This window comes from Microplitis mediator, chromosome 3 (assembly GCF_029852145.1).
Source record: "Microplitis mediator isolate UGA2020A chromosome 3, iyMicMedi2.1, whole genome shotgun sequence".
Taxonomy (NCBI): Eukaryota; Metazoa; Arthropoda; class Insecta; order Hymenoptera; family Braconidae; genus Microplitis; species Microplitis mediator.
In genome coordinates this window covers 8,688,435-8,937,334 of record NC_079971.1, presented here as the reverse complement: position 1 = coordinate 8,937,334, position 248,900 = coordinate 8,688,435, and the positions used below count along the sequence as shown (strand labels likewise).

The window sequence follows — 248,900 nt, the reverse complement described above, 5'->3', positions numbered from 1 at the left end:
CATTCTATAACAATATATAAGAAAAAATAACATTTCACTACCCGATGGAAAAAGATTTTGTCTAATCATATATGATCATGCATAAACGTCTATATATGATCAGATCCAAAAATTGACCAGGTCTAATTATATATAGTCAGATATGTTTATACATGATTATATATGATTATATATAATCATGCATGAACGAATATAATCATTTTTAGAATCTCATTTAGAACCCTGATTAAAAAAAGGCGATTTAAAACGATTCGAAATAACAAATTTTAAATACTTTTTAATGCTTTTGAATACCTTGAATACTTTTGAATCCCTCTTCTTATGGGCATTTAACATTGCAAATCGTTTTAAATCGCTTTTTTAATCAGAGAAAATCTGTAAATTATTAATTGAGTAAATTGATTAGGATTTATTGTCTTCATCAATATAAACATCGGTTAAAATTAAATAATAAAAAATAAAAATTCTTATCCGTTGACTACTATTTTACTACGAGGTCATCCGTCCAATTAATGTCCCACGCCGATGCTGCTTAACTTTGGTTATCGATGGATGGTAGTCTGATCCTCTAGTCTATTCTACACTTATAATTAAGAGAAGTTTATGGCATTACTTAACTCAAATAATCAAATTGATACTTTATACTTTTAAATTGCTGCCGAAACCTTTCAACATTTTTTAAGTACTGGGGATTTAAGTTTGATTGATAGTTGACAAAATCAAAATTTAATAACTTTGATATTAAAAAATTGTCATATTATTTAATATATATATATATTTATTGGAATTATATACATAATTAAATATTGATAGGTTTCATATCAATAAAGTCTGATCAGATTTAATCGTACATTGACATATATAACTACATATTAGTTTATATCAGTCATGTCTGATCAGATCAAATTATGTATAGGCTTATATATACTCAGATCTCATCATATATAGACTTGTAAATGATTATATATGGGGTCATAACAGCCAGGTATGATCAGATCTAACTATATATAGACTTATATATAGTCAGATCTGATCATATATAGACTTATATATGGGGTTATAACAGCCAGGTATGATCAGATCTAATTATGTATGGGGTCATATATAATTATATATGACCCCATATATAATCATGCATGATTGTATATAATTTCATGTATGATTATATATAATCATATATGATCATATATAATCATATATGATTAGACAAAATCTTTTTTCATTGTGTACTGCTACATTATTGACTACTTGAATAAAAACAATATTTTATCAATTCATATTCAAAGTCAACAAAATAACAACCCGGGAAAAAGTGATTTTCGGATCATAAATAATTATATATAATCACTTATAGATGATTAGATCCAAAAATTAACCAGATCTTATTATACATAATTATATATGATTATATATAATCATGCATGAGCGGATATAGTCATTCATAAAATCTCATTTAAAATATCTGTAAATAATGACTCAAATAATGAAGTTGGGATTTAGGATATTTGTGAATATGCATGTCAATTACATTCAAACTAAAAAAAAAATGTTGGAAAATCCAAAAGTGCACACCTCAATCGCTCATTTTATTTTTAATCATTAATTATTTTTTATAATTATTTCATAATATTAATTATTTTTTTTTTAAATATATGAAATTTTATTCAACTTTTGATATGATTATTGTACTGCAAATCCTACTTTTGTGGAATTTCGTATCTCCTGTTATGAATATTTCTTGAGCTTAAGGGGGACCACTAGTGTGACCCCCTGAACAAAAAGGTAATTTTTAGGAATTTTTTTAAAGAAAACTATTGCATGGAATGTTTTAATATTTCAAGGATATCTTTTTGGATATAGCGTGAATACAAGATAAAAATTTTGGACCAACAAATTCAAAATTCAGCGAGTTCTTCACAATCTCCTAACGCTCCAAAAAAAAAAAAATCTGAAAACCGCCTGACTCTGCGGGCCAGTCCCAAAACTTCCCGCAGTTTTCGAGCTCAGGGAGCTCGGAAACATTATTACTTGTCAATTTTTTAGCTCTTCGAGCTCAAAAGTTTGTTAGGCCAGTAAACAATCGGGTTGCCCAATGGGGACCCTACATTGGGATGAAACGCAAAAACGTACTTGGGCCCCGATCGGGCAATCCCTATAGGTTCCCAATTGGGTAAGACCTACATAATCCCAAACGTGCGATCCCTATTAAAAAAAATATTAAATTGCAAAAAAAAAATAAAATAACTTTAATTAGATCCGAAATGTAATCTATTGTATTAGAAGCGTTACTTAGAGAAATTATATATGATTTTTACTGATGAAATAATCCCGATGACTGCTGGGCTCGAACCTGCATCCTTCCGATCCAAAGTCTTTAATGCTATGCACTGCGCTAACCCACGTATGCGATCGCGTGAGTGTAAATAGTATATTTTATAACAGGGTTTATCTCAACCTTGCCAAGTTTGGCCCTTTTATTAAATGATGTTAATAAGGGCGCCACTGGAAGCTATGACTTGGTCTTCCAAAACCGGAGATGTTATTTGAGAATTTCAGGGTCGTTAAAAGTTATAAGAGTGAGGAGATTGAGGGATGAAATTTATTTGACACACAATTTAATATCACTATAATTTTACTTTTATTTTGTAATTAACAAATTGGCCCACCGGGCTTTACTCTTACTTATAATTACTTATACAAAATTCGTCCACCGGACTTTTATTCTTAATACTTATTACTAAACAAAATTCTGTCCACCGGACTTTTACTAATTACTTAACGAGTCCCCTGGACTTTTATTATATTGGCCACCGGCCTGATCCCCTGGATCTTTTATAAAAACGAAAACTTAGTCCCCTGGACTTTACAATTATTGGCCACCGGCCTGATCCCCTTGATCTTTTAATTAAAACCGAATTAATCCCCTGGACTTTATATAAAGTTAATTTCGGCAACTTGCCCGATCTTCTGGATCTTATTTATTTAACATAACGAAATTAAAATATATTCACTTGGAATACTTAAATTTTTCTTCCCACTCACACACACACACGTTATCAATTTATTTGTCCACAGGACTGATTCTTACACACACACACTTCATAAATTCGTAATTTATTTCCCGAACATAATTTTATTTTTTCTATAACTTTTTACTTAAAATTTTTCACGACTATGATTTTATTTATTTTTAAATTTTATAATTAAAATTCCACGACTGAAATGTTATTTATTTTATAATTTTGTACTTTCAGTTTTTCAAATATCAAGTTGTTGAGTAAAGAATTTACTGACACTGGAAAACTGTCGCCCGCGACTGACGCTATCTCTCTCTACTTCGCATCAACAATTTTATTTTATAATTATGACTGACATCATTTTACCGATAAATTTTATTACTTATATTTATTTATCTTTTTATCACTAATTCACAGCACTTTTACTTTTCTTTCACTCTTTTAGATTTAGTACTTGTGTAATATTCTTATTAAATAAAATGATTAATTTACTATATGCACTTTCTTATTAACTAGATTTATTATTTAAAATTTCTGGCCTTCTTGCCGAGAAATTAAACTTTTTAATTTAATTTTAGTTGTTTAATTAATTCTGGCCTTCTTGCCGAGAATTTAATTCTTTAATTTATAATAATTGTTCTTAATAAAAAATGATTTATGAAGATTGAAAATTTTAATTGTCATTAATCGTAGAATAATAAATCGTCTTTTGACGATTAGAGACGATTAAATGTGAAAAACCATGACGATTATGACTATTAGAGCCGATTAATGACGATTAAATTTTTAATTAATCGTCACAAATCGTATTTTCTAGTCCGGGTTCATCACTCAGCGCAGTGGTTAATGCGCCAGACTTTCAATCTAAAGAACTCAAGATCAAGCCCAGCTCGCGCCACAATTTTTTATCGATGAAAAAAAACAATGACCTACTTCAGTGACTATAAGAATACATGAGACATCTGTTTGTTATGATTTTTTTTTAACTTCCCGCGACGAAAATTGTAAATTTTCGAAAAATTGGGAAGTTATTGTTTTCACCCCGATTTGCGAAAATCGAAATTTCACCAGATGTCGATGTTTCGAGGTCCTAGGAAGCTATTCTGTGTGTGTGTGTGTGTGTGTGTGTGTGTGTGTGTGTGTGTGTGTGTGTGTGTGTGTGTGTGTAAACTCGTTCTAACTTTTTAACTAATGAATCGATTTGGATGTTTAAGCCAGATGAAAAAAGATTTTATACAATTGTATAAAATTATATACAAAAAATGGCCCGATCCAATTGTATACAACTGTATAGAAATTGTATATAATTCTATACAAATTGTATACAAGTCTATATAATTATATACAATTTTATACAATTCTATACAATTCTATATATTTATACACAATTCTATATAATTGCAATATATAGAATTGTATATAATTATATAGAATTGTATACAATTTGTATAGAAATTGTATACAATCGGATCATATATCAATTATATATAGTCCATATATAATTGATATATAATTCTATACAATCGTATAAAATCTTTTTTCATCGGGAGGTGGAAATCGAAAGAGCTTGTTGGCCATCAACTTTCCTGACAATTTCAGATCATTTGATCATGTAAGCTCGAAAATATTGGCGAATTACGAAAAAAAGAAATTGTTTTTTTCAAGTTTTTTAGTGATTTCTCAAAAACGATTATAACGATCGACTTTAAAATTCTAGTCAGCTCTAGAATTTGATAAAACGCGTCGATTGCCGACCCAACCAGCTTAATCGGTTGAAGTGTTTGAGAGATATCGCGGGAGAAAGAAATGGTAAAAAACAGTTATTTACGAATATCTTCAAGACGACTCAACCAAACAATTTAAAAATCTAATTAGCTCTAGAACTCAATAAAACGCGTCGATTACCACCTCAACCATTAAAATCGGTCAATTCGTTAGCGAGATATCGTGGAGGAAATAAATGATAATTTTTATTAAAATTTCTAAAAATAGCACCATAATTATTAATTATATTTATATCTAGTAAAATATTTAATTATTTGCTGGTTAAAGTTACTATTGAAATTGTGAAATTCATCAATTAATAAGTGAATAACAGTTTCACTTGTAGAAATTATGAAAATATCGCTAGTTCAGTAGTGAAAATCACTAATTTGCTAGTGAAAATTACAGTACTAAATTTATTAGTGAGAATTCACTAATTTGTTATATAAATACACTGATTATGAAGTGAATACTGCTTCACTAACGTAATTAATGAAATTTCCACTAATCCATATTTAGAGAGTACCGATATTTTTTTTCTAGTAAAAAGTTTCCTCTAAATTGAGCAAAAATTAATCGCAAATTTTTCTTTCCTACTTTTGCTGTCATTTTCCGGAAATTCGGACAGCAAATTTCAGGCCATTTCTATAAACCCTGATTGCCACACTCGCCACACTCTAAATATAATTGCTTAGCAAGTTCTGCAGTGAAACATTTACAGCTAACTTGACGACAAGTTTCTGGCAAGCCTTGGCTGGATAAAAGTTGCGTGCAAGTTGATGCGAATCTACTGCCGTCATCTGCAGCTACAATAGAAAAGGAACTTGGAAGAGAAAGTTTCCGTTGAGTTTTAGGAGACTTCTTACTCAACCATTTTTTGTATTCAACTTGATGACTAGTTGCCATCAATTATTCCCTGATAGCCAAGTTAGCAGCGAGCTAGCGACAATATGCTGCAGCAACTTGTCGCCAACAGTTACAAAAGCTGAAAGTTGTCAACAACTGGTTGTCAAGCTGGTCGCAACTAATGTACACCAATTTTCTGATCAGAGAGTCTGGCTATCAGGGGGTTCACTCACGCTAACGAGTTACCCCTAATAGCCACTTTGCATTGAAATTGACAGTAATTTGATGTTGAAATTACCTAAAATCTGCTGCCGGAATTTGCAGACAATTTCACAGCAAAAGTTGAAAGTACAAAATTTGCGGTTAATTTTTTTTCTATTTAAAGATAAACTTTTACGAAACAAAACAGTCGGTAATGTTCATTCTTACCATTTCAGAAGGTAAGCAAATTTATACATAAAATTGTCTACAATTTGAGCGTGAAAATATACTTAACAGTTTTTCAAATCAAATTAACGATAAATTGACATAAAATTTGCCTGAAAATTAAAGACAACTTTTTTCTAGTCAACTTTTGAAGTGAATTTGCATTCTAATTCAGGCAGTAAATTTACGCCAAATTCAATAGCAAGTTTTCAACGAAACTCTTGTACAGTAAACTTTTGCCCAAGCAAACTGAGCTATTAGGAAAGGTTCAGCTGCAAGTATACGTCAAGTTGCGGACAAATTAGCGCTATCTGGAACATTCTCAGTCGATAATTACACTTTGCATGATACCGCCTTGATAGCCACCTTATCCACAAGTTAACTTTAAGCTGCTGCCGTATTCTAAAGCTAACTTGAAGGAAAGTATTAGAGAGCAAACAATTACCTTTAAGTTGACAGTAAATTGTTTATAATTTGAATTCAATTTGACTGCAAGTGTTACTGTCAGACAATGACGTTAAGTTGATGGAAAGTTTCACTTAAAATTGACGGCAAGTTTTTCTGTCAAATTACATTCAGATGACGGCAGTAGATTTGCTTCGACTTGCACGTAAGTATTATCCAGCCAAGGCTTGCCAGAAACTTGTCGTTAAGTTAGCCGTAAATTTTCACTGCAGAACTTACTGACTAATTATATTTAGAGTGTGGCTATCAGGGTTGGATACTGGATATAGCAAGTAGCAACTAATTTAGAAGCCAGTAGAGGTGAAAAACTTTTATTGTTATTTAACAAAGGAAAAACTTGTTACGAAGATTTCGGTACGTAATAAATTTTGTAAAATGATTTTAGAGGTGTTGATTTATTTATTAACTTTTATATTTCCATCATTGATACTTACTTGTTGTATGATGTTATTTTTTCATACGTTTTTAATTAAAATTACATGTTTCATAACCTCACAGTTTCATCAGTAATGGATTTTTCTATATTAGTAATATTTCTATATTTTAAATATATTTGAACTTTAATTTAAATTTGATTACTTGATTTCGTTGATTGGAGTAGTTGATATGGTGAATATTTATGAAAATTTTAAAAGTTATTGTCGAAGATTCACATTCTCTTATCAAAATTAATATTATTATTTACTAATTCATATGGCTTACTTAGAAACTTTAAATCATTAGTTTTATTAATCAGAATATCTCTGATTAAGAAAAAGGATTTGGAAAGACTAAATTTTTTTTTTTAATACTTATTATATTTTTATTTCGGAATTTAATAATTCTTCAATAATCTATAAATCCTCTTCATTTTCAAGCTTCAAAGCCTTTTGAAAATTTCAGAATTGCACCCGTTATTCAATAATTTTCGGAGACAAGTTATTCAATTCTCTAAATACTTGACGATAATTTTTAATCACAAAGTAGCAGTGGAATTTTCTAGTCGTTGAAATACTTGGGACGATTCGACATTATAAAATTTTTTAAAAACACTGAAATACTCTTTAATCTCGCAATAATAATTGAATTACGTTTCAAACGGAAATTCATGAAAATTCATAAATATTACAGTTTTCAAATACTTTCAAATTATTTATTTAAAGCTAAATAACACAGACATTTCGATTCATGGAGATATTTAGAAAGATTCAAAAGTAATCAATTGTTTAAAATACTTCCTCGTAGTTTTTAATGACTAGCTCTACGACCTCGAAAACACCCTTGCTCTAATGTTTTTTTATGAGCTTTTCAAGCTCAAAAGAGTGACGTTTTATGTTGAAATTGGGAATTTCAGAATCGAAAATAATTAATGAATGAACGTTTTTTAAATATTTATCCACGATGGCAAGATAATAACTCTATTCTTTACTTCTGTATTCGTAAATATCTCTATACCAAATAGGTCAATTCTATAATAAATTTATACGTAAATAACACTATTCCTAAAAAACTCTCTTCTCAAATAATTATATATTCCTAAAAAATATTTATTCATAATTTTTTCAATTCTTATATATCTTTATTCTTAAATAACTATTCGTCAATTTTACCATTCTTAAAATTTCTCTATTTTTAAATATATCTATTCCTAAATATTTCTATTCTTAAATATCTCTAATCCTAAATATCTCTATTCGTAAATGTCTCTATTCCTTAATATCTTTCTTACACATAGCGAATATACATAATAAGTTCCCTGGTGAAAATTTTTCGGACTTATGTCTGAAAAAGTCTTTAGAACTCTGAAAAAGTCTTGAGAACTCTAGAATTAAGTTTTTAAAACAGAAGTCACAAAAATTTCCACCAGGGTTGCAATAAAAACGAATGTAAAATATATAAAAAAAATTTTTCTTCATATTGCAAGATCTGAAACAAAAAAAAAAATATTTGAGCTGTACACTTGCTCCAGGCTGGATTACCAAGTGCTCTAGCTGTCATAGACGTCTAAGATTGCCAGCTCCAGCTTTTCCTTGCTTAACAAAAAAATAATACTGGAATAAATAAATTATTTGGACTGTGCTCTTGGTCCAGGCTAGAGTACCAAGTGCTCAAGCTTTCATTGACGTCTAAGATGGCCAGCTACTCCTTTTTTATGTTGAAAGAAAAAATTGTGGAACAGAAATAATTAATTGAGCTGTACACTTAATTTATTACACATATTTATAATACTTAATTAGTTATTGATATTCTGAATTGATAGTTTAATTTTTTAATAGTAACGACTTTTTCTTTTAACAAAAAAAAAGAAGGAGCTGGCCATCTTAGACGTCCATGACAGCTAGAGCACTTGGTAATCCAGCCTGGAGCAAGTGTACAGCTCAAATAATTTTTCGTTTGTTTCAGTTCTTGCAATATGAAGAAAAATTTTTTTTATATATTTTACATCCGTTTTTATTGCAACTTATAATGTATATTCGTTATGTGTAAGAAAGATATTAAGGAATAGAGACATTAACGAATAGAGATATTTAGGAATAGAGATATTTAAAAATAGAGAAATTTTAAGAATGGTAAAATTGACGAATAGAGTTATTTAAGAATAAAGATATATAAGAATTGAAAAAATTAATAATAAATATTTTTTAGGAATATAATTATTTAAGAAGAGAGTTTTTTAGGAATAGTGTTATTTACGTATAGATTTATTATGGAATAGACCTATTTAGTATATAATAGAGATACTTACGAATAAAGAAGTAAAGAATAGAGTTATTATCTTGCCTCCACGATTATGTTAAATAAGAAAAAACTATATTCAGGCAGAAATCAATACAAGTGATCAAAGTAAGAATTTAAATGATTTCTAATTCATATCAAGCGTTAATACATGAGACATTCAAGAAAAATATTGAAAACGGTGTTTTTTCAATTTTTTTATTGAGAATATTATATAAACTGATGAATGAGTTACATTACATTACGTGGTGATCGAAAGAGATCATAAAGACAAATAGTTGGTATGATTTTGAATACATTATAGTACATTATATTATGATTTATTTGGGAAAAATTACATAAAATGTTATTTTTTTAACTTTTCGAGGCCGATATCTTTTCAACTAATAAATTGATTTTGATGTTAGAGGTGGTAATCGGAACTTTTCATTGAATTATAGAGCTGATTAAACTTTGGAAATGTTTGATTTAGACCTTTCAATGATATTCCTAAAAAACCGATTTTTAACATTTCTTTTTCCGACTATATCTCTCGAACAAATAAGCCGATTGAGATGGTTAAGGCGGCAATCAACGTGTTTTATTGAGTCCTAGTTCTGATTAGATGTCGGAGTTAATCGTTTGAATTGCTTCCGAGAAATTAAAAAAAACTAGAAAAAAAAATTTTTTTTTTTTTGTAATTCTCAAACACCTTTAAGTCTACTCGATCAAATGATCTGATATTTTCAAAAAAGTTAACGGCCAACAAACTCTTTCGATTGCCGCAAGAACGAATCATATTATAATATTATGAAATTATAAAAAAAAAGTTAATGACTAAATAAATTAAGCGATTAAGGTGTGCACTTTTGGATTTTTCAATATTTTTTTTTAATTAGTTAAGTGAATTAGTACAAGAAATAAGTTTATCTATTTATAATTTTAGGAATCGTAGCAGTCTTAAATAAATCAAACAATGAAGAGTGTTGAATCACAAACGAGTGGGGTGAAACCCATGCCCATTGCTGGACGTTTGGTTCGTGAACGAGAACGTCTTTTGGGCATGACAGATGAAGAACGAGCATGGCGTGCTCAATGGTTAAAAGATCAACATCTAGCTCCAGATGAGCCTGTATACAATCCAGAGTATTATAAACAACGTTACAATCCTCTCAGAAGATTTTATCGTGCTCCTCTTGACAAACTTGAAAATGCCCTATTACCAAAATATGGTCCAGATGTTGCCTATTTCTGTCGACACTTAATTAGCAAATCTTTTTTTGGAATTTTGTTTCTTTATTCAGCCGTTTACTATTTCAAATACAATCAAGGTGACTGGACGACAAAAAGTGGGTGGAGACTTGACAAATCGAGACCTATTGTGCTTCCTGATTTTCCGGGATATCCTAATTATCAAACTAAAACTGATCGTGAATATGCCAATTATGGCTTTGATAAATCTCCAATATAAAGTTTTTTCATAACCCTATGTTTAAATTAATAGTGTATTTAGTAATTAAAAATATTAATATAAAAAAATGTTATAAATTAAGATTCATTGGTTATTCTCATATTTAACTATTATATTTATATAGTACACAATTATATAAAAATCATTACATCAATATTTTTCTTTCAATCTTATTTCAACCGACAGTTTTGAATGATCATATTTAACTAAATTTTGAGTAAGTGTACACATTTCATACTTTTTACTTTTTCAATGCTAAAACAATTTTTAATAACAGTATAAATTTTCAACATTTTTCTTACTTTATTATAATATTTTTATAATTGTATTACTCATGGCGTTATAAAAAATTCCGACAGTAGAAAATTGAAAAGGCAGCTTTAACGAATAAAATTGTAGAATATAAAGAATGAAGAAAAAAAAATCATTAGTTTAATTGAATGTAAATCAATTTTCATTATCTGAAGATATAGTCGGGTTGCTAATTTCTTTTGCAAGATTGAGAAAATGAGTCAAATGAAGTATTGAAACAACGCTCGATATGTACGTAGCTACATCTTGTTTTTGAATAGTTTTTAACTGAGCTGAGACAGAATGAAAAATACGATTGGCAGTTTTAGATGACAATTGACCAATAGTTTGCACGGCGTGTAACACTTTATTTTCATCTGCTGATACTGGAGCTGGATTAAAATAATTTATTGTTTTAATTACTAGTTATCACGAATTTTTATGGTTTGTGAAATAATGAATTTTTTAAATTACAATGATTTCTTTACATGATAATTAGATAATTATTTATTTTACGGTACAAAATGAAGTTATGAGGAATGAAAAATAGAAAAAATATTCAACTCAATATGTTCTCAATAAATTTTATAAATTATTGAGTTAAAACAGTTTCATAAGAACTAAAAAATATGTAGTTAAGGACGTTCTTGCGTCAGACTTACTATTAGATGGAAATTAAAATTATATATTTTTGGCACGAACGAATCAATAATTATCGTTCTTGAAAATTTCAAAGTATGTTATCGATCTTTTTTAATTAATTAATAAAATTTTAATACGGTTATGACAGTTGAAAGTAATTTTATATTTTTAAAAAGTGGGGGGCACTGTCTGAGAATGCCCTTAAACAAATTTCCTTTAAAAAAAAACATGATCATTTCTCACATGATAATAATTATTCTTATTTTTATTATCCATGATGTGTATTAATTGACATACATATGTAAACATTGAGATTTAGAAAAGGCGATACTGCTGAATTTATTATGACAAAAAAAATTTAAGTCGAAGTAATGTCTAATTGAGAAATTTACATTTTTTACAACAACTGTTATATAAATATTTTTGAAAGTTCAAAAAAATTGATAAATTATTTAAAAATTGAAATATTTTCAAAAATTTAATAGCCTTGGAATTAAATTTAAAAATGTTAGCCCTCATTTTTGACTCACGAGTCGCGCAAGAACGTCCTTAAGTCTGCCAAAGAATGAGCTTTCCTCCTACTACTTCGCTATTATGATGAAGTCCATGACTTTGCACTAACGAGCATGCGCAGTAATGACTTAATTATAGAAAAATAGTGGGACAAAAAGCCCATTCTTTTGCAGACTTAACTATAGTTTACCTGGTTGGGTTTCTTCTTCTCCAATAGGAGGGAAATAATAATCGATCAATTTATTAACGAGAACGCTTGTGTTGTCTATACTCTGTACTGCCAAATCACCATAATGGTTATTCAAAAGTTCATTGGCTTTATCGACACTTATTTTTTTTATTACATTTGCTTGATGTGTTGCTGATTCTTTAGCTACAAGTAATTTATCAATTGTTGGTTGAAGAGAACTATTCATGACGTTCCTCGCTGCATCATAAATCTTTACAAAGTAATTTTAGTATAAATGCTATCAACCCTGGTGGATCCGAATTACGGTAATTTACGGTATTCGGAAGAATTACGGCATTTGCGGTAAAGTCTAGTAATCTACGGAGAAAGTACGGTAATTCACCGTAAAATTGCGGCAAGCCTGCGGTATTTTACCTTAAAGTGAAGTATTGCACTGTGAAGATACAAAAACATACAGTGCTTACGGTCAAAGTGCCACCAATTACGGCAAATTGCCGTATTTTGCCGTAATTCACTGTAAAATACCGTATTATATTGTAAAATTAACGTATTGCCGTACATTGCGGTAAAGTAACGTAATTCGTATCTACCAGAGAATATTATTACTATTAGATTCTTTTTCTTAAGGGGAGGGGGTAGGGTTTTTAAATTTTTTTTTTCAATTTTTTTTCTGAATGAGCAATATGTCAAGAATATTGTGTACAAATTTTAAATCAATCCGAGTAAAACTAACGGAGTTACAGTGTTTTAAATGACCGGCCGGTATACCTGATTTTTATACCTGCCCGACCTGCCCCTACATACCCCTAGTAGAAATCAGCTGCAATTTTCTTTGTTCTTCCGAATCCCTTTCTCCGACTGTGTGTCTTTCGAAGGATGTAAACTGATGACTCAATATAAGTATAAAAATTCATATTCTTTGATTGATAGTTTATTTCAAATTTTCACGAATAAAAAACTTTAAATGGATTTTCCCGAAAACGTTATTTTTAAAGTCCGCGAACATCATAACTCAAAATGTACTGAACCGATCCCTTTGAAAATTTGAACATTACTTCTTCACATAAATCAACAGGTAACTACTAAGAGTTTTTTTTTGTTTTTCATTTTTTTAATAACAAATTAACCGCGATTTTCTGAGCTAGTATCGCGTTTTTCACTTCCAAGTGCTGCAAAAAATCGAAAAAAAAAAAAAAAAAAAAAAACTCTTCATGGTTACCTCGAGAAATACATCAACTTAAAAATGCATATCAATTATTTTTTTCCGATGATCCGGTAACGAGTTATGATATTCACCGTAAAACGACTTTTTTTCGAGGCGCCTCCGGAGATTCAACGTCACCAGCTTATTAATCAATATTTTTCGTTGAAAATTTTTTCTGATATTCTTTAAAAGTTGTACAATAATATGTGGTTAAGTTTAATGAAATTATATTACTCATCTTGCCGGGAAAAAGTCACAATAATATGCTTTTTTTCGCCTTTAAAACCCTACCTCCCCCCCCCCCCCCCCCCCTTAATGAACTATTTAACCTCGTAGTAAAATAAAAAAAAAATAACGAATACTACCTCTTGAGTTGGTTGGTTAAAGATAGGAACTGTTTGTACGACAATATCGAGCCCTTTACACAATTTCTGATCTACCGTATTAATTTGGCCCTCAAATTTTTTAGCAAGAGGAACAGCAATTGGAGCTGCAGATGCTGTTGCAAAGTGCAATCCAGCTTCTGCATAACTCAATGCCCAATTAATAAGTTGATGTGATCCTTTCAAATATGAGTAAGTTGAGCCAGTTTTCTCAATTGCCGTATGAACAGCAGGAATATTTTTTACACGATCGAGTACTTCAAGATGCGGTACGCCACTTGGACTTTGCACTTGGTCTGTCATGATTGCTGAATAACGATTAAAAAATGTATAAAATCATATTTCCAATAAAATAATTAATACTGTTATGAAAAAACACACATTTAAACATTATATTAATAACATAAAAAATGAAAGTAATTGAAAACAATTTAATTAATTTTCACAATGTAAAACATTTTTAATTCAAAGAAAATTAATAAAAATTTTTACATACATTTCTTGTTAAATATTTCACGTTCAAGTACACGTAGACAGTGGAATAAAATAAAATTTGATTAAAAAAATTGAAAGCTTATATTCAAATCATATGAAGGTTAAAAACATACTAGACTTTAAGGCCATGCTTCGAGGGTGCCCCCCACTTTTTTCCAAAAAATGTGGCGCCGCCTGGTGGCCGCCAGCCGCTCTAAAAAAAGTACTAGAGCTGCAAAACTTTAAAATTAAATTAAAATTATTTAAAGTAATAAAATGCAACATATGTTAATTTTTAAATGCATGAAAAAATTTATATATTTTTTTGAAATCATTAGCTAATACTACAAAAATCTAAAACCCGAGATTGAAAAATAATATATTCATTGACCTTGACCTGTCAATATCACATTTATTTTCTATAAGTAAGTAAAAAAAAATTATAATATTTATCAAAAAAAGGGCTTCGTACAAGCAATTTTATAAACTCGTAGAATATTAAAAAAATTACTTACAGTAATTATAAATACCCAGTCGAGCGTAGTTTCTTTAATAAATTTCAACACAATATTCGCCATTTAGTAACTTTTTATTTTGACAGATGTAAACATCAGGTCTGTATAATTTTTTGGGTGCACGCGAAGGTGCTTGAATATAGTAGCGGGAAAAAATAAATTTAATAAATTTATTCCTTTCAATCAGAGCAATAATAGAGTTCTATATATCATTACTTTATTTAATTTTATTAATAAATAAAAATTTTTTTGATTCAAAGTACTAAATTAAAAAAAAGGTATATATATGTAATCGAATGTGATTACACCTGACTAATTGTCAGACCAGTGACCATACACTGTAAAATATTACGGTGTAAAAATTAGACCCGGAGGACTTTACACGGTCGTGTAGTGTAAAATATCGGTGTAAAACTTCTCTCGGTGTAAATTTTCCATCCGTGTAATCATAACCCGGTGTAATCTACTTCTTTTACACCGTTCCATGTTACTCGGTGTATTTTTGTTGAGTGATCATATACATTTATTTCAATTATACATATACATATATACATAGGGGAGGGGGGGGGCAAAATGGGTCCCCTAAAATTTTGAAGATGAAAAGTATTTGGGTGGGGAGAGGGGCGAAATAAGCCACTGAGCCAAAAAGGGCCACTGAGGCAAAATGGGCCCCCCCCCCATAATTTTGAAGATGAAATGCGTTTGGGTGGGGGGCGGGGCAAAATGGGACATTGAGGCAAAAAGGACCACTGAGGTAAAATGGGCCACTGAGGCAAAATGGCCCCCCCCCCATAATTTTGAAGATGAAATGCGTTTGGGTGGGGGCGGGGCAAAATGAGACATTGAGGCAAAATGGTCCCCCAAAAATTATTAACACGAAAAGTGTTTAGAGCGTGGGGAGGGGCAAAATGGGATACTGAGGTAAAGTGGGCCAGAGAGGCAAATTGGTCCCCAAAAAATTATTAACATGAGAAGTATTCGGGGCGTGGGGAGGGGAAAAATGAGTCGCTGAGGCTCTATGGTCCCCCAAAAATTATTAACATGATAAGTGTTTGGAGCGTGGGTAGGGGCAAAATGGAACACTGAGGTAAAATGAGCCACTGAGGCAAACTGGTCCCCAAAAAATTATTAACATGAGAAGTATTCGGGGCGTGGGGAGGGGCAAAATGGGTCACTGAGGCAAAGTGGTCCCCCAAAAATTTTTGGCATGAAAATTTTAGGGGCGGGGGGTAAAATGGGCCGGAAGACTTTGAATTATATATACAGGGGAAGAGGAGGGGCAAAATGGGCCCCTTAGGAAAAAAATTTTCAAATCCTCAGTTTTTTTTTACTTGTTTTACTTTTTTTTACTCCATTGCCAAGTATTTGACCTTAATTTGTTCTGTCTATTAAAAATAAAAAATCGTAAAATGTGGGGCAAATGGGCCCCCCTCAGAAAGTTTTGATAATGTGAGTTTTTCAGCTTATTTCACTTTTTTTTCTTCGGCTGAGTTTTCGGTGTTAATTTGCTGTGTCTATCAAAATTAAAAAATCCTGAAAAGTTGGGTAAAACGGGCCCCCAACAAAACTCAATGTATGTTTCTCGCTTGTTTTATGTTTCGCGCCATAACATATCATGTTTCAAATAAACTGCGCATGCAGTTTTTAAAGCCCGTCAGCACATTTTACCCCCCTTCCCCCAAAACTTTTCATGCTAAAATTTTTGGGGGACCATTTTGCCTCAATAGCCCATTTTGCCTCAATAGCCCTTTTTGCCTCAATGTCCATTTTTGCCCATCCCCCCACCCAAACACATTTCGTCTTCAAAATTTTGTAGGGCCCATTTTGCCTCAGTGCCCATTTTACCTCAGTGGTCCTTTTTGCCTCAATGTCCCATTTTGCCCCGCCCCCCACCCAAACGCATTTCATCTTCAAAATTATGGGGGGGGGGGCCCATTTTGCCTCAGTGGCCCTTTTTGGCTCAGTGGCTTATTTCGCCCCTCTCCCCACCCAAATACTTTTCATCTTCAAAATTTTAGGGGACCCATTTTGCCCCCCCCCCCCCTCCCCTATGTATATATGTATATGTATAATTGAAATAAATGTATATGATCACTCAACAAAAATACACCGAGTAACATGGAACGGTGTAAAAGAAGTAGATTACACCGGGTTATGATTACACGGATGGAAAATTTACACCGAGAGAAGTTTTACACCGATATTTTACACTACACGACCGTGTAAAGTCCTCCGGGTCTAATTTTTACACCGTAATATTTTACAGTGTATGGTCACTGGTCTGACAATTAGTCAGGTGTAATCACATTCGATTACATATATATACCTTTTTTTTAATTTAGTACTTTGAATCAAAAAAATTTTTATTTATTAATAAAATTAAATAAAGTAATGATATATAGAACTCTATTATTGCTCTGATTGAAAGGAATAAATTTATTAAATTTATTTTTTCCCGCTACTATATTCAAGCACCTTCGCGTGCACCCAAAAAATTATACAGACCTGATGTTTACATCTGTCAAAATAAAAAGTTACTAAATGGCGAATATTGTGTTGAAATTTATTAAAGAAACTACGCTCGACTGGGTATTTATAATTACTGTAAGTAATTTTTTTAATATTCTACGAGTTTATAAAATTGCTTGTACGAAGCCCTTTTTTTGATAAATATTATAATTTTTTTTTACTTACTTATAGAAAATAAATGTGATATTGACAGGTCAAGGTCAATGAATATATTATTTTTCAATCTCGGGTTTTAGATTTTTGTAGTATTAGCTAATGATTTCAAAAAAATATATAAATTTTTTCATGCATTTAAAAATTAACATATGTTGCATTTTATTACTTTAAATAATTTTAATTTAATTTTAAAGTTTTGCAGCTCTAGTACTTTTTTTAGAGCGGCTGGCGGCCACCAGGCGGCGCCACATTTTTTGGAAAAAAGTGGGGGGCACCCTCGAAGCATGGCCTTAACCGGTCGTGCAAGTCTATATCTATACAGATTACAGCGTTGTATGTACGCAGTATATATTTTATATATATATATATATATATATATATATTTATTTAGCTACTACAATATAAGTTTCTAAGTAACTTGTTGCCAAGTTGTAGTCGACCGATACACAAGATGAAAGTTGTCGATAACTTGTCATCAAGTTGTTCGCAACTCATCTACACCAACTTTCTGATCAGAAACTCTGGCTATCATGAAGGGTACATGAAAGGAATGTAGCTGACATATACTTTGATCGTACAACAATTATTCAAATAGATTTAATGCCAAATTTAATAATTTTTTGAAAAAATAATGAATAGAAAAGAACTTTACCTACAGAATACAGCTGGTGAACGTTATTACCGATCAAAGTCGATAGTATAAGTTGCAGATCAGAAAAGCGCACTATTCAATCCAAAAATTTAATTCTTATGAAATAATAAGGATAGGATAATAGAAAATAATAGAGTAATAGATAATGAATAATATTAAATAAATTAAAATTTATATCAAGCTATTTTTGAGATTTAAATCAAGAGTTTTTTTGAAATTATAATTAAAAATTTATTATATTTAATAAATCATTATGCAATAAGCAATTTTTGTTTCTCTGTAAATTTTATTTACAGTTGAAAATATCGGAAATTATAAATATTCTTTAGCAGTTGAGTAACGCATGTGTAAAATCATTAATTAAAGCCCTGGCGGATCTGAATTACGGTAAAAACCGAAATTTCTGTGAATTTACGGTAAATTGCCGTAAGCTACCGTTTAAAAACCGAAATTCCGTAGTATTCCGTACTGCTACCGAATTTCGCGGTAAAATTGCGGTATCCCACCGAATTTCTATTAAGATAGAATTTTTAGAAAAGCGGGTTGGAGGGTGCGGACAACAATAAAGAATACGAGGAAGAAATTGTCTTCCTATAATTTATTATTTATAGTGGATCTTTTCGAATATTAAGAACCCAAACGTCTCCGAAGAGACTGGTGCTCTTGTTGTAGCCAAAAGTATTTTATGAATGATGGAAAAATGGTTCTTTCACCTAACTTTCGATGTAACTTTCTTCTAGTATGGCAGGTATTATCCCTCCAGAACCTTATAGATCCACTATAAATAACCTTATAGATCCACTATAAATAATAAATTAACTAGTTGTTACAACTAGTTAATTCATGTATTAACTAGTTGTTTGCTAGTTATTTTTATTTTAATGTCATGCTCATGAAAAAAATAGTATCCTGATCGATTATAAGAGCTTGACATTGAAATGAAAATAACTAAAAAACAATGCGGAATTCGAAAAAACTTTATTTGAAATAACTTCTAGGGAATAAAATTGTCTACAAAAAAGATCTCATGATATTTTGTAATAGGTTTGATGGTTTCGCCGGAAAAGTAAAAAGATCTCAAAATTTAATATGAAATCGACTTCAACCTCAAATAACTTTTGAACAAATAGATTTATCAAAAAATGATAAGAAACTTTTTTTGTAGAGCATTTAATTCCCTACAAAAATATGCCTACCGATTATTCCTATGACGCATCGTTAGCTACTCATAAAAATCAGAAGACGTAAAAAAAGTTTTTTCCATGTTATTGTTATGGAAAATAGAAAAGTGCAATGCGGACAATGTTAATATTAAGAGCTCTAATTTTCACAGGCGTCTTTTTTGATCTAAATGAAACTTTTGAACCTGTTTCCGGGAAAAAAAAAAAAATTTGTTATTTTTTGGATCACTCTAATACTTATGAAATATCTTAATGTGTCATCGTTTATGATGTGATGCGGGTAGTTATCTGCTTAAATTGAATAATAAATACTGATCCTTCATAAATTAATAATTAAGTGTGTAGACGTGCCATACGTCCTTCAATAAATATCTTCACTCATAATTCATATTTTTGTTATTATTTAATTTGAACAAATAATTCTTTATTTTTATATATGTTGTCATTACATGATCTATATAATTTATTATTTTAACAGAAGGTGGTAGTGATATTAATTAAAAGAATAGTTAAGATAAATATTTTTATAGTTGAAATATCAATCGATGCCGTTCAAAGGACGTAATATGGATGCACTTGTGTGGTTATTATGATTTTGCCCAAGTAATTGAGATGGTGATAATTTTTTTGATTTAGGTCGTCCAGCAAGAAAAACAGCAGCTCTTTCCTATAAATTTCATTTAAAATAATTGAAGTCAATTAATTACTTTTTCTTTTTTAAAGCTGCTAATTTATGAATGTTTACAACATTAATTTATCATATTTTAAGTTAAAATACTTTCATTAATTAAGAAATGAGTAAAATCTGTTGTTTACGAGTTTATTATGAACATCAGAAATTTTTCGAGTGTAAATTCTAGTTAATATATTTTCGTTATTATTAACTATAAATTTTTAAAACATTGCGTACATAGTAAATAGAGAGTTTTTTTCACTGAGCGGAGTGAGTATGTTTATTATATTTATTCACATCTATAACGATATTTCTTTCATTTAATTTATAAAATGTTTTGTATGAATAATTATAAGGAATAAAAACCCGGTGGGCAAAGTGTTATTGGTAAATAAAATTCGGTAATTATATTGATTTAAATTGTGTGTCAAAATTAATTTAATCCCTCAATCTCCTCACTTTTATATATTTCAACGACCCTGATTTATAAAATTAACATCTCTGGTTCTGGAAGGCCGAGTCTTAGCTTCCAGTGGCGCCCTTATTAAGATCAATTAATAAAGGGGCCAAACTTGGCAAGATTAAGATATACCCTGTTATAAAATAAAAGCGCCGCATTATGTCCCACGATTACAATGAATTTAACGGTAATTTTTAAAGAAAATTTCTTTCCGTGTATTGAATAATTTATTGCGAGTAAATAACTCCACTTACCAATAAAATATTTATAGTGCTATTAAGATTTTTTATAGTTGATTCAAGAGTTGAAATTTGTGACTCTGGTGTACCACATTTATTAGTTTTAGAAGCCACCTGAAACTTATTTAATTAAATAATTTGATTTTGAAAAATGGCATTAATGTTTCAGAAAAAGCCAGACAAAATAGGATATCTGATTATTCTTATAAGAAGTTTTAAAACAGTTGAAGATTTCCAGAACTTCTTTTTATAAACTTTTTTTTCTTTTGTGCTTTTAATCTAATATTGTATTGCAAATAAGATCTCTCAGTTAAAATTTTACTTCAATTACTATACTTTCAATTTTTGTTTAAAACACGAAAATAGCCCATCGTATCGTTTTTTCATCTTTAGAGTATCTTATGCGTCCCAACAAATAAAAATAAAATTTTGTTGATAGCAACTGGAAATTTGTCTCACTTCCCCTGAATGTCAGCGAAAATGGAAAAATAAAAAGTTAAATTCAAGATAAAACAGGATATTGTGTGATAAAAGGTAAAACAACATGAAAGTCGGAAAGGGTAGGTGTTTGCCTAAGCCAGAGGTGAGGACCAATATTTACTGTGTCTGTATTTATGTTTCATCTTACGTCAATCATTATAACATCTGCTTGAAACCTGAAATTTCAATGGTTGAGGCCAGTCAGAACGTATTAGTTGAAAGTTAATGTTATAAGAAGCTGTCAGCGTATGCTTGAAAGACTAATGGCAATGAAGAAAAATTTTATTTATATACAAATGAAAGTTGTCAGTTATTTAAATGCTTAGACCATATTTGAGAAGTCTGAAATTCGGAACAAACAATTAAAATGCCGATGAGGATGAAATGAACAAGACCCAGTGAACACATGACCTTATTTTGACGTCATACGTAGGTCATAGCAATGTCACGACATCTGATGTAAATTTGATGTCAATCTGACGTTCTACATGACTTTCATATGATGTAAAGCTTGTGACATCATATTGATGTAAGCATGACTCTTGTACTATGTCACAGTTATGACTTATGTATTACGTACGTTTGACATAGAATCTACATCACATTGTTATGTAATAATAAAGTCATTATCCGGATATCATAATGACGTAATTTTAAAATCATACATTTATGTCAGTAGCAAAGTCACGGTTATACGTAATGTGGATGTCACTCTTAAATAATATCTTTACATCAGTGACAAGTCAGTATTTTACGCAATGCTGATGTAATGTCCGAGTCATAGTTTTTTATCATCTATTCATTGAAATAAAACAATCGTAGAATGAATTTTCAAACATGTGTAAATGTGTAAAAATAACAACTAAACGTCGAACATTTTTGGGGTCAAAGTAATCGATAAACTCGATAATAGATCATTCAGACGTTTTAGATTAAAACATTAGCGTGAGCATAAAAAAATTAACTTTATTTTTTTAAATGATATATCGAAAATATCATTTAGGATGACAAAGAAAATGTAACGACAGTTTGAACTCTTTTGCTATTATGATTTTAAAGTTTAGTATCACAATTTTTCAATCGATTGAATTTCATACGATTTTGTGAAATTATTTAATGTTTCGCAAAATTTTATTTAAGATTTTTGAAATTTCACATCACAACAAAAAATTAAAAAATTTGATGAAACTTAATGAAATTTTATACAATTATCATCGAGGTCGACAAATATTGCTTCTATAAAATTTCATATAAATTCATGGAGTTTTTTAAATTTTGTAAAAATCCATCACGAAAACTTATTAACTCTGTCTTTTCCGGCATTTCACTCTAAATACATCAATTAAGCACGAGATTTGAACTCTCGTGATGTGGACCAGTGAGCAACGTTCAGGACTACCAGCCAAGAGGAGCCGTGTTCGAACCCAGCAGACGCCCAGGATTTTTTCATCATTTAACGTTATCTAATCTTGTTTCAGAATTCACAATGCGTTCGCGCGGTTATAATCAAATCAAAAATTCGGTATTTCATTTTACTTTTTTCTTTTTCAAAATATTTTTTCCGAATTGATAATTTTGACATCACCCATATGTCATATTGACGTCATAGAAGGTCACACAGACATCACATTTACATCATGCATACGTCATTAGTTTTACATCATAATCTTACGTAAAAAAGTGGGAAATAATGAGTCACACCTGACTCATTCGTGACTTATATCTTACGTAAATGATGACATAGCGTAACGTCACTCTGACGTCAAATTTACGTCAATGTGTTTACTGGGTAACCGAAGCTCTAACTCAATTGCTTAAGGAATTATGAATAACAGTAATTTTTATAATACTTTTTAATAAATACAAAAAAATTATTAATTAGCAAATTCACTTTTTAGCAATAAAAAACATTTTTTAAGAAACAATTGTTTTTTTAAAAATTGTTATTTTCATTAAGTATTTTTATCCCAAAAAAAAATTTTTGCTTTGACTCGGGTTTTAATGTGAAAGACTTAAGAGAAAAATATGCTGGGAGAAGATATATGTGAAGGAGGAGAAAGTCACTGGTGCTAAGCAGCAGTGGAAGTAGTTCAATGTTCGCCGCTAGATCGCGCCCAACTTATGATTGTCCTGTTCCTGGTTAGATAGGTGTTTCAGAGTTTTTATATTCTATATTTAAAGATAATTCTGGCACGGGTACTTCTCTGTTATTTGACAGAGTGACAAGTGCCTGTTTGGATGGCCATATAGTAGATGCTATATTACATTGTGACAATAATGTCAAATATTTTTGTTTTCTTGAAAAAATTGTTTTTACAATCCAGAAAAATAAAATACGTTTCAGGTAATGACAAAGAAAAATTGATTTTTGTATTCAATAAATGCTCTTGAATATTCTTAAAATAATATATTTCGGTAAATTTTTTTTTTCTTTCAGTATTCATTTACTCTGAATACCCTCTGGTTTGAGTATGTATTGACTCTGATCCCACTCTGGAAACATTCTGGAAACACTTTGGTATTAATTTGTGTTCAATGTGAATGCATAACCGTGTCAGTATGTATCCACTCTGGATACTTTCTGGAAACACTTTGGATTTACTCCGTATCCGCTCTGGAAATACTCTGGGTTCACTCTCAGAAAAGGGCACAAAACCATTCTGGAAATACTCTGAAGTCCGTATGGTTGCACCGTGTTACCAGAATATTTCCAGAGTGTATCCAGAATGTTTTTAATGCCGCAAGGGCGTTAAAAAGACCTGGTCAGGTCTGTTTACGTATGATGAGGAATGTTCATGTCTGTTCATGCCCATCCAGGTGAATAAAATTATAAATAAAGTATTTAGCGCTTCAGACATGATCATGCATGAACAGACATGATCATATCTGACATCAGGCATAAGCAGACACGACCATGCATGATTAGGCTTGAACGTATTTAATGCTTCAGATAGGATAATGTCTGTTCAGGCTTAGTCAGACATGAACAGGCATGATCAGACATGATCAGGCCTGAATGTATTTAACGATTCAGGAGGTCAGTTTAAGATCGTGTGTTCACTAGGTAATTAGGATTTAATTGTTATGACAGCTGTACATCAAGAGTGATCTGCAGTTTGTATATCCGTATGATATTTTGGTATGTCAAATTTACCTAACGAAAAGATTTAGAACTTATGCACTTATATAATAGACGTGTTATGTCAATTTTAAGTAAGAAAACGCCTTAGAACTTATGTAATTATATGATGAAATTATTATGTCAACTGTACGTAAAATAATAGCTATCATTTTAGGTCACGATATGATATAAATATTACATATGATAAACTTAACAAGTAAGTCATTTCATGATATCATTCGACAATAAATTTTTATGTTAATTTAATGTCACAATGATATCAATCAAATCAAAGAGTCTCCCTGATTAAAAAAATGTATTTGACAGGATTAAAAAGGATTAAAATTTTAATACTTTCAAATCCTTCTAAATACTGTAAATCCTTTTTTAAAATTCACGATTAATCATATTAAATACTTTTTAATACTAAAATAATCGAAAGGAGTAGAAGGATTTGAAAGGATTCAACTAGCATTTAAAATTTCTAATGCTACCGAATACTTTTTAATCCTGAAATAATATTTTTATTTCGTTATCTTTTTAGGATATAAAAGGATTCAACTAGCATTTAAAATTTCTAATGCTATTAAATACTTTTTAATCCTGAAATAATATTTTTATTTCGTTATCTTTTTAGGATATAAAAGGATTCAACTAGCATTTAAAATTTCCAATGCTACCGAATACTTTTTAATCCTGAAATAATATTTTTATTTTGTTATCTTTTTAGGATATAAAAGAATTTCACCAGTATTTAAAATTTTTTATGCTACCGAATACTTTTTAATCCTGAAATAATTTTTATATTTCGTTATCTTTTGAGGATTTAAAAGGATTCAACCAGTATTTAAAATTTTTAATGCTATCGAATACTTTTTAATCCTGAAATAAAGTTTTTATTTGAATATCTATTTAGGATATAAAAGGATTCAACTAGCATTTGAAATTTCTAATGCTATCGAATACTTTTTAATCCTGATGTAAAGTTTTTATTTCGTTATCTTTTTAGGATTTAAAAGGATTCAACCAGTATTTAAAATTTTTAATGCTATCGAATACTTTTTAATCCTGAAATAAAGTTTTTATTTGAATATCTATTTAGGATATAAAAGGATTCAACTAGCATGTGAAATTTCTAATGCTACCGAATACTTTTTAATCCTAAAATAATATTTTTATTTCATAACCTTTTCAGGATATAGAAGAATTTCACCAGTATTTAAAATTTTTTATGCTACCGAATACTTTTTAATCCTGAAATAATTTTTATATTTCGTTATCTTTTTAGGATTTAAATAAATTTAACCAGTATTTGAAATTTCTAATGCTTTCGAATACTTTTTAATCCTGAAATAATGTTTTTATTTCGTTATCTTTTTAGGATATAAAAGGATTCAACTAGCATTAAAAATTTCTAATGCTACCGAATACTTTTCAATCCTGAAATAATGCGCGTGCTTAAAGGTAAAAGGGCTTATAGCTAAGGGTTAATAGGGATTTGTGGTGAAAGGGCGTATAAAAAAATTTTTTTTGCCATTCGGTTTTAAATTGTCTGAAACATAAAAATCTGTGAAAAAAAAAAAGTTGGTATCCTAAAGCTGAAATGGCGTATCTCAAGACATACGCCCTTTTACCTTTAAGAAAAGTACTACTTAAAGGTAAAAGGGCGCATAAAAAAAATTGTATTTTTTATACCAAATGTTACATAACGCGTTACTAGAAACAAAATGGCGTATAAAAAAAAATTTTTTTGCTCCAATCAATGAAAAATGTTCAAACGATTGAAATCTATGGAAAAAACAAAAAAAAAAATTTTTTTTGTTATACGCCCTTTTGGTTTTAAGAAAAAAAATTTTTAAAGTCATAAGGGCGTATCCTGTTTTTTCGGTTGTTATCATTTATAGATCAGAGTAAGAACAAAAATTGCAAGGGTAATAAAAATTATCACTCCATAACTTAATTCATCTGAACAAATATTTATTTAAGTAAAAAACCAAATTTCTTTATTTAATTTTGATCGAATCTTAAGTTTGTTATAATTTTTTTGATTCAACAATTAATGTAAAAAATATGTATAATTCGAGAATAAAAAAAATGCATTTAAAAAATGATAAATTCTATGAGTGCAGTGAAATTTGATTTAACCAAATTAAAAAAAGTACTTTTAGATTTTTTAATTTTTCAAAGGTGCATTTTTTCATTTTTCAATCAAGGTTCTATTTTCTATTTTCTGTTTGTTTTTTTTTTTTTCATCGGTATTATCAAAGTCCAATTTTCAGCAATGATAATAGTTTATAAATTTTTCTATTATTACCAAGTTATGTTCTAAAAAAAAATTAAAAAATTTTTTTTTTTATAATCTTAGGTACAGATGATCCTGACGATGGCGATGGCATAGGACCAATACCCGGATGAATTTATTTTTTCTTCATTTTTCATTCTTTTTTTCACTTGAATAAATATTTATTCTTATAAATTAAATTGTCGAGTGGCATTTTTTTTTCTTACTCTGATCTATAACTGATACTAAATCGAAAAAACAAGATACGCCCTTATGACTTAAAATTTTTTCTTAAAACCAAAAAGGCGTATAACAAAAAAATTTTTTTTTTTCGTTTTTTCCATAGATTTTAATGTTTTCAACATTTTTACATTGATTGCATCAAAAAATTTTTTTTATACGCCCTTTTGGTTCTGCAGAACTACGAATTTTTAAACTGCGAATATGTTCTTTTGTGCGCTGGTCGAAAAAAAAGTGATACGCTCTTTCACCTTTAGATCACCAAAATTTCGAATTCTTAAAAGTAAAAGGGCGTATAATTAAAGACACGCCCTTTTATCTTTCAATTTTTTTTTTTTTTTCAATTTTAAGCGTAGAATGTGTCTACTACTCGATTGGCAATAAAAAAAAAATATATGCGCCCTTTTACCTTTGCAAAGGTAAAAGGACGCATAAATTGTTATAAGCCCTTTTACCTTTAAGCACGCGAATGTTTTTATTTCGTTATCTTTTTAGCATTTAAAAGGATTCAACTAGCATTTAAAATTTCTAATGCTATCGAATACTTTTTAATCCTGAAATAAAGTTTTTATTTTAATATCTTTTTAGGATATAAAAGGATTCAACTAGCATTTAAAATTTCCAATGCTACCGAATACTTTTTAATCCTGAAATAATATTTTTATTTCGTTATCTTTTTAGGATATAAAAGAATTTCACCAGTATTTAAAATTTATTATGCTACCGAATACTTTTTAATCCTGAAATAATTTTTATATTTCGTTATCTTTTTAGGATTTAAAAGGATTCAACCAGTATTTAAAATTTTTAATGCTATCGAATACTGTTTAATCCTGAATCATATTTTTAGGATTAAAAAGTATTTAAAAGTATTTGACAGTTTAAATCATTTCAAATCCTGTTAAATCATGTTTTCAGGATTAAATTGTATTTAACAGAATTAAAAAATTTGAATCATGTTAAGTCCTTCTGAATCATATTTTCAGGATTCGATAGCATTCATAAGGATATAAATTTTTTTAATCCTTTCAAATACTTTTGTTTAATCAGGGCTATTTTATGTCTATTGACGCCTTTAAAGGTGTAATATTGTATTATATATATGTGATCTACGTGTGACATCAATTTTATGTCATTTTTTTACTGAGTACTGGGTTGATTGCCTAGGGATGAAAACAGCTGCTTTCCCTATCCAAAAATTCCCATAGAATTCACTCAAATGCGACAAAAACCGTATAGAATCTCATAGACTGTATGAGTTTCTAAGCCGTTTTTATCGCCTTTGAGTGACATAAGCCTGACATTAACTTATTTAGACTGGCTAATCAAGCATTGAAAGGTTAAATTGCAAAGCAGGTTTTATGGAAAATTATATTATTCTGAAGCTTCTCCTTCCTCATCCTCAAGCTTAAAGAATTTAGTCAGATGGGTCAAAGGCCGCATAGAAACCAATGCACTTATATTGGTTTCTATGCAGTTTTTGACCCATTTGAGTGAATTCTACGGGAACTTTTGGATGGGGGTTTTGCCCAGCTTCTTCCGATAACAATAGTAAATCATATTACTTTCAAAGTGGCTTCTGCAATGGATAACAATTGATGTGAAACTGTCATCATAATAATTTTGATGCGCCGAGGAGTCCTTGTAGCAAATGCAGTAGTAGCATTAATCAAATGCACAATTCTACGTGCTGATTCACGTGTTAATAAAACGAGAAGTTGATCAATTGTATGAGGACGTTCTTGGTTCTCTGGCTCTGCTAAACTCAATACTGCCCACAGTTCTTTTGATTTTTGATACGCCATTTTTGGATCTGTCACAATCTGTCATTTATTTGTTTCTTATTAATCATTTTATTATCAAAAGAATAAACAAACATTTTGGATAATAAATAAAAATTATGAGCTTCAGGAAATAATTATTTCAAAATAGATAATTATCTAAAAACAGCCGGAAAATTGATGAAGCTTGACTGTTTTCATATAGTTCGCATTTTCAAAGATGACATTTTTTATTAATAACGTAAAAACCAGCATTTTGTGAGAAATTTTGCGGAATTTGCTTTCTTGCACCAAGAAAGTTTCTTGGCTGAAAGCACCGCCACTAAAGGCCGAGCTTCTAACATGCAGTAAGGATACGGAAGCTTGCATAGGAAATAACATAGGTTATTTGCATGTTTGCATGTTTAGGTTTCCACTATATTTAAATGGTTTTTTTTTTTTTTTTATTTTTTTCTTTTAAATCCACTAAAAAAACAAAAAATACCAATTTTTTGCAACGGCCCAGGATTACTCGAAATTACAAAGTAATTTTTATCAAAAAATTCTTTGCGTGTAGTCAATACAATTGCAGATTTTTTAGGTAGATTTTTTAAAAAATCTAGGTATCGTATTTGTCCTCATGGTCGATTTTTCAAGGAATTTTGTCACAACCTATCATAATTAGTTGAGTAGAGTTCGAAAATACCATTCGTTGAAAAATTTATATATGTATATATATGTATATATATATATATATATATATATATATATATATATATATATGTAATAGAACCAAGTTTTGAGAACACGATTGCGCCGAGAATTCTTATCCGATCTTAATGAAATTTTTCACACTTATTGTATGGGCGATTATCACGGTTAAGTTCGAAGATGGGCTAAATCGTTCGATTAGTTTAGAAGTTATGGCTGTTTGAAATTTTAACGATTTTTCGTAAAAATCAGTTTTTAATCACTTTTAAAGTCCATATAACTTTAAAACTACAACTCATAGATAATTTCTGTAAAATGTATTTTAAAGCTTGACTAATAAGCTTTAATTTATGACCCTAAACTTTTTATTTTGACCATTTCTTCCAATAATTTGATAGCCTTGAAAATTTTAATGGAATCAAAAATTGTTGAAAATATGGTTTTCATTCCACATAATTTATACTTGTCCCATTATAATCCAGTTTCGTCAGTTGTATTTTATTGTGCACAAAGTAACCTGTAAATTTCGCTGCTATTTTATATTTTAAAAGTATTTCTTTTATTATTTATGATGTATCGAATGTACCTCTAATTCCTATGATTATTACTGGTCTTGTCATTACGATAGCGCCCACAAATCTTATCGGATCTTAATGAAATTTTTTACACTTATTCTATAAGCGGTTACCTTGATCAAGTTCAAAGATGGGCTGAATCGTTTGAATAGTTTTGAAATTATGGCTGTTTGAAATTTTCATGATTTTTCGTAAAAATCAGTTTTTAATCACTGCTAAAGTTTATATAACTTTAAAACTGATATTCATAGACAATTTCCGTAAAAAGTATCTGAAAGCTTGTCTGATAATCTTTAATTACTGTCCCTAAGCTTTATGTTTTGAAAATTTCTTCCAATAATTTGATAGCCTTGAAATTTTTAATGAAATCAAAAAATGTTGGAAATATGGTTTTCATTCCGCATAACTTAAGCATTTCTCATTATAATCCAATTTCGTTAGTTGTATTATATTGTGAATAAAATAACCTGTAAATTTCACAGCTATTTTATATTTCAAAAGTATTTCTTTTATCACTAATGATGTTTCAAACGTACCTGTACGTCCTATAATTATAACTGGTCTTGCCATCGTAATAGCGATTACAATTATGATCTCATACCAATTAAATTTTCTATACTTTGTTTACGTGAAAGTTAGTTGGTACATTACCTATATAATGTTTTGTCAAATCAACTGTCTGAAGTTCTCTATCGAAAATAGTCGTTGTCTTTTTTTTTATCCTCACTCTTAGAAGACGAGCCTAATTTCATATCATGACTATACACGAACATGAATCACAAGATATGTATGTATGAAACTTTTTATATAGATTAATTGGGAAATCTACCTTCCATTTCGGCTGCCGAATGGCCTTTTTTTTTTTTTCAATGAAGAATTAAGATTAGTTTAATTGTAACATTTTCTTGTAATTTATAACTAGAATTATTTTCTTTCATTATTAAAAAAATATATAATAACCAAATCAAGATTGAATTCAGATGATATTTGATTTTTTACAACCGGAGTTTTTGAAAGATGTTAAGAATCGTCGTAAACTAAACGAGACAGGTCAGCCTAGTGGACAGCGAAAGTGCTTTATAACACGGTCGTGGATTCGGGACCCGACACTGGTTAAATTCCAATAACACTTATCAGCCAGTAAACATTAACTATCCATCAATACTAACAAAATAAGTTAATTTAAAATTGAATTATCATTATTTTTTTTTTTTAAATAATTCTAGGGATTGTGCTTGATCAGGACTGATCATGCTTGGTCAAACATGATTATGCTTGCTCAAGCATGATCATGCCTGAATATTTGCCAGCCATGAGCATGCGTGATCATGCATGAGAGAGCATAATTATGCCTGACCGAGCATGATCACGCATGCTCATGGTTGGCAAATACTCAGGCATGATCATGCATGAGATTAACGCATGATCATGCATGATCAGACCTGACCATGCCTGTTCATGTATGATCAGGCCTGAAATTAGACATGATCAGGCCTGATCATACCTGTTCATGTCTGAAGCGTTAAATACAGTCAGGTCTGATCATGCCTGTTCATGCCTGGTCATGTCTGAGGCGTTAAATACGCTCATGCCTGATCATATCTGTCCATGCCTGGTCATGACTGTTCATGCCTGTTCATGTCTGGAGCGTTAAATACGCTCAGGCCTGATCATACCTGTCCATGCCTGTTCATGCCTGGTCATATATGTTCATGTCTGTTCATGGCTGTTCATGTCTGCTCATAGATCTAAAATTTTGTTGACCAAGAATCTATCACGTATAAGATTTTTATTACTTGAAGTTCATACGAAACCTACTTTTCAACTAAATCTCTTAGGTCAGTGGGTAGCGAGTTACACTCTCGAGCGCAAGGTCCACGGTTCAAATCCTGCACGCGCCCGAATTTTTTATTTTTTTTATTTTTATAGCAATAATTATATGCATGTATAATTGAATATAGTTATACATAATTATATATAATTATATAGGGCCATTTTTTATATATAATTTTTTTACCCGGATGGGCATGAACAGACATGAACATACCTGATCAGACCTGAACATGCCTGATCAGGCCTGACCAGGCATGACCATTTTTCATGTCTGATCAGGCCTGAAGACTCATGCCTGTTCATGTCTGATCAGGTCTGATCATTTTTTCCCGGGTCAGCGAAAAAATGTAGGTAAGTGATGTCTTTCCTAATATTTGGAAAATAATTTAAATCAAATTAAAATTAGAAAATATTTAATTAACGTTAATAATAATATTTCATGCGAAGCCATTGGAACAAGTGAATTTTAACAATCGACTTTGTTTTTATATTATATTTTCATCGTAATTATATTTATATTATATAGTATATCCTATTCAGCTGCTTTAGAATGATATTATTTTTAATCATTTTCAAATACTTGTATACATCTTAATACTTATTTTTAATTCTTGTAGTTCAAGGTGAGACATAACTTTTTTTGAGTTCAAAGAGTACAAACACACACACGCGCGCGCGCACGCACACGACTAGTGTAGTAAAGTGACCGTTAGTTTTTACTTCGATTGAGTCACAAGTCCTTGACGTAATGTTTTTTTTTCTTTTAGTCAGTCAACAATATTTGCAAGAATTTTTCCCAAACTCTGACCTAAGTCTGCGCTAAAATTGGACTTCTAAAACAAATTGATATTGAAATTTAAATCCTTATTGAAGAAAGTCAAAATATATAACATTACAGGTACGTTCTGAAAGATTCATTACTTAAAATAATCATTTCATTTATTCAATTACTTTGATAAGCAAAGAATTTATCTTCTATGTTTGACCATTTGACAAGTAATTTTTGGTAAATTTTTCGACATGAGAATCACCATTCAATTTAAAAAATAATTGATGGACAATTTTAAACCGGTCCATTAACGGAAAAATCACGAGCTGTACTTGGCCTTACAAAACTAGTGACAATTTACATTAGATTGAAAATACATAACTTTTAGTGAAAAGCGCGGTCTTGGAACTAAAAAATCGAATTTCGAATATTGAGAATATTTTTAAATCTCTAAAAATGTATTAGTGAAATTAACTACGAATTGGTGAATATGCACTTGGAACCAGTTATACGTATACTACTGCTCGAATTAGTGGTATACTTATAGGTGTAGAAGTAGAAGAAGTAACCATTCACTGATTTGCAGTGAATTTCACTAATTGATTTTTAAAGAGTATTTTAAATTATTTTTCATAGAGTTTTTTTAGAAGTTGTATGCAATTTAGAGCTCTGTTTATTTTTTGGTTTCAATGTTTAATCATTTCAGACTTAGGAATAAAATTAAAAATTTAATATTTCAAAATATATCTATCAGAAATTAACGATTACCAACAAAAATTGTAGTATTATTATTTATCTTTGGAAATAATGTCTTTATCTACGCTGGTTTTTACGTGACTACAAAAAAACGTCATTATCTACAAAATGCTTATTTCCTAATATAAAAAAAAAAAAATTTTTTTTTGGAGTAGTTCCTTTTACAACTCTTATTTGTTCATATTGTGAACGGCATTCAAACAAAAAAAAAATCGAAAACAAAAACTTCTGAGATTATTTTCATCAAGATCAGCACTTTAAAGACTTTTATCAGGTTGTCACTAAATTAAAAAAACGTGAATGTACAATGGTATTAAAAAATTAAAATCTTATCATACCAATTTAAATATATTCATGAGGATATGTACGCACTCAATGCCTTGATTTTTGAGAGCTTGTGCTTCAGCTAATGTTCGCCGAGTGAGTCTTTTTTTTAATTTGCGAGAAAACCTAGCACCATGTTGAATTGTACGTGCTGTTTTACTTGTCTTTACATTTAATTTAGGGTCTCCCTCAGCTTCTTAGTAGTGACAAACAAAATGATAAAAATAAGAGTTAATATTATGAAATCATAGAGAATTTATCAATTAAATAAAAGAAAATTTCCTATGTTTATGATACAGATTACTGATAAATCTTACTTTCAACTGCATTATCTGCGGCAACAGCTGGTAAATAATGGTCAACGTATTTGTCAACAACAGTTAATGCACCGTCCAGGGTATCAGCAGCTACGCTCGCAGCTTGACTACCTATTTGCTTTACACTTCCGGCTCGCTTAAGTACTGGCCTCACGAACTTATTATTCATGAATTCTCGTGTATTCGTGTAGAGCTATAATCAAATAATGCAAAAATAATAAATAAGAATAATAACCAATTTTAAAAGAACGAATGAAAAAGACAATGATATATAGCTACTTTTATTAAAAACTAAAATGGAAATCATTGCTTAATACTCCATATAATGTAGATATTCTACAAAATGCCACAAAATCAAAATAATTTGTTTTTCTTCTTATTTCCAAAAATTATTCAATTGAAAGAATATATTATTTAACATATGAATATCAGCAAATTAAAAAAAAAATAATATCAATCAACCCTTCTATACTATTACATCGACACTAGTGTATAAATCTGTGGAACTGTCTGTACATTGTTTTCTCATCGCTACCCTGGCGGACCCGATATTACGGTAGAATTACGGTAAGTTACCGTAGATTACGGTACGAGGGTAATATACCGTAACATACCGTATCTTACCGTAGTTCTACCGTAATTCACCGTAATCCTTCCGTAGACCTACCGTAATTTACCGTAACCCTAGCGTAATTTACCGTAATCCTGTCGTAATTTACCGTAATCCTACCGTAATTTACCGTAATCCTGTCGTAATTTACCGTACTTCTGCCATAATATTACCGCAATTCTCCCTCAATCCTGCCATTTCATGTCTGCAAGATAGGGTAAATTAACGGTAGAACTATGATAAAAATACGGTACCTATTTTTGCGATCATCAAAAAAAAGTTCTGGTTCTTCACGATTATGAGTAATATCTTTACTGTTGATTACAATACATCCTACTAGCTATCGTACACTGCCTAGTACGGTGGTGCACGGTAAATAATTTACGTGATTAATTATACACGGAGAAAAAAATCTGGTAATATTTGTTAATTTTCAAATAAAAATTACTATTTCGCCGAGGCAAACTTGAAACGGTCCAATAATGTGGAAATTTTCCTTTTGAATGAGCAAAAATTATAATCGCTTAATCCTATGAATTACTAAATTATAAGTAAAATTACTTTCAGTTTTAGAGTACAAAACTAAAGCATTCAATAAAATTTACCATTTGATTTAGTAAAAAATCTATCTTAGAATAAAACTTTCACTGAGACTGCTATTGAATTTTTACTAATCCAGATAGTAAAAATTGTCTCCTTGTGTGTAATAATAAATTTTTTTTCCAACATATATATATATATATATACATACAGTCGGAATTTATCTGTATATATATTTATGTATATATCTCAATACCAATTTAAAATCCACCATCTTTTTTTTTTTTTACCACTGTGGGATTCGAACCTACGCCTTCCGAATATTCCAGTTTAAGTGCAAGCATGCTAACCACTCGGCTACAGGTACCCTTCCAATATCTCAAAGTATATGCCAAATATAAATAAAATACAATGACCTCTATATTATATCTTACGCATTAAAAGTCACAATGGCAAATAGTAATTTTTACCCGCTAAGTAGCAATTCACGTTATCGATGTTTTAAAAACTGCAATACTTTAACAAAATTTATTTGATATTATAATTTTTTTATCATTCATGCAATATAAGTGCTATCTTGGCGCACGCTCTTTTGTTCGCCAAATAGCTGTTTGCCCATTCAACTGTTTCCACGACATTTGTGTGCGTTAAACGATTATCTGCGTGCGACAAGTAAATTTGAGTGCGACAAGTAAACTTGTCGCACTCAAATTTACTTCTTGTCGCATGCAGATTATCGTTTAACCCACAAAAATGTCGCGGCAACAGTTGAATCAGCAAAAAGCTACTTGGAGAATAAAACAGCGAGCACTAAGATAGTACTTATATTGCATTAATGATAAAAAAAACTGTGTTCAATTCGTGCGGTGTTGTCGATTACCCACTCGAGCGAATGAGCGCACTCACTTCGTTCGTGCGCTCAACTTCGCTCTCGTGGGCAATCGACAACTTACCGCACTAGTTGTACAATATACTATTAGAATACCTGAGTTCTTTTTACAATGTTTTCAGTAATAGTTTTAAAATGTTATAAAATAAAATTAATAATCTTACAAATTGTAATAATCGGGATATAAATGAATAATTTTTGCGAAATTCATGTAAACATAACTTGAGTCATGAGTGACTTTTCTGTTGTTTCCAAATGAAAATCACTATCTACTCTATACTAATATTTTTTATTTTATCTACTGAATTTTATGGAATAGATAAAAAGAAATATAAGTTTTATAGTAATTTATTTTTAATGAATTGTAATATTCAATTTATACACTTACAAATGTTTTTAACGAAGAATTGTAATATTATCAAAGAGATTTTTGAATATTGTTATTTCCAGAACGATCGTTGTAAAATAATTATGGATTATTACCATTCTTTATTCAATTTTTGCTAATCTGTATTATAACTTTTACAAATCGTAAAATTTACAATACTGATTGTAAGAATCAACAAAAAAATGTAATTTTCCATTGATAATAGTAATTTTTGGTTTGGGATTGTAAATTTCTCTTAGGAAAGTAATTTTTATTTGACGACTATAATTATTAGCTAATTTTGAGCTGCGCTTTTTTCCGTGTAGGACATGTTTGTTCATACTTGAGAAGTTCTGATAAATCCACGCTGCGTAAATGTAAGGGCCTTATTTCCACACCATTTCTATCGATTCATTTTGTCTTTGTTTGGCAGATGGCGCCATGTAAATTTTCGATTCGAGTAATAAAATCCTAAGTAAGAATCAATTCCCAAAATAATAGGTTAGAGAACTAAAAGTGACTCAAAGGTTATTCTGTACTAATTTATGAACTGGTACAGCAATTGGGTGATTTTCCAAAAACATTTTCTTACAAAGTAATTAACTTTAAGATTACGTTAATGTTTATAAATTTTAAAAACTTATTATTAATAACAGTGCCGATGATATTAAATATTTTCAATAAATTTTTTTCATTCACGGAAGCCAATTTTGAAGATAAATAGATCATTTGCTACAAATTATATATATTTTATAATCATAATTATATATATATATATATATATATATATATATATATTAGACTGTGTCAAAATAAGTTTTTTTTTTTTTTTCGATTGGACCGATCTTTTAAGTTTCTTCAATATAAAAAAAAAATTCTCCTAAAGTTTGAGCTCAATATCTCAAAAATTGAGCTGGCGCAAAGGGGGGTCTCCTTTCCCATTTAAATAACATGGTAAAATTTTTTTTTTTTTTATTTTTAAAATAACGACACGAAGAAAATTTTTTTTCCAATTTTGCTTTTGACTATCTTATAGGAAATTCAATTCTCTACAAAATTGTCGATGTCCATTTTTTTTCTAAACTCAACAGGAACGAAGTTACAGAGGGCCGAAGAGGAGGAAAAAAATAATTAATCAATTAATAACAGAAAAAAATTTCTTATTTTAACTTATCAATTAATTAACTCAATATTCTTCGTTATTCACCGAAAATTTTTGAATTCAACATTATTTCGAATTAATAACAAAACGAAATGTAGAGTAAAACAGAAATTAATTACAATTAGTATATTTATACATTTTTATGTTCACTGTTGACTAGTTGGATTTATAATATAATATTGTTTATTGCACGAAGGGTATAACTTTTCTATTTTCTTAATTATCAATCGAGACTGAATTAATATTATGCCAGTGGGACTCCAAATATTTATCACATCATTGCTAACATCAATTGAACTTTCACGAATACTTTTTTTCAAAAAATAATATTTATAAAAAAATAAGCTCATCACCTGTCGGTTTGATGGCAATTTACGACCACTTATTTGACTACTACACATACCCACTAAATAAATAATTTCGTTTTTATTCATTATTATTAACGTATTTTATCCAAAAAACTTATATATTCACTTTAATTTATAAGGACTTTTAGTTAACTTCATCTGTAATAAATATATATTGTCTTAATCGAGAAGAAAGAGTGAACAAAACAGTAGGAGGTTAGTTGTACGAGAAGTTAACACAATAAAAAGATGCTATCCTATAAATAGTACCATTTTTATCCGCTAGGTGAATAAATAATAAAGATAAGCAACTTTATTGACTGTAATATTCGATTTTTATTATTTTCCTCCTCTTCGGCCCTCTGTAACTTCGTTTCTGTTGAGTTTAGAAAAAAAATGGACATGGACAATTTTGTAGAGAATTAAATTTCCTATAAGATAGTTAAAAGCAAAATTGGAAAAAAAATTTTCTTCATGTCGTTATTTTAAAAATAAGAAAAAAAAAAATTTACCATGTTAATTAAATGGGAAAGGAGACCCCCCTTCGCGCCAGCTCAATTTTTGAGATATTGAGCTCAAACTTTAGGAGAATTTTTTTTTTATGTTGAAGAAACTTAAAAGATCGGTCCAATCGAAAAAAAAAAAAAAACTTATTTTGACACAGTCTAATATATATATATATATATATAAATATATTATAATCAACGTAACTGAAGAATAGCATAAAAAATTACTCAATTTCTATAAAAACTTTTTTTCATCGATGCACCGAGTGATTAATTAATTGTTATTAATGTATCAGGTACAAAAACTTTCTCAGGTCGGTGATGCAGCAATATTTTTACATGAGATGACTTATCATGATATCTTGGCTTGCCAAAATCGACAAGTGTGGTATATGGAAATTAATTATTATAAATTAACGGTATTACATTTGCCTAATAACTGTACTTCGATTTATAACTGCATATGAATATTTTAAAGGAAATGTGCACTCGAGTGGAGGGTCACCGTGACACCTAATGATGATCACCACAATGAAGAACCGTAACTTACGGTAGTTGTACGGTGACTGACGGTAGTGTTACGGTAGCTCTACCGTAACTAACGGTAGTTTAACGGTACTTCTACCGTAACTCATGGTACTTCTACCGTAACTCACGGTACTTCTACGGTAACTTACGGCACTTTTACCGTAACTTACGGTACTTTTACCGTAACTTACGGTAGGTTTACTGTAACTTACGGTAGTTCTACCGTAACTTACGGTATTTCTACCGTAACTTACGGTATTTCTACCGTAATTTTACGGTGGAGCTACCGTTACACCACCGTAGGTTACGGTAGCTATACCGTAAGTTACGCTAGAACTACCGTAAGTTACGGTAAACCTACCGTAGACCTACCGTAATGTTAGATCCGCCAGGGATAACTATTCGTTGAATATTATTTATATGACCCATTGTATTTCTTATGTTTGCGCAATAACCAGAGCTTTTAAAAAATTTTGAAAAAAATGCACCAAAACTAGAGATTTCAAGCTGTAAAATCCTTTTTTTAATATTTCGATATGATTATTTTTCACCAAGTTACAGCCTTCCAAAAATCACTGAAAAATTTATAAAATTTTTCTGCTCCTTTAATTTTTTGCATTAGTGTACTTTTATAACTAACCAACCACTTATCCGATTTGAGTGAAATTTTTTATAAATATTTGAAACACTGTTACTTTAAATAAAGGCTATTATTTACATCAATCAGGATTGAGGTATGACTAGTTCTCACGAAATTGTAAAAAATGACTTTTCGAAATAGAAGAAGTATAACTCGCAGTAATTGACAAATTTTTGTATACAATATTCTGTACAGAAGTGTCTTACCTCAACTGAGTATGTGGTCCCCAACTTTTCTCAATTTAATTCAAAATAATATGATAATGAAAAAAATTAATTATGAGGGAACGATCATTTAGGTGTGGAAATGAGTTTTTTTCAACATTATAGCTATATTCTATGACAGAGTGATTAGCTTGCCAAGTCTGGTCGCACCTAAGTATTATAGACGAATATTAGGGTGCCACTGGAAGATGTACTCGGCCTTCCAGAACCGGATGTTAATGTAATTTTATTATATGCTCAGGGTCGTTGTAAAATTATAGTTTTGTGAGAGAGGAGAGGAATGATGAACAGGCTGAAATGAATTTATTTAAAACTTTGTTTTAAATTTTAATTACTATAAGCACCTTGCTTATGTTTATTTATCCTTTTATAACAATTAATAACCTTAAGACAAACTAAACTTATAACAAACTATTTTTTTCTACGTCTCCCGGACGTTTTCCACACTCCCACACACACATGTATTATTAAGCGTCTTCCGGACGTAACACACTCACACACACTCTCTCTAAAAAACCGTCCACCGGACGTTAAACCTTATTTTCCTTAATTACTAATTTAAAAAACCGTCCACAGGACGTTAACCCGCATTTTTTTAATTCTAGTGTCCACCGGACATATCTTAAGCCTAACTTAAATTTTTGTCCACCGGACTTAAATCACAGACACAGTTTCTTTTAATTAATTTGACTCTATTTAAGACTCTATTTTCCTTTTTGTACGTTTAATATCATCACAATCTTTTCACCCAATATTATATTATGACTCTAAGTCTTAAAACCAAATTTCAAATATAAAATTTCCACATTGATTCATTCCGATCACAATTTATCACTCCCTTAATTTCCAACTAACTCACTGATTTTACACCTATTAATTAATTAATTTGTTGTTTAAATTAAGTATTAATTAATTAAATTTTCTTATAATTTTCACAAATAATTTTCCCACTAGTTAATTTGCCACTATTTTTATACATTAATTTACTTCACAATAAAATAATCCGTTTGTTTTCATTTTACTCAATAACAATTTATCACAATTCTAGCGTCCTTTTTATGACTTCATTTTATTTAGATATTTTAATTAATTAACTTAAAATTAATTCATAATTAAATTACGACTAGAATTACGTTATGAATTGACTAGAAATTCGGCCATTGAGTTGGCGTTCCTCGGGTCCTGAATTTTACTGACGGATTCGAGTAAATTAAAATTATTATGAATTAATTCAGCCACTGAAAGAAATTCCGGCCACAATTAATTTATTGATGTTATCGAATAATTTATTTAATTAATTATTTACGCGGGAAAATTATTTTATCCCAGCCAAAGGCCTCGAACAAAATAATTCTGAGTTATAGACACAATGGCGAATAAGAGCGGTGCGACAACTTTTGAAAAGACAAGACGCGAAGTTGTAATGGCCAACAGCCTACAACTTCCAATTCATAAACGCGAGAACCAACGGAAAGATATTAATTAAATTAATTATAATTAATTCTGCCATTGGAATATAAATTCCAGCCTCAATTAATTATAATGTTACCTTGATTAATTTTACAGTAGGAACCCGATGAGACTTGTAGCTGATGTCCGGCTATTCCTCCAACTGTCGTCCAGTTTTCCTTACAGGTAAATCTGCTCTTCTAGTTCTCGATTGTCCGGTTTGTTCTCGCTCCAGATTATTAAGGTCCTCATTTTGCCTCGTATAGAATGGTGTAGATAAATCAATTCTTGTATTTAATTGCGTCTAATCACTAGTCGTTCACTTCACTTAGGCATCCATCGCCTTCGGTCGTCCGACTCACTCTCTTTATTTTTTTGGCACTCCACTCCCTTATAACTCTTCGATTCACCTCCGGAAAACTCATCCATACTAAATTAATTAGCCAAAAAGAGGGATGGATGTTCGGGTCTCACTGATTAGCGACACCCGGTGACATGTCGAATCACTCAATTTCATAAACCGGGTTATAATTAGGACCCGTTATCGACCGTGGACAAATGCAAATTTAGATCTTAATAACTAGTCATTGGAATCTATTTTACCCTGTTACAATTCACATTAAATTAAAATAGAAACCATCATTTTTTAGTAGATTTCATAGGAATCTATCTTTTGCATTTGTCCTCATGGTGGAATTTTCAAAGAATTTTGCCATAATCTATATTAATTCATCGAGTACGTTCCAAAAATACCATTGGTTCAAAAGTTTATATATGTATGTATATATAACGCGCCATGTTGCGACGATAGTGGCCACAATTTTTAACGGATCTTAATGAAACTTGGCACACTTATTCTATGAACGATTATCTCGGTTAAGTTCGAAGATGAGCTAAATCGGTCAACTAGTTTAGAAATGGTGGACATTTGAAATTCCAAAAATAACGAAAAATCCTACTTTTTTGGTTTTTTCCGTAAATAACTTTTTAACGGGTATATATATCCTTATTATGTAAAAAGAACTTGATAGCCGATAGAAAAAGCTACATTTTCCTTCTTTAACTTCCCGCTAAGAAAATTGTAAATTTTCAAAAATTCGGGAAGTTATTGGTTTCGGTCCGATTTACGAAAATCGAATTTCCATCAGATGTCGACGTTTTGAGGTCCTAGGAAGCTATTCTGACTAATTTCAAGATGATGTCCGAGTGTATGTATGTATGCATGTACGTATGTAAATACCTGTATCTTTTGAACGGATAAACCGATTTTGAACTTTAAGGTGTCATTCGACACGGATTGTCAATATCTTGAAGCCGAGAGAAAATTGAGCTTGATCGGTAGGGCTTGTTCAGAGATATTCCAAAAATAAAGTTTTTTCAAAAATGTTTTTTTTGGATAACTTTTAATCTGCTCGATGGATTGATTCCAAAATGGACTGGGCTCTAGAGCTTTATAAGCCGCGTTGAATGCCACCTCAACCATCAAAATCGCTTCATTCGTTCAAGAGAAACCGTTGTCGAAAGAATTAAAAAAATTTGTTTTTTTTAGTCTTTTTGAAATATCTCAAAATTGACTCCATAAATCAATTTCAAAATTTGATCAGCTTTATACCTTGATAAAACGCGTCGAGTGCCACCTCAACCGTCTCAATCGGTTTATTCGTTTGAGAGATATCGTTGGAGAAAAAATGGTAAAAAACGTTTTTTTTCGAAAACAACAGCATACAAACGTATTTTCGAGCTCGAAGAGCTCGAAAATGTATTCACAATAATGTTTTCGAGGTTCTTGAGCTCGAAAACAGCGGGAAGTTTTGGGGCTGGCCCGCAGGGCCAACTGACAGACCGATTTTTTATTTTGTGTTTTACGAGAATTGTTCTACTTTTGATAAGGGTTCAAAGTCACATAATTGACTCATGTGTTATGGTGATAATGCCATTGTTTATATCTTTGAAAATTTTTGATGGGTGATTATTAAATTATATATATACACTTATTAAAAGTGGAACAATTATCGTAAGAAATCTACTTTCATTTCGGATTCCGAATGGCCTTTTTTTAAAATGCATTGATTTTTCTGTTATGTCCAGGGGGCTTGCACCGTGATTAGGACAATTGATTATTATTTTTATTTTCGGCCCTAGTCTTTTGATTAATAGACCGGGATCACACTGAGTGTAATTATCTGGAAGTTATTTTAAAATAAAAAGAATTTGGATCAACAATTTAAATTACTATATATTAAACAACTCAAAATTTTGATGATACGAATAATTTGGATACAATAAAACTTGAAATTATTGTAAAAATATTAGGTGGCTAGCAGCTGATACTAATCGATTTTTTTTTTCTTAGTGTTTGTATGAAGTAAGTGAAACATCTTCAGTAGTTCGTGTTAGGTATCTTGTTTTCGAATTTATGCTCTTAAGGCTCGGCCGTACCTAACGAAATCTTGAATTGAAGAATTCTAATTACTTTTAGAATATTTATGAGACTCGGATGATGAAAATCTTCCGAAGAAGTTCATCTTTTACTTTTAGTTGGAAGCTAAGAAAATTGCTGTTATGATAATTATTGAATAAATAATTAGAATTCTTAAATTCGAGATTTCATTAGGTGCAGCCCAGCCTTAATTATGTATATATTAAAATACAATACAAATTGGCTGAAATGTAAAGCAAAATGGCTGACTAAGCTTCTCCATCACGGGAAGATTGTCGTGCTATTATGCAAAAAGTTGTTAGTTAACTTCACCTTTTGCATGATTCCCACAAAATATATACAAACAATATTGATACATGTTATTATAAAAATTAGAATACTTACAAGTTGTGGAGGCAAATAAATATATGGAACTCGTTCTTCCATGATGTCGATACCCTGACAAAAGAAATGATCGATTGAAGAAATAGGTCCATTAAACATCAATATTGCTGGTTTAACTGATTCAGTAGCAAATTCAAGAGAATGTTCTGCTGTACCAAGACTCCAATTGATTAATGAATTAGAACGCTGTTAATATTAGTAAACAATTAATACCATTGAAAGTCACAAACTAAGTTTATATTAGAAAAAAATTAAGGTTATAAGAATTAACAATTTTCAAAGTATATTATCAAACAATTTTCATGATTATTACCTTCATTTTATTGTAAACATTGCTAGCTATTTTTATGCCAGTCTCAACAATTGGTAAATTGGTAATTCTCGACACAGATTCCATATGAAAGTTCGAATGACGTCTTTGAATAGTATCTTGTGTAGACATTTTGATACTCAAATTGATAGAATTTCGGCACTATTCAATATACTTTTTTGCCTTACTTTATAATAAAATACACTGCTGTATACACCAATAAGGCTTTTAATTAGCTTTATGTTGATTGTTTCAACAGTCGTGATGTAAAAAATAGAGGGTGATAAAACTGATAAAAGTTAAAGGTTACAGCTTCGAGAGCAACATATCTTTAATCAGTAGTAAAGTCGAGGTCATAAGTTTACTTTAAATGTAAATATTAGATTAAACTTCTACACGATTTCAATTTAACTGAATTTGAATGAAAGGAACTATTGTTTCTAGTTAGTATATGTGAGCTCAAGTTTACCTATATTTAAGATTTAAAAATACTTTTTTATGATTTTTTTTTGAAATTGTATAACTATATGCGTATATATTTCACTGATTAAAAAAAAATCGACTCTTTTTTTTTACAAAATTATATGGAAAATATTGTTTAAGATGACAAAAAATATACTGTCAAAGTTTGAGCTCTTAATATTAGTTCTAACAACCCCTGATTAAAAAAGAGAATTAAAAAGGATTAAAAAGAATTAATTTTTCAATATTTTTAATCTTTTTTAATACTGCCAATCCTCTCTTAAATGGCCACGTTACATGGCTTAATCCTTTTTAATTCTATTTTTTAACCAGGGACTTCCTCATTGCGATTTTCAATTTCTAATTTAAATAACATGGGAAAATTTTTTTTAAAGTTCGGAATTTTATCACTCGCCAGATAATCAGTACCTATATAAGAAAAGTCAATCAGTATTTTTGTTGAAAATTGATCGCTCCAAAAAAAGGTGTCTTCTTATTTTTCGATCAATTTAATTTTTCATAAGTTAATCAAGGTCAAAGTTAGATTCATAGTAAATTTTAGTATTAATAGACTTTGTCGGAGAAACTATCAGACTTATTTTAAAATGTTACACGGTCATTTTTGTAGATCATTTCATGTCCTACAAATTATTTTTCATTAAGTTTCCGAAATTTTTGTAAGTTCTTTAGTTATTTGCGTTTAACAGTAAGTGAATAAATCCGACCAGATTACGAAAGAAACCTTGGTGTCTACATGGACTCCAAGTTAATCTTTGAAGATCATGCGAAGCATATCTCGGCCAAAGTTAACTCCATTCTTTACCAACTGTATGGGCTACGCAACTACGCTGATGTCAGCATGCGTAAAACTTTGGTAAATGCTCTTTTGCTACCTCATGTCAATTACTGTGCTGCTGATTATCATAACATTGGCTATGGTCTCGACCTTAAACTTCAGATGTTGGTAAATAAAGGAGTCAGGTATATTCTGGGTTTGCCCTGGGACTAACCTATCACGCAAGCCAGAATAAGTCTAGGTTGGCTCTCTGTTAGCATGGCCAGAGCACGTGCAGTCTTAATAATCGTACGTATGGCTCTTATCGAACGTGCACCTTTCTACCCAACTGAATTGTTGGCTGTGTACAAGTCGCTGAGGAATCAGGCAGACTCTAATAGATTGGTCATATCTAATCATCGCTCTCAGGCTTACGAATTCGCATTTGCTGTTGCTGTGCTATATCTTTACAACGGCTTGCCAGAAGCCCTAAGGTTAGTACGCAATGCTTCTACGTTTAAAAGTGAATTGAAATCCTGGCTGCTGATGACTGACGAGTCATGGGCGACAATATTCTTCTCAACGTGATCATACTCACAGATTCGTTTTAGTCTATTGCAAGTGGATCTTTATGTCATATTTTCGCTGTTTATCACGGTAGACCCTCGGTAGAAACACTGTGAATGCAAAAGCAATGAGTAATCTCGGCGGATCCTGTGTGTTAACACAATTTGAATTCTAAACAGTTGACTGCCGGGAAAAATTTGAAAGTACTTTTTAGGCAGTAAGCACTCATCGTGGAACATTACTGATATAATAAGCTAATTCGAGCTTGAATTATTTATTTGGCTTCTTTTGATTTTTAAAGTTCAATAATTATCCTTGTTCAGGCCTGACTATGCCTAAATATCTACAAGCCATGTGCATACTTGCTTATGGCAGGTCAATATTTGGATTATGATCATGTATGAAATCAACACATCAGACCTGATAATTTTTTCTCTGAATAAAACCTAATGAGTGTAGTCTAACAATTATGAATATTTGGAAAATAAAATGCTTAAACTCTTGAGTTTATAGCAAAATAACATGATATTTTTTTGTTGAATAAATAGAAGATTTTTTTTTAAACTTTTTCAATACTATTTCCGTAGATTTTACAATTAGTTGTTACAAACGCAATTGAAATTATTCATTAAGATTGAGTTGTGACGCTCCATCACTTTGATGTAGTTATCCTTCAGAAATTAATCTAAAGTAATGATTGTCAGTGAATTTTATACTTCTCAGTTCAATAGCTTATTTACTTCCCAAAAATTACATACATAGTCGTACAAAACCACATATAATCCCCATAGAGACAAAAAGATTGTCTGTACATAGGGTATATAGATAACTAAGTCATTAATCAACTTTTTTAAGGTCTAACTTCTAATTTTATTTATCAGATAAGCTATCATTACGATCTGGATAGCAGTATCAGTTGATCATATCAGCGGATTGGCATTGATATCGTTGGTTTTAAACCAGCAAAAGTATGAAAAGCTATGATAATTGTAAATTACTTTTCATTTGATTCATTATTATATACTGCAAGTATTAATGTTCAAACATGATAATAAAAACTCTTGATATGTATACTAGTTTATTTAGTGTATATTTTATACAATTTATAATAATTACTGGTGAATGCGGTAAGTGATAAGTATTTATGATTATTTAAATTCAGCATTTCGGCATATTTATATATAGGGTGTTTCACAAAAAAAAAATTTTTTTTTATGATCTCAAAAGTAAGTCTTGGGTATAAAAAAAATCCTCCCAAAAGAGCAGCTCGAAATCTCAATTCTACTAAGAGCTCAACGTATATTTATTTTCCTATTCAAATTGCATGTAAAAAAATTTTTTTTTTGTTCTTTAAAAAATAAAAGTATTGAAAAAATTTTTTTTTTAAATCAAAGTGCATAGTCTTATGGGAAACTAAATTCTGTACAAAAAAGCTTTTGACTGTTTTCTCCGGAGAATTAACAGAAAGAAGTTATGAAGCTTTAAACTATATTAAATAGTATAACTTCATGTTTTTATTATATTGAACAGTTTTTTAATAGAAATTTAGATATTTTCATCTGAGCTAATGAAAACTGTCAATTTCTTTTTGAACACATGGGAAAAATTTCCCTTACTTTGAAAACAGAATTTTTTTTTTAATTTAAAAATGCAGAAAGAAAAAAATTTTAATTCTTAAAAAAAATATTTTTCTTTTGAAATTTATACGGAAAATAAGTGGGATCTCAGAAACCTTTTTAAAACACCTTACTGATTATATATAGTATATAGATTCACTGTATAAACATGTACACGTACTTAATTTCGGAAATTATCTTCACGTTAAGTTATTCAATTCACTATTGTTTCAAGCATCATAACTTTTTTTTCTGTTAGTTGTACGAAGAAAACAATTATCTAAGTAACTATCAACTTTACGTAATTTTATTTTATTACTTTTTTTTGTAGAGAATTAAATTTCCGATCGAAATAAGTTGGAAAAAAAAATTTAAACAACTTCTAACTTTAGCGGGATTTGGCAAGCTTAAGATATCGACCTAAATTTTTTTTTTTTCCGAAAAATTTTTTTTTTGTACAATGAAAAATATTTTTGGTATTAATAATGAAAATTCAAAAAAAGCGGATTTTCGGCCCACCCCAATATGTATATTTTTATGTTATTACCAAAATTAGCTTGTAATTCCACCGGCACACAAAAAAAAAAGTTGTATGTACTTTTGACTGGACCCATCTACGGACATGTATATCGACCCACTGAATCCGAATTTGAAGTTCGTTTGGCCCGGTCACCCTCCAGATTTGAGTAAAACGCAAACCCCCCCCCCCCAAAAAAATAAAATATTGCGAAAAACTGTAGTCACAGCGATAAAAAAAGTTTTTGTGGACCCGGATCAAGTATGATTACTATGTATTTCAACTTACTAAATCTAAATCTGAACGTTAATTAGCCCGTTGAGCCGTCAAAATTTTAAAAAATAGCGAAAAACCGAAAAAAATTGCAAGAAATCATGAAAAATCGAAATTATCATGACACGTCAACAAACACTAGTAACGTCGCCAATGTGCGACGTAACAATTGGGTCTTGCCAACTTCTAACTGGGAATCGGGTGATGAAGGTGTAATCCAGTAGACGGGGCGCGCTTCGGAAGCTTCACATCTTTATAGATAAATGTTATTTTTTATATTGCGTAAATAAATGCGTCCCGGCTAACGTACACAATTAATTTTGTTATTTTTTCCTTTTATATGAGGTGAAATTTTCCCAGAGAGTAGTCGCCGTCGGTTTTATTGCTCACTCTAAGGCAAAGAATTTAATCTCACGTCATTATTACGCATTATTAATACAAAACAAAAATTTTTCTCGAATCCCGATGGTGGTTTACTTTCTGGGAGGACTTTAGGTATTATTTTTTTCTTTCTTTAAAAACTTGCACGCGTGCCCTTTTGTAACCTTGAACCCCTAGAGACGTGCCTAGTTTGTCTTATAGATAATTCGCCACTAATATAGAAGGATAATTTACTGAAAATTTTCATTTAGGTTGGAATAATCCGCCTTTCGGAGAACCAGATCCTTTAGATCCTGCGGTACATCACAAGACTTATAATCCAAGTAACAAGCGGATCAATATCGATCTAGATGAAGAAGTTCCTTACGACGTATGCATTGCAGTACTAACCAATTATGACACAGGTAATAAAGGCTTATTAATGATTACGAGTTTTTCTTCTATAAAAAATTTATATATTTCATAGAAAGCATATAAAAAATCGTAAATAAACAGAAAATATATTTTAACGTTTTCTCCTTCTTTAAAATTGCCATTTTTACGATGATTCATTGTAACGGAATACTATGTCTGGTGTATTCAATTCACCGTAAATTTACGATACATTCTCTATATTTTACCGTTGAATCTATCGTAAAATCTAGTAACTGTACCATCCCGAGTCGAAATATCGAGTGTGATTCCAGCGCCTCGAGCGTGTCGAGTGTAACTCCAGCGCCTCGAGCGTGTCGAGTGTAATTCCAGCGCCTCGAGTGTGTCGAGTGTAACTCCAGCGCCTCGAGTGTGTCGAGTGTAACTCCAGCGCCTCGAGCGTGTCGAGTGTAACTCCAGCGCCTCGAGCGTGTCGAGTGTAATTCCAGCGCCTCGAGCGTGTCGAGTGTAACTCCAACGTCTCGGACGTTGCAAATGTAAAATCCATGTTTTAAAAGCATTACAAACATGAATTTCATTTTGTAAATATAAAAAACGTAAATTAAACGTAAGATTTTCAGTACAGTGAAAATCTGAAATTGTTCATTGTTATGAAATCAATTTCCTCGAAGCAGGTGGTCCTAAATAGATAAGTTTATCTATTGTGGTAGTGAAAAATTATTCGTTTTGGTGTTTAATAAATGGTCGAGATCGAAACTACTCGTTGTATTAGGCTTATCGACTTTTCGACTGATCGATTATGTGAGGATCATTTGTGTACATTGTAGTATCGATTTTGACCAATCGAATGTAATCAGCTGACAGGCTGACAGGTCTGATGATTGTTGTGAAAATAAGAACTCATACTTAAACTAAATGTTTATTCTTCAAATGATTAAAATGATAAATTTCATTTTAAAATATTTTATTGAACATAATGATCAATAAAATTTATGTTGACGTAGTCGCGATTTTTTTGATAGATACAGACTAGTTTTATAAAGTAACCAACATAACTCATAATTTTTTACGCTTCAATTTTTAATTACCAAAAAATATTAGCTCCATTTATTTAAGTAGCTGTTGGTTTATTAAATAATTATTTTGAAATGGCTAGTGAATAACAGAAAGATGAAATCATAGCATTAGCGAGTATTTATACAAGCGATGAATTTTCTTACAACCAAAACAATGATCAGTACCAGTGTTCATTGAAGATATTCATCAGTTTGCCAGAAGGTTTTTATTTGCTGTACAAAGATGACCACGCGAGTATGCCCAAAATAGAATCAATAGAATTAATTATTTCCCAAACTTTAATCGATGATAAGTAACCTCTAGAAGTTTCATGTCTATAAGAGCATTATTACAAAAATTTCAATGACATTTCACTTTTTTATACTCAATGACTGAATGAGCTCAAGTTTGATCAGCAGATAAGTTGGCCGAGTTGATCTGATTAATTCAATGACTCAAAAACTCTAAAAAATTATTTTCACGTGAAAAATTTTTTTAACAAAACCACATCCAGTCATTGACGTATTTATTTTTTTGTGACGCTTTTAAATCTTTAGACATAATAATCATCAGTTTATTTGACGATTTATTACTGAGATGTCGGCAAAGCTGTAACAATAAATTAAATGAATTAAAAATTTCATTTTTATAAATTATATTTATTAACCTATTTAGTTCTAAGTTATAATTGATATTAAGAAACTGCATTACATTATGCTTTGTATAATGATTTACTATTAATTTTTTTAGTTGTGATAAATAAAAAAAACAATAAAATTTTTTCACTTTCTATAATTGAAATTTATAAAAGTGTTACCAAAGATTAGTTTCAATAGTTTTTTTTAGAATTGACATAAAATTTCTTTTTTTTAATTAATCATTATAAGTAGAAATCTTTAAAGTACAAGTATTTTAAGTAGAGAAATAAAAAATAAAGAGTTTTTTTTTTTTTCAGGTTAACTCAGAAGATGAAATATATATAAAATACGCAACTGAAAATTTATTAATCACTTACCATCATTTTCAATAAAATATTTTAAATTAAAATTTATCATTTTAATCATTTAAAGAATAAACATTTAGTTTAAATATAAGTTCTTATTTTAACAACAATTATCAGACCTGTCAGCCTGTCAGCTGATTACATTCGATTGGTCACAATCGATACTACAATGTACACAAATGATCCTCACATAATCGATCAGTCGAAAAGTCGATAAGCCTAATACAACGAGTAGTTTCGATCTCGACCATTTATTAACCCTTCGTTACACGCGCTATACGGGGATTCCCCGCACAACACTACTCAACCTAATAAGGTGCTTTTTCATGCTGACGCTTGACGCTGCTTTTTAGCGTCAAATTCGATCACGTGAAGAGAATTTAACATGTGCACCACCTAGAAAAAATCTAGCGATAAAGCTAAATTTAGTTTAGCTTTTCTTGCCGGGTCATATAAGCGTCAAAGTCACTCAAACAATCGCATCGATAATAGTCGATCTTTTCAAAACAACAATCAGCTGTTACTTTGTGATTTCATAAATGCAGCGGGTGCTAAAATAAATATTGAGAAATATCAGATAGGTTTTTGTTTTACGTTCTAGTTATAATATCGACTGTTACTTTGATTCTTTGACCCCTGATAGCCAAGTTGACCGCAACTTGGCAGCAATCTACTGCCGCAACCTGTCGCAAAGTAGACATTTCCATAAGTTGATGGCAACTTTCTGAAAAAGTTGTCAACACCTTTCAGCTTTTGTAACCATTGACTGCAAGTTTCTCAGAAAGTTCTCGACAGATTGCAGCGGTAGATTGTCGCCAAATTTCTGGAAAACTTGGAAACAATTTGCCGTCAACAGTCACAAAAGCTGAAAGTTGTCGACAACTCATCGTGAAGTTGGTCGCAACTCATGTACACTAACTTTCTGATCAGAAACTCTGGTTATCGGGGGAAATATTTACAACGAGTTTTGAGGGAAATATCAATTATAAAGTACAAAGATAATACGTCAACTTTGTAGTATGAAAAACTTGACATCAATACATCGACTTTTGATACTCGTGTATTATTTATCGCTTAAATTTGACGCTAAACGCTATAAGTTATCGCTACATTTTTTCTGGATGGCGCACAAGTTAAATTCTCATCACGTGACAGAATTTGACTCTAAAAAGCAGCGTCAAGCGTCAGCATGAAAAAAAAAACACCTATAGAGTTGGCGTGAATACGAGTGAGACACTAGAGAAAGCGCGTGTAACGGAAGGTTAAACACCAAAACGAACAATTTTTCACTACCACAATAGATAAACTTATCTATTTAGGACCACCTGCTTCGAGGAAATTGATTTCATAACAATGAACCATTTCGGATTTTCACTGTACTGAAAATCTTACGTTTAATTTACGTTTTTTATATTTACAAAATGAAATTCATGTTTGTAATGCTTTTAAAACATGGATTTTACATTTGCAACGTCCGAGACGTTGGAGTTACACTCGACACGCTCGAGGCGCTGGAGTTACACTCGACACGCTCGAGGCGCTGGAGTTACACTCGACACGCTCGAGGCGCTGGAGTTACACTCGACACGCTCGAGGCGCTGGAATTACACTCGACACGCTCGAGGCGCTGGAATCACACTCGATATTTCGACTCGGAATTACTTACTATTATTCACAGTAATTTTCAAGTGATTCTGTAATATACGGTTTAAAGGGAAATTTACTTATTTTACGGTAAGAATTCATACAGTATGGAATGGTAATTATGAGTATAAAACCGTAATCTAATGTAAATTTAATCAACTAGCGATTCCTTCAAAATTTTATTCTATGCGATTTTACATCTTAAATTCTATTTAATAAGTACTACCATCTGCGTAAAAATAATTCTGATCTTACAAGATCATATCTACGGAAATCCAACTTTTTCAAGCTTGAGATCCAAAATTATTTCAATCGATCTATTTAGGTAACCACAGACCTACAGAGATTTCTTCAGTTCTTCAATATTTTCATTGCGGAATATCTCTTGACAGATAAGGCAGCACTGGTGTTTTGTCGATACCGTGCGTATGTCTAAGGTGATAATAAAGTACTCGCAGAGCAGCAATGTGACGCTGAATGTATGCCAGCACAGGACATGCTGATAATAGATGCATAAGCATAATGTCTGGATGATGCTTACACACCCTACACAGTGTGTCGGGTAGTTGCATGTGGAGTACTTCAGCACGGTATTCGAGAGTGTTGATCACACCATCTTGGCAGGCAAAAATATACCTTTCGGTCTCAGACATCAGGCCAGCTGACTTAAGGAAGGAAAACGTCAGCTGGGTGGACAAGCCATGATCACGCACGTGTTTAAAGAGCACGCTGCATGGGCTTGCCCATATGGTTACTGAGCAGTTTTTGCTGCTCAGCATTCCTAATGACCCTTTTAAATTCCTCCTTAGGGAGTTCAATAAGAGGGTTTACTCTTCTGAGAGCGAGGAATTTTGCCGCATGTACCACTGCCTTATATAAAAACGCTCCCTTTTGCCCATTCTTATGACTATGACCAATTCGCATAAGGAAGTCGTTTTCATCTGCTGTGAAATCGCACGCAGTATTTTCAGTTTTACCCACTTCATTGTATTTATAGAGTCGTTGAAGGGGTAACCTCTGACTACACTGAATCATGCAGCATCGACTTGATTTTTTTGTTTTATATTTTCTGGTATGTTCGAAATTTAACATAGATGGTCACGTATTTGTTTGTATTCAAATTCTTGTTGCTAGCCTGAGTTGTCGCAAGACTTTTTACAGGCGGACGTTTCCAGTTTAAACCACCCCTAGGTTTTAATGAGGTATTAACTGACTGCGACTTAAGCGACTGGGACACCTTGTCCACCGAGTTAGCCGCCTTTCTGCGTTTGACAAGATCCTCGCCGAACGGCGTAGAATCTGTCACAGAATCCTTTAGAAGTTTCTTATACTTATCATCAACATTCGGCATAATATATACTCTTCTTGTCTTTGTGAGCTGATGCATCAGCTCACATAGCAGTCTACTAGAGTTACATAGCTGCTGCAGCAGCTTCTCCTTTAGCTCACTCTCCTCTGCTTCAGTAAACACGGTGCCCAAAGCTTGGCCCAAAGACACAAGTGCAAGTCCCAAGAGGTCTTGGTTATTACTAAGATGTTTGTCGCGAGATTAGGTGGTCTTGTTCAAAAGAGGCGATAACACCTCATTAAGTGCAGGAGAAGCAAGAGAGCAGTTACCATTCTAGAGATAAGATTTAACTAGCTCTTGGTTAACCTCTTTCCCGAGACCTTCTTTAATGATCTCATTCCAGAGCTCAGCTACCTGGGGTTTGATCTCATAGGTGTCTTTTGAATTACTATTTTTAGCACCACCTAAAAGCTGGACTGCAACTTTATTCAAAATAACCTCAGAATTTTTCTCCGAGTTAACCGATTGCTTATCGTCCCCGTCATGATCAGTCGAGGCGCCCTTCGAATGAGACAGAGTCTCTTCAGTAGACGATCCATCTGTAAAGAGTAGATCGAGATATAGGTTAGGAAGCTGTCAGAACTTGACGCAATTTTTCCCGTCCCTAGTCATATTGTACGAGTGTCACTGATATAATAGGCAATTGATATTATAATAGTAGTATACTGAATGACACTCGCCATTAAAAGAAACGAGAAAAATAAAAATATAAGAGAGAGGTAGACAGCCAAGGTGGCGACTGCCTGGACCTTACCAGAAGATTCTAGCTCAGGGTCCTCCTCATCAATATTGGCCCGTCTTTCAGCCAAAGCACCGTCTACAAGCTCTTCATATTTAGCGAGCTTCTTTTGCAATTTATCTATTTTTTCGTCACCGGCCCTTTTACCCATTTTAAACAATTAATTGCAACATTATTAATCTGAAACGTTTACTTTTTTTTTTTTTTTGATAGTACGAAGCGATCACCAAGCGCACAGAAAGCGTTATGAGGTCTTAGGGGCATGAGAGAGGTAACTAGATTGTACATTTTTAAATAGAAGCTGAAAACTGTGGCGACATCATGAGAACAGTAGCGTAACTGGGGTTAGTTTGATCTCGAGAGCGAGACTCAAGTCATAATAGATCTTATTTTTGTTTTCCTATTTTTAGTGATTTATCCTGAAAATGAAAAAATCACGATTTTCTAAAGAAAATGTAATTCGATAGCTCTTGTTAGTGGAACAGCGTGAGTTACATAAAAGCACTCAAAATCGATTTTAAAGAGCATGGAACCCCCTACAACATCGAACAACTCGTTTTTTGTTATCATGAAAAGTGGCTCATCATTAGAACATTGAAAAAAAATAAATTTCTATGCATTTTGAACGAAAAAAAAAATCAAAATAGTAAGTACTCAGCATTGAAATTATGAGCTCATATTTGGTAAGAAATTTTTTTTCTATATGTGAATTGACGTTATGCTTAAGCACTTATAACTAAAACTTTTGCGGAAATATATCACCTTAATGTATATCCATCTGCATATATTTTGTATGTGTGGAAACCTCCCAGGTGAATCGAAATATTATATAATGAAACTTCAGAAAGTTGCATCATGAGGTCCAATCCGATGATTTGAGTTTTATAAGATCTACTGCAGAATTATTCAAATAAAAAATTTCAAAGAAGGAGACTCGTTGCTTCAGAATAAAATGGGTCATCAATATGTGAATCTATCCTTATTATTTTTTTCAGATGAACCAGAACCGTGCATAAGCAGTTTTGATCAAGGAAATAACTACGGACTTGGAGCAGAACTGAGAAATCATGACGGTCAATGGAAAGTTTTTATCACTAAAAAACAAGATTTTGAAATTCCATCTATGCGAAGTTATTTGTTTTGGATAGTCAAGGGCCTCGATAGTTATGAAATTGCACTTTACATTGATAACATTGATGATAACGCTCCTGTGATTCAGCCTTTAGAACGAAGTTGTGCAACAAAGGTTCGTTAAGTTGAAAAACTTACTTCATTTCACTAAGAAATACAAATCGGATTGCAAGCAATTATTACTTGGTTCAAGTCAATGTGTTGATAATACAGTGGCATTTAAAAATTTCCTTGGACCATAGTTAATAATTTATCAAATAAATAAATACAAGGACAGGTTGGAGGTTGAGAAGTATTAAAAATACGTACATTCAAAAATATAATAATGTTTTTATTTATCACAGCACAAAATATCACTGGGTTACATAATTGAATCGTTGATATGTTTTGAGCTCATAAAATTAATAGATATTCATTTGTAATGTTTGAAATTTTAGTACAACTAATCACTACCCTCGCAGATTTGAATCACGGTGGAAACACGGTGGGTTTGTTCCATTTTACCACTGTGATTACGCGGTGTATTCGCCGTAATTCCACGGTGGCTTTATCTCGTATATACACGGTGTTTCCACTGTGATTACGCGGTGGATACACCGTGGAACCACGGTGGTGAAATGGCACAAAGCCACTGTGGAACCACGGTGTATCCACCGCGTAATCACAGTGAATACACTGTGTATACCCGGTGGTCAAATGGAACAAACCCACCGTGGTTACACGGTGGATCCACGGTGTTTACACTTCCACGGTGTTTCCACCGTGCTTCAAATCTGTGAGTGTAGGAATTTTTACATGTTTATGAACTAACAAATAAGAACTTTAACTTATTTATAGGAAAATTACAAAGGTAAAAGTAATTGTACTTTTTCAATAAGTGATGCTGATGGTTGGATTGATGGAGTAGTTACAACTTTGTTGTCGTCTGTTAGTATTGAATTCCTACTCAAAGTCTTTCTTCTAATATAACAAAACTTTATCTTAATCTACATGAATAAAATTATGAATAATTGTAATTTTAAAGCCAAATGAGGGTACCGAGAGCTTTTCTTTCGATAGTGAAAGAATCAGTGGATACGAAATGAAATTAAGTGTTGTCATAAAGACACCATTGGATTTTGAAAGAATATCAATGTATATGTTATTAATCAACGCAACAGTAATTGAATTTTATTATCATTCTATTTGTCATTTATTGTGTTGAAATATAAAACAATCTTAGAAATACATTTTTTTTTAACATAGGATCAAAGCCATAATGAAGGCACTTTATCATCAATTTTTGGAGTTATTGATATGCCAGATGAACGGCCAAAGTGGAGTCGTCTAACAGCTTCAGAGACCGTTAAAGAAAAATCGACAAATGTATGTTGCAAAAATTATTTCATTCATATTTTCTTTATGTTTCTAACTTATATTTTAAGGTTTCCTAATTATCGAATATAATTGAAAATAATTTGTGACGATTAAAAACGATTAATAATTTAATCGTCATTAATCGTCTTTAACAGTCATAATCGTCATGGTTTTTCACATTGAATCGTCTGTAGTCGTCAAAAGACGATTTATTATTTTACGAGTAAAAACGATTAATGACGATTAAAAATTTCGAATTGTCATGAATCGACTTTAATCGCAAACTAATATTGCAATTTCTGGTTCCACATGAAGATTAAAAACAATTTATAACGATTTTAAATTTTTAATCGTCATGAGTCGTCTTTAATCGTAAAATAATATATTGCAATTTCTGGTTCTGCATGAATATTAAAAACAATTTAATACGATTAAAAATTTAATCGTTTTAATCATCTTTAATTATCAATTGACGATTCATGACGATTCAAAACGATTCAAAAATTTTTTATTGTCATTAATCGTATTTTCTAATCAGAGCGTTTAGTTCACGTGTGACTCGGGCGATTACCAAGTTAAGTAGGATCGAACATGGTTGCAGTTTTCGCAGCGTAGATAATAAATGCTTCAAGTTTTAAATTTTTTGGCCTTCAAGATCAAAGACGTAACAATTCTTATTTTTGATGCCTCCGTAAACTTCTATAAAAGTAGAAATTTTGAAAAACAAATTGTGCTATGTATTTTCTATTATTGCCCTCGCGGAATTGACATAGCAGTATTTCTACGGTATTCTCCTAGTAATTTTTAGGTATAAGTGTGATTACGGTATATTCACAGTATAAATGCAGTATGTTTGTGAAATTTTATTACCGTATTAATACCGTAAATATGTTGTATTAATACCAAATTTATATAATAACTATACCGTATTTGTACGATGATTATACTCCATTTATATGGTTCTTATGCTGTACTTAAACTTTGGGTAAACCGTATTTATACGGTTGCTATACCTCATTTACACAGTGGCTACGCGGTATTCATACAATATTCACAACGTATTTATCGGCGTTGATGCCGTATAAAATATAGTCATTATGCCGCATTTATACGGCGATTGTGCTGTCTCACTCTTACAAGCTGAAAAATACTTTCCATGTCTTTCAGCTTTATTAAAAAGCAATCTTCAGATTTTATAACAGATAAAATGTGTCTTACTACTACTTGCATTGTTAAATGAATCATCTTTTTACTATGATCTGCTTTCAATTGATGAATAAAAAAATACATTTAATTTTCACTTTCATAAAAAAAAACTTTTTTCAAAAAAATTTTTCTCATATTAAAAAATGAAAACTCTTGAAGCTGGTCAAAATTTTTCAATTTAAACATAAAAATATGTTTACTTGAGGAAAAATATTTTAATTTAAAATGTAAATTTCAAGGTAATTATTTATTGAGTGCAAGAAAACTTTTTAGGTGCAAGAAAATACATGTATAAACTTTTGAACCAAATGTATTTCCTGACTCAGTTTGTCGAGCTGAGTTGAGAGGTAGCAAAATTTTTTGAAAATTCTATTATGAGGACAATACAATAGTTAGATTTCTATGAAATCTACTAACAAATAATTAATTATTATTTTCACAATTGAATTGTGAATTACCATGATTTAAATAAACTTTTCGAATTTACAAAAATAAGCTAAAATCGTCATATAATATTTTTTTATCACATGATTGTATATTATGATAAATAAAATATGTCTCTGAAATCAGACATTTTCAGCAAGTTTTACGAAAAAGAAAGGAACGTTATGTGTGTAAAGAGAGAGATCTGGCGACCGCGAATGCTGCATTCGCTTTTGCTCACAGTACATTTACATGAATACACAGTTGACTAGAAGCACTTGCCTACTGCTGGGGCTTTTTTCATTCTCGTACTTGGGTTAATGCACCACAAACTTTAATCATTTGAAGCAACTCAAAAATTGTTAGATGCCTCTTTTTTCACAAGCACTACACAATCAACTACTTTGCATATTTCTCAAATGTCTCGGGGTCAATAAGACCAGATGATTTAAATTTTGCATGAAATGAGTTCCCAAGAATTTCTTCGATTGCCACTAGAACCATCAAAATCAAAAAATTCATTAAAAAATAGACACACATACACAACATAGTTTTAATCTATCCTAACATGTATTTATAAATTTATTTTTCTTATATTTCTTTAGGAATTCTCGGTGGTAGCTGTTGATGGTGATCTTCAAATAAATGCTGAAATAAATTATAAAATTCAAAGTCTCGATAAAGGTCAGTAACTGTTATTTTCCATTTAGCAATTAATCATTAAATTATAGATCGGCAAGTAAAATAATTAAAAAATTTTCTATTCTTTTTCTATTTTTATATTCTTCTCTATTATCTATTTCTAAAAAAGACTTACTCTATTTTAGTAGTTTTTTTTTTTCTTTGATGATGCGGAAATCAATCAGGTTTGTGATGAAATTAATTTCTAACCGACTAGAAATTTTTAATTTAGGGACAAAACGTTATAAATATCAACCAAACGCACACGATTTAGTAGGATTCGAACCCGGGACCTTACGCACGAAAGACCGACGCTTTAACGACTAGGCTACGCTACCGACAGTGACTACTAAGTTTACTTGTGCAATATGAGATTGAAAAGAATATACCACTTTTAAATCACTAATCCAAAATAATTTACAACAAAATATCTCAGCTATGGTGCGGCGGTGGTGCGGCAGTCGATAAAAATTTATAATTTTTTCGTAAAAATAATAATTTCATTTTTACTCGGGTTGTCACGGCGGTGGTGCAGCGAATAAATAAATCTTTAGTCGTCACGGCGGTGGTGCGGCATTTATAAAATAATCGGAATTGTCACGGCTGTAGTGCAGCGGTGGTGCGGCGCTTAAAAAGCCGTGCAGCGGTGGTGCGGCGGAATTCTGTTTTTACTCGGGAGTGCACCATTAATTTTTGTGCATCTCACATATTATGAATATCCATATATAATTTTATCAAGGCATATATGGTCATATATAGACACAAATAATTATATATAAAATAGCACATTCAATTTTCACACATCTTACCTATCGTATTCAGTGATACATGGCTTGGTTAGAGCATATAAGATCACATATGGACATATCTAGTTTTAAAATGAATCCATATATAACTATACAGAATCATATATAGCTATTTATAGCGATAATCATAAATGACGATAAAGTCAAATAGAGGCATGTAAAGTTTCTAAATGATTTTATGTATAGTTATAGAAGACCATATGTGAACATATGTAGTAATGTATAATCATATCTAACCGTGCACTATCGATTCACTCTATCTTAGATACTATACAAGGTCATATATATGGCTTGATCAGGGCATCTATGGCTATTTACAAATATCTGACTGCGGATGATTTCATTTACGAGTGTAAGCTTTTTTCATTCATATTACAATTTTGGCAATCGCTTAGTGTTTTTTCTCTCCGAATCTCTCGAAACGAATCAACGATAAGAACATAAACGCTCTTAATATACTGGTTTTATAATATCTTTTTCATCATAGAAATACTGAACATAGTATACACCGTTCACTATTAGTTAGCGTCATTTCCACGTAGTCACGTAGTAGTCATATGACTAAATAACACTGCTTTGACTATCTGAAATCACTATTATAAGTCCATGTAAATGTATTAATTGAACGATTTCACTTCGTTAAGAATATGATCGATTTTATAATATTATTACATAAAACATTTTTCAAGTTCTTGTGTGGCTGGCACACTCCAATTGTTCAGATAAAATTTTGGAAATCTGAACTATTAATTTAATCGCATATTTCTCTAGAATTTCAAACAAATGCTTTTTATGCTGGTCTTGGCTTTCATATTTAATAGAATTAAGGTAATTATTATGCATGGATTGTAATATTCTAACAGTTCAGTTATTTTATTTCAGATACAGAAGATTATTTTATAGTTGATAAATCAACTGGAGTAATCAAAATTAATCCTATCGATCGGGATATTCTAAAAAAAGATGTTTTCAAGTTTAACATAACTGCTTATGAAAAAAATGACACTTTTTCATCCATAACTGCAACGATTATTGTGATTGTTGAAGACATAAATGATCATTCACCTGAAATACGACCCGAAATCCTTTCAGTAGATATCAAAGAAGAAACTTACATGTCATTAGATTTTGGGCAATCCATTGTAATTGAAGATCCTGATTTGGTAAGTTGTAATTTCGAAACCTATTCTCAATGACCGGTTGAAAAATATCTTAAAAATATATGATTGTTAAAATTTATACAAACATTTTTTTTTGGTAAAATTAAAAAGTAAAAAAAAATCATTTAAAAAAATTTAACACACTTATTTTTTTTTTTTTTAAATACATTTTTGTACCAGTTATTCTGGTGCAAGTGGTGTGTGAAACAACATTCAAAAAAAGACATAGTTTTTTTTCTCTCATATCATTGAAGTTATATATAACAAATGAAAAAAATAACTTTTTTAATTTAATCGAATGTTTATTTCTTAATGAACATAATTAATTTGCTAATTACTTATAATAAATGAACTTCGAATCGTTGAAACCGAATTGTTGCTGATAAGAGTTCCAACAACGTCAACGAATTTAATTCGTAGGTATAACAAAACGTCAACGTGTGCGAAAATTAAGGGGGATAGCCACTGTGAAATTTAAAAAAAAAAATTTTTTTTTTTTTTATTAAATCAAAGTTTATATGTACAAAAATATGTATCTAGTGTTTTACATGAAGATTCCTAATATTTTTCAAATTGTAGTCATTTTTGTGACAGCACGTCAACTGACCGTTGCATCGACTAAAAACTTTAAACGCGTTTTTCTCAAAACCACTTTTTTTGAACTGGTGGCATTTGTAATTTTCATAAATATGAACTGATTCGCAACTTCGTTTTTTTTTTCGAATTTGTCTATTCAGTAGCTAAAGTTGCACGTAAAAGATTTTGAATATTTTGATTTTCAAAATTTTTTAGGGCTGTTTAAATCCAAAAAAATGAGAAAAAAAAAGAAAAAATTTTTAATATGTCGCCATTATTTTTCAAATCCAAATTTTCAAAATCTCCTACGCGGAAGGATAACCACATGCATACAGATTACAACGCCGTTTGGTTTATTTGTTTCTGATAATCCGTTTTTGAGTTAGAGATGACATCGTAGTGGGGGAAATTTTTTTGATGCTCCACAAAAATGCTTATAACTTTGTAACAACATAATATTTTTTAATAAAAATTTAGGAGAATCATCTTCAATGTATACTTCATAAAACAAAAGAAAACCCGATCTCTAAATTCCTTTATTATTCCAGTCAAAAAAATTCCCGAAAATCACCTATTTTTTTCGATCCTCACAGTGGCTATCCTCCTTAAGTAAAATAAAATAAACATCAATAATCAATGGCCATGACACACCGGTGGTCAATAGTCCGATGATAGTAAAAGTCAACACTTAGTGGACATAAAAACTTTTAAACTGTAATACAAGTGATTGTTTGTTTCAGTCAGCTAGCTCACTAATACAAAAAAAAAGATTCTTGACGGGGTTATTCCCAGTAAACACATTGACGTAAATTTGACATCAGAGTGACGTTACGCTATGTCATCATTTACGTAAGATATAAGTCACAAATGAGTCAGGTGTGACTCATTATTTCACACTTTTTTACGTAAGATTATGATGTAAAACTAATGACGTATACGTGACGTAAATGTTATGTCTGTGTGACATCCTATGACGTCAATATGACACATGGGTGATGTCAAAATTATCAATTCAGAAAATATATTTTTGTGAAAAAAAAAAATGAAATACCGAATTTTTGATTTGATTATTACCGCGCGAACGCATTGTGAATTCAGAAACAAGATTAGATAACCTTTAATGATGAAAAAATCCTGGGCGTCTGCTGGGTTCGAACACGGCTCCTCTTGGCTGGTAGTCCTGAACGTTGCTCACTGGTCCACATCACGGGAGTTCAAATCTCGTGCTTAATTGATGTATTTAGAGTGAAATGCCGGAAAAGACAATGTTCATAAATTTTTGTGAAGGATTTTTACAAAATTTAAAAAAACTTTATGAACTTATATGAAAATTTATAGAAACAATATTTGTCGGCCTCGATGATAGTTGTTTAAAATTTCATTAAGTTTCATCGAATTTTTTAATTTTTTATTGTGATGTGAAATTTAAAAAATCTTATATAAAATTTTGCGAAATATTAAATAATTCCACAAAATTGTATGAAATTTAATCGATTGAAAAATTGTGATACTAAACTTTAGAATCATAAAACCAAAAGAGTTCAAACTGTCGTTACATTTTCTTTGTCATCATGAATGATATTTTCGATATATCATTTAAAAAAATAAAATTAATTTTTTTATGATCACGCTAATGATGTAATCTAAAACTTTTGAATAATCTATTATCGAGTTTATCGATTATTTTGGCCTCAAAAATGTTCGACGTTTAATTGTTATTTCTACATATTTACACATTTTCGGAATGACTTGGAAATTACATGAGCATTGCGTAAAATACTGACTTCACTGATGTAAAGATATCATTTGAGTGACATCCATATTACGTATAACCGTGACTTTGCTACTGACATAAATGTATGATTTTAAAATTACGTCATTGTGATATACGGTAATGACTTTATTACTACGTAATAATGTGATGTAGATTTTATGTCAAACGTACGTAATACATAAGTCATAACTCTGACGTCATACAAGAGTCATGTTTACATCAATATGATGTCACAAGCTTTACATCATATTAAAGTCATGTACACTAATGGAAAAAATTAAAGGATCAAAAAAAAATTCTAAATTTTTAGGCGATTTTCAACAGGCTCTAACTTTGAGAGAAATGGTCGTACAAGAAAAGAAAAAAAAGGAAATTGTAGCTCCAAGTGTCTACTTTTTGGAATAGAACTTTAAAATTTTTTAGCGTCAGCAGTATTTGAGTAATCTTAGAAAAACCAACGACAAAAAAATTTTCAAATTTTTTTAATTTTTTTTTTTTTTTGGTCTCCGGGCGTGGAAAAAATTATTTTTGCTTAACCACTATGAGGATCAGATACCTTCATTATTCAGCTTTAATTTCTTTTTTTATGGACCTTGATACGTCCACTTCTCGCCGAGATATCGGTCTTCAAATGGAAAAGGATCCTTTTGTCTTTGATTATCGATATCTCAGAAACCAATGATCGCACAGAAAGTTAATGGTGGGTTTTAAAAACTTGAATAAATTCCCTTCAATGATTAGTCATTGCTTTTTCGAAAAAAAAAATTTTTCCTATCGTCAGATGAATTTATAAATGCAACAAAAAAACGGCTGGTTGGATTAATCTGGCTTTCTGTAGGGTTTTCGTGGACATATTGAACTGTAAAATGCACAGTCAACATTATCGATTTCCACAATATTTTCGTTTCAGAGCTTGATTTTCTAAAAAACCACAAAAAGCCCTTTTTTTGTTGCATTTTTAAATTCCTCTGACGATAGGAAAAATTTTTTTTTTCGAAAAAGCAATGACTAATCATTGAAGGGAATTTATTCAAGTTTTTAAAACCCACCATTAACTTTCTGTGCGATCATTGGTTTCTGAGATATCGATAATCAAAGACAAAAGGATCCTTTTCCATTTGAAGACCGATATCTCGGCGAGAAGTGGACGTATCAAGGCCCATAAAAAAGTAAATTAAAGCTGAATAATGAAGGTATCTGATCCTCATAGTGGTTAAGCAAAAATAATTTTTTCCACGCCCGGAGACCAAAAAAAAAAAAAAATTAAAAAAATTTGAAAATTTTTTTGTCGTTGGTTTTTCTAAGATTACTCAAATACTGCTGACGCTAAAAAATTTTAAAGTTCTATTCCAAAAAGTAGACACTTGGAGCTACAATTTCCTTTTTTTTCTTTTCTTGTACGACCATTTCTCTCAAAGTTAGAGCCTGTTGAAAATCGCCTAAAAATTTAGAATTTTTTTTTGATCCTTTAATTTTTTCCATTAGTGTAGAACGTCAGATTGACATCAAATTTACATCAGATGCCGTGACATTTCTATGATCTACGTATGACGTCAAAATAAGGTCATGTGTTCACTGGGATTGGGCAAAAACTTCGAATAATATGAATAATATCTTGATTTTGTAGGCGGAAAAGGCCCAGTATTCTGTACATATGATTGATAACTCTTCATATAACTGGCATTCAGCTTTTTTAATTGTTCCGAATAGTGGTTATCAAAGTAGTAATTTTACAATCTCAGTTATTAATGCATCATTATTGGATTATGAAGATGAAAATTGGAGAAATATTCAGATTGAGGTAAGATATTTTGTGAAATTTTTATTAGAAATCGTGTTTCGAACAAAAAAAATGTGTGTGTGTCAGCTCCGACGCACGATTGAAGTTTACTCTTTCAGATCGACTGTCTAAATAGGCACAGAATTAAAGGCTTACTAGTCTAAGAAAGTCTACATCCTGTTACAATAAAAGAATTAAAAATATGCATTTGTGCGTGCAAATGGAACTTGCAATGTATCAGTTCTGTTTGAGTTTCGTCGCGACGCAATATTAGGCCTTGATCTTGATATTAAAACTGCGATTAACTAAACATCTGATCAGACAATTGCGTGTCTTTGAATTAGACCATGACTGTTGTCAGTTTTATCTTATCTCAAAAATAAGTGTCAATTTCATGCCATATGGTCATTATGATTTCCGACCGTGAAGCCTTTTAATTTCACTTTGAAACATTGGCACATTTGATCACATATATTCAACTGTCATTAAATCATTCAATTTAAACTGTCTCAATGATTTTTTGATCGAAGGCAACATCAGTTTTTCTTTTTATTATTTGATTTTAGATACAAGCAATAGAAGTAGCTAATCAAAGTCACATTGGAAAAAGAACTGTTTCTATTAATTTAATAGATGTGAATGATGAAATACCAACTTTTACAAATAACACTCTTATAGTATCGCTTCCTGAAGACGTAGAAAAAGATCATTATATTTGCACGATGCTAGCTACTGATCGAGATTTTGGCGATAGCGTCAAGTAAGCTTCAATCTAATCATTATTCAACAAATATTCTGAACATTTATGAAATGCAATTTCAATACTGATTGAAAACATTCAATCAACCAGGCATTCATTGGTTGGACATAGTGGACTCAAAATTAACGAAGAAACGGGAAAAATCATGACTGCTATAGATGGCGCTTTAGATTACGAAGCAATACCTACCATTGTGCTCCAAATAACTGCTACTGATTTAGCTAACCACATGGCTTATGGGACATTAATTTTACATGTGATCGATATCAATGATGTTCCACCAACACTTTACTTGGTACAAAATTTTTCATGTTAAATTGATAAGTATGAGTAATGTACGATTGTCTTACAACAACTCAAAAATAAATATACTTATGGCAGCCAAAACAAATTCCATCATTGGAAGAAGAATCAAATAATATGAAAATCGATACTGTTATTCAGGCTATTGATCCAGATAGTGATGCCAAGTTAGTTTTTAGTATCGATTGGGATAGCACATCAGCTTTCAAAAGTAGCATTATTGTTAATCAAAGTTACTATCGTGGGTAAGTTTTCAGATGCATTCAACATCCATTTATAATTTATAAAATGAGAGAATTACTCATAGTTACTCCTTACAAAGAAGGTACCCCAAGTGTTTCCCTCCGATTTCGATATGACTGAGATATTTTGCTCTCCGTCAAAATCTAAAAGACACTAATTTTTTTTTAGCTGCGGTAAAACATATTTAGCGGGTGAAACCACCCCTCAAAGTTTAGGCTTCAGAGGGGTATTTTTCAAGTTTCGCATACTTCCAGTTCGAACAATCAAATGAGACCGACGGCATCATTTTAAGGGGGGGGGGGTGGACGAAAATAATGAAAAGTACAATTGGTGTTAGAATAAATAAATAAATAGAACAAAAGTTATAAAGGTTGAAATTCACAAAACTTTTATTTAAAAGAAACTATCCATTGGATTTAAACGAAACAAACGGCGATCGAAACAGAAAAAAAAAATTAGAGAATACGTCTTTTTGGGTTTCCCTGAAAAATCAAGTTTAGGAGGTAAACAACTCATGAGTCCATCTACATTGGCCAACAAGGAGTGATGAATATTTTTATTAGCGTCAGTTTTAATTCATCGAGAATTATTTTCTTATACATTTTTAGCAGCTAGGACATAATCGTAGTATTATTTTTTTATATTCTACTCACCTTTTTATTTTTAATTTTACATGGAAGATTTGCCAGGTAGTCACCCCTGACTTTGCTGCCACTGAAATATATTATTCTACGAAAAATTCTAAAAGACTATAACTTGAAAAGAGTAGAAAGCAATAATAGATACGTGCTATGGTGTGAAATGAATATGGGGATTTCCCCGCCAAATCGGACGGTTCGAAAAAAATTATTTTTTTAATTTTCTTAATTCTGTGACATGTTTTAGTACCCTTCAAAATAGCCTTACTAGTAAATTTTGAAATTTTTCTGAATACTCGTTCAAAAGATATTTTAACGGGATTCAATAAGAGTGCTTCTACCGTGCGGACGTGTCTATCTGTGCACTTTGTGTTTTACGTTATTTTTCAATTTTATTGGGTTTTTTTTATTTTTAGATTCATCCCATGGTAAGGATTTTTGGCTACTCGTTGGTTTTACATAGCGTTTTAAAATCATAGCGCTTGCTGAATTTTGTGGCTTCATTTATTTTATAAACGTGATTTCCAACTTCTAGGTTCGTTTGGCTTCTTCAGTACTATTATTATTATTATGCTCAGCGGCTCTGAACCTACTACTTTCGGTAACTTGTCACCAAAGTACATTCCGCCAACTGAGCTACAACCGATTCCATCAAAGGGCAGCATTGCCGCTAACTCAAGTGTTTTGAGTTTTGTGAGAGTTTCAAGCGCAAAATTTCCAGCAGCTCCCGAGTCCTCTGTAGATACTTCGGTTCATTGTTGCAGCACCAACGTCTCCAGGTGCTTCAAGGGACGGACATGTAACATTGAACGGCTTAGCAGTTTCGTTCTTCATCACCGTCTATCTTGGACTATTTCAGCAGAGCTAATCTCAAGAAATCCAATGCTGTCTCTTTGGCATCATCTTCGACACTTAAGATTTCTCCCCCATCTAAGTTAGTGAGATCCTACTCATCCCTTCCTGCCATGGTGGATAACGGCGGTATGAATACTCCGTCTGTCACTGCTGGTGAATCTACCGTCTTCCCAAACGCGTCATCTCAACAAGACCCCTGGAAAACGCTGCTCTCCAAGATGGACAAAAAGCCCAAGTATGATTCAAAGCCACCGAAAATCGTAATAGGTAAAACAAAAATAGCTTTCAAAAAGAGCGTTAGATACTTAGGGGTACACTTCGACCAGGACCTCAAACCAACAACACACATAAAGACAAGGCGCGCGAAATTAGACAAAACTTTTGGTCGTTTACGCCGTCTCGCACGGACTGAATGGGGACTGCGCTTTCCGGCTATGTCCACCATCTACAAGGGCTACTTCCTGCCCGTTGTCACTTATGCGGCAGCAGGCTGGAGTGACCTATGTGGAGTGGAGGAATGGAAGGCTCTTAGGGCCCTGCAACGTCGAGCCCTGATTACGATGACGTGTTCATACAAGACGGCATCGTATGAGGGACTTTGTGTAGTTGCAGGGGCAGTGCCCATTCAGCTTGTGATTGATGAACGTTGCGCCCGTTACAATCTTCGTACTGGCAAACAGGCAACCCTTGGAACCGTGACCGTGCAGCCAGATGACGAAGAAGGCCTTGTCTCCCTTAGAAAAGAAACCATTCGCAGATGGCAAGAACAGTGGTCCACAACGGACGACGGACGTATGACATTTAACTTCTTCCCAGACGTTACTGAACGTCTAGCGAGCAAACACATCAGTCCTAACTTCTGGCTTACCCAGATGTTAACCGGTCATGGCTGTTTTAAGGATAGACTCTTCAAGTACGGACTCGCAAAGGACCGCAAATGCCCACAATGCAACAAAGGGTGGGATACCGTTCAGCACTTACTGCTAAAATGCACCGAGTTCGAGCCTCAGCGTGAGGTGCTCCAGAGCATAGAAGGGTGGGACGCGAAGTGGCCACAAATCGGGCGTGTTCTTGTCACCCCAAATTCCTTTAAAGTCTTTAATGGTTTCAGCAAGGATTGTCTCCACCAGAAGCTCAGTAGCCAGTTCCAACACAGAGAGGAAGGAGGAGAGGAGTACTAGACCGCGGTTCAACTGGCACCCACCCAGGTGTTGTCGGAGCATCTGGGCATAGGTGCACAGAACTCACGATTTGTGAGGACTCTGTGCATCTCGGGTGTTGGTCCGAAGTTAGGTGAGTGTGAGAATGTGTAAAAAAATGTGCAAAGAATGGTGAAGAATGTGTGTGAGAATGCGTGTGAGAATGTGTGTGGGAATGTGTGGGAGAATGTGTAAAGAATGTGTAAAAGAATGTGTGGAGAATGTGTGAAGTATGGGTATGAATGAAAACTAAATTGGGTGTCTTCTTCGGGAGGCAGGGGAAAGAGTGCCACGTCCCCTCTTGACCAAGTGGTATGTCGACCAATACAGAATTGGTACTATGGGGGGCCCATTCCAAGCCCCACTTCGACCAGAGTCTCTCTATTTCTTGAGATGGGAGGAGTGCTGTGGGCCCAAGTGAGGTAGGACTCGTAGTGGCTGTGGTTAGATACCACACGTAATGAGGATTTTTGATTATACCTCCGGTAAATGTCCACTCTTGGCTCCGGCCGAGAGTGTCGCTTAAGTGTGGAAAAGATGGGATTACGCAACGCGAGTATGCCCAAAAGGGTGAGGTCTCGGCTTCCGGTCGGCGGAGGCGGACTTAGGTCCACGTTACATTAATTAATTCTCCAAGATGGACACCCCCCAAGCCGCCCAACTTTAATTTGGCTTGAATAATTAGTGTGCTATCTGGCTTGGGGAAAGTAGAAAATCTTAGAGGGGACGATTTCGAAACAAGCGGATAATTGCTTGTTGGGAACCCGAAAGAAACAAGTGGAGTGGCCCTTTACATAGGGTATGGGGAGAACTTGCGTCCCACCACTAATCTATGCAAGCAGTTCACCAGAGCTGAAGTCTGGTACCATGGGGGCCCCATTTCCAAGCCCCATTTCGGTCAGAGTCTCTTTATTTCCTGAGATGGCAGGAGTGGGGGGCCGAGTGAGGTAGGACTCGTGGTGGCTGTGGTTAGATACCACACGCAATGGGGATTTGTGATTATACCCCCGGTAAATGTCCACTCTTGGTTTTAACTGAGAGTGTCGTCTGGGTGGAAGAGATGGGATTACGCAAAGCGAGTATGCCCAAAAGGGCGAGGCCTCGGCTTCCGGTTGGCGGAAGCGGACTTAGGTCCACGTTACATTAATTAATTCTCCAAGATGGACCCCCTCAAGCTGCTCTGAACTTTGATCTGGCTTGAATGATTAGTGTGCTACTGGCTTGAGGAAAGTAGAAAATCTAGCAGGAGACGAACAAGCGGATAATTGTTTGTTGAGAACCCGAAAGATACAAGTGGAGATGCCCTTTACATAGGGTATGGGGAGACCCCACGTCCCATCACTAATCTATGCAAGCAGTTGACCAGAGCTGAAGTCTGGTACCATGGGGGATCCATTACAAGCCCCACTTCGAACTGAGTCTTTCTATTTCCTGAAATGGGAGAAGCGTTTAGGTCCAAATGAGGTTGGACTCGGGGTGGTTGTTGGTGAGGCACTCACATGCAATGCATGCCTAATGGGTAAGCCAATGTGAGCTTATGTTCATATTTTGCTTTTATGATATATGGTGGTGTTGATTATACATATAGGGACCACGCAGCGCGAGTATGCCTAAAAGGGCGAGGTATCGGCTTCCCGTCAAACGGAGGTGGGCCTAACAGCCCCGTTACATTAATTAATTCTCCAAAATGCCCCCCCCCCCCAAGCTGCTCTAAACTTTGATTTGGCTTAAATAATTAGAGTATTACTGGCTTGGGGAAAGTAGAAAATCTAGAAGAGGACGAACAAGCAGATAATTGCTTGTTGGGAACCCGAAGATAACAGTGGAGGAAGCCCTTTACATAGGGTACGGGAAGAACTTGCGTCCCACCACTAATCTGACGCAAGCAGTTGAAAAAATTTTATTTTTGAAATATCTTTGAACGAGCCCTACCGATCAAGCTCAATTTTCTCACGGCTTCAAGATATTGACAATCCGCGTCGAATGACACCTTAATTTTTTCAAAAATATTTTTGTCGGATAACTTTTAATGTGCTCGATGAATTGATTCCAAAATGGACTGGGCGCTAGAGCTTTATAAGCTGCGTCGAATGCCACATCAACCATCAAAATCGGTTCATTTGTTCAAGAGAAACCGTTGTCGAAAGAATTGAAAAAAAAAATTTTTTTTATTTTTTCTGAAATATCTCGAAAACGGCTCGATAAATCGAATTCAGAATTTGATCAGCTTTGGAACTTGATAAAACGCGTCAATTACCACCTCAACCGTCTTAATCGGTTTATTCGTTTGAGAGATATCGTTGGAGAAAAAATGATGAAAAACGGTTTTTTTCGAAAACAACACCATACAAACGTATTTTCGAGCTCGAAAATGTATTCACAATTATGTTTTTGAGGTTCTTGAGCTCAAAAACAGCGGGAAGTTTTGGAGCTGGCCCGCAGGGTCAACTGACAGACCGATTTTTTTATACCTAAGACTAAGTTTTGAGACGATAAGAAAAAAAATTTTTTTTTTTTGAAACACCTTAATATATATATGTATATGTATATAACCAAAACACGTATCTACTGTTGCTTTCTACTCTTTTGAAGTTATAGTCTTTTAGAATTTTTCGTAAAATAACATATTTCAGTGGCAGCAAAATCAGGGGTGACTTCTGGGCAAATCTTCCGTGGAGAATTAAAAATAAAAAGGTAAGTAAAATATCAAAAATTACATTATTATTATGTTCTAGCTGCTAAAAATGTAAGAAAAAATAATTCTCGATTAATTTTAACCAATGCTAATAAAAATATTGATGTTTTCTCGTTGGTCAATGTAGATGGACTCAGGGTTGTTCACCCCCAAACTTGATTTATCGTGAAAACCCAAAACAGCGTATCCTCTAATTTTTTCCCTCTTTCGATTGCCACTTTTTTCATTTAAATCCATTGGAGAGTTTCTTTTAAGTAAAAGTTTTGTGAATTTTTACCCTCACAACTGTTTTTCTATTTATTTATTTATTATCACACCATGTGCACTTTTCATTATTTTTCGCCCACCGAAAATGATGCCGTTGGTCCCATTCGATTGTTCAAACTGCAAGTATGCAAAACTTGAAAAACACTCTTTTGGAGCCTAAACTTTGAGGGGTGTTTTCACCCCCTAGATATGTTTTTCTGCAGCAAAAAAAAAATACATGTCCCTTAAATTTGGATGGAGAATAACATATCTCAGTCTCATCGGAATCGGAGAGAGACACATGGTATACCTTCCTTGTTAATCATTATCGAAATAGTAATTTAGTAAGTATCAAATAATATAACATTAATTAACTACGAGTTTTAATAATATTTAGACATCTGGATATATTTACAAATTATTCTAAAGAGCATACTGGTTATGCTGAAGGGGTTTTAAAAACATCAGGAAGAATAGATTATGAAAAATTCGATGTTATGTTTGTGACCATTGTCGTTACTGACCTTCATACTGTTCACAATGATAAATCTATCAACGGTATTTTCTTTGCTTTAACGAATGTTCACAATTTTTCTTTTAGATAGAATTGTTAGACACACACATGTTATTCACAATTGATTTTGTTATCACTTTAGCTTCACTCACACTTAAAATTATTGACATCAATGATAATGCTCCGGTCTTTAAGAATGTCGAAACAATGAGCGTGATTGAAAATCAGTTACATGGTCAATTTATTGGTACGATTGCTGCTACTGATGATGATGGTCAACTTTATAATCAAATTTCATATTCTATCGAGTGAGTATTATTCTATCATATCTTGACAGAACATGAATTATTTACAATTTTGAATTTTAAAAAATTACTCAGAAAAATATTTTTTTGAATTATAGACCTATCAATAATACAGAGAGTAACTTAATTAAAATAAATAATAAAACTGGGGTTATCCAAGTTGATAAGGATAAAGCAATAGACGCTGAAAAATATGAAAACCTATATTACAGAGTTACAGCCAGTGATGGCGATAATTTTGCTGTACTTCAAGTATATATTTTTGATTTCAGTAACACTTATAAGTTATACCCTGATGAAAAACTCCGATTGAAACCAAAGAATTCCGATTGAAAGTCTATCGGATTTAAATTGTAACCAATTGGATTCAGTCGGAATTTTAAATTAGGGTTTTAAGAAAGTGGGATCGATCTTGTTATTTAGGAGATATACGTTTTAAATTCAATACACGTGTTTGCAAATCTTATTTTTCAAACTTAGGAAAATATTATTATTATTATTATTATTATTATTATTATTATTATTATTATTATTATTATTATTATTATTATTATTTCTTTTTAGTTAAATGCTCAGGGGGTTATCCCCGGTAGTCCGACTCTACCGAGGGCCTCAGCTGAGCGCCAAATCGTAACTGCTGCGATGCATCATCAACAAGATGATCAGCATGCGCAGCAGGCCAAGTTTCGTTGCCTTAGGAGACGGAGGGACCCGAGAATAACAGCCTTTTGCATCCGCGATGCCAGAAACTATTATTATTATTATTATTATTATTATTATTATTATTATTATTATTATTATTTATTGTTTTAAGGCCATGGAGTCATAGCTCCTTGCGGCCCTCCAAAATACATTACAATGAATGTTAATCAACAAAATTAGTGTGATACAGATACTAGTAATACTTTATACATATGATACATAATACATACATCAATACATCATACATTAACATATCACTCCATCATCAAATAGATAATTTCATTAGCGATTTTGACCAAATCATGCATTCTCTTCACTCAACAAGAACTCAAAACACGCTTTGCGGAAAGTAGGAAAAGACGGTTGTGAAGTACAGTATGAAGGTAATCGATTCCATATTCTAGTCGCACTTACTAAAAAACAAGCAAGTCATTCCGTTCATCTCCCCTGCACGGCCTATATTCACATATTTGCAGATTATCCCAATTTATCATAATTATTCCGTTAATTTTTCCCAATTTACAATTGAGGTGATAATACATGTCCCTTCAATTTCAACTGAAAATACACTGCAAAAAATATATATGACTAAGCTGTATTTAAATAGAAATTATAGTGAGTAAGACAACCCACTTTCTAACTTTTTTTTTGTAAACTAAATATTTATAAATTGTATCATTATTGATTTTATAGATTGATATATATGTTATTGACATGAATGATGAAATACCTTATCTTCTTTATGATCAATTTGAATCGACGGTCCACATTCCAGAAAAATCTCCAAGTGGAAAAGAAATTTTAACAATATTTGCAAGAGACAATGATCGTTCTTGTACGATATTTAGAGTGATAACTCAGTTTATATCATATTATCGTTGTTACTATTACTATTACTTTACTATTTCTGATTAAAATATTCTGAATTTTTTTAGATCCTTATAATAATGTGTCATACCTTATGAACACAAATTATTCAGTTTCATTGCAATATTTCAAATTAGGCCGATTTGACGGTTTAATTCAGATAAACTTAGCTGATGGGCACGTTCTTGATAGAGATTTTGGCTTACAAACGCATATTTTGAATATAAAGTTGAGAGATAATTATCTTCATGACAGCATCACAAGTAAGTTATAAACACGACTTTGTCTTTTAAGGATCCTTTGACTTTAGTGATGTAAGTGACTTGAGAATATTCTATTTTAATATATAATTATAGTCTGAGCAGTAAACTAGATATTTTTAAATCCTTACCCTTTTTTCCAAGAGACTATTTCCTCGCCCATTTGAGTATACATACGTTTCGCACATCCTTACCTACTTCTGAGATGACACCCTTAGTTGAAAAATATAATCAAGTGACGACCAAAAGTGGACGTTAACCAGAGTTGAATTCAAAAAATTTGCCCCATTGACATGTGGCGTCAAACCACAACCAACACGATAATTCAGGTTTTAGGTGAAGGGAGGAGCAAATTGAACAAATTAATGTTTTGCATATAGTTTGATAACAAATATAATATATTTTCATTCCAGATACAAATCCAATCGATACTGTTATCACCGTAATTCTAGATGACATAAATGATCAAATTCCAAAGTTACCTGATTTGAAGATCCCGATGGTGAATGTCAGTGAAATAACGAAAGAAGTAAGATTAAATTTATGTACTATTTATCGATGAAAGAATAATTACAAATATGTATATTGGAGTGTTTCACGAAAAACAAATTTTTGATGGTATTCAAAAATTAAAAGTATACCGGAAAATAAAAATATTGGTACCAATTCGAGCTCTTATTAATGATATTAAGGTTTGTCTCAATCCGTTTTTCTATTTTTCATTTAAATAACACGGGAAAAAAATTATTTTTTTTTCGAATTTTCAAGCTCACCGACCACTCAAAGGATTTTTATGAACAATAAATTGATTTGTAGAAAATTGAACGCTCGACAAAAAAGTCTCATGTCATTTATTGATAAATCCAACTGTTCAAAAGTTGTTTAAGCTTAAAGTCAAGTTTATAGTAAATTTTGAGATCTTTTCACTTTTCCGGCGAAACTAGCTGTCTCATCACAAAATGTCATAGAATTTTTTTCACCTTCTCAGCTGTACACGCATTACGAGGCTGTCCCTAACTCCTCCCCAGACGACACTCTTAGCCGAAAAATATAGTTGGTTGACGTTAACTGGAGATATAATCAAAATTCCTCATTGCAATGAGGATACCACACGCATGCGTGTGGTACCACGCTTTTGAATTATTTCGCCGTATGTATACGTATACAAAGGTGCCCCAAAAAAAATCGATTTTTTTTTTTTTCGGCTGTTGTAAAAAAAGTTTCTATGTATTAAAAAAAAAATCTTGTCAAAACCCAGTAAACACATTGACGTAAATTTGACATCAGAGTGACGTTACGCTATGTCATCATTTACGTAAGATATAAGTCACAAATGAGTCAGGTGTGACTCATTATTTCACACTTTTTTACGTAAGATTATGATGTAAAACTAATGACGTATACGTGACGTAAATGTTATGTCTGTGTGACATCCTATGACGTCAATATGACACATGGGTGATGTCAAAATTATCAATTCAGAAAATATATTTTTGTGAAAAAAAAAAATGAAATACCGAATTTTTGATTTGATTATTACCGCGCGAACGCATTGTGAATTCAGAAACAAGATTAGATAACGTTTAATGATGAAAAAATCCTGGGCGTCTGCTGGGTTCGAACCGGCTCCTCTTGGCTGGTAGTCCTGAACGTTGCTCACTGGTCCACATCACAGGAGTTCAAATCTCGTGCTTAATTGATGTATTTAGAGTGAAATGCCGGAAAAGACAATGTTCATAAATTTTTGTGAAGGATTTTTACAAAATTTAAAAAAACTTTATGAACTTATATGAAAATTTATAGAAACAATATTTGTCGGCCTCGATGATAGTTGTTTAAAATTTCATTAAGTTTCATCGAATTTTTTAATTTTTTATTGTGATGTGAAATTTAAAAAATCTTATATAAAATTTTGCGAAATATTAAATAATTCCACAAAATTGTATGAAATTCAATCGATTGAAAAATTGTGATACTAAACTTTAGAATCATAAAACCAAAAGAGTTCAAACTGTCGTTACATTTTCTTTGTCATCATGAATGATATTTTCGATATATCATTTAAAAAAATAAAATTAATTTTTTTATGATCACGCTAATGATGTAATCTAAAACTTTTGAATAATCTATTATCGAGTTTATCGATTATTTTGGCCTCAAAAATGTTCGACGTTTAATTGTTATTTCTACATATTTACACATTTTCGGAATGACTTGGAAATTACATGAGCATTGCGTAAAATACTGACTTCACTGATGTAAAGATATCATTTGAGTGACATCCATATTACGTATAACCGTGACTTTGCTACTGACATAAATGTATGATTTTAAAATTACGTCATTGTGATATACGGTAATGACTTTATTACTACGTAATAATGTGATGTAGATTTTATGTCAAACGTACGTAATACATAAGTCATAACTCTGACGTCATACAAGAGTCATGTTTACATCAATATGATGTCACAAGCTTTACATCATATTAAAGTCATGCAGAACGTCAGATTGACATCAAATTTACATCAGATGCCGTGATATTTCTATGACCTACGTATGACGTCAAAATAAGGTCATGTGTTCACTGGGAAGGACGATTTTCACTTCAATTTTAAAAGGTGCTGCTCGCTCTTTAAATTTTCCTATGCTAAGATCATGAGAATTTTATGAATAATAACTTTTTATTTCAATTTATGAAATTGAAATAAAAAATTGCTCTTCTAACAGGATTTTTCTCCGATGTTTAGAAAAGTTTGTTGCAATAGCCGAGAGAAAAAAACATATCGATTTTTTTTGGAGCACCCTAATGTATAATCAATAAATTAATGTAACGGGACTCAAGTCTACTTCCGTTTTACGGGAAGCCTTTTCTGTATTGTTTTGGGCATACAAGCACGTCGTAACATCCCTGTCATCAGCTATGATATAATGTAGTATCGGATAGGATGGTGTGGATACTAGGTAAGGATATTAGATGTTGTTTATATCTTTACTGAAGGAATCACAGATTGAAGATAATTGTAAGTATTTATTTAATACGTCGTCTCGACAAAGGTCTTTCTTACAACAACGCTGCTCTTGAACTGTCCCTTCCGACATTTACTCCTAAGTACGTTTGTTTTTACCTAGGCCTCACACCCCCGCTCTGTCATACTTACACGTACTCTTTACACGACTACAGTTATCCCATTCCCAAAGCACTCGTACACAACCAACTTACAATTTTCTATTCCCACGCAACATTCACTCTTGACGAATTTTATTTTCTATCCTTAAAATTTCTTTTACAACTAACTGCCGACCAACATCTGGCGACAGTATGCCAAACGCACATCTATGGCGTTACCTATCCTAATCCTTAAATTTAGAACACCCAATCCGGTCGTCAGATAAAAAATTAAAACGTAAATACGAAAATGCATAAATAGTAAAAATAATTCTACAACTATTTCTCAAACCCCACGTATAATGATAGCAAAATATTGAACATAAGCTTATTTTTGGCTTACCCTACGATCGAAGATCAGATCAAAGATCCTTTTGCATGTGGGTGCCTAACCAACAACTAACACGAGTCCATAACTCTCTTGAGACAAACACTACTATCATCTCAACAAATAGAGAGATTCTAGTCGAAACGGACTTAGAAAGTCCCCCCATGCTACCAGTTCCCTCTAAAGATGATCAGGTTGCTTCAAGATAATTTGTGAGACGCCAATTCTCCTGAATGTCCTAAAAACGGTTATTTCAATTTATGGTCACTAAGATTTCAGACATGCCACTGTCACAAACTTTACCTAATTTTCATCACTAGGTGATTATCTCATTTTCTAGTGCTATATCCTCTATTTGCAAAAATCAAAGCTGCGAACAAGCTATTATTCACTAGTTCGATCTCTGATGATTTTCTACTCTTTGAGCTTCTAGGCAACTTTCTAGTATTTACCGTTAAAAAACCCGTAAATATTCTTATTCTCTGGAATTTTTCTATGTAAATGAAATTCGTAAGTCGAGAAAACACACGATAGATTCAATTTTTAATACTCTGGCTAACCCCACAACAGTTGGCTGAAAAAAAAAACAACACTATTGATTTATGAGTAAATTTCTGATAACACATTTTTAATTCTATCACTGTTAATTTTCTTGTAAGGTAAAAGCCCCTATACCCACTTATTTTTCATTGGAGTGAGATTAAATCGCTCAATATAAATTAATAAATAAATTGGAAAACCATATTTTTTTATTTTTTGTTATTTTTTAAAGTTTCGAGTATTAATTAATTAATGTAACGGGGCCGTTAAGCCCACCTCCGTTTGACAGGAGGCCGATACCTCACCCTTTTGGGCATACTCGTGCTGCGTAACTCTATATATTCAAATTCCACCATATATTATAAAAGCGAAATGTGGACGTAAGCTCACATTAGCTTACCCATTAGGTATGCACCGCATCTGGGTGCCTCACCAACAGGCACCACGAGTCTGACCTCATACGGACCCAAATACTCCTCCCATCTCAGGAAATAGAGAGACTCTGGTAGAAGTAGGGCCCAGAATGGATCCCCCATGGTACCAAACTTCCAGCTCTGGTCAACTGCTTGCGTCGGATTAGGGGTGGAAAGCAAGTTTTTCCCATACCCTATGTACAGGGCTACCTCCACTGTTATCTTTCGGGTTCCTAACAAGCAAGTATCCGCTTGTTCGTCCCCTGCTAGATTTCCTACTTTCCCGAGCTAATTACACTCTAATTATTCAATCCGAAATACATCAAAGTTTCGAGTATTAATTAATTAATGTAACGTGGACCTAAGTCCGCCTCCCCCGACCGGAAGCCGAGACCTCACCCTTTTGGGCATACTCGCGTTGCGTAATCCCATCTTTTCTACACTTTAAGCGACACTCTCGGCCGAAGCCAAGAGTGGACATTTACCGGAGGTATAATCAAAAATCCTCATTACGTGGGTGTCACGCGTTTTGGTCCCAAAACATTTCATCCCCGACAGCTCATCCCCGACACATTATCCGCACGACTAATCATCCTCGGACAATTAATCCCCGACAATATATCTGTGAGATAAATCGTCCCGACGACCGTTCATCTTATGACATCTTAACCATGACAATCTACCTTATATTGATAATTATTTCTAATCATTTTTTATTTTAATCAATATTTGTACTATTATCAAGCACATCAAATCCATGAAAAAAAATATCTAACTTTTTTCCATCAACCGAATATTATGTAACTTTGCCCTGATTAAAAAAGTGAATTGAAAAGTATTGAAAATTATCTTAATTCTTTTCAATCCCTCGGCGGTTTTGGAAAGTATTGAATGGAATTGAAATTTCGATCGTTTGAATACTTTCCAATTCCAAAGTGGAATTCGAAAGTATTGAAAAGAATTCAATCTTTCATCATTTCAATTTAGGTATTGAGAAGGATTCGGAAAGATTCAAAAATTTCAATTCATTTCAATCTTTTTCAATCCCACTCATGACCCGAAATGTGAAATTATTTAGGTATTGAGAAGGATTCAGAAAGATTCAAAAATTTCAATTCATTTCAATCTTTTTCAATCCCACACTTGATCCGAAATATCGGACTATTTAGGTATTGAGAAGGATTCAGAAAGATTCAAAAATTTCAATTCATTTCAATCTTTTTCAATCCCACACTTGATCGAAACATCGGATTATTTAGGTATTGAGAAGGATTCAGAAAGGTTAAAAATATCAATTCATTTGAATCTTTTTCAATTCCTCGGAAGTTCAGAAATTCTTTTATTATTTTGGGATTGAAAAGTATTCATTTTATGTCAAAATGAATACCTTGGGGTATAGAAAATATTCGAAAGGATTCATTTCTCATCATTTTCAATACTTTTCAATTCACTTTTTTGATCAGGGTGAGTTTAGTAACCCAATGATTTAATTGAAACAACAACAATAATAATAATAATAATAAGAATAATTACAATAATAATAACGATATTATCTAAAAGATCATTTAAATGTAGTCAAGTATCGCGACTTCTAGATATTATGTTGTCTTGTATATTCAGTTGTTTTGTATAAGTGCCTTAAGCAATTGTGATACTAATTAGTTAACTATATTGATCGCTAAAAATTAATGTTAATAAGTAATTAAGAGATAATATTTTATTATTAATATAAAGTAAATAATTACTAACGATCGATTATGTACTATGGTGCTAAATGATGTGGTTATGAGAAAGTGTGTATTAAAATTATATTGATAAAATGTTCATAATTAACAATATTTATAGCTGGTTTATTGTATTAAATATTTTTATTGAAATATCAATTGTCCAACAAGTAAATTATCGGGTATTATTTGTCTAAGTGTAAGTTGTCATTGTCATGAATCATCGCGGGGATGAATCGTCGCGGGGATGAATTGTCGGGGATGAATTGTCGGGGATGAGTTGTCGGGGATGAAATGTCGGGGATGAAATGTTTTGGGACCAAAACGCAGTGAACCCATTACGTGTGGTATCTAACCACAGCCACTACGAGTCCGACCTCACGTGGGCCCATAGCACTCCTCCCATCTCAAGAATTAAAGAGACTCTGGTCGAAGTGGGGCTTGGAATGGGCCCCCCATAGTACCAATTCTGTATTGGTCGACATACCACTTGGTCAAGAGGGGACGTGGTACTCTTTTCCCCTGCCTCCCGAAGGAGACACCCAGTTTTGTTTTCATTCATTCGTGCATTCTTCACACACTCTCACACACATTCTTCACATATTGTTCACACATTCTTTACACATTCTTTACTCATTCTCACACTCACCTAACTTCGGACTAACACCCGAGATGCACAGAGTCTTCACAAGTCATGAGTTCTGTGCACCTATGCCCAGAAACTGGCTGCTGAGTTTTTGGTGGAGACAATCTTTACTGAAACCATTAAAGACTTTAAAGGAATTTGGGGTAACAAGAACACGCCCGATTTGTGGCCACTTCGCGCCCCACCCTTCTATGCTCTGGAGCACTTCACGCTGAGGCTTGAACTCGGTGCATTTTAGCAGTAAGTGCTGAACGGTATCCCACCCTTTGTTGCATTGTGGGCATTTGCGATCCTTTGTGAGCCCGTACTTGAAGAGTCTATCCTTAAAACAGCCATGACCAGTTAACATCTGGGTAAGCCAGAAGTTAGGACTGATGTGTTGGCTCGCTAGACGTTCAGTAACGTCTGGGAAGAAGTTGAATGTCATACGTCCGTCGTCCGTTGTGGACCACTATTCTTGCCATCTGCGAATGGTTTCTTTTTTTAGGGAGACAAGGCCTTCTTCGTCATCTGGCTGCACGGTCACGGCTCCAAGGGTTGCCTGTTTGCCAGTACGAAGATTGTAACGGGCGCAACGTTCATCAATCACAAGCTGAATGGGCACTGCCCCTGCAACTACACAAAGTCCCTCATACGATGCCGTCTTGTATGAACAAGTCATCGTAATCAGGGCTCGACGTTGCAAGGCCCTAAGAGCCTTCCATTCCTCCACTCCACATAGGTCACTCCAGCCTGCTGCCGCATAAGTGACAATGGGCAGGAAGTAACCCTTGTAGGTGGTGGACATAGCTGGAAAGCGCAGTCCCCATTCAGTCCGTGCGAGACGGCGTAAACGACCAAAAGTTTTGTCTAATTTCGCGCGCCTTGTCTTTATGTGTGTGGTTGGTTTGAGGTCTTGGTCGAAGTGTACCCCTAAGTATCTAATGCTCTTTTTGAGAGCTATCTTTGTTTTACCTATTACGATTTTCGGTGGCTTTGAATCTTACTTGGGCTTTTTCTGTCTTTTCGCTTCATAGGGGTACGGACCTTTGTCCTTGCGTGGACCGCGTCGGGTGTAATCCCTCTTGAGGAATATCGCTTCGGTCTTGGACTCCGACAGCGTGAGTTTCGCGGAACGACACCATTCCAGTATCGAATCTACCATCCCTTGTGCTTTTCTTTCGATGTCCACTCGTGATGTTCCCGCTATGATGACGAGGAGGACGTCAGCATAGGCTACAAATTTACTCCCGTGATCTGATGATTCTAATTCTTTAAGTAAGTCGTCGAACATAATGTTCCAAAATAGTGGCCCTTAGACTGATCCCTGTGGACATCCCCTTGTGTGCTTTTTCTTTTCCCACCCGAATCCCCATGAAAGTCCTACTGTCCTATCCTTAAAGTAACTCTGCACTACCCTGTAAACATTTTTGGGGCATTCCCGCTTCTTCAATCCCTCGAGCACTCGCGGCCACCACACAATGTCAAAGGCGCCAGAAATATCGAAGAGAAGTCCGATTGCCAGATTCTCTGTAGTCGAATCTAGCAAGCGGCGCATCTCAACGATCGCATCTTCAGTCGACCTTTTGGCCATGAAACCAAATTGTTGACTGGAGATGTTATCCCCAGCTAAGACTGTGGTGGTGAGTCTCGACTTTAACAATCTCTCAAATACCTTCCCGATAACCGAAAGTAAACAAATTGGCCTATAAGATTTTGGGTCGCTCGCGTCTTTGTCACTGCTCTTAAGGATCATGATAATCCCACCCTCTTTCCATGCGGTAGGGAAAACTCCTAGCTCTAGGCACCTATTATATAAGTCTAAAAATTCCCTCGATAAAATGACTCCCGCCCTTTTGATTACCTCGTTTTCTACTAAGTCTGGCCCGGGTGCTTTCTTACTTTTAAGGGTTTTCAAAATTCTGTATAGTTCGCGCGGGGTGAATGAATCGGCGTCCGCGGTGTCTGGTGGCGTCTCTGAGTTCTCCCGGGTTACTTTCTGTTCCTCTGTCTCTTCGTCTGGTTTGTCGTCTACAATGTGTGTGTTGAGAAAGCAGCTAGCTGTGTCCTTAAAGTTTTCTGTGGATTGCCCGTCACGCCGGAGTGTGGTGAGCACTCTGTTAACTCGGTGTTTGTCTGCCTGGAGCTTGTAGACGATGGCCCAGTGCTCCTTGTTACCGTTCGACGTGACAAACTCTCGCCAGCTGTTTTCTCTCTGTCTTTTAACGTGTTTTGAGTATGCCTTGCAAAGTCGTAAGTAAGTCTCTTTCAGTTCTGTCTTTTTCCCTTCGTCTGTCTCCCTCTGGAATCCCCTTCTAGATTTGTACACTACTCTCTTTTCTTTTGTCAGTTCCCTGGTCCACCACGGGTATGATTTTACGTGCGGCTTCTTCCGCGGGATAGCAAATTCACATGACTCTATGATGGTTTTGGTAAGTGCATCGGTATACTTTTCCTCGTCCTCGACCGTTTCCAGCGCTAGGCCCTCAAGATTCACTCTTGCGAGTTCTGGTAGTTTCTCGCGGAACTTCTCCCAGTCGGCCAACGCAAGGTTGAACCGCTTAGGATCTGCCCCATCGAGACGTCGGTACTTTGCACCCACTCGCGTTTGATGGACCAGTCCCGTACGTACCGTGCAAGTTTTGGGGTGGCTAAGGTAACATCTATGTATGACTCTCCTGTTGTCGAAGCGTAAGTTGGACCCTCCCTTTTTAAGTTGAAAATCTCTAACCCATTGTCATCTATAAAATCCTCTAATTTTTCCCCCTTTTCCTTTGTTTCTGGGCCCATTCTAATTGATCTAGCGTTCGCGTCCATCCCAAATAAAACTTTATTTCCCCTTAGTGCCTGTGCTACCTTTTCTAATTGCGTGATGTGAACCTCTATTTCGTCTCGACACTGGAAGTATGACGATACCACATAGAAAGAAATGCCTGGACCCACAATTTGAGCACATACGCAGTGCGCGGTGCTTAGTTGCGAAATGTGTATCATTCTGTACTTTGGATTGGTTAGACAAATGGCCGCAAATGGCCTCTCCCCGGTTGTGGCAGCAATTTGTACATTGCTGCCAAAACCGGGTATTTTAAAACATTTATTACTTGCAACTGCGTATGGCTCTTGCAAAAGAAGGACATCAATACGTTCCTCCTCCCACAAGGCACCTGTCTCCAGTGTTCCCGCCTTATCATTCCGCAAGTTCAACTGCAAGACTCGAAGACCTTCCGCGTTGAATCCTCTCTCACCTCCTTCTCTCTCTACTGTTGTCGGAATTGGGGGGGGGGGGGGTTGAATTTCGTTTACCGTACCGAGCCCTTTTGTTGTTTTCTTTCCTGTTGCGAGCCCACCGTGGGCAAAGTTACTCGACCCCGGACACGTACGTCGGCTTGTGCCCCGCGAACAATGTGTACCGTTTGCTACTGAATCTACTTTAAGTGTTGTGTCCCGTTTTGCGTTTACTAATTTACTTGGTTGCGTGATTTTACCCGTGCGCGTCCGCGTTTCCCGATTCTCGTGCCGACAATTAACGGAAGTACCAGGGGGCTTAGCGATCAAATTTTCAACAACAACAACACGGCTTGCCACTCTGGCACTTCTTCGAACGAGCGTGGTGCTGGTCGTCGTCGATGATGATGATGGTGATGTCCAGGTGTCTTCCATTGGTTTGATTCGTTTTAAGACCACCATGGGATTCCCCTCCCATGCGGACCAATCCCGCATATCCGAATGCCGGTCCAATGCGGATAATTTAACATGAGAGGAGAAAGCCATGATTATTTTTGCTGTTTGAGTCGCTAAACTCTTAGTTGTACCTGTAGGGAAGAAAGTTTGGTGTGGCTGCTACCTGTGAAAGAGAAAAGCTTGATTAGTGTTTTTGGAGAGGGAAGGATAGGGTTGATTTTGTCTGTGGGCCGATACTTAGACTTCCCCTGAGAAATTTTTATACGTATTGCTTTCGCAATTTTAGGATAATCAAAAATTTTTTCAGGGCCTGGGCCTATTGGAGGTGGTATCAGTCCACTATCGACATATGATAGCTTTTGACTATCGTTGCATTCAAAAAAATCGATTAAAGTGAAAAAAACTGCCTCAGGTCCAGGGACCATAAGACAGACAGTAAATCCACATATAATCAATCAAAATCGATTAAAGTGAAAAATTTCGCCTTATGTTGCAGGACATAAAGCTAGTTAATCACTTATATATTCAAAATCGATTAAAGTGAAATGCCTGCCCCCGGAGGGAACAGGCCTTATGTTTCACTATTAAATATATTCAACAGTCATTCAAGTTTTTCCATATGTTTTGAGTGATTGGAATCACCTTTAGGGTTGGCAGCGTTGGGCTGCTCACCCAAGCCGATATGTGTTCTGTTCTGCCCCACTAGAACATACTTGCACATCAGCTGATACATTCCGCTTCATTACTTCCTGCTCGTAGTTTCCGTAACAGAGGTCCACAGCGTTGTACATGTACAAATTATAACATGCTCATTTTCAGATTGGGGCGGCCTAGATGCCTCCGAAGTAAACATGCGCCGTTTCTCCTAAGTTACTTTCACCAGAATTATTTGCATGGAAGCAATAAAGTAGAATGCCTGTCCTGACCTATGTCTCTCCTATTCAGCTTGAGAGCTGTTCTTTCTAAGGAAGAGACTCGGGACGGCTGAGAGTACCCGCTCAGGCTTGTGTAACCCTGATGGGTCCACAAGATTGTGGTACTATGCGAGATTTTTAGGCCTCTATACATTCAATTGAATACCAGCTCAGGTCTGTGTAACTTTCTTGAGTCCACAGAATCGTAGTATTCGTTGGAGTCTTAGCTCCGCTATCGCATGTGTAGCCACTCTGGCTTGTGTAGCGCCTTGGCTCACAAGATCGGACTACACTCACTTTACTAACCAGGTAAAGTATCTTTTTAAGGAATTAATTAATTCACAAGTACGCCAGTCTTTATATGAACATTGTTCATTTATTAATAATATATAGATGCGCGCACGCACACGCACACACACACCCCAATGTATTTTTCTCTGGCCCCGATGTTCTTGGGGAGAGTTGTTTATATTTGCCCTCTCAAGAGTTTTTGAACTCTTGTTCTTATTTAGTTTCAGGAATAATATTCGAAAGTCATAAGTCGTTTAGGCGAAGTAAACGACATGACGTCTCAGTTTATCTTCTTGATACACTTTTTACACCAAAGTGCGCGCATACGCATACGCACACACACACACACATATAGGTATTTTATACCTTTTCAATATATATATGTATATATATATTCTATTATTTATTTATCTATCTATCTAAAACCCTTAGATAGTTAAGTGGACTCTTAGAGCCTTCCACTTTCTTGGACGCCTTGCAACATCAATAAATCCCTTTGGATCGGCAGTGACGTCGTTGGTTTCCCTTTCGGTAATCGTAGTGGCACCGCGAAGAGGTCGACGTTTGCTTGCCCGGCCCATATTGGCCACTTTTAGGCCATGCCACCAGTTTCGAGTATTAGAATAAAACTTTCGTTTGAAGAATAATGTTGATAATTAATTATTATTAATTTTTTAAATAAGGACTCTGAGTGTACCCATTGTCGCTCACTAAAAGCTGTGATGTACTATTAATCGATCAACACATGGCCCTATAGTCGCTCAAAGACAATATCAATTAAACTATGATAAGTTTATTGATTTAGAAAATAATTTATAAATTATACTTCTTTATTCTTTCATAATATAAAATTTCATGAATTTAAAAAATGTTAGAGATAACAGATGCTTAATTAAATCCCAAGATGGTCCGTGACGATTAATTATGAATCATACCAATAATTTATAAAAAATAAATTTTTTTTTTGTGAATTCTATTCGGAAAGGATCCACTATACACAAAAAAAAAATCAGAGTAACAATAGAACAATTATTTACCACGTTATAAGCAATCAAAGTTAGTGCTTGAATTTATACCCCTCCAAAACCACTTTTTTCAACCTTCAATTGTTTATATCTCGGGTAAAAAATTTTTTAAGTTCATGAAATTTTGGATAGGAGTAGAAGAGACTTTAATCTAACGATTTATATGTTTCATGTTCTAATACGATTTTTTTAAACACAAGTTATTCATGTTTTAAATTTAGGGTCAATATTTTACGACCAGATAGTAGGTGCGAAGAAACAATAATGATGCCAACATATAGAACGATGTAAACTGTATAGTTTTTTTATTAGAATATAAATATACTGTAAAACCATATTGTGAAGAAGTCCGTATGTTTATATTATAAATTCATGTATAACGATTATGATGAAAAAACCGTAAGCAGTCGTAAGAATTATAGTCTGGTGAAATATGTTTATGTCAATTACTTTCAAAAAGTTAGGACTTGATGGAATAGTTGACATATGAGAAAAATCAGCTGTAGGTCTGATCTTATTAAAACTCGAAACAAGTTCGAACCAATGACTGTTTGGCGGGTAGTGGTTGAGACGAATAGCTATTTATCGAGATGTATAGTTTGTTCCGTGCACAGTTAGAACGATAGTGTGTAGGTATCTGAAGTCTCCTTTGTATTCATCTGTCGAATAAGTACTGACCGCCATAATTGTAGTTTGTTGATGATAAAGTGATTTCAAATGAAAAGTTTAAGATAGAAAGAGATAGTAATATGGCTTGTCATATGACCATCTCTGGTATAAACCAGAATGTCATGTATGCTCTATATACTCTTCATAAAAAGTTTTTTAACTATTTTAATGTTATTTCTTTTAGAATACGTTATTATTCGAGTTTGAAGCTGCTGATTATGATGATCCAGAAACAAATAATACGAAAGTAATCTTTACTTTGCAAAATATGTCACAAGTACATGGAGATGAGAATTATGCAGAAAAGTGTGAAGCTCCTTTCAAACTCACGACAGAAAACTTTACATTGGCACGAATATCAACAAATCGAGCTTTATACGATTGCTATGGCCTCTGGGCTTTACAAATTCATGTAAGTATAGCAAATTATTGGAAACGTACACCACTACTATCCAACATTTACTGGCAATCAAATTTTTTTGAATGCTAATGATATGTTTCATTTATATGTAGCTTACTCGAAAGTAAGAGTAATGATTGGAAAAACAAAAAATTATTGGGTGCCTAGTAAAATTAAAATAGCAAGCTGGTCTTTGGTGAGAATGTTTTTTCATACCATAGAGAAACTTTTGAGATAATCGGAAAAAAAATTTTTTTTGGACTACTCTAATATATATATAATTATAAAATAGTGTATATAATAATCTATGATATAAGATATACCCATAATATATACATAACGTTAATGAATTTTGACGCATGCGCCTAGCAATATACATTTAAATAATCGTGTTGAAAATCTACATATATATGAGGGCAGCTCATTTGAAATTGACAATTTTCAGAATGTTGTCCGAGTGTGTGTGTGTGTGTGTGTGTGTGTGTGTGTGTGTGTGTGTGTGTGTGTGTGTGTGTGTGTGTGTGTGTGTGTGTGTGTGTGTGTGTGTGTGTGTGTGTGTGTGTGTGTGTGTGTGTGCAGACTTTTTATAATTTTGTAATAAATAAACCGATTTACATGGTTCCTGCGGCAATTGAAAGAGCTCATTAGAAGAGCTTAATAAAAATAACGAATTTATTTACTTTATCATATGTCTAGTTATACTTTATAACAATAACATAATGTTTCGATAAGTGAGATGAAAATAAATTTAACAATTGATCAGATTCATACTCATGATTGATGGACATTTTAATGTTGATCTGATTAAATTATTAACAATTGGTCGAATGGATCACAACGTCGTCACATTCTCGCGGTTTTGCGAATGCCGTAAAAATGTCTTAAATTTTCAGCATTTATGCACATGCCGTAAATTTACCGTAATAATTTGGTAGTAATATGGTTATATTGGCCAGTTTTTTTCCTGTAGTTATGCCATAAACTTACTGTACTTATACTCCCTGGTTAAAAAAGAGAATTAAAGAGGATTAAAAATGAATTGAATCCTTTTTAATTCTCTTCAGAGAATTAAATAGAATTGAGGAGAATTCATATTTTAAAATTTTTAATACTTTTAAATTCTCTTCAGAGGATTAACTAGAATTAAGGAGAATTCATATTTTGAAATTTTTAATACTTTTAAATTCTCTTCAGAGAATTCAATCGAATTGAGGAGAATTCATATTTTGAAATTTTTAATTCTTTTAAATTCTCTTCAGAGAATTAAATAGAATTGAGGAGAATTCATATTTTAAAATTTTTAATACTTTTAAATTCTCTTCAGAGAATTGAATAGAATTGAGGAGAATTCATATTTTGAAATTTTTAATACTTTTAAATTCTCTTCAGAGAATTAAATAGAATTGAGGAGAATTCATATTTTGAAACTTTTAATACTTTTAAATTCTCTTCAGAGAATTGAATAGAATTGAGGAGAATTCATATTTTGAAATTTTTAATTCTTTTAAATTCTCTTCAGAGAATTAAATAGAATTGAGGAGAATTCATATTTTAAAATTTTTAATACTTTTAAATTCTCTTCAGAGAATTAAATAGAATTGAGGAGAATTCATATTTTGTAATTTTTAATACTTTTTAATTCTCTTCAGAGAATTAAATCGAATTGAGGAGAATTCATATTTTGAAATTTGTAATGCTTTTTAATTCTCTTCATATTAATCGAAAAGAATAAAGAACTATTCTCAAGAAAAATATAGAGAGCCCGAACTGGGATGGATATCCCGAATTGTCCATGGGGAAGACCACTGGTTATACCAAAAATAATATATTATCTATACCAGATATATATATATAGGACGTGGTGCAGGGTATACTGCGCCACTACCAGTAGGTACTTCCCACTCTGCTACGCAAAGTTCACTTGGTAGCAGTAGAGTGAAGACTGACGATTAACGTCCGCTGCATTTGCTTTTAACACTTCTACTATAAGTGTCCATATCCAAGAAGCCCGCACGCTCTAGCGGTGAGCGTGGAACTAACTTTCGCTCACTTACTCTCTCCCGCCAGATTGTCGGTCGGCGAGCGTCTCACGATCACTCTTACATTTTTTTCCCGTTGCCTTTATCTCTTTTAATTACTTTTTTTTCCACAAATTTCTCCATAAAAAAAAATAAAATTTCACGTATAAAATTATTATTTCTTTTCTTTCCCAGAATAAAATTTTAATATATAAATAATTACTAATCATTATTATTTTGTTTTTTCAAAGTTTAAGGCCATTCTCAGACAGTGCCCCCCACTTTTTAAAAATTTTGAATGACTTTCAACTGTTATAAGCGTATCAAATTTTTAGCAATTAATTAAAAAAAAATTGAAGCATTAATTGAAAAAAGGACAACGTAGTTGTAATTTCGCCGATATATAGATATAAAAAAAAAATTATTTACACTTGATATCAATTCGAAGTTAAACAAAATTCGTTAAATAAATTTTCGTGAAATCGTCCTGTCAATTTTATAATTAGAATTTTTTAATTTTGTTGGGTAAGTAATTTTTTCTAAATTCTATATCGCAACGAAATTACGACTACGTTGTCCTTTTTTCAATTAAAATTTTGATTTTTTTTTAATTGATTAATGAAATTTTAATACGGTTATGATAGTTGAAAGTCATTGCATATTTTTAAAAAGTGGGGGGCACTGTCTGAGAATGCCCTTAAAAGAAAAATAATTTTTTTTGTTATGGTGACAATTCTCTCGAATTCTCAGCGAGAACAGGAATTGCAACATGACTTTGAAATTAAAAAAAAATAAGATGGAAGATAACTTTTTCGGATCCTGTTTTATTCTCTCGAATTCACGGAAAGAACAGAAATTGCAACATTATTTTAGAATTAAAAAGAATTAGTTAGAATTGAATTTTTCCGAATCCTCTTTTATTCTCTTGAATCCTCTGCGAGAACAGAAATTCGAAGTTATTTTAGAATTAAAAAGGATTAGTTATAATTAAACTTTTTCCAATCCTCTTTTATTCTCTTGAATCCTCCACGGGAACAGAAATTAAAAATTATTTTAGAATGAAAAAGAATAAGTTAGGATTAAACTATTTTGAATCCTCTTTTATTCTCTTGAATCCTCCGCGAGAACAGAAATTCAAAGTTATTTTAGAATTAAGAAGAATTAGTTAGGATTAAACTTTTTTGAATACTCTTTTATTCTCTTGAATCCTCCTCGGGAACAAAAATTTAATATTAATTTAGAATTAAAAAAGATTAGTTAGAATTAAACTTTTTCCAACTCTCTTTTATTCTCTTGAATCCTCCGCGAGAACAGAAATTGAAAGTTATTGTAGAATTAAAAAGAATTAGTTAGGATTAAACTTTTTTAAATCCTCTTTTATTCTCTCGAATCCTCCACGGGAACAGAAATTAAATATTAATTTAGAATTAAAAAGAATTAGTTAGGATTAAACTTTGTTGAATTCTCTTTTATTCTCTTGAATCCTCCGCGAGAACAGAAATTGAAAGTTATTTTAGAATTAAAAAGAATTAGTTAGGATTAAACTATTTTGAATCCTCTTTTATTCTCTTGAATCCTCCTCGGAAACAGAAATTTAATATTAATTTAGAATTAACAAGGATTAGTTAGAATTAAACTTTTTCCAATTCTCTTTAATTCTCTTGAATCCTCCGCGAGAACAGAAATTAAATATTAATTTAGAATTAGAAAGAATTAGTTAGGATTAAACTTTTTTGAATCCTCTTTTATTTTCTCGAATCCTCCACGGGAACAGAAATGAAATATTAATTTATAATTAAAAAGAATTAGTTAGGATTTAACTTTTTTTAATCCTCTTATATTCTCTTGAATCCTCCGCGAGAACAGGAATTTAAAGTTATTTTAGAATGAAAAAGGATTAGTTAGAATTTAACTTTTTCCAATCCTTTTTTGTTCTCTTGAATCCTCCGCGAGAACAGAAATTAAATATAAGTTTAGAATTAGAAAGAGTTAGTTAGGATTAAACTTTTTTGAATCGTCTTTTATTCTCTCGAATCCTCCACGGGAACAGAAATTGAATATTAATTTAGAATTAAAAAGAATTAGTTAGGATTAAACTTTTTTGAATCCTTTTTTATTCTCTTGAATCCTCCGCGAGGACAGAAATTCAAAGTTATTTTAGAATTAAAAAGAATTAGTTAGGATTAAACTTTTTTTAATCCTCTTTTATTCTCTTGAATCCTCCACGGGAACAGAAATTGAATATTTTTTTAGAATTAAAAAGAATTAGTTAGAATTAAAATTTTTTGAATCCTCTTTTATACTTTTGAATCCTCCGCGCGATCAGAAATTGCAATATTATTTTAGAATTAAAAAGGATTAGTTAGAATTAAACTCGTTCCAATCCTCTTTTATTCTTTTGAATCCTCCACGGGAACAGAAATTGAATATTTTTTTAGAATTAAAAAGAATTAGTTAGAATTAAAATTTTTTGAATCCTCTTTTATACTTTTGAATCCTCCGCGCGATCAGAAATTGCAATATTATTTTAGAATTAAAAAGGATAAGTTAGGATTAAAAATATTTAATCCTTTTTTATTCTTTTTAATCCTAAAACGATAATAATTTTGTCGCTAGATGATGGAGAATTAAAAAGGATTCATTTTATATTCGATCTAAATTCTCCGGAGAATTAAAAGTATTAAAGAGTATTAAGGAGTATTAAGTATGTGTGCTTTTTTAATCCTTTTTAATTCACTTTTTTAACCAGGGCTGTAGAGTGACCAGATTACTATAGTAGTATTACTATAAAAATGCCGAACTTTTACCAAAAAAATGCTGCAAAAAAACTATAACAATGCCGAACTTTTACCGAAAAAATGCTCTATAAAAACCGTAATGATACGATAATTTTCTAATAATAAAATCGAACTTTTTTGGTAATAATACCGTAGATATCCTGCGATTTTGCCAGATTTATCCTGATACAATGGTATCAGGATAAATCTGTTTGTTTCTGCATTTAAAATCATCGAAAATGTGCAAAATGTAAAATTGCTTATTTTATTCTATTAGTTCACACATTTCTTATTCAAACAAAAGAATGTAAGTGAAAATAACAATCCGGAAAAATTGAGGTTTTCAATTTTCTTAAGTTCGTTTGTGTCCATATAAATACAATTAGTATCAGGATTCAGGTAAGCGATTCAGCATAATGGCTAACAGATGAGAATTTGAATCGTTAGGATTCGGGATCGAGCCCACGAATTGAAATTTTTACTGTATTAATGCACAAATTGAATCTTTCCACGACAAAATAATCCTTTTTTTTTATTTGACCACTCACGATAATTTATCATCTTTTTCGGCATCTTTTTTAACTCCAATTTGTTTCAGAAATGTTATAACGTAGTTTTATAATTGAATTATAATTAATTTTACGTCTAGAATGCGTAATTAATTCCGTCAATTAATCACAGTTTTCGGCCTGAACATAATTTATGCACGTGACTAGAATCAGAGGTTACAAATTGACTAGAAAATTTGACCAGTGACTTAAAATCAGCCGGGCCTGAATTTATTGGACGGAAAAATCGAGTAATTTAGTTAATTAATTAGTTAATTCGGCCAATGGAATGAATTCCGGCCTGAATTAGATTTAGAAGTGATAAGAAAAATTAATTTATAGCCGCCGATAGATCTGGAATAAATTAGTGAATGAATACTGAGTTTACTTAGAGCGCGCGCGGATCCCCTGGGCTTTTAACATGTGTACGAATCTCTTGGAAAAATCCAATGAGGACAAATACGAAAGTTGGATTTCTAAGCATCATCTCAAAGTATCTAACACTCTCATGGATAAACGTAACGTACTGTTGTATAATTCAACAGTATAAAATGCATTTATATGGTCACTTTTGTGAGCGCAGTCAAAATTAAATTTGACTCATTCTTTTCTTACCATAAAATTTCTTCTCTTAGCTCTTGCCCAGTGCTCTGAATTGTACAAACGAAATTTAATTATATAACTCACAATAAAATGATTAATATTGATGAAATTTCTAGGCTCAAGATTTCGGAACTGATCCAGGACCTTTGAGTGATACGAAGATATATTACATACAAATCACTGATTATAATTACAATGCTCCAGTCATTCATTTCCCGATTCTAGAAAAAAAAATTGTGCTCAGCCAGGTAAATTACAATGATCAAAAATAGGACGTTAACTAAAACTATTATACTATCCCTCTCATGCCTCAGAGCTATATTAGCACCTATTAAGCATGTCAGTTTGACTAATCGTTCACCATCAAATGAGCTTACAGTAGATGTTTGGTGATAAAATTTACTTCAACGATATACCCGGCATGAAAAAACTACATATAGCCGAACATGTATTGATAAGTATATGTAGTCCACTTAATTTACTCTTAGCCGTTGTTAGGGGAAATTAATTACCGGATTTTTTTTGATTGATTATACGTAAAAAATTCCGTAGATCACGAAAATAATAATACGAAAGCTCAATTTGGCCGCGTTTTTTAAATAAATAATGAAATTACGTGACCAACGCATTCTTTTTTATTGAAAACAAAATCGTCACCGTAAGGATGGGCTTTGAGAAGACCAGAGTAGGTTTTTGAGTCCCCATCTCCTATATAATTTACGAACCTCAGTCCATATTTGACAATCGAGCGTTTAAACATTTCAATAATCGATGAGACTTCCATGTTTCCTGATGCTCCAGTGTGATTGGCGGTGCATTGATTGTTTCAATGTGTTCTTCTTTCCATTCTTCATATTCTGCAGTATCTAATTTTTTTTCAGCTTTCACATAACTTACAATAAGAAGATTTTACCAACACATCCAACACTTTTCCCGAATAATATCCGATTAGTGAACTCACACCATATAGTGATGATAAACCACGTTTCTTCCAGGTACCGTCACCGGAAACACTTACATCTGTCGTATCTTGTAAATCGTTTTCAATATTTGTAAATTGTTTTTCTTCAGCAGCAGATGAGAATAGAGTCTGAGTCACTGTCTCAATACACTCATGTATTTTATCAATATAAAAATCGTATGTAGACTGGTTTAAAAATGAACTGCTTATGTCCATCAAACCCCAGAATTTCTTGCATCCGGCGAGCCCTAAGCCCAATATTCTCATAACAAAAATGAACCGGTGATTTAGTTCATACATTCTTCCGATTTTTTGACAAGAAAAAATATATTTTTGATCACATCGTTCACATTCTACTACGATTTTTTATCCCAGACCAAATTTCGAACATTGCATAAACTGTACTTTTCCATTACACAATTGATCTTCATCTTCATTGTCAATAATGTTAGAACATCGCACAAACGATGAGAGAGTTGAAAAAACCAAGGCAAAATCTATGATTGAATATTGGAGCGTATCCTCTTCTGGCACGTGCTCTTTATCATCACCTTTTAATTTTTTTGCTGAGGTGCTCGTGAAGGAACTATCATCAGTTTCTGGATCTTTAGGATTAAAGGACTGTCTCTTTTTTCTCGGTCTATCTTTTCTACGAGCTCCAAGGGTTAACTGTTTTCTTGAAATTTTATGCATTGTTTATCAACTTCACAAATGACACTAGAAAACCACAAATAATACCACGTTTTTAATAAATTATATGATAGAAACTGGGGATAACCTCAAATAAACCTCGTCCTTCAAGAAGTAATCACCAAATAAAATATTTCAAACTAGTTTTCCTTAGGAAGTGAAAGTAATATACAACAATGACAGACAAACAATAGACGAGCAGCTGCTTACTATACCTGAGGCGCTGACCTTTCTATACCCGACTTGGAGCGCACACCTTCCAAAGGCTGTATCTCCGAAACTATTATTCGGATCGACTTGAAAATTTAGGATAACATTCTTGAGATGTTGTAGAAATTAATAAGCCAAAAAAATCGATTTTTTGAACCCACGAAACCCATGTAACCCCTTAATGTTTTAATTGTACTCTTCGGGAAAAAATCGGCATTCATGATCCTACGTAATCCATCTATGGTCATGCATGAGTAGGCATGAGAATCCATATCCAAAGGGCAAATTCTTTAGAATGATCAGACTTGATCATCACTGTGGAAATTGAAAACTTAGAAAAAATGGTATCAGCTTAGATCCGACTTCTATATTTCTGTTAGATTTTTGTTTACTTACATTATTTTTAAAAAGAATATAAGTATTTTGATCAAAAACTAACAAATTTTTATATGTTTAAATTGGTATTAATAGAATCAAACGCTCAATGCTCAGTTAAAAACTTATGATAAGCAGCCACTTCATGACTTTGAAGCATTCGATGGTGATTCAGGAGCAAGTGGGACTGTAGTATTTACAATATCCAGTGATAGTAAGTATATTCAGAACGGTAAACATTTTATTTCAAATAAGCTACATTATTTTCATTATTGCAAGAGTGATTTTTATGGATTATTGAAATTTTAGGTAGGGACCATGAACTTTTCAATATTATCGGTACCAAAAAAAATTCAGCACAGCTTCAACTGAAAAGTTTACCAAATATTACATCAAATGACACATACAATGTTAGTAAAACGAATAGTAAAATAATGATAGTATATTACATAGGTAGAGAGGAAAGTAGAATTAACCCCGAGCGTGCCATCATTGAGGCTCTGAAGCTCACTTCTTTCAAAATGTAAAAAGTACACATATACATGGAGCATTCCACGTCAAATCATTGAACTCGTGACACTGACTATTTTTTATGGAACTCATTACTTATACCCCCGATTGCGTTTTATAAAAAAAAAAGGAATACATGCATTAACCTAAAGGGATCTAGTAACTATTTGTATTGTATTTCACTGTTCTCATAATTTAATTTACCTGGGAAATTATTTGACCATTCAAAGTAATAAAAATTCAGTGCTGGTGGTTGTAGGCTATAACTTTTGATGTATGAAATTATATTCTTGAGAATATAACGATTGGAGAATTGATTAGTCACGAATCCAACGCTGACATGAAATACTACGATTTTTTAATAGATTTCTTCTAAAAATCTGGATATTGCATTTGTTCTAATGGTCGAGTATTCAAAGAATTTCGTCATAACCTAAGATAATTCGTCGAGTAGGTATAAAGAATATAAGTACCAAGTTTCAGATTTGTACATCAAAATTTACGTAGTCAAAAAATTAGCTAAATCATCCCAGTAAACACATTGACATAAATTGGACGTCAGAATGACGTTACGCTATGTCCTCATTTACGTAAGATATAAGTCACGAAGGAGTCAGGTGTGACTCATTATTTTTCACTTTTTTACGTAAAATTAATAACGTAAATGTGATGGCATATGGATAATGTCAAAATTATCAGGTCGGAAAATTTTTTTTTGAAAAACAAAAATTGAAATATTGGATTTTCGATTTGATTATAACCGCGTGAACAAGTTGCAAATTTAGGAACAAGAATTGATGGTATAAGATGAATACGGCTCTTCTTGGCTGGTAGTCCTGAACGCTACTCACTGGCCCACATCACGGAAGTTCAAGCCTTGTGCTAAACGACGTATTTAGAGTTAAACGCCGGAAAAGAAGGAGTTCGTAATTCTTTGTAGTGGATTTTTACAAAATCTTAAAGAACTCTTGTAAACTTATCTAATTTTTTGCTTTAAAAAAATTTTGAAAAAAATGCACCAAAACTAGAGATTTTAAGCTACAAAATGATTTTTCTAAAATCTCGATACGATCATTTTTCACCAAGTTACAGCCTTCCAAAAATCACTAAAAAATTTATAAAATTTTTCTGCTCCTTTAATTTTTTGCATTAGTGTATGAGGCATTCCACGCCAAATCGACCACTTTTGACCCGACCCCATTAGATTTGGCTGAAAATTTTTTCTCTTTTTCTACCCCATCGAAAACGTTTCCCATAATTTTTTCACCCAACCAAATACAAGATATAAATTTTTGAAAAAAATGGCTTTTTTTATTGTAAATAGCTATAACTTTTTCCAAACTCGTCTGATAGGGAGGTTTATTTCTTCAAAATTTTTGTTTTTAAACGTACTTTTCGAAAAAAATACAAAAAAATGATTGCAACCTATCGTCATTATTTTTTTTTTTAGATTTTTGGAAAAAATCAAAAATTTTTCGATGTTTACCATTTTTAATTTTTGTTTTTTTTTTACATAAAACTTTGACATTTTCTGAAAATACTCAAATTTTTTCATTGATGTTTTTTCGACTTAAATTTTTTTTTTCCATTTGAAAATAAAATTTTTTTTACAAGTCTTTTTTCTCATAATACCATGCTAAAAATTTTGAGAACGCTTAGAGAAATTTTAAATTTGGAAAAATAAATGAAAACAATAAATTTAAATGGTGATAATCAAAAAACATGTGGAATGGCTTGTGGATTTTATGAGGGATATCTAGCTGTGTCGTAGATAGAGGCCGAAGTAATGTGCCTCCCGTCTAACGACTAACCTGGAAAGTGTACCGAGTGTTCAAGATCACCGTTATCGAGAGGTTCCTTTGACGGCTCTCAGTGTCTCTTCTACGCCATAACTTTAGCTCTTTCGTTATGTTTTTCTATTTTTATGTATTCTCTTATTTATATAATCGACTTTTTCCACGGGGTACGTATCATGACCCTCTCTTCACAACCTAGCACACTGAGCGCACCAGGACATGCCAATACCACTGCTCATATCGCTCATCTTCAGAGAATATAGAGTTCAAATTTTAAGTTTACGGTTACATTTAGACCAGTTGCCAATACCGAGTAAATAAAAATTGGCTGGCGCCCGTCAGGATCTAGAAGAAATGAGAGAGATGATCGGTGGACGAAATGTAACGTGGCCTGAATTGTTTTTGTGTCCCCGAATTTCTTTAATTCAACTATTTTACTAGTGGATTAATCTCAATTCTCATAAAGTTTAAATTTTAAGGTTACAAAATATAGTTACATCTAATAAGCCTACAATAATCCAAATACTTATTAATCCAAAGACGGTGTTATGATCTTGGTGATTTGACATGCAACGCTTCATCTGTGGACATGTTTCAACATTTTGAAAAACGAACTTCTCTGGCTTTGTAATACCTATTTGATTCAAAAATGGGGTCAGCTAACTCGTGGTTTAAAAAATTTTACTTCTTTCTCGAGGTGTACATATTTATTTATTATTGTTATTTTTTTTTGCCACACCTGAATCGAAAAATTTGAATGTGTGCCTTGGTTTTCGCTATATTATGATGGGTTACATGACTAAATATCACATTTATAATATCACTAGCCTGTACAGTGAGATAGCATTACGTCAAAATATCACATGATACTATGTCGTGTGATATTATGACTGTGATATTCAGTCGTGACACCTTATAATGAATAAATACTATTCTCTTTTTGTCGTAAACGGCTGTAATGCGAACCGTCTATGAGGGTGTGATGGAGAACTTGACCTTATAAAAACCAAAATATTAAAAAAATTTTAGATAATTATTACAGCAACTGATGGAGGAAACCCATCAAAAAATGTCTCACAACAATTGAGTATAATTTTTGTATCGACTCCGGGCCCGAAATTCAATCAAAGGGATTGGTCTATTTGGATTGAAGAAAATTTACTGATTCTCAATACACCTGTGGTATTGCCAGAAGCCCATGATAATATTATTGAAAATGATTCAAACATCGTAAGAATTTATTATTTTGTTGATGACACAGGTAAAAAAATTTCATTTTGTAATGCCAATCTACTATGAATTATAATTTTTTTTATTATACTATTATTAAAGCTGTGAATCCTGGAGCTTGTTTGTCTACTCAAATAAAGTCTGTGTCAGATCGATGTAAACTGACGCGTTAATAGTCCCGTTGAAACTCTAAAATAGGAGACATTCTCGAAAGTTTGTGCTGTATAGCTGCACTGTTACAGTCATAGCGCAGCTATATTCACACACTTTTCCCTATTTCAGCATCGTATCCTTAAAAAAATGTAGTACATTAATGCTTGAAAATTTTAAAAGCCTATTACATATTATTTTTTATAGATACAAAAAAATTTCTTATACTTTTTATATAAATCTTTTTTTTTTCTAAGAGTTTTAATCGGCAGTTTTTTACAAATTTTTTTCGTTTTTAAAATATTTGCCACAAATTCGTTTTTGGGGATGTTTTTATTATTTCTCTTACCATCCCCTAGGGTGATGACTTTTTTATTTTAAGAGGGTGTTTGTAAGTGACAATCAACTAAATGACGATTTGAACGGTAAAAGTAATTTCAAAACTAATGAAGAAATGTTAAAAACAGACCACTGTAGATTTAAAGGAATATACATATACATAAGTCCGTACTTATATTAAATTAAGCTATGAAAATCAATTTAAATACATTACTTGAATCACTTTTGATCAAAATTATATTTAGATAGAGTAAATATTTGCAAATCAAAAGAATTCCTTGGAAAATCTGATTCAAGTTGGAACTAATGACATTTACATTGATGAAGTTGCAATTTTTTCGTGATATTTAAATCTATTATTTATAACAGTTGGTGATTATGAGTTTTTCAATTTGGACAAAGAAACGAGAAACCTAACATTGGCAAAAAAATTAGATCGTGAAACGCAAGAAATGATGTCAATTATAGTAATCGCAACAACAGACAGTGATAGCCCTCCACGATATCCTAGCAAAGAAGCCACTCTCAATATAACGATAGTAGTCTTGGATGAAAATGATAACGCACCAACTTTTGAAAGTGATTTTTATTCGGGAGGTTTTACTATGGAAGATATTATGGATAAAATTATTTTAACTGTAAAAGTAAGTATTTAGTTCTATTTGACAGGCTATTTACAAAAAATAAAAACGTGTCACAACTAAGGAAAAGAGAACGTAATGATTTATCACAATAAGAAGGGACTTTTTCAGAGTTCTAAAGACTTTTTCGGACAAAAGTCCGAAAAATTTTCACCATGATTTTGCATGATCAGACATGACTTTGCATGAATCATATTTAATCGTGCATGATCCACACATGTCCATGCTTAGTTTTGTCTAAGCCTTAAGGCTTATAAAATAATATATATAAACACCATTTAAATATAAAGGAAACCTCAACATGCAAACATGCAAATAACCTTCTTAATAAGACAATTTATAGATAAATTGAGAAAAATATAGATAGCCCGAACTGGGAATCGAACCCAGACCAATTCGGTATCGCGCCGAGTGCTCTACTAGTTGAGCTATTCGGCACTATACTACACTGGTCACAGAAATTAAGGGATAGAAAAAAAATCCGAAATTTTTAGGTGATTTTCAACATGCTGTAACTCGGTGAAAAATGGTCGTATAAAAAATCTAAAAAAAGCAAATTGTAGCCTCAAGTTTCTAGTTTTCAGATCTGGACCTCAAAATTCTTTATCATGTACGGTTCCGGAGTAATCATAAGAAAACCAACGAAAAAAAAATTTTCAGAATTTTCGCTGGTCTTTCAATACCTTTATGGGCGACAATAAATTTTTTTGAATAATCCGACTGTCTGACTTTTCTCGGAAATTTTATGCCCTTTAATTTGGTGGCCTTAAAAAGTCTCTTAAAAAGTCCGCTGTAACTGCATCTGTTTCAAATGTCAACTTAACAAACATACCCTTTGGGTAACTCTAATGCCGGCGGTAAAAAAAATTTTAGGAATTTTTTTTAACAATGATAAATCATTGCAGACACAACAAAAAAAAAAATTTTGAAAAAAAAAATTTTTGATAAAAAAAATTTGGAAAAAAAAAAAATTTTTTTCAAAATTTGTTTTTTTTCAATTTTTTTCGATAATCGATCTTTTTGATCGAAGAAATGAAGATTATGGGTAAAAAAAACATTTTCAAATCGAAAAAATGAACAAAAACCGAGAAACTACCAACTATGGTGATTTTTGACAAAATCGATAAATTTAAAGCTTCGGGGCACTAAGAAAGAAAAATCGCAGCGATTTGAAATTTTCAGGGTTTTTTCAGGACACTCTGAGGTTGAAAAAAAGTCGAAGATATCCTTTGTTCATCCTTTATATCCAAAGTTATAGCAAGATTTCCGAATATCCTTAAATTTGTGAATTTTGACCTGTTTTTTACCAAACAATATCGCTTTAAAAAAAATTTTTCTATCAAATGCCACTAATTTTGCCTTATAGAGAATGTTTTTCAGTTTTCAAAACCCTGCTTCCATTCTCTGTACGACCAATACATCCGGAGTTATTGATTATCAAAGCCAAAATGGACTTTTTGCTTTGATCAATGATAACTCGGCGTCAAATCGTCGTAGAGACTTTTTAAGGCCACCAAATTAAAGGGCATAAAATTTCCGAGAAAAGTCAGACAGTCGGATTATTCGAAAAAATTTATTGTCGCCCATAAAGGTATTGAAAGACCAGCAAAAATTCTGAAAATTTTTTTTTTGTTGGTTTTCTTATGATTACTCCGGAACCGTACATGATAAAGAATTTTGAGGTTCAGATCTAAAAACTAGAAACTTGAGGCTACAATTTGCTTTTTTTAGATTTTTTATACGACCATTTTTCACTGAGTTACAGCATGTTGAAAATCACCTAAAAATTTCGGATTTTTTTTCTATCCCTTAATTTCTGTGACCAGTGTATATTCCGTTTAATTTGATCTATAACTTAAATTTAGTATTTAATATAATTAAAATATATTCAATCACTCTAAAATAAACTTACGTACTTCTTAGTTATGATCACGTTCCGCTGATACAAAATAGTTAAATCTGTTTGGCATCACGTTTCTTGTAAATAGCCATTTATATACACTAGTCACGAAAATGAAAGGATATTATAAAATTTCCAAATGATATTTAATGAAAAAACGAAAAGAAGAAATTGTAGCTTCTAGTTTCTAGTTTTTAGTGGTAGACTTAAAAAATTTTTATCATATACGGTTCAGGAGCGATCCTAAGAAACCTACCGTAAAATAAATTTCCGAATTTTAATTTGCTACCCGTAAAAACTCTACAATGATTTGACGCAGAGTTATCGCTGATCAAAACACAATAGTCCATTTTGACTTAGATAATCAATAACTCGGAACATATCAATCATGTAGGGAATGGAGCAGGGTTTTAATAACTGCGAAGCTTTCTCCACAAGATACAATTATTAGCATTTGACAAAAAAAATTTCCTTCGAAACAACAATTTTGATAAAAAAAAAGGTAAAAATTGACATATCAAAGGATATTTGGTTAACTTCGGATATAATTAAAGATACAATGAAGAAATGAAAGAAATCGTCGGCAATTTTTCAATCTCTAAGTGTTCTGAAAACACCCTAAAAATTTCAGTGCTGCGATTTTTTTTTCTTAGTGCCCTAAAGCGTTGAATTTATCTTTTTCATCAGAAATCGCTTAATGAGCAATTCTCCGGTTTTCATTCATTTCTTTAATTTCAAAAGGTTTTTTTTGTGATAATTTTAATTTCTTTGATTAAAAACAATAATTATTGAAAAAAACCATTTATTTTCTCAATTTCTTTTTCCTTATTATGATAAAAATGTGACACTATTGTCAAAAAAAACTTCTGAACACGATGACGAAGATAAATTTCGAAAGAAAAAATTTTTATTTTCAATTATAAAAAATTTTTTTTCAATAATAAAGGTTTTTAATCAAATAAATAAGAGGTTGTCACCAAAAAGAATCTTTCGAAGTCGAAACTTGAATGAAATCAGGAGAATTGTTTATCACGTGATTTCTGGCGGAAACGATAAATTTAAAGCTTCGGGGCACTAAAAAAAAAAATTGCAGTACTTTGAAATTTTCAGGATTTTTTTGGGATACTATGAGGTTGAAGAATTATCAACGATATTCTTCGTTCCTTGAATTACATCAAAAAGTTTTGAGGTCAGATCATCAAAACAAATTTATTGAAGCCTATAGACTCTTTTCTATACGTGCAATAATATAGAAAATTTCTTTTACAGTGGTTTTCTTTGGAGTACTCCAAAACCGTACATGATGAAATTTTTCATCACTAAAAACTAGATACTTGAAGCTACAATTTGCTTTCTTTGTTTTACTATGCAACGATTTCCTTTCAAGTTACAGCATGTTGAAAATCATTTGAAAATTTAGAATTTTTTCAATATCCCTTAATTGTAGTGTATTAATGATTTAACATAGTAGCCAATAAAAATAACATAAAACTTTTAAATATTAGGCAACAGACGCTGATATTAATGAAACCTTAACATATTCAATAATTGATACCAGTATGAATGTTTCTGATGTATCTATTACAGGAGTTAGTGAACCTTTTTCACTCAACAGTGATTCGGGTGAATTAATATTAAAATTCATGCCCCAAAGTACTATGACAGGATTTTTCACATTTAGGATTGTAGTATACGATGCAGGTATGATAAGAAAAATTACATAAATAATATAGAAATTACACAATAAACCTGAACACTACATCAAAATATTCAATGAATATAAGTATTACAATGTAAGTAGAAAACAAATGCTTACTTCTTTTTCATGATAGTGCAATCCGAATATCTAACTGGGAATTTGCATAGCTGAACAATCAAGAAGTTACTTTCAACTACTAATAGAGATATATAAACTGCTAAATAGTATGCTAACTGAAAAGAATTTTCAAATACCCATAGACCAACCTGGTTCAAGGCTGAACCAAGCCAAGTCTCACCCCGGAAAAAAATGATCAGGCCTGAAAAATGACCGGGCTAATTAGAGCTGATCAGGTTTGTTCATGTCTGTTCATGCCCATCCAGGAAAAAAATTATATTTAAATATGGCAACATATAATTCTATATATTAATTTATAACTATATATAATTATTTCTATAAAAATAAAAAAAAATTCGGGCCTGTGAAGGATTCAAACCCTGGACCTCGCGCTTGAAAGTTTGATCCAGTACTCGTTGACCTAAGAGATTGACTTAAGAAGTATGCTTCGTATGAACTTCAAGTAATAAAAATCTTATATGTCCCGATGAAAATTAATTTCGTATAATAATACACTAATGGAAAAAATTAAAGGATCAAAAAAAAATTCCAAATTTTTGGGCGATTTTCAACAGGCCCTAACTTTGAGAGAAATGGTCGTACAAGAAATAAAAAAAAAGGAAATTGTAGCTCCAAGTGTCTACTTTTTGGAATAGAACTTTAAAATTTTTGAGCTTTAACGGTTTTAGAGTAATCTTAGAAAAACCAGCGACAAAAAAATTTTCAAATTTAAAAAAATTTTTTTTTTTTTTGGTCTTCGGGCGTGGAAAAATTTTTTTTTTGCTTAACCACTATGAGGATCGGATACCTTTATTATTCAGCTTTAATTTACTTTTTTATGGGCCTTGATACGTCCACTTCTCGCCGAGATATCGGTCTTCAAATGGAAAAGGATCCTTTTGTCTTTGATCATCGATATCTCAGAAACCAATAATCGCACAGAAAGTTAATGGTGGGTTTTAAAAACTTGAATAAATTTTCTTCAACGATAAGTCATTGCTTTTTCGAAAAAAAAAATTTTTCCTATCGTCACATGAATTTAAAAATGCAACAAAAAAAGGGCTTTTTGTGGTTTTTTAGAAAATCAAGCGCTGAAACGAAAATATTGTGGAAATCGATAATGTTAACTATGCATTTTACAGTTCAATATGTCCACAAAAACCCTACAAAGAGCCAGATCGATCCATCCAACTGTTTATTTGTTTCACTCGATCAAATTTTTGAAAAAATTAAAGGATCACGTTTGTTGCTCTGAAAAGCTCATAATCTTTAACAAGATGAAAAAAGACATTCTTTCTGAGCTTTGTCCACAATTTTATTGCAGACAGTGCTCAAATTTCCAAAAAAGAAAAAAGTTGTTTTCCATGTCACGATTGGAGATCGTGATAAGCGTAGGTACGAATTTCGTATAAAGGTATGAAATAAAAGGGTACTTACAATGGTCAAGGACCGATCTTATGACCTGGGCTCACGTGACCAAATGCTCGATTTATTCTACTTTATATTCAACTCGCGCCTACACAATATTGTTGAAGACAATATTGATAATACTCAAAACGATTTCCAATCTATTAATGTGACTTAATTAAATTTCACAATCAAACGTCGAGCGGTAAACGTAAGATTGTGTACCCCCTACTGTTGGCTATTTGTCTGAGCGGCTAAACAGGTAGAAAATAAGGGATAAAGGAAGGTGGGCTGACGAAAAGCCTCGAGAAGCTAGTATTCTATTGCTAAAGTAAAATTATCTTAAAAATAATGTTTTTCAAATTATTATGCTCACGAGTAATTTTATTTGAGATCCAATGTACTCAAAATACAAAAGGGTTACAATTGTTCAAAATTGACAATGTATAATAAAATCTTACGTTTACCGCTCGACGTTTGATTGTGAAATTTAATTAAGTCACATTAATAGATTGGAAATCGTTTTGAGTATTATCAATATTGTCTTCAACAATATTGTGTAGGCGCGAGTTGAATATAAAGTAGAATAAATCGAGCATTTGGTCACGTGAGCCCAGGTCATAAGATCGGTCCTTGACCATTGTAAGTATCCTTTTATTTCATACCTTTATACGAAATTCGTACCTACGCCCATCACGATCTCCAATCGTGACATGGAAAACAACTTTTTTCTTTTTTGGAAATTTGAGCACTGTCTGCAATAAAATTGTGGACAAAGCTCAGAAAGAATGTCTTTTTTCATCTTGTTAAAGATTATGAGCTTTTCAGAGCAACAAACGTGATCCTTTAATTTTTTCAAAAATTTGATCGAGTGAAACAAATAAACAGTTGGATGGATCGATCTGGCTCTTTGTAGAGTTTTTGTGGACATATTGAACTGTAAAATGCATAGTTAACATTATCGATTTCCACAATATTTTCGTTTCAGCGCTTGATTTTCTAAAAAACCACAAAAAGCCCTTTTTTTGTTGCATTTTTAAATTCATGTGACGATAGGAAAAATTTTTTTTTTCGAAAAAGCAATGACTAATCGTTAAAGAAAATTTATTCAAGTTTTTAAAACTCACCATTAACTTTCTGTGCGATTATTGGTTTCTGAGATATCGATGATTAAAGACAAAGGGATCCTTTTCCATTTGAAGACCGATATCTCGGCGAGAAGTGGACGTATCAAGGCCCATAAAAAAATAAATTAAAGCTGAATAATGAAGGTATCCGATCCTCATAGTGGATTTGAAAATTTTTTTGTCGCTGGTTTTTCTAAGATTACTCTAAAACCGTTAACGCTAAAAAATTTTAAAGTTCTATTCCAAAAAGTAGACACTTGGAGCTACAATTTCCTTTTTTTTAATTTCTTGTACGACCATTTCTCTCAAAGTTAGGGCCTGTTGAAAATCGCCCAAAAATTTGGAATTTATTTTTGATCCTTTAATTTTTTCCATTAGTGTATATGGGGCATTCTATGCCAAATCACCGAGGTTTCGGCCCGACCCCCTTCGATTTCGCTGAAAATTTTTTATCATTTTCTACCCTACCAAAGAAATTTTCCTGAATTTTTTCAGATTTTTTTACCCAACCCAAAAAAAGTTACGAATTTTTGAAAAAAAACGCCTTTTTTTTTTCTAATTGCTGTAACTTTGACACAAATTGACCTTTTGGCACTTTTTTTTTTTGAAAAATTTTGTTTTTAATTGTAGTTTTCAAAAATAAAATACATAAAATTTTCCAGAAGTCACGATATATAAAATATTTCAGTTTTTTCAATAAAACCGTAATTTTTTCGAAGTCGGAAACCTTCGATTCTCAATTTTTTTGTCTCAAAAAAAACTTCAACTAAGACAGTATTTAACCCCGCCATTCCCATTTTGTGCCAACTTTCCTTTATATTTTTTTTTTTTCGATTAAAATTAAAAAAATTTCTAAATTTGGCTTATTTTTTATGACTTTGCGCTGAAGTTTCTTTGGATTGTTTTTAAAAGCTCAGAAGTTGATTAAAATTGGACAATAACAACCGTAAAGTGTATTAGGGGCAAGAATTGATTTTTTCGGAAGAAAATTCCCAATTTTTAAATACAGTGAAACCTAAACCTACAATTAACCATCTCACTAAGACAATTTATAGATAAACTGAGAAAAATATCGATAGCCTTATAGACAATTTTAGATCAAATTGAACGGAATATAGTATAGTACCGAATATCTCAACTGGTAGAGCACTCGGCGCGATACCGACATGGTCTAGGTTCGATTCTCAGTTCGGGCTATCGATATTTTTCTCAGTTTATCAATAAATTGTCTTAGTGAGAAGGTTAATTGTAGGTTTAGGTTTCACTGTATTTAAAAATTGGGAATTTTCTTCCGAAAAAATCAATTCTTGCCCCTAATACACTTTACGGTTGTTATTGTCCAATTTTAATCAACTTCTGAGCTTTTAAAAACAATCCAAAGAAACTTCAGCGCAAAGTCATAAAAAATAAGCCAAATTTAGAAATTTTTTTAATTTTAATCGAAAAAAAAAAAAATATAAAGGAAAGTTGGCACAAAATGGGAATGGCGGAGTTAAATACTGTCTTAGTTGAAGTTTTTTTTGAGACAAAAAAATTGAGAATCGAAGGTTTCCGACTTCGAAAAAATTACGGTTTTATTGAAAAAACTGAAATATTTTATATATCGTGACTTCTGGAAAATTTTATGTATTTTATTTTTGAAAACTACAATTAAAAACAAAATTTTTCAAAAAAAAAAAGTGCCAAAAGGTCAATTTCCCTAGTAGAAACGTAATCAAGTATCTGGCCAGTAACTGGCTAGTTTAACTAGACTTAAGCTAGGAACTGGCTAGTATAATATCCAGTAACTGTCTAGTAACTGGCCAGTTTTACTAGATAGCAAATAAAACATGGCGACTCTTGTTGATCTTGAGGTTATTGAGTATTAAATATTGATTTTATTACAATTAAAAATTATAATAATAACAACAACAACAATAATAATAATAATAATAATAATAATAATAATAATAATAATAATAATAATAATAATAATAATAATAATAATAATAATAATAATAATAATAATAATACACGGAAAAGTTATAAAATTTATTTATTAATTTATTACATTATATTTTTAAATATAAAACGAGAAACATTAATAAAATTGATTGTTTTTATATTAATAATATAAATATTAATATAATAACATGAAATGTTTTTGCACACATTGGCAAATCTGGGATAACTCCTCGTAAAATTTTTAATAATTCGTCTAGATGACAATCTGGAGTATTTGTTTTGATTGTCCACAACCGTAATTCGTTTATTGTGTCGATTTTTTTAACTTCATCCATTTTTTAAAATATATTACCGATTATTTTTGTTTTGAAAGACACAATTTTTATTTTTTGTTAATTATTTGTATTGTTTCTTGATGTTTACTAAATATTATTCAACTTACAGGTTAAAGTGAAAAAATAAACATACACATACACTAGTATAAGTAGAACATCAGTGTGACCAATGTTAACGATTCAGTTATAGGTGGCGCAACTTCCAGTTTTTACCTAGTTTCACTAGCCAGTTACTGGATAAGATTGCTGGCCAGTTACTAGATATGAACGCTAGCCAGATACTAGACTTAATCGAGTAAAAAATTGAACATTTCTACTAGGGTTGTGTCAAAGTTACAGCAATTTGAAAAAAAAAAGCGTTTTTTTTTAAAAATTCGTAACTTTTTTTGGGTTGGGTAAAAAACTCTGAAAAAATCAGGAAAATGTCTTTGGTAGGGTAAAAAATGATAAAAAATTTTCAGCGAAATCAAAGGGGGTCGGGCCGAAACCTCGGTGATTTGGCATGGAATGCCCCATATAATCATGCACGAACGAATATAGTCATTTATAAAGTCTCATTTAAAATATCTGTAAATTATTAATTAAGTAAGTAATTGAAATACGATCTATTGTCTTCATTAATAGGAATGTCGGTTAAATTTAGATTGAAGAAAAAAAACAGTATTTATCGGTCAACTATTATTTTACGAAGGCTTCACCTGTCTAATTAATGTCCCACGTTGATGCTTCTTAACTCTAGTTATTGATGGATTGTAGCCTAACCCTCTAGTCTGCTATACACTTATAAATATGAAAAATTCATGGCATTACTTAGCTCAAATAATTAAATTGATACATCCTACGTGAATAATGCAATTAAGTTATTGTTTTCACCCCGATTTTCGAAAGTCGAGTTTTCATCAGATGTCGACGTTTCGAGGTCCTAGAAAGCTATTCTGACTATTTTCAGAATGATGTCCGAATGTATGTATGTATGTGTGTGTGTGTGTGTGTGTGTGTGTGTGTGTGTGTGTGTGTGTGTGTGTGTGTGTGTGTGTGTGTGTGTGTGTGTGTGTGTGTGTATTTGTGTGTATGTAAACTCTTTGTAACTTTTTAACTAATAAATCGATTTGGATGTTTGAGGTGGCAATCGAAAGAGCTTGTTGGCCCTCAACTTTCCTAAAAATTTCAGATCATTTGATTGAGTAGACTCGAAAATATTGGTGAATTACGAAAAAAACAAAAATTTTTTTTTTGTTTTTTAGTGATTTCTCAGAAACGACTTGAACGATCGACTTCAAAATCTATTCAGCCCTAGAACTTTATAAACCGCGTCGAATGCTACCTCAACCATCTCAATCGGTTAATTTGTTCAAGAGATATCGTTGGCGAAAGAAATGATAAAAAACGGTGCTTTTCGATCATCTTTAAAGTGACTCATCTGATCAATTCCAAAATCTTATCAGCTCTAGAACTCAATAAAACGCGTCGATTGCCACCTTAAACGTCAAAATCGGTTGATTAGTTCAAAAGATATCGGCGCTGAAAAGTTAAAAAAATAACATTTCATGTTATTTTTTCCAGATAAATCAAAATATAATATGCTAAAATGTGTCTGAAATCATGCCAAGTCTTTCTCTTTATAGTCTCTTCCGATCATCAGATAATGTCATATAACTTGTTCCTTAGTTTTAAACATATTGTCAGCAAAAAATTGAAAAACCCAGTCTTTAATGTTTTTCTCTGATATTCCATATATTATTGCTCTGACCTAAGTCAAAACTCATTCTAATCTTGATTTTAATCACTGACATTGATTTCTGCCTAAATACGTGTACTTCAGAGAACATAATCGACAATAAAAATTTAAAAGCCGCTGATTCATTAATGATTTTTGATTCTTAACTTTTAAACTCTAGCATAAAACGTTACTTGTTAGATCTTGAAAAGCTCATAAGAAAACGATCGCATGTAATAGCATTTTCGAGTTCGAAGAGCTCGAAAATATATTCACAGTGATGTTTTCAAGCTCCTTGAGCTCGAAAACAGCGGGAAGTTTTGGGGCTGGCCCGCAGGGCGACCACTGGCATTTTTCAATCGAAATGTGTCCCCGTCTATTCAAAAATTATCGACATACGACCGCGAGTTGAACGCCATCTACGAGGCTGTAAAATACTTTCGGCATGTTTTCGAAGGCCGGCATATTACAATATACACCGATCATAAGCCGCTTCAGCATTCTTACAATCAGCGCACCGAAAGAGCATCGCCTCGGCAATTTCGTCGACTCGATTTTATCGATCAATTTACCACCGATATTCGACATGTGTCGGGTACCGACAATATTGTCGCTGATACATTGTCACACATCGAAGCAGTATCTACTGCTATAACGTCGCAAGAACTTGCCGACGCTCAACAAACCGACAATGAACTTCAGCAGTTGTTACCTCAAACAACTGCTTTCAATTTAAAGTCGATACAACTCGATAACGGACCTGCATTGAATTGTGACACTGCGTCAGGTACAGTGCGTCTATATGTTCCAGAGCCGCTGAGAAAGAAGGTGTTTAATTCACTGCACTCGCTAGCTCATCCCGAAATCAAAGGATCATCAAAAATGGTCTCCAAACGATGCATCTGGCCGTCAATTAATAAAGATTGCCGTGAATGGGCGAAATCTTGCATCGATTGTCAGAAGAATAAAATTCAGAGACACGTGTCATCATCGATCGCCAGTTTTGAAACTCCAACTGAACGATTCGAGCACATTCACATCGACCTAGTGTCTTTAAAATCGTGAAGAGGCTTTTATCAATGTCTGACTATCATCGACCGATTCACGAGGTTTCCTGAGGCTGTCCCGTTATCCAATGGAACTGCAGAGACGATAGCACATGTACTATCGCTGCACTGGATTTCACGCCACGGAGTACCAAAACGCATAACTTCGGACCAAGGTCCGCAATTCAAATCGTCATTGTTCCAGTCGCTATTAAAAATGTACGGAATAAAACACCTACACACTACGCCGTATCATCTGCAAGCCAACGGTCTCGTTGAACGTTTACACAGTCAGTTTAAGTCAGCACTTTTGTGTCATCAAGAGTCATGGTATGACGCATTACCAGCCGTTGTGCTCGGCTTACGCGCTGTCTGGAAAAACGACATACAGACGACCCCCGCTGAATTAGTATAAGGTGAGTCAATTCGTTTGCCTGGTAAGTTACTCACTCCTAGTAACAAAACTACACCTCACGATATTATCAATACCTTAAAACGTCATTTCAATTCATTGGCACCGGCCGAAATGTCGCGTTACGGCAAGCATTCTGTTTTCTGTTTCAGGAACTTTAGTAGTTGCAGCCACGTACTGGTACGAAATGACCAGGTTGGACCATTTTTCTTGCCGCCGTACGAGGGTCCATATCGTGTAATAACTTGACACGATAAATACTTTATTGTCGATTTTCGAGGACGACAAATCGCCATTTCAATAGACAGATTGAAGCCGATTTATGAGGCGAATTCAATCGACACCGCGACGATGATAACAAACTTCCAGCCGGTTAACACAGCAACCGAGACCCAAAAACGCTGAGTCCGGTTTAATATTTAAAAATTTACACCATTTAATTTTTTTTTTTACATAAAAGTTTTTTTACAAAGTACTAATTCACTACTTTATAATATTCATCCATTGAATTATTTATTTATTCATATCATTTGTAAATATTCCATTACTTTAATGATCGTGTATTAAATTAAAAAAAAAACAAAGGGAGTTCTGTAGCCTTGCTACTGGGTGATGCGATCGACAAAATTCGGCAGTTTAAGTCGAACATCGATTTTTCATGTATCCATCTCTATCTCATTCGTGGAGACAATAAGTAATAGACCGCTGGACTGCATACACGCATCTAAACATATTTATTTACTGTATACTTACAATTACTTTGTTACTTCGTTTGTTAAATAAAACATTTGATTAACGTAATTAGTTGGTTTTAATAATTTATAATATTACCTCAACCACTAAATATATATTGAGACAAATCGCCTTTCTCTTTGCGATTCTAACCAGCAGCCACCAGAATCCGCGGGTTGAACCCTGGCTTAGGCTGGTCTCTACGAAATTTTTATTTTTGCTGGGACAGAGCAATGGGCAAGAACCCGCACTTATTCCAACACAGCAACGTATGATAAAACTTATCAACTTACCTCACGGCTTATAAAATTATAGATTATTCTTATCAATAGTCGAATTACTATTTGTAACTTAATTAATATTTATTGCATGCCTTAAGCGCGAGCGTAGGTATGCTCTACTCTCGCCTAAAAATAAATAAACTGGGTTCCGTCAGAGTTTTATTCAAATAAATAATAATATATTGGTAAAAGTAGATCGGCCTTTATACCCCAATCAAATAAAACATCAATGGTCATTTTTCTAAATAATGAACAGCTGGTCCAACCCACAATTTGGATAAAAAATGAATTTTTCAGAAAAAATCCTGTAAAATACATGTAACACTCTTCTTGTAATCTCCATAACTTTCGAAAAACAAAACTAATTCTTTTAAATTTTATTTCAATACATCCATAAATTGGTTCTGACAAACTGATTGAAAAACCACAACTCTATTACTATTCGTTTGATTATAAAATAATACAATATGTACTGTCGAGGCTAAAAAATTTACATTTCAGGCTGCCATATATAAAAAAAATATATAAACAGAGTTAGTGAAGACGTGCTTCTTTTATCGGAGCGTGCTAGATAGCGTTAGCAAAGATTCCCATTCTATCCGCGGGAATTTTTTATTCAATATTTTCTATTATAATAAATTAGTTTAATAGTTCCTTAAATGTAAGCAAAAAAAGAGAAAAAAATAAATAGTTAAATAATTAATTATAAAAAGTAACCCCAATAGCCAGAGTTTCTGATCAGAAAGTTGGTGTATCTGAGTTGCGACCAACTTGACGACAATTTTTAGCTTGTGTAACTGTTGACTACAAGTTGGCTGCAAGTTGCTGAGAAACTTGGCGACAATCTACTGCCGCAACCTGTTACCAAGTTTTGAGCAACTTGTAGACAAGTTTTCGGCAACAGTTACACAAGCTGAAATAAGGATGGAAACGGAATTCAAAAAATCGATTTTCGATTTTTTGATTAATCGTAATTTTTGTAATTATAAGAATCGATTAATCGTTGTTCACAATCGATTTTAATCGATTTTTTCGGTTATTCTATCATTCAAGCAAACTATTGCATACAATATGATAATTTACTTAAAAGACAAAGATTCAAAACTTATATTTATATTGTAACTTTTATTTCAACATATCCATACTTTTAAGCTATATCAACATACAAGAACAACAATTTAAAATATTCGAAAACAAACACTTAAACCTATTAGATCTAAATGATTTCTCCGTACTTATCGTTTATACTTGACATATTTGTTGATTTGGTGTTTGTTATGAATCACAGGAACTTATTTGGAAATTTAAATTGCAAACAGCGGTAAAAAAGACTATTAGTACTAAAAAATATGTAGTCATGAGAGAGTTATTAAAAAAATGTAAACAGTTATGTGTTACTAGCGATAAGTTATTAGGCATAATCACACACAGAGAATTTTACGGTATTTTTTGCATCAAAAATTTATAGAAAAATTACTATAGTCATAGTAACATGAGGACATTTTGATCATAGTAACAAATGATACTGTAGAAATTTTTAAAATACATCGAACAGAATTTACAAGGTGCATTGTAATTTTGAAAAAGCAACAGACAAAATTTATACCAACTGCATACTAAATATTCTGATTTAGCCTGGTAAATTTGACTATGCAGTTGGTATGAATTTTACTTGTTGCTTTGTCAAAATTACAATGCACCTTGTGAATTCTGTTCGATGTATTTCAAAAATTTCTACAGTATTGATAATTTGTACAATAATTCCATACTGTCCTCATGTTACTATGAATATAGTAATTTGTGTATAAATTTTTGATGCAAAAAATACTGTAAAATTCTCTGCGTGAACAGATCTCATCTTTATATTTTCCATTTGCATGAAAATAGCATCTGCGGACTTTGGTGCGCTGCTGTTGCGACGTCAACCGTACTAAAGTCGGAAGCTTGAAGTCGATTATCAATCGATTTCGATGACGATAGTTCGATTGTAAAAAATCGATTATTTTGAGTGAAAAATCGATTTTCGATTAAAATCGAAGTCGACTTTACCATCCCTAAGCTGAAAGTTGTCGACAAGTTTCTCGAAAAGTTGCCGTCAACTTATGGAAATACCAACTTTTGCGGTTAACTTGGCGACGGGTTGCGGCAGTAGATTGTCAATTCCCAACAAGTTGCGGCCAACTTGGCTATCAGGGAAGCGGCCCTGATAGCCACACCTTTGCTTAGCAAGTTCTGCAGTGCAATGTTTTCTGACTTTGGAATTAGTGATTCGGTTTGCACTTGGAATTAGTGAATATTCACTTATTTTCACTTATCCATGTTTAGAGAGTAATGAAAAATGAAATGAAATAAGATGTTATAAAAATTCGTCTTTATTACTTGAAAGTAAATAATTTTTATAAAATGACTTAGTAATATCGTTATGTATGTAGTATATTTTTGCGTATGTGTATAATTCATTTTTGCAGAACGCGTTAATACAGTCTAACGCAGAGTACGTTAAGAATAACGTGCTTAGGCCGAAACTGTAGCATACTAAACCATGATTTTTTCCGAATACGTGGTTATTTACTTTTTCTTTTTTTCATTATATTTTTTCATATTTAAGAGCAGTCTGTTACTAATTACGATAAAATGCTTTACTGATGAGTCCGATGACGTACTGACAAAAATTTTATGAAATTTTTTTATGTTTAGCACTGTTTCTCGACTAAAATTGCGTATTTTTTATTGGTAATAATCACTTTTATCTGAGGCAGATTTTATTGCATATTTTCGGAAAGTAAAATGATCGCTGAGCTTATCAAAATTTTTTTTTTTACCGATTAATTACTTTTTTATATAAAAAAAAACATTAAATAAGAGTGAATAAGCGTACCCTCGCAGATTTGAATCACGGTGGAAACACGGTGGGTTTGTTCCATTGTACCACTGTGATTACACGGTGTATCCACCGTGATTCTACGGTGGCTTTGCCCCCGTGCATACACGGTGTTTTCACTGTGATTACCCGGTGGATACATGGTGAAATAGCCCAAAGCCACCGTGGAATCACGGTGGATACACCGCGTAATCACAGTGGATACACTGTGTATACCCGGTGGTCAAATGGAACAAACCCACCGTGGTTACACGGTGGATCCACAGTGTTTACACTTCCACGGTGTTTCCACCGTGATTCAAATCTGCGAGGGTATTGAAAATCATAGCTGGATATAGTACCGTTTAACTGTAATTAAATTTTTTGACTGGCAATTATACTCAAATTCTTTATATTTAGATCCGTCATTTTTTAAAAATAAATATCTTAATTAGAGGTTGAAATTAAACGTGAAGTTGTTTAGTATCGAGTATCTCGAAATGATGCGGCCTCCGATTTCTGATTGGTGAAAATAAAAGCGCACGCACACACTTTAAATTTCTAGTTTTGTAGAGGTTGGATACAGATGTAAGAAAAAATAAAAAAAAAAAAGAATAGGAGTCTTTATGAAAAAATTAATAAATCGTAACGTAAAGATTCAATCTAAATAATTCGCCCCAGGAAAAAAACATCAGACCTGATCATGCGTTAATCTCATGCATGAATATTCGCCAGCCATGAGCGTTCGTGATCATGCTTGGCCGGGTATGATTATGCTTTCTCATGCATGATCACGCATGCTCACGGCTGGCGAATATTCAGGCATGATCATGCTCGAGCAAGCATAATCACGTTTGACCAAACATGATCAGGCCTGATCAAGCACAATCCCTAGATGTTCGAATCTCCCGCGCTTGCGTTTCACGTCGCTACTCTGAGCCCGGTTAATTAGAGTTGCGTCAGCGCGTTATCATGCGCAGGTGGCTCCACCGTTCCCATTCTTATCTCAAGCTCCGCCCTCTCATCCAAGTGGGGATGAAGAAGAATACGAAGCCATCATTGTTGAAAACTCACCGACGCTACAAGCCACGTGTTTTTTTGTCTAAATTATAATCTTTTGCAATCGCGCGATTATTATCAGTTATCATCTCCTATTTCATATAAATTAAAACGTGAATAATTTTCACTTATTATTTTGTGATTATTTAAATTCATATCAACGTAAATAATCATTAAAATAATTATATTCATCTCACCGCGTGGTTGTTGGTTTGCCGCCAATCACCATCTTTATCTCACCTCACCGCGTGTTACCGCGTTTAGTATTTTTTCTCAACATTTATACCCAAATTATTAGTGCAGTGTCTATAGTGTATATAATATAATAAATAATTAATTTATTAATACTATTAAAAATAAAATAAAGTGTTGAAAATTATTTACTTTAATATTAACTCATCAACACCTCAATCCCGCCAATTAAGCATCCCAGCATCTCATCTCCTTACTTAAATTTAATTTTTAAATATTTAAGCAAAATAAACACTAGAATAATTGAAAAAAAATAAAAATAATGATAATTCAATTTTAAATTAACTTATTTTGTTAGTATTGATGGATAGTTAATGTTTACTGGCTGAGAAGTACTACTGAAATTTTACCCGTGACGAGTCCCGAACCCACGACCGTCGTATTATGAAACACGGCCGCTGTCCACTAGGCTGACCTGTCTCGTTCAGGTTACGACGGTTCTTAACATCTTTTAAAAACTCAGGGTTTTTTTTTCTTATTAGCTATCATCCCGACTGGACCACGTGCCAGAAAAACTCAGGGTTGTAAAAAATAAAATATTATTTGAATTCAGTCTCGATTTGGTTGTTAGATTTTTTTTTAATAACGAATTAAAAGAATTCTAGTTATAAATTACAAGCAAATTTAACAATTAAATTAAACTTGAATATAAATTCATAAAATAACAAATGCAATTGTATTGATTATCATTTTCAATTTCGCAAGAATCTATTAATTCAATTCTTCAATTAATTAAAAGAAAAATTTTTTACTTAAATCTATTTTAATTATTTGTTGGAAAGAAAAGATTAATTTTATTTAGTAATTAGATCAAAATTTTAACTACTAACGTCAAAACAAAAATAAAGGTTTAATAATTTAAATTTTTTCATCAAAAATATTTGATTATCCCTGATTAACAATTTTAATTAGTTCCGATTAAAGCTTGATCGGATTTTGATTGTATTTTTTTGTATGATCAGGCATGACTTTGCATGAATCATGGTTAACTGCGCACGATTCATGCTCGACCATGCTTGGTCTTGCCTGAATCATGCTTGATCATGAACGCTGGTTTTTTCCCAGGAGCTATCAAAAAAATCCATATGGGAATCTAGTCCAGATTTCTATGTGAGTTCTCACATGGCGTTTTCAAGTAGATTCCCATATGGTTTCCTATATACTTATCCAGCATAGATCCCAAAATAGACTCTCATATGGGCTCCTATGGGAATCCACACCATGCCAAAGCCATATGGGAATAAAATAGAATCTCATGTGGATTTTTGCTTCAATTTCCCATGGGCATGTGTATTATGTCTAAATAGGAATCCGACAGTTTTCTATCCGGATTTCCCATGTGGGAATCCGGATACTTATGGTTTCCTACATGGATTCTTATTGGCAGGGAGCGCGACGAAATCGACATCTGATGGTTACAAAAAATCATGCTCGAGAATTATAAAAGATATATAAAATTAGTGTAAAAAATCAAAATTCGTTATAAAATCAAAATTGAAAAAACTTATAATGATATAAATAAAAAAGTGAAATTCTATTTTTGATAGAGAAAATTAAATTAAATATATTCGGATAAAGAAATTAAGTTTAAAAAATTTTAATAAATAATAAATACTGTTATTTTAGAATAGAACAAAGTTAACCGATAAAATCAAAACAAATAATACATGACAACTACAATGTTAGAAGTTTAAAAAATAGTGGAATAGAAAATTGAGTTTTTTAACAAAATTGAAGTAAATAATTTTATTTTAATTCATGATAATTTGCTTGTGAATCGTAACTAAGAAAGTACTATAACTTATAATGTTTTTTTAACCTTCCGTTACACGCGCTTTCTCTAGTGTCTCACTCGTATTCACGCCAACTTTATTAGGTTGAGTAGTGTTGTGCGGGGAATCGCCTGTCACGTCCGGGGTAGGTATTTTAATACTTAAATTAGATAATTTGCGGTTATCGATGCACAATAAAGAAATCAATAAAAGAAAATAGCGGGCTACTTTGTTCCCGTTTAATTAATACACGTCAATTTAGACGTTAAAAATATATTAAAGCAACGTACTCAGTATCGAGGGTGGTTGCAAACATGAGTCGTAACTCGCGCTTATTATGCTTAGTATATTATTTGCCTACCTTAATGGACGTGATTTGTTTGATGGTAATTCGCCGAGCGGATGCGAATTCTATCGGGTTCCTAATTTATTTACCCTGCATGGCTACTAGGGTATTAGGAATGAAAGAGAGGTGGTCTGCCGGATAAACCTCGAGAAGTCTTATTCTCTACGATTTGGAAAAGTGAAAGGTTTTGTGGAGTGATGAAACTTGTTTTAGAGAAAGAGAAGAATATATTCTGTTACCAGTGTGTTTACAATGCTTATTAATTCCTTTTACAATCTAGTGTTAGTAATGCGGTAGGTTTTTAAGTAGTGCGTTTGCTTACCCCTTTTGGGTGTGACCCGTGAATCTTCTAATCACTTGCAATGAACAAGTCTATTCGCGACTCGAATCAAATTCGGAACGTACTCACAAGTTGAGCGTAATTCCTTTTAGCGAATCGACTCCCGCACCGTACTCACAAGTTGAGCGTTGTATGCGGAAATACTACTCATACGGAGCGTTGATTCGCCACAGAGTCCAAATGGGGTACAGATCAGTGTTTTGATCACCGAAGAACGTACTCACAAGTTGAGCGTAATTCTTTCAATAGCGAATCAATTGCAGGGTACTCACAAGTTGAGCGTTGCTGCTGCCACCATGGGGCTCAATTCGCTTGGTGAATCAACTTCTCTGTGACAATTAGACCTGGATGATGGTATTATTCGAGCGTAGAACAGACTTGCTTGCACTACTGAGTTCAGTCTTTACTTGGTTACAACTGAGAGCGACTGACTGTCTTTGGAAGATTCTCGGGGGCTTATATAGATAGATAGATAGATAGATATATTATTTATTTGGCCATGAGATCATAATACCTTGTAGCCATACATAAGAATAGATACATTTTAACATTGGTTTAGTACATAATATTAATATTAATATAAATATAAAATATGAATTTAAATTTTCCTGATTAAAAATACTCATTCAGAAGGATTGAAATGAATATTTCTAATTAGGGCAAAGTTAAATTAGATTAATTTAATCTAATCAGTTCCAGGTTAGAAATAATTATATAATTTCTTAATTAATCGATTCTTGACTACGAAAATAGTTGAATGCAGCGTTACGAAATTCATTAAAAGTATCAAGATTTGTAAGATTCGGTGGTAATGTATTCCAGATGCGTATTGCTGATACGATAAATGACTTATTATAAAAAGCAAGATGGCTAGTTGGAAGTCTTAAATAATCTTGTCTTACATCTCCTCTACGCAACATAGGTTGCAAAAAAATTAGTTCATCACGGAATAATTGACATTGATCTAAGTTAATAGCTTTGTACAGTATGCAAGAGAGCAAATAGTTTCTTCGCGTTTTCAATGTAAGCCATCCGAGCTTATTATAGTAAGGTGTAACGTGCTCGAATCTACTAATTTTAAAAATAAAACGTACACAAGCATTTAGCTTGCGTTGTAGTTTACATTGCTGCTTTTGAGTGATATTTGTGTAGATTAGAGCACAGTAATCAAATATCGGAAAAACAAGTGTAGTCACTAATTTTTTCCGTATTTTTTCACTAAAAAATTCATTATTCATTTTTAATTGCGCAAGAACTCTCATACTTCGCTTACATACATTATCTATTTGATCATTCCATGAAAGCGTACTATCAAGTATTACACCCAAATATTTCACAGAGCTTACAAAGTCAATCACCGTTTGGTTAACAATAATTTTATAACAAGATTTACATTGATCAAGATTAACATTATATGAACTACCAAAAATTAGACATTTTGTTTTATCTGAATCAAGCTTAAGGTCATTATCATTGCACCATTCACAAATAACTTTTATTATTTCATTAAGTTCTCTGATTGTAGTATTAATACTAGCAATATTACATGATGAATAAATTACAAGATCGTCCGCATAAAATAAATACTTACAGCGAAGTAATTTGCCTAAATCAGATACATATAGAGAGTATAATAGTAGCCCTAGAACACTACCTTGAGGAACACCTCACGTACTGTTCTCCAATTCGACGTTGTACAATTCAGATTATCACGTATTGCTTGTTTTCTTTGATTAAGGTCACTAGCTATCCATTGTAAAGACTTATCTGATAATCCCATACCTTTTAGTTCATTAATTAATTTAATATGATTGACTGAGTCAAATGCCTTACTGAAATCAAAGAAAACACTAATTGTGACTCTTGAATGATCAACTGCAAAACGAATATCATCTGACAATCTGGTAATAGCAGTTTGCGTATTCATGCTTTCTCTAAAAGCTGTTTGAAATTTATCTATAAAATTATTATCAACAACATATTTTAATATCTGATCATATACACAACGTTCGAAAGCTTTACTTAATACACATAAAATTGATATCGGGCGATAATCTGAAAACTTCTCAGAATCTCGCTTTTTAGGCACAGGCACTACAAATGATTTTTTCCATAATTCTGGGAACTTACAAGTAGATAAAGACCAATTAAATAAATAGGTCAATAGATATAACATAAAAATTAACATTATTTTATAACATTTAATTGAGAAACCATCAGCGCCAACAGAGCTAGATGTTATTCTCATAATTGACTTTTTAACTGAAACACTATTAATACGCAAGAAATTGAATTGTGATTGTAATTGAGATTTAAACTGATTAGATAAATCTAAATTATCACTATTTATGTCACCAGTTTCAGCACAATTTATATAGTAGTCATTCATTTCATCTATATTAAGATTCAATAAGTGTTCACTTTCATGTGTCTTTATTAAACCAAGTTCTCTGAAGTCATTCCATAATGATCGCGAATTCTTTTCAGTCATGAATCTATTTTCAAGATAATTTTTTTTTTCCAACAGTAATACGCTTTTTGATTAATTTTCGCACATTCGAGTCCTCAGCATATGCAAACCCAGTCCTTTTGTAAATTCTGTATGATTTGCCATGCCTTCGCTGAAGATCTTTAATTTCGTTTGTAATCCAGGGTGCAAATTTACGCTTTACCAACTTAGATTTAAGTGGTGCAACATTATCTAAAATATTATTCATCGATTTGTAAAGATATTCATTTACAGCATCAACTGAATCCAAGTTATCATTAATTGAAATATCATTACACATTCTTTCTAAAATATTAATGTCAACATAGTTCCAGTTTCTATATTGTATGACTCGTGGACAGTGTTTAGGTACTTGATAATTATATCTAATAGAGATTAAATCATGTCCAGATAAAAATGGCTCCGATGATTGTTTGGAAGATATAATTTTAACAGGATCACTAATCATGCAAACATCTAACCACGTATGCGTCGTAGAAGTATGATGAGTTGGCAGATAAGGTACAAAGTGCAATCCAAAATTATCACAAAATCGTCGTAATTCTCGAGATTTATAATCATTTACACATAAATTAGCGTTCAAATCTCCTACTAAAATTACGTCTTTATAGTGTGGCATAATATCTTCCAAATCTGACTCAAGCACATCTAAGTGTCCAGTGTTTGGTGGCCGATAAACAGCTCCAATTAAAATTTTGTGTCGGACAGCTGACCATATCTCGATGAATAAATACTCAGGATGCTTCGGTAGTAAGTTTCCAGAAGACAAAATATAACGTGAAGACAACGTATTTTTAACATATATTGCAACACCACCTCCGATTCGCCCCCTATCATTTCTATACAACACATATGACGGTAGACGAAATTGTAGATCTGTGGCATTATCAGTCAGCCAAGTTTCTGAAATTGCAATTACATCAAAGGAATGCACTCGAAAAAATTCTTTGAATTCTGCAAAATGGCTATGTAGTGATTGCGCATTAAGATGGCATACATGTAATTTTTTAGAAACTGAGGTAGATAATGGCAAAACATTTGGCAAAGTTGGTGACACTGGAACTGCAACAAGTCAAACAATAAGACGACTAATTTCACCTATACCAGTCGAAGGCAAAACTCGGATAGGCTCTTAATCATCAGCAATTCTTACAAATACTGCAGAGTTAGCAATCCACAAATTTCTCGGTGCAAGTCTGGGAAATTTTTTCTTAATTTCCATACGAAGTTTATAAAGTGCAGAGGGATATCGACGGTGTATATAAATCTTATTTTTTGGTAGTTCGAGGTTAGGCATAAGAAGATCAGCAGTAGTCGCTTGCTTAGTATTTCTAATGCCAGAGATAAATTCGTCAACTTGATGTTTCGAATTCAGCTTCACTATGATATCCCTTGGCCGTTGAGCATTTGCACGCCTTATGTTTGATTTACCCATTCGCACAGTAGATCTAATTTGTTGTTCAGTGATTGTCAACTTCAAAGTATTTGAGAGACCTAAAACAACTTCACTTAGTTTTTCATGGTTACTCTCAGGAAAGCCAGATATGACAAATTGATCTTCAAGCGCTAGCGTCTCCAGTTGCAAAGTACGTAATTCCAAATTATTACTTGTAATGATTTCAGCTGCCTTCTCAACTTGCTTTAGAACCTGATAAGATCCTGCAGAGTCAGCCTCCTCCAACTTTGAAACACGATTATTAAGATCAACATAATTATTATTTAATGTTTCATAAGAAGCCATTAATTTACCAATCTTTTCATTCACAGACTGTATCGACGAAGCAATAGCACCAAGATCATCCAATTTCTCAAGTTTATCCAGACTGTCCAAGTTATCTAATTTATCTAGTTTATTAAGATTATCTAACTTGCTTAATTTAGCAAGTTTACTTTCAATATCCTCAGACAATTTAAGATTACAAACAGGACATGTAGTAATACCATCCTTGGCTTCTGCACGAGTCTTTAAACATAGCCTTACTTTGACACATTGCGAATGAAATCGATGTTTACATCGATCAGACGACTGTACCATCTGACTTGACTCATCGATAGCTGTACAGCAGATACCACACCACATGTCGATAATTATTAGAGTACCAGAATTAGACTGCAGATGACAGCAACACTGCCGGTATAAAACCAATAATTTTGCTAACCTCAAAATCACACCAAAATGTTATTAAATAATTATTAATAATATATTACGGCAATATCCAATAAAACTTATTATCACCAAATAAAAAGTAAAAATTTCAAATTAAATTCCGATCAAGGTTGGGAAAAACTAGAACTGTATAGCACCAAATAACTCAATATAAAAATGACAACAAAAAACGCAGCATATATACAGATTTTAGGGGTTTACTGCGCACCCTGAGTCTCTTGAAGGGATGTTTTAGAAGGTAAAGTGAATGTATGGTATCAAATGGGGTAGGTTACCCTTGGACATTCACTTCGTGACGCCACCAGATCTCTCCAATGCTTTCACCATAAGTGGGACATCCGAGAGATCTGGGTTCTGGGGTTGTTTTTCGTTAGCGATCGCAACACCTAATGATTTTAATATTTACGTAGCAAACGTCACACGCCGTATAGTGTGGGCAACAAAGGGTTAAAAAATAATTTTTAGGCAATGATAAAAATCACTATCCAAACCGGATTTGAATCAATAAAATATTGTTTTAACCTCAAACGATGAGCAAAGGCAAACATTAACGACACAATAACTATTATGAATTATTTTTAAACTTAATTTTCACGTGTTTTTTTTTCAACGAGAGCATGATTCAACGAAATTGTGCCGACAGCAAGCGCTGTGATCGATTCAGTTGTCCCCACCATATACTAGACTCCCTGCCAATATAAAACCGTACACTCTTATATTAATTCCTATGGATTCTCACATAAATCCATACTTTTCTATAAGAATTCTGATGGGTTTCCATACAATTCCACATAGATTTTTCTGATTAGAGTAGTGATCAAAGACGAAACATGACTTTACATGAGTTATACAGGGTCATGTATGCTCATGCCAAGTTATTCTCAATTGTGCGTGGCCATTCTCTTCGTATTATACATTCTCATCCATGATCATACATGATTAAATCCGATTTTACATGGTCATGTATGACATAGCATGAATTATGCGCGACTGTTCTTTCCTAGTCATGCATGGTCATACATGATTAAGCATGATTTTACATAGTCATTAATACCTTTGCATTATTCGTGCAGTGTCATGGATGATGATTCGTGATTGAGTTTGGTCATGCATGAATCATGCGTGACTATTCTTTCCTCGTCATTCATGATTAAACGTGATTTTACATGGTCATGTATGCCTTTGTATGAGCCATGCAAAATCATGCATGATCATTTATGATTGTGCTAGGCCATGTATGGTTCATGCATGATATTGCTCGTCATGCACGATAGATTATGGTTTTGCATGATCATACGTGCCTGTGCATGAATCGTGCAAAGTGATGCCTGAATCATGCACGATCATGAATGATCCATGCAGGGTCAAGCATGATTGTGCATGATGATTTTTTCCCGGGCGTGTATGACACGAGCGCTTAAGGCATGCTCATTTGGATTTTTCAAACTTTTTTTATCAGACTATTCAATAATCTTACCAGTAAAATAGGAAATAAATAGGATAAACAGTGATAGATGGAATAAAAGGAATTAATCAGAGAATTATGTAAGTTTATTGTCAATTATAATAATAAAAATTACTTACAAGAAAATGCAAGCGCTAGATATAATGTAGAGAGATGCGTGTCACAGTATAAAAATATATTGCGAGTATATCGCCGGTAACGTACAGTAATATTTAATTGAACTAACTTTATTTATAGTAATCAGTAAACTTGGACAATAAAGTATATCGCAAGAGAATTGCTAGTAATACAACTAGAACGCAAGTTAATTTCCCGATTTACAAAGTAATTGTCCGTATTAACAAAGTCGCAAATAAATTGCTAGTATATGACAGTAGAACTAAATTACACGTCTTATTGCTAATTGATCCAGGATCGAAGTGATTAACCGATAATTTAGGGCGTAGGACTCGCCTCGGGACTATCCCGACTTCACCCTTACGGACATGCGTCGACGTGATAATTAGTCATGTGACCATGGAACTATGACTTGTGTAGTTTCAGACGGCAACGAGACAGGGAAAATTGGGAACCGCAAGGCTGAGGACGAAGATGACAATTCACATTGTCTCAATATATATATACGTATATAAATTTTTCAACGAATGGTTTTTTTGAACTCTACTCAACCAATTATGATATCAAAATGATTTCGATGTTAAGAAAATCAATTGTGAAGATGATAAAGAAGAAAAATATCGAAAAAAAAAAAATTGAAAAAAATGTTTTTTTTTCAAATTTTTTCAAGAATTATTGTTTTTGATTGAAAAAATGAAGCTTGTCGCTAAAAAAAAATTTTTTTGATATTGAAGAAATGATTGAAAACCAAAGAATCGCTAATTATGCGATTTTTGGCTAAATCGATAAATCTAAAGCTTCGGATCACTAAGAAAGAAAAATCGCAGCGCTGTGAAATTTTCAGGGTTTTTTCAGGACACTTTAAGAATAAAAAAAAAGACGATATTCTTCATTCATTCGTTATATCTTATACATGATTGATCACAGCAAAAGATTGTTATTACTTGACATTCATACGAAATTCACCATACAAGTCAGTCACTTAAGTAAACGGGTAGCAGGCTAAACTTTCAAGCGCGAGGTCTACGGTTCAAATCCTGCACACGTCCGAATTTTTTTTTTTCACTTATATATAAATAATTATATACAATTGTATATAGTTGTATATAATTAAATATAATTATATAGTTATACATAATTAAATATAATTATATAGTTATACATAATTAAATATATTTATATAGAGCCATTTTTTATCTATACTTTCTGTACCCAGCTGGGCATGAACAGACCTGAACATGCCTGGCCAAGACTGGTCATGCATGGTCATTTTTCATGTCTGATCAGGCCTGAAGACTCATGCCTGTTCATGTCTGATCAGGTCTAATCATTTTTTCCCGGGTAATCATAAAATCAGAAGACAGCGTTTGTTTCTATAGTAGTATTATTTAGTGTCCACATTTGTTACAGCACATATTTAATTAAACGCAAACACAAGACGGACTAATTTCTTACTGGAAAAACTATTTATTTTTGATTGAATCATATTTTATTAACATTCAGTGTTTGTATTTATGTAGCTCACCACAATGATACAGCTTTACTGCAAATATATATTGTTTCTATCGATAATCGTGTCGCATTTACATTTAAAAACAACGCATCTTATATCACTGAAAAACGAATGTTGGTCAGTATAAATAATATTTAAATGCTAAATGCTTCAACTCTGTGACTTTACTGTGCTTTTTTATTTATATTTACTTTATTTGTGTATCTTTAGATTATAAGATCATTTACCAACATCTTCAAATATTTTTGCAATATTGACGAAATAAAAAATAGCATTGCTGAAAATGGTCATGCATTGGATAATCTTACAACACTTACAACGCATTTTATTGATATAGATGACCATTTACCTATTGATTCAAACATCATTGTTTCGTGAGTAGTATTTTTTCTTACAAATCGTAATCGATTCAAACACATACTGAAGAAATGCCATCTGGCAGCCAAAATGGAAGATAGATTTGTCAAAAATATTCAGTACTGCCCTGATTTTTTGTAAGCTAGCTCTTAGTTTAAAACGAAGGCAACCCTTTTTCACTTTTACTAGAGTTGAACCAATTTTTTAGAGTCAGTTTTCTAATAAGAGATTCGTAAACCGTGATTTAAATATTGTAAATATAATTATATATTTATAAACACGTGTACGAGTAATACTAATTTAATTACATATTACTAAAATCTCAGATTGACAAACTAGCTTTGAATAAACGTGATTATATCTATAGACCGACTGATTGATATTACATTTAAAGCCTGCTTGATATTTGTGTATATTTATACGCTCAGAAACGAAAAAAGGCCATTCGGCAGCCGAAATGGAAGGTAGAGTTTTCAATTAATCTATATAAAAAGTTTCATACATACATATCTTGTGATTCATGTTAGTGTATAGTCATGATATGAAATTAGGCTTGTTTTCCAAGAGTGAGGGTAAAAAAAACGACTATTTACGATAGAGAACTTCAAATAGTTGATTTGACAAAACATTATATAGGTAATGTACCAAACTAACCTTCACGTAAACAAAGTATAGAAAATTTAATTAGTGAGATTTAATTAGTAAAATTTAATTTAATGAGATCATGATTGTAATCGCTATTACGATGGATAGACCAGTAATAATTATAGGGCGTACAGGTACGTTTAAAACATCATTAGTGATAAAAGAAATCCTTTTAAAATAGAAAATAGCTGTGAAATTTACTGGTTACCTTGTTCACAATGAAATACAACTGAAAAAATTTTATTATAATGGGAAATGCATATGTTATGTGGAATGAACACCATATTTCCAACATTTTTTGATTTCATTAAAAATTTTCAAGGCTATCAAATTATTGGAAGAATTGGTCAAAATATAAAGTTTAAGGTCACAATTTAAAGCTTATTAGTCAAGCTTTAAAACACTTTTTACAGAAATTATCTATGAGCTTTAGTTTTAAAGTTATGTGAACTTTAAAAGTGAATAAAAACTGATTATTTCGAAAAATCGTAAAAATTTCAAACAGCCATAACTTCAAAACTATTCGAACGATTCAGCTCATCTTTGAACTTGATCAAGATAATCGCCTATAGAATAAGTGTAAAAAATTTCATTAAGATCCGATAAGAACTGTAGGTGCTATCGTAATGACAAGACCAGTGATAATCATAGGGAGTAGAGGTACAATTGATACATCATAAGTAATAAAATAAATACTTTTAAAATATAAAATAGCAGTGAAATTTAAAGGTTATTTAGTGCACAACAAAATACAACTGACGAAACTGGATTATAATGGGACATGCATAAGTTATGTGGAATGAAAACCATATTTTTATCGTTTTTTGATTCCATCAAAATTTTCAAGGCTATCAAAGTATTGGAAAATGGTCAAAACATAACGTTCAAGGTCATAAATTAAAGCTTATTAGACAAGCTCTCAGATAATTTTTACGGAAATTGTCTATGAGTATCAGTTTCAAAATTATATGAACTTGAAAGTGGATAAAAACTGATTTTTTTGAAAAATCGTGGAAATTTCAAACAGCCATAACTTCTAAACTAATCAACCGATTTAGCCCATCTTCGAACTTAACCGTGATAATCGCCCATAGAATAAGTATGAAAAATTTCATTCGGATCCGATAAGAATTCTAGGCGCAATCGTGTCCTCAAAACATGGTTTTATTACATATATATATGTAAGCAGCGACAATCCTCACAGTTCAGGCTCGTGGTTACGGGCACTTGGGACTTGGGCTCCGACGTCAGTGTAACGTCAATCGCACCCCCATAGATCGGCTACCCCCACCAGCGACGAATAGTAGGCCTAAAGGACAACGGGGAGAGATGCAGTTCCGGCGCGACCCCCGATACCCTCGTCACGTAGTGACATTATTGTACCACCCTCACTCACACTCTACCGATTGATCATATTGTATTCTTCTATATATAAATATATCTGCTGCCACTTGCGCAGCCATTTGTAATAGTAGTACCTACCAAATAAACTCTTATTAAAGTGAACTATATTAATACTTGCTTTTACATATCAGAAGTGCGATAGGAAATCCGTGCGCGAGTTATAAATAGTGTGACTGTGAGTTATAAGTGAGGTGACTGTGAAATGGTGAAACAAACGGGTAATGTGCATTCAGGACGAAGTCCCTCACGCTACACTCCACCGCTGGAAGATAGGCAACGGAGCTTGTCTCGGGAGACGACGCCGTCTCGGTCGCCAGACAGAGATCGTCGTCGGCGATCGGTCTCACGTTGATCCTTGTCGAGAGGACCAGCACCCCATCACCATCGGCACGATCATGGGGAGCGCAGCTATCGTCGGGATTCATATCGATGCGGTAGCGAAAATAGAAGAGCCGAATACGGTGGTCGCGGAATATCATCACGCAGCACATCGGTCTCCGACCTTCAAGAGGCGATTATCAAGATTGCGGAGGCTATGAGAGTGCCAGCCAAGCGACTGAGGTCGCACAGCATTGCCGACGGACGACGCATCCCCACCTTTGACCCAGAGAGTGGCAACCAAACCATCCAGGTGTGGATCCAGAAGGTCGAGGAACTCCGGAGGATCAACGGATGGGATGACGTCATCACCGCCAATCTGGCGATGGATAAACTAAAAGGCACAGCGTACCAGTGGTACGAGAGACTAGACTCTGTCGCATTTTCATGGGAAAAATGGAAGATGAAACTCACCGGTGCATCGGAGAATGCCAGATAGAATGCGAGCGATGCTGGACCGTAAGAAGAGGTCAGACGAGTCGATGATGCATTATTTCTTCGATAAATCATCCCTTGTCGCGGCTTGCGGTCTTAAAGGATTGGACGCAGCCGACTGCATCGCTGACGGGATCACCGATCACTCCTTGAGTCTCACGATCGCGAGAAATCGCTTTCTAACACCAGAAGAACTGCGAGTGTTCCTGAGTACCATCGAGGAGACGGTGAAACCGACTGAACGACACCAGGCGAGAGAAACATCGAGGCATGCCCGGCACCAACGGAGCATTCCCCAGCTTCGCCGGCCTCACCCTGATACTATTAAGCGTAGTCAAGGGAACAAGAAGTTTGCGGAGGACAAGAAGACTGCAGACAAATCAACAGCACAAGTTAGGTGTTTCCGTTGTGGCGAGTTGGGCCACGTAGCGAACCAGTGTGTAAAAGCTAAGAAGGAAGGCGACAGAGAGAAGAAAGTCTTAGCCATCGGATCAGAGCCACGAGCCGGTGACTCGAGGTTCATAGACATCACCGTCAACGGAAAAACTCTGAAAGCATACGTTGACGCCGGTAGCCAGTGTGTCACACTGAAAAAGGGAGATACAAATAGCTTGCAGCTAGATATTAAGCCGACGGATAAGGTACTACGAGGTTTCGGTGGAGGCATCGTTCACCCGTACGGGATCGCCAAGGCGAAACTGCAAGTTGACCTCGCTGAAGGAGAGGTCAACGTACACATCGTACCAGACGATCTACAGACTGTCCCGGTAATTGTGGGGCAGCCATTTCTCGATTTACTAGGAGTCAGGACGGCATCAGGGGCTGGCGAGCTGAGAGTGTTTCACAAGGCAGCCGTTTCACTGACAGGGCTAGACACGCTGCCACCTCGTAAGGTGACATTACGGGCCACGGAGACGACAGTCATCCCGGCGCAGCAATCAGCAGACATCAAGGTAAAATTAAATGACAATTATATTGGTGATTTGTATATAGAGCTTAGTGTACGCGTGTATAATAAACACAATTGCGTCAATATTGCCGGTCATAAATCATTCTGATAGTCCACTCATAATAAATAAAGACAAAATTGTTGCCAGAGCTGAGCATGCTCGAGAGGAGACAATAGAAGAGCGCAAAGTTCGAGAAATTTGTGCGATGACGAAAATGGAAAAAGATAAAATACCGAGGGATCAAGTCCAGGTAGAAGGTCGAGTACCTGAGACTGAAAGGGACAGTCTTTTTCAATTGCCAGATGAATACAGAGATTGCTTTGCGTTTAACATAGGCGAGTTAGGGCAAACAAATGCCACAGAAATAAAAATAGAATTGACGTGAGATAAAGTCGTGACTTACAGGCCGTATAGATTGTCGTATGCAGAGCGGGAGCAAGTATGAGAGATGGTCAATGAATTAAAAGAAAACGGTATTATTCGCGAATCCAACTCACCGTTCTCAAGTCCTATTTTACTAGTCCGTAAAAAGAACGGCATGTGTGTTGATTATCGCGCGTTAAATTCAATTACAAAGAAAAATCACCAACCGCTACTGCTAATAGAAGATCAACTTAATGAACTACAAGGGGGCTCGTGGTTCACAAAGCTAGATATGTTTTCGGGGTACTATCAAGTACGAGTAGCGGAAGAATCGATTGAGAAAACAGCGTTCGTAACACCAGACGGGCAATATGAGTTTCTCCGCATGCCGTTTGGACTGGCGAATGCACCCTCAGTGTTTCAAAAACTTGTAAATCAAATAATATCATCTCTTAGAGGAAAAATTCATGTCCTTGCGTACATGGATGACATCCTCATACCATTAACAGATGTCCAAACCGGTCTTGAAGCATTGAGATTCGTGTTGGAACAAATACGGCATGCTGGGCTAACTTACAACTAAGTAAATGTACATTTCTACAAACATCGGTCGACTATTTATTGGTCTTGCCAGTTACTTTAGAAAATTCATACAGAATTTTGCTGTAATTGCCAGACCCTTAACTCTGCTAACAAAGAAAAGTGAAAGTTGGCGTTGGGGCGACGAGCAGAGAGACGCGTTTGAAACACTAAAAGAAAAACTTATAAGTAGACCCGTGTTAGCATTATATAAACATGGGGCGGAAACCGAGTTACATACTGATGCTAGTAAGATCGGTGTAGGCGGAATATTATTTCAAAAACAGGATGACGGAACGTTGAAACCCGTCGCGTATTACAGCAGACAAGCAACAAAAGAAGAAAAGCGATATCATTCTTACGAGCTCGAAACACTGGCGGTAGCGAGTAGCTTACAACGATATCGCGTTTATCTATACGGGATGCGTTTTAAAATTATCAGCGATTGTAGTGCGTTGAGAGCAAATTTTGTTAAGCGTGATCTTCTCCCCCGCGTCGCGAGATGGTGACTGCAATTACAGGAGTACGATTGTGCAATCGACTACCGAGCAGGTATAAAGATGCCTCACGTTGACGCGCTGAGCCGGAGTCCGGTCACGTCAGAGCAGGATGCCGCGAGGATTGACGACATCGAGTTATTGCGCATAGAAACGGGCGATTGGCTACTGTATGCACAGTTACAAAATCGACGGTTAAAATAGGTGAGGGAGGTTTTAAATGCAGAACCTAAAGACGCCGAGGATAAGCAAGTCCACATTAAGTTTAAACTTAAAGAAAATCGAGTATTTTGAAAGGTGGACAAAGGATTAAGATGGGCGGTACCGCAGGCGGCGAGGCGACAAATCGTTGAGTTATGCCACGATGATATTGGACATGTGTGGCTTGACAAAACGTTAGAGAAATTGCGCAGTGATTACTGGTTTCCGTCAATGAAACGTTATGTCAGACGATACATCAGTTCATGTCTAGACTGCGTATACAATAAAGAACTGGCTGGAAAAAGGCCAGGTCACTTAAATCCTATAGAAAAGGTCATCGAAGCCATGCATACCGTACATATTGACCATTTGGGGTCCTTCGTGCCGAGTACCTGTAAAAATACTCAAATAATTGCAATGGTCGATTCATTCACAAAATATGTATTCGCACGAGCGGTGAAAAACACACAGACTTCACTGGTTATAAAATTTTTAAACGACACCGCGGACACGGGAGTTGGTTATCCTCGACGCATAATTAGCGACCGTGGCACTGCGTTCACGAGCAAGGCGTTCGAAGAGTTTTGTAAAGAAAAAAACATACAACACGTTAAAACTGCTATACAGGCACTCAGGGCAAACGGGCAGGTAGAAAGGTATAACCGAACCATATTAAGTATGTTTTCTGCAAGCGTTGAGGAAGAACCTCAATGGGATCGTAAATTACCTGGGGTAATCTGGGGATTAAGTAATACATTAAATAAAGCAACTGGGAAACTACCTTCTCAATTGTTGTTCGGGTTTCGACCACGACATTCGACTGAGTCACGAGTCTTAAATGAGTTGGGAGAAAGTGATTGCATTTATGACCGTACGAATGATGTTAAGGAGGCACAAAGAGTTATCGAGCAGACCCAGCAACAGCAGGCTGCTCGGTACAATCAGAAACGAGCTTCGCCTCGAGTGTTCAGTTGTGGCGACATAGTAATAGCTAGACGCCTGGTAAGCTCAAATGACGGGCTGAGTAAAAAAATAATGCCGAAGTACACTAGGCCGTATCAAGTCACCAAGGTCCTCGACAAGGCCCGTTATGTCGTTGAGGACGTCAAGGGAGCGGAGCGGACACAGAAACCCTATACTGGGGTATTTCCGGGTGAGAAGCTGAAGATGTATGGTACCAAGGTCAGCGACTCCAGCTCCAGTGACAGCTCAGAGGATTCTGATTCAACACCTGCACTGCCGGGTACGATCCATATCTACACTAAGGCAGAAGGGGGCCTCTAGAATTGCGAAAAATCGTAGAGTACGACCTGCACCGGTTGGTGGTGGTTCTAGAGGCTGAATTATCGAAGGAACTGCGAAAAGTCACACTTGTGTGACCTGCACCGGTTGGTGGTGGTTCCGACGAGATAAAAAGACTTATGCATTTCCCAGTATAATCTGATTCTATAATTATATTTTATTGTGATCTTCAAATTATTAAGGTTCATATAACTCTGAAACTACATATTTTAGATCATTTTTACCTAATCCCAGACAGCATTCAAGTCAGAATGACTGCTTTACGACGTATTTTTGAAGGAGTCTTCAAGAAGTCTTATAATGACTTCTTAAAGATGTCATTTTTAAGAACTCATAATTAAGAATTCTTGAAGACTTCATAAATAAGACGTCAGTTTTGTGACGTCTTAATGTATTCTTTTTTTAACTTTTTTGAAGTCAAAATGAAGTCAAAATTAGGAACTTCTTAAGACGTCATGGTAAGTTCATTCTGAAGTCTTATTTGCGGAGTCAGAAAAAGAACTCTTTGATAACTCTTTTTAAAGACGTCTTACTGAGTTCGCTAGGTGGCGCATTCGACATCTTGAGAACTTCTTAAAGACGTCTTTAACATGTTTTTAAGACGTCCAAATTATAAATAGGAACTCATTCAGAACTCATCAAGACGTCATTGTGCTATCTGGGATGTATCTTAAATATGACTCGATAGGCTTTAATTTTGTACCTTAAACTTGATATTGTTACTGTTTTATGATACTTTTAAAGTATCGAAAATTTTTTTCTAATTTAGAAACGCGCATCTTTTATGGTTTGAAGTCTTAATAACTTATACATTACACATTAAAATCTATTTCCGTTAAATTTTTCTTGTTGATATTAGAATAATCTTTTTATTTGTTTGTACTGAAGGTGATATTTTGTTTAATAGTAATACTGTTAGGTTATAGTCATTGTCTAAAAATTAAATTAATTGTAGATTATGATGAATTATTTTAAATCATTTTTCTTAATCAGGGTTTAATTATCGATATCTTAGCTACACGGAAAGAAAACTTTACTAAAATTTATGATCTCAACATCGTAATCGTGGACTATACTTTCATTTGAATAAATTTTTAAATGTGCTATTTTTAAATTTACTATGTAGGTTACACTTTTTACTATTTAACGTGATAATTTTGACAAAGACTTTTTGGATAAAAAATTATTTCAAAAATTACAATGTTAACATCGTAAAAAAAAAATCGGTCTATCGGTTAACCCTGCGGGCCAGCCCCAAAACTTCCCGCTGTTTTCTAGCTCGTTGAGCATTTCTTTCTCCCACGATATCTAGCGAACGAATTAACCGATTTTGATGGTTGAGGCGGCAATCGACGCGATTTATTAAGTTCTAGAGCTGATTAGATTTTGAAATCGAATGATTCAATATTTTTCTAGATATCCGAAAAAAAAACGTTTTTCACTATTTTTTTTTATCAACGATATCTCGTAAACGAATGGACCGATCAAAACGATTGAGGCAGCCATCGACGTGTTTTATCGTTCTAAAGCTGATCGAATTTTTAATTCGATTTATCCAGCCGTTTTTGAGAAATTTCAAAAAAACCAAAAAAAAAATTTTTTTGAATTCTTTCTTCAACGGTTTCTCTTGAACGAATGAACCGATTTTGATGGTTGAAGTGTCATTCGACGCGGCTTATAAAGTTTTAGAGCTGATTAGATTTTGGAATTAATCCATCGAACAAATAAAAAGTTGTCTAAATAAAACAGTTTTAACCAAAATCGGTTAATCCGTTCAAAAGTTACAGAATATTAACATACATACGTACGTACGTACACACATACATGCATACACTCGGACATCATCGTGAAATTTGTCACGTAACCATTCAAATAAATTTATAAGTAAAAAGTAATAAGTATTAAAAATATTATTTAAGTTTGTTGAAATTATAGTTTTCTGCTTTATCCGAAAGCCTAGTTACATTATTGGCCGCATGGCGGCAGCTCAGTTCCTCTGTAATTTAGCCTGATATAATTTAGATATAATTATAATAATAAACTGTTATCTCTCAAGTTTACAATATATGTTTACCACGTTTTTATAACTAATTTGAATCGTTAATTATTTCTGACATCCCCAGAACCACCTAATTAATCTAACAAAGTTCAAATTTGAATGGTTACGCGGGCATTTCGTTGCCACGCCGTTGCTGAGACAACGTTTGCTCGCGCATGCGCGCGGCGTGAATGAGAGCACGTGTGTGCTAAAATTCTAATTTACAATTTAAAAATAATTATATTCAATATTTATTGTTATTATAGAAATATTTATTATTTGGCGTTATTCGGGGGACATAATGTGTGGTCACATTATCCCCCAATCATTGTTTTTATTTAATTTAGTTCAAATTTCATATCCAGGTATTGAGGAGTTGAGAAATATTGACCGCAGAGGAGGGGAAAAGTCAATATTTTCTCCTGCAATATCGATGGATAACATGCGGTTTTAAATAATTATTATTTAATTAAATATATCTTTTACAATTATTATTTTGACATAAATAAATACTAGACAAATGTATTTATTTAATATGTATCATTCAGGTGGGGTAAAAATATTATTATAATTTATTTATTTGATTTAAAATAGGCCCCGAGCTAGATAACAATGATAATAGTAATTAAGGGCGATTGTTGCGCAACGTGGGTGGCCAACAAGTGGCCGGCCCAAAAAGTATTCAGAAAGATACGGATAATCAAAGAGAGCAGACGCTGTTGTTATTGTATCAAAGGAAATATACGTCGTAAATACGTTTAATTCGTTTGTTGCCAATTAACAGTGGTTAATTGTATTAAAAATAAATTCACCGGGTGATTGAGTTCCAGTGTTAGTTTGGATTTATTCGGGAGACGAGATCGAGTAAGTACTCTTGTATAATCCTCCCATGTACTGCTACTGATAACCTCCCCGGGAATTGTTGGTATTCGCGACGTAAATTCACGTGAGTGTATTACACACCCGTGAATAATTTGGCCGATTTTGTATTTCGCTACCCCTGAATGATACATTTACATACATAAAAAGAATTGGGGATGATAAAATAATCATATTTTGTTTAAAGTTTAATTTAAATATTAGAAATTGCGCGCTTGCAGCAGTTTGCTGTATAGATATATATATATATATATATATATATATATATATATATATATATATATATATATATATATATAGATACATATATCTATACTTATAGCTATAGCTATACGCCGGCTCTGGAGAAAATTCCTGAGTCGACGACGTAATAGTTCAGGGGGAAAATTCCTGAACAATAATAATAATTATAAAGCGGAATGATTATTATTATTTATTTTATTATTTATAATAGTTTTTATTATTATTGAAATAATTGTACCCGAGATATTATTATTTATTTTTTATTCTTTTCTGTGTATAGTTTAACAGTTATTATTATTTGCCTCCCCTGATTAAACAAAATGATTAAAAATGATTTAAAATGATTTGTTTTTTAATCATTTTAAATACTTTTTAATCCTTCAAATCATTTCTAATCCTGTCTCTTATGGACATTTAACGTGTGAAATCATTTTTAATCATTTTGTTTAATCAGGGTCAGCCCATGTAACAATTTCCAGTACAAGTCGCTGGTCAAGGCACTTTTCTCAAGAATCTTTTGATAGATTCTACATAGGCTTGCTCAAGATGTCGTACACAAGTTGATCTTGTGAAAGTCTTGCGTAAAGCCTGGTCTCAAATCCCCTAGTTGTCTATGTCTTTATATGACTCTGTATCTTGCTGCAGACACTGGCCCACAGATTTATATTGCAAGTCTTGTGCAGGACTTGTTTAAAAACTTTGTGTTATGTTATACTTCAAGAATTGTACAAGATTCTTGAATATATCTTGCTCAATATGTATTGATACAGTTAACTTGAGCATATCTTGTACCAGAATCTATCTGCAGATGCTTGGGCATATCTTGCGCCAGATCTGCTCAAGACGTGTCATATTACACTGTCTATCTCACTCTTGTCTCTCTCACTTTATCCCCTCCATCGGCACACGTTACCAGAGCTCAGTGGTACTCAATTGAAGTTATAATCGGATAGAAAAACATTTTTAATCCGGAGTTCATTTGCAAAATTAGAAGCGCCGTAGTAATCACAAGTAAAATTTAATTCATAACCTATAATAAGATATGTCTTTTGATAGATGGTTTGATTTTAATAAAATTATTTTTTTTAATTTTTTTGAGGATAACACGAAAAATGAGATGAAATTCGATAATGAAATGTTTTAAATTTTTTTTTTTTAAATTGTAATCAGTTACTTTGATACTAAAATACAGATATTGATTGTTACGAACCCGGTATCATTCATCCCTTATACATGTATATATATATGTGGGTACACACATATATATTAGAGTGTTTCAAAAAATTGACTTTTAGGTAGATTTTTCTAAAATCTAACTATTGTATTTGTCTTCATGGTCGATTCTTCAAGGAATTTTGTCACAACCTATCATAATTAGTTGAGTAGGGTTCAAAAATACCATCCGTTAAAAAATTTATATATGTATGTATATATATATATATATATATATATATATATATATATGGGATATAACGCAGTTTTGAGGACACGATTACGCCTACAATTCTTATCAGATCTTAATGAAATTTTTCACACTTATTCTATGGGTGATTATCACGGTTAAGTTCGAAGATGGGCAAACTCGGTTGATTAGTTTAGAAGTTATGGCTTTTTGAAATTTCCATGATTTTTTGAAAAAATCAATTTTTTTCCACATTTAAGTTCATATAATTTTAAAACTAATACTCGTAGACAATTTCCGTAAAAAGTATCTGAAAGCTTGTCTAATAAGCTTTAATTTATGACCTTAGACTTTATATTTCGACCATTTCATCCTATAATTTGATGACCTTGAAAATTTTAATGGAATCAAAAAATGTTGAAAATATGGGTTTCATTCCACATAACTTATGAATTTTCCATTATAATCCGGTTTCGTCAGTTGTATTTTATTGTGCACAAAATAACCTGTAAATTTCACTGCTATTTTATATTTTAAAAGTATTTCTTTTATTACTTATGATGTATCAAATGTACCTCTACTCCCTATGATTATCACTGGTCTTGTCATTACGACAGCACCTACAGTTCTTATCGGATCTTAATGAAATTTTCCACACTTATTCTATAGGCGATTATCTTGATCAAGTTTAAAGATGGGCTAAATCGTTCGAAAAGTTTTGAAGTTATGACTGTTTAAAATTTTCACGATTTTTCGAAAAAATCAGTTTTTATCCACTTTTAAAGTTTATATAATTTTAAAACTGAAACTCATAGATAATTTCTGTAAAAAGTATTTCAAATTTTGACTAATAAGCTTTAATTTATGACCTTAACCTTTATGTTTCGAGTATTTCTTCCAATAATTTGATAGCCTTGAAATTTTCATGAAATCAAAAAAAGTCTAAAATATGGTTTTCATTCCACATAACTTATGTATTTTCCATTATAATACAATTTTGTCAGTTGTACTTTATTGTGAACAAAATAACCTGCAAATTTTACAGCTATTTTATATTTTAAAAGTATTTCTTTTAATATTTATGATGTTTCAATCGTACCTGTAGTCCTAAAATTATATCTGATCTTGCCATCGTAATAGCAATTACAATTATGATCTCATACTAATTAAATTTTCTATACTTTTTTACGTGAAGGTTAGTTTGGTAGATTACCTATATAATGCTTTGTCGAATCAACTATCTGAAGTTCTCTATCGAAAATAGTCGTTGTCTTTTTTTACCCTCACTCTAAGAAAACGAGCCTAATATCATATCATGTCTATACTAACATGCATCACAAGATATGTATGTATGTGACTTTTTATAAATCTACCTTCCATTTCGGCTGCCGAATGGCCTTTTTTTTTTTTCACGAAGAACATTGAAAAATCGACAGAGTATCCCTAGACAAAGACCCTGTTAAAATATGAGACCTTAATACTAATATTTAAAGGTGGCCATTCACGATTTTCTATTTTCCATTTAAATAACATGGGGAAAAAAAAATTTTAAGTTTGGAATTTTATACCTCGGCGATGGCTTATTGAACAGATAAGTCCATGATATCTTTTTGTAGGGAATTAAACGCTCTACAAAAAAAGTTTCTTATCATTTTTTGATAAATCCATCTGTTCAAAAGTTATTGGAGCTCGAAGTCAAGTTATAATAAATTTCGAGGTCTTTTTACTTTTCCGGCGAAACTATCAGACTTATCACAAAATGTTATACTATCTTTTTTGTTAACAATTTTATTCTCTACAAATTATTTCCGTTAAATTTTTTCAATTCCACATTATTTTTTAGTTATTTTCGTTTTAATGTCGAGCTCTTGAAATCGATCAGAACACTAATTTTTTAAGAGCTTGGCATTAAGAGTGTAATTGAAAATTAAAAAAATTTATTTTCAATATAATAAAAACAAAACAAAAATGATCGATATCTGTATTTTAGTATCAAAGTAACTGATTTCAATTTTTAAAAAAATTTTAAAAACATTTCATTATCGTATTTCATAAATGGAGAGAATTTTTCGATAAAATTTATCCTGCAATTTAGAGTAAGCCTGGGCCGAAAAGATAATAAATACGGAAAGAATAACAACAGATTTGTTTTGTTTTATTTTTTATTTTTTTTTATATAAAAATTACTTGAAATTGGGTGTTTTTACCCCATAATTGAACACTATCTAGAAACGGACAAGTAATTGTTCATGCAGGTCCAGTTTGATTCACAATTAACGAGTAAAATTTATTAGATAATATTTCCTGTGTAGAATTTTTCGTGTTATCCTTAAATAATTTTATTAAAATCAAACCATCTATCAAAAACATATGTTATTATAGGTTATGAATTAAATTTTACTTGTAATTACTACGGCGCTTCTAATTTTGCAAATGAACTCCGGATTAAAAATGTTTTTCTGTCCGATTATAACTTCAATTGAGTACCACTGAGCTCTGGTAACGTGTGCCGATGGAGGGGATAAAGTGAGAGAGACAAGAGTGAGATAGACAGTGTAATATGACACGTCTTGAGCAGATCTGGCGCAAGATATGCCCAAGCATCTGCAGATAGATTCTGGTACAAGATATGCTCAAGTTAACTGTATCAATACATATTGAGCAAGATATATTCAAGAATCTTGTACAATTCTTGAAGTATAACATAACACAAAGTTTTTAAACAAGTCCTGCACAAGACTTGCAATATAAATCTGTGGGCCAGTGTCTGCAGCAAGATACAGAGTCATATAAAGACATAGACAACTAGGGGATTTGAGACCAGGCTTGCGCAAGCCTTTTACAAGACTGTTATATGGGAGTGGTTGATTAACTTATATTATATTTTTGAATATTTACAATTATCGAAAGAGTGATAATTATTTATTTAAGAGAATTTATGTTATGATTTATTGGAAAATTGGTGAATGAGAGTGAGAGTACACCGTATCTTTCTCCCCCTATAAATTGTAAAGGGGCAATTTGGGATATTCATTGTGATTATTTATATTTCATTATTGATTTAAATATTGGATTAAATTTGGAATTTTCTTTGAATTATACAGATTCTACCCCCAGGGGTTTATTAACGAGCATAATTTATATTTATAAGTAAAATATTGTATCAAAGATTTTTGATAATTTTTTATAAATAATTTAATCCAACAATTTTCGGGGAAATACTCGGTATTTAGTTTCCTGGGTCTTTTTCCTGCTGTATTTAATTTGTTTCATTATTTTATATATATATATTTAACTGTGCTTATTATTTTTCTGATTATTTCTTTTCTTTTAATTTCGATCGATTTTATCCGCTTCGAACAAGCTGCTCGCTCGAATCAATCCTCGCAAATTTTCCCCCTGATAAAATATTTTGTCCGTTTTATAGAAACGGTCTGGCGTCTACGTGCACTAATCCAGCCTGAGGAGCTGGTCCAGGCACACCCTTACTTTATTATTTGCAATTTAATAAGATTATTATTTATTTAAAAATTTAAAAATTAATTGAAGTGACATTTATCATCATTTTATTTTTCTGGACTTTAGAATTATAATTTTTTTTTGTTATACGCGTGAGTGACCGCATACGGTACTGGGATTGTTCGCGTCTCCGTCGCGAATTTAAAAACAGTATTCGTTATAAATTAGTCAGGATAGATTCCTAGAACCTCAAAACGTCAAAATCTGATAGAAATTCGGTTTTTGCAAATCGGACCGAAACCAATAACTTCTCGAATTTTTGAAAATTTTTAATTTTCTTAGCGGGAAGTTAAAACCCTAGCGAATTCGATCATACCGAAATTTTGGGTATTTTTTGAGTGTGTTTTGGACATAGTATACATTTGATAACATTTGGGTACGTTTTACGAATAATGCCCTAATCATACCGAAATAATACCGAAATTACCGTAAATGTTGGGTATGTTTGTGAACTTTTCATACCCAAATTATACTGTAGAAAAATAATTTTTAAAATATAGTATAGATGGCGTTTATCAATGAAATGCATTTTGGCTCTCTTAAATTAGCGGGGACAAATTAATTTTTTTAACTTTTTTTTTTGCTAATTCGTTTATTTAAATAATAATAATTATTATAGTAATAATTATTATAATAATAATTATCATAATAGTTATTATTATAATAATTATTATTATTATTTAAATAGACCGCGCAATTGATTTGAAATTCGCGCATGTGCAGTAGGATTTATTTGAAGTTATACAGTTGGGTGGGTGTAATTACGTTAAAAAAATTAATTACAAAGAAAATAAAATCAAACAAATGTTTTTTTTTATCGAACAAACAATATCTAGTTGAGATTGATAAAAAAAAATGTATGTCAGTACTACATTATCAAGAGCCAGGTTCAAGTCAAATTTTTAAATATTATTTATAAAAAAACAATAATCGAACAAAAATTAATTTTGATCAAACAATCAAGAACAAATGACGAACAAACGAATTAACAAAAAAGAGTTGAAAAAATTAATTTGTCCCTGCTAATTTAAGAGAGCCCCTTTAGCTCCAGTCTGTTACTCTTGGAGCAAATACCCTAATAGCCACTTTGCATTGAAATTGATGATAATTTGATGTTGAAATTACCTGAAATCTGCTGCCCGAATTTACAGACAATTTCACAGCAAAAGTTGAAAATAAAAATTTGCGGTTAATTTTTCTTCATTTTAAAGGTAAACTTTTACGAAAAAAAACAGTCGGTAATGTTCATTCTTACTATTTCAGAAGGTAAGCAAATTTATACATAAAATTGTCTACAATTTGAGGGTAAAAATATACTTAACAATTTTTCAAGTCAAATTAACGATAAATTGACATAAAATTTGCCTGAAAATTAAAGACAACTTTTTTCTAGTCAACTTTTGAAGTGAATTTACATTCTAATTCGAGCAGTAAATTTACATCAAATTCAATAGCAAGTTGCATACAAATTGACGTAAAAAATGGAAAAGTCCGAAGTTGACGGAAATTTGACGAAAAATTCAACGAAACATTTGTACAGTAAACTTTTGCTCAAGTAAAATGTGCTATTAGGGTAGTGTATCGTCTCCATACTGTTTTACACTTTTGCTCCATTATACTATTGATTTGATTGTTTAATAAAAACTTTATATTCTAAATTGTTTTACTGGCGCTGGTAGTGAAAGTTATAAATAATTGTGTCAACTAATAAAAAATAATGGAACTAGCTAAAAAAAAGAAGCATTAAAAAAAAAAATTAAAGCATACGAAGAAACATACCCCTGAACATAATATTTATCGATGGGTCACAGACTTTCTTAAAAACGATAGATTTGCTCGAAAGAAGCAGAACAAGAACTCTGAAATATTTCCTAACAGGCAGCGAAGAGCGAAATCTATTTAAAAATAATTAGAAATTATTTTTATTTTCTTTATTAATAATATCAAAAACTTTTTCATTTTTATTGCCCTTAAAAAAATTTAATAAAATAACTAATTTATAATTTAATAAAAATTTCAAAATTTGAATAAACATGTATTTTATTTCTCTCCTATCAATTTCTTATTTATATTAATAAATTAATTTTATTGGTTAATAAATTAAAATTTGACTGCTAAATTTAACAATTAAAAAAAAAATTAGAGTACTTTTTAGGTATATGATGTTCACAAACATACCCAAAATAGAAGCATTATTTAGGTATAATTTGGGTATTTTTTTGGTATATTACCGAAAAATGACCGGAACTGGGCTAAAACTCAGTGGATATTTTCAGTATTTTTTAAGTATGACCGAATTCGCTAGGGAAAAAATAAAATAAAAATTACAATTCAAAAACTATATTTATTTCTATACTTTTTTTTCTATTTACTTTTGAATAAAATAAATATGACAGCGTTGACTCTATTATAATACGATGTAAGTTATAAAAATTACAATGTTACGTCATGATTTTAATATAGTAACTGTGTCCACCGTAAGGGGCGTTCTTGTGGCTTATGAATGATTATTCATGTCGTATGTATGGGTCTCAAAAACTACCTAAACTTGTGGCTCCTCCTGTGGTCAAATGGCGCAAATCATCAGTCAGTTCGCACTCGGAAGTTCTTATGTTTAAATTCAATACCCGGGTGATTATGATTTCATACTTTTATTTAAAATTTCTATTACTTCAAACTTCACGATATTCACATCGTAATTCATAGTAAAGAGCTTAAAACTTTGTGCCACTCGTCTAAAGTATTCTTTCTTGAATGAAATTTCTAACGCTACATTGTTAAAATTATGATTTTAAAGGTATAGTCCACCACCCTGTGGAAAAGGTCTTATAAAATCTCATAAAAAAAATTGGCTATGAGAAAACGATCAGTATTTGTCCACGAAAAATCTCAAAAATTCTTATACAATTATTTTCTCATACATGGTGCATCAAAAAAAAATTTTTCTTAAAATTCTCATATAAATCATCAGAATCTATAAGAAACAGAAGCTGTAATATTGTGATTATAAGTATTTATAAGTTTTCGAAAAATGTAAAGTTTACAATTGAGTAGATTTTGGAAATGAATAAGATTGTATGAGACGATTTCTGAAGTAATCATACAAGATTTGATACTGATTAATCAATGTGATTACAGTAATTTTCCATATAGTAACGAAAAAATTTATGAGATTGATTAAGGTTTATATGCTTACTTATTGAATTTTTTAGCATGAATTCAAAAAGTATTTATTATGTATACTCAAGAATATTTTTATGAGTATTTATGCCGAAAATCCTTAGCAATCTATTCACGAAAAATCTATGAAATTGAGTCAGTTTATTTATTCATCAAAAATTACTCAAGTAATATTAAATATTAAAGTCATGATGTATTATGGGATATACTATAAGGTACTTGTTGGTCTGTCAAATGACAGAGGATTACTCGAAAAAATCGTATTGAAATTTGGAATATAACACTTCTGAAATAAATGTCTTACCAGGGACACTACATGTCGTAGGCGCGATCTCGTGGCGAGCACCGAACTACTCCTGCTGCTGCTGCCTAGCACCGGTGACTTTCCCCTTCTCCATATCGATCTTTTCTCCCAAAAAATTTTTTCTCTTAGCTTAAGCAACTTTTGTTATTTTGGTCGGAGAATACAAAAATACTTGCGTAAAAAGAATAGTACTTGTTCCGAGAAATTTTATTCTGTTTAACCAAAAAAATGCAATATTGCTACAAAAAAATAATGTATCTTGCACCAAAAAAAAAAAATGGGGCAAGATACATTACTGGGTTTGTAAAAAATCACATAAAAACTTATATTTTCACTCATCTCCGAACAGTTAAAATATTCAAAGTACAAGAAAAAGTGATAATATTAGTATTTCTGATGTAAATTCTTGTAAAAAAAAAATGAAGTTAAGCAATTATTTTTAAATGAATCTGATAAAATTAATATTTGATGTGAATGGAAATTATTTATAAAATCTCATAAGTACTCCATAATATTTTATAAGTAATAGCCTTCTAAATAAAACTTACAAAAACTCATAAATCACATAGCTTTTAAATTGAAATTAAATCTTTCAAGTTTTTACAAGTTAATTCGATTATAGATTTTCTTACTAATTCTCATAAAATTTTTATGAGAAAAAGGTCTGCATTTGTCCATGTGATTCCTGATTCAGTCTCATAAAATTTCGAAGAAATACATGTTAAATATTTTCTCATAAAATATGACAAATATTTTATGATATTCAATAAGATATTATCTCCTAGGATAACTCTTACTAAAACTTATAGATTCTGAAAATTTCGTATGAAAAAATAATCTTATTGAGATTTTGTAAGTATTATAACATCGGAATTCGCCTGATCAATTCTTATTGAAAATACATTAGAATAAACTGTAAGAATCTTATATAAGTGAAAGTACTTATTCAATCTCATAATCGTTGGCGGAATTCGAGTCATAAAATCTCATAAATTAAAAAATCTTACTCATTCTTTTAAAAATCTAGTACGGAAATCATGATAGAAAAACATCAAAAGCTTTGACTCATAGATTCTCATAAAAATTCATATGAGAATTTTTTTAAATCTCATAGATATTTTCGAAGCTCATAGATTCTCATAAAAAATATTCAATATCTTATCAGAATTTATGAGAGCTTTTCCACAGGGCACTACAATAATCAATAGGAAAAATTAGGATGTTAGCATTGTAAATTTAACTGGAATTTTTTTCCGTATACCAATGTTCGCGGAGTGAATCGAAGGGTGGCTTTGGGAACTTTAATAAGTTCCCTACAAAACCCTTTCATAATTTAAAAAAAAAAGTTTTTTTTGTATTATTAACATCCATTAAAAATAAGCACACAAAAATGACTTTTCTTCACTGTTAAAAATTTTTGTAAAATTACAATATTTTTACAAAGCAGTGGTGTGGTAAAAATACAAATCAATGTATGTCAATACAAGATTATAAAACAATTTGAGTAATTTTCCATGATGCGTTAGGAAAACTACTAAAATGAGTTGTAATTTTACTATCTTTGTGTATAAATTGTACACGAGTTGTAATTTTCAAAACAGTACTTTGATTTTAAATAAAATGCGTTTAAAATTTACAAAAGATATTTGTAATTCAATTTTCTACAATTTGCCGTAAAATTACAACAAAATATTGTAATTAATATTACAATGAAATCATTGAAATTTTACAAACCTTAATTCTTTTTTTACAAATTTCACCGTAGAATTACAGAGTGTCTTGTAATTTCGCCCTAAATTTTCATTTATTATACACGAGTTGTAATTTTACAAAACAGGACCTTGATTTTAAAATAAAAGCGTTTAAAATTTTCAAAAGATATTTGTAATTCAATGTTATATAGTTCTTAGTAAAATTACAACAATATATTGTAACTAATATTACATTGAAACCATTAAAATTTTACAAACCTTAATTCTTTTTTTACAAATTTTATCATAGAATTACAGAGTGTATTGTAATTTTACCATAAATGTTTGTTTAATGGACACGAGTTGTAATTTTACAAAACAGGACGTTGATTTTAAATTAAAAGCGTTTGAAATTTACAAAAAAACTTGTACTTTAATTTTCTACAATTCTTAGTAAAATTGCAACAGAATATTGTAATTAATATTACAATCAAATCATTAAAATTTTACAAAGCTCAATTTTATTTTTGCGAATTTTATCATAGAATTACCGAGTGTATTGTAATTTTACCATACATTTTTATTTATTGAACACGATCGAGTTGTAATGTTACTATACGATACGGATAGTCAAAAAAAGAGGGTTAAACGTGTACAGAAACGAAAAAAATTTGTTCTTATCCATTTTGAACTTATAGATGGACATCCATTACTAAAAAAAAAAAAAATTTTTTTTGAAATTTGTTTTCCCAATTTTGTTTTTTCAGAATTTTTAAAAAATATGAAAAAAATCATGATAAAAGAAAAAATTTTTTTCTTCACTTTTGTTCTTTCAGGTGATAAATAGAAAACTTAATGAAAAAAAAAAAAAAAAAAAATTGTACTTTTTCTTGTGCCTCGCTTCAATAGGGTAAAAGGGTAGGGACAAATCGGATCCTCTAAGAACAAACGTGTTTGTATATGCGGATATATCCAAAATGTACTTATATTTTTTTTGGCATGGGATGCCGGTAGTCTGCGTTCATTTACTTCATTACAATATGATCCAGTCTGCTTTGTTTTATTGAATCAACTTATCTTCGATATTTTACGAATAAAAGTGACCCTGAACAAATTCTGCTACAGACGCTAAATTGGTTAGTATTAAAATTATTGTTGAATAAAGAAATTTATGATAGCTACATAATTTGAAGACTGAGTATCAATGAATAAGAATTGTTTCTACATAAACTTTTTTATATGATGAAAAAAAAAATTTGTTAATAAGTAAGTAAATAAAAAAAAAACATCGATAATAATAATATTAATAATTAAAGAATTACAAACATAAAAATGTGATACTCAAGTTTTTTTAAATATATTTAGTAATAATAATACTTTTCTCTACAATTAGTTCCATGAATCGTATTGAAATGTTTTTCTTTTTGACTCAGACTACATTTTGAAATCAAAAATGTTAATAAAAACTTCTAAAAAAATAAAAGAAGTCTTATGTAGTGTATCACTAAACTCGGTAGTCACTGTCGGTTGCGTAGCCTAGTCGTTAAAGCGTCGGTCTTTCGTTTGTAGGGTCCCGGGTTCGAATCCCACTAATTCGTGTGCGGTCGTTAATAAGTGTATAGCGTTTTTTCTCTGAATTAAGAATTTCTCATACAATTAGAAATTCAATTATTCGCATACCTAATAATCCCAGCATCGCCAAAATGGTTAAACAAAAAATGAAAAAAATAAATCAATCTGCTTTTTATTTTTTAATTAAATAAAATCTGGTCATGTTCAATGTTTGTAAAATTACAATACTATATTGTAAAATTACTTCAAAGAAAGCATTTAGATGTTTTGTAAAATCAAAGAGAGATATTGTAATTTTACAAACCTGGCTGATTAAAAAATGTGTGTAAAATTACACAATGATATTGTAAAATTACTTTAAAGAAAGCATCTAGATGTTTTGTGAAATTACAAAACTGTTTTACAATATCATTAATCTAACAGAGCTTCATATGTTTTGTAAAATTACAAAACTCACAATGTAAAATTAGTAGACTAACCCTTGTAAAAAGTTTTGTAATATTACTATGATTACTTTGTAATATTCCAAAGCAAATACAGTAGGAAATGTTTTGTATAATTACAATACCTAATTTGAATTATGGCTAAATGTTTTGCCTATTAGCTTCCAATACAATTTTTGTAAAATTACAATAGAAATTTTTAACAGTGTTGGTTTTCCAGTAAGTCGACCGCTGCTTGGAAAATATCGAGGAAAGTGTAATGTTGTCAGGTTCGTTTTAAGCTTAATGTACTCTTAATAACCCAATAAATTTCCAAATCGATCCATTGAAGCGTGTTTCCGGGGTGATTGATCGAAGTTTAGCACAACAATTGAAGGAACAAGGTTTGTTCCTTAAATTGTGTAATCATCAAAAAGAAAAAAAAAATTTTTTTTTCAGATTTTCTTTTAATTTTTCGATAGTTACTTAGTAAATGTAAAATGTAGAATAAAAAAACAAAATTTCTGGAAAATTAAAAGAAAAAATTTCGGATAAATTTAACCCGTTTCCGGTTTGGAATCTCGGTGTGAGCTGTGTGGGTATAAAACCAATTACAGTTTTTAGTAAACCTTTGTGAGTATCGGTTCAATCGTATTAGTGCATGCATGCTCCCCCTTCTACTATTTATTCCGCTCCTTCTCTACTAAATAGGCTAGCGCTTTCTCATATGAAATCGAAGACGTACAATCCAAATTAAGAGTAGGGATTCAAGGTTAACCGGAAAAGGGTTGAAAAAGAAAAATGTCAAAATTTTTTTTTTTTTTTATATTTCTTGAGGTTGCGGGAAGAGTGTGACTCGTAAAATAGTCACTTACTTCGGGTCAATTCGCTTCCACTACCGAAGAGTACTGAACTCAAGGTAGTGAGAGTATAGCACTTCGCAGACTTCGAGTAACTTGAATCGCTTCGGCTACTCCCACTATACTTCGGTGTTGCGACCATGCACACCAAATTTTACCGCTTTCTTCTCGTCAACGTTACAAGTAAAACCGAGTTCAACCGCCAACCGCTATCTCATATCAATCGCTATTGTGAAGATTAACGTATCACCTCGTGCTTTATCTTGCGTCTCGCTATTGAAATTAATTCTATTTATCGCTGTGTACTGAAGTCGCTTACTATCATCAAAATATTCTCAATGATTAGATCGTAAATTTAAGACGACTATTTATTGAGATTATTTATCGTTCGCTGTCGATTAAAATAGATTAAATCACCACGTACTTGTGCTTAAGTTCGCTGAGACCACGAGAAGTTGAATGTTTTGAAAAATTTTGAAAGGTTATTTTAATATTGGTGATTGTCAATAAATTTAATAATAATTATGACATCGCGTTTGAAGAACGGGAGATTTGTTAAAAAAAAATCTGTCTATCCCCGGGAAAAAATGATCAGGCCTGACCATGCCTGTTCATGTATGATCAGGCCTAAAATTAGACCTGATCATGCCTGTTCATGTATGATCAGCCCTGAAATTAGACATGATCAGGCCTGATCATACCTCTCCATGCCTGTTCATGTCTGAGGCGTTAAATACACTCAGGCCTGTTCATGGCTGTTCAGGCCTGATCATGTCTGTTCACGGCTGTTCATGTCGGAAGCGTTAAATACAGTCAGGTCTGATCATGCCTGATCATGTCTGTTCATGGCTGTTCATGGTTGTTCATGTCTGAAGCGTTAACTACGCTCAGGACTGATCATACCTGCCCATGCCTGGTCATGTCTGTAATTGACTTAAGCGTTGAATAAACTCAGGCCTGATCAGGCCTGGTCAGGCATGGTCATTTTTCATGTCTGATCAGGCCTGAAGACTCATGTCTGCTCATGTCTGATTAGGCCTGAACATTTTTTCCCGGGTCGGTTGACCCTGCGGGCCAGCACTAAAACTTCCCGCTTTTTTTGAGCTCCTTGAGCTCGAAAACTTTGCCGTGAATACATTTTCGAGCTCTTCGAGTGTTTTATCAAGTTTCAAAGCTGATCAAATTTCGAATTCGATTTATCGAGTCGATTTTGAGATATTTCAAAAAAACTAAAAAAAAATTTTTTTTTTAATTCTTTCGACAACGGTTTCTCTTGAACGAATAAACCGATTTTGATGGTTGAGATGGTATTCGACGCGGCTTATAAAGCTCTAGAGCCCAGTCGATTTTGGGATCAATCCATGGAGCACATTGAAAGTTTTAAAAAAAAAAACATTTTTGAAAAAATTTTATTTTTGGAATATCTCTGAACGAGCCCTACCGATCAAGCTCAATTTCTCACAGCTTTAAGATATTGACGAGCCGCGTCAAATGACACCTTAAAGTTTAAAATCAGTTTATCCGTTCAAAAGATACAGTACGTACGTACATACATACACTCGGACATCATCTTGAAATTAGTCAGAATAGCTTCCTAGGACCTCAAAACGTCGACATCTGATGAAAATTCGATTTACGTAAATCGGACCGAAACTAATAACTTCCGGAATTTTTGAAAATTTACAATTTTCGTAGCGGGAAGTTAAAAAGGTTGGTGATAAAATAACTAAAGCCTTAGCAGGTATGTCTGAGGCTAAAAAACAATGAAAATTCTATTCCAGATTCTATTTTTTAATTTATTATTATATATAATGCTAATTAATATTAAATATCAAAAAAAGAATTTATTCATTTCACAAATTTACTTTTTTATTACAATAATAACCCATAGTTAACCTATATCTGTGTGCTACTCGCATTTATTTTGAACTACTGCACCACCAAGCCTTTACGGTATTTTAAATTTCCCGCCTAGTGCAACGTTGCCAAGTCGCTATCTCTTACGATTTACGTAACGACAGGAAAAGCTAAAACTGTTAAAAGTAGCTAACTTTTAATATTTTTTACAACAAAGTAAATACCGCTTGTTTTTTCTCATTTTTACAGAAACATATTCATTATATCTTCAATTAGTGATTCTCAATTTTTTAAAATAATCGTAAGAAAATTACTATTGTTATTCAAAAAAAATGTGTGCTACAACACTGATTGAAATAGGGTTCACATGTTAAATATGAAAATTTTAATTTTCAATAATTACCAATTTAGTACCACAAGGGCTACTGAGCAAAATTCCTACGTGTAAAGGATACTTAAAAGAATGTGGGTTCAAAATTTCAGGAAGATTGTAAGAAGTGTGATTTTCGTGGGAACGTCCTTAAGAAGAACCTGGAAACATCACTCTTTCCATCAATATTTCCAAATTAGCGGTTGTTTTACTGAAAACCCAAGAAAAGTCGTTTTGTTGAACCTATTTCTAATGGATGTTAAAGATCGAACGAATTGTTTTCTATAATTTTTTCTTTTTCTTCAATTTTTGGCATAACCCAGTGAACACACTGACGTTATAGTGATGCCACTTCAAGAGAACATTTAACGTAACAAATTCATCGTCAGTTTTACATTCTGGTGACATAAATTGGAATGTCAATGTGACATTAAGGTTACATACATGTTACTTACCCAGTGGCATCACATTGGTCACCTCAATGTGACGTTATATTGTGTAACGGGGTAAAAATTTAAATTTACAACTTTAAATCAACCTGATTTCCCGTGGTTGATTAATTACCCATAGTACCCCATATGCGTTACTATTTTATCGACTTGTCGCCGGGCGCGCTAATTTAAGAGGCTCGTCCCCAAGACCCAATAAGGAAATAAGTTGGAGTGGTGGATTTTCCGATAAGGGCTGAATGATCGCGAACTTAGAATTGATAAGTGAGTGCACAAAGGGAAGACAGACACAGTCGGACGGACCGGCAGAAGACACGGACGAGTGACCACACGTGAACAGCAAGAGAAGTTAGAGGAAAGAACGTGGTCAACGGAAATCGGCAGGAAGGCTGGAGAGATAAAGGACGCCACGATCAGTTTTGGGAAAGAAAAATTATATAGAGGTAAATAAATCGTCGGCAGGAGGCCACAAGTAATTGAGCAATTAATTAAATAATAATTAAGTAATTCGTGAGCAGTCGCCATTTCCGATTTGATTATATTAAAATATAAATTGTCGGCAAGAAGAACAGAATTCAAAATAAATTTACACGCGGTCCGTCTGATAATTTCTTGGCAGGAGGGCCAGAAATCATAAATAATAAATCTAGTCATTAAGAAATTATAAATAGTAAATTAATCAATTTTAATTAAAGAAAAATATAATAATGCAAAATTTACAAAATTGAAAATTAAAAGTGCAGTGAAAATAGTGATAACGATAAAACGGTAATTAAATAAATTTATCAGTAATGGAAATTAGTTCTTTTTGTGAAATTCGGTTATGAACGAGAAGACTAGTTATAAATGAATAAAAGAGAGATAGCGTCTGTCGTTGGCGTCAGTTTTTCAGTATCAATAACTTCTTCACTTAAAACGATACTCGAAAAACTGAAAGTATATAAAATTGTCGTGTTGATAGAAGTGTTGTTATTTAAATGTAAAAGAAATAAATTTGTAGCGTCAGTAAATTTATAAATTGAAAATTACGGATAGGAATTTAGTCCAGTGGAAATTAATAAATTAATTAGAGATAAAACGCGTTTGTGTGAGTGTGAATAAAGTCCTGGGGACTCGAGTGTAAAACGTGTGTGTGTGTGTGAGAAAAATTAAGTTTCCTGTGGAAACGTTCTAAAATAATAGATCCAGGGGATCTGGCAAGTTGCCAATTCGTTTTAATTAAATTTGATCCAGGGGATCAGGCCGGTGGCCATTTCGTATAAAGTCCAGGGGACTCGTTCGTGAAATTAATAAAAGTCCGGTGGACAAAATTTTATTTAGTTAGTGTTAAGAATAAAAGTCCGGTGGACAATATTGTTATAAATAATTATAAGTAAAATAAAAGCCCGGTGGACATAATTGTGAATCGGTAAATAAAAAGTGCAACTATATTGATTTAAATTGTGTGTAGAAATTAATTTAATCCCTCAATCTCTTCACTCTTATACTTTTCGACGACCCTGATTTCATATTATAACATCTCCGGTTCTGGAAGGCCGAGTCTTATCTTCCAGTGGCGCCCTTATTAACATCATTTAATAAAGGGGCCAAACTTGGCAAGGTTGAGATATACCCTGTTATAATTGATATTACCCAATGAAAAAAGATTTTGTCCAATCATATATGATCATGCATAATTGTCTATATATGATCAGATCCGAAAATTGGCCAGGTCTGATCATGCATAACTTGATCTATTTATATATGAACAGATATGATTATATATGACCATGCATGAGCGAATATAGTCATTTTTAAAATCTCATTTAGAATATCTGTAAATTATTAATTAAGTAATTTAATTAGGATTTATTGCCTTTATCAATATAAATGTCGGTTAAAATTAAATAATAAAAAAATAAAAATTATTATCCGTTGACTACTATTTTACTACGAGGTCACCCGTCCAATTAATGTCCCATGCCGATGCTGCTTAACTTTGGTTATCGATGGATTGTAGTCTGATCCGCTAGTCTGTTCTACACTTATTATTAAGAAAAGTTTATGGCAGTACTTAACTCAAATAATCAAATTGATACTTTATACTTTTAAATTGCTGCAGAAACCTTCGAACATTTTTTAAGTATTTGGGATTTAAGTTTGATTGATAGTTGACCAAATAAAAATTTAATAACTTTGATATTAAAAAATTATCATAATATTTAATATATATGGGTCATTCCACCAAATAAAATTATTTTTACGGGGCGACCCCCGTCGATTTGGTTTAAACTTTGTGGAGTCGTTCTATATATTAAAAAAAAATTCTCTGAAAATTTGAGCCTTTTATATGCAGCTGTTTCAAAGTTATGATTTTTCGAATTTTTTAAAAATTTTTGTTTTCAACTTTTTCATTAATTTTTTTGAAGGACATAATTTTTTTTTTTAAATAAGCACGTAATAGTTTTTTGTAGGAAAAATTCTCAGCTTTCCAATCAAAATATCCATTTTTTATTTTATGTTACAGAAGACCTTTTAAAATTCGATCAAAGACGAAAAAACGATTTTTATGACTGTGCGGCGCTTGATACATCTAATTTGACATTTTTTCTGAAAGCTGAGACTTTTTCCCACAAAATATGTAATTTTCACAATGTGCATATTTTTTGTTTGAACAAAATCAATAATTATTTGAATGCAAGTCATTGATTTTATAGTTTTAACAAACTGTAATAGTTCATTGTGTGGCAAGAGATGAAACAAAACGATGTCAGACGAAAGTAAAGTAGGCTGCCCGAGCCGTAGGCAAAAGCTGACGATAACTGCAATCTAAAGTCGTGTTTCATCTCGTGTTACACACTTTTTTTTTCGTGATTACCTGCATTGAAAATTATTTTCAGTGTCAGCAGCCAGTTAAAATCAAGTTAATTTAAGATCAATGGTGTGATCAACCATTAGTGTACGCGTAACTTATGATTCGCAATTTATAATTAAACAGAAACCATAAATACTATTTATTATGCACACAAATTTTTATAAAACTTGATTACAAAGTCAGAACTGTCATTAACGCAGATGACATCAATAGTCTGAAATCACTATTGAACAGAACACAAGAATCAAAGTTGAAATTACTTATTATTTAATTCCTAGACTTGAAACATTGATGCTGATATCATGAAATATAGTTTTATAATATTTGTTTTCAGAGCTTTACTGCAAATACATACCAGAAAACATATCCTCACACCGCAAAATTTATACATCCGGGCTATTCAAAATTTAACCAGCGTTGATTTCACTGTTATAACCAACCTTTATCAAAAGGAACGACATTAAACGATTGGAAAAAAAATTTTAATACTTTTAATACTTTTGAATCGCCCTTTTTATGGGCATTTAACATTACAAATCGTTTCGAATCGTTTCGTTTAATCGGGGAATGATGACTTTTTATAGAAAATAAATGTTTTAAACGTACGATACTTGGAGTCAAATACGGTGAAAGAAACACAAGCAGTGCACCCTATCTCACCTATTGTTGATAGCTTAGGATGTATGTGTGTTAAAAATGTATCAACATCCTCAAAAAAAATAAGAATTAACGTTTTTTAATCATAGAGAGCTTATATTTTATTTAATTTTGTTCAAACAAAAAATATGCACATTGTGAAAATTACATATTTTGTGGGAAAAAGTCTCAGCTTTCAGAAAAAATGTCAAATTAGATGTATCAAGCGCCGCACAGTCATAAAAATCGTTTTTTCGTCTTTGATCGAATTTTAAAAGGTCTTCTGTAACATAAAATAAAAAATGGATATTTTGATTGGAAAGCTGAGAATTTTTCCTACAAAAAAACTATTACGTGCTTATTTAAAAAAAAAAATTATCTCCTTCAAAAAAATTAATGAAAAAGTTGAAAATAAAAATTTTTAAAAAATTCGAAAAATCATCACTTTGAAACAGCTGCATATAAAAGGCTTAAATTTTCAGAGAATTTTTTTTTTAATATATAGAACGACTTCTCAAAGTTTAAACTAAATCGACGAGGGTCGCCCCGTAAAAATAATTTTATTTGGTGGAATGACACATATATATATATATATATTGTAACATGAGAAAAAATTCGACATCGACCCGAGGTTTGAAATTATTTAAATAAAATCAATAGTTATCCAGTGAGCCAATTCTGGCGACACCTACGAGCAAAGATTCCGACTTTGACTAAGCCATCGACTCGACGCATGGATTGAAACGAGAGATCCGGGATAGACACCGTACTGAACGGCCACGTTTTTTTATCTGAACAATTCGACCCGACCAAATGAACAGAATTCGATTCCGACGTTTGAACAATTCGATGTACGACATTTAAGATCAATCCGAGTTTGATCAACGAACAATAATTCGCGACAATTAAGTGCGACCGACAATAACCGAGTTCGTGAACAAGTGAACAAGCCGAAGCATCGACGCGAATCTGACCAAAGTGTACGAGTGCAATAATTAATAAAAAATGTGCAGTGCGTACGTAATAATAATTAATTAAATAATTAATTACGCGTAAAAAAATATATGATCGTGCAATTTAACGTGTTACCGAAATAAAATATTATTTTATATTTTATTTTATTTCATCGAGCAATTCTGAGAATTACGGATTATCCGTCTCATTCGTACCAAGTCGAGTCTTACGTTCACAATACTCTGACGTCATTCGTCAAGTATTTTGTGTGAAAAATAAAATGATTTTATTTTAATTTCGTCAACCGACTGTGTTTTCTCCGAGCAATGAACTAATCGTGTTTTTCGATCAACTACGACTTTTTTTTTGATAATTTTGTTTATATCGAGTCAAGCCGACAACGGCAAATTATTATTTTGTTTGTAACCGATTATTCTTGTGAGACCGATCAATTTATTATTCTGTGTTCAATATACGATTAATTAAATTTGTTTAATTCTGATCAATCATTTATCGTAATCTTGAGTGCCTGACCTTTCCCCGATACGCCACCCTGAGTCGACATTTTTGATAATTGTTTATTTGGTGATATTAAAATCACCTGGCGCCCAACTATAAATTTTGAACAAGGTTGCCAATAATCGTAAGTGTATTCGGACTTCACTCCGGTAGATCCCCGGTGGTGAAAAACCCGTTACAATATATATATATTAGGGTGATTCGTTTGAACCGACTATTTTTTTTTTTCGCTCCCATCCCGAAATTTTGTTGGAAGTACTCAAAAAAAAATTCCCTGAGAGTTTGAGCCCTTAAAATTAATATTAAGTACTCGAACACAGCGTGTGAAGATTTCCCATTTAAAATACACGTAAACTTTGGTTTTTATTTTTTAAACTTCTATAATTCCGCGGTATTTTATGATATCATCTCGCCCAAAGTCGGGATTTTCTCAGGATTAAATGTACTACAAAAGTGCCCAGTGTCGCGAAGTCGTAACTCATACGGGTGGGGTAGTACGGACCGCTAAACCGAACTCTTTCATAGAATTCTTGTTTTTTTCTTATTATCTCATAAACAACAAGAGCTACAGAAAAATTGTGGTAAATGATTTTATAGGAAATTTATTTTCCTACAAAAAAGGTCCTTAGCATCGAATCACTCAGATTGATATTTTCTGAGATATTAACTATTGAAGTTTAAGTAGCATTGAATTCCCATAAAATGTGAAATCAAATCTTAGAAAATATTGATTTTTTATTTGACTAATATCTCAGAAAATATCAATCTGAATGATTCGGTGAAAGGACCTTTTTTGTATGAAATTGAATTTCCTATAAAATTGTCTTTTGCATTTTTTCAGTAGGTCTTGTTGTTTATGAGATAATGAGAGAAAAAACAAGAATTCTATGAAAAAATTCGGTTTAGCGGTCCGTACTACCCCACCCGTATGAGTTACGACTTTGCGACAACGGACATTTTTGTAGTACATTTAATTCTGAGAAAATCTCGACTTTGGGCGAGATGATATCATAAAATGCCGCGGAATTATAGAAGTTTAAAAAATAAAAACCAAAGTTTACGTGTATTTTAAATAGGAAATCTTCACACGCTGTGGTCGAGTACTTAATATCAATTTTAAGGGCTCAAACTCGCAGGAAATTGTTTTTGGAGTACTTCCAACAAAATTTCGGGATGGGAGCGAAAAGAACAAAATAGTCGTTTCAAACGAAGCACCCTAATATATATATTTGGCGACGATACTTGAGAATTAGATTGCAATAATCACTGCCTAAGTCACCAACTACCAAAGAGTGAAACGTTGTGAGAGATGATGAGAAGAGGAGAGATGGAAAAAGGTATTTGTGGGGTGAGAGGCGTTTCGTCTAAGTATACGATAGCTGAGACTCGTCAGTTAGGTGTGTCTATCATATACCCCACCTAAGACGCCGTGTTGGAAGTTACATGTTGGAAATGTTATATATTAAAACAGGCATAGGGACGAGGTATTGCGAGAGGTGCAAGTTGTGAATGCCATCTCACGCAATGAAGCTGAACCACACAGATATATGTAGATATACTATTTATTAGTCACTAAACGATCCAACAGAAAACCCAATGAACAGCCATGTCGTTAGGACAACGGAAACTCTCAGACTATAGAAAATCATCTTACTGTGTTCAATTATTCATTTATTTATTATTGTTTACGCCTTCGGCAGTTTTACAATGTAAATTGAAATATAAATGCAAAGTTTCATGCTAAATTAATACTCTTTATGATACCCTAAGAATAATTATTAATATTTGTATTCGGTAAAATAAACAAATACAAAAAATAAGTAAAAAACAAAAATAACAATAAAATTATAAACAATAATATTATAAGCGACATGGTCACTAATTGTCACCAAGAATATAAGTTGAAAATTACTCTTTTGGCCTTTCTTTTTATCCTTTCCATAGTCACTCCAAAGAGATCCTCCTCCGCAGCATATTCATTAATAACTGTGGATTTCCTAAATATCGGGGCCCATGTGGAGTATCGTGATCTAACCAGTAGTATGTCAATCACCCTAGTAGATCGTAGATTTATAGTAGTCACAACAAAGTTGATGAGCTCCAGTAGTTCCGGGACATATAAATTTCCAATTAGTATGTTAGCACCACAACAAATCGACAAGCATTTTCTTCTATCGGCAAAAGTAGGGCAGCCAGTATAACTATATGCCTGACTCCGATCCATAATTATATTTTTTCTATTATTACTGTTATGTCCAAAAGGCATCTTGTACCGTAATATTTTGGACAAATTATTATTAATATTATTTTCGGCCCTAGTCTTTCGACCAATAGACCGGGATCACACTGAGTGTAATTATCTGGGAGGTGTGTTGAAATAAAAAATGTTTCATGTACAAATTAAATTACTATATATTATAAAATTGAAAAATTTGATGATATGGATACAATAAACTTGATATTATTTTATAAAAGTATTAGGTCGCGATCCACCAACTCTAATTTTACAATGAATCTGTTACGATAAAATTCGTTTCAATAACTAGAGAGGACTATAGAATTTTACATACAATACAACTTTTACGATATTTCTGTGTGCTGGAAATGTTTTTGAGTTTTAACATATAATAAACTTAAATATTGTAGTACCTGGTTTCGCAGCAACTTGATTGTAATTTATTTATAAACAACGACGAAATGAGGCAGTAAATCTGATCACTTGTAAAATAATTAATAACTTAAGTGTGAGAACACTTGAAAAAAAAGTAAACTAGTGCGGAAGTAGTGTAAAACTTAACTTTCGTGAAGACGCTGTCACTTGCCTCAACTTCACTGCCTCAATGGACCTCTTGTCCAGGACTAACTATTTTTGTGTTTAACGACCCTTTTTATGTTTTCTTATCAGATCCTATTTCGTCTATTACTTGGGGGAAAACTGTGTCCAATCGGAACACAGTTCCTATGGGTCCTTTCCCTTTCTCTGTGATTTTCACCTTAGCGGTAAGAGCATATCCCTATGTGGGCCTATGTGCGTGCGCACCCACACATACATCCACATGTACAATATTTTACTTATAACAGAATTTTTAATTTAAATGTTCAAATTTATTTATTATTATTGTTTATTTTATTTATTTATTGTTATAAGTTTCATTTACTTAGAAATTACTATTTTTGTTAATTAATTTTAATGATGTTGGAATTGAATCCTAAGTTGAATCTAAAAATAGGTGGCCATCAGCCGACTCTATTTATAATATTCAAAAATAAAAATTATTAGGATTATAAAAAATAAGAAAATTTTATTAGGTGGCTAGTCAGCTGACTCTAAATTACATTATTCAAAAATTATTTTTACTACTTTAAATTTTAAGTTACTCATATTTAAAACGTTTAGGAATTATTTATTGAGTTTTTTGATAAATTGTTCATTGAAATACTTCTTTATTTGTTTTTTTTTTTTAAAGTAGAAATTATTTATCGAATTTTTATTTTCTTAATGACTATTTCGTCATTAAAATCTAATTTGTCTATTTGTTTTGTGATCCCGAGATGTCTCGACAAAAGTGCACTCAAAGGGAAAGTAAGGGATTAAGATTATATGTTTTTATAACTAAAATTTTTCACTGCTTACGTACACTCTTGTTGATAAATATTTTCGGTTTTTCTACGGAAAGTGTTTCCAGATGGCCTTTGGGCTTTTACAATTACTCGCGGGGTCATTAAAATTACATTTAGGTGTTTGTTCTATCATTTCACGAACGTCAATACAAACAAGCCTAAATCTTTTAAAAGCATTCTTTTAAAATTACATTATGTCTTATCGCTTTGAGTTTATTAAAAAAAAAGAAAAAAGAAAATCTGGTCGCCGCAAAAAGTTAATTATATTATAACGTATATCTAGCCTGAAAATCCGCGACGGAGACGCGGATCAGTCGAATATAGCGTATGCGATCGCCCACGCGTGATAGATTAGTAATAATAAACGATTTCCAATATCTTTATCAAATTAAAACAGATAATAAATTCAAACGATAATTAAATAAAAAAAAAACTGATTACTTGTTGTGCCTGAACCAGCTCCTCAGGCTGAGCTAGTGCACGCAGGCGCCAGACCGTTTTTCCCAAAAACGGACAAAAATTATTCAGGGGGAAAATTACGAGGAAGATCCGAGCAAGTGACTCGTGACAAAGCGGATAACTCGAATGAAATAATAAAAAATAAGAAATAATCAGAGAAAGAAGATAAACACAGGTGAAAAAAAAATATATATATAAATAATAAATTAAATTAAATATAGCAGGAAAAGACCCAGGAAAAATAAATATAGAGTGTTTCCCCCGAGGATTGTTGGATACAATTATTTATAAAAATTGTCAAAAATTCTTTGATACAATATTTCAGTGATTACAACTTATAATCTTTAGTAAACCCCTGGGGCTGAATCTATACAATGCAAAGAAATTCTGAATTTAAATCCAATATTCAAATTAATAATGAAACATAAATAACTACCGATAATTCACTTAATTAATTAACAATCCCTCAAGATTAATTAACATAAATAAAAATGTATCGACACCTCGAACCTTGGGTTCCCCTTTACACTTTATAGGGGGAGAAATATACGGCACACACTCACTTTCAATATAAATTTCCGAAAAAAATCATTACATACATTATGTTAAATAAATAATTATCTCTCTGTTTGTAATTACTTATAAATACAAAAATTATAATATCAATTATTTGTCCACTGGGGTAAACAAAAAAAGAAAAATATAAATAATAGTTAATCGCGATTAATCAATTAAATAATAATAATAATAACTATAATAAATAATACAACAAATAGTAATAATAATAATTCCAACCTATAATTATTAGTATTGGCTCAGGAATTTCTCCTCTGAATTATTACGTCGCCGGCTCAGGAATTTTCCTTAGCCGGTGTATAGCTATAGCTATAGCTATAGCTATAGCTATAGATATAGGTAGCTATCGATATATCGATATCTCGACCTACCTCAAACGCGCAACTTCCAATATTAAGTTATAAATTAAGCAAAATATAATTATTTAATTATCCTCAATCCCCTTTATATCTAAAAATGTATCATTCAGGGGTAGTAAAATGTACAATCTGTCGAATTATTCGACTCGCGAATTCCAACAATTCCCGGGGGGGGGGGGGTTACAAGTAACAATGCGTTGGAGGACAATGCAAGAGTACTTACTCAAAATAATTTCCAGCTGATCCTAGACTTAGAGACACTAGAAATAATCGCCCGGCGAATTTATTCGACAATCGATTCAGTTCACTTATTTAATTGTTGATGAACAGAAAAGCGTAATTACGACGTATATTAAAAATTTAACTGATATGACAGCGTCCACTCTATCGCACTCACCGTACCTTTCTGAGTACTTTATGGGCCCGCCACTTGTTGGCCACCCACGTGGCGCAACAATCACCCTTAATTATTATTATCATTGTTACTTAGCCCCGGACCTTTGAATTAATTAAATAAATTATAAAGACAATTTTACCCCACCTGAATGATACATAATAATTGAATATATATATGGTATTTATCTACCCCAAAATAATGGTTGTAAAATACATATATAATTAAATAATAATTATTTAACACTGTACGTTATCCGTCGATATGGTAGGGGAAAATATCGATTTTTCCCCTCCTCTATGGTGAGTATTTTCATTTCTCCGATACCTGGACATGAAACTAAATCGAAATAAAATAAAAATAATAATTGGGGCATAATGTGATCACACATTATGTCCCCCTGGATAACGCCAAATAATAAATATCCCCATATAAACAATAAATAATAAATGTAATTATTTTTAAATTAAAAATTAAAATTTTTGCACACACGTGCTCTCAATCATACGGCGCGCATGCGCGAGTAAACGCTGTCCCACCGGCATGGCGATGAAATGCCCGCGCAACCATTCAAATTTGAACTTAAGCACTATTTTTATAACTTATAACTAATTAATTATTAATTAATTTGAATGGTTACGTGACAATATAAAAAAAAATATATCTATAAAATATAACGTTCAGCATTTAACTGGACGTAACAATTACGAAATCTAATGTGTCTAATAAATTTTCTTTGTACCGATTCTAGCTTCTCAATCTGATAGTTATAGATTGGATCCCAGATCATACTACCATATTCCAGTATTGGTCTCACTAAGACCTTGTATAAACATATTAGAGTATTATCTTCCTTAAAATTATTACTTGACCTCAAAATGCTACCAAGTATACCATTAGCTTGAATCACGATGTTATTCAAATAATTCTCAAATGTTAGCTCACTATCAATGTAGACCCCTAAATCTTCAATACCATCGACCTGAGATACTATTTCGTTGCCAATATATTATTGTCGATTGTTAATCTCCGTTCCACGACCATATTTAATTATTGCACATTCTTTAAGATTTAACCTAAGTCTATTCAGATCACACCACCTTGATAACTTATTGATATCCACTTGCAAAGTATTCAGGTCATCATTGTCCCTGATATATCTGTAGATCTTAGAGTCATCAGCAAATAAAGCATATTCAGATACCAGGTCCCTGCCGATATCATTGACAAAAATGCAGAACAATAAAGGTCCCAGATGCGAACCTTGCGGAACCCCAGATGTTACACCAAACTTCTTGGAGGTGAAGTCGCTAATCTTGACCCGAAGCTTTCTCCCATACAAGTAAGATGCAAACCAGTCATACGGAGCGCCTAAAATTCCATAACTGCTCAATTAAAGCAATAAAATCTCGTAGTTAACCATATCAAAGACCTTGCTAAAATCAGTATACAAAGCATGCACTTCAAGCTTCTCTGATAGATGTCGTATGACATATTCAAAGTAACTCATGAGATTAGTGGTAGTCGACCTGCCTTTCACGAAACCATGTTGCTGATTTATTAGTATACTTTTGAACCAGAACTCAATACTTCTGTATATCATCTTCTTGAATAACTTAGGCAATGCTGATTGTATGCACACCTGTCTGTAATTATTCACATCATCCCTTGCACCAGATTTAAATATTGGAACCACGTGTGCATCCTTCCAACAGTTAGGAAAAACTCCACATTTTAACGACTTGTTAAAAAAGAAACACAGTGGCTCGCAAAGGCCAACTACGCACTCCCGTAAAAAGAAGTTTGAAATTCCATCAGGTCCAGGTCCCTTTGATTGATTCAACAACAATAGCCCCTTCAGTAATTCATCAAAGCTGATCTCAATCTTGCTCAGATTACTGTTTCCTTCCACCAACCCCTCCGGTAGACTGTCTCTCTCATTTTGGGATAAAGAGCCATCACTATGATAAATGCTACTGAAGAAATCGGCAAATAGATCACCTACATTCTCTTCTCCCTCAGCCTTACGGTCATTCCACTCCATATTAGATGGTATTCCTTGGTCCGAGTTCTTTTTTATTTTCATGAAGTTCCAGAATTGAGTTGGGTTATCATAGATCCTCTTTTCAGCATCTCTGACAAAATCATTATAACATTTAATACACAGTTGCTTGCACTCTTTTCTCAGTTATGAAAGAGTTCGTAGTCCTGTTGACGTCCGAACCTTTTATGCCTACTATGGACCATTCTCTTTACTTTTATTTTATTTATCAGATGCCTATTGAACCAACAGGGATAATTACTGTCTTTTTTTATTGCATGAGGTACATATGCATTAATTCCCTCCTAGATGACACCATAGAAATGCGAGACAATACTATCGATATCCTTCAATTCATACATGGGAATCCAATTTACACTAAGAAAAAAATTATTAATGGCACCGTAATCATCTTTCTTGAAGTCCCAATACTCCTTTCGCTTTGGTTTAATAACTTTTTGCAACTCAATTTCAGTTTTAATCGTAGGATGGCATTTGTCTTCTAAGACCATTGGTACCTGTTTATTAAGCTTCAGGTCGCAGTTCGTAAAACAGAGATCCAGAAATTTATTATCACAGTTATGTATCCTGTTGATTTGGGACAACCCAAGTGAGCAAAATTCTTCAAGAATAATACTAGCTTGAGTAGAGTTGCCGAAAAACTCTTCCTCACTTGCTTTAATGCTCCAATTAGTGTCAAGCAGATTGTAGTCCCCGATAAGTATAATCTTGCATCCAGAATATCTGTTGGATATGCTAACCGAGTCATTGGCATGTCTTTTATATTTATACAAACTAATATCACTATTTGGTGGGATTTAAACGTTACCAATGATAATTAAATCCTCATGCCTTAAATTCACTTTATTAAATACCTGTTCAATGTCTTGATAAGTAACTATGATTGAGTCCGCCTGAAGCTCTTTCTTGACAGCTATAAAAACCCCACCCTCTCTTTGATTCCGGTTCAGTGCATTATCGTGGCCTTTCCTGAATATTCTATAAGTGCTATCGACAACTTCCCCATTCGTAATACTACTATTAAGCCGGGATTCCGTGACACAGATAATATCCGCTCCGCTGGATGCCGATGGTGTGTAATATACTATTAATTTTGTCCGTAAACCTCTGAAATTCTGGTAAACAACAGTGATATTGTTTATTTTTCTTTTATAGTATGCCAGGCTGGTCGAAAATATTTTTTATCGATAAAAGGCTCCCCGGATTTGTATCTGATAATTAGATTCTTTTCACCATCTTCTTCTCTCCTTTTTAATTCATTACGTAGCATACTCAACTCATCCCTTTGTGAAGTGGTTAAGTCAGGTTTGAGCCTGACAGAGTCATCCTTCAACTTGGCTCTCAAGACCGATCTAGCCAACTCTTTCGTAATAAGTTCGATTTTCATAGGCCTAATCTTCCCATTCATTTTCTATCAATTCTGTTAATCTTGATGTCCTCAGTCTTGATTTCACACTCTTCTGGTAACAGCTGAATAAACCTAGATTTGTCATCAAGTTGCCTTTCCACTCCGGAACTTTTATCAGATTCAGGAATGTTATGCCCAATGATGCTGGTTTGTCTTCATTTCCTCTCCTCGGTTTCTTGAATTATGCTATTGACATTGACATCCAGGTTATTTTCAAGTTTTGATACACGTTTTCCAATATCTGATAAGACTTTATTGTTTTATTATAATGTGCAATTCACTATATGAACCTTGACTTGAAACTTTAGTTATTTTTGGTGAGTATCAACATATTGAAAACAATAAAAATAATTTCAAATTATTATAAAAATTAATTAAATCATATTTAATTGTTACTTTTATTATTTAATAATCTTTTGCATCAGAAGTAATACAGGACTTCATTTTATATTAATACGGTTGAATATTATTAGTAGGTTAATAAAAAAATTGAATTTAATGTAGTGTCCTCTTTTATCAATGAAAGACATTCTTTCTTACCATTCGATGCAAAAACTATTGGAATGGATTGAGTAGAAAGGGCTTTCGACACTCGCGTGTTGGCAACACTCGCCTAACGGCTCGTGAACCAATCACACTTGTTGTCGAAAGCACTTTCCTCGCAGATTTGAATCACGGTGGAAACACGGTGGGTTTGTTCCATTTTATCACTGTGATTACACGGTGTATCCACCATGATTCCACGGTGGCTTTGCCACCGTGTATACACGGTGTTTTTTACTGTGATTACGTGGTGGATACAGCGTGGAACCACGGTGGTAAAATAGCACAAAGGTGGAATAACGGTGGATACACCACGTAATCACAGTGGAAACACCGTGTATACACAGTGATCAAGCCACCGTGGAATCACGGTGGATACACCGCGAAATCACAGCGGATACACTGTGTATACCCCGTGGTGAAATGGAACAAACCCACCGTGTAACCACGGTGGATCCACGGTTTTTACACTTCCACGGTGTTCCCACCGTGATTCAAATCTGCGAGGGTTTCCACTCAATGCTTTAATATACTATTTTCAGATTTATATAAATTCATATATTCATTTTCGCCTGCTTATAAATAATTGAAATGATTATTTATAACTATAAACATATGAAGTCATTATTTTATAGTTATCAATAGATTTATTTTATTATCAGACATTTTATTCAATTTTTCGAATTTTCATTGCCGTTGTTCTTTTTTATTAAATTAAACAAATGGACAGCAATAAAAAAAATCATTTGCAAGCAGGCGGAAAAATTAATGAAGTGTCTGCACATGAGAACGTGCAGTTGCTGCGCAATAAATATTTGTTAGTTCTAGAACCCCCCGCTAAGGTATTTGTTCATTCACGAGCTTGATTAATTTTAGAAGCATTATGCATTTTCGCTACGACCGGAAGTAGCCAAACTCGCTACTGACTTAAATGTCAGAATAGTGCTGGGTCACTCGCTATCTTAGCCCGACACATACAATTTCTCACTCATAACCGTGTCAATCAGAGAATTCGTCTTATATCAGCGTGCTCGGCAACCAATAAAGAAATTGGCTGTTAACTACTTCTTGTTGGCGCGCTTTTAAGCCAATGGGAAGATTCGTCTTATGCAGCAATGCTGCCACATCAGCACCGAGTGGGAACGCCGGCTCAACAACGCTCAAGCCAGGATCGACATCGTGGATCGATCAGTACAAAAACAGCTATCCGTCTAACCGCTTCACTCAATATAAATTATATCTTGTGTGATATAATTCAGAACCACTACGCTTAATTTTCTCAATAATTAGACAGTACAATAGGGCTGTTATTTATTAAGTAGAAATTGATTGTTACTTGCATATAATTCATTATGGCGTCATTAACCGCTATTGACCTCGTGTCGAATTTATTATACGTGATTCTTTTATAGACCGCATTCGCTATCACGTAATTATTGAGTCGCATTCACTATAATTATTAAGTTCTTACAATTTTAAGTGTAATTAGTAAATAAATTAGTATAATAAATAAATAACCAAATTGTTTATTGATAAAATCTGTGTAATTTTTAGTTGTTAAAAAATTCTCACGCCTCAACCAGATCCTCTTAGTTTATTCGCTCATTTTACAGTATTCATGGGTGCGCAGATTGCTCCTCCGTTGACAATTATGATCGACCTTTTATCCAGGATTGCCAGATAGGGCGACTTATCTCCATTTCCGCTACTTTTGACGCTGGTCGGCGACCACAATTTTCTTGAAGGCGGCTAGTCGCCAATGGGCGACTTTTGAATGAGTAATGAAATGAAATACTTGCTTATCTTTAATTTACATACATTACATGATTTTACTAAAAAAGCTATAATAACCCGCTCGACATGAGTGTCAGAAAAACATCTTATTGGTATCATAAAGTTATCTAAAAAATTATGTCATCTTTCTGATGACAAAAAGATTTCTTTCCGACATTCATGCCGAGCGGGAATAAGTATACAATAGTTTTTCGCATTTGTATTTACCACCACAGTCTAATTTTAACATATACGTTGAGACAATGTGAATTGTCTTCGTCGCCGTCAGCCTTGCGGTTCCCGCTTTTTTCCGTCTCGTTGCCGTCCAATGTCACATGTCATAGTGCCGTGGTCACATGACAACTCGTTACGTTGACGCATGCCGTTAAGGAAGAGGTGGGGACAGTCAGGAAGCGAGCCCTATGCCCAAAAATTATCCGTCACCACTTCGATCCTGGATCCGTTAATGTTCAGACGTTATTAATTATTATACTTGCAATATTTCATATTCTGTAAAATTTATATTTCGTTCTGGCAATTAACTTGCAAAATAGTATCTTTTGTATTGTTTATTAGTTCTTAGTTATAATTAAACTTTAAGCATATAAAATATTATACGTTACCGGCGACCTATTCGCGGTAATATTATTAAATTAAATAATAAAATCAGTGTGATAAGGATTCATTCCACGTGATCACTACTGCATATCCTGCGTGCCAGTCAGGATCACTAATATTGTATTCTGCGTGAACCGTCATTGTAAGTAATTGAATTTATTATAATTGGCAATAAACTTGCACATTGTCCTAATAATTTCCTTATTGTATTCATCACCTTATTTTATCCCTATTTTACTATACTGGTGAGATTATTTAATACGATAAATTACTATTAATTAAGTTAGAAATAATAAGTAAGTTAGCTGTAAGAAAGCAGCATAAAAATTATCAGCCGTGAGGTAAGTTGATGAGGTTTTTTTTTTATATACGTTGCCGAGTTTGAATAAGTGCGGGTCTTTGCTTTGCAAGAACCCCAGCCCACTGCTCTGTCCAGCATTTAAATAAAATTTGTTAGAGGCCAGCCTAAGCCAGGGTTCAACCCGCGAATTCTGGTGGCTGCTGGTGAAAATCGCGAAGATAATAAGCGATTTGTCTCAACGTATATGTATAAAATCTTTATCTCAAATACACCGATAGAAGTATCTATTTGATATTAACAAATGTATTTATTTAAAACAGTTTTTCAGCATTATTTGGCTGAAATAAATTTTTGTTTGCCTCAAATACAGATTTATTAATGGTTAATAAATCTCATATTTGAGTGAACATCGCTGCGATATTTGACTACCGTGCCACTTTAAGTTTAGGGGAGACCGGGGTGCTACGGCCTCCTGGGGCACGGCGGCCCCCCTCGAAAATTTGTTAAATTTTTTTTTTTTTTCATTTTCCGTCAAATCATGATACCACTGATGTTTTAAAGATATTTTAGGCTAAACTACAATATATGGGGCATCATGGACCACCTGAAAAAAAATTTGCTACAGTTATGTCCTCTAGTGAGTAGTGAAGGAGTTATCTCGCCGATGATAAATGATCGGCTGAAGGTCGATTCGCCCGGGAGTATTTGAATACTCAGCTGTATTACGGTTGGGATTTTAAGAAGGGTATTTAATTGGGTGGACTTGAACTGATTTTACTGTTAGTTAAAATGAAAGATACTTGTTAGTATTAGTTTAAACAAATGAATTTTAAAATGCAAGTAACTATTACAAAACATCCAACTCATTCGTAGATTTGAGTAGATGTGTCTTAAAATTATTTCTCGTCCTAACAGCTATTTTCTAAGGGGTAGAGCCAACGGAGCCTTCTCTCGTTGTGGTGGTGGCTAATTGGGTCCCTTATTGGTCTCCTTGCTATGACGTCAATGCTGAATTGTGATGTAGGAGGGATTTTCCTCTCTGCTGCGGTGAGGCCCTTCCTTCTGCTTTCAGACGCATTGCCAGCTGCTGCTTAACCTCTGTAGACTGAGTTTCTCCGAAGGTAGTCTATTTTATGACTGGATTTCCCCAGTTGCCAACGCTCGAGTATTACAATTTTATTAGGGTTTCTTTAATCAGCTGAAATCCCCAAACATTTTTACATATTTTACTTAAATTTAAGGGATTATAACAATTTCAACTATTGCCTGCTTTAAAGTATATTGTTACGTCCAAGATGACGAAAACACGTTTTTCAGTCCCTTAATTTTGAGTCAAAGCACTTAAGCCATTTACTCGGGTAGCGGCAGTTTTTATAGGCGCATTCCTAGGCGAGGGGTAACACGCGCGACCTTGATTTGAGATTTGTTACCAAAAACTAATGTTATTTGGAAGATTTGACGAATTGCGGGGCGTGGTGTGGGAAAAAGGCGTACGTGACCATTTCGGGTAGAAACTTCTAGAACAATACCCCCACCAAGATGAATACACCCGTTCCCCATGTTATTAGATAGGGACTATTTTAAATTATTAATTACGGATTATTAATTAGATTTAAAGCATAGGTGTTTATTGATTATTAATCTTATTATTATTATCTTTCGATTGATTATAATTATTTCTTTTTATCACTATTGATGTAGATGTTATTCATATTTTTAATTATTATGGGTTAGTTATGAGTAATCTTTATATTATTCTTGGTTTAACTAATTAAGGTGGGAATTCGGATCACGATGACATTTTTAGTTTATAATTATTTCAATTATTTATCGAGTTATTCAAAGTGGAAATTAATGATAATTTCATATGTGTTAGTGAGAAGCGGAGGGATACATTGCGTAGAGGAGCTTGGAGCTGACCTTCACAGAGCTAATGTAAAGTAGTCTTACGATATTTTTAATTATTATGAGATAATTATGGGAAAGATTTATATTATTCTTGGTTTAATTAATTAAGGTGAAAATTCGGACTACGATAGCATTTTTAGGTTGTGATTATTTCAATTATTTATCGAGTTATTCCAAGTGGAAATTAGTGATAATTTCATATGTGTTAGTGAGAAGCGGAGGGATACATCTTACAGAGGGGCGGTAGAAGATGGGTCAAGCAGCACGTATCCCCAAATAAGGAGAATTTATAATGATGGCACGCGTCAAGAGAAGAGACCGTGAAAGCGCAAGCGTCAAATACAACACTTAGTTGGGTTAGTAGAGGCAAAAACTATATTCCTATATGTGTGTTAGTGAAAGATAATGGGAAACGAAATAGTAGATTCCTTGATTGATCTATACTGTTTAGCCAGTCGGTAGATAAGTTTTTATTCTAATCTCGCGTTTTTTTGTCGTTACCCGCTGGGCTATTATAATTCTCTCATGTGGTTATGAATAGGTGGCTATGAGGTCTATTATCTGTAGAACGTTAAAATTATTATTTATATTTCCGGTCGCGGTATGTTATAGTTGTTTCATGATATGTAGTTTATGAATGGTTATTCTATTTATTTTCTCGTCAGTACGTTAGAATATTGCGTCTCCAATTTTTAATCTGTTTTTTTTATTTTATCTGGGGTCTCGTTTTTTTTTGTTTCACATCAACAATCTCAACAATCATCTGACCTTGAATATATAATATACTCTTTTATTATTATTTTTTTGTTATTTATTAAATTTTTAGTTATTTCTGGAATTTGTCATGTTACGCCGTAACAATATTATCTTAAAAATATACAAATACTTAAAAATAAAATACTTCTCGTAGACTCGGTTTTCCTAAATCTTACATTTAAACTTAAATACTTACATTCCTTTACAAAAACCCTTCTCGAGTGACCAGATGTGAAAATTATTTGGGTCTCTATTGTTAGCGGGGTTTTCCCAACAAATATTTAAATTAAATAGTTTTCTTATAGGTTTAAATTCCGCGGTATTTTTGTTATAATTTAATTAATGTAACGGAACTGTTAGGTCCACCTCCACCAACCGGAAGCTGATACCTCACCCTTTTGGGCATACTCACGCTGCGAAGTCCTTTCTTTTCTACCATAATAGCATAAAAGCGAAACATTGAGCAAGCTCAATATTAGCGGATATTATAACCCTTAGGATCAGATATCCTTTGCATGTAGGTGCTTAACCAACAGCCACTACGTGTCCATACCCAGAGTATCCTAGCATTTAGTTTCCCTCATGCCGGCTTGGAAGAATACGCCCATAGTACCAATTTCATGTATTGGTCGACATACCACTTGGCCGAGAGGGGACGTAGTCTCTTTCTCCGGCCTTCCTAAGAAGACACCTAGTGTATTTTTGTTATAATTAATTAATGTAACGGGACCTAAGTCCACCTCTGCCGACCGGAAACCGTTGCCTCGCCTTTTTGGGCATACACGCGCTGCGAAGTCCCATCTCTTCTACCCAGACGACACTCCTAGCCGAAAAGATGACCAAGAGTGGACATTAACTGGGGGTATAATCAAAAATCCCCATTGCAAGTGGTATCTAACCACAGCCACCATGAGTCCTACCTCACTCGGACACCCCACTCCTTCCATCTCAGGAAATAGAGAGACTCTGGCCGAAATGGGTCTTGGAATGAGGCCCCCATGGTACCAATTCCCTGTATTGGTCTACAGGATGCCGATAAGTGGTGAGTTGTAGCATAACTCATTACCCTAAAAGGGTTTCGTCCACAGTATTCCACTTAGATCTAGGACGGCAACTATTAAAACATTGCCCTCTACCGTCATCACCAAGTGAATATCACTATAGCTAGCTATAGCTAGTGATAGTATTATATACGGGCTAGTGTCCCTCAAAATTTTAAGACAGTCAAAAGGGTTGGTCTCACCCGCGCAGCGGTACCTGTCGGTTTCCTGCAACCACGGAGTTGCCACATGTTACAAGGTGCAAAACATGCGGGCACCGCTAACAGTTGGAGTACTCACGGCATCACCCACGAGAAGGGCGGTACTTGCTAGTCTTGGGTGTCTATCTTAGGGCACTTAGACCACTTATACCGTATTTTTGTTATAATCGAGATTCGCGTGGTGGCGCCTACAGCACCCAGCTGGGCCGTGATAGGACATCACAAATTCAATTCTTTTCCACGTTCGAAACGCCACTCGATGTTAGCATTGTAGCATTGAAAACTATTACAATAGCTGCTGTCAGTAAGGCTGCATCTTATTTGACGGTAATTTCAAATTTTAATTTAGCTGAACTACATTATTTCCATTACAAATCAAAAATAATTTGATGTAAATTCACTGTTTTAAACAAAATCAGGCTAGCGAGCGAGAAAGAAAGGTTATATTAGCTAAATAAAATTTTTAAGTAGATTTTTTAAAAATCGACTAGGTAGATTTTTTTTTATATCTAACTATTGTATTTGTCCTCATGGTCGATTTTTCAAGGAATTTTGTCATAACTTATCATAATTAGTTGAGTAGGGTTCAAATACCACTCGTTAAAAAATTTATATATGTATGTATATTAGGGTGGTCCTTATTTAAGGTATGTTCGAATTTTTTTTGGGATAGTCCTGAATATATATATGTATTTATATATATATGTCGGTGATGAAAGAATAAAACGGGGTTTTCCAATAGGACGGGAAATTTCCAACAGTCGAGACTAGTTTTTATAGTAACAATTAAATAATAAAATTTAAGTTCTAGTTGTTTACAACTTAAGCAGATTATGTTTATTACGGGAGGCTTAGGCTCGCTGTGACATCTGTTCACCAAACGTAGCCACGGTCACAGGATGGGTATAGTAAGACACAGAGGACAAGATAGTAAGATAATATGAGACGGTTGTCCTTCTTTGAATATTTTGACAAAAAGGTTTTTAACGAAAAGTACAGAGTTTGGTACTAGTTGAGTTAGTTAGTTCTGATTGAGCATTCGTTGTGTGAGTACAAGTTTTCCTGTCGACCGTGGATTCGTTCTCGAGCCTAGTTTACCGTAGTATTTGTAAATTATTCGATCAGGTTTTATTTGAAATATTATTGAACTGTCGTGTATTGCAATTATTATAATTCCCTGCGTAATCAATTATTGCATTAATTAGTATTTAGTGTATTTTAATATTTGTGTGATACTATCTTTATTATTTTACTTGTCTAAGTGTCGTTATTTATGAACAATACTTTTAATATTAAATCATTGTGTTGCATAATTAATATTCGTTCATATTTTAAATAAAAATAAGAGATATTAGTATTGAGACCAATACTCGGGATAACGCCCAAGGTTGTAATGACTTTCCGACATATATATATATATATATATATATATATATAATATAAATATGTGAACGTGGCGGCGCGAGTCAATTTGTCTCTATACCGATGTCATATGCCTGTTTAACCTCTCTCATATTTAAATTTATTATAATAATAAATAAATATTAATAATAACTGGTATTTTACCTATTTGTTTATTAATCTATCATTATTATCTACCAGTTCCCTGAGAAATGTTTGAGCTTAATATTTAAGTTTTTATTTTATAATTTCTAAATATTTGCTTGCGCCGTTTTTGATAATTCGAATGAATTTATAAATCCCGAATTTTTTATGAATTGTGTGAGTTTTTATCGATACATAATTTATTACGTGTGTATATTTTCGTTTCTAACGATGTTTACTCAAAGTCACTTTATCAATCCGAAATTTTAGTAATACGTGATTAACTTACCCTCGCAAATTTGAATCACGGTCACAACACCGTGGACGTGTAAACACCGTGGATCCACCGTGGTTATACGGTGGTTATGTTCCATTTCACCACCGGGTATACACAGTGTATCTACTGTGATTACTCGGTGTATCCACCGTGATTCCACGGTGGCTTTGTGCTATTTCACCACCACGGTTCCACGGTGTATCCACCGCGTAATCACAGTGGAAACACCGTTTATACACAATGGTCAAGCCTCCGCGTAATCACAGTGGTAAAATGAAACAAACCCACCGTGTTTCCACCGTGATTGTAATCTGCGAGGGTATTTATTCAACCTTAGTAAAAATGAAAAAAAAGCCGCCTTCGTTTCAAACTGAACGCGAGCTAGCAAAATGTCAGAGAGGTGCTGACAATTTTCGAAAAATCTACCTTCCATTCTGGCTGTCAGACCGCATTTTTATTTATTTTTTTTTTTTCGGAATTTGTTTTTTTTTTCTCTTTACCTTACATTAACTGAGTAGCTAACGCAAAAAAGTAAGAAAATCCGGAAAAAATGTATTTTTTTACTTTGATAATGATTACGCAATTTAAGGAACAAATCTTGTTCCTTTAACTGTTTTGAAAAACTTTGAGCAATTGACCGGAATAAACGGTGCAATGGATCGATTCAAAAATTTCCAGGGCTTTTCGGGGTATATTAAGCTGTAAAATCACCTGGCAACATTAACATTTCCATCAATATTCTTAAAGTAGCAATTGATTGACTAAAAAACCATGAAAAGTTCTTTTTTGTTGGTTTTTCAAATTGATGTTAAGAATGAAAAAAATTTTTTAAAAAAATCGAAATTAAAGCTTGTGGGAAATTCATTCAAGTCTCTAAAGCTGTCCTCAACATTACTGTGCGACCATTAGTTGCTAAGATGTCGATAATCAAAGACAAAAAGATCCCTTTTCATTTGAAGGCTGAAATCTCAGCAGCAAACTTTTGCACAAAGAAACAAAAAAAGCAAATTGTAGCTGAATAAATTTCCTAAATAAGCCATGAATAAGTTTTTCTGAAAAAAAATTCCCGGCCCCGAAGACCCAAAAAACAAAACTGAAATATTTAGAAAAATTTTGTCTCGAATTATTTCTTATGATTTTGCGAAAACCGTGGTTCAAAAAATTGTTCTACTGAAAGATCTTTAGACCAGAGATTTCAAGCTTCAATTTGCTTTTTTTTTATTTTTACGATACGACCATTTTTCACGAAAATACAGCCTTTTAAAAAGTCACTAAAATATTTATAAAATTTTCTTGTTCCTTTAATTCTTTGGATAAGTGTATAATTTGTGAGTGACAATAATCAGTCACTGTACAATTTTCGTTCACTTTTCGGTTATTAATAATTAACAGAATGAATTGAATTATGCCCTATCATAATGGGTGACTATATATATTAGAGTGGCGCAAAAAAACCGACTATTTTTTTCTTCGATCTCGCATGAAAATTTTTCGGTTTGCGATGTTTTAAGAAGCCTCTCCAAAATCAGCTTGATAAAAAATTTGCAAGAGGTCGCTCACGAATTTTGAAAATATCAAAAATGATAGAAATTCGACTTTTTTATTTCAAATTTTTTTCTTTCTCACAGCATCTGTTATGTCCGCCGCTTAGATTCAAATTAATTATCCGGGATTTCTCCCTTTGGTAGCGATAGAAGAATTTAACGAGCGATTTGGAGGATCCGGACAACAGTAAAGAATACGAGGAAGATTTTCGCTTCCTATATTTATTATTTATTGTGGGTTTTTCGAAGAGTACGAACCCAAACGCCTTCGAGCTTGGTCACGTTGCATTTATATATCGATCAATAGAGAGTAAATATTTTCAATGTCTCTCACTTACCATTAAATGAGTCTTCCTTCTAGTACGGCAGGTTGTATCCCTCCAGGACTTTGCAGCTCACTCGGCCTCTTCCTGAAGATGTTGGTTGAATGGGCGCGGCTGGGGTAGTAGGATAGAATCTTATGTGCTATTTTCGAATGAACTCACTAAGTTAAGATTATGATCTCTTGTCTTTTTATTTACTTTTTCAATTACAGCACTTAAACACTATAACTGTTACAATGATTTGCACTTATAAAAGATATAAAACCATTTAATTTGGTTATTATTAATTTTAATTATTTTTAAATTATTTTTAAATTACGTCCTTATGTAGCCTTATGGCTTTTTATGCGCAGATTTTCTCGACCCGAGATCGGACTACAATTACACTTGATTTTTGTGTCACTATTCGATCGAGTCGGAGTGATTTTTATAATAATTGTAAATAACAAAAGAATACCGCTACACGATATGAAAATACACTAATGCAAAAAATTAAAGGAGCAGAAAAATTTTATAAATTTTTTAGTGAGTTTTGGAAGGATGTAACTTAGTGAAAAAAAATCGTATCGAAAATTTAAAAAAAGCATTTTATAGCTTGAAATCTCTAGTTTAGGTGTATTTTTTTCAAAATTTTTTAAAAGCTCCGATTATTGCGCAAACATGAGAAATACCGCGAGCCAAAAAATTTCTGAATTTTTTTTTTTTTTCCGAAGAGCCCACGGACCGCGGAAAAATTCTTTCAACTAAACGAATGCATACATCGTTTAGCAAATTTATTCAGCTTCAATTTGTTTTTTTTTTTAACCTCGTAGGACGATTTGTCGCAGAGATATCAGCCTTCAAACAGAAAATGATCCTTTTGGCTTTGATCTTCGATATTTCAGGTACCAATGATCGCACAGAAAGTTGAAGGGCGGCGTTGAAAACTTGAATAAATTCCCTACATGACCCTGTCATCATTTTTTGAAAAAAAAAAATTTTTTTATTTTTAACATCCATTAGAAAAAAGTACAAAAAAATGACTTTTTTTGGTTTTTTAGTAAATCAACCGCTACTCTGCAAATATCGATAAAAAAAATAATGTTGCCAGGGACTTTTTTAGCTTAATGTACCCCCAGGACCCCTGTAAATTTTTAAATTGATCTATTGAACCGTTTTTTTGGAATCATCGATCAAAGTTTAGCTAAACAATTAAAGGAGCAAGTTTTGTTCCTGTAATTGTGTAATCATAATCAAAATAAAAAAATTTTTTTTTTTCGACTTTTCTCAAATTTTTGCGTTGGTAACTCAGCAAATGCAAGGAAATGACAAAAAAAAATAAAAAATTTCCAAAAAATGTCAAAAAAAATCGAAGAAAAAAAAAATTGAAACTTGTTTTTTGTATTCTAAATTTTTTTTTGACATTTTTTGGAAATTTTTTATTTTTTTTTGTCATTTCCTTGCATTTGCTGAGTTACCAACGCAAAAATTTGAGAAAAGTCGAAAAAAAAAAATTTTTTCATTTTGATTATGATTACACAATTACAGGAACAAAACTTGCTCCTTTAATTGTTTAGCTAAACTTTGATCGATGATTCCAAAAAAACGGTTCAATAGATCAATTTAAAAATTTACAGGGGTCCTGGGGGTACATTAAGCTAAAAAAGTCCCTGGCAACATTATTTTTTTTATCGATATTTGCAGAGTAGCGGTTGATTTACTAAAAAACCAAAAAAAGTCATTTTTTTGTACTTTTTTCTAATGGATGTTAAAAATAAAAAAATTTTTTTTTTTCAAAAAATGATGACAGGGTCATGTAGGGAATTTATTCAAGTTTTCAACGCCGCCCTTCAACTTTCTGTGCGATCATTGGTACCTGAAATATCGAAGATCAAAGCCAAAAGGATCATTTTCTGTTTGAAGGCTGATATCTCTGCGACAAATCGTCCTACGAGGTTAAAAAAAAAACAAATTGAAGCTGAATAAATTTGCTAAACGATGTATGCATTCGTTTAGTTGAAAGAATTTTTCCGCGGTCCGTGGGCTCTTCGGAAAAAAAAAAAAAATTCAGAAATTTTTTGGCTCGCGGTATTTCTCATGTTTGCGCAATAATCGGAGCTTTTAAAAAATTTTGAAAAAAATACACCTAAACTAGAGATTTCAAGCTATAAAATGCTTTTTTTAAATTTTCGATACGATTTTTTTTCACCAAGTTACAGCCTTCCAAAAATCACTAAAAAATTTATAAAATTTTTCCGCTCCTTTAATTTTTTGCATTAGTGTATCGGCCTAGTACCTTAATCAATTTACAATTTAACTGAATCTAAATATAAGATAAACCGCTGTTAACAAAAGAATACCGCTACACGATAGGAACTATCGGCCTCGTACCTTTTATTAAGGACGGTTACTTATTGCCTTGTCTAGGACAGATTTTTGCAATAAGATTACGGGCTATCGACGCCGTTTACGCGGACCGTAGGACTCGAAATTTCAAGATCTGATCAACAACCACGACACCGTTTACACGATACCGTAGGACTCGAGATCTGAAAATTTGATCAACAACTAAGGCCCTGAGCCATGGTGCTCAGGCTATTTAAAAACTTTGATTGATGTTTGATAGGAGTAATTAAATTGTTGTCATTGGTGGAAAAAGACGAAAAGTTTTTATTTATTCGTCAATCGTTATTGCAAAAATCGTCGCGCTACTTTTATACGCATAAGTGATGGTAGAACTGACGCTGCGTTTTCGCGTGCTTTTGTAAAGAGGAGTTTTGTAAATTTATTTATGAAATGAAATAAATTAAATAAAAAAAATTTATTGGACATAACACATCAATAGTTTATATTTGTGAAACCATGACCACGCTGAAAATTTAAGCCCAAAATTTAAATATTTAAACCTCGCTCAAGAATTTTGAACGTTTCCGAGTGCTGTCTTTTGGACGTTTCCGAGTGACCCTCAAATATTAAGGCCATTCTCAGACAGTGCCTCCCACTTTTTAAAAATTTTCAATGATTTTCAACTGTCATAAGCGTATCAAATTTTTATCAATTAATTAAAAAAAAATTAGAACATTAATTGAAAAAAGGACAACGTAGTCGTAATTTCGCTGATATACAGATGAAAGAAAAAATTATTTACACTCGATATCAATTAAGAGTTAAACAAAATTCGTTAAATAAATTTCAGTAAAATCGTCATGTCAATTTTATAATTCGAATTTTTAAATTTTGTTGGCTAAAATTTATTCAACAAATTTCGTTTAACTCCCAATTGATATCAATTGTAAGTAATTTTTTTTAAATTCTATATCTCAACGAAATTACGACTACGTTGTCCTTTTTTCAATTAAGGTTTTAATTTTTTTTTAATTAATTATTAAAATTTTAATACGGTTATGACAGTTGAAAGTCATTGCATATTTTTAAAAAGTGGTGGGCACATTCTGAGAATGCCCTTAATAATAAAGCTTCTCGATTTTTTCACCATCAATTTGCATGACTATGAATGAAAATATAACCTTCAAAATATAACCCGATAATAGAAATAATAAGTTATTTACATACTTTTTTATTTTTTAATTCAATTCGCAGGTTTTTTCGCTTATTCAAAACTTATCAAATTTTATTGTTTAAGACTGTCCTGTATATTTTTGGATAGGCAAAAGTTATATTTTACTGAAATGACTATAATTGAGTTAAAAAAAATACAAAAACTAATTCAAACTATTAGTAACATATTATCAGTTAATATTCAAAATTCTTGAGCGAATTTGAATATTTAAATTTTGGGCTTAAATTTTCAGCGTGGTCATGGTTTCAGAAATATAAACTATTGCTGCTAGATAAAGAAAAAAATTTGAAATAAAAAAGTCGAATTCCTATTATTTTTGATATTTTCACAATTCGTGAGCGACCTCTTGCAAATTTTTTATTGAGCTGATTTTTGGAGAGGCTTCTTAAAACATCGTAAACCAACAAATTTTCATGCGAGATCGAAAGAAAAAATAGTCGGTTTTTTTGCGCCACCCTACTATGTATATATAATTATATATGATCAGACAAAATTTTTTTTCTCCGGCAAATCAAATTTTTACAGTTAGTATTGACTAGAGATAAGTAAGATTTTCATTTATTTGCAGAACATCAAGTGATTTACAAACTATAACAAATTTGAAAGCGATTCTTCAGACAGAAGCAGTGTATTTGATTGATGTACCAACAGGAAGTTCATTAATTGTTCATGACCTTCAACAAACAGTCCAATGGATTTTGATATCACTTACAATTTTCTTTTTCTCATGTAACATTGCTTTACTATTCTTCTATTTTGTACGAACGCAAAGGTGAATAATTTTCATTCTCTATTTGGCTACTTGTCACAATTTTACTTAACGAAAAACAAAATTTATATAGCTTGACGAAGAGACTAGAGAAAATGGCCACCGAATGGAAATTTGGATCACAACAAGAAAGTTTAGATCGTATTGGTATTATGCCGATGACTAATCAGTTTGCACTTACTGGTTCTAATCCAATTTGGAAAGCATCTGCAAATAAATCAGTTAAGACAACTAATGATAATATAAGGTACAACATATTTGAACTATCATTCAATAGTAAGTGCATGCTCAAAATTAGTATTTTTTTCATTTTTAGCGAAAAGAGTGAAAACTCAGACTTCATTGGTATTGATGACGAACCAAACTTTGGCTATAAATGTGACACATTTATTTTTGATCAGAATATGACTGTGAAAAAACGAGTAAGAAATACAGCAATATCATCAATCGCGACATCTCTTATTTGAATCTTCATCCTTTCGTCCCTAACCGAAAGTTCCCATAGAATCCATTTAGCAGCACTCAAAACGACGTAAAAATCTATAAGTGTCTTGAAGATTCTATGCAGTTTTTGACTCCTTTAATTAGATTCTATTAAGACTTTTGAATGGGGCTATATATCCCCAAGTCGAAAAGTTTCAGCATTATTTCAGACTTAATAAACTGCTAGCTAACGGTTGAAAAAAATAAAAAGTGGTTATTTAAAATACATTATAAAATGAGCCTGAACTTAGACTGATAAGTCGTCATATTTCACTGTTCAGGGCCCTTAGGCTAAAATTAAGCTTGAAAATAAAATCAATTAACCAGGCTATTCAGTTTGACCATAGCGTCAAATCAGGCTCTTCAGCTTGAAAATAGTTTAAAATTAAGGCTTTTTAGGTTGATGTTGAGTTCGCCAGGTAAAGAAATAATAAATTTTTTTTTTTTGGCCGACAGTAAGTTGGAGACGAGGAATTTATACTGTTAGTATTATTATCCTATTTGATTAAATAAAATAGAAATGATTGAATTTATTTAATTGCCCAGGAAAAACGAATTATGTATGGTCATGTATGGAAATTGGAAATATTTGGTCGTCTATGACCATATTTAGTTAAATTAAAAAAAAAAAAAAAGATTGGTTTATTCTCGTTTTAATTTTTTGTTCAATCATTTTGGTGATGGAGGGACTGTTAGATATGTAAATAATTGAATTTCTAATCGAATTAGAAATTTTGGATTCAGAAAAAAAACGTTACACTTATCGACGACTGCACACGCATCAGTGGGATTCGAACCCGGGAACCTATGTTCCGGGAACCTATGGAAAGATCGACGCTTTAACGACTAGGCTACGCAACCGACAGTGACTACTGAACTTATTTCTATCCTACACAAGATCGGAAGAACACATTCACTTTTACAGTCATATTAAGCTGTTCAGCTTGAATTCATGCTTAAAAAATTATTAAGTAGCAGGTTGTTCAGGTTTCGAATAAGTTCAAAGTGTTTGCTTGTTTTAAGCTGAACAACCTAACAGCTTGTTCAGCTTGAATTCAGAATCTTTCTCATACTTTAACAGGCTAAACAGTTTTAATTCAAGCCAAAATTTTGTTAAGTAGCAGTTTATTCAGCTTGAAAATATGCTCAAAGCTTAAGCTAGTTTTGAACTGAATAACCTATAAGTTATTCAGCTCGAATTCAGTGTCTTTTTAATGCTATAGTAGGGTGTTCAGTTTTAAAACAGCCTGAAAATTTCACGTCAGTTTCCAGCTTAAGCGTGTTCAGGTTGAATCCAGCTTCAATTCAATTCCAGTAGCAGGCTAATCAGTTTAGTTTAAGGCTCAATTGAGCGCAGTCAGTTTCAATTAAGGTTCAGTTCAGCGCAGTAAGCTTCATTTAAGGTCCAGTTCAGCCTAATCAGTTTGAAATAATGCTGAAACTTTTCGACTCGGTATAATCTCCTCAGTTGTATATTACAATTTCCAGTCAGTATTTACCTCAGACCGGGCCAAAAAAATCGGCTATTGTTTTTTTTAACGTCCATTGAAAATATTATTTGGAATGAAAAAAAAAAAAATTATTGTGTAAATTTGAACCCGTAATATTAAGATTCAGAGGTGTATCATCGCGATTTTTGATTTTTTTTATAATGAGCGGGTTTTTGTCTCATAACTCTCAAACCATCAAGATAAACGAAATTGACTCGAACACATTTTTTGAAAGGAATTGAATGTTCTATAAAAAAGGTCTGATTGAATTTTTTCGTCAGATAAACCGTTTCCTTATAATCATCTCTTGAACAATGGTATAATTTTTCAATTTGATTGCTCAACTTTGAAATTTTGTAATTACTGTGAAAATCAGTTTCCAAAAAAAAGCCAATTAATGTTCTCAAAGGAAATTGAATGTTCTACAAAAGAAGTCGTTTTGAAGTAACTTCAACCTTGAATGACTTATGAAGGAGTGAATTTAGCAAAACTTGTTAAGAGACTTTTTTTGTAAAACATTCAATTTCCTTCGAGAATATTCATTGGCTTTTTTTCGGAAACTGATTTTTACAGTAATTACAAAATTTTAAAGTTGAACAATCAAATTGTAAAATCATTCCATTGTTCAAAGCAAGATTATAAGGAAACGGTTTATCTGACAAAAAAATTTAATCAAGCCTTCTTTGTAGAGCATTAAATTCCTTTCAAGAAATGTATTCGAGTCAATTTCGTTTATCTTGATAGTTTGAAAGTTATGAGACATAAACCCGCCCATTATAAAAAAATCAAAAATTGCGACGATACGACTCTGGATATTGATATGAAGGGCTCAAAGGCCGTGGGACGATAAGTATACCGAATCGGCCCCAGATAGGGATTGAGCTCATTTTTTCAGGGAATGTTTGTACCCATGAGATAGTTCGATGCTGCGAGTTTCAGGTCTTTATCTATAACCACTTCGGAGTAAATCGAAAAATACTGGAAATTAGAAAAAATTGATGTTCTCAGAGCGTACTTATTCGATTGATCTGAAAATTGGATATGTTTTGGGGGTTGATGGTAGCTATCTGAAAAAAAAAAATAAGAGCTATTTCGGCTCACAAAAACCTAAAAAAAAACGAGTTTATATTTTTAATTTCAATTTTTAAGCATCTTACCATTACGAAACAGTTATGAAAATATTTTTTTTTAATTCCTCATCCAATTTCCTATGAATCTATGGCCTTTCGAAATTTTAAAAAATGGTACTACATATTGATAAAAAATAAAAACCATTTTTTGCTCAAAAATCGGGTTTTTCTGATAATTTTACTCTTGAACTGATAAAATACAAAACTTACTCGTTTACTAAGGTAGAGAAAACCATAAAAGAAATAAAATATCCTTACATTATTAAAATAATTTTTTTTATTTATTAATTTCAACGCTGATATTTCATCCATAAACAATTAAAACTGCAATTAAATATATTAATCTACTACAAATAATAAATAAAATTGTTCTCCTAATTTGTGACTAGTCTTCGTCGCTATCTTCATCAACCATAGGAGTAATATTATCTTTTATGTTTTCGAGTATGTTTTCACGTTGTAATCCAGTAAATATAAAAAGTCGCTCATCAGTTATTCGAAAATCATCCATTTCATCGAGAAGTGTCAAATCACATTCTACAGCTAAACTTTCCATCATTTTAGACAATTCTGAAAATCTTAAGTTACTCCAATTAGAATAAACTTTCAAGTGGTTCAAATTCTCCGTATAAAAGCGTTTTTTATGAGATGATCGCTGCAGCATCGATTCCCATTCGGAATAAGAATTCTTTTCTTTATAAAGCATTGCATACGGGCATCTTGAGGAACAACGACTAGATTTCCATTTGAGACAGAATATACACAACAATATCTATGAGTCGCAACAGTTCTCTTCATTTGAACTTCTACACGGAAAGAAAATTATGGCAGCGGTTCCCATAATTCTGTAAAATTTTTTCCTATACCATCATAGGAATTACGACCATAAATTATGGGAGCGGTTCCTATAATTATAGGAATGTTTCCCATAATTATAGGAATAGTTCCTATAATTATGGGAATGATACCCATAATACTATAGGAATGGTTCCTATAATTATAGGAATGGTTCCTATAATTTATAGGAATACTTTCTATAATATTATAGGAACCATTCCCATAATATTATGGGAATGGTTCCTATGATAGTATGGGAACTATTCCCATAATATTATGGGAATGATTCCCATAATGCAATTGGAATGGTTCCTATACCATTATGGGAATCATTCCCATAATATTATGGGAATAGTTCCCATACTATAATCGGAACCATTCCTATAATATTATGGGAATGGTTCCCATATTATCATGAAAAAATTATTTTAAAGAAGTGTGGTAATCACTTCTACAATACACAGAAATATTATTAAACATAAAAACAAAAATTCAAACATTGAAAAAAAAAATCGTATTTGGCAAAAAAACATTAAAATTTTTATCAAGAATTTTTTGTCAGCAAAAAACATTCAAGAAAATTCAAATTTTGGGAAATTTCTACACTATTGTGCAAAAAAAAAATATTTATGATATTATAGGGGTGGTTCCCATAACATTATGGGAATAGTTCCCATAATATTATCGGAATAGTTCCTATACCAATATAGGAACCATTCCCATAATAGTATGGGAATGATTCCCATACCATTATGGGAATGATTCCCGTACCATTATGGGAATGATTCCCATACCATTGTTACGTCCTGGAGTCGTGTCGGCTTGTGAGTTGCCGGCGCGAATTATTTGAATTGGACGTGACTGTAGATCTTCGGATACGGGGTAGTTCTCGAAAGCTCGAAATAACTTGGTCGTGATTTAAAGAATAAATATGTTTGATTTATTCATATAAAATAGAATAGTCGAAGAATTTGGATAAATATACACTTGGGTTTACAATTATTATGTGACAAATAACTTCGTGTCAAAAGAATAATATAATCGATTTAAACCGGGAGTTTACTTGCGTGTTATAAGCCGCACTATTATAATTTCTGGTTGATGTGAGAGTGTACGAGTGTGAGCTGAGCTGGTGATGCATTGGGCATCGGCTTTTTATATCTTTACATGAGCCAACACCCTTGAGAAAAGTGGGATAAGGTTTTAGGGCCTTATTCCCAAAAAGAGGGAGTTCGTTATCATCGTTCGACGCGGATGCTGTTGCGTCAGCAGTCGGACGATGTTTTTCAATGTTTTCACTTTTTCGTGGAAAAACTAATTTCACTTTTTATATTCTTTTAACAGTCATTATTTGTCGTACAATTATTCTTATCTATTTTTATTCATTAACATTCTTTTAGAGAAATTGTCGATGATGAATAAATATTATAATGCATTAAAAATATCTTATCTACTTGATCATTTTTAAGTGCATACTTATTAATATTTATTATAAAGAAAATATATTATTATTCTATTATTTAAATATATCGATTTGGCGGGTCTCAGGTCGGTCTATTATTATTTAAGATTTTAAAATTGGCAGAGCCATCTGATGAGCAGGCTGGGACGTAACACCTCCCTACCCGGTGGACAAGCGCCCCGCTTGTTTTGGGCCTGACCTCTCATCAAAAAAAGTAATTTTTTTTTGTTCTATACAATAATTTTCATTTTAAAATTATGGAATCTGTGTACCGACCTGTAGCCCATTGATCAAATGCTTATTCTAAATGAAAAACATTGTACATCTATTAAGATATTAATAATTACTGTGTTAATTTTAGCTCATAAATTAGTACTTTATACTCTGGTGGGAAATTCACCATAATTATGTGTCATTTTAATGACAAGTTTCGTAATGTTTGAATTGTTAAAGTTGTTTTTTTTTTTTTTTTTTTTTTTTTTTTTATTTACTGGTCGAATTTCTATTGTTTGTAATTTCTAAATTATGAGATACAAATAAAATGATAGAGTCTTTGTTATAGCTAAATTCAGTGGTATCTGAGTTTTGGATTTCCGAAAAAAAATTATTTCGTTCTATGTCTATATACATATAAATCAATCTGTATATGAATTTTTTCATAATTTTTTTATCTACTCTTTTTTTTCTATTCGATATGTATTTCTAACTATCTACTTTATGTTATTTTTTTTTTGTTTGTTCAACATGTGATTTAAATGCTATGAGAAAAAAAAGAAAAAAAATTATCTATTCTTGTCGTATAGTGTTAGTCTAGATGTTATATAAAAAACAAAATTTCCATATTTTTCTAATTTCTACTGATTTTCAATTGTATAAAAAAAATTTGATTATTGTGTATGCTATTGTTTTAAGGTTGTAAGCTCGTATATGCTAAAAGAAAAAAAAACTTATGTTACATTTTTCTTAAGTCTATATGTTATATTTCTATTGAAGTCTTTATATTGTTAAAAAAAAATAATTCTTCCGTCTTTTTTATATAATTTTTGGTGTTAATTGTATAATCAAAGAAATTATTTTTCAAAGTTTCTCAGCATTATTAGTCGATTTCAATTAATAGCAGTTTTTTTCTAATTTATTTGTGTATATTTTTATTATTATTAAAAATTTTTTTATTTATTTCATTAATTCCAACAATTTAGAAGAAAAGTTGTCTCGGCTGACTTTTGTGAATTTTCATGGGGTTTGCTTGCTTATATTCTTGTAAATTTAGAATGAAGGTTAGTCGTAGGACAGAGAGGTGAAAGGAAAAGTTATATTTTAGTGCGCTATTTTTGCTCTATCGCAATGAATAATTTTTCTTTTTCCTGGCTTATATTCTATTTCTATGTCGTTTTTGTCTGGCAGTATGTCTGTCACTTTGTAAGGACCTAAATAATTGTCATCAAATTTACCGTCTTTCTGATTTTTAATTAAATAAATATTTTGACCTATTTTAAACTTTACGGGATTTATTTTCTTATCGTATCGTACTTTGGATTTTAATTTTGAATTTTCTAAATTTTCTCTTGCTTCTTTTCTTGATTCTAACAATCGAATTGCAAGTTCTTTAACGTAATCTGCGTAGGTAGGGATATCATCTAAATATGAAAATTCTGATGGTAATCGCGCTTCCTTACCAAAAACTAATCTATATGGTGTAAATTTCGTACCTTCGTGTACACTTGTATTATAGGCGAAAGTTGCATGAGGCAACCATTTATCCCAATCGTCATGACTTGTAAAATGTTTAATGTAGTCTGTTAAAACTTGATGGCTTCTTTCCAGAGAACCATTCGATTGAGGATGAAAAGCTGTTGTTTTTATTTGTTTCATTTTAAAAGTTTTAGCTACCCAACCCATTACTTTACCTATAAAAGCTTGACCTTGGTCTGTCAAAATTACTTTTGGACAACCATGTTTTAATATGAAATTTTCAACTAGTGCTATTGCGATATCTTTTGCTGTCATAGTTACTAAAGGTATTGCGGAACAATATTTTGAGAGGTCATCTTGCATCGTTAAAATGTATGAGTAACCGTTAGCTGATGTTTTATTCGGAACCACTATATCTAATGCTACTTTATCCCAAATTTCTGCGGATGTATCAGTAATTACCATTGGTTGTTTTGTTTTAATTCTTACTAATTTCTTTTTCTGACAACTGATACATTTTCTAACAAAATCTTCAACATTTTTTTTTATATTATCCCAAAAATATCTTTGTCTAATTCTATTGTACGTTTTAGTGACACCTTTATGACCTGCCATTGGGGTCTCGTGATTCTCAGCCATAATCTTCTGTCTCTCTTCTACTGGAGGTATTATTATTTGGTCTCTACAAATGATTATTTTAATATCTGTCCCTTTAAATGTTTTAGCTATAATACTTTTAATTTTTGACCATACAGTTTTCGATAAATTACTTCGTCCTTGAGAAACACTAATTGATTTTAATTTTGATTTTTCCATATATAATTTTAAATTTTTAAAAGCTTTACAATAATCTTTTTCGGTAGCCACATCTGTGCTATTATTTTGAATAACTAACCCAAGTACCTTTTTTTTCGATGTTCCCATTTTGATTACTTGACCTACTTTATAATCAGCAAATGGACTCAAATTTAAATATCCTGACAATAATAATTGTTTTCCTATTTCGCTTGTAACAGGACCGTCTGTATTAAAAAAACATAAATAACTATTTTTTTGCATTTCTAAGTTGTCTCTAGTCTCTATTATATTATCGTTACTAAAGTCGTTCGACATTACTGAAACTACGGATGAATCATCATCAGAATCTATTTCTTCGTTAGATAAATTGTCGTTTGCTATTATGATCGCATCGTTGTTTGAATTGTTTTGGCTTCCGTCTGAATTTAATTTTGTCAAATTTTGTCGTGTGTCTACTTCATCATCAGATGAATTTATTTGTTCGAGTTCGTCAAAATTTTGGTCGTTAAATGAATGTGTTTGTTCTATTTGTTCAAAATTTTGGTCGTCAACTAAATTTATCTGTTGATCGAAATTTAGGTCGTTGAATGAATTTATTCGTTCAGGCGATTTTGAATTTTGGTCGATAGGTGAATTTAGTGTAGGATTTTGTGATTCTTTACGTGAGATAGTTTGTTGTGAATTTACTGGGCTTAGATTTTCGTTTATTGTTGACAATTTGTTATTATCCCGTTTACTATTTAAATTTTGTTGACGTTTAATTGCTTTTAAAGTAACCATTATGTCTGGCAATTTTGGTTGTGAATTTTTACTAATTGACTTTCTCGTTTTATTTTTAAAATTATTCGCAAGATGTTGTATTTTATTTGGAATCTGTTTTTGTGAATGTGTGTGTTCGTCGTAATCTGTACAACATGAACATGTTTTGATTTTACGTTTTCTAGTTGATCTACGTAGTTCTGGTGTAATTTTATTAGTATGTGTTTGTTCAGTATCAGTACCGTGAGGTCTGTTTTTGTCTGTATTATTTAAATTTGGGTTTGTTTTTGTAGTATTTGTTTGTGTCTTTTCTGTATTTTTATTGGCTATTTTTTTCTGTGTTAATGTGTTGTTTTCGGTAGTTGTTGTTTCGTCTGGTGATTCAATTATCATGGGTTCTGTTGTGAAAGAATTTTCCATTATGTCATTAGTTGACATATTTATTTTATTTTCTGGTTCGTTATGAATTAACGCGGAGACGTCCATAATTCTTGGGTGATCGCCTCCTTCGTCAGAGGACCACGGGATTGCACCTCCCATGTCTTTTTTATTTACGGATTTGGTTTTAATAGGAGTTCTAGAGGTGATAGGGATTGTCTCAATTGGTGATTCAGTACTAATGTCATTTGAATGTTCGGAATATATTTTTGAGTCAGTCATTTCTGTTTCGTCAGTGTTTGATTCGTCGTCTGAAGTTTCTGGAGTTATTATTTTGTCAATTTTTTTGCTTTGTTTATTTACTTTTCTACGTGTACGTATTGCTGGAGAAGGTGTAAATTCTGCCATCTTGGTCGTTCTTTTAATTTGAGAAGGAATAGGTTTATTTTTATCAATTTTTGTATTTCTCTTATCTGTTTGTATATTTAGGTCTGAATGTGTGGATGTATTTTGTGTTCGTACGTTTGGTGATAATGATAATGGAGTATTTGTGTTTTTGTAACTTTTAGGTGTCTGTGGATTTAGAGATTGAGGTGATGGTGTTAAATTACGTGAATTTTTACGTTTTGGAGAATTTATATAAGACAACCCGAAATCTGTCAAGTAAGAATCGTCACTTAAACACGAAGGGTTATATTTCATGAGTTTTTTTCTCAGAGCTACCGCATCGTAAATATCTCCTGATGACGATGATACGTCAGAGTAATTAGGGAGATTTATCGATTTATCTGATTCTGGATTTGATAAAACTTTTGAATTTAATTTAGAATCTTTATTTATTTTCGTTTTTTCATTAGATTTATTTATAGAATTTGAATTTTCATTAGAGTTTAACTTGCTTTTATTTTGATTATTTTTATTTATTAAATTGGATTTTAGTTCTTGAGGATTATTTGTATTTATTTTATTATTTTTATTTTTACTGTAATCAACTTCGCTTAGTGATTCAGTACTCGAAAATTTTTCATATGGATTATATCGTCTGACGTCAGATCTTTTCTTTTTTAAATTTTTATTTTTACCGATATATCCGTTTTTATTATTTTTACCTAACCGTTGGTTGATAGGGTGATCAGTCCTATTGCCATCGCTAGTGGGTTTGACGACTGGGTTTGTATGCCCAACCGCTTGAGTTTTTGACTCAAGAATTTTTCGTTTTTCGACCGAATCTTTTAGATCGACCGCTTGAGTATTTTGCTCAAGAATTTTTCGTTTTTCGACCGAATCTTGTAGATCGACCGCTTGAGTATTTTTCTCAAGAATTTGAATTTTCGAATTAATTTTTCTAACTCTGTCGACTGAGTTAGTTGCAATTTTATTTTTATCGCAAATTATTTTATCATTTATAGTATTTTCCTCTGAACTTAATTTATTTTTATTATAATTTTTATTATTATTTTTCAATTTTAATTTTTCATTTGAGCTGCTTGACTCTGAATTTTTATGATATTTAGTTTTCTTTTTAATAATTTTACCATCATCTGAAGGATCTGAAGTCCTTAATCTAGCGATTCCTGGTTTACCGGGACGCCATTTAATTTTAATAGGATACGTTTCGCGGTTTTCGATTATTGGATTACGCGATAAAGCGTCCGCGTTTGTATTTATTTTTCCCGCCTTATATAACACAGTGTACTCGAATTCTTTTAGCCGTTCTCTCCATCTCATTACACGCGATGTTGGGTCATTCATATTATTTACCCAAACTAGCGGTCTGTGATCGGTGACAAGAGTGAACTCTCTGCCATAGAGATACGGTCTAAAGGTTTTCATACCGAATAAAGCTGCAACCATTTCTTTTTCTGTGGTTGAGTAATTTTTTTCATGTTTATTAAGCACACGAGAAGCTGTTGCGACAATTGTGTCTTCGCCAATTTTACCCTGTGAGAGGATTGCTCCAACTGCGTAGTTAGATGCATCGGTCGTTAATATAAATGGTTTCGAAAAATCTGGATATTGCAATATCGGAGCTGTACATAGTTTATCCCGCAAGGTTTCAAAAGCTACCTGATGTTCAGGCGTCCATGTAAATCTTGCGTTTTTACTTGTAAGATCAGATAGGCACTTAGAGATTTTTGCGAAATCCTTGATAAATCGCCGATAATAACCAGCAAGTCCGAGAAATTCTCTCACTTGAGTCGTATTTCCGGGTGTCTTAAAACATTTAATTGCTTTTATTTTATCCGGATCAGGCTTGACACCGTCGGCAGATATAAGATGGCCTAAATAGATTACTTCTTTTTTTAAGAATTCGCATTTATCGGCTTGTAGAGTTAAATTCGCACTTCGCAAACGTTCGGCTAATTTATTGAATTTAGTGTTGTGTTCTTCTAGAGAACGTGCGTAAATAACGATATCGTCTAAGTAAACAAAGAGATCAGCTCCTTGTAACCCGCGCAAGACTAAATCCATTAACCTTTGGAATGTTGCTGGAGCATTTTTAAGTCCAAATGGCATTCTATTAAATTGATAATGACCATGAGGAGTTGTAAATGCTGTTTTGTGTTTATCTTTAGAATCTACTTTCAATTGATGAAAACCGGATTTTAAATCAAATACTGAAAAATAAATCGCACCACCTAATTGATCAAGAATATCATTTATCAACGGTAGTGGATATGCATCTTTAACAGTTTTATCATTTAATTTGCGATAATCAATTACTAGACGCCATCTTTTATTGCCTTTAGAGTCAGCCTTTTTGGGTACTATCCATAAAGGAGAATTATACGGTGAGGTCGAAGGTTCAATTATATCCATTAACATTAATTCCGTTATCTGTTTTTCTATTTCGTCTTTCTGTGCAGGAGGGTGTCTGTATTGTCGAGTATTTACAGGAACGTCATCGGTAGTAGGTATAGTATGGGTTGCTGTCTCTGTCGCGCGCAGTGGTTCTCCCGGAATGTGGAATAGGTCAGCGTATTTCTCTACAAGAGAAACTATTGCTTTACGCTCTTCCTCATTCAAATGTTCTAAACGCAAAAGTTTTAACACCTTATCAACACGATTTTCCCGGGCCCTGGTACTGTTATCGTGTTTGTCTGTGTCGTCATGCGTCAAGCTAGTATCCTCGTCTTCGCTTGTCCCGAAAGGGTACAGAGGAATCACGGGTACTTTTACTTTAACATCTTTATCGAGAGTATTAATCGCGTACAAATGAGCGATACCGTTATTATTACTTACTAAAGCTTCGCCTGCGTAAATACCGTTTTCAAATTCAATACGGGGTGTATAACCCTCTTCTAGTTTACTATTTACTCGAACAAACATTGCTGTTTTTGTACGAGCTTTTAAAACGAAATATTCTCCTTCTGTTAATGACATTTGTAAATTATTTAAGCGTTGAAATGTTACCGTATTATCTACTAAATTTATTATTCCGCCATGTTTTCGTAAAAATTCCATGCCGAGTATGCCCGTATAATCTAAAGGAAATTCATCTGGTATTACGTGGAAATAAGTATTTTTATTGAAAATTTCTATTTTTATTCTACCTAAAGTGATAGCTTCAGAGACACCATTTAATTTATAACAATAAGATTCATCAATTAATTTTTTATATTTTACTTCTCCATATTTAATCAAATTTAAATTACACCCGGTGTCTATTAAAATTTTTCCATAACTAGACATTATATCCTTAGATCTAAGCATAATCGACGTGGGCTTATAGTCAGTTGCTATAGCACCTACGGAATAAGTTTTTGATGGTAATCTTAGTTTGGGTGTGGTATCTGGCGCTGCGCTGCTACGTTTCCCATCGGCGCGCCTGTACGAGGAAACGTTTTGTCGTTTCCCGTATTCGTATTCTGATTTGAATTTAACCCGTCGCGTTTTCCTTCGTTGTAAATTTTTCTACGGCAATTATTAACTGAATGACCATTCATATTGCAATAGCTACACTTTAAAATATTTTTATTTGGATCTGGTCTTAGTTCAGTTTTATTTTTATACATTAAGGCTTTACATTCGTCAATATTATGGTTATTTCTTTTACAAAATTTACAGAATTTAATGATTTGTTCTATTGAATGATTTTTATTTTGATATTTATTTTGTTTTTCTGCGTAATTTTGAGTATTATTATAAGAATTCTGACGATAATTATTTTTATTACTATTGTCCCGAGTATTTCGAGGGTCAAGTTTGTTATCTGAAGGAATATGATAATAATCTTTACTTTCTTTTTTAGCTTGGGAATCATATACTTTGAAAAAGTTGTCAACATTTTTCATTTGTTGTAGTTGTCTTTCTACTTTTTCGGCAGATTTTGTCGCAGATTCGAGGTCTGGATATCTATCCTCTTGTAAGAAAATAGCAAATTTCGGGTGTAAACCTGACATAAACGATCTAATTGCGGTTTCTCTAGCTAGCGTAGCTTTTTCTATTTTGTTTTCCCCGTCGGTATATTCGATTTCTGATAATGTACTTTGTAAGTGTTGGCTTACTCTGTAATTAAAGTCTATAACGCGTTCGTTTGGGTTTTGTCGGAAATTGTCAAATTCTTTCATCCACAATGAAACTTCTTTACTATGTCGAAAATGTAAATTTAAGAATGAAATGAAATCGTCAATGTTTGTCGGGTCTAAATTGCTAACCCTTTTTAAAGGTTCGCCTTTACATTTGGTCTGTAATAATTTAACTAGAAATTCTTCGTCAATTTCGTCTTTAAAAAGTTTTTTAGCGTTTTTGCATGCTTTAGTGAATGATTCTATCGGGTAACCGTCTTTTGTACCGTCAAAGTCTGGAATAGTTTTCAAAAAGTCTTTATAATCTATTTTATTTCCTGTGATCAAATTTTTTGTGAAGTTAAGGTTTTGAGGCGTTTGGTGTGAAGCACCTACGGGTGGATTTTTTTCAAAATGTGATTTTATTTGATGTGCAATGGCTGCTTGACAATTATCTTCAAATTTGTTTTTCATTTCTTGTTTTTCTGCTATTAATTGTTCGATTTGTGCTTTTAATGCTGTTATTTCGTTCTGGGTCTCCATAAGGGAGGTTTCCATTTTTTCGATACTCATTTTATATATATATATATTTAAAAGACAGAGGAAAAAAAAATTCAACAATATAATTGACTTACTACTTAATTGAATATACAGGTATAAGCTGCTAGTGCGCTGGTGATCGTAATCGCTGCTGTCGTTGTTATCGCTGCCGTTGATCTCTCTGCTAGTGCTGTCGTAGTTTTCGTTGATGTTGATAATGACGATATGCCCAATCGCCGTAGGAAAATTTTCAATTTCTTGATGATTGAATGATGCTCGTAGAAAATATTTTCAATGTATATATTCGATGCTGTTATTATATATTTATGATCTCTTGATGTTTCTTGATTTTTATTTTGTTTTTTTTTTTTTTTTTTTTTTTTAAAAACTCTCACTTTTATTTTGTTAAAAATTTATTAATTTTACTTCGGCTTTATTATTTATTTTTTTTTTTTTATTAAATTCTTGATATTAGTTTTTAAATTTTATTTAATTTTTGTTAATTACTTTTGTTTAAACTCCGCGATTTAATTTTGAATTTTAATTTAAATTTTCACAATTTAATTCTCGTAAAAAAAAATTTTCGAAATTTTTACTTCAAAAATATGTGTGTTTAAAAAAATTTCTGTTTTTAAAATTTTCTCACTGTGATGAAAAATTTTCTGATTTACGGAAAAAAAAAAAATTTCCGGATTTTTGAATTCTTCGTTTGAAAATCACCAGGCTACTTCGAGGCTGTTCGAGTCCGTCGCTGCCACCAATTTTAATTATATATAGTTGTTACGTCCTGGAGTCGTGTCGGCTTGTGAGTTGCCGGCGCGAATTATTTGAATTGGACGTGACTGTAGATCTTCGGATACGGGGTAGTTCTCGAAAGCTCGAAATAACTTGGTCGTGATTTAAAGAATAAATATGTTTGATTTATTCATATAAAATAGAATAGTCGAAGAATTTGGATAAATATACACTTGGGTTTACAATTATTATGTGACAAATAACTTCGTGTCAAAAGAATAATATAATCGATTTAAACCGGGAGTTTACTTGCGTGTTATAAGCCGCACTATTATAATTTCTGGTTGATGTGAGAGTGTACGAGTGTGAGCTGAGCTGGTGATGCATTGGGCATCGGCTTTTTATATCTTTACATGAGCCAACACCCTTGAGAAAAGTGGGATAAGGTTTTAGGGCCTTATTCCCAAAAAGAGGGAGTTCGTTATCATCGTTCGACGCGGATGCTGTTGCGTCAGCAGTCGGACGATGTTTTTCAATGTTTTCACTTTTTCGTGGAAAAACTAATTTCACTTTTTATATTCTTTTAACAGTCATTATTTGTCGTACAATTATTCTTATCTATTTTTATTCATTAACATTCTTTTAGAGAAATTGTCGATGATGAATAAATATTATAATGCATTAAAAATATCTTATCTACTTGATCATTTTTAAGTGCATACTTATTAATATTTATTATAAAGAAAATATATTATTATTCTATTATTTAAATATATCGATTTGGCGGGTCTCAGGTCGGTCTATTATTATTTAAGATTTTAAAATTGGCAGAGCCATCTGATGAGCAGGCTGGGACGTAACACCATTATGGGAATGCTTCCCATAATGAAATGGGAATGGTTTCCATAATATTATGGGAACCATTCCCATAATGGTATGGGAACTATTCTCATACTATTATGGGAATGGTTCCCATAATATATGGGAACCATTCCTATAGTAGTATAGGTACTATTCCCATACCATTATGGGAACCATTCCCATAATGCATAGGAAAACTCCCATAATTTTCTTTCCGTGTATACATTCTTCTATTTCATCATCACAGGCAACATCTAAATGAATAGATGGATCATCAGTACTTGATTGAGGTAAAGTCATCGTTGATAAACTCGATTCTGTTCTTTCTAAAAGATCACTCCTATCTGAAGGTAGTTCATCTTCCAACGATAATTCCTAAATCTCATCTTCAAGTTTGGTTTTTTTATATTTTTTTACGCGACAATTCGAACAAAGAATATCACCAACTACAATCGGACACTCAACAACAGTCGAAAACTCTTCAGCTTCTTCGTCAGATTTTATATGTTTTGGAGTACCCGGCATTTTTTTCAGGTACTTCGAACAAATACAACACTTTGGATTATTAGCTTCGGGGGTCGACATATTTTCACTTAAATAGTTATTTAAACAATTAAAAATAATTACTAAATATAGATAATAGTACAGCCAATTCTTTGGAATGTCAACACTCAGTAATTTTTAGGTTATCAACAGATCTAGTGACTTTTCACAAAAAAAACAGTGTTACCAATTTCGAATTACAGTGCCATCTTGTGGTTGTCAAATTCATTGAATATTGGGCGGGAACGTTTAAGTTCTCTGAAACAACGTTGATTTACATAAACAATAGTAATGAATACTGATTTACTCATTACAGTTACTGATAGAGTTTTTAATAATAGTTAAGTACATTGAATGAAATTATTTCAATAATGTAAGGATATTTTATTTCTTTTATGGTTTTCTCTACCTTAGTAAACGAGTAAGTTTTGTATTTTATCAGTTCAAGAGTAAAATTATCAGAAAAACCCGATTTTTGAGCAAAAAATGGTTTTTATTTTTTATCAATATGTAGTACCATTTTTTAAAATTTCGAAAGGCCATAGATTCATAGGAAATTGGATGAGGAATTAAAAAAAAATATTTTCATAACTGTTTCGTAATGGTAAGATGCTTAAAAATTGAAATTAAAAATATAAACTCGTTTTTTTTTAGGTTTTTGTGAGCCGAAATAGCTCTTATTTTTTTTTTTCAGATAGCTACCATCAACCCCCAAAACATATCCAATTTTCAGATCAATCTAATAAGTACGCTCTGAAAACATCAATTTTTTCTAATTTCCAGTATTTTTCGATTTACTCCGAAGTGGTTATAGATAAAGACCTGAAACTCGCAGCATCGAACTATCTCATGGGTACAAACATTCTCTGAAAAAATGAGCCCGATCCCTATCTGGGGCCGATTCGGTATACTTATCGTCCCACGGCCTTTTCAGAATATTTTTTTTTATCATACCAAATTATAATCTCGATATACTTAAAAAAAAATCTGTCTATCGGTTGACCCTGCGGGCCAGCCCCAAAACTTCCCGCTGTTTTCGAGCTCCTTGAGCTCAAAGAGCTAGAAAACATTGTTGTAGGTACATTTCTGAGCTCTTCAAGCTCAAAAATACTTTTGTATATCATTGTTTTCGAAAAAACCGTTTTTTAGCATTTATTTTTCCCACGATATTTTACGAACGAATTAACCGATTTTGATGGTTGGGGCGGCAATCGACGCGTTTTATTGAGTTCTAGAGCTGATTAGATTTTGAAGTTGATCGTATAAGTCGTTTCTGAGAAATCAATAAAAAACTAAAAAAAAAAATTTTTTTTTTCGTAATTCGCCAATATTTTTGAGTCTACTTGATCAAATGATCTGAAATTTTCAGAAAAGTTGATGGCCAACAAGCTCTTTCGATTGCCGTGTTAACCATCCAAATCGGTTCATTAGTTAAAAAGTTATTGACCGGTCACACACACACACACACACACACACACACACACACACACACACACACACACACACACACACACACACACACACACACACACACACACACACACACACACACACACATACATACATACAGACACTCGGACATCATTCTGAAAAGAGCCAGAATAGCTTCCTAGGACCTCAAAATGTCGACACCTGGTGAAATTTCGATTTTCGCAAATCAGGGTGAAAACAATAACTCCCCAATTTTTCGAAAATCGTCGATTTTTTTAGCGGGAAGTTAAAAAAGTCGATTTTTTCGGCCCAGTTTAATTTACGTACTAAGTTAGAGTATTTACTTTGAAATCAAACTGCTAAAAATATATCTTTACTAAATCTTTCACTGTTTTGCTTATTGAATAATAATTATTGTATCCGTGGCGGTTAAAATAACAATGGAAACAAATAAACTGCAGAGAAATGCTTAAATTGAATGAATGCCAAAGTTTTGTATATATTTTTAAAGAACAGTTGTTACCAACTAGTGTAATGTACGTATAGTCAAGGGGAGCGCTAGCGTCGCGGGTTCTTTGGCGCGAGTCAGTCAGGGCATTCGACGACATTCAATTCCAAGGACTGTTAGCTATCAGACGTGTAATTATTGAGTCTTAAATATAATACTTGTTACTGTTACTATACGTGTACTGATTTACAATCCTTTAGTCATACTCACCTATTCAACAATATTACATTGGCGACGAGGATAAATTGGCGGAAATTAAAAAAAAAGTTTCGGGTGAACTAGGACCAAGTTAATTGACTCTGAAAGAAAAATGGAAGAAGAGAAGCGTGCATTAGCACATTAAAAGTCGGAGTTAGCAAGAGAACGGCAAGAAATAATGATGAAACGCCAGAAATCACTCGAACGTAAAAGCAATCTCGACGGTTTTGAATCAAAATTAGTAGCTGAGGAGCGTGAATTATCAAGAAATTGTGTGAAGTTACAGGAAATGCAAATGGAATTGAATAAAACTTTGTTATCTTTAAACGGTCGTAATGGTGGACCCAAAAATGTTAGTGAGACAGTAAATGCAGCAAGTATGGTTTTTGGAGAAATCGGCAGCCTAAACTGAATTTAAAGACTGGAATTTATGGATCGAGAGATTTGATCATTATATTGTTGCAAATGGGATTGACGAAAATCGTAAAAAGTCGACCTTTTTATCAATCATCGGTACCAACGCGTACACATTATTGCGTGATCTGTGCAGTTCGAAAACGCTGTCGGGTCTGTCGTATGCTGAATTGTCAAAAATACTAAAAGAGCATTTCCAGCCGGAATGTAGTGCAATATCGGAACGATATAAATTTAAGGAGTGCTGACAACAGGAAAGTGAGGGTATTAGGCAGTTTATTGCACGTCTCAAGAAAGCGTCAGTGAACTGCGGCTTCGGGGCTAATTTGGAAGACCATCTACGGGACCAATGTGTTCGGATTACACTGCAACGCATTAAGGAAGAGGATATTGAGTGAAGGTGATAGCACATTTCTCAAGGTCAAGGAATTAGCGATGGCTTTGGAGGCCACAGATAAAGACGTATTAAGAATGACAACAGGCATAACGCATAGTTCTGAGAATATTAATCTTATCAAAGGGCGGCAACAAATAAATTTCAGTGGTAATGGTAATTATGGTCAAGGTAACAAATGCTTTTGCTGTGGGAAATTAAACCACATTGCCAAAAATTGTAGGTACAAATTCATAAGCGGCTGAGGCAGCCGTTCGGCACGCGCGTGGCTCGGGCGATCACCGAAGTTAAGTAGCATTGAGCATGGCCACTACTTGGCTGGGTGACCGTTTAGCCACGCGTTGGGTTCGAACGAAGGTCTCTGACCGTTAGGCGCGGGATGAAGATCCAGTGATCGGTAAAATGGGAATTTTATCGATCACTGGAGCTTCACCCAAACCGAAACTGTACTGGCTAGGTTTTCTCTATGGTTTCCCTACGCCACTACACCTCCATTGCACAAGGGAGGTTGTAGGGCATCACGGTAATAATGCAGTACAGTATAAGCACAAGTCGGGCCACAGCCGCACATTGAAGGCAGAAAGAGAAGTAAAGCAGTTGCGTTATAAAGGCAAAAAGTGTAAAAGGCCGTTACTACAGCTATATACTAGAAAACAATTAAAAATAAAAAAATTAATTGTAGGTACAAATTTTTTTCTTGTAACAATTGTGGAAATCGCGGTCATTTAAGTACTATAAGCCAGAGTAAAATTCGCAATAATAGTTTTAATGACAAAAATGGCGAAAAAGATCACGGTAATTTTAGAGTTAGTAACAAAAATTCTAATTTTAGAAATTTTAAAAATAAAAATGGTCATAATTACTTAGAAAATTTTGGTGAGAATAAGAAAACCGATATAGATAAAAGTGACGACGATTTAGAGGGATTATTTCATTGTAATGAGAATATTGGTAATGTCAATGAGACTGGAAGTAACTTAGTTGATGCGGATGAAGTAATCGATAATAATATTTGTGACAAGGATGATATTACATTAAATTATGTTGAGCCATTAACTGTTAATATGCTCATACAAGGTATTAGAATGGAATTTGAACTGGACACCGGAGCCTCTATCTCGGCAGTCTCGAAAGAAACTTACAATCAGCACAGTGAATTAAGAGGATTATTTCTTCGAAAGACGAAAAGACAATTTCATTCATACCAAGAAAATGCTATGATACCTTTGGGTGTTTCGAATGTCGACGTTGTTTACGGTAATATTAATTGCCAGTTAAAATTGTACGTGTTAAATAGAAGCAGTAGGCCGATAATCGGCCGTGATTGGATCCAAGCATTCAACCTTATCACATTTAATAACGCAATGGAGACGAGTATGATTAATTACATTGAGAATAGAAACGAGCTGATTTGTATTCCACTAGTCAAATACAAAGATGTATTTTCAGTATTCAAAAAAAACGGTTAACTAAGGATATGCGGTGACTATAGGGTTACATTAAATCCCTATCTAGTTAGACATTATCATCCTATACCTAAAGTACAGGACTTAAAAGCTAGTGTAGACGGAGCGGTAATATTCTCAAAGATTGATATGATAAATGCATATCAACAGTTTGAGCTAGACGATGAATCACGCAAAATTGCTACAATAAATACGCATAAAGGTCTTTTTCAATGTTTAAGATTGTTCTCTGGGGCGTCAACGGGCCCTGAAATGTTTCAAGCAGAAATGGAAATTGTATTAAAAGGTATTGAAGGGGTATTAGTATTTTTTGATGGCGTCTTAATTTATGGCAAATCGAAGGAAGAGCACGATAAGCGCTTAAGCGCTGTTTTGGCCAGGCTCAAGAAATGTGGATTAACGGTGAGACCTGACAAATGTGATCTATATGTTAGTGAAGTCAAGTTTTTAGGCTACGTACTGGGGAAAAATGGTGTCAGAGTGTTAAACGATCGCATTGAAGCTATTGAGAAGGTAAGAGCTCCAACGGATATTACCGAATTACGTCGGTTTCTAGGAACCTTGAACTATTATTCGAGATTTGTTCAAAATTATGCGGAGGTAGTCGGACCACTTTATTCATTATAAAATAAAAATACTCAATGGCGATGGTCTGAACAGCATGAAGCAGCGTTTCAACAAGCAAAAAGGTGTTTGACATCTGATACACTATTAATGGATTTTGATCCAATGTTGCCCATTAAAATTACGTGTGATGCTTCGCCATGGGGATTAGGAGAAGTTTTATCTCACATCGTAGATGCTAAGACTTGCAAACCGGTGATGTTTGCAGCAAAAACATTAACCAAGGCTGAAAAGAATTATTACCAAATAGACCGAGAAGCTTTAGCCATCGTGTTTGCCGTAAAAAGATTTCATCAATTCATTTACGGCCAAAAATTCATACTGGAGACGGATCACAAGCCGTTAATATATATATGTTTGGCAATAAAAAGGGGGTCCCAGTGATGTCAGCTAGTCGGCTTCAACGCTGGGCCGTCTTATTGCTAGCATATGATTTCGAAGTTCGACAACTAAATGGGAATGACAATAAGGTTGCTGATTTTCTATCGAGATTACCTGGAAGAGAGGAGTCCTCGGGGATTAACACAACCGACAATGAGTATTCGTACTTTATTTATATAAGTAATAAAATTTTAGTAATTGATGGTAATGTAATTGGAGATAGATCAAAGCACGACAGTATTTTGTCACAAGTTCTTAAATTTGTCCGGGAGGAATGGCCATTCGATGTTTCGGACGAACTAGTGCCTTATAAAAATAGACAGTTGAAACTAGCAGTCGAGAATGAGTGCTTAATGTGGGGCCATCAAATTATTATACCGCTAGAACTTAGACAGAATATATTAAAAATGTTACACGAAACGCATTCCGGTATTGTGCACATGAAGGCGATCGCGAGATTGTATGTGTGGTGGCCTGGCATCGATCAGGACATTGAGAACATCGCCAAATCCTGTGAAAATTGTTTGTTCAATTCGGCGAATCCAAATAAATCATTATTACACGTTTGGCCTTGGCCGGGCGGTCCTAATATTCGCCTTTACGCGGACTTTCTGAAGTTTTCTAAACGTGATAAACTTATGATAAATAAATAATTAAATATTAATAATACCATCTAAGTGTATATTGTAACAGCCATTGGAATAAGTGGGAAGGGATGTAATGTACTTATAGTCAAGGGGAGCGCTAGCGTCGCGGGTTCTTTGGCGCGAGTCAGTCAGGGCAATTGACGACATTCAATTCCAAGGACTGTTAGCTATCAGACGTGTAATTATTGAGTCAAATATAATACTTGTTACTGTTACTATACGTGGACTGATTTACAATCCTTTAGTCATACTCACCTCCAACAATATTACAACTAGTAAATAGATTTTTAAAAAATCCACCTATGAAATTTAGACTTGTTGAATGATTTTAAAAAAATTATCATAAATTAAAGGAACACTATAAAAGTTAATTAAAGCTAATAATAAATACTTCGGGAATTTATGTGAATTTTTATTGTGGTTTTTCTATTTTTTTCTATTTTAGGTGAGCCCGATCGTTGCAGAAATGCCAAAATTAATATTGGACAACCCGTTTCCAAAGGATAAATATTTGGAAAATGATAAATCATGTTGAATGTTAATATATAATTAATATTCAGCTAAAATACTGTACCATTTATGAATGTATGATTGTTATAATAATAATTAAATAAATGCATGCCAGGACTGGTTGGTGGTTGGGGTGTTTGAAAAATACCCATATTTAAAAATACAACAATATTTTTATTTGTCACAGGACTTATTATCACTGGGTTACAAAATTAATTCGTTGATTTAATTTATTAGTACTGTTAATTGCTTGAGCTCATGAATACGTAATTAATTGAATGCAAATGATAGAATTGAGCTCGAGTAAATAATTGAAATAATTGAAGTAATTTATTAGAGTCTATTCGAACACTGAGTTGATTGAAAAAATGTCATGATAATAAGGAACATGAATTCAGAGGTTACCGAGCGAAGTTAAGAATTGAACACGTAATGATTATTTTTTAAGAGCACCAAATGCATAAATAATTGAGTTCATTAATAATAATTATCACTTAATTTAATTGAATTGAATGAGCTCGAAGTAAATTACATTGAATTTACTTTATTTGTTGAACACGTTGTAGCATGATTTCAGAGGGCACCGAGCGAGAATTAACTTTTAATTTAATTAAAATATTGAGCATAATGATAATTAATTAATTATAATATTGAGTCTTTTATTTAATCGAGTACTGGTAATAATTATTTATTTAATAAAAAAGGCACCTGTGATGTATCCCATTTGAATAACCTCTTGAGAAACGTGGTTGATGATCCCTAGATTATTTGAGTTCTTGAAGTATTTTATTTATGAGCTCTGGTGCTCGAAATTATATAAATAAATATATTTTTAATGAGATCGATGATTGATTAATTCAATTAATCAATTACTTTGATTTATTTACTCGTGATAAGCGCAAAATGATACGATTTATTATAACATGTGTTATTACTTGAATGTACGTAAAACGAAAGATAATGGCGTCGGTCTTCTCTACACGAGGCAGGGAACAGTCGATGCGCATGCGCCGCACTGCGCATGATCAAGTTTGAATTAATGGACTAGGAACCAGGAGGTGCTGCCTCTACCTGCCGAAAGTGCAACTACATTTGAATTTAAATGTAGTTGTGATTACGCAACAATGATGATAATAAACTTTAGTGATTGTACAAAAAACCCCGCCATCCAGGCCTATTTTATTACCACTAGTAGAATAATAATGATGATGATGGTGATGATGCATAGTACCCTTGAAATTGAAGAAGATACAAATTATAAGGAGGAGAGAAGTAGGTGGTTCCCAAATGTATGCTTGCTAGAAATTTGGATAATGCGGATTGATAAGGTATTACGAAATAGGGTAACGAAGAGGTGGAAAAAGTGATAGGTAAGATTTTTCTTGGTCCTAGGCGGGATAGGGGAAATGTACAAGTTAGCTTCATGGAGTAAAACAGGTAACTAGGCCGGGGGGGGGGGGAAAGACTGTCTGTAAGCTCTTGGTTGATTCCCTATCTCTATGAAAACAAAGTCACACGGCTGCCAGAGCTGGCAAGCTTCGGATAGCGAAGTCAGAGAATAACAATGGCTACTCTAGACATCATAATTTACAAGAGATTTTTTATTATAATCTCGATTTTTATTTGCAGTTTACACAGCTGCCTTTTGCTGGGTAACGTATTTCTTTAATTCGGAGACTCGGTATCCCGGTAATATTATAATTTATATATCTCACCATCGAAACTCGAAGTAGCTGTTATCTACAACTAGAACAAAGCCTTGTAGAACGAAAAAAAGAGGATACACTAAGTTTGAATTTTATGAAGACTGGATGCGAGTAAGCCTCGGTAAACATGGGGTGGTTAGGTGATGGCTCGCTGCGGGTAAAGGAACGCAGCTGAAGAATCTGGTTGCTGTAATAATTTGACTTATATTCAAATTCTGGAAACCACAGACGATCGTCTTATGCGATTGTTTCCTTATAGCCGAATTAAATAATCTTCCATTGTGAGCGCTCGTGAGATAAGAAAAACCGAGTTTACTGATAAGAGAATGCTCGCAAGATAAGCCTAAATTTTATTTGCTGTAATAAAACTTTATAAAAAATTTTCTGATCACCTTAGAACGTAATAGTGTCCTGCATAAAACTTTCGTGAATCTTAAAATATTTGTACGACTCTCCGGCGTCAAGACGTTTAATGACACTCTCATCTACTAACTCGATATCTCCACGAGAGTCAGAGCCCTTATCTTTCACCAGATTAACGACCGCGCACTTGTCAAACCCAAAAGACATGCCGACATTCCGTGTATACTTCGCTACCCAATCCCCTCCTATCGTTATTAGACGACCACCAACTCGCAAGATACCAGCATGGTCAACTCTCATTTCCGACGAGAAGTATGCTTGTTGAGTTGTTCGTATCCAGAAAAGCTTTGCGGCTTCTAAATCTACTGAATTAATTGGTAGGATGGCTCGACTTGAGTTTTGCCCCTTTTCAAAACGTAAGACGTTCTCGCTAGTAAAGTGCAGTAATTCTGAGAAATTTAGGAAGACCTTTATTAAAAGAAATGCCGGTTGTTCTTGCAATTCTTGCTCTGGAGATGGTGGTATGGCTGATGTCCAGAATTCTGGAGATTAAGGTGCCCATGGTGGCCTAGTACACCACAGTGCGTGTTCGATCAGTTGAGAAGCACTTAGACCCCGAGAGGCGCAATCAGCTGAGTTGAGTTTTACTAATGTAAATCTCCAATGAGTATGTGATACTCAGTTCCCACAAGCTCTTTCCACCTCATTGGATTATTTTTTACCCATGCGAGAGTAACTGAAGAGTCAATTCAGAGAAAAACTGAAACATCATTGAGATTGAGAGTCTTTTGAACATGTTTAACGAAATATCGTCCTGCTAGATCCATTAAACACCACTTTAATACCCCATGATGAGGGAGGTAATACGCATGAGAAGGCTCTAGAGCGTCCAAAAGCACAGCGACCATGTGACCTAGAGCTTCATACTCTTGCAGGAAGTTGATGTATCGCTCCTTGACAATTGCATCAGAGGAGAGACGTTTCAGAAGACCTTGAAGGCACCTTTATGCTATTAACTTTTAGTTGCCCAATCGTGAGACGCCTGAATTGAGTCGTACAAATAACGATCTAATGCATCTCTAGAATGAGTTGTTTTGAAACGCTCTTCACATTCTGACTCAGCCAGACTGAGATATCTGATGTGGTAACTACTCCTTCTTGTACCCAAAATTTCGTGAGAGTTTCTTGCAATGCATCGTTACTCGTCAAATGAAGACACCGTAGACATTTCGTGTGAGAGTCTGAAGATGCTGGACCCAGAACTGCCCATCCAAATACAGCACGCATAGCCATGGGTTCGGATTGACCACTTGTAACTAGACGAGATGACTTAAGGATTCGTCTGAGATTATCTGCACCGATGAGGATGTCAATTAGACCTGGTGTTAAAAATTCTGGGTCTGTCAACTCTAGATTGTTAATATGATGCCAGTCTCGATTAGTTACCGTAACTGATGGAATCTGGATGGTAAACCTCGGTAGTATATGAGCTTCCAATTGTAACTTAGACGCTGAGTGAATTGATTGTAAATCGGGCGTCAGTAGACCTTGAGTTTCTTCTGTCGAGATACTACCGACCCCAAGTATTGGGATTTCTGATGACTTCCTGAGAAGTCTAAGTTGGTTGACGAGTTTAAATGAGACCAGTGACAACTTTGAGCCTGGATCTAAGAGAACACGTGCTCGATGCCCTGGCGGATCCGATTTCACTGAATCCCCTGAAATCCCACCGTGTAAATGTGAAAAAATTCCACACAACATACATTTAAATTACACCGTACTCCTCCGGGTTACACGATTTTTACCTGCTATTCCCACCGGAGCTTTGATGAAAGAAAGAGTACACCAATACTACACTGACTTTACACGACGACTGTTTTAGTGGAAATTTAAATTTTACGCTTAAATTACATCGTATTACACGATTTTTACTCGCTATTCCCACCGGAGCTTTGATGAAAGAAAGAGTACACCAATACTACACTGACTTTACACGACGACTGTTTTAGTGGAAATTTAAATTTTACACTTAAATTACATCGTATTACACGATTTTTACTCGCTATTCCCACCGGAGCTTCAATAGAAGAAAGAGTACACTGTAACTATACTTATTTTACACCACGGATGATTCAGTGGAAATGTAAATTGTACGCTTGAATTTCATCCTATACAACGTATTAAATAAAATGTAAATTTTTGTTCATATAGTAAAAACTCTATACTTTTTACAAAAATAATTTTTTTTTGTAAGTCCAAGTTTAATTTCTGAGAATTATTATTCATGGAAGCATTGGTAATAAATACTAATGCCACGATGTAAAATAGGATATACTATCCCTGTGGAAAAGCTCTCATAAATTCTGATAAGATATTGAATATTTTTTATAAGAATCTATGAGCTTCGAAAATATCTATGAAATTTAAAAAAATTCTCATATGAATTTTTATGAGAATCTATGAGTCAAAGCTTTTGATGTTTTCCTATCATGATTTCCGTACTAGATTTTTAAAAGAATGAGTAAGATTTTTTAATTTATGAGATTCTGTGACTCGAATTCCGCCAACGATTATGAGATTGAATAAGTACTTTCACTTCTATAAGATTGTTACAATTTATTCTAATCTATTTTAACTAAGAATTGATCAGGCGAATTCCGATGTTATAATACTTACAAAATCTTAATAAGATTATTTTTTTATACGAAATTTCCAGAATTTATAAGTTTTAGTAAGAGTTATCCTAGGAGATAATATCTTATTGAATATCATAAAATATTTGTCATATTTTATGAGAAAATATTTATTATGTATTTCTTCGAAATTTTATGAGACTGAATCAGGAATCACATGGACAAATGCAGACCTTTTTCTCATAAAAATTTTATGAGAATTAGTAAGAAAATCTATAATCGAATTAACTTGTAAAAACTTAAAAGATTTAATTTTAATTTAAAAGCTATGTGATTTATGAGTTTTTGTAAGTTTTAGTTAGAAGGCTATTACTTATAAAATATTATGGAGTACTTATGAGATTTTATAAATAATTTCCATTCACATAAAATATTAATTTTATCAGATTCATTCAAAAATAATTGCTTATTTCAATTTTTTTTTATAAGAATTTACACCAAAAATACTAATATTATCACTATTTCTTGTACTTTAAATATTTTAACTGTTCGGAGATGAGTGAAAATATAAGTTTTTATGTGATTTTAAACAAACCCAGTAATGTATCTTGCCCCATTTTTTTTTTTTTTTGGTGCAAGATACATCTTTTTTTTTGTAGCGATATTGCATTTTTTTGGTTAAACAGAATAAAATTTCTCGGAACAAGTACTATTCTCTTCACGCAAGTTTTTTTGTATTCTCCGACCAAAATAACAAAAGTTGCTTAAGCCAAGAGAAAAAATTTCCCGGGAGAAAAGATCGATATGGAAAAGGGGAAAGTCACCGGTGCTAGGCAGCAGCAGCGGGAGTAGTTCGGTGCTCGCCACGAGATCGCGCCTACGATTTGTAGTGTCCCTGGTAAGACATTTATTTCAGAAGTGTTATATTCCAAATTTCAATACAATTTTATTCGAGTAATCCTCTGTCATTTGACAGACCAACAAGTACCTGTTTGGGTTGTACTATGGTATATCCCATAATACATCATGACTTTAATATTTAATATTAATGTTTACTTGAGTAATTTTTGATGAATAAATAAACGGACTCAATTTCATAGATTTTTCGTGAATAGATTGCTAAAGATTTTCCGCGTAAATACTCATACAAATATTCTTGAGTATACATAATAGAAACTTTTTGAATTCATGCTAAAAAATTCAATAATTTAGCATATAAACCTTAATCAATACTAAAGAAACTATAACTTATTCAATCTCATAAATTTTTTCGTTACTATATGGAAAATAACTGTACTCACATTGATTAATCAGTATTAAATCTTGTATGATTACTTCAGAAATCGTCTCATACAATCTTATTCATTTCCAAAATCTACTCAATTGTAAACTTTACATTTTTCGAAAACTTATAAATACTTATAATCACAATATTACAGCTTCTGTTTCTTATAGATTCTGAAAATTTATATGAGAATTTTAAGAAAAAAATTTTTTTGATGCACCATCTATGAGAAAATAATTGTATCAGAATTTTGGAGATTTTTCGTGGACAAATACTGATCGTTTTCTCATAGCCAATTTTTTTTATGAGATTTTATAAGACCTTTTCCACAGGGATGATACCAACAAAAAAGGTACTCATTACTCTGTCAAATGACAGAGGAGTACTCGTGCCAAAATTGCTTCCAGCATTGGAATATAAGACTTCTGAAATAAGTCTCTTACTAGAGACACGACAACCCGTGGGCGCGATCTCGTGGCGAGCATAGAACTACTTCCGCTGCTGCTTATAGCACCGGTGACCTCCCTCTCCTACATATATACATATATATTTTTACTCCCGAGTTATTTTTCTCTTAGTTTAAGCATTTTTTTTATTTTTTTTGGTTGGAGCATATAAAAATTTTTGCGCTTAAAAAATTGTACTTATTCCGAGAAAATTTATTGTCTTCAAATCAAAAAATATAATATTGTTTCAAAAAACTATCACATCTTTCTTTAAGAAAATATCTCTCATGTTTAGAAAAAAAAACTCTTAAAACAAGTATAAACTTTTTTTGTTCAAGCATAAAAATATGTTGATTTGAGGAAAAAAAAATTTTAATTTAATATAACTATTTACTACGTGCAAGAAAATTTCAATTTTCTAAATCGTTAAACAAAATCTTTTGTATCAAGATTAATTTTCTTGGTTCAAGTGAACTGTATTACTTTGTGAAAAATAAGTTGTAGGAAGTGAAATGATTTACATAAAAAACTCTATCACATTTTAAGATAAGTCTGATAGTTTCGCCGAAAAAGTCAAATAATACTAAAATTTACTATGAATCCAACTTTGACCTCGAAGAACTTTCAAAAAATTAACTTTATCGAAAAATTATAAGAGACTTTTATTGTAGAACGTTCAATTTTCAACACAAGTGTTCATTGATTTTTCCGATACACAATTCCCTGGTGAGTGATAAAATTCTAAACTGTGAAAAAATATTTTTCCTATGTTATTTAAATCAGAAATCGAAAAATGCGATGGACTACCTCTAAAACTTGAATTTAAGAGCCAATCTTCTGACAGAATTTTTATTCTTTCTTGGTACCCAGAAAAAAAAATGTTGTTTTCCGGCACACCCTAATTATTATATTATAAAATAATTACAACTTTTAGTATTGATTACAAATACAATTTACAGATATCTGATAATCTTGCACCAAGTAAAGAATTATCTTGATAATTTTATCTTATGTCAAAATGTTTTTTTTTTCAAATCAACATATTTTTATGCTTAAATTGAAATAATTTCAATTGCTTAAAGTGTTTTTATTTCTTAGTATGAGAGATATTTTTTTGAATAAAGTTTTTCGTTAAAAGTGAAAATGAATTGTATTTTTTAATCAAACAATTGAAAGCAAATATACACTTATCCAGAAAATTAAAGGAACAAGAAAATTTTATAAATTTTTTAGTGATTATTAGAAGGCTGTATTTTCGTGAAAAATGATCGTATCGAAAATATTAAAAAAGCAAATTGAAGCTTGAAATCTCTAGTTTGAAGATCTTCCAGCAAAATAATTTTTTGAGCTACGGTTTTTGCGGAATCATAAGAAATAGCTCGAGATAAAATTTTTCCAAATTTTTTGGTTTTGGTTTTTGGGTCTACAGGGTCGGGAAAATTGTTTGGCTCGTTTAGGAATTTTATTCATCTAAAATTTGCTTCTTTTTTGTTTATTTGTACGACAATTTGCTGCTGAGATATCAGCCTTATAATAAAAAAGGATCTTTTTGTCCTTGATTATCGATATCTCAGCCACTAATGGTCGCACATTGATTTTAAGGGCAGCTTTAGAACGTGAAATAATACCCTACTAGCCTCATTTCCGATTTAAAAAAAAAAAATTTTTTTTCGTCCTTAATATTAATTTGAAAAACCTACAAAAAATGGACTTTTTATGGTTTTTTAGTTAATCAACCGCTGCTTTAAGAATATTGATGGAAAGGGGAATGTTGCCAGGTGATTTTACAGCTTAATGTACCCCCAAAAGCCCTAGAAATTTTCAAATCGATCCATTGAACTGTTTGTCCGGGCCGATTGTTCAAAGTTTTACAAAAAAATTTAAGGAACAAGCTTTGTTCCTTAATTTGTTTAATCATTACCAAAATGGAAAAAGTAATTTTCTTTCGGATTTTTTTTCATTTTTGCGTTAGTTATTCAGTAAATGTAAGGTAAAGAAAAAGAAAAAAAATCTCCAAAAACGAAATAAAACAAGAATTTTTTTACGTTTTACTCGGAGTTTTTTTTCCCTTTTTTATTATAAGGCTAATATCTCAGCAGCAAATTGTCGTACAAATAAACAAAAAAGGCAAATTGTAGCTGAATGAATTTCCTAAACGAGCCAGTAATTGATTTTTCGGAAAAAAATTTTCCCGATCCCGTAGACCCAAAAACCAAAACCAAAAAATTTAGAAAAATTTTGTCTCGAGCTATTTCTTATGATCCCGCGAAAACCGTAGCTCAAAAAATTATTTTGCTAGAAGATCTTCAAACTAGAGATTTCAAGCTTCAATTTGTTTTTTTAATTTTTTCGATACGATCATTTTTCACGAAAATACAGCCTTCCAAAAATCACTAAAAAATTTATAAAATTTTCTTGTTCCTTTAATTTTTTGGATAAGTGTAGAATTATATATAATTATTTAAAATTATATATAATTTTTTTCACTCGGGCGCTTAAATTACATCGTATTACACGATTTTTACATGCTATTCCCACCGGAGCTTCGATGAAAGAAAAAGTACACCAAAACTACACTTATTTTACACGGCGGCGGTTTTAGTGGGAATTTCAATTTTACGCTTAAATTACACTATGTTAAACGGTTTTTTTCAGTGCACGAACTCTTTTAACGTGAAAATAACTATTTTACATACTAATTACACCAAAATTTTAAAATTAAAAAAATACGCTAGAAAATGCAGACAAAACGTCGTAAAAACTCCGAAGAAACACAGTTGAAACCTCTTGTCAACATGGCAGACAAAACACCGCTTTTTAACGAAAAACACCGTCGAAACTCCGTTGATACGCCGATTTTTTAGCGAGTTTGTACGGTGGCGCTTGAACCACTAGAATATACAGTGGAAACTCAATGGTACACGGAAAGAAATGTATGGTACTTATCACCATACTCTTATTACAGTATTGCAGCAAGTACCATAAGTATGGCGTTATTCACCATACTGTATAGTACAGAAAATTTTGTGTAGCTTACATGTCTGTATAACAGAATTGACCAGATAAGTATGGGCTTGAGGCCCATACTACATTGAAGAAACGGCAATGCCACTAAGGCATTCCGTAATAGATCTTTGTGCGGTAGTCAATACACTATCGGATTACTACCAAAACCGCATAGATGTAGCTGCAATACTTCGTCGATAAATAGATAAAAATATATTTATGTAAACAAGTGATCACAGGTTATATTAGGAAATAATTCTTATTTGAAAAAATTTATTCTTTGATTTTCAATTAATTTTTTTAATTTAAAAAAAAAATGATCCCTCATACCTGAAACGTTAAATTTACTATAAAAAAAAGTGCATGTTAAAATATAAAAAAAATTTATTCTTCATATAAAAGAAAATTCATATTAAAAATACATACCAAATATAGTTATGAATATATCAAAAAAACGTACATAAAAAATACATTTTTTATATAAATTTTATATATTTTTTTTTCTAAGTTGTTGGTTACAGTAAAAATATAATTTTTACATATATTTTTTATATTTCCATAAATGTATTTTTACATATTCGAAATATATTATTTATATAATTTTTTTATATTTTTATATATGTATTTTTTTATATATTCTAAGATATATTTTTAACACATTCAAAATACATTTAAAACATATAAAAAATACATGAAAATCAGCTAAAGGTTAGCAATTTAAAACATATTTTTTATACATCTTTTATATATATTTATATATTTTTTATGTATTTTTAATACATTTTTTTTATATGAAAAATATATTAGTGTAATATTTTAACAGATATTTTTTTTATAAATTTTTTTCATGGGAGTATAACCTATTTTTTGAATCAAATAAACTTTGATAATACTACAATATTAGCATAAATAATTTGACAATATTGAATAGCGTTATCTACCAAAAGCATTGTGGATACCGCCAAGCAGTATGGGCTTGACGGCCATACTGACATAGGCTCATCCGCCATGACTAATGCCGAAACTTTTGCCCGTCTAAAAATAACTAGGGAAACAAATGCAAGTTGTAAACTTAGAAAATTCCAAAGCCGTGAATTCAAATAACGAAGTAGGTAATTTCATAATTGACAATTTTTATTCAGAGTTCTGCATTGTAAAACAAAGATGTACATATCTTTAGATAAAACAAATAGATCCACCAAAGGAAAATATGTTAATCGGAAAAATTATGATCGAACGTTTAAACAGTACATTTTAATCTAAAAAAAAAATTAATAGGAAAGTAGAATACAGAGATTTAAATATATATTCAATGTAAAAAAATAACTGTCAGTTAAATCATAATTTAAGCGCATAAAACATGAAAAAACACATAAAATTTACAGTTTCACAAGACGTTCGAACATTGACTCTTCGATGCTTGAAGCTCTTCTTAAAAGACAAATATTTCCTCCCGCAGAGAAATATCTTACAAATATTATCTGACAAATGACCAACACATCTTGCCGCACAATGAAGCACACATAATCCCACCCAATATCGCATACATTCAGAGACACATTATTTCATACAGTCAGCCACACATTGTCTCACACATTCAGCCACACATTATCTCATACATTCAGCTAGACATTATCCAATACATTCAGCCACGCATTATCCCACACATTTCCCCACACATTTTCCCACACATGTAGCCACACATTATCCCACAAATTATCCCACACATTAAGCCACACATTCAGACACACATTATCCCAAACATTTTCCCACACATTAAGCGACACATTCAGCCACACATTGTCCCAAACATTATCCCACACATTATCCCATACATTCAGCCACACATTATCCCACACATTATTCTACACATATTCCCACACATTCAGCCATACATTATCCCACACATTTTCCCACACATAATGCCACACATTATCCCACACATTTTCCTGCACATTTTCCCACACATTTTCCCGCACATTTAGCAACACATTATCCCACAGATTTAGCCACACAGTTTCCCACACATTCAGAGACACATTATCCCATACATTCAGCTAGACATTATCCCACACATTCAGCCACACATAATCCCACACATTTAGCCACATACTATCAAACACATTCAGCCACACATAATCTTACACTATTAGCCACACATTATCGCATACATTTTACCACACATTTAGCCACACATTATCCCACACATTATCCCACACATTTTCCCACACATTCAGCCACACATTCAGCCACACATTATCCCACAAATTATTCCACACATTTTCCCACACATTTAGCCACACATTAAACGACACATCAAGCCACGCATTTTCCCACACATTTAGCCACACATTTTCTCACACATTTAGCGACTCATTCAGCCACACATTTTCCCACACATTATCCCACACACTATCCCACACATTATGTCACACATTTTCCCACACATTTAGCGACACATTCAGCCACACATTTTCCCACACATTCAGCTACACATTCAGCCACACATTATCCCACACATAATCCCACACATTATCCCACACATTTTCCCACACATTTAGCGACACATTCAGCCACACATTTTCCCACACATTATCCCACACCTTTTCCCACACATTATCCCATACATTATCTCACACATTTTCCCACACATTCAGCCACACAATATCCCACACATTTTCCCACACATTTAGCCACACATTTTCCCACACATTTAGCGACTCATTCAGCCACACATTTTCCCACACATTATCCCACACATTTTCCCACACATTTTCCCACACATTTTCCCACACATTATCCCATACATTATCCCACACATTTTCCCACACATTTAGCCACACATTCAGCTACACATTCAGCCACACATTATCCCACACATAATCCCACACATTTAGCCTCACATTTTCCCACACATTTTCCCACGCATTTTCCCACAGATTGAGCCACACAGTATCCCACACATTCAGAGACACATTATCCCATACATTCAGCTACACATTATCCCACACATTCAGCCACACATAATCCCACACATTTAGCCACTAACTATCCCACATATTCAGCCACACATAATCTTACACTTTAAGCAACGAATTATCCCACACATTATCGCACACATTTTACCACACATTTAGCTACACATTATCCCACACATTATCCCACACATTTTCCCACACATTCAGCCACACATTATCCCACAAATTATTCCACACATTTTCCGACACATTTAGCCACACATTAAACGACACATTCAGCCACGCATTTTCCCACACATTTTCTCACACATTTTCCCACACATTTTCCCACTCATTTTCCCACACATTATTCCATACATTCAGCCACACATTATCCCACACACTTTCCCACACATTATGTCACACATTTTCCCACACATTTAGCCACACATTCAGCTACACATTCAGCCACACATTATCCCACACATAATCCCACACATTTAGCCTCACATTATCCCACACAATTTCCTACACATTCAGACAAACATTATCCCACACGATTTCCCACACATTCGAACACACATTTTCCCATACATTCAGCTACACATTATCCCACTGATTTAGCCACACATTATCCCACACATAATCCCACACATTTAGCCTCACATTATCCCACTCAATTTCCTACACATTCAGACAAACATTATCCCACACGATTTCCTACACATTCAGACAAACATTATCCCACACGATTTCCCACACATTCGAACACACATTTTCCCATACATTCAGCTACACATTATCCCACTGATTTAGCCACACATTATCCCACACATAATCCCACACATTTAGCCTCACATTATCCCACTCAATTTCCTACACATTCAGACAAACATTATCCCACACGATTTCCCACACATTCGAACACACATTATCCCACACATTTTCTTACATATTCGAACATACATTATCCCACACAATTTCCTACACATTCGAACACACATTCGAACTTACATTATCCCACACATTTTTTCTTACATTATCTCACACATTCAGCTACACATTATCCCAGACATTATCCCAGACATTATTCCACACATTTAGCTACACATTTTCCCACACATTCAGCCACACATTTTCCCATACATTTAGCTACACATTTTCCCACTGATTCAGACAAACATTATCCCACACGATTTCCCACACATTCGAACACACATTATCCCACACATTTTCTTACATATTCGAACATACATTATCCCACACAATTTCCTACACATTCGAACACACATTCGAACTTACATTATCCCACACATTTTTCCTTACATTATCTCACACATTATCTTACACATTATCCCACACATTATTCCACACATTATCTCACACATTCAGCTACACATTATCCCAGACATTATTCCAGACATTATTCCACACATTTAGCTACACATTTTCCCACACATTATCCCGCACATTTTCCCACACATTCAGCCACACATTATCCCACACATTTCCCCACACATTCTCTCACACATTCAGCCACACACTATCCCACACATTACCCCACACATTATCCCACACATTCAGCTACACATTATCCCAGACATTTTCCCACACATTTAGCCACAGATTTAGCCACACATTCAGCCACACATTATCCCACACATTTTTTCACGCATTATCTTTCGGCTTATTATATCTGAAAGATGAACATTCACTACACAGTTCCTCGATTTGTTATCCAAAAATGTTTCACTTAAAATTCCCAGTTCCCTTTGCTTTACATAACTTAATTCTTATTTTACATCAAAAAATTTATTTTTTCAAATTTTTAGAACGCCTGAGTTTATTCTCTTTTGATTCCAACTTTTATCTATATTTTCATTACGTCAATTGTTTTTTTGACAAATACAAATACATTTATAAAGATTTGACACATCTCTATTCATTTTTCATCTTCTGACATATCTGTCAGTTCTAAATATTTCATCTCGTTATTAAAGTATAATAAAAACACCGATTCGATCATTACAATAAAATTTAAAATAAATATTAAAATAAACATTACAAAATGTTCGCTCTTGTTCTATGGCAAAAATATAAATCATACAGTATTATTTCGGTGGATCAAATCATTAAATACTCTAAAATGAATTATTGTCTTGTTAAATACAAAAACGAAATCCATCCTGGGAAAATAATAGCCCAAAGCACTAAGTTTGCTTTCCAATAATTTGTTACGTCTACTCCGTGATTAAAGTTAAGCTCTTTTTTGTTTTTGTTTTATTTTATTTTGATTGATTACAATATCTACAAACGGGTGATCCTGTGGATGATTAAACTTGAGCTTATATTTAAATTTCTCTATTAATCGTAAAATTTGAATAAATATTGTATTTTAGACATCACAAAAAGGCTAGAATCATTGTAAGTAAATACAGATGGAATTATTATTGTTAAAAACAATCTTAATGTCGATGTTGACAACACTGATGACAATAAAACTGACACTATAATACCCGTGTAAAAAAAATTCGTTCCAAAAAGATTCCAAAAAAGTTCCGCACATGGAACTTCTAAACATGAGACAGATTAGAACTTCGAATGGAACTTTTTTGGGACGTTAGTAATTTTGATGGTAAAAAGAAAGTTTTTATGATCAAATTTAGAATAAAAAAAGGACGTTCTGGGAACTTTTTTGGAATTTTTTATGGGCGTTTTTTTTAGGTCTATAAAAAATTAAAAAGTAATGATTTTTGAACTATTTTGGTATGTTTATGGAACGTCTTTGGTCTACAAAAGATGTAAAAGAAGTGATTTTGGAAAGTTTTTGGAACACCTTTTTTAGTCCATAAAAAGTCAAAAGTGGTGATTCTGGAACTTTTTTGGAATGTTTTTGGAACATCTACTTTAGTTCTATATTAGGTTGTAAAGTAACGATTTTTGAACCATTTTTGACTGTTTTTAGAACGTCTTTTTTAGTTTTCGAAAAAAACCAAAGTGGAGATTATGGAACTTTTTTGGAATGTCCATTTAAAATTCCAAAAATATCTAAGAACGTTCTTTTTTGACTCTAAATTCACTCATAAAAACTTTTTATTTTCCATCAAAATTACTAACATTCCAAAAAAGTTCCATTCGAAGTTCTAATCTGTCTCATGTTTAAAAGTTCCACATGCAGAACTTTTTTGGAATCTTTTTGGAACAAATTTTTTTTACACGGGTAACTGACAATATTAATATTTCACAAAATTTTATACACTCTAACAACACTGACGACCATAATACTGACATTACTGACGACCATAATACTGACTGTGACAATACTGACAATAATATTACTGACTTGAAAAATATCGACGATCATGATACTACCAATATTGACAGGAACATAAGTGACAACAATAATAAAATAGATAACGATACTGACCCTACCAACCCAAATAATAATTTTAATAACCATGATGACAATAACAACAACAAACGCGACGTTAATTTGACTAATAAGTCGGTAAATACAATTAGTAGCAAAATTGAGATTTTTCCTAACAGTGGAGTGTTTGTTTCATCTAAAGACTCCGAAATCATGACTAAAATAAAAGGAAACCATAAAAAATTAACAAGATTATTACTAAACAATATTTTTGGAAATAAACTAATAAAAATGAGTATTACTGGCTGGTGTGAAGGAGTTGAAGAAGCGTTTCCTCCTGAAATATTGAAAGCGTGCGAAAGTGAAAATCTTATATTAACTATTGTTTTAAGTAAACGATCAGCTCATTAAAAGTAACACTATGGAAATATACAATTTGTCATTAACTAAGATTTGTTACAGGCTTTGTGAAGCAGCAGACAAAGACTGGATGGATCAGCCACAAAGATTTTCAAATTTGTGTCACACAAATGTGCAACACACTTCGACACCCAAAAAAAAAACTAGAATAATTATCATGAAATTGATATTCATTGTAAAAATAAATTCATCTTAATATAAATTATGATCTTCGCTTGAATTAGTTCGTAAAAGAGTAAGTGCTAGTTCATGTGAGAGAATGTGTATATGAATGTATGAGATAATATGTGAAACAGTGTGGATGCGCAAGTAAATATGTGAGATTATGTGTAAGACAGTATGTGGTAAAGGGACGATACCATGTGTGGGGCAATAGCTGGTTTAATTTGTAAGTCAATGTAAAACTGAAGGTGTGAAACTTTGTGAAAGTCAGTGTGTAGCTGAATGTATAAGACGCTGTGTGGGTAAATGTATGGAAAAATGTGTGGCTGAATGTGTGGGAATATGTGTAAAATAATGTGTGGGACAAAGTGTGGTTGAATGTGTGGGATAATGGGTTTGACAATGTGTGGCTGAATGTATGTGGGACAATGTGTAAGAAAATGTGTGGGATAATGTATGGCTGAATGTGTGGGAATATGTGTAGAATAATGTGTGGGATAATGTGTGGAATAATGTGTGGGAAAATGTGTGTGCTAATGTGTGGCATAATGTGTGAGATAAAGTGTGGGAAAATGTGTGGCATAATGTGTGGGAAAATGTGTGGGATAATATGTGACTGAATGTGTGGGAATATGTGTAGAATAATATGTGGGATAATGTGTGGCTGAATGTGTTGCTAAATGTGTGGGAAAATGTGTGGCTGAATGTGCGGGAAAATGTGTGAGATAAAGTGTGGGAAAATCTGTGGCTTAATGTGTGGGAAAATGTGTTGGATAATATGTGACTGAATGTGTGGTTGAATGTCTGAGTAAAAATATGTCTGATCGTGTGAGACAATGTCTGAAATAATGTGTGAGTCTATGGCACGCCGTTTTACTATTTAATGCCATAAAATTTTTCATCTAAATAAAAAATAATTCTATTTTTAAAATTTGAAGAAATATTTTAAATTACATTTTTTATTATGTGGGGACATAATAAAATTTATGTATTATTATGTCCCGACATAAAATTAAATCAAAATGCATAGTAGGAGATACAAAATATTATAAGTTATCATTATGTTCAGAGATAAATTTAATTATTTATTATTATGTCGGGACATAATAATATATAAATTTTATTATGTTCCCACATAAAAAAAAAAACATTGTCTTATAATTATGTGTAGACTAAATATCTATTCGGTTCACCAAACTTTTCGACAATAGAAATATTTAAAATTATGCTAGTACATAATAATAACTCGAACATTAAAATTTCTTTCCCAACATAAACGAAATGGTTTAATTTTATTATGCGTTGATATAAAAAAAAATTAAGGAAAAAAACTTTATGTCACAGTTCATAATTTTAAGTGAGAATAATTTTATGTACAGTCATAATTTAAATTTAAAAATTTTTATTATGTACTAACATAATTTTTATTGTCACGGACGAATTTTTATTATCTTCCAACATAATTTTAATTCCAACTAAAAATTTTCCAATGGCATAAAAATAACTAAGCCAATAAAAATTATTGTGCTACATAATAATAATTAGATATATAAATATTATGATAGCATATAAATATAATTATTACATTTTTATTATGTACATAATTTTAAATCTAGCATTTTTATTATGTACATAATTTTAATTCTAGAATTTTTATTATGTACATAATTTTAATTCCAGAATTTTCATTATGTACATAATTTTAATTCTAGAATTTTCATTATGTACATAATTTTAATTCTACCATTTTCATTATGTACATAATGAAAATTCTACCATTTTTATTATGTACATAGTTTTAATTCTACCTTTTATATCATGATCATAATATTAATATTCTTAGTTTTCATGATGCATACCTGTAAAAAAACTGATATACATGTCTATGTATAGCGCATATATAGGCATGTAGAAAGTATCTATGGAGCATATATGTTCTGTACATGGTAACTCACAGCATATAGACATGCATGGTCTATGTATGCTTCTTTTATGGCAATGTATACCCATACAGGAAGCCCCAGAGTTGAACGACGGGGCCATGTCTGGGACATTATTGGGAAGCCCATCTTGGCAAACCTATACTGTCCCATGCCCGGGCCATAACTGGGTAATTAGTCTTGGCCATTCCAATGATTACCCAGGCGTGGGCCAATACTGAATAACCTAGCTTTGGCCAAGCCTAGAGTCACCCTAACTTGGGCCAAGTTTGCGTAACCTAACCTCGACCGTTGGATGGTAACCCTAACATGGGTCAAGACTGGATAACCTAGCCTTGGCCGTTGAATGGTAACCCTAACATAGACCAAGACTGAATGACCTAGCCTTGGCCGTTGATTGGTAAACCTAACACGGGCTTAGACTGAACAACCCATTTTTTATGAAAAGTCATTGTATAATATTTTCTTACATCCAGGTAATTTGTGTTGATTAGATTTGCCAGGAGAAAAAAAATTTATATAATTATATAAAAAATCAAATTATATGTAAATTATTATGCATATCGGCCGAGAAAAAAAAACTCACGTTCGTTCAGTATTCGAATCACGGACCTTGTGAGGGCCAGCCCACTGCACCCCATGCAGGAGCTGCCAGAGTTGAATGAAGGGGCCCTCCTTGGCTCAGCACTGGGGAACCTAGCTTTTGGCACGTCTATATTGGCCCATTCTTGGGTCCAATCATTACCCGAGCTTAGGTCAAGACTAGGTTCCCCTGCCTTGATCATTCAATGACAAGCCAGATTTGAGCCAAGGTAGGATTATCCAAGTTCGGCTATATCTATAGTTTCCCCATCCTTGGGCCAGAATTGGTTAACCCACGTTTTTTATTAATTATTCAACTAACTCATTATTATGGTTTTTTAAATTAATAATTATTTATTTTTGAATTGAAATAAGTTTTATTCAATAAATATTATAATATTGCGATTAAAATTATTTACAACTAATAATTGAAATATTTTTTAATTCATTGTTATTTGCAATCAACAACCGTAATTTTATAGGTTTAGTTATAAAACTTAATTCAAGTAAGAAATAACTCATGAATTTTTATAAAAAATGTGATTTTTAATATTGGTGGTAGAGCAAGACAATTCAACTGGGTTCTTGATAAATAATCAACTAAATTTAATAAATTTTATTTTTAAAAATTATGTAATTATAATTAAAATAATACGAAATTATTATTTTTTTCTTAATCGAAAATATTTATTTAATAGCTCTTTATATTTCATAAAACCAAGTGGTTGTAGTAAAATGAATAAGTACAACATATAAAAGTTTCAGTTCAACATTAGTAGGTTCGTCCAGTAGCTACCGTTCAAACCTAGCGATCAGAAGGACGGCAGTTCGCGCCCAGAGCCCAGCAGAATTTTCACCGAGTTTTTTCACGTCATTTACCTCACTTAAATAGTTTAAACGTTAATGATCACAAACTCCATTAGGATAATAATAATAAAATTTTTTTTAAATTAAATTTATTTGTTTTGTCGATGCATAGGCCAAGTCTGGCAAGCAAGCATGGGCTAGGTCTGGCAAACAAGCATGGCTCCGATCTGGCCACCACGCATGAGCCAGCCTTGGCAATGATGCCTGGGCTAATGGTAACAACCAAGCCTGGCACCTTGTTATCATCCCAGACTTTTACCAAAGCTGGGCCAAAGCGGGCTTACAAACATGGGCCAGAGATCGACAGCATTGCGCCAAGCGTGGCCCATATCTGGTCCCATTGTATTTTCCTGTATGGGTAGACTTGTTAAAAAATTTTTCGTTGTCGATGGACTATTTATGCCGATATGTGGCTATATGTCGAACATATCCCTGGTTGAAAGGAACCATTGGCCAAAGCTTGGATCAAGCCTTGGTCCGTCGTCAGCCAATGCTCCTCGGCTTAGCGCAAGGCTTGGGTCAAGCCTTGGCTGATCATTGGGCGAGCCATGGTTCAAGCCTTGGGTGGTAGCCATGTTCCAAGCTTTGGTAAACTAAAATATCAAGCCTCGGCCGAGTCTTGGGAAACGAAAAATTATGCCTTGGCCAAGGCTTGGGAAACAAAAAATCAAGCCTCGGCTAAACCTCGGGGAGCAAAAATCTAAGGCTCACCCAATGCTCGATAAAAAATATCATTATTTAAATTATTAAGTATAATTAAAAAAAAGTTTGATCAGACTTTCATCGACATTACATTGGAGTGTAATTAACTAATCACTGAATCACCGGGAAATAACGAATAAAATTATTTGGGGACTACCGGGGTTCAAACTGAGATCCTTCTGGTTACTAGGCCAGGATGCTATCCACTGTGCTAAATCTGATGTTCAGATAATCCTGATTTTTTTGCTTATTAATTATTCAAATACAAATTAATTTAGAAATATTAGATCGTAAAGATGAGGTGAAATGTAGTTTTATTTATTGAAGTTAAAATTGTCTGATGAGTAATGACATATATTTATTAATTTGTAATTTTACACTGTAAAAAATCCGGAGTAAATTCGGAGTGAAATTAAATCCGAATTCACTCCGCATTCACTCCGCCACTCGGAGTTCCGGAGTTTCGAAAAAAATCACTCTGCATGCGGAGTGAATTGGGAGTTTTTTTTTAGCAGAGTACTCTCGGAGTGACGCGGATTTTATTTCACTCCCAATTCACTCCGGTCCGGAGTTTTAATACTTAAATAAATTTATATTAAACTGCTAAACAATGTGTGAGTGTGTGTGTGTGTGTGTGTGTGTGTGTGTGTGTGTGTGTGTGTGTGTGTGTGTGTGTGTGTGTGTGTGTGTGTGTGTGTGTGCAAATGTGTGCGTGCGTGTGTATGCGAGTGCGCGTGTGTGCATATCAGCTGATCAATAATGTAATACGCGAATTTTTACTTCGATATTATTGAGGGGAGTTATATTTTATTAATAACATTTTTAAAACTCCCCTCTGGAGTGAATAATTCAAAATTCATTCACTCCGCATTCACTCCGCGAATTTTTTACAGTGTACGATTTGATATAAATGAACGAATTAAGAGTAAGATCAAGTAGCTCTACTATATTGTTTATTGAACTATAGTATTTATGTCAACTAAAGTTTTGTACATAGCAATAACAAATTAAATGAAAATTATTGTATGTCAAATAATTTTCCTTTTTAGAAAATTTCAACTCTTGATATTAATCGTATACTCGGTGGACTGTTTTGCCCTGGTCTTCTCTATATACATATAAATAGATACATGTAAAGTTGCTAATTTTAATATTAAATAAAAATTTAACCTAGGCTGAGGCATTGGCCAATGGTCAGCGGCTAAGGCTCGATTTAACAAAAATCAAACCATAGGGCCTAGGCTTGAACGTTTTTGAGATCCTGGAACTCGAAAACAGCGGAAGGAAAGGAATGATTTGATGAATTGATCCTAAAATCTAATCAGGTGTAGAATTCAATGATACACGTCGATTTCTGCTAGAAACATCTCAAGCTAATATTAAGTTATCGCTTTTGGTTCAACAGTTCTATAAGGATAAAGTAAAAAATGATATTTTTAAGTAACTCAAAAAAAATTTCAAACACCCACATCTTCTAAACTATCCGATCGATTTTGCTCATCTTCGAACTTGATCAAGGTAATTTCTTAATTCCCTTCTTGAGCAGTCCTAATAGGGAAATCCCCGAGAGATCCTACTAGGGTACCCCTGTTAAAAAAATCTGTCTATTGGTTGACCCTGCGGGCCAGCCCAAAAAGATCCCGCTGTTTTCAAGCTCCTTGAGCTCGAAAACTTTGTCGTGAATACATTTTCGAGCTCTTCGAGCTCGAAAATACTTTTGTATGCCGTTCTTTTCGAAAAAAATAGTTTCTTACCATTTTATCTCCAACGATATCAATTGGGTCAATTGATTCAAAAATACCTTCATACAGCGGGCAGAAATATGCGTCTTTCTTCCCAAGAGAAGAAAAAATCTGATCAGCTTCAGAATGAATTAAAACGCGTCGATTGCTACCTCAACCATCAAAATTTGGTCATTTATCTCAGAAGTATCGTGGACAAAGGAAATGATGAAGAACGATTTTTTGCAAATATCTTTGAAATAACGGAACTATAAGATTTCAAAATCTGATCAGCTTTAGACTTTACCAAAACGGGTCGATTGCCATTTCAAATATAAAAATCAGATCATTTGTCAAAGAAATATCGTGGGAGAAAAAATGCTAAAAAACAGTTTTTTCCAAATATATTTGAAACGACTGAACCAACCGATTTTAAATTTCAATCAGCTCTAGAATTCAACAAAACCCGCCAATTGCAACATTAAACACTAGAATTGGTTGATTAGTTCAAAAGACATCAACGTCAAAACGTTAAAAAAATAACATTTTATGTTATTTTTTCCGGATAAGTCATAATATAATGTACTGACATATGTCCAAAATCATACCAACTCTTCGTCGTTAAGGTCTCTTTCGATCCCTATATAATATTGTCTGACTCGTTCTCTAGTTTGAATCATATTATAAACAAAAAAATTTTAAAAACACAGTTTTTAATGTTTTTCGCGGATATTTTATATATTGATGCTCTGATCTGCGTCAAAACTCATTTAAATGTTTATTTTTATTACTGACATTGATTCTACTTCAATTGATTTATTTTATTAAACATAATCATGTAAGAAGGACACTTCAATATATTTCACTTGCTAGTAGATAGAACCAAATGTTTATTTAACAATTAAACATTATTAACCCGACAACTAATCGTATAATATGGACAGTTAATAATAAGTAATATAATAAGGAAAAGGGAGAGAGTAGCTAGATGACGTCACGTTGGGTCCTCTCGGAGGGCCCCGTCGGAATGCCTCTCCTTCGTCAGCCTCCATGTCCATCTCGCCCTTCTCTAGTGGGGGTGAGCCTTGTCACAGGCTGGGGGTAGCTCCTGACGTCAGAGGCTACAGGCCTCACGATGACTATCGAGCAAAAGGCTCGGTATTCAGGAACGAGTAGCTTACAGTCAGCCGTCCTGATGATGGTCGCGTCCTCGCGGCAAATAGTCAGTTGAAGCTCCAAGTGTTTTCATCACTGCGCCTCAACTCCGTTTTCACCTTTAATCTAGAAAATTAATTCGTACCTTATGAGTGTTATTTCAGTGTAATTTATCATGCAATATCATGCTGCTACTTCTTCCGTAAAAACCGGATAAAACATTATCTGCATTCATAACATATAAATAAAACTCTATATTAATAGAAATTATTAATAATTTGTGCTCCTAGTAAAACATAACATGCGGATAGACAGCTGTGGGTGCAGCCCAACTGCCTTAATTTAATGCAACATGCTTAAGTCATAAGTGGCTACTTGACGTTTTCCGAGTAGCACTATGCGTTCGTCTTGCTGACCTTGGCAACGTTATCATGTTGCCAGATCATTAAAACTACAGTCACCCGAGCCACCACCAACCGGTACAGGTCGTATCTCACGACGTTTCGCAACTCGAGATGACTGTCCACCCTCAGAACCACCACCAACCGGTGTGATCGTATTCACGATCCTTCGCAGTTCTGCCAGCCTCCAGAACCACCACCAACCGGTGTGGTCGGATCCATGACCCTTCGCAGTTCTGTCAGCCTCGGGCCTTGCAACTCGAACCACCACCAACCGGTGCAGGTCGTACTTTACGACTTTCCGCAGTTCGAGTGCCTTGTTACTCTCGTCAGAACCACCACCAACCGGTGCAGGTCACACTAAGTGTGACTTTTTGCAGTTCCTCCGATAGTTCAGCCTCTAGAGACGCAGTCCTAGAGACCCCTTTCCGTTTCCAGAACCACCACCAACCGGTGTGATTGTATGGACGATCCTTCGCAGTTCTGTCAACGTCTTATTCTGCATCTAGAATCACCACCAACCGGTGCAGGTCGTACTCCACGACTTTTCGCAATTCTAGTGCAACCTTGCCTCTCTAGAACCACCACCAACCGGTGCAGGTCGTATTTTACGACTTTTCGCAATTCTAGGTAGGCCTAAAGTCTTCGAGAATCACCGCCAACCGGTGCAAATCGTCCTCACGATGTTTCGCAATTCTCGAAGTCATTCTGATATCAGAGCAAGTATGGTCCGATATTTCTACGCCAAGGTACCCGCCTTAGTGTAGTTGATCCTTATCTGGGGTACAATCTCCCTTGAGATTAACGATTTTTTGGATTACTGACCACTCGGTGCTTCTATGTAATCCCACGAATCCATTCGTCACATGCCTCCGAATACTGCCGTTCACTGCGCCAAAACCATCTGCAGTCTTTTATTTTGTTTAATACAGTAGTTTCACGCAAGTTAGTTTTGTTTTGCAATATTCCATGCAATTTCATACCAGATAGAATTATTGTTGTGACAATCCTATCTGCGTATCCTTGAAGTCGAGCTGTCAACTTCCACGATGTGAATGAATATTCTACCTGAAACAACTTAAAGCTCTCAATGACTTAAGTATCTCACCATCAGACTTTCTTTCTGGGTTGCTGATCACTGTGCTATCAGCACTTGGTGATCACCCATGATACCGCAAATCCGTGCGTAGGCGAACCTCCTAGAACTACTGTCAATTGAAGTAAGATCCTTTTACAATCCCTGAGGCTGGTCAGAGAAGTAGTTCTAAGCAAAGTAATAATCTTTAGCTGTATCTTACGCCATTGTACTCCAAGTAAGATTGTAACTGCGACAATCCTTCCAAATTATTTTCGAACTTAACTGAGACTGACAGTTTGAATCAATGTTCCACCTGAAACAATAATATCCTCGACGACGTATGAATCTCATCGTCGAGAATGCTCATGACTTGATACGAGCCAGCGTACTTGGGAATGTTTTGTTAATCGTAACCATGGTTATCGCTAAACATTTATTTTATTTAGATTTAACGTTATAGTTAGTACAGTAACTATCAATTCCTAGTTTTCTGTAGGAATAAGAGTCAACGATTAAATCTTTTACTTTGGTGCCTGCTGCATGTCCGTAAGACAATTGCAACTTCACCTTCAATAATAGTTGAATACTGCCGAATTAATTTCAACTCTTTAAATTCACGATACTCTCAATTCACTCAGGAAAGTAGTAAGTCAAACATAACTTGTTTCAATAAGCAATTGTTAAGGTACTTAATGCATTCAACGCTGAACTAAGTTAACTATTCAGTAAAATGATACACATTATGTGACTGGTATATAACTATACCCATAAGTATTGTACGCAACCTTCCAGAGACTAACCCAGTGAGCCCCTACTAACTGATTCCAACAGCAGTACAATCTCAATAAAATCTAGTCTACAGTAACTATTTATTCCAGAAGAATAACAACTATTGTTTTGCAACTATTATGAAATCCTTAATTAATAATATTCAATACATGGAGTTTCATCACATATTCTATCATGTGCTATCAACCATTCCATTTGTATCGATTTATCAATCTATTGCTATAAAACAGATTGTACAGTACAACTTGTGTTACATTCTGGTTTATCTATTAATCAGACAGAATATTTTTAATTTTACCAGGTTGACGTCGTTAGGGTGTCGATAGATCCCAGGTGTGTCAGCTGTTGACCTTCTTTTATTTTATGCAAAAAAAGTTTATTGACTTACCATGGTGGGGATTATGGGCCCCATGAGTCGGCCCAAAAAATCCCTTGATACGTCCTCTGGGTGCGAACGAGACGAGCTTTGAAGACTCGGTTCCTTCGTAGAGGAAAGTAATCCCAATTGGTCGATCAACCACCAGAGCTCGAAGGCTCAACAACACATGAACTCGAAAGCCTAACAACACACGAGCTTGGAAGCTCAACAACAGACGAGCTCGAAAGCTCAACAACACATGAGCTCGAAAGCTCACCAACACATGAGCTCGAAAGCTCAACAAAAACTTCCTCCGACTTAATTCTCGGGCGACCTTCGGTGAGGTCCGCTATCACCTCGAATCTCGCGAGCGAGCTGTACCGCACATCCTGACCTCCTGCGTCATCGGCCTCGAAGCATGAATTTCGGATTCGGAAAGGAATCGTTCAGGCTGCCGGTATCGGCGCCCGGAACAGGTGAGAGTATTGGGCTGCCGGTAGCGGCGCCCAATACGAGGTATGTGATTTTTGGGCTGCCCGTTGCGGTGCCCAAAGCTTAAATAAGGAGTGCGTATTTGAATAAAATACGGATATATATATTTTGCTCCAAGTCCGAGTGACAGGATCAAGCCAGCAGGTTTGTGTAGAGTTCTTGGCTCTACTAGATCTTGTGATCGACTGCCTTGTAAACGACTGACTTGTAATCCACTGACTTGATTCTGTCGCTCCTTGGTATTATACATTATCAAAATGTTAACGTTGCATCTCAGGTTCCCTATGAGAGAATCGTCGTGGCCCGGGTCTCATGCATCGTCATCTGTTTAAAATATCCGCGAGCCACGGCGACTCTCTTATCGCAAGAGATTTCCGTTACATTCTTGGCAGTGAATAAAAATAATATCGCTAACAAAGTAACGATTTATTAATTTCTTAATTATGATTATAAGAAGTATCGAACCGTTTATTCGCCCACTGCAGCGAATAAATAATTCAAGACTTCAAAAAAAAATGTCTAAAAATTTTGATTTAAATTTAATTAAAGCCAGAACGTAACACTTGTAATAATAATTTCTAAAGCAGTATCTTCAAGTTAATGACAATTTGAATTTTTGACTTATGCATTTATTACTGATACTATATGTGAATGTCTTTCTTTAGAAATATACTCAATTTACGGCTAATTTCAATTTACAAGTATCTAGAAGAATTGTAGCGCTTCATAATTAGCCAGTTATCTTCCTCTCGAATTTTCCGGTCAATGCGATAAACTAATTTGATTGATACAATTCACCCAGTCATTTAATCGACTGGTTATTAACTCGGTTAGTTTTCGGAAACTATCTATTCTTCTGACTTATGAGTATAACAATGTATTTAAATTATAATTGTAATAACTAATGATTGGTATGATTGTACCGATCCATGATTAAGGTTGAATTAAATATTTTGTGTAGAAAGTATTGTTTAATTATTAGTTGAAGTTTTGTTAAATATTTGAGCCGGTTCAAGAATAATTTATTTATCACGAGGATTTTTGTATTATCAGTATTAAGAACATAGTAATTTGATAATGGTCGTACGTATAAACACTCAGATTAGTCAATAACTTAAAATTAATACTCAATTTATTTTTCTTTTTATTAATACTGTCAAGTATTGAAAATATTGGCATATTGACATGAATAATATAAAATCTTTGGAAAGGACAAATGCTTTTCCGACTAGAACTTGTAGTTTTAGGTTTTTCATAATCCTCCGTTTTTTAACATCTGGTCTCTAGTCAACTTTCTCTCGTACCGTAATAAGGCAATAAAAATAAGGGTCCTTGTAAGATCCGGACAACGAACAATTGTATTCGAGAATCCTTAATTTAGTAATAATCTTTGTACTATGGCCTTGAAGCCATCTGTTATGTGTACCTAAGTTTTTATATTTTACTACAACCCGCGTTATGTGAATTCTCTATGAACATAAGTTTTACTCGTTACTTTAATAGTGACATTTATTTTCAACGCAGAATTTAAAGACAAGCTTTTACCAGAATCTTAAAATGACTAGCGTCAATAAGAATTCAAATGCTAAACATGTGCACTTTAACATTTTTGGGTTGTTATATTACTACTAAACCCGATCTCAATCTTCACCTTCTGTATATTGTTCTCAACATATTTTGCTTTTCTCAAGCCTACTATTTTCAGAAATTCTTCAATAACCAATGTTTGTAACTTAGGTTTATTAATGTTAAATTCATATTGATAACGCATACATAAATTCTGACTGAATGTATTTGATTATATTACTGAATTCGTATTTTCAAAAGTAATTGATCATATCATTTTTAAATATAGAAGAGTCAACACGTTAAAAGCATACTGACAATTTATATTTAATAAACTTATGTTTGTGATTTCTACCGATATAATTATGTTAATGCGGCAACACCGATTATGGTTACAGTATACGTCTCGGTTTAAGACCTGGTCGTTTAGATACCTGGGCATGTCTTATGAAAGTCGGTTATGTATTTTTCTATTCGTTTAATATTTTCCTCGGTTTCAACGTTGTACTTTATTTCTTTTAATGAATATTAAGTATATAACTATTTTCCAGATTTTGTTATACGCGTTACTTAGATATCTAGTAAGTATTACATTACTGCGTTTTTTGTAATCTGTCCCAGTACACTAACTCAACATGCAAGTCATTAAAAAGATATATTTTTCTACATTACCAAACTCGTGAAGTCAACAAACCCAATGACACTCTGTGTCCCTTTGCAACCTCAGCAATAATAGTTTTACCAGCTTTTGAAACTGAACTTCTGTTCAATGATACACTACATTAATGTAGACATTGTACCGTCTGTATACAGTATACTTTAGCGATGAGTTCAACAATTTCCATCAATCCCTGCTGCTGCTTTCGTGATGATGTAAAGATTCGGATGATGTCCTCATCAATAATGATCATAGCTATTTCCGTTATAGCTTTTGTACTTGCAGGAGTTGTATATATTGTAAGGATGTATTCAGATGTAATTTGAACATATTTTGTTGACCAATCGCAGCTTCCCATCGTAGTATACAGGATCCATCATGCCACGGGATGAAACTCACCATAACTAACTGGACTTTCCCTGGATGTGATTCAATAATGTTTTCTGTAAAATAACTACTTTAATATTAACTTATTATAAACACACTGCACTTTATACTGGCACACGGATTTCCAATCCCACTTCTGATATGTAAGAAGGACACTTCAATATATTTCACTTGCTAGTAGATAGAACCAAATGTTTATTTAACAATTAAACATTATTAACCCGACAACTAATCGTATAATATGGACAGTTAATACTAAGTAATATAATAAGGAAAAGGGAGAGAGTAGCTAGATGACGTCACGTTGGGTCCTCTCTGAGGGCCCCGTCGGAATGCCTCTCCTTCGTCAGCCTCCATGTCCATCTCGCCCTTCTCTAGTGGGGGTGAGCCTTGTCACAGGCTGGGGGTAGCTCCTGACGTCAGAGGCTACAGGCCTCACGATGACTATCGAGCAAAAGGCTCGGTATTCAGAAACGAGTAGCTTACAACCAGGACTAAAAATTTAAAAACCGCATGTTCATTAATGATTTTCAATTCTTAAATTTTCAAACTTTAACATAAAACGTGACTTCTTAAGGCTTAAAAGGCTCATAAAAAAACAATTGCATGTAAATGCATTTTCGAAATCGAAGAGCTCGAAAAGAGCAGGAAGTTTTGGGGCTGGCCCACAGGGCCAACTGACGCTCAGATTTTTGTATTTATGGATATCATTTTGCACGACTCATGGTGCGAAGCATCAGAGTGTGCTTTACGATCGAAAAATTTTTTTCGCCTCACTTCGGCAACTATTTCAATTATTATACCTTTGTTAATTCACGGAATTAAGATATGTCGCATACTATTTTGAAGATAATTTATTGGAGATTAATTCCATATTTTTCAAAAATTTATTTAGTTCAATAAAAACGGAAAAAACATCGAAATAGTTTCAAAAAATTTTCTGTCCGTCAAGTCTGAAACCCGGATACATTGTAACTTGCGAAAAAATCCAGTAATTGAATCAAATTTTTTTTTTAACTTCCCGCTAAGAAAATTGAGATTTTCCAAAATTCCGGAAGTTATTTATGACAGAGTGATTAGCTTGCCAAGTCTGGTCGCACCTAAGTATTATAGTCGAATATTAGGGCGCCACTAGAAGATGGACTCGGCCTTCCAGAACCGGATGTTAGTGTAATTATTTTATATGCTTAGGGTCGTTCGTGAATTTTATATTTTGTGAGAGAGGAAAGGAATGATAAACAGGCTGAAATAAATTTTTATAAAACTTTAATTCCAATTTTAATCACTATAAGCACCTTGCTTATTATTTATTTCCTTTTCTTACAATTATAACCTTATGACAAACTAAATTCTTATGACAAACTAATTTTCTCGTCCCCTGGACGGTTTCCTTATGACAAACTAATATTTCCTCGTCCCCTGGACGGTTTACTTATGACAAACTAATTTTTACCTCGTCCCCTGGACGGAATCTTATGACAAACTAATTTTTACCTCGTCCCCTGGACGGAATCTTATGACAAACTAAATTGCGTCCCCTGGACGTTTCCACACACACACTCCCACGCTAAAATACCGTCCCCTGGACGTTAAACCTTAATTAACCTTAATAAATTCGTCCCCTGGATGTATAACCGATTTAATTTTAACATGTCCACCGGACCTAAATCACAAATACAGTTTTCCTTTACACTAAATTGACTCTACAACTAATTGACTCTACTCATTAACTTCCACTTTCATTTTACAACTCCCAATTGCAATTAATTAATTAATTTTTTGTCCATATAATTTATTAATTAATTAATTTTAACGCTTATAATTTTTCACTTTTAATTTTGTCATTTAACCATTCACTTTCTTTTCAATTTATCCATTAATTAATTTATTGTAATTTTCCACGCATAGAATTCTACTATTTTATTTGCCACAATTAATATTTATCAATAACTTTTAATTTATAATTTCCTCACTTATAATTTTCAAAATTAAATTTAATTCACTCACAAAATAATCCGTTTTTCAATTTGACTCAATATTTAATTAACCCAAAATTCTAGCGTCCTTTTTAACTTTTAATTATTTAATTATTTAATTAATTCTTACTAAAATTAATTTATCACTAAGTAACGACTAGAATTTATTTAGTAATTGACTAGAAATTCGGCCATAGAGTTGGCGCCACTCAGGTCCAGAATTTTACCGACGGATTCGAGTAAATTAAAATTTATTATAAATTAATTCAGCCACTGGAATAAATTCCGGCCTCAATTAATTTATTGACTTTATTTTATAATTTAATTAATTAATATTGCACGCGGAAAATTATTTTATTTTGGCCAAAGGACCTGAAATAAATAATTTTGAGTTACAGACACTATTTAACAAACGAAACGGCACGACAACTTTTGAGAAACACGAGACGCGTAATTGTAATGGCCAACGGCCTTCCAATTCAAATGATTATAATTTAACCGACGGAAAGATATTAGTAATTTAATTATAATTAAATTTTGGCCATTGGAATAAAATTCCGGCCAAATTAAAATTATAATTTCACCTCCAGAACTTTATTACAGCAACTGATGATGTTGTTCCGCTGCTACCTGGATGTCGGTGTGATTTTTCCTTGGTGAACGGAAATTAGCCGGTCTCGTGTCGTCTCTGACCTCTCTCTTACTCTCTTTATTTATGATAATTATTGATACTGATTAACCTGTCAATGAACAGTACGTATAAGTAATTGATTTCAAGATTAAAGAAAGTTGGAATTCATTGGCCAAAGGTCCAGATAATAATTTTATTTTTAATTAACTATCGCTTCGTTCCACGTGAGCAAACTTAAGCGTATATAATTACCTTAATTTTATTTAGTGTCCTGCCGTTGTCGTTGTCTGAACAAAAACTAGAACTCAACTGATGATTCCATGTTCCGCAGTCCTTTTTATATTATCATTTCCTCTATTCTGGTTCACTCCCGAAAACTTAGACTAGGGGAGTGGCGAATGTTCGGGCCTTAGCGAACATGCGACACCCGGTGACAAGTCGCAACCTTAACTCGCAACTTACGAGGTCATTGGCCGGTTAATGGCGGGAATAACATATAAAATCAAATTTATAGTTTTTACCAGAGTGCATAATGTACCCTGTTACATATTGGTTTCGGTCCGATTTACGAAAATCGAATTTTCATCAGATGTCGACGTTTTGAGGTCCTAGGAAGCTATTCTGACTAATTTCAAGATGATGTGCGAGTGTATGTATGTATGCATGTACGTACGTACGTATGTAAATACCTGTATCTTTTGAACGGATGAACCGATTTTGAACTTTAAGTGAGTAATTGAGCTTGATCGGTAGGGCTGGTTCAGAGATATTCCAAAAATAAAGTTTTTCCAAAAATGTTTTTTTTGGATAACTTTTAATGTGCTCGATGGATTAATTCCATAATGGACTGGGCTTTAAAGCTTTATAAGCCGAGTCGAATGCCACCCCAACCATCAAAATCGGTTCATTCGTTCAGGAAAAACCGTTGTCGAAAGAATTAAAAAAAAAAAATTTTTTATTTTTTCTAAAATATCTCAAAAATGACTGGATAAATCGAATTCAAAATTTGATCAGCTTTAGAAATTGATAAAACGCGTCGATTGCCACCTCAACCGTCTCGATCGGTTTATTAGTTTGAGAGATATCGTTGGAGAAAATTGGTGAAAAACGTTTTTTTTCGAAAACAACAGCATTCAAACGTATTTTCGAGCTCGAAGAGCTCGAAAATGTATTCACAATAATGTTTTCGAGGTTCTTGAGCTCGAAAACAGCGGGAAGTTTTGGGGCTGGCCCGCAGGGTCAACTGACAGACCGATTTTTTTTTCCCGGGACGATACAAATGTCTATTAAAATGTTATGAAATTATATAAATTTCTACAATAATTTTGAAAAATCATACTAGTTTTGATGCATTAATGTATAATTACTAGGATGCTCTGTTTGAAACGGACATTTTTTTTTCGTTCTCCATTAAAAATCTTGTTCTATCCCGGCTAGAATTTCTTCCTGATTTATCTGAAGTACCACAAGGACCTTATCAGGTTAATATAAGGTTTGCCTGATTAGGGCAAACCTGACAAGTTCCTTGTCAGGACCTCATCAGGATATCCCTATTCAAAAAAAAAGTTATTTGCCATCGGGTCAACCTGACAAGTTGCTGATCAAGGCCTCATCAGGATATCCCTATTCAAAAAAAAGTTATTTGCCATCGGGTCAACCTGACAAGTTCCTGATCAGGGCCTCATCAGGATATCCCTATTCAAAGAAAAGTTATCTCATACCTTTAAATATTCCATTTACAGGCTAAAAATTAAACAAAGTACAAAAGAATATTATATAAAAATCACGTCAATCATTGCAGCACAGATTTTTTACTTCTTCATCAGTTATTCTTTGACATCATAATGACTATTATATTTACACTTTCAAAATCACATGTGTATGCCAGCGCAGTGGATAGCATTGAGGACTTTGAATCAGAAGGACGCCGGTTTGAGCCTAGCAGTCATCGGGATTTTTTCATCAATAAAAAATATATTTACTTCCTCTAATTAATGCTCTCAATACGATAGATAACATTCTCGATCGAATTAAAATTCTCTTATTTTTTTTTGCAATTTAATATTTTTTTAAAAATAATTACTAATAAGATAATCCTGATGAGGATTGGATGAAGATATCCTGGTAAGGTCTTGTTATCTTGATAAGGCATTCCCGATAAGGACCTCATGGGTCTTAAGCGTTACATCCATATTAGAATCCTCGTCAGGATACCCTGATCGGGACCTTATTTGAAATAAGGTTAACCCGATAACGCCCAGATAAAAATTCAGTCTAATTTTGAGCTCTTAATATCAATTTTAAGAACCGGAACAACGTCGTTGAATTTTTTCCATGCTAAAAACATGTCATTCTCAATTTGTTTAATTTTAATAAATAAAACTCAGTCCCGTATTAACGAATCTTATTGTTTCAAAGTTTTAGTTAAAGAAATTTGTATGTTCTTTGAAAAAGCCTGTATGTGCCCAGCAGTACTTTCTCCTACAGCCCGTGTGGAATCCTTGAAAGTCTAATTTCCTATCAAATTGGTGGTTTTTTTTATGTTAACTAGTAAACGGTTGACTTACAGGAAAAATAGTATCGAATATTTTTTGTGGGAAATTTATTTTTCTACAAAAATTTAACATACACTTATCCAAAAAATTAAAGGAACAAGAAAATTTTATAAATTTTTTAGTGATTTTTAGAAGGCTGTATTTTCGTGAAAAATGATCTATCGAAAAAATTAAAAAAGCAAATTAAAGTTTAAAATCTCTAGTTTGAAGATCTTACAGCAAAATATTTATTTGAGCCACGGTTTTTTCGGAATCATAAGAAAAAGGTCAAGACAAAATTTTTCTAAATTTTTTGGTTTTATTTTTTAGGTCTATGGGACCGGAAAAAATTTTTTCAAAAAAACGAATTCATGGCTCGTTCAGGAAATTTATTCAGCTACAATTTGTTTTTTTTTTGTTTCTCTGTACGACAATTTGCTGCTGAGATATCAGCCTTCAAATGAAAAAGAATCCTTTTGTCTTTGTTTATTGATATCTAAGCAAGTAATGGTCACACAGTAATTTAAAAGGCAGTTTAATGAACGTGAATAAATTCCCTACAAGCTCCATTTTCGATTTTTTCAAAAAAAAAATTTTTTTCATCCTTGATATCCATTTGAAGAACCAACAAAAAATGGCCATTTTCTGGTATTTTAGTCAACTCATCGCTACTCTGCAAATATTGATAAAAAAAATAATTTTGCCAGGTGATTTTACAGCTTAATGTACCCCAAAAAAAAATCATCAATTATTTGAACGATTCGTCAATTATATTTTGACTCCATCAGCAAAACTTAATACGAGTTCTTTATGTCCAAATATCACATAAGTTACCCAGGTAGGAATCGCCAAGGCTAACTATGGGCCGAGCCTGGCCCTGTTGTCACTTGCCAAGCTTCGACTGGCCAAGCTTCGACAGCTGACCATTGGCCTAAGCCTCGGCCGGGGCTTGGCCCAATGGTTTGATTACGTTAAGCCAAGTCTTGGCAGCTAATTACTAGCCCGAGTCTAGGCCGAAGCTTGGTCCAATGGTTTCATTAAGTTAAGCTGAGCCTTTGGTAGTGACCATTGGCCAATGCCTCAGCCTGGGTAAATTTTTATTTAATATTAAAATTAGCCACTTTACATGTGTCTATGTATTTTTATATAGAGAAGACCAAGGCATAACGGTCCACCGAGTATACGATTAATATCAAGAGTTGAAATTTTCTAAAAAGGAAAATTATTTGATATACAATAATTTAGATTTAATTAGTTATTGCTATGTTCAAAACTTTTGGTAACATAAATGGTAAACTTCAATAAAGAATATAGTAGTCCTACTTGATCTTATTCTAAATTTATTCATTTATATCAAATCATAAAATTACAAATTAATAAAAAAAAAATAAATAAATAAAAAATATACGTCTATCTAGTATTTCTAGATTAAATTATATTTAAATAATTAACAAACAAAAAACTCATGATTATCTGAACATCAGATTTAGCACAGTGGATAGCGTCCCGGCCTAGTGATCAGAAGGATCTCAGTTCGAACCCCGGTAGCCCCCGAATAATTTTATTCGTTATTTCCCATTAATTCAGTAATTAGTTAATTACACTCCAATGTAATGTCGACAAAAGTGTGATCAAACTTTTTTTTTAATTATATTTATTAATTTAAATGATAATATTTTAGATAGAGCATTGGGTGAGCCTTAGATTTTTTACTCCCCGAGGTTTGGCCGAGGCTTGATTTTTTGTTTCCCAAGCCTTGGCCGAGGGTTGAAATTTTGTTTCTCAAGGCTTGGAACATCACTGATGGCCACCAACCTTACCTGCTACCCCAATTGAGCATTCAAAATTCGCTTATTGAAAATACTCTCACACTAGGCCCAATCATAATTAAGTAAGGAAGGAGCTTTCCGATCATTGCCGAAATTAATAAAACTACAAGACAACAGCGAATAAAAGAGTAGTGACCGGAACGACCAGACTGAACAGACGTTCAGGACAGAGTCCATAGGATCGGGCAACCATCGAGACGCCTAAAGTTACAACCAGGAAGGATAGAGCCGGGATGACCAAGTAACCACGGGACAAACTACACGGACCAGGACAACTACACGAACCAGGACAAATACCGGACCAGGACAACTAATACTGGACAACCGACGGTGTAAGAATCAACGAAAATCGTAATAGGTATTTTATAGAATATTCCCAGAATATTTATTAATCAACTACGCAGTTAAATGTCGTGTCCGTGAAGTATTGTCGTGTCTATTTTCGTGTAATATTCAATCGAAAACCGGTCTCAACATAATTAGCTTTGTTGTTTCCAGGCAGGTTGTATAAAGCATTGCCAGAAAATTCTTCTGGAATTTTCCAGGCAGGTTGCGTAAGGCATTCGCCGGAAAAGCAATTGCGATCTAGTCAGAATTATCTAGTCACTAATAATAGGATAAATTAATTATAATTAAGTTAAATAACATCAAATAAACAAAATATAAACGTTAAATGTGTCGTAAAGTAAAACATGTTCAAGTTTTGAGTATTGGATATAGAGTCAGTGAATAAATTGTTAAGCGGTAAAATAAAATAAATCCTAAAACCGGCTTAACAAAATTGTTGGTAAAAGAAAGGTTAACGTCTATAAGAAATTAGTTGTGGTTAATTGATAGTGATTTTAAAGTGTAGTAATTAATTATATGGGAATTAATTTAAATCAGAAAATAGGTATAATGGAATTTTATGTTGTAAAGTGTGTGAGTGTGGATAGTGTACTTAGGAAATTAATGGATGCGTAAATAAGGTTATATCACGTAGAGGGTCCAGGGGACCGCGTGAATTTGTTGAGTGTGTGTATTATAGTCCAGGGGACTCAGTGTGAGTGTGTGTGTGATATAGTCAAAGGTAGTTGACATTAGGTAATAAAGTTTATAAGATTTAAAAAGGTAATAAGGTTTATAAAATAAAGGTTTAAATAAATATTGTCGAGGTCGAATAAATGAAGGTTAAAATTGTTAATTGTGAAATAAATTAATTAATTGTAAATTATCCTTCCTCTTCCTTCTCTTACAAAACAATTTTACACCGACCCTGATGATCTAAGATCCGGCTCTGGGAGGCCGTTATTACTTCCAGTGGCGCCCTTTGTAAGGACGACCAGAGTAGCAGCTTAGCCCTGTTATAGACCAGTGCTCACCCAATGGTTCAGCAAAGGCTTGACTAAGGCTTGCGCCAAGGCTCGGAACTCTGGCATGACGACCGGCCAATGCCTGGTCCGAGCCTTGTCCAATGGTCCCTTCCTACCAGGGTAGCCAGATGTACCTATGTATAGTTCTATACGAACCATACAAGACCATCCATGTTCTATAAATAGCTATGTAAGCCCCCCTATGATTAGTTTTTCACGCTACATATACTCAAATACACGCTCACGCTTGTACACATACAGATACTGACCCATATACACAGCTTTTATTGTGAATATAATTTTAAATCCGAATTTTCATTATGTACATAATTTTAATTCTCGCATTTTCATTATGTTCATAATTTTAATTCTCGCATTTTCATTATGTACATTATTTTAATTCTCGCATTTTCGTTATGTACATAATTTTAATTCCAAATTTATATTATGTACATAATTTTAATTCCAAATTTTTATTATGTACATAAATTTAATTCTACCATTTTCATTATGTACATAATTTTAATTCTACCATTTTCATTATGTGAATAATTTTAATTCTACCATTTTCATTATGTACATAATTTTTATTCTACCATTTTCATTATGTACATAATTTTTATTCCGAATTTCCATTATGTACATAATTTTAATTCCGCATTTCCATTATGTACATAATTTTAATTCTCGCGTTTTCATTATGTACATAATTTTAATTCTGAATTTTTATTATGTACATAATTTTAATTCTCGCATTTCCATTATGTACATAATTCTAATTCTCGCATTTTCATTATGTACATAAATTTAATTCTGAATTTCCATTATGTACATAATTTTAATTCAGTATGCCTGAATATCTAAAAAATTAATATATTATTAGCTCTCATAACTCAAAATGTTCCAATTATTTTTATAGGATAGTATAGTTTAAATTCAACATATTTTTAGTATGAAGATCATAATTTTAATAGAACTCATTACAATTATGTCAGTACATAATAATATATAATGATTAAAATTATCTAAACACATAATGATAATGTAATTCATTTTTATTATGTGCCACCATAATTTTAAATAATCAAAAATATTAATGTCAGAACATAATTATAAATAACCAGATTATTATTATGTCAGGAGATAATAATTATTTTTAATAAAAATTATGCATGATAATAAAATCAATGTGTCGCATTTTAATTATGCCTCGATTAAAATTCTTTCAATTTTTTTATGACAATTTATTTTTTCTCTAATTTATTTGTTAACATTAAATAGTAAAACGGCGTGCCATATGAGTCAGTGTGTGGCTAAATGTATAAGACGCCGTGTGGGTAAATATGCGAGATAATGGTTGGTTGCATGTGAATCAATGAGCTATTTAATCTTACGCCGATTGTATTGCACATCGTGTAAAATGTGCGAGTCCGCCTTGTATTAGACGTACTGGCTTACTTGAATACGACTTAAGACTGCCATGTCGAAATTAAGTTTTATTTCCAACCCGGGCATTAATGTTAACAACTAAATTTTTAAAATTAATTTTTCTTTGTCATCTCGACGAATATTTTTTGTGTAGTTTTTGAAAAATCAACAGTCAGTTTTTTAAATTAGTCTGATATATATATGGATATATGGTTTTGCGACTAAGTTCGTGTTTCTTTAATAAGTGACAGCTCTCACAATTATATTGATTAACTTAAGTTTATTTTGGATTCAAGAAATAAATTTTCTGAAGTTTAAACTTATTTCGATTTATCAATAGCAATACTAGTGTTGTGTTTCTATTGATGTAAATATTCATTGATTTCTTAACGTGTATGATTGCTGTTCCGGGTTAAATTTTACATTACGATTTGTGTTTTGGTTTTTTAACTATGTGAATGCGTATCAATATTTGCATATATAAATATGCCAAGACCACGACTCCCGTTTCTCGTTGTTTGGCAACGTATTGTTCGACAGTTGGAGATATTACCAGGCACTTTTGAACCAGGTGATGAGTTTGTTTATTGCACTTTGTGCAAAATTAAATTAAATTCGGTAACAAGACGAGATATTGAGCGGCATATTCTAAACAATGCTCATCGTTTTATTGCTAATCAGAGAGATCAACCTGTACGACCTAGTGCTGATGCCGCAGCTCAATGTTCATCTCATACAAGTACATTCAATTATGAACTTGCTGAGACATTTTTAGAATGTAATATTCCATTTGAAAAATTAAATAATCACAAACTACAAAGATTCTTAGAAACATATACATGTCAGAAAATTCCGACACCTACCACGTTGAGAAAGTCTTATGTTGACCTTATTTATGAATCAAAGCTCCAGAAACTCCGTGAAGAAATTGGCGACAATAAAATATACATTTCAATTGACGAAACATCGGATCTATTAGGTCGTTGCATTACTCATTTTATAGTTGGTGCTCTTTGTGAATGAATGTGTGCGATAATGTGTGGCTGAATGTGTTGCTAACTGTGTGGGAAAATGTGTGGCAATATGTGTGGGATAATGTGTGGGAAAGTGTGTGGGATTATGTGTGGCATAATGTGTGGGAAAGTGTGTAGGAAAATGTGTGGGATAATGTGTGGGAAAATGTGTAGAATATTGTGTGGGATAATGTGTGGGAAAGTATGTGGGAAAATGGGTGGGAAAATGTGTGGCATAACGTGAGGGAAAGTGTGTGTGATAATGTGTGGCTGAATGTATGGGATAATGTGTGGCATCATGTGTGGCATAATTTGTGGGAAAATGTGTGGGATAATGTGTGGGAAAGTGTGTGGGATAAGACGTGAGATAATGTGTTGGATAATTTGTGGCTGAATGTATGGGATAATGTGTGGCTGAATGTATGAAATAATGTGTCTCTAAATGTATGGGATAATGGGTGGGATTATGTGAGCGTCATTGTGCGGCAAGATGTGTTAGTCATTTGTCAGATAATATTTCTAAGATATTTCTTTGCGGAAGGAAATATTTGTCTTTTAAGAAGAGCTTCAACCATCTAAGAGTCAGTGTTCGGACGTCTTGTGAAAATTTTATGTGGTTTTTTTTATGTTTTATGCGCTTAAATTATGATTCAAATGACAGTTATTTTTTTACATTGAATATATTCAAATCTATGTATTTTACTTTTCTATTAATTTTTTTTTTCAGATTTAAATGTACTGTATAAACGTTCGATCGTGATTTCTCCGATTAACATATTTTCCTTTGGTGGGTCTATTTGTTTTATCTAAAGATACGTACATTTTTGTTTTACAATGCAGGACTCTGGATAAAAATTGTCAATCATGAAATTAGCTACTTCGTTATTTGAATTCACGGCTTTCGAATTTTTTAAGTTTCCAACTCGCATTTGTTTCCCTAGTTATTTTTAGACGGGCAAAAGTTTCGGCATTAGCCATGACTATCGTGAATGTTACCATTCCCGTGATGGTCAAATCATCTATACTCACAATTTTTAAACGAATGAAAAAATCTTTGCTACCATACAGTATGGTAGAATCGACCATACAACATAGTGGTATCCGCGAAAAATTTCTTTCCGTGTAATAGAATGTAAAATGAGTGTCAGTAGATTAGTGTGAAACAAGGGTAAACTAAAAGTGAAATTTTCACAAACCCACCGTGTGATACACGTGAAATTCCGGTGTATTTTCAGTGTAATTCGGATTACACTAAGTTAACACTGAAACCCACGGTGGAAACGGATCCGCCAGGGTGTTGACTGTTATCTGGAGATAGTATTACTACTTTGCATGTAGCAAGTAGTACAACTGCCCCTGAGTAAGCAGTTGACCCTAGACGAGAAGTCCGTCCTTGACTTGATTGAGAAGTCTTGTCTTGGTTTGACTGAGAAGTTTAAATTTGAGCTGGCTGAGAAGTTTGGTTTTTTAATTGTTTGAGAAGTCGTTTGGTGAGAAGTTCTCGAGAAAGTGGTTGTGAGAACTGATTCCGTCTGAGTAGACGCGTCGCACTTGCTCTTGAGAGGTCTATGTGGGCTCCGAGAGGTCGTACCTAACTCTCATTGGGTTTAAGATGGAATAGAGGTGGCCGGTGTGTCGATAGAAGTACTTGCTGAGGTGACTGGAGTACCTGTCTGTCCAGCTCTTGCAGTTGGATTAGCTGGTGCTGCTTTTTTACCACAATGGAGCGTTGTGTGATGGTGTTAGTCACCGATTTTGCATCCTCTCATAATGTTACAGTTGCGCACATTGTGTCTACCATGGAAATTGTAGCACGAGCGTTCTTAGATAGTTTAACAGGGTGGAATGCTTCCACATTACATTTAAATTCAATTTCGACTCGCGCCAAAAGATCCGCCCTCCTTCTTCAATAACTGTCAATAAATGAAGAAAATACAGTCACTGAAGCACCGGGGTCGCTACGGTCGAGTCCCGACATTTGGTTTCAGGGGTTGGCCAACCTGAGTGGAGAGGTACGAGGGCCAGAGACGACGAGTGGTTGGTCTCTTGGCTCGCAGCAACCG

General features: G+C 32.9%; 4 protein-coding genes across 13 annotated transcripts; 2 read left to right on the top strand and 2 right to left on the bottom strand.

The window, feature by feature from the left end:
• The first annotated feature begins 6,714 nt into the window (after positions 1-6,714).
• LOC130665172 (uncharacterized) lies at positions 6,715-10,837 on the top strand. The gene is made up of 2 exons (XM_057465467.1): positions 6,715-6,872; positions 10,159-10,837. The coding sequence occupies exon 2, from the start codon at positions 10,189-10,191 to the stop codon at positions 10,681-10,683; it is 495 nt and encodes a 164-aa protein (XP_057321450.1). The 5' UTR covers positions 6,715-6,872; positions 10,159-10,188; the 3' UTR covers positions 10,684-10,837.
• LOC130665171 (lipid storage droplets surface-binding protein 2) lies at positions 10,770-14,563 on the bottom strand. Of its 2 annotated transcripts, XM_057465465.1 has the most exons (4): positions 14,403-14,563; positions 13,889-14,214; positions 12,320-12,569; positions 10,795-11,366 (listed from the first exon to the last, which is right to left on the bottom strand). In XM_057465465.1, exons 2-4 carry the CDS (start codon positions 14,207-14,209, stop codon positions 11,131-11,133), a joined length of 807 nt encoding a protein of 268 aa, XP_057321448.1. In that variant the 5' UTR covers positions 14,210-14,214; positions 14,403-14,563; the 3' UTR covers positions 10,795-11,130. The 2 variants fall into 2 exon arrangements, with proteins under 2 accessions (XP_057321449.1, XP_057321448.1); XM_057465466.1 differs by lacking the exon at positions 14,403-14,563 and having other exon boundaries at positions 10,770-11,366.
• Positions 14,564-19,803: 5,240 nt separating this feature from the next.
• LOC130665355 (lipid storage droplets surface-binding protein 1) lies at positions 19,804-44,610 on the bottom strand. 3 transcript variants are annotated; one of them, XM_057465688.1, is made up of 7 exons: positions 44,352-44,610; positions 44,039-44,224; positions 33,953-34,145; positions 33,650-33,828; positions 28,473-28,730; positions 20,801-20,905; positions 19,804-20,080 (listed from the first exon to the last, which is right to left on the bottom strand). In XM_057465688.1, the coding sequence occupies exons 1-7, from the start codon at positions 44,478-44,480 to the stop codon at positions 19,952-19,954; spliced, it is 1,179 nt and encodes a 392-aa protein (XP_057321671.1). In that variant the 5' UTR covers positions 44,481-44,610; the 3' UTR covers positions 19,804-19,951. The 3 variants fall into 3 exon arrangements, with proteins under 3 accessions (XP_057321671.1, XP_057321670.1, XP_057321672.1); XM_057465687.1 differs by having other exon boundaries at positions 33,650-33,831; positions 44,352-44,609; XM_057465689.1 differs by having other exon boundaries at positions 20,801-20,899; positions 33,650-33,831; positions 44,352-44,609.
• Positions 44,611-47,073: 2,463 nt separating this feature from the next.
• LOC130664906 (protocadherin Fat 4-like) lies at positions 47,074-207,313 on the top strand. Of its 7 annotated transcripts, none has more exons than XM_057465089.1 (31): positions 47,078-47,279; positions 49,191-49,343; positions 56,097-56,347; positions 57,070-57,159; positions 57,257-57,391; positions 57,478-57,597; positions 59,823-59,901; positions 61,587-61,867; positions 65,842-66,015; positions 66,561-66,754; positions 66,845-67,049; positions 67,136-67,302; positions 73,331-73,491; positions 73,590-73,755; positions 73,851-74,004; positions 75,148-75,289; positions 75,390-75,584; positions 75,995-76,110; positions 89,145-89,372; positions 95,423-95,554; positions 97,639-97,756; positions 97,852-97,952; positions 100,878-101,109; positions 101,937-102,211; positions 105,614-105,809; positions 129,333-129,442; positions 129,536-129,699; positions 184,041-184,244; positions 184,315-184,488; positions 184,540-184,663; positions 206,966-207,313. In XM_057465089.1, the coding sequence occupies exons 1-31, from the start codon at positions 47,198-47,200 to the stop codon at positions 207,053-207,055; spliced, it is 5,013 nt and encodes a 1,670-aa protein (XP_057321072.1). In that variant the 5' UTR covers positions 47,078-47,197; the 3' UTR covers positions 207,056-207,313. The 7 variants fall into 7 exon arrangements, 4 of the variants coding, with proteins under 4 accessions (XP_057321075.1, XP_057321074.1, XP_057321072.1 ...); XM_057465090.1 differs by having other exon boundaries at positions 184,558-184,663; positions 206,966-207,306; XR_008989482.1 differs by lacking the exons at positions 129,333-129,442; positions 129,536-129,699; positions 184,315-184,488; positions 184,540-184,663; positions 206,966-207,313 and having other exon boundaries at positions 47,074-47,279; positions 105,696-105,809; positions 184,041-184,177.
• Positions 207,314-248,900: the final 41,587 nt, after the last annotated feature.

Excerpts from the sequence above, each read along its gene's own strand:
- LOC130665172 (XM_057465467.1), top strand. The coding sequence starts at position 10,189 with ATGAAGAGTGTTGAATCACAAACGAGTGGGGTGAAACCCATGCCCATT.
- LOC130665355 (XM_057465687.1), bottom strand. The coding sequence starts at position 44,480 with ATGTCTACACAAGATACTATTCAAAGACGTCATTCGAACTTTCATATG. Across the intron at positions 34,146-44,038 it reads TTTATTTGCCTCCACAACTT|CTCTACACGAATACACGAGA; the intron begins GTAAGTATTCTA and ends ATTTGATTATAG. Across the intron at positions 33,832-33,952 it reads CGCAGATAATGCAGTTGAAA|AAGCTGAGGGAGACCCTAAA; the intron begins GTAAGATTTATC and ends GTCACTACTAAG.
- LOC130664906 (XM_057465089.1), top strand. The coding sequence starts at position 47,198 with ATGATAATAAAAACTCTTGATATGTATACTAGTTTATTTAGTGTATAT. Across the intron at positions 59,902-61,586 it reads AATTCAAAGTCTCGATAAAG|ATACAGAAGATTATTTTATA; the intron begins GTCAGTAACTGT and ends ATTTTATTTCAG. Across the intron at positions 67,050-67,135 it reads TTCCACCAACACTTTACTTG|CCAAAACAAATTCCATCATT; the intron begins GTACAAAATTTT and ends TACTTATGGCAG.
- LOC130665171 (XM_057465465.1), bottom strand. The coding sequence starts at position 14,209 with ATGACAGACCAAGTGCAAAGTCCAAGTGGCGTACCGCATCTTGAAGTA. Across the intron at positions 12,570-13,888 it reads TTAACCAACCAACTCAAGAG|ATTTATGATGCAGCGAGGAA; the intron begins GTAGTATTCGTT and ends TACTTTGTAAAG. Across the intron at positions 11,367-12,319 it reads AGAAGAAGAAACCCAACCAG|CTCCAGTATCAGCAGATGAA; the intron begins GTAAACTATAGT and ends ATTTTAATCCAG.